The 273,042-nt window shown below is 39.4% G+C and overlaps 3 protein-coding genes across 8 annotated transcripts; 2 read left to right on the top strand and 1 right to left on the bottom strand.

The window, feature by feature from the left end:
- The first annotated feature begins 58,047 nt into the window (after positions 1-58,047).
- On the top strand, positions 58,048-65,157 carry LSM6 (LSM6 homolog, U6 small nuclear RNA and mRNA degradation associated). Of its 2 annotated transcripts, none has more exons than XM_062574762.1 (4): positions 58,048-58,130; positions 59,623-59,735; positions 63,261-63,374; positions 64,895-65,157. In XM_062574762.1, the coding sequence occupies exons 2-4, from the start codon at positions 59,642-59,644 to the stop codon at positions 64,927-64,929; spliced, it is 243 nt and encodes an 80-aa protein (XP_062430746.1). In that variant the 5' UTR covers positions 58,048-58,130; positions 59,623-59,641; the 3' UTR covers positions 64,930-65,157. The 2 variants fall into 2 exon arrangements, with proteins under 2 accessions (XP_062430746.1, XP_062430745.1); XM_062574761.1 differs by lacking the exon at positions 58,048-58,130 and adding an exon at positions 58,607-58,708.
- A 9,024-nt stretch (positions 65,158-74,181) lies between these two features.
- REELD1 (reeler domain containing 1) lies at positions 74,182-83,898 on the top strand. Its single transcript, XM_062574943.1, has 6 exons — positions 74,182-74,401; positions 75,602-75,824; positions 78,000-78,169; positions 78,872-79,196; positions 79,924-79,987; positions 83,299-83,898. Exons 1-6 carry the CDS (start codon positions 74,182-74,184, stop codon positions 83,896-83,898), a joined length of 1,602 nt encoding a protein of 533 aa, XP_062430927.1.
- Positions 83,899-97,528: 13,630 nt separating this feature from the next.
- SLC10A7 (solute carrier family 10 member 7) lies at positions 97,529-250,852 on the bottom strand. 5 transcript variants are annotated; one of them, XM_062573887.1, is made up of 12 exons: positions 250,714-250,852; positions 246,923-247,005; positions 241,546-241,682; positions 236,457-236,532; positions 200,835-200,873; positions 151,505-151,540; positions 137,507-137,590; positions 125,652-125,817; positions 122,502-122,553; positions 120,853-120,926; positions 103,927-104,072; positions 97,529-100,243 (listed from the first exon to the last, which is right to left on the bottom strand). In XM_062573887.1, exons 1-12 carry the CDS (start codon positions 250,811-250,813, stop codon positions 100,199-100,201), a joined length of 1,038 nt encoding a protein of 345 aa, XP_062429871.1. In that variant the 5' UTR covers positions 250,814-250,852; the 3' UTR covers positions 97,529-100,198. The 5 variants fall into 5 exon arrangements, with proteins under 5 accessions (XP_062429871.1, XP_062429873.1, XP_062429872.1 ...); XM_062573889.1 differs by lacking the exon at positions 137,507-137,590; XM_062573888.1 differs by lacking the exon at positions 200,835-200,873.
- Between the last annotated feature and the right edge of the window lie 22,190 nt (positions 250,853-273,042).

Genomic DNA, 273,042 nt, shown 5'->3' with positions numbered 1-273,042 from the left:
GCGCTCGCGGCTCGCCCGCGGGCGGCAGGCAGGCAGCGGCGAGAGGCAGGCAGGGACGGACGGACACACACACACACCCCGGCGGGCGGGCGGGCACACGCGCGCACACACACACACACACACACACGCACACTCGGGTAGAGCAAAGGGGAAGGTGCCCCCGCTCCCCGGCTGCACTTCAGGCGCGGCGCGGCGCTGCGCGCCGGCGGGGCTCGCGGGGAGGATGCGCTGCCCCCGTCCCTCACCCGCTCCTAATTCGCTCTTTAAAGAAAAGAAGGGGGGAAGGAAAGGAGGATTTGTGTGTCTCGACCATTCACACTGTAACTCCCTCACATTTCTGATAGTAAAGAAAATAAAAATAATAACTCTTTTATAAATTAGGACTTTTGTCTTCGTCTGTAAAAAACAAAAATACAATGTTGCAAAGAGAACTCTAGGATTTCTTGGGTTTGTTTATCCCCCGTGCTTTGTGAAGATCGCAGCTAAAGAGGCTTATTTTAATTGAACTTCAGTTTTGGGGAAAGGCAATTATATACAACTCTCTCCATGCCAAATTAAGTATATAAAATAAGCAAGAAATGAAACTGTGTAAGTTACTATGTGGATATCCTATTTCAGTATCAGGTTCCAAAATTTTCTACTGCACTTTTTAAGAAGTGGACAAAATGCAGGGAGCATAAAAATCACAACTCCTTGGGGGGGGGGGGCGGGGAAGGAGAGAAAAAAAAAAAAACACACACACACACAGGATTAGGTCACCCCTAATGGTTGATTTCACTGCTACATGATACTCCTACAGTGCACACAGCAATCTGGACTCCTGAAATTTACTTTTTTTCCTGCTGTAATGCAGGTATATTAAGCTTTATCCTGAAGCAATTTCATTGTGCATTATGAACCCAGTATAGCAGTTTTCATTAACTGATACCTACTTCCATTACTTCACAAATCACACATCTTTCTTCAAAGACAGACATGAAGGTGGGGAAAAAAATGGAAAAGGGATTGGGTCTCACGAAAGCACAAAAGGTACTTCGTGAAAGAGAAGTGTTCACTTTGTGACTTGCAGTCATTTGGATAAAAGTTCACGCAGAGGTTGTTAATGATTTAAACTCTAAAACTTGCTACTACAATTGAAGTAAAATGGTTTGAAGCATGGTTGTTTCATACAGCTTTCTCTTTGTGTAAGGAAACTTTGAACTTAGCAGAATACATAATCAAAATCATGAGTCAGATGTTGCAAAAGTAAAAAAAAAAAAAATATTCTAGCATGTATCCATGTATCCCCATTAGGACTTCTTCGCTTTTGACAACCTGACTCATCATTTTACCCTGCTAACTTCAAAACAGTCTTTTGTTTTAATAAACAGCTGGCTAGAAAAAAGCACAAAAGCACAAAACACAGTAAATTTGCAGCCTATATCTTTTAAGCAGTCAACATATAGTTGTAATCACCTCACATTAGCACTGTTTCAAATAGTTGTATGCCCATTTTACAGCCGCAATTGCCTTCTCCACAGAGAAAAAAAAAAAAAAAAAAAACTCCACACAACTAAAGAACTAAAAAATACACGTATGAGAATCACAGGTTCACTAACATGCACGTTAGGTTGAAACACAACCACACACAGAAGGAGCGCCTTCTTTTCTATTAAGGCAAAATATATCCCATCTGACTTCAGCTACTTAATCTCACAATATAACTAAAATACTTCATTTTCATAAAGAGATTTTGTTTGTTTGTTTGTTTGTTTTTTAGATCCAGAAGTAAAAAACAAAGTAAATACTGACAAAAAACAGGCTGGAGAATTTTGGGGGTAGAGATGAATCCAGACACCTTATACCTGCTGATGATCAAACCTATTTGGTACCAAAGTAAGGATTCCCTCAGAATATTTAGGTCTTAGATTTGCACTCACCTCTCTAGATTATGCCATTTCTTGCAGATTTGTATCTGCAAGGTATTTAGTAATGTTATTCAAAAACTTCAGAGGTATTGTCTACAACTGCTCACAAACCCTCTTTTGACACACCTGTGACTTTCAGCAACCTAACTCTGTTAACTTTAATAGGGGTTGCATGACTAAACCGGTAATTAAATACACCTTAATGGCAATTGCATTGAACTAACCCAGCTGTGTGAGCAATGGCTGTTTGTCCAAATGCTCCTACTTTTACAGGAGGCCGCAAAGTAGCAGATTCAGAGAGGGGAAAAAGTACTGCCTCTGTGCTGTCATCCACAGCTGCTGTGGCAGCCCTTCTTCAGGTGCTCTATAGAGAAGGGGATGTAGGAAATACTGCTTTCTGCATCATCACTCTTTCCACTCCCTATTCTACATGGATTTCTGGCATACATTAACGCTGACATTGTCAGCATTAATTTATAATATGCTGATTTTTTTTCCTTCACCATCTGAAACCCCGTTTAGGGGAGCTGAGGTGGCTGCAAAGACATTGCAGGAACACAACTCCTTGAAAGAACCATGGGGACTGACAAGCAGCAGTGCAGCACCGAAGCTCTTAGAGAATGACCTTGGCTTCAACATACTGCCCAAGGGTTTGCCCAAGAGTTTAGAGGACCAAATAGAGGGCCAAACTGTAAGCCTGTTCAAAATCCCAATTGTTGAATGAATTATCAGGGAGAAACTCTAGAAACTCTTCTAAGCTCAGGTACATAATCCTGCACATGGAAATATTCCATATGGAATCAGCCTGTTTTCTCACACCCATCCTGATTAATTGCATTACTCCGAATATTGTCCTATTCAAGATGCCCTATCCAGCTATCACACAGATGATCAAAGACACATCAGTGCTAACCTTACATTCTTTTATAAATTGATTTAAGGAAGATAACTTATGATATAATGCCATTTTAAAAATAATCTCACACTGTATGTTTGGTGGTATAGTGGAGATAAACAAAGTCTGCTGACCATACTTTTGAACATTTCTAGTCCAAACACAAAAAATAGTTGCAAGTCTTCCACAGATAACATAATATAAATAATGCATTACTTCTGCAGGTCCTTCTATTAATAAGTAATGACTGTATGGCACCTTCCAAACACCAAACCTAGTTACACATATGAATTAAGTTCAGTCTCAGAAACTCCTGTTGAACAAAGTAAATATTTTCTTCACTTACACATGAGAAAAATGAAACGAACGGAGAAAATAAGGTTATACACAGTAATTAATGATGTAATGTTCTTAAAACCTTCTGCAGTGCATCTAGCATCGAAACTGTCTTCATATAATGTGACAAATGTTTGAAAAGGCTGCTAACCAGACACCTAAAAATTAACCGACATCCTCATTTTACTTTTGAAACCTTAAGAGTTCTGTTGCCAGGCTCAAATTAAGGGGGAAAAAAAGTATACTGAGTGGAAAAAACAGGGTCATATTAAGCAACTGAACCCCCAACTGAATCATAGTATTAGGCCACCTCTGCTTAAAGCACAGCCTATACAAAACCGGTTTTTTAGGTCATTTGTGTGCTCCTAAGTGCGGAGAGATGTTCAGGCTTCACAGGCTCTCTTTCATGGTACTCCTATGTTAGATTAATTTCCTATTGAACACAGAAGACAGCATCTGCCTATAGACTCACTATCTTTAATATCTGCCATCAAGCATACTGTTTATCACTGAAATTACACTATCTGGCCCACACTTCTTGGAGGGACACCCTCAATAGCCCAAACTCTTTTTCTACTTCAGTTGATGCCAATACTTCTATGCTCAGCAGTAATTATGAATCAATCTTGCAAACAATTAAGATTTGACTATAAACTTCTCTTTGCTCTAAAGTGTTTAAGAAGCAAGGGGATGAATGAATCCCTAGGATAATAGCTCATGAATCCCATCATCCATATTTGCAAATGCTTCGTAAAACAATAAAGTTTAAGAAAATGATTTGTAATAATAACGAAGTTGATAACTGAGGAGGTAACCAACCAGTTTCACAGAGGCCAACAAGCAATGATCAGAAGTCATTACTATCTGATGATTATCACCTTGGGACAGATGATGAACAATTACAAAGTGGGAGGTGTGCCTGTAAAACCAGTAGTTCCTGGACCTTTCAGTCATAGGTGTTAGCTTTGAAAAACACAGTTAAGGTCTCCTTCCTTAAAGTTTTTAACCATTTTTTTTCCCCTAAATGAAAAACAGTAACATGCAAGGGCCACAGTCAACAAACTATCAAAACAACCTAGACAAGAGCTTTTTTGGAACTCTCGAAATCACTGATGATGCTTTTCTCACTCTTTAGCTGTCTATACCATGTTTGTGAACAGCGAGTGTCTTGAATCAAGAATGTTTCTCAAGATCAAGTCTCATGAACTTCAGTACAGGTTTGCAGCCTCAGTGTGGAGAGGAACAAGGAAGGGTGCAATATACTCTGTATCTCTTATCTAAGCTACAAATAGGTTTGTCAGTATCTTGCCCAAATCCTGGCAAACAAACTAGTCAGAATAGTATATAGTAATCATAGTCCTTTCAAGACAAGTTGCTTTTCAGTTGCAATGCAATTTTAGCATGTTAATACCCTTTACTGTATCTATGGCATTTATATTGTCCAGCTGTTCATACACAGACTACCTATGAGAGGCGATACAACTTGTAATTTCAACAAAGGAAAAAAAAACCTCACAATACTAGAAATTGCTAACCCTAAATCCATATTAATAAATAATTCTACCCTTTGCAGGCCAGAAACACACTGACTATAGGCCTAGGTAGAGACTGTGTTAGTGACTACATCCTTTTATTGCTACTCAGCTACTTTAGGATATTTCTTCAGATTTACAGAGGAAGTCTTGTGATTTTTATCTTACTCTAAGCGCAGTTGGCTTTTCATTTCCATAATTCACTACATTATCACTTCATGCCCCTTTTCTTGTAAGCATGTTTTGCATAAAACCTTACTTGAGCCTATAATTATCTAACAGACTTAGATCCACAGATATTTGAAATACAGAATTTCTCCTGAAAATTTGAAGCAGCAACATCTTAGTACAGATTAACTACACAAAAATTAAATTCATATTTTACAGCATAAAATACTAAGTCATTTCTGACCCGATGAGAACAGTTTGTTTAGTCAGTTGGCAAGTTGTACACTAAACTCAGGGCTATTGCAGTTACTAGTGTGGACAAGATGGGTAAGCTGTTGCTAAAACTTAAGATCAGGCCCAGTTCTGATCTTTTTGCACCACCTTCTTCTTTACAATCCATTCAAATCAATGGCTTTGTCCCATCATAAGAATGATTTAAATTACATCAGTGAGACATAACATGTTCCCTCTGTCATTTTGCTTCCCTTTCACATTTTGTTAGTTGCCAGTTAAATGAAGGTTTAGACACACGCTCATTAGTGAACACGTGGTTTACAACATTACTACTCTTCTGGCAGAGCTAACTGCATCCCCCTCCAAAGGGGCAAAATAGAACGCATTTACCCTCCTCATCTCTTTCAGTGTGAAGTCTTGCAGCTTGGTTTAGTAGCAGGGCAAAAGCATTTTAAGCCTCAGCTGTTTGCTAAATGAAAGTGTGTCTAAGTTCTTAAACACTTTGTTACATGTACTTTGAGAGGCAGTCTTTGCTGTGCCAGCCAGGTGGCAAATTCCTCAGGGAAATCAGTTCTGGTTCCTCAATTCTCTGGCTAGTTTTGTGTTAAAGCAGTAGAGTAGTACTGAGACTGCTCTGGACCTTGAGAAGTGACAAGAGCCTAGAGGGCTCATCTACCAAGTAAGACAAGTGCATTTACCAGATGCACCTCTCTCTCCCTCCACCACCACTCCTCTCTCCCTCTCAGATATAGCACCTTACCAGAAATATAGCAAGAGGAAGGAAAGCAAAGAAGTGAACTTTATTGGTACTAATGCCAACCATGTCCTCTTTAAAATAGCTTAGTGGCTGAAAAAAAAAGTGAGAAAAAAAAATAGAAGGTCAGTTGGCAGACATCATAGACATGGTGGTGCTGAGATCTTACATTCCCAGGGAAAGGGAATACATAAAGGTGTGGAGGAGGAGGAGGAGGATGTGGAGATCAAGCTTCTAACAGGCTTTGCCTGCCTAGCATGATGAATTTCACATGGCATTCAGCTATGCATCACCATGCTGCATGTCTTCAGTAATCAGCCCTCACCTACTGTCAGGCAGAAGGGCTTGGGCTGCAAGTCAGCCTGCTGTCACTGCTGCCTGCTGAGCATGAAGTCATGTGGCCAGTCTCCTCCTGTAGGGAGTATCTTCTTGCTTTGGCACTTCCCCGTCATACCGAACAGCACAGAGGAAAAGGTTATTTGTCTCTTGAGATGCAAGGAATAAAGCCTAGTCTCTCCAACCCCTGCTCATACAGTGCGATGGAGATAATGTTGCTAGTCCCTATTTGTCAGGGGTATTAAATCCACCAAGTGCTTTAGAGTCTGTGATTTACAGTAAGATGCAAATTATTTGTCCATAAAAAGCAACCTAACAGAAATTAAAAAAAATGTGCATACAGTACCACAAAACTTGGTGAGTAGAAATAAGGGGAAGGGGTAATGACTAGAGGGATGCAGCTTACACTTTTCACACAAGAAAGCTGAGGGATGCAGCTGACAGGAGGTACACCTAGCAGCAGTACAGAGTCTGAGGTGTGGCTTCTGGAGAGAGGGAAAGAGTTATCAGTTTTCTTTTAAGAGTTAAACAAATGCAAAGGCCAAGAAACCTGATATTTTCCTTGATTTGAAAACTCTTATTTTTTATACCTAAGTCATAATTTATGAAATGCTAGCTCTAAATTTTCACTTTCAGCTGTAATGGAACATTTGAGGAAATCTCTAAAACATTCCCTCTCTTGTCCTGTAAAAGGGGCACTATCCATTCCATCTAAGTTTACTATTTTACTAGAGAAGAATTAAATATGTACTAAATTAAAAATTCAATATCCCAACCAATTATTTCTTCTTCCAAGGGAAAAGTGTAATAATATAAGTATTCTGTGGAAATATCTCTTCTTCAGAGGCTGGTGAAAACATTGTTGGGGGTAGGGTTTGTCAGATTCTGTAAGCTTGCTTAACAGGACTAGTTGCACAAAGCTCTAGTGTCCAGCAAGGAGATTCTGTCTCTGAAATTATTTTCACACTTGGAAGAGGCTTAAAAGCCCATCACCTCTTTCAAAGATGAGTTTGAGCATCTTGTAATTAAGAAGTTGTTCAGTAGTTCTAGAAGAGAATACAGCAAGACTAAAGTCAGGACTAAGCAATGGACCACATATATCTGTGATGCTGAGTAAAATAACATGTCAAACTCAGAATAGAAAGCTGAAAATACTGTAACACTAGCATTTCTCATTTCCTGGCTTTATGGAAGTAGTTTACTTAGCACAAATATCCCACTCTGCTTTATTAGCAACTAGAGCTCTTCACCAAAAACACCCTCATGATATTCAGATTGCTTTGAAGTCCGTATATGTATTCTCTAAAATTCCTACTTGCTCAAGGGCTACTTTCTAATAGAAAATATTCACTAACCATTCCAAAACCATGTGTTTTACTCCCTCTCTCTTATTCCTTCAACAAGCTTCCTATCCTGAGGATTTTACAAGCTAAATGAAGCTGTAACGTAACTGCAGAGCAGGAAGAATAGTGACTGCATTTTTAAATCCTCTAAAAGACATGCAATGAAAATTTGCTGTCTTTTTCTTAGACTGTTCATTAACAGACAGGTATTACTTTCTTTTACAAAGTATCATTACTTCCACCTTACATTGGGGACAATCTGCTTCCAACATCAGCATGGCAGTGCAATAACAAAGCCAGAAAAATTTTAGGCTGCTGATTTCAGCAAACCATTATACCAACTAATGCCTTAGCTCTGAAGTGCAAGAGATGTGGCCAAAGGATTTAATTACTTTTCTTGCTAATTTACATCCATTCTTCCTTAGTATAATTCTCCCCTTCTACCAATAAGCACACAGCTTTCAACACTCTCATTTATGTTGACTCCATATCCTAAGGGTTCCTACCTTGCAGAAGTAAAATTTATGCGGTATACACACAACTTAATTTCTTGTTCTCCTTTAGATTTTTGGACAGATACTGATACTGTTGTATATGGTGAGAGACACCCATTGATTCCAGCAGTGTTACTCAAGATCTAATGTGCTCTCACTCCATGGTGGCTCTCAGCAAAGAGTAGCATACTCTTGCCTGCAGAGGGAGTAACGGACCCACGCAACATGTGCTCACACACCCCTTTTCTCCCCACTGGAACAATCTGGACAAACAAAATGACAGAATTGTGAGGCAGAGCTTTCACCCCCTCTACTTCCTCCTCTCCTCAAAGAGCAAATATACAAATGGAGAACTGAAGGTCTGGAAATGGAAGAATACACTAGAAAGTCTTTGAGGGAATATCTGCTTGTTCTTTTGTATGCCTGCCACAAAACACTCATTTTTGTTTGTTTGAGACCTAGAAGATGAAGAAGAAAGCACAGGAGAGGCAAAAATGTTCATAAGGAAAAAGCACCTCTCTCTCTCTGCTGTATTACATACATTGGGAGGATATTGTGCAAAGCCAAATCAATGGAAGTTGGCAGGAGCTTGAACAAGAAGTATTCCCTGCCTGGCTAGAGAAGGTAAGGACCTTCCACTTAGTCTTATGAAGATTATCAAGCACGGGATAAAAGGGAAAAGTCAAAGCAAATGACTATTAGAGAAATAGTCCATCAAAGCAGTAGACTTGAGCAAGGCCTATCAGATTTAAGATGATTTGGTTCTGTTTTCTTGGAGACTTCTATTGTGTTTGCAAGGTTTTATTCATTTCAATGTATTGAATGGCAACTAATGAGAAAACAAGTAAGCCTTCTTGGTCTCAGTTACCTAGAAGTTAGGCAGCCTTTGATCCACAGAATAAACATCATTGGCTGTCAGAAGATGAAACACTGGCTGCCTCCTTCACACACCCTATGAGAACAGCACCAAGTCAGCTCCGAAGGGAGGCAACTCCAGTACTGGGGTGCTTTCACTCACATAGGAAGCAAAGACAATAAAAAACAGAATCAGCCTAATAGCAAAACAACTGGGAAGAGGGCCCCACTCCAGTCCCCAAGGCTGTGGTATCAGACATGTTTACTACCCTGCCCATTTGGGTATGCCAGTCAAGGAAATGGGGTCACATCAGGCCCCCACCTATTACCCTCACCTTTCCATAGCTTTTAATCAACATGTACTTTTTTAATCACCTCCTCCCACAGAACTATCTGTAATTAAAATCCATTTCCCATTGCTTGTTGTTAGATTGTTGGGTATTAAAAATGTAGAGAGCTCATCACACTCTTCACAAGAGAGTATAAAAATATGAAGACTCTCATCTCTCCATTGCTGACAGTCTTAGAGATCTTCACATGACATTGTCTTTTACCAAAGGTCCCGTTTTATGCTCTCAATGCTTACACATTACTACAAATAGCCCTACAAGTTACAACAGAGAGATACACCAGGGTCCAAAAAGCTCCACAAATGACTCCCCCAAAAAACAGAAGATGCTACCAAAATGAAGATATTTAAGCTTTCTTTGAAAGCTAAAACTCAGATCTATATTACTGAAAGTGCTCAACACTTAGCACCTTTTGGTTTGACAGCTCAAATGTTTCAGCTGACTGAAATTGTCATCCCATCACATAATAGAATATCTAACTTGTAAACCTTTTAATTTTGGAGGCCTTCTCTCTCCCCTAAGTTACTTTGCAAATATCACCTCCTCCAGTTCTCTTTCCAGTTTCTCCCATGCTGAAAGTGACACCAATTTTACCTTTAGGAACCTCCACCCTGAGCCAGAACATTCTTCTAAACTATATGAACACTTAAACTTAATATTCTTCCTATTATCAACTATTTTATCTCATTTAAAGCCACTAACTTCATTTGCTGCTAAAACTAACCATCCTTACCAAACTCCTCACCATCTCCAAACTGGTGTGCCTTCCCGTAGTATGAAGCATCCTGCAGTATGAAGACTTCTCTTGTCAGTGTCTTTCAAAAAGGACTCCCCATTCTTGGCCCTCTTTAAGCTGACCTTTTCCAACCAATAGCTAATCTCCAGGCCCCATTAAGAACTACTTGTCCTCAGTGAGGCTTCCTACATTACTTGGTGCTCTACCCTTTTTAACTGATGCTTATACAACCGATGCTTCTGTTTTCACTTGCACAGTAAAGCCATCTTATTGATAAAATGGTAATATGTGATTTTGCCACGGGGGTGGGGGGTAGAAGGCTCAAGGACATAGGATCCTCAAGGGCTTTAGTTGGTAGAACTATGTTCTACAGGACTGTACCCCTTAGACCCCAGACAAGGCAGCTATGCTAGCAGGAGTCCTGAGTGAAGGTGCTTCTGTCTTAGTCCACATCTAAGACCCAAGAAACTCTTCAGGTCTTGCTTGCCTGCCCTTTCTGATAGGGACATCCTCTAACTCCTGCATTAGTGAATATCTTTAAAGTTCTCCTTGTAAAAGGGAGAAAGTCAGCTGAGGGAAAAGGCTGTGTCAATACACTCAGGATAACAGTCACAAATGCAGAAGGATTAGTTACAGGCCAATACTTGTTTCACAGTGATAAGGCTAAGAATACTTAAGATAAGGTAGTAACTTATTTATGGGTAGAGGAATAAAAAACCTGCAAAAATTCAAGTGATTTTTCCATCTTACTATGCAGAGAGAAACTCATCATTTAATCAGGCTAAGACACTGCTACCTTTTAAAACCCACCAGACCTTTTCAATGCACTTCAACAAAAGGAAACTGGCTTCAGGTGAGAGGAGGCAGCATATCTAGAGCAGTAGCAAAGCTTCCAAAACGCTCACTTAGTCCTTGGAGTGTCTTTTCCAGCGCTTTCCTCCACCTTTTCACCGCAATTCACACGGCTGAGGAGAACCCTTTGAGGCTCCCGGTCCCCCGTCTGGCAGCCGCCCACCCCGGGGAAGCGACGTGCGTTTCCCTTTAAGAGCGGGGCCGCGGCGGGCGCGCTCTAGGCATGCTCGGCGGGGCCGGGGCCGGCGAGGCGGGAGCCGCCGGCGGACGAGGCGGCTTTCGGCCGTGGGGAGCAGCCCTGCCCGGTGGAAGTGGCCGCAGGAGTGCAGTGGGTGGGAGCCGCTTGCCGTTATCGGAGCCGAATTGCCCAATTTTACGACCCCCCCCCCCAGTACTTTAGGGCTATGGTAAGAGCCGCATTTAAGCAGGGAGCCAAACTCATCGCTGTAAATCTTCCCAAGACGGCAAAGCTAATCCAAAACTGATTTTGAACCGGGAAGCCCAAGTCGCAATGAAATAGGTAATAAATTATCTCGTTAGCATGCACAATAGGGCGCGTTTTTGGAAGTGACTTAAGGATATGCCCCATTGTGTTGGGATATTAAAGGATATTAGGGAGGTTTCAGCCTTAACTTTAGCTTTCCTATTGTTTTTATTGCCGATTCTTACAGACTGATTCTCAACGTGGTTTTGATGGTGAGGAAATGTTTAATTTCCTTTATGTTAAAAAAAAAAAAATGCCATAAAAAACAACAGGCCTCCTGGAAACATATGTAATGGTCTGTTACATTACTATTTGCTCCTTGGAAGTTATGTATGCCCAGTTGCTAAAACCAGGTATTTACCACAAAGTTTCAGGCGGGTCTTCAGCTACACCCTACTACCAGCTTCTGAGTAAATCAACGTAGAAACTTAGGTAAAAAAGTTACTTAGAAGAATTCATGAATGCCATTTAAAAAATAGCTGAAGTTGCTAGATCATTTCTCTGTATGGCTCAATTTGTGTCTCACTGTTTTCAAAAACGCCACTTCATTAGCAGCCAACTTTTTCCCATTACTTAATTAAAACACTGCAACTCATGTTAGTAAGGAAACTACTTAGTAAGCATAGTATGTTCCACACACAACTTTTAAAGTCTTCTATACAATTTACTGGATTATTTGTAAACCAAAACTGCTGAATACTTCCTACCTTTTCACCTCACTGGCTTCACCCATCCCATACCACACCACATCTGCCACTGTACCTTCACAAGCAGTAACTTTCATTTGGGCCAATTTCACATGGGAATAGTTGTGGGATTCCTCAGCATTAACTCAGATATACAAGATGCAAATCAGGCTCTCCTGGAGGTATGCATTTTACCCATTAATCTCAAGCCAGTCAGATGTATAGTGGCTAATGTTGTTAACCATTCAACTACCAAAAAAGTGCTCTGGTACTGTAATTTCCATCCCAGGACTCTTCCTTACAAAGCATTCATGCAGTTTTACTACACATCAGGGAAGCACAGAGGATGACTGCTACTAAAATGCATACCCTCCCTAGCAGCAGAGAAAGAATTAGACACAAAAATTAGACATATATATATATATATATATATATGAAAGATATTATATATAGATAATCCCACATGATCAAGTTACTGAGGCTTAGTAAGTTGCTCATCAGCTGAGCTTCCCTAACTGCTCTCGTGTACCCTCTTAGCCCATTATAATGGCAAGTACAACATGTTGGAATAAAATACCTTTGTTTCACCTCAAGTCTGCCAGAGATGAGAAGCTCACGCAGTCAGCTACCTCATTATGCCACTGTAACTCAATAGCTTGCAACAGTCGGTACAATCCTCAGCGAGCGGGCGTTTAAAGTGCTGAATTGGAAGACACATACTAAAAATAAAGGAGTCACTCTGAAGAAGGTGCAGCTCACCCTGGATTCAATTGCCAACAATTTCTCCGTTGTCACTACTAACCTTTTTTAGTTCAAACATTTTTATTATCTTTTTGACGACCATTTACTGAGTAGCCAGAAAATTGCTACTTTTACCACTGAAAATGGAGAGTGATTTCCTCAAGCTTGCACCTTCTACTTATTGATTTGATTCTATTAACACTGTTGGTCATAGAAATAGTGTTGCGTCACTCCAACACTGATGCAGATACATGTTTGAGAGGAGGGGGAAAAAAAAGAAAACAAAATGCACAAATTCACACAAAATGTACAAATACAGAAATATCAGTTTAAAAAAGTTTTTTTAAAACCCTAGAGGATTCACCTCTAGTGGAGAATCCAGGACTGTTAGGCTACTGAGGTAGACAGCTCATGACTTTAGGTGCCTCAAAACAGGAACTGTGATGAACACACACACACTGAGAAGCTGCTTAGGGCTAGAAGGAAATTGATTTCACTCTTACAACTTATATGCGTTTTCCGCAACAAGTGTCTCCATCCTACACAGCAAATTATCAGGTAATACAGGCACACTTTATAAAGGAAGTGGAGTTACAGGTTGGAACTAGTTCTGTCAAGAAAGAAATTGAACCTAGATTGCTCATATCTTGGAATTCTCTCCAGTGGCCTGCTGCTGCACAAAAGAGGCATTCTCAACTCTTCTTTTACCTTCCTTCCTTCCTTTTCCTTCCCCGCCTTGATCTGGAATAAAACAGTAGCCACCAGTGCATTTTCTGAGCTGCCCAATCCTGTTGGTAAGTCCCTATGAGCTTGGAGAATGCTTACCACATTGACTCCATCCAGTGACATTAGTAGAGATTTTCCTGATTCAGACCAGGCTTGACTGCGATCACAGGTCAAATTATGTACTATTGTTCAGTTTCAGTTTGAATCTGGAAATCTTTAACAGTGAACGCTAAGTTTAGCTGCTTAAGAGGAAGGTTCAGGGTTATTTTGGGTGATGGGGGAGTTCGTGGTTGTTGTTTTTTGAATAACTGTTGAACACTAACCCATGAGTATGATCTGGGTACACAGAAATGTGCAGCAATTTATCATAGCTCTTTTTTTCTACTTTTAATAATTCATAGAAGAGAATTCTCTTTCAAAGAAGAGAAATAGTAATAACATTTCCCAGGCATTTGAAGGAAACACTCTGTAAAGATTCAGGAGTTCAAAATGCTAAGGAACTCAAATAACAAGATTTCCGCTGCCTTCCTGTCAGTCTCTCTCAAACCGTTTCTTCACTGCAAGGCTGGTCTGTTCTTCTAGTCTCCAGGCTAAACCCGATAGCACTCTCTCTCCCCATGCATCAGAGTTTCCCTTTAAAAGGAAAACAGGCAGGCCAGAGGATAATGTTCACCAAACGTCATTCTCATACAAAGTCAGGTGGCAATCAGGGTGCTGTATCCAGTGACCAAGATTTACAGGTACAGCTGATCAAAGTATTATTTTCTCACTTTTTTGTGTGGAAAATCTGAGTTTTTTTTTTTTTTTTTTTTGTGGAAGAAGGATGAATCAGATCCTGATGTTCAAAGTGCTACTAGGTGTGTTCCCGTTCTGCATTGGAAGTGGGCACTCTGATCAATGCCTATAAACTTGATTCTAGTTTGGGGTTTTCAGCTAGTCAGATAAATCAACAGCTTCTGTAGATAACTGATTTCCAATAAATCAACACCCCTCCACATGCTTTGTCTAGACAATACTTTTTTCCTACTGAACAACAGCTTTTCTTTAGATTTTTTTGATAGGCATGGCCTCAAACTTTAATAATTGTTTTCAATTTATCTGATGGAGCCATCAGTTTTGTGATCTCCTTTTCTAGGCTTTTATATTTTTTACTGATTACCTCAGATCTCTGGAAATCAGCTAGACTTGAAGCAGAAGATAGCTCTTTGCAAAATTCACCCCACAAGTATTTGTGAACAGAGATATGGGCACCACATCCACAAGAGCTGAGAATGCCTGCATTACCACTGACATAGCATCAGCATTTTACAGAAAACTCATTTTTCCTACAAGTCCCTCTTTTTTTTCTTATGAGGTTCTTCTGCTTTACCGGAGAGGAAATCCACAAATGTTTTATGCAGTTAATGTACATAGGCCAGCAAGCAGTGCCTGAGGCGCTGAAGATGAAAGCAGTGCTGAATTCATCATTCATTTGCTTGAATGCTCCTACCATCCATCCATCCTCATCAGCTAAATCCTACTTTTTAAGTCACATATTTTGAAAGCAATAGCATAGGGACTTATGAGTCCTTCTCTCCATGTCTGGAAAGTTGGAGGAGGAAAGGAACTGGCTTCTATCACTGGCAGAAAACCCAGACGCAAACTATTCAGCTAAACAGCAGCATAACTGTTGCATATTTGCCATAATTAATAATTATGGTGAAATTCTGGTCTCAATTCAACAAAGGACAAAATCCTCACTGATCAGCTGATACCCAGAGTTCTGCTTGTAAAGGCTAGTGACTCCAGCTCTCCTGCACCAATACAAACTATTTCAAAACTTAAGACAGATTTTACTGTCCCCAGCTGTTCTTTCCATCCCTTTGCCAGAAGTCATCTGAGTCAGCAGAATGAATTACATACCTTCACCTTAGCCATTGCATTTTGCAGACCAGGTTAATACCTGGACACAGTCAGGCAAACTCAGTGTTCTTCATCTAGGTTAAGTGGTTGCTGACAATTTCTACTGCCTTACCACCTCCTCCTTTCATGTCTGTTGATTTCACTGTCTGTCTTACCATTTTCCAGTTCACGTCTAATTCACGTAATATTATTATGTATTAGAGGCTTTTTCTACCTTAAAACACAAAATATAGGTTGATACACTAGGTTTTTACACTCTGTTGTATAAGTGGCAGCCTATATCAGAGGAACATAGGTAAGTTATCAGAGGTTTTCTGTCACCTGAGAGTTATCCTCTCTAAAACCAATTCCAGCTAACCTAGTTTTGTCATTGATAGAATTTCAGACATGCACTACCATCAGGCTTTGTATCAAAGCTTTCTGAAATTAATGGAAGATACCAGTCTTGGGGAGTTTTAGACAGTAGATAGCAAATACAAATTAGGCTAGTGTTCACTGCAGTAAGAGACTTAGCCATTTTACATAAACTAGGTTTCTAGGTTACCTGTTGTCAATACAGTGTGTTAAGCACTACCAGTTGGTAGTTCTTCCCATCCTATGGAAGGTAGGATCAATTGCCCTAAAGAAGCTTTGGTCCCTCCATGGACTACAGAGGGAACTGAAAGAATAGCACAGCCTAAATCATCATATCTGTAGCTGGCTAAACCTACCTTAAAGGCATAGTCCAGCTCCCTTAGAAATCAATTATCATTTCACCACTCATTTAACTAAAAGAAATACTGTCCAAGCTATCACAAATACTCTGAAATATCCTAGTAACATGGCATGGTAGGATACTTGGTGGCAGTACAGTTTGAGCAAATGCAAGCAATTGCCACCCACCTTATCTACTCATTCATCCTTCTGCATCATACTAGCAAAAACATTTGTATGGCAGCACAACGAACAAGACTGGACAACAAACATTGCTAAAATTCACACAGAAAAAACAAAAGCTCAAAATCACTCACCATTCAGATGGGTTCCTAAAGACCCAACAAACTGGAACACCAAAGCAGAAAGCAAGGGGAAAGGAACTGCCTAAGCCTGGATGGCCATTAAAGCTGTTTCAGTAAGACCACACATTTTTCCTGCAATTCCTTGGGCTTTTGTACACTGTTAATCTTTGGACATACCACTTTATTCTTGCAAATCACCATCTATACAGATGAGACTAACACATCCCTCACCTTACTGGGCTGTTGTGACCTTAAATATATTACATATTTTGAGTTGTTAATGTAACATATTATGTCATAAGCTCTGTAAGTATGTACATGTGAAGAGCAACAGTATCAGAAGCCCACCTATTAGTTACTATTCTCATATCTGATCTGTCCCTTCAAATTTCTCAGCACCTAAGGCAAGTTACACAAAGGATTATTTGCTCACCTGCAACTTATTAGAATTAACAGTTACTGTGTTTGCTAATGTTTTGGAGAGCTTCTGTAGTAGATCACATTTCTATCAGGAGTATATCACAGCTACCACAACCAGAAGGCCTACACTACAGAAACTTCAGCTGCCAGATCCTATAAATTTTCAGGACTGGTGAGACCTAGTAAATATTCAGTAAAATAACCCATTTCCTCAGATAAGAAAATCAGGAAATGTTGCGAATATTCTAGGTACTGTGACTTAAGCAATTATACTTTCAGGTAAGATACTGATTTCTAGACTGATCCTGGAGGTCACTCCCATTGAGGATTAGGGTTTCTCAGGCTGGATAAACAAATTGTCCTTTTTTCCACACAAGGCAATTAGGTAACTTGCAGGTTTCTTGGTCAGAATAAATCTGTCACTGTGTCTTGCTAAAGAACCTTATCACTGCGGCCATACTTCCTGCATTTTTACTAGCAAACTGCTAGCAAACTAGATAATTTACTAGCAATCTGCTGCAACTCTGATGGAGATCAGGTAGCATGGCCCTACTCAGGTGTTCCCTGATTACAGGTGGAATTGCAAAAAAAGAATCCCCAAATTGCTTCACAGGATGATAACTGGGTAGTTGCTCTTAGTATATTTAAAAGGTTTAAAAGAGATGCAACAACCACAACTTTCCAGGTCTAGTACTATGGCACTAGAATACGGCATCAGAGAAGCTGAAGTAATAGTAGTGTTCTTGGTTTTCAGAAAGCAGCTTTACAGAAAGTGTAATGTATACTCATTTTCATGTCTATAATTATATTGATATGTCCATGAATTCTTTCATTCCATGAATGGCACCACCTTTTGAGTAACAGATCATTGGTATCCATCACTGATAAGGTATTACACTAATGTATCATTAAAGCAACAGATGTATTAGTGTAATACATTATTGGGGCAAAGCACTCTCATGATGATGTACTTCTTAGAAGATGGCACCATCAAAAGAAGGCAAGACCCAGGAGAAGACTTTTGCTGATTTTAATAGAATAAAAGATATGCCTTCGTGCTCCCTATAAAAATACAGCACCACTATTAATTGTATTCCCATATGTATTGGTAATTTGAGGATCATATAGCTTGGGAAAGAATTTGCTGTAGCTGAGATGTCATTTAAAAACAACCTATCAGAGTACTTCACAGTCTCCACCAGAATGTCTGATCTCCTCAGCCCTCCAAACTTCATACCAAAATTCTCATAGGGTCAAGAGCCCCAAGATGCCTGTCCTGTGCTTCAGCAATGGGGCTATGGAAGAAGTTCAGAGGTTGGTGGTGATAGGGCCTTGCAGAGTTTGCATGAGGAATGGGGCTCCATGAGCTAGGCGTCTCCAGCACTGAAGTTGTACTTAAATTTAGTCACATGCAGCTCTAGAGGCCTCAGTCTGGACACTCCTGTTCTAACCTCTACGTATCAATCTTAATGAAGACTACCCATACCAATGGATTACATTCAAATTTATGTAAAACCAATGTACTTTTAATGGTGAGTCAAATAAAACAAAGCATACTTTGGAAAAGGGTTCAAGAAGCTAAGCAGGTCCTTCAGCAGCACTTCCAGAAAACTCTCTGGTTTCCAGAAGTCCCAGGTTATCTCACTATGACATATCTCTGGGCAGACATCAGGGATATCCCTCCTGGCCCAGACTGTTTCAAAGGAATTTCACATATTTAATTACAGAAGGTGTATACTGACTTATGAAGGTGAGGGCTCTGAATCAGTAGTTCTATGAAGCAGTCAACCTTTGTAGTTTACATATTTTGGTGCATTAAGTTTCTTACAGTAATTACAAGTGAAATGAGAAATTAATTAATCTGAAAAATCTTTAAAATAATTGTTTAAACAGAAAAGTCCAGATTACAATACCTTTAGTCATGCAGAGCTGTGCTGCATTGCTCAACTCTCATAAGGCAAGGGAATATTCAGTCTCAACAATGATCAGTCTGGTCCTAAACGAAATAGATTTGAGAGGTAATAGTGAGTATATTGGCCACTTTGGAAATAACTCTGAGCAGCCGGAATATCAGGGGTAACAGCAGCATAACTACAGAGAAAGAAAAAGGAAGAGAACAGTAAGCATAGCAGAGAAGGTAAGAGAAAGAGAGAAAGAAGAGAAGAGAAGAGGTAAGACAAAAGTTGGAGCTGCAAGGACAGAAGGAAAAAAAGGCAGATTTTTCTCCCTAATTTATAATGTCCAGTATTTACAAGTTTTATTGCATCAGTTACATGCATGCACACACACTTTTCAATAAACAACAGAAGCAAACAGGCCCTCTGGACCTGATTTATATTGTCTTATTTTGGTGATGCCACTAATGTTTACACAAAGCAGGTATAACTTTTTACTAGATTAATGCGATAAAGCTTTTCAGTGCCAAAAAGGACTACAGCAGGGGTGAGGCAAATGGGAATCAAGATTATAAAGATTATTTTGCAAAGCTTCATTCTAGCAATGTGTGCTATCATTTCTCTTAAAAAATTAATTTCAAATTTATAAAGTGATAAGGCAGTTGAATTAAGATAAAAAAAATAGTCTAACTAAATCTCTCTTTCACTCTCTCTCAACAAAACAGATATGTGAAAGGGTCTATATATTAGTACTATCAGAGTTAGGCCAACACACTCTCATCATGGAAAAGTGGATGATGTAAAATTATTCATGTATGGCACGTCTTCATATAATTTAGCTTTGTAGTCAAATTATTACCTAATTTTCTCTTCCTCAAATGTTCTCCAACAACCTTTTATATTTTTCAGCAATACTTTCATAATTGTCAGAGAGCAAAAGATACAGTTCTTTTTATCAACTTATTTCCTACATGGAAAATACAGTACCATATTCTTCGCCAGTGTAAATTAAATTGTCCTTAATGGATCCATGCTGATTTATTCTACCTGTTTCACAGGATACTATTTGGCTGGTATCAGGGAATGGAAAACAGAGATGCATTTTTTATTTCTAGTACAGTACCACCCAACAACCACAAACAAAGAGAAGGGCACTGCATTAGACACTGGAGAAACAAAAAATACAAAACTATTCCCTCACCAGTAAGACTTACAATCTAGGATTTTGTTTTGTTTTGTGACCCAGGTTCACAAATGATGACAACCCAGTGCTTTGACAGGTCCGAGCAGAACAAATGCACTATAGGGGAAGGTCATATGTAATATTTGGAGCCTTTCCTCTCCTCTTCTAAATAGATGAGCATCTGCCTAAAAATTTAAGCCCCAAAGTCAGCTATGCATTGTTCATTTCACTAGTTATTCAGCTCAACAAAAGAAACATTAGTACAGAGTGATCTTTCATATATCATCTGGTCAATCTCCATGCAGATTTGCTCTTACTTTGCAGAAAGAATCTCTAGAAATAAGTACCTTCCCAGATTGTATCTTTTCTGCAGTGATTTTTAACCTGCAGTCTGTAAAACTTAGAGAGAACTAAGTGGACTAAAAGGAAATTAAAAGAAGTAAACTGACTTTGAGTAGGTTAAATTTGCCACACACTTACATTGGAAATCAAAAAGGTTAAAACTCACTATTTCTGAGATACAGCTTTACATTCTTTTATCCATATTAAGATCTCCTTTAACAGTATGTTCCATGTATTACTTGTCTTCTATCCATTATCCTATACTTTTCTTTTAGTTGGAAACTAAGACTTTTCCTTAAAATTTTTCTTTAAAATAGAATGTAATTATGCAGAAAGTCTCTTAAGAATCTGATGCAATTCTTTCTCTTGAATTCCACGATGGTCAAGAATGCCAGGAGTATTCAAACATAAGAAAAACCCTCTAGGGTCAGACCAATGTTCCACTGACCCTAGGATTGGCCTCTGATAGCAAGAAAAAGATGGGGTGGGAGATTCTGGCAACTATTCCATTTTCTTATCCTGTCACCTCTCTAGGTGCTCCGGGCAGCACACGACTAGGCAGCATCTACCAGTTACTTGAAGCTCCTTGAAACTCTTCTGGGAGCCGTGGGCATGACTACATGGTTTTTTTTCAGTGTTCGCCTTCAGTTCTCTATCTTCATATGGTTGATCCTCACATCCCTTCTCTTTTTTTAAATCTGTTGTTCCCATGAGCTGTTTTTTAATCCTCAATCAGTTGGGTTTTTCTCCTTTGTTTTCTTTTCCCTTAGCTCTCCTTCTCCCTAGGAAGTTTTGTGCCTGACCCTAAGTTGAAGCTAATCAGGATATTAACAAAAGGAAAAGCGAGTCAGGGAGAGCCCATGAATTTGCAGCTATCAATAATGTATTTCCCCCTGTACTTTTCTGGCATCCACAGTTGTTGTTTTAGAGATCTGAGAGGTTGCATCCCTGCCTAGTCATTCTATCATCCGTTTATGCACCTTTTGTCCCTGAAGATGTCTAATTCCTTCTGAACTTGCTGATATTAGTAAGATTTAACTAATCCATCACATTTGTGATTCTGTGAACCTCGATATCTTCTCTCACTCTTCTCCTCTCCAGACTGAAGAGTCCCAGCTTTTTCAGCCTCTCCTCACAAGACTGTTGCTCCATCCCCATTATCATTTTAGTTGATCTTCTCTGTACTTTCTCTAATTCCCCTGACTTCTTGAGACATGGAAACCAGAACTGCCCACAGTGATAAAGATACAAGTGCATCACAGCTTTGTATGGTGACAAAATGTCACCTCTGTCTTGTACTCTGTACCTTCCTGATAATACCCAACATCTCACTGGGACGTTTTTTGGCTGTCACAGCACACTGAGCTGATGATTTCAGAGAAGTGTGAACAATGACTTTCCTGAGTTCAGGAGTTCAGCACCTCAGTTCTGAGTTCAGCATCATGTAGGCAAGGGTTAGATTACTGTTCATTAGATGCATGATCTTCCATTTATCTACACTAAAAATTATCTGCCATCTATTTGCTTTTTCTGTCATACCCTGTGACCCAAAAGCATTCTCATCTGCAAATCTGAAGACTTCCCTGTTTCCTTCTGGCTCACTGTTTCTCTTTCACCGTTCTCCAGGTCTTGGATGAAGATCCTGAATGAAACTTGTCTCAGCACTGATCCCTGGGGAACCTCACTGCTGACTCTTCTCCACCCTGAGAACTGGCCATCAGTCCTTATTCTCTGCTTCCTATTCCTTATCAAATTTTCAGTCCATACAAGGACCTTTCTCCCAGGCTCATGGCAACATAATTTCCTCTGGAAACCTTGACAAAGGCATTTTGAAAACTGAAATACATTATGTCCAGTGGATCCTCTTTATCTATATACATATTGTCACCATCAAAGAATTTCAGGTTAGTGAGGCAGCATTTCCCATTACAGAAGCCAGGTTGACTCCTTCTCAACAGATCATTGTTTATCCATGTGCTCAAGGATCTTATTCCTTATTACGACCCTACCATCGTACCAGGAATAGCAGTAAGGCTTACTGGTCTGTAGTTCTCTAGATCCCATCCACAGCCCTTCTGGTAGATGGGATTTGCCAATTTTGTAGACAGCTATCCACCTGCCCTCTGGCACAGTGGCTGTTATCATATGACAGATTACATCCAGCAGTTTTGCAATTTTGTATTTGAATTCTTTCACAACTCTTCAGTGGATGTTATCCAGTCCTGGTGACTTACTGACATCTGACTTGTCTATTTGGACCAACACATTATATTTACTTCAAATTGATTTATTTTCTCTGATTTATCTGTGATAAAGAATGCATCAAGGTTTGGAATCTGACAGCTTCTGCCATAAAGAGTGTCTCAGAAAATTCCCTGAGCTTCACTCATCAGCTAACGACACCTTTTACACCATTGTGTGGTCCCTCTGACGCTTGGCTGGCTTCCTCCTTTTGGTGTATTTAAAATTTTTTTACTATCAACTTGAATATTCATAAAGCACTCTTCAGATTCTTTTTGGTTATCTTAATTTCCTGTTTGAATTTGACCTGCCAGGTTTTATGGGCTTGCCTGTTCTCATTTGGTCAAGCTTTCAATTTCTTAAAAGCCAACCTTTTCCCTTTGATGGATTCCATCATTTACACACTGAGCCACGCAAGGGATTTTTGGACTGCTTTGTTTTCTTTTTGAGTTGCGGTACAGCTCTCCACAACTATTTATTGAATGAGGTCCTATGCCCCATTCGAGACCAAATGCAGAATTGCATCTTTTCATCACCTTCCGCTCTAATATTTTATGCTCAGCTCCTTACAACTTGACCAAATGCTAAGTGATTGAGCTGAAATTTTCCATGTCAGATGACTGCTTGGTTCAGCACTTTCTGAGAATAAGACTAGCAGAATATATGATACAAAATATGTTTGAGACTTTTGTTTTGAAATATTCTATATCCCCAGGCTCTGGAAAGAGACCTGAAATTTCACAGGAGTGAAGGATCAAGGGTGTGCTTTTCTGCCATTTCTTTGGAAATTCACTCAGATTTAACCCAGTTATAAGCCTTTGGAAAAAAAAAATCACCATTTGCAGGAAAGATCTTATAGAACTTAAAACACCTAAAACCTCAGAATATTCCAACCTCAATGCATGCTTGAACTTAGAGGGCTGACCACACAACTTACCCTGTTGAGTATATCATTACAGTGCAACCTCGACCTATTGAAGCTCAAAAAGGCATTCTTTATAATGGCCACTCTTAGCTTGCTAGACACCAGGAGGGAAAACAGGGTCCTTGTCATGTCAGTGACTTGTAGGAATCCACAGAGTACAGGAGAGAAAGTTGTCTAATTCACATACAGAACAAAAACCACATCTACTGGAAGACAGGGGATGGACTGGGAGAAACATGCCTTGCTGTCAAAAAGCAAGTGAGTGAATGTCGGGGGGAATCTCTGAAATGGGACCCAGAAGAGCTACTAAGTCTGGCTTCACAGCAGTTAGGATTAGAAGCCTCAAGAGTAATAGCTAAAGTTAAGCAAAAAGAACAGGAAAGGAGGCCGTGAATGGGAAAGCAGTAGGATTGGGACAGGGTCAGCTTAAAGAAGGAGAGACAAGAAAGGGCTTGCAAAAGATGGGCAAGAGCTCCAGCATGCATTTGGTATGTTGCTGACCAGACTACAGAGTGGAAATCGAGTCTCCACTGAGATACGGGTGTCCCTTTGCTGCATCCCATTGTACAAAGTAACAATCATTCATTAAAGATTATCATAAGGTATATATGCCCAAGGGGCTGAATTAAGGTTTTATTGCAGCATTGGTTCTAGTACTTTCTATATCTTGAGAGAACTAATTGATCATCCTTTTAATATAGCTTTCTGGGTGTGGCAAAAGTGGAGGCTGAAGAAGGGTACAGTTGTATTGCTCCAGCAACTGAAAGGAGCCAGGTGGAGATGGTGAGGAAGGAACAGATGTGGTACCATCGCTACTGAGCAGAGCAATCTGAGCAACTGGGCTGCACCTCCCCCTGAAGGATCATGCTTCCACTTTGGAAGTCAAGTAAGAATTTTAAAGAACAAACAGGCCTCTTGCCTAAATTACATAATAACTTGTAGACTTTAAGGAGATATGAAAAACCTGTAATTACATCGATGCCTGCACAGATCTTGGTATTCCTCTTCTCCAGCTGTCTTGAGGCAACTGATTTCTTCATTTTCTTATCTTATCCTTAATTCTTACTAAATTCTTATTATCCTTAATTTTTTTATTAAACTAGGTTGTATATACCAAAGGCCACTTCCCCCGACACACACACACTTTGGCATAAGTGAATATCAATGTGGAAATGACATAGAGATCTAAAGTAATCTGCTGGAGGGCTTTCTTTTCTCTTTTTATTTTTGTATCAGAAATGAAATGAATTAGAGTAAGGAGCCTCCAGAGGTTGGTTATATCATTCTGCAGACTGATGTTTTTCACAGTACATTTATATACTGCACTTTACAAAGTTCTGCTTAAAATATAGCGTAAAGTTCTTTCTAAAATACGTAATAATTCAGTAATTTATATTTTACCAATATGTATACATTTAATACAATGTACATAAAAATAGGATGCCTCCTTGGTGAAGACTAGAGAGAAATAAAATAGCAGCAATGGTTCCTTGACCTTTTTTCTTATTTAAAGATTAAATAGAAACTATATTGCTTCTTTTGGAAGAGCTTGTCTACTTCTTTCCCAGTGGCACAAGAGGTCAGTACAATCACCAGGCCCCCGTCATCCTTTCCTCTGTAATGAAAATCTCTAATAATATGCATTGTTAATAAAATCTAATTGCATAATTCAACTGTAATTTCAGTCATGGTACCTGCCAAACACATCTTTCGTAACATATGCTTCTATGACATGAGTCCCTTCAACTCTACTCAGCTTCCTTATGAAGAATATACACTTTTAAATATTCAGTAATTGTGGGCTCTGGGTCTAAATGCAGCAAAATTTGGCACATTGCAATAAAATGAAAGGTCACTTCTCAACTGCTGCTTCTCTGAAGGTGACATTTCTTTGGTCGAGCTTCCTTACACTGTGTAATTCCTTCTTCTGTTTATTTTACCACCCTACTACCTCATTAGCCCTTTCAAAAATGGGATTTCTTTGATTGTGGTTTGTACAGAGGACAGAACATATTGACACATACTTACAGAATGTTAAAATAACGACTACATAAATGGGATTATTTAGGGACAATATGTAAATGTAGCTCAATGAAGCAACACACAATTATTTTCAGTGCTTTGAAGCTATCAAAGAACAGAATCAATACTGTGGCACAGGACTGTTAGTAGGTTATCTTCATTCTTCTGCAAGGAACACATTTGACTTTATTACTCCTAAACTCATTTTGCTAGACAGATACTAACTCTCACCTTAACCATTCCCAAGACAGCCATTTCAGCACTCCCTTGACAACTTCTTCTTCTACTTCTACACAAATAAATGGGGCCAGAATCAAACTGTACCCACCTGCACTTGTGAAAACTGTCTCAATCCTACATGCACTCAAAAGAATCAAGAGCAGTTAATCAGATTTTTGTTGCCTAGGGACAACATTGGCTTACCATCCCAAAAGCCCCATGGCATCTGCTTAGCCTTAGACAAATGGGCTGCTCTCCTCCTGCCCTTCTCGCATGCTGAACTCCTGCTCCTCTCCTTGGCCAGCATTGCCAACTTGAGTTGAAAGACAAGGAGATTTTGTGCCACCACAAAGTCCATTCCCCTCTCCTCCAACAATCCAGCCTTCTACCTGGCACAATCCTCTCATGGAGCTAGCCTTAATATCCCATCCAAATTTCACCTCAACATACAGTTTAGCCTAGACTTGTCCTGTTCTTCTCCACTGGTGAGACTAAGCCCTCTTCTCCTTATAACATCCCTTTATTTATTTTTACAGATTATTATGTTTCTCTTCAAGTTTTGCTTCCTTATAGCAGGCTATAAGGCATGCCAAAATCTCAGTCTTCCCTCATAGGCCTCATTTTTCAGCATTTTGGTATTCTTGTTATTGTCAGCTGCACTCTTTCCAACAGGCTGAGGTAATTTTCAGATCTATTGCCCACAACTGAATGAGAGTTGCATAGGACTGTATTAAATGGAACAATTACCTCACTTATCTTACTGTATTAACAAAAATTGTACAATATTAGGCTTTTTAGTAACAATGCCTTGGCACAGTTAGAAACTTGATCTTTAGCTCTCTTCCTCAATGATTTTATTTTCTTTCTTTTTCTAGTCTCCTCTCCTGCTGCTCCCCTTTAAAATTCCCATGTTTCTAACACTTCACTTCTACATTAATTTCACCTCCTAATTATGTGCAATGCCACATACAGAATCTTCAGTAAAAAACACTGAAAATGGAAGGAAAGCACAGTGGATAGAGCAAAAAGATTCACCATACTTCTCTGTAAACTTACTGTAAAATAAACTTTACTGTAATACAAACTTTCCTTTATAGTTCAAAATTGGGCATAACTGAAGAAAAAAATACTTTTTTCTTATATTTATGTTGATTCAGAAAAACAGCCATTTCGTACTTTTCTAGTGAGAAATATGGGAAAAAGCTAAAAAAAAAAAAAAAAAAAAAAAAAAACAACAAACCAAAACCCAGAGCAATGAGGAAAAAATATTTCTCACGCTTTCCTCAGAAAGAAACTGAAAAAAAAAGTTTAAGAACAGAAACTAATAACCTGTTGCTTTTTCAACTTTCAAGTAAAGAAAAGAAAGTTTTCCTCCTACACATTTTTTTTCTTTCCAAAAAGAGCAAGACAACAAAAGGAGCTTAACAGCAACTATCAAATTAAAAAAATTAAAAGGTTACAAAATTTTGCTATTTTTTAAAAGAGATTCATTGTGACTTTCATGGGAATGATGGAAATAGAGAATTAAAAAAAAATCATTTTAGTGGTAAAAGGGAACAACTATCTGCAATCTTTTGTTATTTCACAGAATAGCTTTCAGTGTCATGGAACTTCTAAGGAATGATTGGTCATTTATCTTATACTGGTTTGATTCTTATATTCCAGCTCAAAGCTGAAGTGTATCACTGCCTTTAAAAGCAAAAGGGGATCTATAGAAATAATTGTAATGTGGAGGCTTAGCTCTACCTATCTTGTCTTCCACAAAATGTCTATCATTGCAGACATCAGTGGAGAAAGCTTAAATGAGGCATGCCACCTCAGAGACTCTTCTGTTGCTTTTTATGGTTTGTAGTATGTAAAGGTTAATTGTTATCTTTTGTATTCCCCTGCAGAGACTGAAGAAAGGTAGAGGTGTTCAGGCATCTGTAAACACAGAAGTGTTTGGAAACTTGTGGCAAAGGTGCATTCTTTGCTACTTTTACCCTTTCTCTCCTGTAGTTCCCAGCATTGTCCTTTTGACAACATCCCCTGAAGTATTCATAAAATTATTTCAGAGGACAATGGAGTGTCACAAAGGCTAATTGACTTGTGCTGCTGCAGTGATCCATGGCTGTATACACACAGACAGCATTGTTTCCAGCCAAATGTATACATGCATGTGCAAGTGGAGCCTGGGATTTGAATTCATAACCTTCAGCTCCCAAAATTCAGGTCTTCAACCAGAGAGTTAAAAGAACAGCTGTAGTAACAGAAAAATGCTGCTATTCATGGGCATGTTTACCCTGCTGAAGTAAAGAGCAGCAGTGCATTTTCACTTTGGCCAGAGTGACATATTTCTCGGGCAAATCCACTTCTGGAAAAACACCACAGTTCCTTTATGGTTTTTAAAGTAGCTGTGCCTGCCTAGTACTGAACAGCAAATACTGGAGTCAGACTGAGCTGCCTCAGTATTTCCATCTTCGTGCCTCAGTTCAGGATCTTCTCCCTCTATATTCTACTCTTTTTTTCCCCCCCACATTTCGTTTGGCTTGTCTATTAGTTGGAAATGTAGTTTACCAGTATATGAAAACGAAGCATGAGGTGCACTACTCCTAATACCATTATTGCCATTTGATTAATAGTGAGAACATGTTCACAATTGTGGTAATAGATCCTAGTAATGTTTCTGAGCTTTCTGTCTAGTCTAATAATAATTCCTGGTCTAAGGAAATCCTTTAGGATCTAAATAGATACTGAGAGGATTTTCAGTGCTTATACTTTTTAATTTTATAATGAAGGATGTGGAGGGACACGTTTCCAAAAACTTTCTGAAAGATTACATTAGCCAAACTGCCTGCTGAGTCAAGATAGCATCACCTGCCTCACCACCTGCATAACAAAACCTATAGATACAGAAGTGCCCCTGATCATCTTTGGTAGTTTTTTTCAGAAACCAAGAGAGCTATTTCTACTATATAAAAAGGGCTTCAAATATTCTTTAAAAACTATTTACAGCATTTACTCTGATCTCAGCACAGCTATAGTGTGCTTTTGGTGAAAACAGGTTTATCATAAAAACACTTCACAGGGCAAAATTACTGATGTCCAAGGAGCCAGATCTCTATCCCAGGAGCAAACAAGAGGCGTCACATTTATTCATTCGCTCACTTCAACCCATTTTCACCTCTCCGCACAGCCCAAGACCCACACTTGAAAACAAGATGCCCCATTTGTCAGTGTGGAGGCACAGAGATGCCTGCTTTAAGTGTCCTCAGTGACCTCCATCGTGGTGACATGACACAAGGTAAAACAAAATCCTTAAGCCAGTTCAAAAGAGGTGGTGCGATTTCTTTCATGCTTTTCTCAATGTGGTAGTTAAACACCAAGAAGGAAAGAAAATGAGTATGTCTTTCTAGCATGGAGTACTGTATAACCAAACCAAGACCTAGGTTATGCTGCTGTAACATGACACAAAAACATCAGAAATGAAACATGAATCCACACCTTATTAAAACTGCTGATATGGGTAGTTGTGCAAGATTTTAGTGCTGAACAGAGGAAAGATGGGGAAAAAAAAACAGAAAGGTAAAAATCACCATAAATAGAGAACCATCCAAAATAATGAAATCTTTTCAAAATATCTTTTCAAAATTAAAAACATTGTATATTGATTTTTCTATTTTGCAAACACAGAACAGCTACAGCTGTTTTAAAAGCACTCAAGTACATGAGTAAAATTTCTTCAGAATGTTGGTATTTTTAATTTTAATAAAAACACCGCTGTGTGAAATGCATATATCTGTTTTGCTTTCTCATAGTATAAGTGCAGAATAACAATCATGAAATTAAGTTGCACTGACTAGCTTTTATTGCTTTTCATTTCTAAATAACCCAAAGCATTTTATACATCAGAAGGGTCAGTAAGACCAGGAACTCAGCAACTGTCAATGTGAAGCTACACGCAGTGACACTAAGTTGCTCAGGCCAGGAAGCGTAAATGCCATAGCCAACTGATACTGAAATTTATGAAGATAGAATTTAATTACGTAAAGGGGCTTGGGAAGCAGCTGGGACTGCTACTCTTACAAAGAACCTTTATCTGCCCAAAATGTCACCTCTAACAGCACAACATACTTGACAACTTAAGAGTGCCAGGTATTTGCTGACTCTGATCGCTTCCTTTTGTGTATTTACATTTTGTGAAGATTTACCATTCAAATACAACCCTTTTCCAGCTTAATGAAATCCAAGTTCATCACAGAGTCAAGGTGGTACTAGCTCATTAATCCATCATTTTGGTTCTTTTTTTCCCCAAAAAAGGACAAAGGGCTCTATTTGTGCTTAACACCAATTACTATGTTTACTACAGGATCAAATATTTTGATGAGGTATTTTCTGAATGTGCTGCCCATCTCCATGGTGCAGTACTTTTGGCTCTTGGCTGTCTGTTGTCAACAAGTAATAGTACTGATGCATTGTATAGCTCATTTATAATCACTGGGAAGTGTAGCTAAATACCAGCCTAAAAGATATGACAAAAGAAGTTAAAAACTGGGGGGGGGGGGGGGGGGGGGAAGGAGGGAGGGAGAAATTGCAGAAGGGAAAAAAAAATCAATTTCAGTAATAGCTTGACAATTACAATTAAATAATCCAAAGCTCAAGCTGAGCATTTTTGTTATACACTGCATGAATGATGTTTGTACTTTGGAACCTTTAAAATATTTAAGCATAGAAGAAATGAAATGAACTGCAACCAGTTAAGGTCATCCATTTAGGAAAAAAATTGATAAAATATTAAAATGAAAGAAATAAATTTTCAAACAGAGATACTAAGGCTTCATAGAGATGTATTATTCAAAGCAGAGGAACATGTGTGACCTCTAGTCTATTACATAATGGAGAAGTGATACAAAAGTTCAAATGAGCCCAAACTGTAGGCAGCAAAAACAAAGAGGGGAACATGGAATAATCATTCTGTAAACCAGTGCTTCACTTCCAGGGTACTGATATTGGACCCCAGTATTAAAACATTCCTCTCCCAGAGTCAGCTATTGGATCCAACCATTACACTGGGCTTAAAGACTTTGGAACAACCATGGATTTTTAATTACAGATTGATTTTGTGTCTAGCTGACTTTGTTCCTCCTCAGGCTGGTATTTAAAGCAGAGGTGCGCCTAGGCTGCAGAGTTCCAGTGCCTGGGCTTCCTCCAACTCTAGAATCGTAACTGTGTCCTTACATGTCCTTTATAAAAAAGGTCTGAAGTCAGGACAGTATGGGCTGCCTGAGGTATAATAAATCATGCTTCTCTCTTTCCATGGTCTCTTTCTATGGTTGTCTCTTTCCCTCTGCTGGCTTATGGCCCACCTCCTTCTCATCCATTCCTGCTCCATCGGGGCTTATTTACATTTTGGGCATCTTCAAGGGAAGCTGTCTAAAACTCTGGAAATAAATTCTCCTTTTTAAAATTTCTTAAGGCCAGAGGTTGTATTTCTGACAGGGTTTATTATAAAATAGGGTTCTGCAAGTATTACAACTCTTTTGTATATGAAATACTTGGGATAAATCTCTGCTAAATGAAGAAGTAGCTGTCTGAAACAAGAAGTATCTTTAAATCCCAGTGAAATCAGTGGAAGAGTCAGAAACTTCACTCTTCTGAAAAATTAATTTCTACCTTGCAGAGGCCCCTTGCCTCCAAGTTCAGCATTCTGATGTAACTCCTGTTGGCCAAAATATTCAAGATTCATAGAGCCAGCAATGTTGTGCCAAATGTAAGATTCTGAACTGTGCTTCAGGGGCCAAGCATCAAAAAGTAACATGATGCCAAAGCTCTTTCTTGGACATAGCATAGCCTCTCTAGAGAAGATGCTCAAGAGCATCTAAGATATCACGAAAACAAGTATCACTGACAGTTATTAGTGATCTTAAGTCCTCCAAATGTTTTTGATCATCCTCCCATTCCCGCTTTGTTGTAATTTACTCCATTTGAAAAATATAACTTTGCATTTGCAGAACCATTTACTTCTGAATCTCAAAACTTCTTCCAAAGCTAAGCATAAACATTATTGGATGACTTTACAACAGTCCTAAGTGAAGAGATAGAGACAGTTTACAAATGAGGCACTCCATTCTTGTATCAAGGATGTAGGTGTAACCTATGATACTCATTTTCTGTTCCTGGCACTGCAACAGTGCTTCCTTAGTGACTTTTGGCAAGATGTGTAGTTACCTCACTGGAAAATGGGGATAATAGCATGGGTCTGACCTTTTGGAAATGGTATGAACAAAGTCCTAGTAAGGCTTATTGAGGACAGAGAATTTCAGTGGAAGAGCTGAGACCTGAGTTGTGGGCTTAAGCACTATACACTTCAGGAACACTTTGGAAGAGAAAGTCCATTAATTAGATCCTAGAGTTCTCTTTCAATTTTCAGAAGTAAATTTGGGGGGAGGAAAAATAGATCAGATAGCCAAATCTATCCTCTCTCAATACCTTTTTCACTGATCAGCACACACAACTGAAGAGGTTCCTAAATTATAAAAACTAACCACTATTTCTTAACAATTCACTAGCCTTGCATTTTTCTGATGTCTGGTATTTCCATTTTTTGTAGTATAATTTTCAGGAACACAAAGAAACAGGAAGTGCTTAGAAAAAAAAGTAAAACAACACCTTCAAGCAACAATCTCAGAAAGTTTTCCCTCATATTATGCAAAAGTTCAGAGCACATTTTAGTTGTCAGTATACTTTACCTTAGAAGCTGAAAATACAACTATTTTCTTTCTCCTTATCTCATTAATCAGGGAGGATTATATAATACGAAGCGTGTAACAGAGTATTTCTGTGAACAAACTAAAAAAAAAAAAAAAAAAGGACTGAATTTCTAGTCTGACTGATTAGAAAGCTATTGCTATAGTTCTAAAAGAATGTTTTTTTCCTCTTGAGCCAAAATGAATTTTTCTTTTAGATAACTAAAACCAGATCAACTCAAAGGTCTATATCACAAAGCATCTTTCCTCCAGCAGAAGCCAATAATAAATGCCTAAGGAAGTGAATCAGATGGGGCAAACACAGAATGATACAGCCTCAGTATAGTCCTGTAGTTTCCACTCAACTACGATTCATGGACTTTCTTGAAGCAGAGTTAGTATCTTCATATTTGTACGTCCCTTCTTGATGATGTCTAAGTACATTTTTAATACATATAAACTAGTGAGATTTACAAAATCCTGTAGCAATGATTTCCACAGTTTAATTACAAGCCATGTGAAAAATACCCCCATGATCTTCCTAAATTTCAGCTAAACAATATATGCTGGTATTTGTGTTCCTGCTGAACCCAACAGAAAAAAAATCTGCTTACATTGGTGCAAAAAAGATCAGTATAATAACTGCCCAGAATAAAAATGATCAATATATTTTAATTAAAATCAGTCTGTTGTCCTCAACATTTGATACAGGGGATATTTGCCAAGGCTGAAGAAGAAGTAAACTACATTTTCAAATAATGGAGTCTTCCTCTGACTAGAATCAGATAACCTGAAAAACTTGCACCAAATGTTTTGAATATTTTCAAGAAAAAACCTGCTATGCCTTCAGCACAGACAGAGAAATTTTGTAGCCAACATAAACTTTAAAACAGCGCTAAATATGTGTGCTGGGGGAGGAGATAACAGAGCTTTCTATTAATGGAAAGCAGTCTGGCTGAAGCCTGAACTGTGGTGTCTTCCCTCCCCATAATCATGGCATTAATTACTGCATAGGTCAAATTATGTTTCTGTTTGAAAGAGTCTGGCAATTTATGTGAATCAGAGCATGTATATTTAGATATACTGAATTTCCTAGGATAGACTTTTATTCTAGTTTGATGCATGGGGGCTAGTAAGTTAGTTTTTCAATGAAGACTGCTCTGTTTTGCTCTCCTGCACAACGGCAGTCTGGTTCTGTAATATATAGAACAAGCACACATTAATTGAATCTGAGGGCAAGTATACTTCCTTCTTCAACCATATGGACAGGATTTTTCTTTAAAATAAAAAGGCCAAAAAGTGACTGGAACAATGCCCAAAGGGGAGAATTAAGACAGACATTTAAAGGTGAGCTCACTAGATTTATAATAACAGGGGACACTATCATCCTTTCCAGACAGCTACACAGTTAGCAGTAATGCTTATATCACAGCAAAGGCCCAGGAGATTCTTCTTTAAAAAATAATGGATACAGCTTTTAATAAAATGGGGAAGCTGCAGCAATCCATTTCAGATACCGATAATAAATTACATTTTTCAGATACGAGATTACATAACCCAGACAATCAGAAAAGCATCTTTTGTGTATCAGTGTTGTTAAGAACAGCTGCTCTAAAAAGTTTTAAGGAATTAAGTGCTTTTCCAGAAAGAATAGCCAAGCACTTTGAACAAAAATAATACTAATTATTTAAGCATATGAGAAGCCTGAATGAGGTAGTAGCTAAGGGCTAACGGCAGAAGGTGCTGCTTCTAATAATAACCCAATTCCACCACTTGCAGAACAGTTTGTGAAATGACTTTGAAGGCATCAGAGACACTAGCAAATTAGGAAGAATTAGAGAAAACATCAACATATTGCAACACATAGTACGTAATACTTGGCATCACACAGAACATCACTCTATTATTTTTTTCTGGTGGAACTACAGGCTCAGTGTAAATTAATGGTGTATTAGACATTTATATGTGCCACTAACTGATGTACTAAGTCACACAGCTTGTACAATATAATTCAGTAGGAGAGGATCACCTAAAAGCCCTTTCACAACTGGCACCTGTATCACCTCTAACTGGGCCAGGAATGTTCTACCCACTGGAAGCAAACTCAGTCAAGACAAGCTGTCTTGGTCATTTGTAAAGCCATTGTGTAAAGGATTAGTTTACTCCCATATGCAAGTGAATATAGGAATTCAGTTGTTGAAATATCAAAATAGGAAGCACAATGTGGAAACAGGAAATAAGCCTGAAAATCCCAATATTGTTAATCATAAACACATTAACAAATTCTTAAGACTTCCTTTGGCACCCTGTTATACTTAAGAGCTCTGGTTTACCTTCTGGTGCTAAGACAAATGGATTCAATGTTCTAAAATTTTTGTCGGTCATGAAGGTTAGACTTCTAACTTTTTGTATAATGATAGCAAATATCCTTGTATTACCACAGCTATGAGAGCTAAGAGTTGTAAAAGCCCCTAAAAACCATGACCTTGTGATAAGGTTGTGAGAGCTGGTATCAGAAAGTCCAAAGACATTTCTGAACCTTCTATAAGCTCCCTTTCTTCGTCTGATTTTTGACTTTGTTTATGGTGCAGCAATTGCCACTGAAGCCTACAGAAGTTAAGACCCCATTACTTGAAGTGTTCAGTGCTTTGCAGGATCAGACTCTAAGCAGGGCTAACAAATCAGTACAATTAGTGTATTTTTTTTAATGTATCTTTTTAACTGTGGAAGAATCTTTACCACCACGTTTTTAAAAATAACTGATTCTAAGAAGATAAGCATAATACAGCAAACTAGCAAAACTCCTTGACTCTTTGGCACCACTGATTCAATTCTCAAGGTCATTGAACCTTTCACCTTTCTCAGATAGATGACTACTGCAATATTTAATATGAGATAAACCACACAAACATTTGACTGGATTTGACCTCTAAGGCAGCTTATAAATGCAAGAGCTTGTGTAACCTGTACCTCGGCAAGGAAATGAATATTTCTGCATTATTCCCTAACTCCAAGAATTGCAGATTTCTGAATCATCAAATATCAGAAAACATATGCTAAATGTTAGTCAATAGTACCACTAAAGAGATTTCTTAGATATACTCTCTAGTGTCAATGGCCATTCATTCAAGTGCTGAGTACGGGGTGAGTTCTAGCCGTCCCTATGTCTGGTAAGCTCCAGCTCAGAAGTGGCTACACATCAGAGAGAAAGCGGTTAGTCTGTAAGAATGTAGGAACAGTAGTACTAGGCCAGACAAAAAGTCCTTCTAGTCTAAAGTCTGGCCTAAAGTAGATACTAGGAAGCACAGTAAAAAGAAAGCAAGTCTGTACTTTTAATGGAGTGTACACTTTCACAAGACTATTATTCAGCCTCTGACAATTTATAATTTGGACTTTCCTTGAGCTAACAACGGTTTCTTTGTGGTTTATAATCTTGTACTCTCTCCTTTGAGCTCATGTAAACTTTTAGCACCCACGCCCTCTATGCCAAGTAGTGCTGCAAAGCTTATCTATATACTATATGAAGAACTAACACTACTTCATTTTGACTCACCACCTGTTAGCTTCCTTTCATACAACCCGGTTCTTGCACTGAAACAATGGGCAGTCAGCCCTTACTCACTCTTCAGGCCGGTCACAATTTTACAGATAGCTCCTCCCAGACAGCTCTTCCAGACCGAAGTGTAGGTACTTGGACTGTTTCATATACCATTAATGCCATCTCTGATTCTTCTGTATCTCCCCAGGAGGGAGGCGTTCAGGTTGCTGGCACTCCCCGGTGCACACAGCCCCCCACTGGCATGCTCCTGTTGTGGTGGAGCGGGACACAACCGCGTGGGCAGCAAGGACCCCACGCACCCACAGGAAGTGACAGTTGGGAGCCGGCTCTGACCAGTCAGAGCCAGATTGAAGCAGCCCCCCGCCACCTGGGACCAGGGAGGGGCTGGTGCGGGGCGGACATCCCGGCAGACAGCCAATCAGGGAGGGAGCGCCAGGGGCAGGGGCCAACCAGGGTGCAGGGGGCGCCTCCCCACAGCCAATTGCTGTGCCCGAGGCAGTGGGGGCTGAGTGGGGTCTCCTGGAGGGGAGCGAGGAGCATGGCCCTAAGGCACAGCTGTCCTGCAGTAGGGGAGGAGGCCAGCTCCAGAGACTGGAGGCTGCGGAAAGTAAAGGGCAACGCCCCCCCCCCAAAAAAAAAAAAAAAAATGCAGCATCAGGCAGCCAGGACACCAGAAAGCACTGAGCATAAGCATCAGGTGGCGAAGAAACCAATACACAATTGAGCAGTTTACCCCAATAAGTCCTTGGCCAGCTGTCCACTGCAGTGGACTCCTGATCTTATGATACCAAGTTTATGTTAACAGACAAATTATTTTGAATTCCCTGCTTGCATTATATTGGTTTTACCTGTGACAGTTTCTAATAATCCCTAATGTGTAGTTTGCTTTTTCTTTTTTTCATCTGCTACAGCATTGAGCTGAACAGCCCTAAGATCCTGTTCTCAGGGATAATGGCTGGCTCAGAGACAAGGGTTTGTATATGAAAGCAAGAGAGGTTTTCTGTTCCACATATATCACTTTATCTGCCTGGTGATACTGCAAGTACCCTTTGTTTTTGGTCAGACAGATACAAAAGCGTAAGAGCTTTTCTTCCTCTAGAAAACACAACCAGAGTGGAAATCCAGGTAGCCAAGAATATCAGTCTCTCATGACTTTGCTGTTTAAGCATTGGCCTGGTGACATTTCACAGCAAACCCAAGGTCCGACTCCACTGAAGGAGAAGGGCAGGAGAACAAGGGAAGCTGCAGGGCCAGAGGACAGCCACAGCCAAGGCTAAACCCCACATCCCAATTCTCTCCTACTAGGATGCTAGATTTTAACACAGAATCTGTACACGTATTTCTATTCACATACAGTGCATGTTACCTTCATGTGTGACAAGGTTTCTCACAGTGGCTGGAGTCACAAAGGAAAGCAAGCAAAGCCTGAGGAAAGACACTTAAACTTGTCTACCAGCATAGCTCAGGCTGAGGTCGTTCTCATGTAGTTGAGGCACTAGTAGTTGCTGTCATTTCCATTACTGCATCATTCAAATCTGCTCTGTTTGTTCAATAACAAGTTCTGTTATCTGTTGGTGGGGGCACAAATGGCTTGTCTGCAGTTGAGGTTCTGGTTATGCTGAATATAGACCAATGAAAGTGGAAATACCCAAGTGTAGACAATCCAAGACAACTACAGAAAATAATCTACTGAGTTTCAAAACAGGTACGCAAATCATTTGTATTTCAGAAGCATAAATTCTTTATGAAATTATGACCATTTATTCACATATACTTCAGAGTGAACTTCAAATGTCTCTGAAAGTCCAGGCCAAAGATTCTTGTTTTAATCCAAATTTCCTCAAAGTAGCAATCAAATTTAGAAATTGCCTGTAAATTGTGGGAGACCTGGAGATTTTTTTCTTCCTTCTGTTGTGGCATCAACAGACACTATAAAGGGAAAAAAATCAAGCTGCATAGCTGGAACTAACATTCTCATCTTAACCAAAGATGAAGCAACAAAGAAATATGTCTTGTTCAGCATGATTAAGAAAGCTTCTGGAGAAGTTAGGACCACTTCAGACCAGTCTTTGACTAAGAGGAGAGAAGAAAATTACTACCAAAAAAAGTTTTAAGACAGAAAGTACTAAATGCAAATTAATGTAGTATTTTGATGTGTTCTTAACACTTTACTTGTTTGATAAAAAGAAAAAATAACTAGCAAATCTTTCATTTCTACTATTGCAGCATTTGTCTATACAAATCAATCAATTTTTGTTTCACTTAGGGCCTAACAGAGACAGTGCTGTCTGTACTAGCAAGTAGCAGGAAAATATATGTAACTGTCTGTGACTGAGGCTATCTAATCAAGGACATATTTTTACTACTGAAAACAAGTACAACAACAGATTTTTATCTAGTCCTTTTTTTAAAAAAAAGAATAGAAGCTATGGTACACTGTATATCATGTTTAATTATGATGAACTGGAATGAACTTCTGTTCAGGTTTTTCCTACATGATTGTCAGTAGAGGTTATCGTTCCTAGCTCTTACTGCAGCTACATGAACTCTTCCGTGTCTTATTTCAAGTTGGCCCAAACTTTTTTGTCCACCACACTTCACACTAGATGATTCAACATTTAAAAGATCTAGGATCAAACTATTGTATTGGGTTATTTATATTTACCTTGATCCTAATCAGCACAGTCCCAAATCTGAAAACACCTAACTTAAAGCATGCAAATGCAATTACTTCAGAGAGATACTGACATATTTAAACACATATGTTTTCAGGTTCAAGAACTTAGTGAGTTTCCACCAGCTGTTTACCTGTGCATCCTACCTGGATATGTTGGCTGCTGAACGCCCCTGCAAACTAAGATGAAATCCACAGGCTATGCAACTGCTCGCAAGAGGGATAAATAGGATCAACTTGCCAGAGGTATTCTTTGTGTCAGACTGCCGTACACAAAATGGTTTGACAACCTGTGCCTTCAAAAACAACAGGTCAAGGTGGGTAAGATCACTTCCCTCAATCTGAATCATCAGGTACTAGGTATTATTTTCATGACAGAGGCAATGATTTGACCTAGATTCTGATGCAAAGGTTATTTACATGCAAATGTTACATATATTACTACAGTTACAGGAAGCTTTTTAAATAAAAATTAATAATGCATAGTAATGGCTCCCCATATGTGTCTAATGAAGAACAAGTTGCTCGTAAGACCCGCTGACCCTGATGGCAGTGACAATAAACTGCTGCTGCTATCGTCCAGGCTGACAGGGAGACAAATACGGCAGCAAGTTCCCTGCTTTCTTCTTGTTGCCTGTAAGCTTACACCAGCAGGGTATTACTTCTGAATATGGTAAATGCAGTGCTTTTATATACGTACGTTCATAAATATATATATATAAACACACATGATTACACATACACACACACACACATATACAAACAAAATATGCTAGATGAGGGTTCCTTGGCCTTCTAGAATTTGCAGACCTCTCACTGACTTTTTCCAAAATAGACAGTGCTCAGTTCATCGCTTTCATTAATTTTACCCAAGCAGAACCTTCCTTTCACTCTTGCTTGGACTATTTTGTCAGCTGAGCTTCTACATGGCTATCCAGCCAAGGATAAGCCAACTGCAATTTAATGTCATACCTTTTCATAAGCTGCTATTGTATAGATTGCTGACTGCTTTTATCTCAGTGGAAAAAGTCCAGTATCGTGGCTGAGTCCCTGAGACAGTAGGAGACAAGGTATTTCTAAGTTGATTTTTATTGCACTCCTTACTGGAGAGCGATGAGCTAATGTTGGAGCTGATGTTGGGACAGGCTCCAGCTCTTCTCCTTTAAACATATTTCAAATGGTAAGAAAGAACATTTCCAGCCCTTTGTTGCTATGGGCTTCTTAGGCTAAAGTTCAGTTTGAGATCTTTTGTATTACATCAGTGACTGACATACTAGACTTTTTGCTATGTGGGGTTGGGACTTAATATTCTGTGCTTTGCTATATTTTTTTAAGCCTTTTTCCCTTTGAATGAGCTGGTTATGGCACTCTTAATAAAGTGATGACACCACAGAACAGTGCTTCATTTTCCCTATGTTACTTATTTTGCATGCAAAAAACTATATATGCTAAAAATTGCATTAGGATGTTCAGTTAAAACAACGCTTCTTTTAAGAAATGGAATGATAATAATTTTAATATGATGGCAAGATCTGAGGAAGTTAGTGATCATTTGATTTTACAGAGCCTAACAGTGAACTAAATATTTTAGTGTAGACATGCTACATTTTAATGCAGACATCAGACACGTTTCCTACCATAGTCTTAAAATGGAGAAGGGAAAGATGACTGAAAGAGATCTTCAACAGTTCAGAGTGGCATTTAGATGAGTTGCTTTTGTGAATGTTGAACATTTTATTACTTCTGGAAATTGTTCCTTTCATAAAACAACTGTGATTTTTTCAAGTATTTAAAAATCTTAATAATCACATAAATGTATCTTATTTGAGTTTTTTTTATTGGCAAATCAACATACTTAGTCCTGATAGGTTTAAGAATATGTTTTGTGGAGAAAACAGAAGGAAGCAAGGGTAATATGTGGGCAAACATGAAAGTAATCCTGGAGAAGACAGTTCTAGAGTGGAACCAACTCAGGAGCACAGTAGAGAAAACCTGGTGTAACTGAGCTCATGTTTTCATTCTCAATAAGCAGGGTTCAAAAGTAATGTGAATCAGTGAACAGAAGCCTCAAAATATTTACAGGCATCCAGACAGAGAAAAAAGTTCACATCCATAATTGACAGACATATAAAAAAAAAAAAAAAAGTAAAAGCTGAAGCAATTCTTCGGCACAAGCTGAATTTAAACCAGAGCTGACTGCATTTGAAGGCTGAGTTCAAAATTTTGCTCAGCTGAGTAATCTGACAGATACCTCTTTTCATAACAGCTCTATGCTGAATCATTCAGTTGGGGGAAAAGCATGATTCTGGCATCATAGCTTAAATTACAAAAATTGTGAGATTACTCTTATAATGTAAAAGGGTAATATCAGGCTTATTTAGTAATCTCCAAAGTTTTCCCAGGATATTTTTTGTCCAGGAAACATAGATACTGCAATGCTTAAGATCCTATGTTTTCGAAGTCTTACAGTAGTAGTAATTTTATAGCTGTCTTCTCAAAAACTTCCTGGAGTGTGCGTAACCTCATTAGCCTTCTTGTCCATATTTTACAGATGGAAAAACTGACGGTGCAAAGGGTTCAAACTTGTAATGGCATAAACTAGAGTTTCTCAAACTATGATCTGAATATGAGTAATTGTATATAAACTATTTCTGAATGGTAAATGATGTAAAGTTACAACTGACAATGACCACACCCCCTAAGGATCAGTTCCTAAAAATGGCAAAGCTGGAATCCCACAATTTGAGAGTTCTCGCTAAGAAATTTGTCAAATATCTCTTGGGCCTCAAGCAAAGATCACTGAAATATCTGGTATCCTTTCAAAAAATTTCAAGTGGGCTTGGATCAGGCCCATAAGTACTTAGTCAGCAGAGCTAAGAGCTAAGGCATTAGGCATTCCTGAATCCTGTTCATATAGCCCTGATCACATTATACTCTGTAAAAGTAGTACTGGATAGATGAAGAAGGAGAGAGAAAAAAAGAAGGCATTATATGTAATTTCACATAATGAGAGAATTGCTTATAGTGAACAAATAGATAAATATGTAATTCAAGTATCAGTATGGGTCAAGATAAATACTTCTCGAATCCCTGTAAAGGGCGCAGTTAGCAAACCCTAAATTAAGCTGTCAGCTATGTACTTTTTCCAGTGTCACACAACACAACTGTAAGAGGCAAAACACTTAGCATTACTGTTGTTAAATAACCAAATACACAGCACATGAGTTTTAACGAACAACTGCATTCCATCATCCTAAAAATGGATGTCATTTTATTCCTTAGCCTGTAACTCCTCCACTCAGGAACAGCGTTGCTGCTAACAAGAGGTACTCTGTGGTAGGAGACAACTATCCTTTTCTGTCATGGATTTCTTTTATTATTGATGGCTACGTTTGGGTGGCATTGATCAGAACTGGTTCCTCACTGACCACAGTGCCAGAACTTTAACAAGAGACATGCTTATACTTGATGCCAACAACACTGTCCCTCAAGCAGTTCAAAGGCACATTCTTTCCTTGGATCTGAATGATTAAGAAGGGCACCTGAAATATAGCTGTCACTGCTGCTGCCCTCTCCAAGTGTTGCAATGTAATGCAACACTTTGAGGCATTAGAAACAATTCTATCTCTATACAAAGGTAAGCACGTTCCAATGCCTAAAATCAATCATCAGCTACCAAGAATAGATCATGACTGAAAAACTCTTGCTTATCCTTTTCAGTTTCAGAATAGTAACTCTACTGTAGGCCTGTCCCTAACTGGCATCACCGAATGGGAGGGGCAAAACAAGAAAGCTTAGAGCATGAACATATTTTTCTTGGTGTTAGACCTCCCTCTACTAATTAAAACTCCTTTCAAGATCTCTCAGCTGACTTTTGAGCTCCATGCAGAGCTACTGCAGCCCTTCCCAAAGGAAATTTTAGAATGCACCAGATGCAAAAAGATGAATGATGCTTCCAGAACATCTTTAATTGAATAAAACACATGATTGTTAATAATATTTAATTACAGAGGATATCACTGAAATTATATTAGCTCTAGAAGAATGCACAAATATATAACCAGGGCCATATTTTAGCACTGACACACTCCTACGCCACTTCTGTTAATATGATCAATAGGACGTTGACTGATAGGTCTGCACTGGACTGTTTCCTAGGTACTGGCAAGCTTGTGCTATGGCTGCTGCTTTAATTTCAATCTATACACAAGGGAGGGTCTCAGATGATTTCAGAGGGTGTGGAAGGGCTCATTCATTAGTCTGGCTTCATAAAAGCTTATTCTACTGCAAACATGTATCCGGCTACACCTATTCTAATGTAATTAAAAGACTGAACAAATCAATGTCACAACAAGTATCTCCCTTCACATACCTACTAGTGATCTTAGCCCGTAGGAAAGGGCTTTCCCTTGCTGTAAATTCACAATATGTGGTTAGCCTCCAGTACAGCAGGAAGCATGGGCCAGTAGCCTGGGCGGTTCAGTGGCTTCTAGTGCTCTCTAGCATTTCCAGGCTTTTGCAGCTTTAGATGCTGCTCAGGCTTGCTTGTCTCCATGTTCCTGGCAGAATGGGCAGTGCTGATATACATGTATCTCTCTGCTGTACTGCTTCAGAGGTCTCTGCTGTTGTTAGGGCAGCAAAGAGGCCCTGTCACTGCCCCCAGGCACTTTACAATGACAATGTATTTTCATGTAGTAAGTCCCAGTATGCTCTTTTTACAAAGAGAGAAGCTGGGTCATAAATGTTTAGGTGGCTTATCCAAGGTTACAGAGCACTATCAGTGTGTAATTTTGGGACTAGAAGCAATGCCTTATGTAACTCTTGGGGAGAGCAGCATATTTCACTGAATCATACTGCCTCCAAACCATAAATAACGATACTTGGGTTCAGCACATTCAGATCTATGAGCTATTTTGTCCCTGACTTATGGTTAATGAAATCAACTGCTTTTGTCCTCCAAAACCCAGAGGGAAATAGGGTATATTTCAAGCTTACCTTATGAGTGAGTCCATTGTGGAACGGATAACAAGGTGGTGGTTCCCAGGAAACTTTTCTATAAGCTTAAAAGTATAATTTTTTGGAGGCATGCATATAATTTTTAAAAACAGAAACAGCAAGGAAGCAGAGACTGGCAAAAGCACACCACACAAAGCAGGACTAGGTCAAACTCATACATCCCAATTTGACAACCAGCAGCCCTCCAAAAAAATTTCTTGACTTAATACATTAGTTAGGGTAATGTGGAGACTTTTGAAGATACTCTTGTCAGACACATAGAGATGCCTCCCAAAGCACAACGCACTCAATATTTGGGTTCATCTATTACTTCATTGACAAATAGCACCCAATTCTGCAGTTCACCCAGGTGAATGAAAAGAAGGGCACAAAGTCTACTATACACCTTCCTAGGGTTTCTGTTTATCTTAACATGTTATTTTATTATTGTTTTATAGTCTGCAGCATCTCAGCAGGAGATAAAGAGGAAAGATGGCTGAGGAATTAAATTATCTATAGTGCTGAGCAAGCCTAATCCAGTCTATTGTGGTTTAAATTTGCCACCTGACATAATAAGGTAGAAAAGGTTATGTTACTCTTCAGCTTAAAATGCAGCTGTCTAGGAAGCCCTAACATCCCTCATTAAAAGGGATAGTGCATGACCTAGCAGTGAGGTTAATACTAATATGTTCCCCTGGAGCCATGACTGTGGTCCCTCATTACCATTATCCTCTGAATGTTGTTCTAAACACTGGCTCCATAATTGATAAACAGATTCAGCCAGTTTCAGACCTCAGAGACAAGTGGCTAGAATTGGAGACAGCTATCCTTTGAAACAGGCAGGAGAGCACCTTTTCTTTTTTGGTATTAAGTATCTACAGAACTTTAATCAATCTTCATGTGATGCTGATAGTTCACAGATAGAGCTACAGTGCTCAAAGGAAATAGGTTATCCTTTCCTCCTGTGAGTTGCTATTTCTAAGAAGTATTTGATGTGAGTCTGAAGTAACCATACAATCTGAATTTGAAAGGACCATTAACCAGGAAAAATTAACAAAATACATAGAAATGACTGAGCTCAGATGACCAGTTTTCCGGCCATGACCTTTAATTGTCCATAAAGAGAAGATGCTTTAAAAAGCCAAATGTCATTCTCACCAATCTGGTTATTTAAACAGAATGGTGAATGATGCTGCGTGTGTGGAAGGAATCCAAAAGCAGTTTGGGTGGAAGAAAAATGGATGCAGTTAGAATCCAGATTTATTTAAAGAAGAAAAATCGGTATTTAAGCACATAGTATATTATTTCATGTTTCTTTTACTGTGAAGGCAATGTAAATATGTAATTGCACATTGCACTAAACATACATATAAATAAAAATAAACTGTGAATTAAATCTATTTTTCTCAAAAAAAATCTAATCTTAATACTCAACCTATATATATTTAGGGAGAGTGACAGAATGTGTGAGCACGTGAGCATGTTCTTAAACAATTTATAAGCCATATCAAGTTACTTATATGAGTCTCAAACATTAGAGGTAAACTGCAATTATGCCTCTTAATTATTCTCCTATGGCAAAAGCATGAAGCCCAAATTCAACTCAAATGCATGCCTCATTTTAGGGATACATACACTCAGCTAATTGGCTAGCTCATTTTGTACTGCCTGAACTAGGTACACGCACAATCACTGACAACTTTCAATATAATGTGCGCTCACTGAAACCAAATGTTTGCCTATCTCAGGGCAGAGCGAACTGATGAGTTGAACTTCACACCCCAGATATCAATGAACCAGTACTTAAATACATAGGCAAATAAAATTCAACTCTACAGAAGTGTTGTTCCCCTACACTATCTCAGTTTTATTAAACTCACCAAGATTTGTGTCGTCCATCTGATGTTACAACCCTCGCTCTCTGGAAGGCATTGTATATCTGCTGAATGGGAGAACATAATTACTTCTCAAGTTTTTGAAGAAGTAAGGTAACTAATGTTAATAAAGACAGTTACTTATGAGGCGTAGGTTTAACCCAAAACTTTTAAAGTAGCAATTTATGAGTTCCTGATCTAACGTGCACTTACACAATAAATTGTATTATTATAGCACCTAATGATTCATGTCATGGACCACGACCATCTTGCGCTAATCATTGTACAAGTACCTACAAAAGCAAAGCACTTCCCCCAGATAATCAAGTATAAATGAAGATACGATAGAGGGATAAAACATGGAAAGCATAAGGAAACAATGAGAGTGGTTGATGTAATGAGTTAGCCTGCAAAAAGTTGATGTGGCATTGGTTCTTCTTCCGCATTTCTACCTTCCAAGTGTCATTAAGAATAGCTAAAAATGCCTTAACTTCTTTCCTAAGTGTGCTTTTCCAGGTGACTGTATGCCATAGAGATACTACATGATCACAAATGGGAGTATTACATTAAGATCAGAAGAAGAATGATTCATGAAGCAGTGGGACATGTTCTAGAAACATCTGCAAATCTTTAGACAAAAGGGGCTGTTGCAAATGACACTTCTTGGCCAACAAGATTCTTTGGGTTGACGAGCTACATATGTGAATTTAACAACTGGCAAGCATTTATTTGAGACTGATTTTCAAATAGCTTATGAATGCCTCTGTCCTGATTTTTTTCCTCAATTTTTATTTAAACTATCCTGAATTTTACTTATGGAGAAAGAACAAGCTTAATTCGAGGCAACTGCAAGCCTTCTGTCAATTCAATTATCTGTTTAAGGACTCATTAAACTTAGCCAAAGATGCTAGAGTTGCAGTGCTGCTCCTGTCTATTGGTAGTTTGCGTCCCTGAATTCTCTGTAACCTTTGGGATGTTTTATCTTTCGAGAAATGTGACAGTGTGCCCTTTTAGACTGGCCTCAGCAGAGCTCCATAACCAATATATTGACAGATATAAGATAGCATGGGAAGTGAAGCAGTTCACAACTTACATACGTCCATGAAGCTGCTTTCATCTCCCAGGCAAAATCATTTAAAACCATTGTGGGACCTTTCAAGACATTAAGTTACATAAATGGCATACAACTTTTTTCCAGAGATCAATGAATCTCCAGCAGTATCACATAATACCTTAATCCCCAACATTTTTCCTTTCTGGAGAATATAGTAATCATATCTTCAAGTATACACAGGGCTAATCTTTAGAATGTTTCTTCACTGTCAGAAGAACAGGCTCAAAATGAGTAAATGAATTAAATCTTAGTACCAGTATTTCTGACATTTTCTACTGAAATGTTTTATTTCTACAGGTAAACTTGAATTTGTAGTTTCTTTTCCTTGCATTTTGAAGAAAACAGTTGTTTCAGAGCAAATTTAAAAAAAGACACCTCTTAGAATGTACTTGTAAAAATTAAATGCAAAATGAAACCAACTGTGGAATCTTACAGGGATCTTCATAAGGTCAACAGTCTTTTCTAGTTTTGCAGACACATGCATATGGATCTATATGGACATTAATGCTTTCTCGTAGGATAATACTATACTGCCTAGCCAATGCTGTGGCTTCCTCCATGTTTTTCCTTATCTGAGTATTACTGTTTCAGTGCCCTGGAGTGCCAGTTAGGAGGAGATGATTGTTCAGATCCTGCTGAGAACCATTTTCTTTTAAAATTAAGCTTTCTGCAAAGATAATAGAAAAGCAGAAGACTTACTTCTCATGTTGACAACATTCTTTTCATCCCTTAGTATGTTCTTCAAGATCAAACTGTCAAAATAGAAAATAACATGATATTCCAAGTAGATTTTCTTGGATATTAGTCTAAAGGCAATGAATCTCCTCAAGGTGTATTTGCCTGCATACTTTGATTTCCTGTCTTTAACTAAAGTCACTAGTCAATACTAACACAAGATATTCACTGGACTTTGTGATTTCTTGCTGTCTTACGGACTTTTGAGCATGTATTCTTGTATACAAGATTTAAGGATGGTGCAGCTTCAGAATTACAGAATAAAACCTTAAGAAAAGAATATTTTAAATTAGCCTTTAAGATCACTGGCAAATATTCACAGACAAAGTATTAAATCTGTAGGTCTAACCTAGAATAACAAACCTAGATTTTGGTACTGGGTTGCTGTCTTTCTCTCAGTGAAATAACCAGGTGCCCAGCTAACAACAGACTGTATCGCTGTCAATATCACTTTCAAGTTATTAGGTCCAATCAATGTGAGATAAAAGGAAAAAAAGGTGGTCAACAGGCAATCTAGCTTTCAGTTTAACACTCCCTTGAGGATTTTCATTATCCTTCCCTTTTCTGTTCTCAAGGTTAGCTCTAGCTAGACTATTTCTAGCTTCAACTTCCTGGAGCTAATGCACATCCACAATAGCTTTGCTCCTCTAACGTCAGTGTGCCCTTCCACCCGAGTAAGCAGAGTCCCGTCTTTTTTCTATTATTTGTGACCTTTTCCTGGGTTAAAAGGTCACTCCTGAAGCAGACAGGTTTCACTTCTTATGGTGATTGCAGTGCAAAAAGCAGGCTTCTACCTTGTTAGAAGTGACATCACTGTACATTAAAGACATCGTATCTCCTTTCATATTAAAATGCCTGTCAGTTCTCCTGCTCAAAGGCTGTAAATCTGCCACAGTACTCTTGTGCTTGGGGAGCTTTCATTATGAAAATATGAAGATAAGCACTCTGCTTTACTGTCAAAAGGAAAAAGTAGTCTGGTAGTAATGAGGTTACTTTAAAAAATAAATATACAATTCCTTAAGCATGGATTATTTAATGTGGGGCAATTTTTAAAAGTAATCCTTTTTATTTCAATTCCTTAAAAAGCTCAGGCTTAAAAAACAACGTAAGTAAAACATAAATATACAGTCCTGTAGAATTTATTAATGCATACATTTTACACATGCACATGCAGTAAATCATGTGATTTCCCCTTTGACTTTAGCCCTCCAGCCTCAAGAGAAATGACATACAAGAATTTAACCTGTTTTTCATCTTTATATCATAGAGATACCAAAGGACTCGTATGTTCTGCCTGAAAGTGTGACAATGTTCAGCTATTATCTATACTACTTTAGAAATTACCTAGTAGCAAAATACCTCCTAAACAGCAAAGAAAAATACAAACATTGATCATTTTGTTTCACGGCATCATCAGGATATTAATAATACCTTGCTGTTCTATAATGCTTTTCCTCTATTGATCTGAAAGCACTTTAGATATATCATTCTTCTTGTTTTACTTAACGGAAACTGAGTCACAGGGAGATGAAATGACCTGTTGCAACATTCAAGAGTGGCTCAGCAACAGAAGTGAGAACAGATCCTACATTTTTGGACTAGCCTGTCGAATACTTGACTTCTTTATTTCAGACTGGAAATTTGCATCACTTGCTGGTGTACCTCTTAATTGTTCACACAGCATGTGATTATTCATTTGTAATAAGCTAAAATTATCACAGGTATCTCTTCGTTATAACAAAAAACTCTCCATTTTGGGAGAGAATACTAGTCGTACTGCTATTCGCCATTTCCTTATATGTGAAATGGTTAGAATTCTCTGCACCTGAGGAAACTTTAGCATGCAAACATAGTATATGTATTTTCAGATTTCATCTTTCAAATGACATATTCCATTGTTGATACACTACTCAGGGAGCTGAAATGAATGACTCAAGGGTTATTTATGGATGACAAAACCTTTCACCTCCAAGGCATTGATTTTAATGTCTGAATCCTACATCCAGAGACAGAAATATATATTTAGTCTGTGCTGTGTGTATTATGTGAAATCAACTGGTAGTGTCAGATCTGAGTAGACAAGTGCCCAGGTGAAAAATATATGAAAAAAAAGGCATATGATGATTTGAATTAGGAAGGTGAGCGTATGGAAAAATTTTGGAAGCTGAGGAGATGACATAGCTGGGACAAGGTCTGGAGAGGCAAGGCCAAAGTATTCTGTATGTGTCATGGAGGAGGCCAGCGAATGAGCCTCTCCGTAGAGCTGCAAGTAAACAGGACCAAGAAACAAAGAAGAGGAGTAAGTGGCACATAGTACAGATGGGGCACATACTACAGATATAGTTCACCTCCAGTTTCTCCAAAATGCAGAGGGGATTTTGTTTCTCTTCCAAGCAGAATGAAGACAAAGTCCTCTCTTTACGCAGAGCAGAGCAATCAGAGCTGTAGTTCTTTAATGATCCAATTCATAGGGATTTACAACCTGCTTTGAAGCAATACTTCCAACACCTTCCTAGCCACAGAAGTCTGCAAGGACTACTGATCAAGTGTTTGTATCATCTTTCCTCTCCTCAGAAGAACTGTAGAAGCCTTTTCAGTTTCACAGTCAGAGGTCTTGTCTGTGCTGAGTGGTTTCTTAGCATTTGCCATTGTTCTGAACATCTATGTCCACTTGCAGGGCAAGGGTGCAGTTTTTAATGAGAGGTGGCCTGGATAGCTACAGGCACTTTAGATTACTCTCATCTAAACATTCTAGGTAGGATTAGGTGATGGGAAAAGACAGGTGTTGCTTTTCCACTAAAGGTCCTACAACTCGTAGGGCTAGTGGAGCTGCACTGATAGCATGGATGGCAGTTTTCCCTGAAAGCTCAAAAACAAAGCACAGATTAGTGAGACAGTTTCCCTGTGTCATTCCTCTCTCTTGGAACATAATGTTTGTACCTTTTATCACAGATCTGGAAGAGTTAATACATAACCTTCAATATAATTTTATATTTTTTCCAGAAATACTTTTTTCTTGTAAAAGCAGTCAAGACTAAAGTATGCAGGAATATTTTCTTGTATGTGTGAACACCAGGGAATCAGAGATGAACACAGCATTTGAGGTTTTTACTACCTTTGAGACTGCTGGCTCTGGAGACTGGGTAACAGGGAAACAGTTAGATCATACTGACAAATCTGTATCTGTACTGTCCTTATTTTTACTAGTGTATCAATTGAAATATAATGAAATTAAAAAGAGAGCTACATAATGTACTCAAATAAAATTTAATTTGTGAGTTGGTATGACACTTAATACCTTTTTTTATTCCTAACAAGACTGTTCACCATGTGTATATACAGTTTCTAGTCCTCCTTTTTGATCTTGCTTTCTTTTTTTTTATCTTATAAAATAATTACATTCAATTTTGATCCCTTTACCTCAGAAGTAGTGATTTTGCAGTCAATGGCTAGGAATTGGGGCCACTGAAAAATACCAGCTCATGAATGACCTAACATTGACATTAAATCACACTTTTTTTCTAAAGAAATTGAACTCTCCAACACTCCAGCTAGTAAAGGCATAGAAAGAACAAAGTCATTATACCATAATTGCCAATATTTAAATATTTAGTAGATTTTTTAAAATTTCCTGCATTAGCAGCAGATTAAATCTTTATGTTTAAAATTACTAAAATCAGGAATATTTGATATTTATATATGTATATCTTTCTTATTTTCCCCATCACTTCCCAAACATTTTATACTAATAAAAATAGCTTCTTCTATCTAACCAAATTTTTGTTAATTAAATGAATGTGGGAATTGAGCCACTGAGGATATAAGTGATTCACCCAAGGTCACCCTGGAAGCCTTTCACACAGCCATATGAGAACGCAGATATCCTGAGTTACAACGAACACCTTGCTTCTGTTTCCACTGTCCTCACAACAGTAACGTATGTCAGCAGAGCAAACATTGAGGTTGTAGCCTTTACCTGTGGCTTCCAGTCTGGCTGAATTCCGAAAAGGTACTCTCCTCATACAAATTGAATCATCTTTGTATACTTATTTTCTAATGTAATTTCATTTTTACAGGGTTTTTTTTGCACTTTGGTAATGTCTAAGGAGGTTCTGCATACTGCATACACATACAAGAGCACCAAAAAAAAAGGGGGTTGCAACTTTACAGCTTGAAATCTTGATCTCTCTTTTCATGTTTTCATTTTCCAGTATTTTGTTATGGCATGTTCCAGGGAAAACTCTTCAGAGTTATCTACACCTTTTTTTATATATAAAGTTGTGGCCTGCATCAGTAAAACTCAATTTGCTACTATTAAACTTACTACATATTTAAACTGTGCCAGCTGCTTCATCCAATGAAATACCACTACTGGGTTCAGGCTTATGTATTCCAGTTTCTGGGAGACTGAACATGTGGATGGAAGAAAAAAACAGAACTTATTTAGGCTTGATTAATCCACTGCTTACTGAAATCCATGGAAAGACTCTAAGACGCTCTTCTAAGGAGCAGCCAACACAAATTTCTTCCATACATGCAGCACCTGTGACGGTTCAGAGACATGGAAAAATTAGGTTGAGAGGCCAGAAAAAATCAGGTGCTGGCAGATCCTGTTAGTTCCTGAAAAGAGACTCATGTCTTCATGACTTCATGAGGGTTAGATGATGCTTCTGTCCTGTGGCATCAGCTGGATCAGCTGGAAGTAGGAAGGGTAAGAGCAGGATAGAAAGGTGGCAGAACACTTTTTTGTCTTTCTCCTTCACTGAATTTTGGTACAAGGTATGGATTGGTTTTACCTCACGACTATTTAGAACAGTTCTTATGTTTACTTCCTCATTGCCCTAGGTCTCTGTACGGAGAATTTCTGGGTATCTGGGAACTAACTTTGCAAATGTTTTACATCAGCAGACCAATCTGAAGTAACCATTTCAAGCCCTGTGTCTGTACTTAAACTTGACACTCGATTTTGCAACCTGAAGTCCTGCATTCGCATCATCAAACTAGCTATGGAAACATTTACATTGAAGTGTCATTTGGAACTGATACTCCCCAATGGGAAAAGAATAGAAAACATGTGTTTCTATAATGTAAGTATTTTCGAAGTCTAAACATAAAGGACTGGGTCCAATTTGATCATATTTTGGAGAGAATCTAGCTAAACATTGCAGAAAAAAATCAAGTGGAGCTTCCAGCCTTTACTAAATATAACATAAAGCACAATTTTCATGTGATCTGTTAAACTACATTTTAACTGAAGAGAAAGTAGGAAAGACAAACATATGACAAAAGCTAATTATGTCTCTTAATCTGTATTGAAATGCATGAGTATCTTGGGGTGATGAGCACTACATAAGAACCTGAAGAGGACAGGATTTTATTAGGCTTTTCCATCTAAAATCTGTTGCACAGAACTGGTATTTTTTGACTAAGGTCCAATTCAAAGATACATTAAATTTTTAATTGAGAACATGGCTGGGAATCAGCAGCTCTGATGATCTTAGCATAGCATGGCAAATAATGTTGGATAACTAAGCCTTCACTTAAGGAAAAAAGTCTCTGATCTTTTTACTGTATGGGCACTGGTACAGCATCACTCAAATGCTGAGGAAGCTTGAATTCTCCCATGCAAAATGCATGTCAAACCCCTTATGGCTCATGAAAAAGCTTATCTATTGGGGGAAGCCAAGGAGAAGGCTCCCAGGAACTTTGAGGGAGTTGAGTGAACTCTGAAAGCTTTGGGGGATCTTCAGAAAGTCTAGCAGAAGGAGAGAAAGCCTCAGGCTGAGTTCCCACATTATCTTTTCTCTCTTGAGCTCCCTGAAGGCCTGCTAAAATGTTTTGATGATCTTCTGAGGTTGGCAGCAGCAGGGCTCCCATGTTACCTGGAAGTTTGTTGATAAGGAAAGGGGGAAGTTCTAGTATTTAATTTCTGCTACTTCTTCCTGCACCCTTCAATACCTTCATGTCCTGTTCCTTGCTCAGGACATCAGAAGATGACTTCTGACAAGCAAACATTTAGCAAAGAGATATGGCTCTGGAAGAAATAAGAAGTGGACAGAAAGGGTAATTGTTACAGCAATATTAAGGGAGTGGGTCTACCCAAGAAGCATGACACAGAAGTGTGGTATGGTCAGCTTCCACGGTCTGATGCGTAAGTGCAAAGCTGGCACCAATTTATTCTTTGCATGTAGCACAGTTTCAAACAGTACAAGGTGAGAAAGAGAACCCTCAGCAAGTTGTACCCACCAGCTTGAAATCAGCTGGAGGCTGGAGGTCCACAGAAATGTGGGGGATGCTAATCCCCATTCTCCTGGCACAGGAGCAAATTCAGGATTGAAAAGCACCCAGACTATTCGCTATGAAGCAGCTTTCTTATCATCAGATTGAACAGCACAACATATCAAGGTGCTCAGTTCTCCCTTAGGAGAAAGCATATATGGAGCTTTCCAGATGCAAAGCATGTGGAAAGAAACCATACCTAAGAGTCTTGTCCCGATTTTGCTTTTGTCCTGGATTTGATATTTCTGAAAATTTTTAGATGCAATTTCAGTACAGCAAAGTCATTGGCAAAATTCCACTGACTTCAGTGGGAGCAAAAACTCAACTTCAGTCTCTCGAACTCTAGAAGTGCAATATAGTGTTGACTTCAGTGCCCTCAGAAAACCCTGCGATTACAATGTTAATCTTGAAATCTTGCAAAGCTTCTCCACCTTGACACTATCCCATGGAAGTTGACTTGTCCTTCTTCCGGCGTGCTCTCAGAGACTCTATACAAACACTAATTCCCTGGACTTGGAACTGATTCTTGGCCCCTTAATCTGGTGCATCTTTTTCAGACTTTTTTTTTTTCTTTCTAATCTAAGGATGTACCAAATTTGATGGTTAAAATCTTGGCATATGCCATGATTTTGAACAGAATATGTTTGTCCTCTGTGACTCAATCTTCAGTTGAGAATTCTTTACTGTATCTTCTTTCATCCATTAGATTACAGCCTGGGATTATTTAGCTTGAATTCAAAGTCAGCCACAGACATTCTTCTGCCATCTGGATTGTTGTTCTTCTGCATTTAATTTATGTAAAGTTCTATTCACAAGAACCGAAAGAATTGGGCAATTTTTTAAACACATTGTGTTATATAGCCATCTTGCTCTATGGAAATGCTTTTAATTCAAGGAGCTGGGGAAGGAAAATCTTCCTAACTTTGAAGCAGTTTTTATTGCATTAAAAAGAAAGAGCAAGACTGTCAAATATCATTTCATTTTTAAAGGTTTTAATTAGGTCCTTTGAACAAAGATTCCGCAATGCTTTGCGTTTCAGAGTTAGAAATAGTATAAGTTCCACAGACTTCCATCATTAGGTTCAGTTGACAAAGGCCAACACAACTCTTTTCTTTGTAACTTTGTAACCATTTATGCTTGAGGTGAAGATGTTAATATGGAAATTTTGTGAGCTGGGAATGACTATGAACTCAATCATTGTAATTTATGACCTTTCATCTAAGGCCAAATGTAAAGGCAACTGCAATTGTTCTATATCTCAAGGCCAGCACATAGCAGATGTATGAAATTTGGAGTGTTAGACATAAACTTTTATTACCAAATTATAAATAATTTCTACCACTTACAATGTTCACCTTTCAAGTTCATCTTGATTAAAACGCAAGGGCAGCATCTCACTGATTTCAGTGAGTTATGAAGCTCAGAAAGCTCTGTTGTAGTACACTGTGAAAGAATAAAGCAATACAGTATTTAAAGGAATCTACTGATCGCAAACTCTGCAAAATTTTAAGATCTAAATCCTTTTCCATCTAGATGACTGAAACAAAATAGGATAGACTCATTAGCCAATGGGGTCTTAATTTTATTTTCACTCTTGAAGCCTTGAAATCTTTAGAGACTCCGTTGAATGCGGATGGTCCCTTTGAAGACCACCTTCCTGAGGTCATTTCAATTTTGTCATTCAGGAAACAGAATATTCTCTGGGTTGTGCATTAACAGATGTTATTACATAATCTTTCTGAATGTACAAGAAAGGAATTTTCCAGGTGCAAATCACACTACTATGAACTGCTCAGCAGTATACATCTTATTGCACGAAGGTCAATTCACCACTAAGAATAGTGTGTGAGATTGCTTTAAGATGTAAAGCAAACCACAGAAAACTAAGATTTGGGATCCTGACTTGATTTCAAGCCATGAATGAGGGAAGTTAAGGATACAAAATTCTTACAATCTTAATTCCCATAACTCAAAGTAGACACGTTTATAAGCTTAATAAAGTATTAAGCAGGAAATTACAAGGATTTTGCTGACTGGCATCAAACAGCAAAAAGTATCCATACACACGCAAACTATAGCTACACATATATGCCTAAACTAACTGGAAAGGAGCCTGTTGGGCACTAGACAAAAATAACTCAGCAGTGACGAGCAAAAAAGAAATACAACCTCCAAAAAAGAAAAAAAAAAGAAATAAAACAAAAAAGGCTCTCAAATCACAAAATATCCCTAGCCAGCCTTGCAAAATTGTAATGAAAATTTACCAGTCCAAGCATGAAATCTAGTTGCCCAGACTTTATCAATAATAATAAAATAATAATGAAAAACAGAATACTTCCTCATCAAAATATTATGCACTGAAGCCTGGCGGCCAAATTAAACTTTGTAAGCCTGCTCCCGTAGTAACTATTTTAGGCTCCTTTTCTGCTTCAAGTGCTAGATATAATCAAGCACAGTTGGATCCTCCTGATTAATATGATGGTTGCCTGGCAACGTGGTCACCATGTGGCCCTACTTTCCTGACCATGCCTCTTCTTGAACTCTAGGACAGTAAGGTGAACTTTACTGGGTTTGAAGGCCTTCCCTTTTAAAGCTCTTTAGCCTAAGCTTTGCGGGGGGCAGGGAAAGGTACTGAATGTGTTAAAAAAGAAGATAAACAACTCTAGAGGGAAGACAGCAAAACATTTACTAATCCGTATTCTGAAAAGGCATAGTACATTTTCTTTGTATCATGAGAATTAATAGTTTTACTAAGATATTAAATCAATAATGGAAGAATAAAAAATCCAGTTCAGAAGTTTTCACAGATGATTAACTCCTGTCATGGTACTAAATCCCTAAAAAAGAAAGGACTTCCCAGACATTATGGTGATAGCTGGAGGAAAGGGGAAAAGATGGGTGAGGGAGAAGTAGAAGACAAGTTCCACTTCTTGTTTTATTGTATTCTTTTCAGGTGACATTGGGGGGAAAAAAACCACTTATCTTCTACATTCATTAATTCACCTGTAAAATGAATTGAACAACACTTTCCTATCCAGAGTTGTAGTACAGATAGCTACACTGAAATCTGATAAGGCCTATGTAAGACAAGATCATTTGGGAATAAATAGAATCTCATTATAGTAGAACAGAATTATATACTGGATCATATCATTTTTCCATAAGAAATCAATGAGATTATTTTCTGGTATAAATATGAGCAAGATATATAAAAATGCATCTTCATTAACAAATCAGAATTTAGGTTATAAACTATCAGTAGACTCAAAAGGTGAATCACTTGCAGAACATCCTGATAGATTTTGGAGGAGTTTTATGAGAAATCAATAACAGTTTTGCGTTGTCATAATTCTAAAATAGATATGAATACAGCGTTTAATAAGACAGAGTTTCTCATAATATAAAACAGAAACAGAGTAACCTATAATCTCACATTTAAGAAGCTTCTTCCTATAGTCTTAGTCACGTTCAACAGATCAAGAAAAATATGCACACTGGAGTCATGATAATTGGACGCCCAGTGCCCCTGTTCAGGTGCATGCATTATTTTCCCTGCGTTAATGAAAGAAGCAAAAATTACAGTCATAGTTAAAAGGGAAGGAGAAGTGAGAACTCTAATGGGCGATTTGCTGGTAAGCTTTCCTGAGTGCGAGTCAAAGGTGTGGACATCTGGCGATGAAGCTTTTAGGGGCCCTTCCTGAAACAGCTCAAATTGGAAGCTGGAAAACTTTGTATTTGCGTGTAGTGCAAGAACAGTTTGAAACGTGCCCAAGATTCCACTTTTCATCCTGCTTGGGAAAAACATAAAGAGGGTCATTGCTGCTTGAGCTCGCCAGGTCACAGGACTGACATGTATCACCGGCAGGAATGGTGACTTAGATACAGAAAAATGAAGCCCTGTACACTGGACAAACTGGATAGAGGAGAGACAACAGACAGCAGCTATCCCTGCTCATCTAGTGATAACCAACTGCCTGTATCGATCTCTGCATCTCTAGCTTTGTGAAAGCAATTCTGATTATTCAAAAAATGCAGTTAGAAAAGTACTATAACAAATGGCCCTTCATAGGTGCTAGCGACTAACCTGGCACAGCTAGAAAAAGCCTAGGAGAGGCTCCTCCAAGGTAAGCTCGAGGCACTTCGCGGGCTAAGAGATGTGCACCGCAAAGAGAGCTCGGAGCGGGCTCCGCAGCGCCGCCGCGCTCGCTCCCGATACGCCCCGCTGGTAAACACGGCTCGGTTTCCAGCGCTCGGCACGGTCCTTTCGGCCGCCGCCGGCTAAGGAAACGGAAGGGGCTTCTGCAGCGCCGAGCACCGGCGGGGGGGGGGGGGGCAGTGGGGGGGGCTTTCCCAAGGTCTAACGGCTAACGGTCAACGGCCGGGACTCAACGGTCACGGGCGGTCACGCACAGGTGAAAGGGCGCCGGGTCGCGCGCCCCGCCCTCCGCGTGAGGAGGTGCCGCGCGGCCCGGCCCGGCCCCGCCTCCCCTCGCCAAACGCGTTTTCGCGCCGGGCGCGTTTTGTCCCTGCCGCCGCGCCGTAGCGGGGCGGGGTCGCTCGGCCGCGAGCAGCGGGAAGGGACGCGGGCGGCGCGCGGCGGTGAGTGCGGCGGCCGTTGCCCCCCCCCCCGGGCGGCGGGACCCTCCCCCCCCCCCCTCCCCCCGAGGGGCCTCGGGGCCGCCCGGGGCCGGCGCCTCGGCCTGGAGCAGCGTAGCGAAACGGCAGGCTGACCCGGTAGCTGAGCGGCGCCGGGAGGCTTTTCCCGGCAGGGTCTGTGCGCGCACGGTGTCATCCGCGTTGTTTTCCCGTTACATCCACGCAGGATTTGTTCCCCCCGCCCCGTTCCCCGCCGTTCCGGCAGGAGCTGGGAAAACGAGCGCCTCCAGCCTGGCTTCTTTCGGTCGGCGCTGGGCGGACTGGTGCCGGACGGCGGTTCGAGGCGCTCTGCCTCGCTCCAGCGCGCCGCAGCGGCGCTTCCCGTCGCGCTCAGGATTTCTGTCATCAGCCTTTCTTTAGAAATAGTTCCCGTCGCGTGTATGTTACCAAAAGCCGTTTTCTACAACGTATATGCTGTCTGAGTTGACAGCTAGTAGAACAACTAGCAATTCTAGTTCTTAAACACACACAAAAGCAGCAAGTAAAAACAAAAACTGTGAACCCGTAGTAGTGATAAATTGGTAAGTCTAGTGAAAGCAGATCTTGCCCAGTTCTGTTCCTATTCAGGCAATGTGCCTGACACAGTACAAGCTATTTCAAAGCATACTGGTGCGAAAGCTTTATCTATAAGATGCTATGCAAACAAGTATTATGCTGTAAATATCACATGAAATTGTAAGGTGCACGTTAATATGAAAATGATCAAAAGTCTCAAAATCCTCACATTGATGGACTGTCTTGTTGCAACTTGCCACAGAAATCGAGCAGCAAAAGGCTGACGTAGTAATGGTGTCAACTCATCATTCCAACTATTTTCTGCAATTAATTTAAAATGCAGAACAGCTGGTACTTAGACAAAATGACTTAAAATAAGATTAAAGCAGAAGTCAAGCAATACTGAACTAGGGCCTCATAGCAAACTCTGCTTGTATATTGTACCATGACTTTTTAAACCACAGCATTCTTTCAGGCTTTTGCACAAGTTGTTTACAGTGCTTAATTCTAAACTTACTGAAACTTAACTGACTTGTTTGAAGTCATGCTTTCAAATTTATTTTCTCATATTTGTGTAACTGAGATCAAATATATCAAATTGTTTCAGCTCAAACTTATGTATGTAGAACATGTACTGGCTTCCTTTTCCCGTCCCTCAAAGATAGGAACCAGTTACTAATTACTCAGTAATTTTAGTAAATCCATTTCAGCAAAGAAAAATTGAGGCCTTTAGCTACATTGAAAGTTTACAAGATGCACAGCCTGGCATCTTGTATGCATTAAATCAAGGATTCCGGTCAAGACTTTTGGAAGTTATAAAAATGTCAGATGGAAAGTTTAATGCCATGTCTCTGTTGCCCCAACAAGATTAAAAAGTTTAAAGTCTACATTTGAGTGTGTTACTTATCCAAATGTTTCTTCCCCGTTCTTCTCTTCTCAGCCTATCAGGGCAGATCAAGATGAGTCTACGGAAGCAAACCCCTAGTGACTTCCTAAAGCAAATCATTGGACGGCCAGTTGTTGTAAAATTAAATTCTGGAGTTGATTATCGAGGTAAGTTCTCCCTCTGTCTCCCACATTGAGTAAATTCTATGATATCTTTGTCTGGGAAGAGTGGAACAGATGCAGTGCTTTGTAAAAGCAAAGCAGTTTGACGCAAATTCTTGGAGTACATGAATATAGATCTCAGAAGATGATGTAAGAAAAAAGAAAAAGATCAACTCTGAAGAAACTAACGAAAAGGAGGTAGATTTAGAGATTAAAATAACTTACCTAAATCATTAGAATCCTTAGTCACATATCATTAGACTAGAGCTTTAAAATGATTCCAAGTTTCTAAACTGAGATTGGCTTGAATTGCAATTCCTGAAATTTCCAGGCAGTCCCCTTTGCAGTTCTCAACTAGCCTGCTTGGTTAAAACTATCCTTTTCCTTCACCCTCCTGTTCTCCAACTCCTCAAGGTGTACCTTGGTCCAGAAGAGCATTGAGCAGTAAACCTTGCCTACCGAGCTACTAAACAGCCATACATGAGAGGTAAAATGGAGTTATTTACATTCATTCTTAAACAACTGCCTAGACTTGTGTTGCATCAAGACTCATGGAAGCGAAGAGAGAGCTTTTTCGGGTTCAAAAAACTGTATCTCCATATCGCCTATATCTCCAATGTGTTTTAAAACAATACAGCAGGTTTAATCCAGTATTCTGTAGCCCCCTTGTAAATCTTCCTGAGCTGTACGTAGAATTGTAGTTTTCTTAAGTAGTAAATGAAACTTCTCTGTTCAGGTAAGTGTCCAGTTCCTTTTAGGATAAGACTGTCAGTTTGTCAGGCTGTTTTAATAGGATTCAAAATTAAACTAAAACTTTTCATGCATCTCCTCTTAAGCACAAGTTAGGCATTTTATTATGGAATAACTTAAATGTTATGGACCTGCTACAGGTCACTACTTCAGAGGGGTCATTCAGTTGGCTTCAGCTTTGTGCTTGTGAGAGGAGACTTGCTTGTGCTGTTAAAGAATCTCTGTATTAGGACAGTTTTTAATTGTGATTGTTCACTGACAGGGCAAGCAGCACCTTCTGATTTCTTTTTAGTGTCCCTCTTGGGCAGTGATATTTGCAGTCTGTTATTTCTTTGAGATCCGCATATTCTGAGCGCTTCTAGGTGGGATCTGTGGCTGAAAAAGTTCACTGTTTCTCATCTGTCTTTTGCCCTTCTTGCAAGGGACTAGTAACAGCTGATTAAAGTCAGCTAAAGCAAGTCATCATTTACCTAAAAGTACAGGGCTAAACTGGGTTTAGTTTTTGCATACACTATTTTCTTTATGAACTATTTTCTTTTGGTACCTTTTCCCCAGTAAGATGCATCTGTAGTTGCTGTGGATAAACCACTCAATCTTCATTAGGCCTGGGACTCTACTAGTGTAGTACGCCTACAAAGAGTTGACCAATTTTTGCAGCACTACTTGGCATGGGATTTTTTTCCTGTTCTCCTTATTTACTTCCTCTGTTCTCCTTCCTTCCCACCAGCAGCCTCTTTTACTGTTATCCTGCCAGAGTGCAGTTAAAAACAGTAGGTTGTTCTCATTTGAAAAGTACACACTCAATTCATTTTCTATAGAAATCCAACATTTGTTTAAAAAAAACCCAAACATAGAAAAACCCCAGCATCCCAGGCTTTTATTGCAGATCTATCTCGGTTCTGCCTTGAGGCTGTGTTGCTAATTCTGTATGTATGCCACCACACATGCAAACGTGACCTAATACAAGTGTTGCTGTGTAGCTGTAAAATACCTTGATTCTGTGCCAAGGACATGCACATGTCTAAGGAAAAAAGCCTTAGGAAAGTTCACAGGTAATTAGTGGTAAATTAATATGTATAATTTGTATGTGTAAAGATGGGCATGTGTATGGAACTGAAGATAAAGTACTAACGTGGGTGGGCTATGACAATATTTGATGCCGTTACTGGCCTGAGAGTAGAGAAAATAGAGGGAAGGGAGAAGAGAGTGAAACAAGCATGAAGGCACTCTAGGAACAAAAGAGTTTGAAAATACTGCCATTTATGGCCTAGTGAATAATAGCATAAAAAGCACTCCAATTACAATTTTGGACAGAATTTTTTGCTTACTATTGTTACTTGGAGCACTTGGGATTACTGGTGTGAAAGAGTTCTAACTTTCATTTTGTTTGTTTTTTTGTGCATTTAATAGCACTTAGTGAGCAGTCATTTCTTCCTGTTTGTGTGGCAGCAGAGTAAAGAAAAACTCATACAGGAAAATAACATTCCCCCAAACATTACAGGTTGGCAGGAGAACTTAAATTTTTAATTATTTGATGGAAGATATTACAGTAACACTTCTGAAAAATAGGACTATGTCCTAGAGGAGGGTTCTGACTGGAGTTCTACCTTGTTCTCCAGGTACAGCCAATACACAGTATTTCTCAAATTTTAATGCAAAGTGAATAAATTAGATGCTTTTCAAATAAAGAAAAATATAACTTTAGTAGTATTGTCTGTGTGCAAAGATGAAGTGGGAAAAATACACAGGCAAGACTGAGATCATAAAAACAGCTTGTTACAAGTTGTTTTTTGTGCATGATTAACAATGCATTCTCTGACCAATTCTTTAATTCTTTATATCTGTTTACCCCCACATTCAGTTCCTTACATAAATCTGTTTGTTCATCAGATAAGTTGAATTTGTAGGTGGCTGTGGTTCTGATTCATTGCAATGCCCTTACAGGTGGGTATAAATACTGGAGAGGGATTTTGAATAAGGAATGTGCCACCATACTGCCAGCACATAGGAAGCACTGTTTGAACAAAATACAGCATGAACAGGGGCTACAAGAAGTAAGAATATAAATACTTCTCTTAAAAACAGTGCTATCAAAGTGTTCATTTTCTTGACCAAAACAGTATCAAATATTACAAAGGCAGAGAGTGTTTTTGATATGCAGTAATTAAACAGTATAATTTTATATTTGTTGGAAGATTTCAGTATTGTTTGAAAACACTTTGCCTGTTAAAAATTATGTAGAATTTTTTTTTTGCACGGAAATAAAGACTTGCAGCCAGTGTTCTTGTAGATCTGTAAGCATGAAAATAAGAAATATAAAAAACTTCATGGTGTCCTTTATTAAAAGGGCTATTTTTCAGATAATTAGCTGACAAATGTTGATGAAAACTCAATTTACAGGGTTTTGTCCTCAGTTTAGTCAGTTACAACTATCTTCACAGGTTTTTTTCAGGTAAGTGACTTAAAAACACAAGCAAGAAGGGACTTCTCAAACTTTCAAAGTGGAAGTCTTTGAGCTTCTTCAAGTCATGCCTTGATGATCTTCCCTCGCCGCCTCTTCATTCCCCCCATCCCATATCAAGTGATGATTAAGCCTGGGATTCCTCACTCCTTTCTTAAGAGTGTTCTTAAAAGAATTATGTGGAGAACCAACTGTCTTGTCTGGACGAGGCTGGATTTTTATTTTGTTAGGAAGATATGATTTTTTCTGTACTGTTAAAATCCCATGCATTTTTAAGATATGTTTAAGTTGATACGCATTTAAACTGTTACTCTGTTCAGGTGTCCTGGCTTGCCTGGATGGGTATATGAATATAGCTCTGGAACAGACAGAAGAATACGTAAATGGACAATTAAAGAACAAGTATGGAGACGCATTTATCCGAGGAAATAATGGTAACTTTCTCCCTGTATTATTGCTTATAAGAAGATAATGTTTGTTTAATTCTAAATTTGAGGAATGGTTGAAGTGGCTACCTGTAGACCTTCTTGGAAACCTTAATGTATTTATTTTCTGTAGTGCCTCTTTTCAGTGTCTGTGCTCCTCATCATTCCCATGTTCATTTTTCTCTCTGAAGTTCTTTTAGAGAAGCAAGCTCTTTTCTAGCCTTCCTTAGAACTCATTTCCTCCTTAGAACTCAGTTTCCTGTTGTCTGGCAGGTTTATCCTTGTGTACTTATTGCCTGCTTAGGTGGCATCTGCTCCATAGATGTTTCTGAGTTTTGCTAAGTAAACTGTTTTACAAATTTATGATACGGTGCAGTATGATACAGAAAATCCTGCTAATAGCTAGACTTCAGTATCAAGCCTTTGAATGTCCCTGTGCAGTGGGTAGATTTTACTCCACTTCCAGAACAATTAACATCCTGCTCCACTATGATACAGACTTGCTTTTAATTATAGATTAACAAGTAGCCCAGGCTGCTGAAATGGGACTATGGTGTCAGATCCTTAGTTGGGCTGTAATAGCAGGCATGCCAGGGAGAATATCTAAAAACAAACAGAAATTCATGAGTCAGATGTGAAGAAACTGGTGGAGAAGGTAAATGAAGCAGAGTTGGACTAAGCCGTTTGAGAAGAAAATGAAGGGAGGGAAAGAGGGAATAAAAACAACCAAGAACTGAATTCCATTGTACATAAGAGAGTCAAGGAGAATGTGGTACCAGTGTGAGAGACGTTATTCTGTCATGGAAAGAAGAACAATCCTTGAGTAAGGCCAAGGTTTTTTGCAAGGAGTTTGGATTGTTAAGGTAAGGAGTGCAGTGACAGAGAGCTCGAGAATCAATTATGGAAATAATCTATTATAAAAAAACAAATGGGTGAGACACAGAAGACTGAAGAACGGGCTTAGAAGAGAAGTTAGACATCACAGGTATATTAGTATGATTTCTATAATTTCCTGTTGTGAGTATTCAAAATGCATTTTTCATGGTTCTAACATGAAGGAAAAACTTTCTTAGAAAGCATATGGGAAATAATGTTCTGGTATTGCCAGTAAAGTAGGTAGAATGTCAGCTGTTATCATTAGCTTTGCCATAAATGCTTGGGATTTCCACCTTTTGTTGGAAGATCAGAACTTGCATGTCTGACATCCTTAATCTCTATGCTTAGAAATTCTCATCCACTGCTCAGTAATGCTGCATGGTAGCTGACTGTAGTTTCCCTCTGTTCAGCCTACATCTGTTGGGGTTTACAGTTTGGCTATGAATATAATATTAAAGCAAAATTATATATAATGTGTAATTTTGATAGCATTTCTTGAAACCTGATTTTACAAGTTTCCTATTTTCGTGCTGAATGGGATACATTATGCTTTTATTTTACCAAGTATTGAAAATCAGATATTCTAAATGAACAGGCTTTTGTACCTTATCTACCAAGGCACTCTTACGTGTTTCACTTTCTCCTTTTCACAGTACTGTATATAAGCACACAGAAGAGGAGGATGTGAAGATGCCAGAAGGAGGCTATTTTGTACATCTGAACCTCTCTGAATTGATGAGCCCTATTTGATCTGTAGCTAATAATTCACAGGTGAAACACACAGGTGGTTTTTTTTTAATAAATGTAAACCAGTGTAAACTTCTGGAATGTTATTGTTTCAGTTTCAAGGCATTGCTTTGTTCCACTGTACAGAAAAAAAATAAATGTGAAGTATGTAGTAGTGCTGTGAGATTAATTCAAAGCAACAGCTTATTTGATTGGAAAGTGAGTGCAGTATAGTTGCAAATTGGAGCCTTGCACTGATGGCAAAACAATAGTTTAACTGAGATTAGGAAGAGAAACTAATATTTTGGTGAAAATGATGTGTCCCTTTTAAAACTGACCCTCTGTTTTCCAAATACCAAACTCTACTAAGAGTCATTGGGTAAAAAGTTCAGTTGCTGACTGTTAAATTAGCCAAGAAATCTTGAACTGTGGATTTGAATCAGGGGAGGTAACAGTGACACTTCAACAATAGGAGTGAAGAAAGAATTGAATCAAATGGAAGAAAAGCCCTAAGGGTTAGTGCTGTGCGAGTCAGTCACCAGTGAAAAAGCTCTCAGCTGGAATGCCAACACAGCCAGCTCCATGTCCTACCGCTGCTTCCCACTACTTCTACACCACCCCCATGCAGTTACTTTTTTTTTTTTTTTACTTTTTTTTTTGCTTGTCTCTGCAAAACACAAAGAACTGCTTCAATAAAAAACAATTTTAACTAATATCTAAAGCTATTCCTGAAAACAGACGGGGAGTGTAAAAAAAAGAAAAAGGAGAGAGAGAGAGAAAACTTATGTAAACATATCACATATATCCTGTTTAGATAGTCCATTCTTACTCTCCTATCTCCTTCCCCCCAACCTAGTACTATGCATACTCTTTCTGTACATGCTAGTCAGAAATGTGAATGCCTATATTGAGCTCAGTGAGTAAATCCAGTTCCGTTTTACATATCTGCTTCTACCAATTTGTAAAATACCTTCTTCTCCTTTTATTTGCAGTCAGCTAAGAAAAAAAGCATGGATGTTCAGTTACTTCTTAGTCCAAATCACATTACACTTAATACCAAGACTTTCAGAATGTTTTCTTATTGCTCACGACAAAGTTACAACTTAGGGTAATATGCCTTATGGTGAGGTTATTTGCCAATTTTCTAATGAGTTTTCTGAAGCCCTGCTTTATTCTTTGGGCAGTTTGTGTTGCCTTTGGAAACAAAAAATATTTCTAATTGTGGATGAATGAAGACAATTGTGTGAATTTAACACTGGTCCATTCTTTGCAAGTACCAATAGCTCTAATGCAAGTAAGATATTGTAACATTTCAATTATCTAAGAGAGGGAATGCAGGTTGCTTTTTTTTTAATGATCAGTATAATTCAAAATAATTTTACAATTAATAGTTAACCTTTCTACATTAAGTAATTCAAAAGCCTCTACAGAGCACACAGATAGAGATGCCACTTTACAATATGCTTCAATAATTAATCATTTTTGACAAGAGTTTGAAAAGGGTCCATGAGGCAAGTACAAATCACCAATTTGCTCTTCTGTAAGTGGCTTCTTTAAAAAAGAGAAAGATGTGCCTCCAAGAGGAGCATACAGCTTCTCATTTATTTTGTCATGTATGTATATCTGTCAGGTTACTGTGTCCCTTCATTCCCTGTTTTAAGAGTAGTTAATGCTGTTTATTCTTTCTGTCTTCCTCCTCCACCTTTCTGCCCCTTTTCCAGCTAGCCAACTGTGGCTAAATATTTTGTGTAGCGTTTACTTTATTCTAAAGACTTTGCATCCCTAAATTTGTAATTGCAGTTCTGTTTTTACAAGCCTAGTTACAGAACAGCTTTCAAGTGTGATCTGCTACTTCAAAAGGTAGTTCTGAAATGTCATCTAAATACAAGGTCTGCTCACCCATATTAAACACTGAACTCCATAAATACTTTGTACTTTAAATGCTGAGATTTTTTAATGTAATCTAGATCATGAAGTTACTGTTACCTCAGTAGTGAAAAATGTATCTGGCACTACTCACCATGTAAAGTGGTAAGAAATTTCATGTTAAAGAGGAGCCATTACAATCCATATTTAAATTTCAAAAAAAAAAAAAAAAAAAAGGAATTAAACATCTAATTTGCACAATTGCTGCATGTACCTTTATGTACATACTGCATGCCTTAAATCAATTTTCAGCCTCTACATTGAAATTAAATGAACATTTAATCTTGTTTTCAATTATAATGCTTGGATGTAGTTCATTTTAAGTTGGTTAGAACATTCATCTTGGATTTATTTTACTTATCTTTTAGATTTTGTTTTGACTTACTATATGTTCTGCATCACAACATACCTGTTTTAAGTAAATCAAACGCTGCAGAGTCAGTATCCAACATTTAAATTTTAAGGTGAACTATCCCATTATATAGGTATGTAAACATGAAAAGTAGAGTAGTATATTTCAGAAACTCTCGATATTTAAAAAAGAATCAGTCTAATTTACAAAATTCTTTCTATTGAGAGAAGGACCAACAGCAACTACATGGGTTTTCTATACTCTTACAAGTGTTCTTAAAAGCATATCTTCACACACAAAGACAGTATTAAATACTAATGCTCATGTTCTTCATGTTACTTAGTTTACTATATTGTAATGCTCTTGCCCCAGTATTTGTGTAAAAAGCAATTTTCCTTGTGGACTGAGAAGACAGTATATCATAATTAAGCTGAAAAATATCTAGCATGTCTAGGTCAGGGCTGAAAATGACACATTCCTGTAGCAAGTTAAAAGCATTTGTCCATAGGTGAAATCACTTGTCTTAGAAAAGAGCATCCAAAAGATGTACATAAGTAGTACTTCTATGTGGTGGGATCACTTCAGAAACTAAGGCCATTCAGCCATTGTGCCCCTCCTAACTCATTTTCAAGCTTTCAGTTCAGGCAGCCTCTAGGAAGAACAGTAACCCTGGCTATGCTAAATCCTCACATCCAGTGTAAAAGTCAAAAGTCTCATAAAAATCAAAATTGAGAAGACAAACGAAGTCGTATCTCTTTACACAAAAGCCTGGCGAGGAGTGACAAGGCACCCTCTTCTATGGAAGCCAAAGAAAGCAAGACAGGAAGAAGGGACTAATACTTACTGGGTGGTAGAGGAGTCTGGGCACTCAGAAGTCAGGCTACTACTAAGGCCTGCAGCACCCTTGAGTGCCCCTATATAAAGGGTACGGAGCATGCTAGGAAAGGATTGCTTTAAAGGCATATTCACTGATGACCTGTCAGTTTTACAATTTGTTTGCCACCTGGTTCTTAGTTCAAAGGGAATTGTATGAAAACTGCCCTGTACGTTACTTATTTGAATTCTTTGCATCTTTTTTTATGATGTTAAAAATGATAAAACAGCTACCCAGAATCCATTCGGATAGTATTTGCTCATTAAGTCTTAAGGTTCATACCTAGTTCTAAAACGGGTTTTAAAACACCCTTAGCCTGACAGCTCTAGATTTCTGCTGCATTGTTCACAATAGTCAAAAATGTGTGGAAGCGTTTGCAAGTTGGCAGTCTTAGAACATTTGAATGATGGTACCAAAGCAGTGTCTGCCTCTCCAGTGTGCCAACCCATGCCTGCGGCTAGTTCCAGCTCATTGTCATTTCTGAAAGCAAATAAATTGCAGAGCTAGTAGTTTTAAAGTCTGAAGTTTCTGTGCGAAACTGTTCTCCAGGGCAGAGATTTTGGACAGAAGTAAACTTTTCCTGACCTGTGCAGGTTATAGTACCAAATCAAAGGGGTTTTTAGGCTGAATTTTTAAGCGAATGAGGCCACATTATATGTTGCATGTGTGTCTGTGTGTCAGTTCATTTCCACCAGTAATGTGAAGCTGCTTGCCAACTTCAGCACAGTTTGATAGAGGAATAGCAACAATAAACTCGCTAGAAATGGAAGGTCTTGCTAATAATGCTTTTACTAGAAGGACAGTTCCTTCCCTCTAAACAGGTATCAGAAACATCCTCTCTCCCCTGCTCTTAGACACAGAGCCACAGACATGCACAGATCAACCTCGAGACGCCAACTGGTTGGTATTATTCTTCATTCTGCCTATGGAACTACTTTGCTAATCTCTCTTCCACTCTATTTAAATGTTGGATACCACGGTTAGTTTTAAAGATGATACGAAATTTTCTTAAATAAAATAGTGCTTCCTAGTTTGTTGGTTTAATGATCAGTTCCTTGCGATCTAGATTTAACTAACCATTGCCACCTCCAACCTCTGAACTTGTTGATTGATCTGGCCACTTGTCTTCAACGCCCAAAACTGTTTCAAGGAGGTGGGTACTGGCTCAACAGGAAGAACTGCTTACTGGTTATAACCCTGATTGTTGTGCAGTATCAAAGCATTTCTCAACCTGTCAGTGAAGCAACCAACTTGTGTGACAGCACTGGGTTGCTTACATCCATGCCCGTGTTACATACTGTTCTCCACTGCAGCTGCAGCACACCCACTGCCTCTGTTGTGCCCCTGATGATGTGAAGACATAGAAGCAGTCTGTAAGAAGGAGAAAGTTTCTGCATCAAAGAGCCTGGAACTGATTCACAATCTTCCTATGCACTATATTGATGAAATTTCAAGTTATGTGGTCTATGGTTTATCTCAGTTATCTAGCTATTAGAGAGCATGCACTTTTATTCACTAATACTGTTTTAAAATCCTAGCTGAGGGTTTGTTTTCCTCTCTTCTAGAAATCTGCTACATAAACACTGCTGAGAAAACAATTAACAGGGTGTAAATTGTCTTGTATTCCCTTCTCCAAGCCAGCTTCCTACTCACACTGAAATTTATGTCAGGAAAAAGCCAAAATTCTCTCTAGTGACAGTAGTGACATGTGATCTTTTCTTGCCTGTGTCTGGGCCCCATTGTCAGTGATATGCAGAGCCTGGCTGAGCTCACATGACTCCAGTAGGTCAAAGCACTGTCCAGAAAAGGCTGAGGCAATGCTGTCCTGTTGGGTAATGCAACCAAAGGCTATGGAGAGGACTGTATTTCTTATTGGAAACATATGCCTGTCATCTGGCATTAGAACTTGCAGTTCGAGGCTGCTGGTAGGTGCTCATGTCATCGTAATGACTGTGACAGGATTTTTCCATCTGTAAGTGGAAGATGATTGTAACATTTGGTTTGGCTGCAGCTTTGAAACCACTGAGTTCTCGGCTTCAGAGCAAACCGTGAGGATGAACTCTGCATAAGACTGTTTCAGATCAGCCCAGCAATTAGAGCTGGATCCATGCAGCACTGTGCAGATCTCTCAGAGCAAATTCTGGATTATGCTGGTATTCCTGCATGTAATACCTGCATGGCAACGTGCAGCCTTTAGCTACAGTTCGCTCCAGCTTCAGAAGTGAGCTGAGCCACTTCAGTGCTGTCTTATATCCTACGCTGTTACAGCTGAGTTGGTTCTGGATCAAATTCGTTAGAAGATATTCTGCTTTCTCTTGGTATCTGTGTGGTAGAGGCACAGCCTCATGATCCAGAGTGCTGACTTTGAGCAGCAGCTCTAGATCTGAACACCTGACACTGCTGCTTCGGACTCCACTTTTCCTGTGCTGGTTCTCTCCTCAGGTAAAAGCCACTGGAGAAATGAACCTTACTGGAAATTGCATAATGAAAACTTCTGCTCAGTGCACAGCAGCAATTGAAGACCATGCAGTGCTCTAACACCGCACTGTGGTTCAGTGACAGACACATACCTAAAATATTATTTTCAGATCTTGTCACTCTGTATTAGAATGGCTGCAACAGGTTGGGTGGGTTCAAATGTTTTCCCTGCAGATTGTCAGAGGACTGGCAGTGCTTCTGCATTACACTGGAATTAAAAGCAAGGAATAGTTTAACTTAGGAATAAGTTAATAAGGAATAGCCACAAAAGACTGGCTGCTTTCAAGAAAGAATTAGTCATTAATATAGCATTATTTGAAGGTACTCATTTTTTTATAGAAGCAATAATGCAAACTTCCTCTCCCTCCAGCTACTACAACTAATAATACTCTGTTTCCAAAGAAAGGGGGGAAAAGAAAAGAAAAGAAAAGAAAAGAAAAGAAAAGAAAAGAAAAGAAAAGAAAAGAAAAGAAAAGAAAGACAGAAAGCCAAAGGAAGAAAAAGTGTGAGAGAAAATAAGAAAGCATTCTATCTTGAAATTCAGGTGATTTAAGCCCTCCCTGAGACGCAGAGGAGAAAGGCCTGCTGAAAGCCCACTGCCACCAGCTTCCATACTTTTAAAACAATTAAACAGATGAAAGATGGGCTGACAGTGGTAATATCTCAGAGCCAACCAAGCATCTTCTTTTGCTTCTGAGAACAATCTGCAGGTTAGGGAAACAACTGAGAATAGTGCTAATAGATGGGGATTCTGCAATTCTGCCTTCAGTTTTCAGGAGAAGCCCCAGGCGGAGTTCCTCACAGCATCTAGTCAGCAGTGGCATGAACAACAGTAGCCAAAGCCATGCGTGTAGAAAGCTCTGCATTTTCCAGCCTAGCAAATACACATGGGCTCTCTTGGTTACAGAGACAACTGAAACTGCCTACAGCAGCCCGCACTCTCCTGAAGTGTTGCTGTCCCTTGCCCTCTTCTTAAGAGAGCTTTGTTCATCTCCAGATCCAGTGGCTCTGATCCATCTATTTGTCTGAGACACTGCAACACACCAGGAGTTAGAATTAGCTGCTCTTCCTGAATTTGTGGCATTCACTGTTGAAAAAACAACAAAGTAATTCTGCTGTTAACGCACAGATTTCATACTGGCATACAGAACAGATGTTTACACAACCCTGCATGTAGCACACATATGGCTGTGTCTGCTTTCAAGCTTTTTGGCTAAGGCAAGTAGTCATTGTTCTTATCAGAGACCTGAGGACAAAAGGGTGAAATAAGGACAGGGCGGCAGCTTTTAATAGAGTTTCTTGGCTCTGGTGGGTTTGTCAGATATTAACGGTTACTCCTGGCATGGCCAATGCAGGATGCACAGTCCAATGATTTCTAGCAGAATTTTGCTTTTACTGTCAAGTAACTTACTTGTAAACACAAATGAGAAGACATTCAGATCAGAAAGTATCACAGACTAAAGGGAGAGAGGCTTGGCTTTGTTTTGAAAATCTTCAATTATGGAAGTGGAGGAGGGGGCGGGAATGAGGGGAGGGCAGTGGGCACACGAAAAAGTCCTCTCCTGCTGCACTGCAGTAAAGGAATTTCAGGGTATACTATAGAAAAGCCATGGCTTGGTGCTGCCCCCCCCCCCACACACACACCACCACCCCTGCCTTGCTAGTTGCCTTCATTTTCATTGCAGAAGCTTGGAGAGAATAAAGGGGTTGGGTGGGATATGAAAACTAATACGATTAAGGCTGGAATGGGGCATTGACAGAGAGCTCCTGTAAGTCCTGGGTATTAGCAGTAACAGCTGCTGCACTTCCCATTAGAGGAGAAAGTGAAGAACTTTCCTGAAAGGATGTTTCTCTGGCAGGCTGCAGGGAGCAACGGCGGCGGGGCCGGTGGAGTGCGTGTCCGAGGTAAGCGAGCTGCGTCGGCACAGCCTGGGACTGCATGGGCCCTGGGGGGCTGCAGCCTCACTCCCTGCGCTGCACTGCACAGGGCGCAGGCATGCGGCGGGGGGGAGGCAGGGGGAGCCACAGATGCTGCCTGGGCAACTCCAGAGGAAAAGAAGTGCTGCACAGAGGTACTTTGATGAGCTTCTGGGAGAAATCACATCCAGCAAGGGAGACTGAAGTACATCTGGAGGGGAGGCTGTCCCACGAGAACGAGGGCATCCCACCCGTAGTGGTATAGGGGCTGGAATATTTTGCAAAGGCTCCTCTGAATCCCACAAGCATCTGGCACACAGCTGGTTGGAGTGATGATGCTGCATAGAAGATAGTTAAACTACATCCATCTGCTCCCTGCTTGAGGCTAGGAACAAACAGTTTCATGTGCAGTGGCAGTTTTTTAGAGACAGTTGGAAAGTTTTAAAAGTGATATAAGTGGAGGTGCAAGGTAGACCTCCTCAGTCTAATTTCCTTTGATTTATTTGCATCTACTTACTGACTGAGTGTAAGGTAACCTAAGCCAGGAAAATTTGCACATTGAAAAGATGTTAGAAAGAACTACATTAAAAGCAGCACAACCTGCTTGAGGATTCACATTACTACTCACAATAAATACTGTGTGCTCATTCTTCACCTTCACTTTCAAATGTGAATAACAAGAATAATAAAATCCAGTCCATCCAGCCAATCTGCAAATGTTTTGTGCCAGCCACCAAATCTAAGAGGTACTAAAGACATGGCATATAGAAATTATTAAACTTCTGTAATGTCAAGAAAAATGTTTGCTCAGATTAAATACTAGAGAAATCTTAGCATTAGCCAAAATAGCTACATGTTTATCTTAGGCTGCTAGTGCTAGTTTCAAAGATAGTATCTCTGATGTCTCATAATCAACAAAGAGTTTTGACAGAGAAGGACAAACTAAAATGCTGCTGGAATGTCAAATACGGGTGGTATAGTTAGCACAGACATTCTGCGGTCGCAGGGAGCACCACATCTCCATGACTTGAAGCACTGGCTGCTAGAAGATGTTTTGCGCTTATGCAGGTCACAGCAAGGTGCAGAGAGGTGTTCTCCCTGCACGCGGCCAGACAGCAATGCGACATAGCTCTGTGCTGTCTCTGCCTGCCGGTGAGCAGGGAGGGGCTCTACTGTAGCACAAAGCTTGTGAGGAACTGGGCACAGCTCAGTTTCCACGGAGTGGCTCTACAGATCTAAGGCATAGGTACCTCCCCTTTCTCTTCCCCATGGAGCAAGTTGTGTATGTATGTGGGCTGGGAATGGTAGAGAGTGCCGAGCTGACTTGTGAGCACGTCAGTACAGAGCCTTGTCCTCCAGCTAAACACAGGAATTTTTAGAGCCAGTGTGCCTCAGCTATTCACTCAATGGATGACTTCACAAGAAGTGCATTCTCTTGTGGGGTCTCTCCTTCCCAGCCTCAACAATTTACTTCAAAACGTGAAATTTGTGGATTGCCAGAGAGGCTCCACATACCACAGAGATCATTTATTCTCCTTCATTCAAAGACTGTGGGAAAGGCTGTTCTAGAGCTCAGTTAATTCAAAGGTAACAGACACACTTGTGCACTGCAGCTGCCAGAAGTCACTGCTTTGAAGTTAACTTGCCTGTTGTTTTACTGATATAAGATGGAGAACGGAAGGAAAGTCCACGCAGTTATCATTGGATGGGCATGCACAACCCTGTGCTTGGTTTCATACACTGCTGCCTTCTCTCGTGGTGCGAGTCTTTCTGCCTGCACTGACATGATGCCCAAGCACATGAGAGCTCAGCTGCACAGTCCCAGGAACAACTATGTTACTATCCATACCAATATGTCCTTGTTCTTCCCAGGTGACAAGGTACCAGGTAAGGAACAACAACTTATTGTATATACTAGCACAATCATGGAAAAAGCCCTTAAGCAGTTATTAGTTCTACCCTGTGGTAGTTTTGTTGACACATACTCAAATCATATTCAGCCTTGACTTTAAATCCTGTGCACTGAGCAAAGAAGTTGTATGGTCTATGCTCAGAGAAGCAATTATTTAAGATGAAATGTTTCTAAAAAAATGATGAATGCACCTAAGAGACAAGTAATAACTAACCTCTGGTGGTGATGTTAATCTCTGTGAGGGATGGGAAGAGGGTAACTTCCCAATGGCACTGCTCTGTGTGAGCTATACCATATCTCTCATCATGTGGAAATGAATGTAATTAGAAAGACTCGTCACCTGTTAGGTGTATAAAGTCTGGGCATTTTTGTCAGCAGTTGTCATGGCTGAAAGGATCACATTTTGCTTGCAGGCACTTTGCCTAAGTTTTCTTAGGTGATGTCTGACTCCAGATTTTCACCATGTTGCAGGCCAAATGTTTGCTGCTGGTAGGTTGAGATGCTTTGGGTGGGATTCATTCATCTCAACCATGTCTCAATCATACAGGAACTCACCACACGCAATGGCGCATGAGAGGCACCTCCGGAAGGTAAGCGACCTTGCCTGACTCCCATGCCTGTCCAAGGACAGGATGAGTTGCCCCGTCAGTGACCGGCCCTCTTCACTGTGTGTGAAGGTGTCTTAAGTGATGACCTTGACTATTTGGTAGGTTGGGCAGGATGACTCCTCCCCAGCATCGCTGCACCTGAGGAAGAAGCAGACAGAGCTGAGATCTACCTTTCTTCAGTCTGGCCACTTGCCTGCTTATTTAAACTACTTCTTCTCCAAGGACACCATATAATCTTTTGCATACATGAAGCATGGTACTCAAACCTTCTTCTTTAAAAATGGATGCATGCTGTCCTACACAATATGCTTAGCAGCTTATAATCAAGGGAGGGAAAAAAAAAGACTCAAGTAAATTATCTGTGTAATTTCATACTACAAAGTCAAGAGTGAAGTCTAGCCTTTTGTGTCTAGCATATCCAAGACAGACTGTAAGGACAATATTAGATTTTTTTTTTTTTTTTTTGTACAGGATTTTCTTCTGATTTCAGTGGTGCCAACGAAAACTTCACTGCAAACAATTCATCTATGACACAAATCCCTTCATGTGCCATATTTTGTCTTGCAGTGACAGTGCGGAGCAGCCGAGATTTTATGGGCTTTCTGCTTCAAGCTCGCAAGGTGTCTAACGATGAAATTGCTGGCACATTTGTTTTTATTCCTCCTGGTTCCAAACTGCTGACTTGTTTTGAAGATGGTGATACTGTCACCCACTCGGACAAATCCCTGAAAAGAAACTTGTCCTTTGTGTGGAAAGCACCAGACCAACCCATTGGAGACATCAAGTTTTTGTAAGAACATGTTGGTTCCCAACCAGAATTTGTGTTTTCTTAGTTAAAAAGTTGGCTCTATTTTTCCATTGTACCTGTCCAACACAGTGGTTGGATATATTTTGAGTCCCATATAGTTAAATACTTATCAAATGCTACAATGGTGTCCCAGCTGGTATATAAATTGCCCTTTATATCTGCTAGGTAGTGCTCCTTTCTGTTTACTTGGTCAGTATTTTCTCAGAATAAATACAGCAGCAGATGACAGCCTAAGCACTTAGGAAATAGAAATACTAAGGTTAAAGAGAGAACTGTGATCACTTGCCTTTCTAAGTAACACAGCCCACAAGACCACCCTCTCTACAGGATAATGTTGTGTATTACTTCTGTGATTTCAAATTTCACTTTTTTTTTAAACTGAAATATAAACAGAATTATTCACAGACAAAGTTACTGTTTTAAATCAAGTAATAAGAGAAAGCAAGCAGTGAGTCAAAAATTGACCTCATTGTTCTGCATCAAAGTCCAAAACTGTCCAAATATTTTGGTTCTGTCTTGGAATGAAATTAAATTTTTCTAACTAGCTGTTGGAGAGGAAGCACAGTGCTTTTTCATTTTGGAAGAGATGAAATTGTTATGTATTGTCTTCACACAAACCACTCACAAGCTGCTTGGCTAGATCCTTGGCTGCTCCCCAAAACATCAGCTTTCTGGTGAGTCCCATGGTTTGTGCATCTCACTGTGATTCAACATAAATTCATTGAAACAGATACGTTTTTGCTCAGAACATCCATTTTGCCCATTGTTTTATACTGGGGAACACTATTAAAATGTATAAAGCTAAAACAAACAAAAAATAACCTAATCTCACCAATACTTTTTCCTAGCCATCCACTCTGATCCTTCCCTCCCTGTCTTTTGACCCTCTAAAGTTGGCTTCTGGTAATGGTTCTCCTTTCTCCATGCCATGCCAGGCTGTGGCTCTGAACATGGGCCTCTCTCTTCTCCATGGAAACCTTCAGATATATCTTCCTCCCTTCTCTCTCCTATGTCTCCAGACACTCCCTGTATATCTGATGTTGCTACTGCTCCCACATTTTCCTTCTCCCTCTGCATTTTTTTTCCAGTTGTTCTCCATTCTTCCCTCTGCTTCCTATCAGGTTGCTGGGTCTTGTGCATTTGGGGGATTTCAGCTGCCCTCCCCCTCCCAGAGTGGCACAAGAAGCAGCAGTGTCCCGCTCCAACCTCCATGGTCACAGCATGGTGGCCCCTGGCAGTGCAAAGAGCCACACTGGGGAATGCTGCACTCAGCTCTATGCTGGAGCACACGCTACATGATGCCAGAGAATGGCAGCGGCCCATCTCCACCGAGTTCCTACTGAGACTGTGAAAAGCTGAGGTTCCCACCCCCATCCACTAAACTACTTATAAATTGGTAAACTTTCAGCAGATTTAATGCAAATAGCAAAAGACACATCCTAACAAGGGTGTTCCCCAGCCACATTGTAAATCCTTCTTTTAAAACTTGTTTCAGAGCATCTGAAAAAATTCCTTTTAAGATTTAAAAAGCTCATAAGTGTAGTTTAACAAAGAAAAAACAGGGTTGTTTTCTCTTATCTCATTCTCAGAAGTAGCTGAGCCATCTAAGCTGAAATTCTTCAACAAACATCCAGCTTAAATAAGGCTGTCAAGATGAATGGTTAAAAGATTGGTAAAAGGCAGTTTTCACATCTGACAAAAAGCAGCATGTTAGGCAGGCTCACATACTGAAGGGCTAAGGGAGAGTGCCCTTATTTTTTTCTACCTATGCTGCTGTTTGTACAAGTTACATTGACTTCTTTTAATTAGTAAATACCACTGTTGTCTCCTTGCCTACGGAAGATTATAAGCAGAGCTATTCAAAGTTTTCCAAATGTACTTCTGTCAATGTAGCAGATATAATAGCTTTCTTTTCATTTCGTTCCCACACATTTTTTGACTGATCTTAATTATGAGTGATCCTTCACTCATTATCTTTCTTATGGGACCTGCTATCTTTTATTTGTAATATAAAATGTGTGATGGGCTAACCCTTTAAAATATTTTTGCACTGCTTCTGCCTTTAGATTAAAGCATTTCTTTTGATTAGCTAAATGTTCTGATGTTTTATTAATGGTATAGAGTAAGTAAATCCTTGCATAATTATATTTTTAACAGCATATCTGTGGTCCAGTCATACTTTGTTTACTGGGCAAAGATTGAATCTGCTGTTGTGGCTCAACAAGTGCAAAACAAAACATCTGCTGATAGCCATAAGTCCAAGCCTCTAACTCCTGCACCCTTGCAAGAACTCACTGGCCCACAGGTAGCAGGTATGGCAAGCAGAGGTACGTGTTTGGTTATTGACGGCTTCTACAAAGCCTTTTGACAGCTTATTCCACGTGACTGTTGAAAACAAGTAGCAAACAAGCTAGAGAGGCCCATTTAACTCTTATAGCTGTTGGTGAGACCCAAGATGGCTGTGAAGAACTCTGAAGTGAGGGCATGTGTCAGCTTTGAAGGTAACACAGGCAGCCCAAGGAGGGTACCAAAAGGATAAAGAGTTGCTAGATCTTAAGATTTCAGTGCAAACCCTGAAATATATCAAGTTTTACCTAAAATCTCAATTCCTGAAGACAAGCAAGTGCAATTTGCAATACTGTCTAAACACACAAGTAAATTTGTCTCCAAATGAGGCGGTTATCCTTCAGGTATGTATTTATATGTATTTATACAGCCTCTGCTCAGTAAAATGTTCCACAAAATTAGACTTACATTAAAGTCTGATCTGCTTCTCAACATTCTTGGTGTAGCACCAAGATTTAGTTTTAATTATTTTACATGAATAGAATTTGGGCAGTGGGCTTTGTTGCTTTCCTTTCCATCTCAGTTCTACTGAGAGATCAGTGATACAAAAATAAAAATTACTATTATGATCCTTACTAGTCAATTGTAGCACCAAGTGCAGTTTGAAATAAACAAAACGAGGAAAATGAATAGACAACTTCTGTTCCTCTTCTATTTTGTGTGTTGTCTCTGTGTTTGACAAGACACCACCTCTCCCACTGCGATTACCAACTTCCCTCAGTACACAAACAGTCTGCCTGGAGGGCTGACTGGCATGGCTGTAACAGAAGTACTGGAGCCGGGTTTTGGTGTCCAGACAGATACACAGCCTGTTGCTGACCCAAAGCTGTTGTCTCGGACTTTGCTGAGTGCCACGGCCTTGGCTGCATCCAGCAGAAGTGGAGGGAACAGCAATTTCAGTGGTCAACGGCTGGAGCCATCACTTGCTTTCCAAGAACTGCGCCTCACAAGTGCTTTGCCAAGTTTCCTCTTCCAAGACTATTCCACCAGCTACACCACCTATGACGGGTACTGAGTGAGCACCAAATGTGATAGACTAAACAGTGGGAACAGCTATTTCTCTAACAGTGCTGAGGAAAGGAGTTAATACTACTTTCAGTTTGGCTGAATAAGTGTCCTTGTAGGAAGGTGTTTGTGGCTGTGAGGGAAGGTGAGGAGGTGTTTGCTTGCTTAACTTTTGAAAAATGATCCTTCAGAGATTGCGTATGACAGAAAGTGACAGTGAGACACTATTTCAAAACAATTGAAGAGCAGACATTCTTCTGATCATCTCAGTAGAGATGCCCAGCTAGGTGACAGAAAAAATGTGATAAAAAATTCAGAACTGACTGTTGTTATATTCTTCTAAAAGCATTTGCAAGTATTCAAGTAAATGATGTACTTAGCAGAGCTTTTCCTCCATCTGCAGGGAAAAGAAAAGAAAGAAAGAGGATGTCTACTCAGATGCAGAAGTCTGAGAGAGTTAGGGCTGTATGGGCTTTCATGCTGTGTTTTACACTGGGGTGTACATGACGGGTATGGGAATAAATGAGAAGACATTAAAAATAGGGCTCTGTGCAGTGTGTGTTGACTGTGTGTATCATGAGGCTATTCTAGCAAGTGGCACTCATAATAAATTGTGTATACTGTAGACCCTGGAGATTCTTACTTTTTTTTTTTTTTTTTTTTTTTTTTTTTTTTTTTTAAGTGATAGACATAATACATTAACCTTGTCTTTCCTGTTTCAATATTTCAGAACACAAAGTATTTCCAGCACTACCAAAACACACTTGTGTGTGACATGTAAAGACAGCGGGCAGGTAAGCACTGGGGATGGGGAGGGTGTCTTCTCTAGAGACAGAAATTGCTGGGAGTTGGTGAAAGGACTAACAGAAGATGAGGATAAAACCCCTCTATTACATCACAGCACCAAGCAGCCTATGTAGGTGTCACAAGTGACTAAAACCACTTTGAGACTGTTAAGAATTTTAATTTTAAAATTTTATCTGAAAATCATTTTTTATATCTTTCTTTTTTCCCTTTGAGTCTGCTGCCTGGGTTTCTATGAGTCCCACTGTAGAAACAAGCTAAAATAACTTTTCCATATGTAGACATGACCATAACTACATGCTGCTGGATTTTACTGGGCTGGAAATTTGCATTTATTCCAGGAGGCTGAGATATGCTTTCCAGAGATGCAGTGATCCCAATAGGTACTAACCATTACATTTATTAGAGGCGCAGGGCTTCAGCCTGTCTGGCCAAGGCCAGGGGAATTACATGCTTTCTGAGGGAAGTTCTACATCTCTCTGTGAACATGATAGACCTATATTCTCCTCAGCTTTAAAGCCTGATTTTGCCCAATAGTTTTAAGCATTTCTTTCTGCATAAAGCGCTTTATAGTAGTCACCTCTTTGTGGTATCAGTGTGGGCCTGCTCTGTAATAAAGACAAAAACATATACTGCATGTAAGGTAATTTCCTATTTCTCTAAGCACTGAAATGCCTAAGAAGAAAACATGTTCCTTAATGTGTTCACACGAATCATGCAGTGCAGAAAGCTTAAATGGGTACTTCTGCATAGGAATGCAGCAGTTCAAAAACAGCTTGATATTATTTAGGGAGCTCAAGGTCCTGTTTTCAGATCATTTACTTTTCCCTTACAGGACTTAAGTTGTTCTTACTTGAGACCTAAGTAAGTTGCTGTCCAGGGACAGAAAAGTCTAATGTCCCCTTCAGCTGTCATGAAAGGTACAATCCCAGAAACAGTTTCTCACTTTGTTCTAATTTATCATGGTGTAAATCATAGTGGAGATCACCAAAGTCAGAACAGTTTCCTCCCTGTGAAAACAGAGCAGAGTGAGAATGGTCTGGAGCCCATGGGGCATTTGATGTCTTGTTCTATCATTGCTCTTCCTGCTTACCTGTTGGTTGGGATCCTCTGAGCCAAGCCCTGGAGGTAGCTGTCTCCTAGGATGCACAGTACAGCTGCAATTTCCTCTTTCAGGGGAAAAATCCCTCCTCCAATAAATCCAATTTATTGGATTCTGGTGCAGTCCTTCTGCCTACTGCTGCTGCTCCCTGCTTGCATGTTTGCTTCTTCTGAGCTTTCAGGAAGGTGGCCAGCAGTTATCCCTTTGATAGGCAGCCGTGTGTGTTTCCTTTTGCTCAGCCTGCATTTCAGATAGTGGTAGGATATCAGGATGGAGCCCCCAAGAGAACAAGGCCGTGAATGGTATGGGAGCAGTGCCAGCACAGGAGATTGGGTCAACCAGGAAGGTAGAGGTGGTGGTCAGCCAAAGGCTTGAGTTCATGGGCAGATGAAGCTGAGCACTGGTCTGAGATGGTTGCAACAGCTGAAGATGGCAGAAGGGACGAGCTGGTGAGAGCGCCATTCGGGAAGGGGTGTTACGGGAAGAAAAGTCCAGAAAGGCGTAAAATGACAGTGGTGTTGGGCAAGTGAGTGGCTTTACTGAGGGAGGAACCATGAGCTGCAGGGGGCCTGCTGGAAATCAGCTAGAGAAGGGAAAAGATAGAGAGGGAAGGGAGAGAAAGTGGAGGACAGAGGGCGTTATTCAGATGGGAACTTGCGGAGAAGCCAGAAAGTGAGGATAGCTTAGAGACATGAGAAAAAAAGTTAACAGGGTAAGTCTAATAAGCAAGGGATGGAGAGAATAAAAATACAGAGCTAGATCAGGGTTGTAGGATGCCGTAGGAAGAAGAGAGGCAGCAGTTCAGGAATAAGAGAAATATTTAGTAAGAAGAGGAAGACAGAGAACAAATAAGTGAGAGATATTGAACATGAGCATCTGGCATAGCTATGGAAAGAAGTGAAGAAATGAGAGGACCAAAGGAAGGGAAGAACTATACAAGCCTTATACAAGGTGAGACAGAAAAGCATAGCAAAATTAAAATATTGAGAAATAAGGCAGGAAATTAGAGAAGTAAAAAAATAAAGGACTAAATGAGCAAATTAGGGCAAGGACTTGCAAGGCAAATCTGTTTTCTATATCAAAGACCCAAATCCTGCAGTATATGCCTTTAAAGTGACCTTCACATTTTGATGGCAAGTGATCCATACACATGCAATATTAACTTTGCCAGTCAGCTACTTTACAGTTTGCATATCAGCCATGGAAATCTTTTATTTGCTGCCTATATTTTACTATCGCCTTCACTTTCTTTTGAAATCATCTCTTCCACAAAGGATGCTCTGACCTTCCCCTACCTTGGTTCACAGCTAGCCAGGGTTCCTACCTCAGCTTTGTGCTCCTGTCAGACTGGCTTTCCAGCAAGATTTAGAAACTGTTAATGACAGTAGCAGGTGAGAGTTTCTCTGGTGTAATTAATGGATGTGTGAAAAAGCCTGCTGGGCTGGACATGCTGAAGAGAAGCCAGCTACTAAGGGCCAGATCCAAATCTTAGTGGAGCCAAAGAAAAGACTCCACTATATTTCACAGGTTTTGGATTGGGCCTCAGGTGCACAGCGGGAAGAGGAAAACTCAGTGAGGGCCTCCTAAATTGTAAGACTGTCTCACAGTTGGTTTTGGATGATATCTGTAGTGAAGTCTGGACTATAGAACTGGCATGGTGTGGCTGCCATTTTGTGACTGATAAATCAGGTGCCTGGCACCAAGCCGAGCCCAAGGAGTGCACACAAGCAAGGAAGAACCGCAATTCACGCTACAATGGGCCATTAGACAACACTGAGAGGCAGCAGATTTCAAACTGCATAGACTGAGAAAGCAAAACAGTCTTTGGGGAGAATCCACAAGTTATATGTGACAGTCCCAAAATACTTGTGTCAAAGGTCTTCTGAAGTCCTCTGGGTATCTCAAACCTCTCCATGGTTTGAGCCACAGCCTCGGAAGGGCAATACTGAATGGCAGCAGGCTCACTGTGGCCCTGAACATGAAGTTCATGTTCATGATGAGTTGTGTTGAATCTATCTTGTTTCGTAAAAGCTACTGAATAACCAGAGGATGAAACAGGGTTATTCCAAGGCCAGGGGGGATGCCTGAACCAGAAATAACAGAGCTGAACTATACAGTGAAGCTGTTAGTGGATGAGAATCTCATCAGTCTCCTTCCTATTGCCTCACTGGCTATTTTGTTGTGTTTTTGCTTTCAAAGGTGAGTACTGAGAACTGGGCTGTCTTGAAAACCTCCCCGTATGCAACAGCTTCTCGTTCTGCCCGACATGTATACACTCATCTGCTTGAAACCACTGTGACAACAGCACAGTTTGGCAATTCAGACACTGCCAGCAATTTGTCATCAGCGTCAAGGCAAATGGCAGAAAGAAAGCCAACACTGCAGTCAGAAGAGGCAGGCTCTAGGGGTGAAGAAGAGGAGGAGGAGGAAGTCAGAGAGGAGGTGGCTGGAAATACACTGGCATCAGTGACCAGACCTTTTCCTGAGACCGCTATTCCTGGGAAGGGGCAAGACTCTGGCAGAGAGACTCGACTCATAGCAGCCCAACTTGGCATCCTCCTCGTCTGCACAACTGTCCTGGGCCTGGCTCTGGCAGCTGGGCTGCGCTGTATCTATGCCCAGTACTGCCATAAGCGGACGGAAGTGTCCTTCAGCGAACCAGACAACAATGTCATCACTGTGAGAGAAAACGGGGAGATGATGCACTTCCGGAAGATTCGGGAGAACAGCTTCGTCCTGGTTCAGGCTGAGTATAACTGGATCAGCCCATCAGGCAGTGGGAAAAAGACCATAATCTAGGTATCAATAACACTTAAAACAGTGAGATTTAGGTGAATCAGCTGCTTGTGTAAGTGAATATGACTAATACCTAACACAGATTATAGCAAGCAGTAGTGTATCTCCTGCATATGCAACCATAGAGGTAAACAAATTCTAGCTGGAAAATGGTGGGGATCCACATTTGTTTTGATCATGATACGGATGCAGTGAGTTAAGACAGAGGTGTCAGTCAAAAAAAATACAGCTGCTATAAAAATGTAAGTAGATGATAGATTGTTCTGTATGTTACACTTACCACAATTAATATTGTATACCTGCTCATTAATTGTGTCTTTGCAGCCATTATGCTTCCTCTATTACCTTAAGGGTGTAGCCAAAAATAGAAAGGCTTCTTCTGCACTGTGGTGTTGTCGCCTGTTTAATCTCAGCACAAGTTTCTAGCATTACACTTTCCTCTCCTTTCTAGGAACCAGAAACCCCTGATTTAAACTACCATTCTCATTTAGAAGTTTACACATTTGATTTTATGCATTTGATATTTCTCAGCTCACAAAATATTTGCCAGTGGATTTTAAGTTCCTATTTGAGAACAAAAAGCAATAGCTCATTAGTGGAGAACATTGATCTGAAGAACGCAGGTGCTCCTCGCATTGCTGAATTGATCTATGGGAATGAAACACACGGTGGCAGACATCCGCTTTTGGGGGAGAAATATATCTCCTCATCAGGTGCAAATGGAAGAAAACCTTTCCTATCCATTTGCACCTGATGAGGAAGCTTGTCTAAGCCTAACAGACAGCATTTACTTTGTCTCTTACTTTGACTCTGTTCAGTAACACTGTGTGCAATAAACATACACCAAGAAGTAGTCTTCCCAGGTCACTTTAGAGATCCTCAGCGAAAGCTAGATGGTAGATTAACAGCATCCTTGTATTCTGAGTTTGTGCAAACTTCTCCCCAACTGTGTGGTTTTCTGCAGGAGGTCCTTTGAAAACAGGAAGAACCCTGACACATTCCAAATATGAAAAGGTATACAAAGGAAGGGCAAAGGTTTATTTTACTGAAGCTTTGAATGAGCAAGAAATAGTGCTGATAATGACCCTCTTGAAATGTAAATTTTAAAACCTTTCTGAGAGCACTAATCATCCCTTCCGGTATCCTGGTGGAAGGGCTCAGATGTTCCCCTGAGATGTGTGATGTGCAGCAGATTTACATTGTGGTGCTGCAACTTTTGTCACAGCCTGCAATACTCCCCCCCTGAGCTAAGCAGATATTGACAGAATCCTGATGGCTCATACTTTCTTCCTGATGAGGGGGACACTGGATAACTGACATCCTGCTCAGCGGGGCACTGTGGCCATCTCCTACTATCTAACCATCTTCATGACTGATTATCAGTCAGTGCTCTCTTCTCACTTCCTCCCCTACGTGTCCACTGACTTCAGCGGAGACACCTGAGACATAAACAAGATCTATTCAAACCCTGCAGTTTGATTAAACGGCACGTCTTTTGCTAACAGAGACTTCCATGCTCAGTTCTGACCATATTATTGTACTATGATCAGCAATGATGCTTTGCAGTCCACACATGGCCCAAATTCTATCAACTTCTAAGCCTAGCAAACCTTGGACAAATAAATGAGAAAGAAAGTAAGTGTACTCACAAACCCAGCTCGCAAAGGTGAGCTTGGTGGTCTTAATCACTGCTTTTTCAGAAGAACGGTGGCCACACCAGGGTCCATCCATTGCAGAATAACCAAAGTAAGAGGCAACGCTGTAATTGGAAATATATTTGTTTCAGGACTCAAAAGTGAATGTTTTTATGCTCAGTAAGTCGAGCTGGAGTACTACATACTAGGCAACCCGTAAGTTTTCAAGTACAAGTCCACACACTTACAGCAGTGCTCCCCTCTGATGTCAATGTGCATTAGATAGAAATCATATTTCTGTAACCCAATGTAGCATCTAGCATCTAAAGCAAACTGCAACAGTGACAAAGTTACTGTTAATGCCCAATTCCTAATAAATTCCTAATTAACTAAGAAAATAGGCCAATAAACTCTTAAATATTTAAAGAACTATCACATATTATTTGAAAATCAGTCAATTGTTTCTTACAATACTGTAGTTGCTTACAAATAAATTACAAACACCAATGTCCTCTCCCACTAGCTCTTTACATTTAATGTTATTATCAGATTGGTATAGCTTTAAAAGTGTAACTTTCTTTTCCCCAGTACTTTCCCATTAATCCAGAGCTTTTCTTACCAGGCTGACTAGAGAAAGTGACATCTTCAATCTGCAATGTGGAGATATTTGATTAGGATAACAGCACTTCAACACTATGCTGGGCCAAACTCTGCCTTCTGTTAAATTTATGCAGCTCTAGTATTATTATTAGTAAAAACAGTAACAGTGAGCTCTAACAGACCCATCTCCTTTGTATGGTAATGAGTTATGTTACTTTGTAGACTTGGCTAAGACCAAGACTAATAAGTGCTTGTATTTTTTTCTTGACTTCTGAATGATGTGTCATTTATTGCAGTTGTCAGGAGAAGAGGGATAAAGATTTTATCTCTTCCTAATGCTATTAAAAATATGAGCACTGATTAATTTATTAAAAGGCAAGTCATTCAAGCACCTCACATTTTTAAGTGTCTTGCCTTTAAATAAACCAATTTGTGCTCATGTTTGTAACAGATTTAGGAGAAAAAAAAAAAACAAGAGTTAGGAAAAAAAACACAAACCATTATAATATATTAGAGTGACAAGTAAAAGAATTTCCTTTTTTTTTTTTTTTTTTTTTTCTCTCTATGGATGCATGACTGTGTTACTGTGTTGGTCACAAATACAGATGGGTCGGTTGGCTTTATTTCAGCAGTGAAGGATCCCAGTTCCTCCAGTACAGGTTAGCCTGAAGTAGTCTGCAGCTCATGTTAGGCTGCTGTCCTGCAGCAAAGTGAGAGTGCTTTGTGCCAGAATTACTGACAAAAGGAGCTCACACTCAGGTGTAATGCATACCAATCGTAAGTTTGTCTGCCCATCACCCAAGCAGACATCAAACACAATTTGGGCAATGCACTCCTATAGCTTAAAGCTTTTGATGCAATTATGATGCTTCATCTGGTCTTGAAAAAAAAAAGGTTTAGACATAAGCACTGCTTTCAAACTAACTTCTGTACAGATATACCCATTCATCACTCCCTTACTTCCTTATTCTTTATTTTCTCTTCTGGGTCATTGCATTCCTTCTGCTCCATATTCACTGTTCACAAATCACTGCTCCTAAATTCATCAGTCTTGCATGTTGAACATGCACATGAACATGTAACACTACCACTGTTTCTTACTGCTTTTTCACAGTATCAAAATCAGTTTGGTCAAGCCCTTGCATAATTGTTTTCCTCTCTGCTTAACTGATGTTGCCTGATGCTATGCTGCATCTACTCTATTAAGAGATACCCCACCCAGCTTCAGTTATCAGAGGCTGGCAGCCTTCCAATACACTAGCGGCACTGAATGTGGTGCAGAGAGGTTGCCTTAAGCAAAGCACCTGGCCCAAAGCGTGGTTAAGCCATCACAGGCCCTGAACTGGTCACAATGGTCACCAGTAAGCAAAAAGCCAAACATTGACTAATTTTGTCAGGTCTAAAATGGCTGACAAGATTCATAGGGCAGTAGCTTTCCTTTGTTGAAGTGAATGGGAGCTTTTCCATCAACATTCTTTGAAACCAGGGTTCATGTGCCTGCCCCAAGTTGAAAACTTATTGCTCATGTCAGTTGGCCCAGCTATAGTGGTCAACTGAGATGTGCAAGCTCAGGCTAACCACAGCAAGCTCTGTTCTCAAAAAAAAAAAAAAAAAACAAAAAAACAAAACAACAAAAAAAACAAAAACAAAAACAAAAAAAGCAGTGCTCTCCATGGATCAGTGTTGAATAAGGCCTCAGGTATTATGGACATTTGGCTGCCTGGCTTGGCAAGCCCTTTTGGCACAGTTTCTGTAACTACTTAACACCACACAAACCAAGAGGCCAAAGGAGCTGAAGCAGCTAGGCCACTCTGCTCTGGCCAGAAACCCAGAGACTAAAACATTCTGCACACTCCCCTCAGCAAAACGAGCCTGGGGAGATGGCACACAGACTGCGTTGCTGAGGGATAAGGATTCATCCTCCCCCTCATCCCTGCAGATTTGCCTGGTGCTTCAGCCAGCTCCTTGGTCTGCTGGCTGAGCTGCAGATGCACACGTTATTTACTCACTTCGATTTAAATAACAATGAGAAATGCTTGTAAAAGGATAAGGAGATGTGCTAATGATTCCTGCAACATTCAGCTGCAAGAAGACAGCTACTTCAACTGCAAAATGACAATGACAAAAGAAGTGACCGGTTGGGCCCAGCTGGCAAACAGCAGAAGAGCCCCTTTGTTCCTCCTGGTAACCCAGACCCTCTCCACTGCCTCTGCCAGGGTCTCAATATTTATTCTAAATGTAATCAGGTCTAGACTCTTAAAAGGTTTGCAGCTCTGCAGTGCTCTCTCCCTTTCTTTTCCCTCCCCTCTCTCCTGTCATCTCCTCCAAGCACCACATCACGTACAAGAGCGGCAGAGAAGCCCCTTCTCAGCTCTCTGGCTGGAATTGGGGAGTCACAATTACCCCTGTGCCACGAGCTTATCTGGAATCTCTCCCCAGCCTCCCTCCCAGCCACTGAATCATTTCCCCTTTTCAAATCTCATCTCAAAAGCACTCTTTTCTCATTAGCTTATGTGTGACTCTCTCAGTAAAGCATTTTGTTGTATGATATATGAAGGATCATGTCTCAAACCACATTTTACTGTATATTTAAGTGCATGTTTTGCTGATTTACTGCTGTTCCAGAGAACACCTCCCTTTCTTAACCAGGCAGGTCCATAAAGGATATATCAGCTCTGACTAATGATTATTAGTACATCCCAAGGTTATACACAACATCAAATAATGTGTAGGAGGGAAGAGAGACTCCAGCTTACTGGGCTAAGGACAGAGATCACAGATACTCTCTTTGAATCTTCAGATTGCAATATCCATTACAGATTGCCACCTTCTAATGTCAAAGCATAATTTGTTGTTCAGAAAATGTGTCGCTATTTCAAAGGCAAGTCAAAGTTCAGACTTGCTGTATATCAGTGTATGTTGATGTACATTAGGAAGTGATGTCCAGGTACCAAGGACATTATGCTGTTGGCATAGAGAGAAACATAGAAGATGCGACTTGCTGATCTTTATTATGCAAACACATGGCTCAAAGTGGAAAAATATTTAACCCAGTCAAGTAAAATGTCACGAGTAATTCCCAGCGCTTAATGTAGCACAAACACTACTTGTCACACGTTAACTGTGATATACTTCGGAAGTAGACTCAGCAGGCAGATCAACCCCTTGTGCTGAAATAAGGGTTAAAGATACAACAACAAATATGAGAAACTCTACTGTAGGGAAAGCAGAGCGTATTCCTTTCATACCCTGGACCAACGAAGTGGGCAGTGTGGCTGGTATAAAACTCTGTATCTTGGCCAAACAAGAATTAATCATCTTCTTCACAGCCTTACCATGGATGTGACTGGCACTTGCAGGTGCTCTAAGGCATACATGTCCACAGTACAGGAGAGAGCCAAATGCACAGCTCCTAGACCTTTTAAAGGTGTTTTATGGAAGCCTTTTACATGTATCTTTTCCAACTAGAAGGAAATGAAAATAAAACTGTGGTTGTTAACCTGCAGATATTTCAAAGAGGTAAAAACTACCTAGGCAAATGCCTTTACATGCTTTTGTGTCTGTTTCTGCAATAGTCTAAGTACACTGGTAACGAGAACATTTTCCCTCTCTAGCACCTAGCCTGGCAGGGCTGTGATTTTGACAGCAACTTCTAATACTATTATAATAAAAATAATAGGGATACCTGTCCCGCTATTGTTTTGCTCTGATATTTGATCTACCCAGGGCAAAAAGGTGGGTTGTAGCTCTTTTGTTATTTGACGCAAGCCTGGTGCACGTACCAGAATTAAAGATGAACCTTGTTGAGCTGAAAAAAAAACCCATTCTTGACAGAGCATCTTAACAGGGGCGTTTTCCCCTCCTGCCTACGTACGGAGAGGTACCTCTTACAAGACAGAGAGCGAGAGAGCTCACAAAGGTTTGAACGTGAGCACAGGCCAAAGCGCGAAGCCGTTTCTTGCCGGCGGCGTAGGAAGGGAGAAGCGCCTAGGGAAACGTGGCCACTGTGCCAGAGGCAGGGCCAGCCCCGGTGCTAAGCTGGGGCGCGCTCCGTGGCGCTGCGGTTTTCACCGCCGCCACTCCTCCCTGAAGGTTACCTGCGCTGACCCAAAGGATGTCACTTACGGACCGGTCTGTGAAGCAGAAAATACGCGTGACTGGGCAGAGGCGGAGGAGGGCTGGAGACGTTACTGGTGTTCATGAATTTTGCACAAGTATTCAGCAAGGAAAAAAAAAATCGCAGCGGCACACGCTGCCTGAGGAAACGTCCGGAGTCCTCGCAGCCCGTCTCCACGCGGTCTCCAGGCGAACGAGCGCAGCCACCGCTGCCAAGCGGGACGGCGCTCTCCGGACGCACAGACGTGCCGGGACGCGGCCTCGGCGGGCTGCTCGCGCTCTGCAGCCCCCGCGAAGCCCCGCCGAGCGCCACGCGCGACGCCGGCCCGCTCTCGGCGGCGCACACGGACGCGGCCCGGCGCCGCGGCGGGACCCCGCGGCGCCGCCAGGGGGCGGCATTGCCCCGCAGTGGCGGCGGCGGGCGCTGGGGGCGCGCGGCGGGCAGCCGTTAAACCGTCGCCGGGGGCGGGGGGAGGGCAGGGGAAGCCCCTGGGCGGCCGTTAGCGCTCGGCCGCCATGTTTCTCGGGGGAGGGGCGGCGGGTCGCCAAGCGGGAACTAAAGGCCGAAGGTGGGTGGCAGCCGCGTGAGCAGAGCTCGAGCCCAGGGCCCGCGGCTGGTTTCGCGCGTGGGAGGGCGCGGGGAGCGTGACTGCGCCGCCGCGGAGCCGCGCGTGCTGCGGGCAAGCGGTGCTGCCCTTGGGCGGAGGGGGGGGGGGGGGGGGCAAAGACAGCCGCTGGGAGGGCTCCCCGGCGGCCGTTCAACTTCGCCGCTTTTTTTTCTGGCTTCGCGGGAGACTGACTTCAGTGCATCAGGCTGGGCAAAGAACTGCTTATTAACGTACTCCACTTCGTGCCAGTCTGCACGTGTGGCCGAGTTGCAAAATCCCCATTAACCCCAGCAGACGTGACACACACAGTTGAAGAAACGAATGGATTTCCTAGGGGCTAAGGATCGGAGCTGCCCACTCGTGCTTAACTCTCTGACCTGCAAACATAAAAACAAACCTCAAGACAAGCAACAGCCCAAATTTGTCTCAAGTCCAAGTACCAATTTGAGATTATTCTGTATTTTGATTATTTTAGGGTAACCATCACGATTTTTAACCAATAACATGCAGAAAGAGATATGTAGCTCACTTGGTGGTCTGCTTGATTTGGCAAAGCCCATTCGTTCTTTCAGGAGCAAATAGTAATTTCCATCTGTTTATCAGTGTGAGTTCGGTGTAGGCTAAAAAGTCCTGGAAAGTTTTCTTCTGGTGAAAGTCCATTCCCCCATGCAGGACATAGGGAAAAACAGTGGGGAGGAAAAAAAGAATTTGAGAAAATTCTAATAAAGCCTAATGAGCCTAATAAAGTCATTTTAAAACAAACAAAAACCACTTAAGGCTTGCCTGTTAATCAAAAAAACATTACTTACCTTACTCAGCAGCACTGGAACCAGAATCTGGCTGTAAGTTTTAAAAAGGAACCCTTTTTTCTTTCTTTGCAGTTGTAATTTATAAAAGACTTCAACTGAATTATTGTCTGTAAATATTCCTCTCTTTCTGCTAACGTACCGTGCTTCTGGGATCTTGTTCAGAGCAAACATCGTGTTGCTAAAACAATAAACTCCTAACTCAGAGCTTCTGAAAAAAATGTAGCACATTCCAAGCAGCAGCTACTCAAACAATACCACTGTACCATCTTAGGAGTCTAAGTTTTGATTATTTTCTCTGGTATTGAAAAATGCATTGCAATCTCATGAAGAAATTTAAGATTTAAACATAGAAAGCTGTTACATACAATGCAATGGAACACATTTATGTATAAACCAAAGGTAAAAATCCATTTTCAAACAGGATGAATTGGCAGAGAGACTTCTGTGTTGAAAATAAAGAGCTAAACCAGCAAAGCAATTTTGTAAATATATGTGAAAATTATAGAAGGTAGAAGATAATGGTTGAGTATACATACTGTTCTATATGGAGAGTAGTTTCTCCCCACTCAGTATTCACCTTCCTTAAAGAATATACCTAAAACCATTCAAAAACTTACTGGTAGGATTTTAATTTTTAAAAATACTAACATTATACTTTAGATACTTTAAATGAGATTTTTTGGGGAGTTCTATATGTGATACATACTGTACAGCTCTCTATGCCCTTCATAATTGAACAGACTACGTATTAGTGTTATACATCACAAATACATGTTATCTGACTTGAAACATGCTGAAGTCCACAGACTACAGCAGTTTTATTCCCTTCCTCTGACTCACAAAAATCTCATGTATCACAAGCCAGCTATGTTTTTACATTTGGAGGGGCCAGAAAGAGGGGAGTTGGTACACAGAGGGTGGCAAAAATATAAGCACACTGGGGAAGTACTGATCCCGTGTTGCTGTTAACGTGGCTGGGGGATTTGACTGCGGCTTAGAGAGAGAGCTGTGTGCAATGCTCATAGGCAGCTGAGCTGAAAAAATACAGACTTCCCACATTAACACTTCATGAACTGCATCAAAGAGAGTTATCATATTAACTGACTGAAATTGTGTCATACTCTTATTTTTAGTACACTATTGTGCTTCTGGGATATCTTCTATTTAGCAGGGAATTGCAGCTAAACAGATATGTTACACAAGTTTTCTACAGGGGGAATTAGAGGGCTCTCTGTGAGGTACCTGAAGGGCTGTGTGTATTTTGGGGAAAGAGCACAGTGAATGCATAAGCCAAATACTTAACATTCATCTTTTTAGTCCTGAGCCACTGTTTGGGAACTACACTTAATTTTTCAGACAAACAGTGGTCTGAAAGATTTAACTGATTTTTTTTTTTAATATTGAGATCCTCCTGAAGTTTCTCTAATTTAAAGCAAAACTGAAAAAAAAACAAGTGAGAATTTGCTGAGGACCTTGGCAAAGCATACTGTGTAGTAATTCATGTAAATACACATTTTCCACATTGCCATTATTACCAGCGTCAAGTGGAGACTTTGGTCCAGGAGTACCAACCTACGTTTGAATTCTGCTCATTTTATGTCAGTATTCTTTTGTATTACTTACATGCCAGCCACTGGTACAGCCAAAACTGCTCAGAATGCACACAAGGGTTAGAATCAGCCCTTCAAAAAGTGTCATCCTGATAGCTGATAGCAAAATTATTTCCCAGAGAATCCTCAGATCCTCTACTGAGGTGCAGTTTTCCCAGAATCCCTTGGTTTTAGTATTTACATACTAGCTCTTTATATATATATATATTTATGTTCCCATTGAGGCTAAGGGGGAACAATCAGAAATCAAGGTAGATGGACAGATGCAACAGATACACAAAGTGGGATTGCACAAAGGACCAACAGTGAATATAGCACTGAGCTGATACAACACTGAGTTACATGCCAAGTGGGCATTTCAGTGCTGGGGAGCTGTAAGGCCTAACAAAAAAAAAAAAAAAAAAAAAAAAAAAAGAGAATTTGAATAGGTAAAGCTCTTCAGTGTCAACATACCAAGCTGGCTTCTGCTTGCCCAGGCAGCATCTGAGAAAGCTGTCCTGGTTTTTCAGTCACAGCTAGGCTGCCATGTTGTTAGGAGATGGGATCTCAGTACTATGCATGTAACACCTTGTGCCAGGATAGCAAACATCACCTGTGCTTTTCAGGCAGGCAACGAGTGAGCAATGAGTGGCTAGGAGAAGACTGGAAAAGGCAAGGAAGTTTTTATTTGTCCAGGGCACAATCCCTTCTCCAAACTGCCCCAGAAGTGCCATTACATCAGGACTGCAGTCCAATGTCACAACCAAGCTCTAAGAAGAGAGCGTCTTTCCCGATGATGACATCAAACCATTTAATTATGAATTAGGAAAAGTTAAAATGGGGAAATCTAAGTTGAAGATAGGAGAAAGATAATTTATTGCAGATACCATCAAAAGCTCTTTGTAAGAAGTGGCAAAGCCACATGAGAAAGGCACCAGGAAATCCAAAACAATTTTGTAACATCTCTAGTATGGGCTGCATAGCAGACAGAGGGTACCGATTGGGAAGGACTGCCATCACAGCGCTAGGAAACAGACAGAGCACATAATTTTAAAAGCTTTTGTCAATAGAATTTCATTCAATTATTGAGCACTCTCAAATTTTATTTTCTGCAATTCTTCTGGCAAGAGGCCAGTTCTCACATGACCTCTGTAATTTTTTTAATCGTATCAATGAAATCATCTTTCCTTCAAGACATTTTTTTTTTAAGAGAACTGATTTCCCCTCGAATTTGGAATTATTTCATAGGAAAACTTAACCATAAATAATAATTTTTCCCATATAGAGATGAACTAACATGTGCATGCTAAGATCTGCAAGTCTTTGATTTTGCTACAATTATACTAGATGGAGCCCACACACAGAGGATGCCATCCAAACAGGATCTTTCCTTATTATTAGCTGGGTGAAAAATGATTGTGCCAGGTGGCAACTTCGAACACATGTAAAGAGTGGCTAATACGCACCAGCACAGGATCCTTTGGAGATGTGCTGCAGCTGTTAAATATTCGTCTGTCTCTTCGAACACAAATTACAATCAATATTTAACCACACGCCTGCTTTCAGTCTGAGATAGCAATGCAGAATCCGAGTTGATCTGGACCTACTAGATATGCTAAGAGTTAACAGGTTATTTTAGTAGCCACGCAGCTCTCTTTTGTTACTTTTCAGTTAAGATCTGGCACTGACTTTTCTTATTTTTTTTCCTTAGGTGAGCTGAGCCCCAACTTTCAGAGCTTCAGGAAGAGTACTGAAATCTAAGAATATGTTTCATTTAGCAAATGCAGGTGTTGAAATCAACTCAGTGGGGCTCTCTTCTCTATAACGACAGCAAGGACTTTGACCTACCTATCCTCCCTGCCTAAAACTGCAGTTGGTAGGTAGGCGGCAGACAGCAGAGTCTGATTCAATAGTAGCTATTGCTCATTTTGTTGTCACTCTATAGGTCACTGGCTGGCAGAGATCTCTGTGGAAATGCATCTAAAAATATTGTGAAAATTTGGCCTCCACTGATGAGAAAATTAAGTGGTGACTCATGCTCCGATCAGCTCTAAGACTCAATTACTGCAATTTGATGGACTGAGAAGCTGATATTCCACTGAGACTGCAATTTGCTTAAGGGAGCAGCTGAGAGGCCTCATCGGCACCAATTGCTTCCAACACATCTCTCTTGTCCTTTTAATCACTAACAAATTTAATTTCACTTCTCACTGAAAATCTCACTCTCCACCTTTCTGGCAAGAAAGCAATTTAGAGGCTGGTTTCATGACCTCTGCTGGAGCTCTAGATTCCAGCGGGAAGCAGACCTGGCTGTAGCAATGCCTTACACCTGTATTTCCTGGCATTAATATTTTTTCTAGTCCTGAAAAAAAAAAAACCCCACTGGAGAGCACTTGTCTGTACTACTCAAGAAGCTTACTTACCGTCCTGCAGGGTGTTCTCTGTTTTATGAGCATTTTGGAGGAACTGTACACATAAACTTAAGAGAATTTAATTGAGTGCATCCTCAAAAGAACTTACGGTCTAATGACTATAAGGGATCTGCGGCTCAGGCAGGAGAACCACAAAGAGGAGACGATGACACCTCTTCTGACACTGCTCCAGTCTGATACTGTAGTTTTGATCTGGGAGATTGGGGGCCATCCGTGGAAGCAGGGACAAGAGAGATTAGGTTTGTTACATGCTGGAAAGGGCAAGCTATCAAATATAAAGTAAAATATTCTTCCATACGCTACATTATCACAGCGCATTGTTAGAACAATGGCAGGGCTTTTCAAACAGCTTCCCTAAGGAGACTACTCTACAGCTTAACAGCCCTTTCATCAGAGATGTGCAAGTGTAACTAAGGGCAGAATTTAGTCTCGTGTCTATTTAACGTGTTTGCAAGGCACTGCTTTTATTTCTGGCACTTTATAAAAATAGTAATATAAATGCAATTGGATTATACTAAAATGGAGAAACTATGATTTAGCCTCTTACCATATTGTATTTCCTAAATGTATCAACATCTATTTAAGTGCAAAACAGTCTCCAGTTTAAAAATACAATACTGCTATAGTCTGCTGTAAACTTCTGTAAAGGATTATGACTCAATACAAAACACAATTCAGTGTTTGAAATTTCATTTTTAATGTCAGAATAACATCAGAAAAGTAATTTTTTCTCCATATGTAGACTTGCAAAAAATGTATATCAGGGACTTGGTCCTTACTAGTGATTTCTACGTATACATCTGCTCGTATCTTACGCACATATGCTTTAACACACAAATATATGTGCTTGCAGACACACAATATTTCATCTTTGTTTTCTAACCTCTGCTGTCGAGATATTTCCATAGAAGACCACACGCAAATAAAATTGAAGATGAAAATAATGACAAAGGAGCATGTTACAAAACAGGCTCCTTTTTGCCTGACTGCCAGAACAACATATCGGACTGTATTTTTGTAAAATGAAACTGCTGGATTACTCTCCTTTTGGTCTGTAAACAGGCACAACAGTCCAGCTTCTGCTGGCACTGTGGCTTTTCTGCCATATAGCCTATTTGAACTCAGTAAAGGATATTGAAACAAAACAAAAACAAACACAAACTACAGATCTTGATTTTAAATACTTAAGAAGTTATTACTGGAGCATTGTCATAAGCTTCTCAATTTACAGCACAAAGGGGAGATGAAATGTTTGAGTAACTCTCAACACAAAGGTGCTGAGAATCCCTGTGAACTGGCAAGTGCTATTTCATTGTTTTTAAGTTTTTTTCCCCCACTTATATCATTAGATAGGATTATAGATATGTAGAAGCTAAGAAGTGTTAATGATCAAGAAAATCCTGATGTTTGAAATGGGCAAAGTTCTCATTTGCCACTAGTTTTGTCTGATTATGTTCAATATTCAGGGTCTCTCAGTTAAATACAAAACTAAGAAATTGGAAACATTTAGAACTGTTTTAACCTTCTACTTAAAAAGTGCTGGAATTCAATTAATTTTCATCTGATTATAATTTAGAATATTCTCTGATTCTCACTTTTTTAAAATGTACAACCAAGTATTTATAGTTTTCTACATCCATATGAAAGAAACTGCACAGAAAGAGGGCCTTCTTTCCCTAAATTTAGTTGATAAAATATTTTTATACTATTCATGGATTTTCTTTTAAAATGACAAGCAAAGAATTTAAAAGGTTTATCCACAAAAGAACAAAACTTCAGGTAACAGAAGTAAAAAGATGACCTAAAGGATAAGGAATTTTATCTTTTTTCTTACTAACAACATTAAATTCAAAATCATTCTGTTTATTAAAGACATATGCACAATAGGAAAGCATAAAACTAACAGCAGTCTTCAAACATAACAGAATTGATATGAATAATTAAGTTTCATTAAGTATTTAAAAATGTATTTCAGTTTTGCTTTATATTCCCTTCAGATCAACACCTCCAACATTCATTTAGGTTTAAGAAAAATCTATGCAACATTTAGGATGTCCCAAGAAATCAGCAATGACTTTGTCAATGATCTAACAAAACTGTCTCTTAAAACAGTTTGAAATAGTCTTAAGCACAGAAAATATTTAACAAAGAAAAAATGGATGTTTCCCATGGAATCTAAGCAAGTTGTTGGATGTACTGAAAATGGGAGATTCAGTACTCAGAGGTAGCTCAGTAAGAGTATTTGCAGTGTATTGACCATTTAGCATCGATACAACCACAGAAGTGGAAGAAGTAATTCTATGCTCGACCTCTTCCTGTTTATTTAAACAAACAAACAAAACCCAGCATTCTCCTTAGGCCTACTCCTTTGCCATTTAAAACCAACAGAATGATTCACAGATTTCAGTGGGATTGAGATCAGATCCTTATATGCTCTGGAAGTTCAGGGCAGATTCGTGGAAACAGAACAGAGGCAAATAGTCCTGCATCCGGGCCCTCTGCTACAATCAGGGTTTTTAAGCACGGACAGGAATTTTGACATGGAGCCAGTTTCTGGTAGCCTGCTTAAGGGGAACCTTTAATTTGGGCCAAGAACATACATGCTATTCTCTCCCGTTACCTCTCAGGCTGGCCTGTTCCTGGATCCACGTATGCTCTCCAGGGATACACTGATCCATACTGCGAGCCCACTGCCGGCTGCCCTTTGCACCACCAGCTGGTGAGAACAGAGCACAACACTGGAGCGGACTGGTGGCAGATGGTGCCGCTCAGCCCTCACGCAAGCTCAGCATGCCCAGTTCGATTCCTCTCCGTGGAAAGAAGAGAATTCAATACATTACCACATCACATACCTTTGTTAGGCAGTTCCTTACAACTGGTGATGATGATTTTGAACAAGATGTCACTATCAACCCCGATAATTTCTCATAGGTGGCGACAGACCAGCTTTGCACTGACCATCAGTTAAAGCACTGCTGATTGGTACCAAATTACTTTCTTCTTGTTAAATTAGGAATAACAGACTAGATAAAACATACACGATTTTTTTTCATTAAGGTAAAGGGATGAGTTGCATGTGCCTATTTCATAGAAAAGATATTTGGCTTGTATAAATAGTTATAGTGTTATCAGCACTATGATAATTTACACCTGCTAAAGATCTGTTCCTAGGTGTTTGCATTTAATGGTGCAAATGAATGCAATGTTAACCATGACACACAGACACTTCTGCAATTAAGTCAATCCCTGTTTGACCTATTTCTTTCATTCCTTTTAATGTTTTAATGCACAATTGCCAGCACAATTTTTGCAGATGGGTACACCTCAAGAGTCCAGACTACTGCACTCTTCTGAAATCTTAATCTATTGGATAAGATGCAGGGCTGGCTGCATGTTTAAGCATATGCCTGTGTTTCTTTCTCTTTACTTGTACAAATAGTATTTCATATCCTTTTTTAATAATATGACTACAAATAGCAACACTTGATTTTTTAAAAAAGTTCTGATTAATTATCAGATTAACTAAGATAGTGTTCTTGTTCCTAGAAGGTTCCTTTTAATTGGCAAAAAATAATCGTCAACTTTCTTGTCCGCACAAGCTGTTATTCATTACCAATACAGTAGTAAAGAAAACTTAACTTGGTTTACTAAGGACTCTGTTTAAATATGAGCATCCTAAATTCTGTCACTACAGATCTCTATGCATTGCGCTGGGGGAAAGAAAAGAAAACAGAAAAACAAAAAATGTGTTCTTCTGGTGTAAATTATGAAAGATGTCCTCGCTGCAAACACAAATACTTCACTCATAACCCAAGCACCAGACCATTTCTTTGAAGAAGCTTATGAGGAATTTAAGATATACAATGGCACAATATCATACAGTAGAATTGAAAGAATTTTCTTGAAAAACCATTAACTTTGAAGGAATGTCTAGACAACTGTGTCAACAAATGCAAATAATTCATGCTTCTCAGCTTCTATCCAATGGATGGCCCCATGCTGAGAATACACAAACTCAGAAGAAAAAGGCATGTCACAGTCATATGACTAGGAAGTGTAACAGAATCGCACACGAATTCAAGTCAATCTTGAAAAAAATGTTCCAAAAGCTGTTCTTCAGGGTTAGCCAGCAGTGAAATAGGCTTCTGGTCATTTGGGCTAGTTTAAAACAGAAACTTAGAGCTAGTGCACCCTGGCTTCAAAGCAGAGGCAATGGAAGAAACACAGCTGTTAGTTATGACCATTCACTCTGCTAGAAAAATAAAAACTAAAGGACTCCAAAATACTGTACAACCTCTTGCAGTAACCATCAAAGTGGCTTCTAGAAACAATGTTTTTGCCAAAAATGCATTTGTAAGGCACTTATACAGGTATCCTTTTAATATATATATATAAGTATATATAAAAATAAAATATGCACTGAAGCAACATTAACAGATACCCAGTTGTCTCAATTGTCTGTGTGTACAGTATAGTACATATATACATTCACTGTGACCCAGGCCACCTCCATCGTTATACCTTCACGGGTGCTTTGGGCTGCCTTGTTAACTTCAGTGCCTGTGAACAGTAAAGAAAACAGTCACTTTTTTTTGCACTCCTAAAAAAAGACCAACAATACAAGACAAGCTTTTTATTTTAGTAGCGACAAAATGCTCCATGTACTTCTGCAAGGCTGAGTGAAGTATCAGCATGGAGCTGACAGACCACTCTAGGTTCTGTAATGATCTGGGTTTTGTAATGATAATTGCTCTCCAGTAGCCCATCACAACCATACACAGCTAGCCTTAATAAGGAAACTTTGGGAACACGGCTAGAGGGTGGTGGAAGAAGCTGAGATGAGTCTCAGATGCCCTTTAGAAAGCAACTATTGGGATCTGACTCAAAAAAAAAATTAAAATAAAAAAATAAAATAAAATCTGTGGCATAGATGCAACAGATTCTGACCTAGTTGGGAAAGACTGTGAAATAAACTTTTGCAAACATCTTTGTGTGGCCATGGGAGGCCATGTGTCTGGCCTCCTTCCACATGGCTCAAAGCTCAGAGTATAGTCACTGCTGCAGTGGTGAATGTCAAGCACCTGCAATGTTTATGCCTTCCTTTTGGAGAAAAGATAACAGTAAGCCAAACTTTACCAGGCCAGAGATAATTTTATGCTGGATGGCATCTGAAGTCATTCTAAGTTTAAAAGGGCTGCAGCTTAACTCCACTCTTACTGAATATTTTTACACAGAGGAGAGAAACTACGTGCCTTTACTTTAATGGCAAGATCCAGCTCTGTGTCCCCCTCAGGTCTATCCAATTAACTACTCAGTGTGTGACAGAGGTTCAACTCAAATGATAGGTGATCATGCCTCTACTTCAGCAGGAAGAGGCCTCTCTAACCAAGGAGATATGTGTGATGGGCTTTAAAGGTTAGGTTCTCAGCTGCTCCTCCTGTGCACTGTGCAGGATGCCTTCGTTTGGTGTGCTCTAGAAAAAAGCACAGGAGAAGCTCAGGGCCTCTTTCCTATGGTATGAGAGCAGCACAGCCTGCACAGGATGAGAAGGACCTGGAGGTGGAGAGCAGTGTGTTTCATGCAGTGCACCCCACAGGTCCACAGAGGTACATGCAAGTTTTCAATTAGCCTTTAACACAGTATGAAGTGTCGCAGGGAATGAATGGAAAGTAGGGAGTGTTTTCAATGAACTGATTACCTGAGAGCTCACCTATTCTCCTAGGGTATTTCTGCAGCTACTATCAATAATTGTGCTAAGCGATGAGCACCCTGCTGAGCTGTGTGGGAGGACTACATTTTCTGTGAGCAGCCCTTGACCCTGTCAGGGGGAATTGGTCAGAGGGAGGGGAAGTTCCTTACATTTGTTACTTCTGTTTTGGCTTTTGGGGGGAGATGCCCTGACAGAATAACATTGCTCAGTGGGTGAGAGACTATTGTTTCTAGAGGACTGGCTAAAAAAACATTTTTCAGTTTGAGAGATGAAGTCTGATGGGTCTTCTGTTGTAGATATTAACCTTTAATATTGTACATTTAAAGCTTGTAAGCACTACTTGGAAAACATTCTAGCACAAATGTAAACCCTTAAAAAAATCCAAATCTTTAAAAATAAATAGGCTATATTCCCTTCAGAAACACCACCGTTCAGAAACACCAACATTTAACTATTGCTAAATCTAGCCATTTGAGATTAAACTTTTGGATATTATGCAGCGAGAGATTTAGGAGAAAGACATTGTTCCACATCTTGTTTGGGGAAACAATTTTTTACTTTGTAGTTTGGCAGATTCTGCTGCCATATTTACAAACTAGGAATACCTTAGTGTAGATGAACCTCTAAATATTTAAATTCAATTTCATACAAGCAGATCACATGTACTATCATAATTAAGTAAGAATGTCACTGCAGTTGAGTACTGTGACTGGATAACTGCCTCCCCCTGCAAGAGAGATGCCAAAGTGAAGCCAAGGTGTTTATAGAAAATAAACATCAAGGGTGATGATGACATGTTTATTTTCAAAGCAGGAGACCATTATCCAGTCACAACATTCTGTTATACTTATTGCAACTGTACCAGTCCCAACCTCATTGATTTTTTTTTTAAGAGTAATTAAAATAACATTTGTGAATAATACAAAAGATCTAGTGAAGAAACGGCTTCAACAGAACAACGATCCCCCAAAGTAGCTTTATGGCAGCATTACAGTCTGATTAGCACAGAAGGCTTATTTGATGCTTAATGAATAAGAAACTAGTGCTGGTGAACTTTAAATCTCTCTAGTACTGGTTGACTTTCCTGATGCCCTGTTCAAAGACTGTGCTAACGTGCAGCAACTGACAGCAGCCCCAACAGGCCATCACAGCCCCTGAGGATCAGGGAGGTCTGGATGAGCTCTAGTCACACTCCCTGTCTTAGCAGCAGGGAGCAGTGAGATGACAAACAGAGCCAGCATTGCGGGGATCATTCTCTCACTGCTGGTGTCAACTATAGGCTATCTTTCCGCAGGAATAGCACATAATTTCCCTTACACAACCTTTAATGAGGTCTACTAATGTCTCTTGATAATTTCTGTTGGAAAAAGATTTTTAAAAAATTATCATGACTTTCAGACCAGTGGAGTCTCAGAAATGAGATATGATTCTCAAATACTCATTTTTGGATGCTGAGATGGGTTTATCTTAACAAAAGCTGGATTTCTGGGTACAATTCCTGAAAACTGGAAGCCTTGCTCCTCTTTACAATTCAGGTAACACACAGTGCATTCCCATAAAATTAAAATTTGAGGGAATTTTAGTATTCAGATTAGCAATGTGACTTCAGTGGAGTAAGGCAAGTAAAATGGCCTGTTGGTCTGGGCTGAAAATTGGAAACATGGAAGGTTTTTTAAAAAATATGTCTCCACTGACAGGTGGAGAGTGCAGAGTACTGGTAGAGGTGGGCTTCTTACAATATTTGTCCCGACCTTCACCCAGAATGACTGCCTATGGGTCACAGACTACTTCAGCTGCCATAACCTCTTAATCTTTACCATGTTGGAACATTAAAGACAGCATTAAAATCAGTTCTAAAGACTACTTTTCTGTGAAATGGTTACTCCTGTTCTGAGAGCTAGGCCAAAAAAATTGCAATTACTTCATCTAGGTCACAAAACGGCTGTCAGAGGTGAATACTTTCAGTCAGTACAGAACTAAGTGGATTTTGAATCACTGGTGTCAATGTGAAAAGATCTAGCTTATAGGCTACATTCCTACCAGTCATCCCATGGCATATTTTTGATGTGCAGCGTGACACATCAGCCTCTCACAGACTTCTTGCTACTGTAAAGGGTAACCACGTAAAAAATATTTGAAAGATTTAGTCCTTCTTCTATTCAATTCACAAAGGGCCCTCATTTCACCTGGTTCCCACAGCTCCCATGCCAGCAGAGCAGGGACATCTGCCCAGGAAAGGTCCAAAGCTATGAATATTAGTGAAAGACTGAACCATTCTTATCGGGCATAATTTGTAATTTAAAGGCTGACTACTATGAACTTCTGGATTTCAATTTTTTCAAAGCCAAGGGGGATAAAGTCCAGAGTTTTTAATTTGATGCCTCTGTGACTATCACTGTAACAAAGAAAGTAAAGAAAGATAAATTGCTACCATGGGATCTACAACAAGGAACCTGAGTAGTTTTAGATTTGTATTTAGGTGTTTTATCATAACAGCAGACTTTCATTATACATCAGTAAGAGCAATTCTTACCTTTTGCCTAGAAACCATCCAAGATTTTATTGTTGATACCAACAGACTGCCAAGAAGAATCTGAGCAGGATGATAGATGAGTAAGGGGACGGAAATTAAGGACAGGTGCTCGTATCCTGCAAACATTATCTTCAACATTGGAATCCCTGCAGGCAGAAAAATAGGAGACAGACTCTCACCTCAGATTTTATGTCAAAAGATCACAGTGAAACATTTTATATTGTATTGAGATTTCACCAAAATACCCAGAAGGAAACAAAATGAAGACTCAGGAGTGTTTTAAAATAAACAAACAAAGAGAAGAACATAAAGAAAAATATCCACTGCAGAGAAAGTTTTTCTGTGCCAGAAAGGAAGAAGTAAGAGAATGTCATAAAAGATCTTCTCTAATTATGTTGATAGCTGTCAAACTTTTGCTGAACACTTGATGTAAAATGCATTCTGTTACAGCATGAATGTTTGGTTGCTGAGCACAGCCCTGTACTCTATTCACTACTTCCTCTTGCTGTGCTGTATTTCAACTTGTTCACTTTCCAACCTGCCCAATTCCTTGTATCCTTTCTTCAGTGCTTTCACCACTGGAAGAGGGTTGCATTTTGCTTGAATACTGCCCACCAGTAGGTAAGTACCAAGATGACAGCTGCCTCCCATGCTCTGGCTGATTGACACAGACAGGGTAGAGCGCCAAGGACTGTACAGGTGAGCGCTCATGTGTTAGAGAGCAAAACTCCCTGCTCCACCTGTATGTTTCAAAGGAGAGCGAGCCACAGAGAGAAAAGGTCTAACGACCTGAGTGAAAATATGAAGTGGTCGTGCCTATAGAGAACTAGGGAGCAGCTGCAGCACAGAAATTGCTAGATGTTGGAAGACATGAGTGTTTAGAACTAGGGATAGGCTAGTTTTCCTATGAGTTAGAATCTGTAATAAATAGTGCTAACTCTAATAGACTTTTCCATGCATAATCTTCCCACTCTTTGAAGTGATATTTAAGATGAAATTTGATTTTATTCTGCTATAATGAAACAGATTATGTTTACTTCAAAAACATTATTGTTCAAATAACCTGTTTAAATCATAGAACTTTGCTACCATGTTCCACAAAGCATGTGAGCAGGCAAAACTTGTTAACAATCTTTGCCTCATCTGACCAGACGTTTGGATAATCACAAACGAGAGTGGCTGCTATACCTCAGGAGAGGGCATACCTTATTTTCTACCTGATTTAAATGTCATTCTAGGAATCTTCCACCACATCGACCTTGCAGTGAAGAGGACCAGATAAGAGCTTTTCACTGAGCTCATCTGTGTGTCTCCTTTCTTAGCAGTCATAAAAAGCTGAGCTGTGGCACATGCACTCTACTCCCCAAGTAGTAGATGTTTCAGATCAACTGAAGTCACCATGTTTACATAAGCTTTCCCTATGTCTCGGATTTATTCTTCTTAACATCTTTCCAGGTCTCCCTTAATAAAAGTTGCCTCCTCCTAGGTGAGGAAACAAAACTTATTTACTGAATATTTATTGCTCCACCAATGCACTACTATCCCTGACACACATCTAGGCTTGCTGAAATCTTCATGGTGTTTCCACACCATAATTTCTTTTAATTTATTTTAATTAGCTTCATCACATTGAATCACTAACAATCTAGTCCCCATTACAGTAGCCTTTACTTATGTGGATATTTTCAGGGAAAGACTAAATCAAATAAAGGTTTGCAGGCTTAATTTCAGTATTATTAAATAATTACTTTCAAAAAACATCATGGACCTATCACCAAAACAATAAAGCAAAAAATAACAGTAATTTCGGGGGGGGGGGAATAGATAGTATTTGGATAGAAATTACATGGGCATTTGCATTACATTAAAGAGTGTAATTTACTTCAAATGCCCATCATACTGTTTTTGTAAGCAGATAATGGTTTTATTGCTCATTTCCCAGTCTGAACTTCTGCCATGTAGAACCTTTTCTGTTCCCTAACTGCACAAAAATAATCTAGATGCTTAACTTATGGACATGCTATATTTACATTCATAAGGCAATACCTGATATTTGCTAGTGCACTTTCATCCACAGATCCAAAAACTCAAGAGAACAGGACTCATTCAGAGAATCAGAGGATACTAAAATGACTAGTCTAAAATCATATAGAAAACTAATGCCAAAGATATGAACAGAATGGACTGACAGTGACTAAGACAGTCTTTAAATTACTATACATGTTCTAGACTGAAAGAAAGTATAAGAAATTTTAGTCTAAAAGGTAAAATGTCTAGAGGAAAGCTATTTTGGTAAACTATGAAAAGAAAAATAAAGTTGTCAAATATAAATATAAAATACTATAATTAGTATGACAATATAATTAGATCACTGTATAGAAAGAGGTTCCTAATTCACAGTTTGTTTAAATACATGCCACAATAATAGGTTCTTGTGAGCCACTAATGTGCAATTAAAGTTCCTACTATTTACTAAGAAAAACTTGACTGGTGAAAAGAAGTAGTAGTAATATTTGCAGGTAAGTATTAGTTTAATGAAAAAAAGCACCGTGTTCTCTTTTTAACATGCTTTCTGATTTCTGTAATTCCAGTCAATATGCAGCTCTCTTGGAAAATATTTCATGACAAAGATCCACAGATCGCAGTCTCAAACACTTGTGTCAGTAATGGTACCACAAAGCTAAACAAAACAGCATTGGGATTTTATTTATTTTTTTAAAACATTCTCTAAACTTTTTCATAGCAATATATAGTAATCTCAAGTATCAATATGATTGCTAATGCTTTCCAAATGCCTAAAATTAAAGAACAAAAAGATTTTACCAGGGATAAATGTGAGATTCATGCAAATTCTGAATTAGGAAATATATATTGTAACAGATTTTCTTTCCTCTCTTAAAATGCAAGTATTTGTAAAAGATTTATAAAACTTGAAAATCCTAGCCAAAGGAAGAATATTGACACTACAATTCCTGGGCTGATCTTGTATGCTAAGTCTTAACCTACAACATATTTTCAAGATGAGGTTATGAACCAGCTTTAACAGAAGCTGTAACAGAAACACTGATTGAAACAGCACTAACACGCAGCTATAACAAAGCTAATAAAGTGAGCAAGACAGGTTTAAAACTTTCAGATAGACAGCAAGGAATTAAGGTACTAAGCAGAAAGGATCTGGTTATCTTCATTTTGGGCTGTCCACTACTTTCTTGCTCATCTGTTATAGCCTGTTGCTTCCAGTGCTAATGGTGTTCCAATGGCTGAATAAGTCAAGCAAAATTGTACACAGGATCAAATCACATATTTTATAAGCCAAATCACATAATTAGCTTAGTTTTAATTCTCTTAAGTTTCCTCAAAGTACATAGTGCTGCCTTCTTCTTCCCTGCCTTAACAGGCTGTAGCATTAAGGTGATACTGTATTCATGTGTATAAAGAATGATAACTGTAAGGATTTTACATTTTGTTTTCACAGAGCCACTGAATCAGGCTCATCTGTACTTCAGGGTAAATGGGCTGACTTCATGGGTCTTCATCCTGATTGACACTGAAAGAGAAACACTGGTACTATTAGTTTATATATCATTTTTTTGGCTAAGCTTTAACACTGCTGTCGTGGTGTGAGGGCTCACGTGACAAGCATCCATTCAAGTTAAAGTTTTCCAACTGCTCGGTTCTGCACCTCTGCCAAACATACTCACCCGCTACCTTTTATCCAGACCAAACAACTAAGTGTGTGTCTGCCATTTGGGGCCAACTTGGGCAGCTTCGTTCAAAGTAGGCGTCCAGCAAAGTGCTGAGTTGCCAAACTGTTTTTAACAGCCTTGTTGCTTGGAAGGAGACTGACCAAGCTTCATGCCAGGTTCCCAGTCAGAGCTCCACTTCATCCTCCCTCAAAGGACGAGGAAACAGGATACTCAGCAGGGTGAGAAAGCAGCATCTCACCAGGCTTAGTGGAGGAGTAACAGAGGGGAGAAAAGACTGAGATCATTCCACAAATATCCCTTACAAACAAGATCACTGATATTCTCAGCTTTTTCACCCTAAATTTCCCTCTTCTCTGTTCGGCTCTAGTTTCTCCCTCCCGTTCTTCCTATCAGTTCTCACCTATGTTCCCACATCCCTCCTCACTCTTCAGCTCCTGCATTCACAGGCTGTGCTGCTCTTGCTTTCTATTTTTATTTTCTCCCTCTTTTTTTCCTCTCCTTCTCTGCTCCCATGCTTCTAGCCTGGTTGATCTGGCTTCCCAAGACCTTTGGTTCTGCTCTTACTTGCAGTAAACAGTGGCGACTTCTACCAAAATTACTGAGCTTCCAGCAGGCCCTCTGTAATGAAGAGAAGTGGGTAAGTCTGTAATCAGGAGTATATTCTAATTTTCCTCCTCCTGTTTGTGTCCTCTGTTACTAGGCCACTGTTTCCCTAGTAATCTACTCAACTGAAAGCTATTTATCCTTCCTATCCTTCCTACAGCTTTGCACCCTGTACAACATTCCACATCCTGTTTCCCCTTTGCTACATTTGGTCGTCATCTTTCTAAAAGGCCCATGAAAATATTATGCTGCACTTCACTACATTTAGTTCACAGTAAAATAATAATAATAAAAAATCCTAAAAGATTTGAGGGTATTTTTAAGAGAATTTAAATATAGGACTCTTTTCATCTAGCTATCACTGCAGTAATATAAATGAAGCAAATTAATTTTAATGCTCCAAGGTACTGATTCTGTGTCACTGTGGCTGACAGGATCCAACTAGACTTTATGAGATGGCATTTGACTTTATGGAAGTGAGCACTATGCACGCATTTACAATTTTACAGGGACTTTAAGCTGTCATGCTGAAAAATGTTTATAAAACATTAATCAAAAAATGCCTCTTTAATACAATGCATTGTCTGAAAGATGTTAGAAGGCACATATTGTAAATGGATTCTTTTTCTGACTGAAGTAATTTCTACCAAAAGCTTTTCCCCACTGCTATACAAGTACACAGTGTGGAGAGATAAAGAGCACTTTCTCAGCACATTACTACCTGACCCAAACACTTGGGAAATCACTAATGTACAGCATGCCATATTTCCATGTCACACATGACACATTTGTCTAAAATTACCCAACAGAGTTTGACATTGCAGCATATTCCATAGCAGAGCTTTCAACTGACATCTGCCAAGTAAGAACTTCAAGTAAGAGCTTTCTTCTTCTAACAAGCAAGTAAGGGTTTTCTTTTATCCTATACCCACGATGGAAGTGATAAAACAATAAGTATTGGAACTCAGATTTTTTCTACTTTAATATGTTTATTTTATGCTCTCTGAATTTGTAAGCTTCCCTCAAAGCAGTGTTTCATCATTTGCTGTTTTCTATCACATTGCAATGGTTTCAGAGAACTTAATAGAACATTTTTATTACCATCAAAACCTGGGCCATTATCTCTCGCACCCAAAAGCAGAATTACTGCTAGATGCTCTACTTGTGTACTTTATGGTATAAGCTTTTTCCTCTTAAATGTCTGCCTAATAAACAATTTAGCCTAAAACTTTATTGCTTACATTATTGAAACACATTCCAAATCACAAGATACTCCAGCATTTCTTCTTAGGAAAAGAGGTTTGGTACAAAACAAAGAGGTCAACGTTAAGGCTATGGAACCACAAGGCATTCAGGAAATCAGAATGAAAAACAACTGTCACAAATGGGCAGCAAAAATACTTAGAAGAAAACCTTAGACGGTGGATTTTCAGAGCTCTTTTCTACTCATCTGTATATTTCAGAAATCTCAGTTGTCACAGTCTCTAAGTTTAATATACAAAATGAAGTCAGTGTACTAAAATGAAGCACTGATCCCCTTCATGCTAGTCTGTCTTAAAAAAAAAAAAAAGAAAAGAAAGAAAGAAAGAAAGAAAGAAAGAAAGAAAGAAAGAAAGAAAGAAAAAGAAAACTGAGAAGAGATCTGTCAAGGTGGGCATATACTGCATTAAACCCTGCCTAAGCTCCCAGAGCAGGGTTTTTCTGAACATACCCCAGCAAAGAGAGTGTCAAAAGACCATCTGAAAATTTACTTCCAAGTTTCAGAACAGGATGGCACATAGTCTCATGACTGCATGGTAGGGGAGGGTGGTGAGATACCAGCTAAGTCCAGTTTAGAAGATTATAACAAGGTTGTTCATGCAGATATCTACCAGAATGGAGAGATACTGCGAAACTCGTTTGCCAGCTTTCTTAAGGGTTTCCTTGTCTTTCTTTTTTTGTTGTTTGTTTGTTTGAGAGGAAGAAAAATCACAATACAATGGTTAGTCTTGATGAGACAGAAATTTATACACTATGCCAGTCTTCCACAACGGCTAGCCAGGGATGGATGTTGTTTCTGGCCCCTCTTATGACTCTGCTATGACACACTGGCATCACAATAAGAGAAAATGCTTTTGATAAAATAACTGGTTAAGGATCTTTATCCTATACACCTGCCCACTCCAGAATATGCACCGAAGTCAAGTTAAAGGCTCTTTCAGGACTGAATGACACCTTACAACTAACCACAATAGCAATATTTGCTGCCTACTGAGTATTGCATTTCAGCTGAAGAAAGCACCTTCCATTTTTTTCTAGGAATACAAAATCACATTAACTAAGCAAGAAGAGACTACTTGAAACTGAGCCTAAAACAAGCAGCCTAGCTCTTCCTCGGATGAAAAATTCCTCAGAGGAGAATTTGGTAGTCCACGCTGGCCCCACTCCAGCTGCCGCTTGGGATTTCTTTTGCTTGCAGCCCTAACCAAGAGACCTTACACTGAGTCATTTTATACTATGCTAAAGGATCAAGGTTGAGAGAAGTAACAGATGATCATTGCTACTCTCTTGTCCATAAGGAAATAGCAGTATCTTGAGGATGAGATTCCATCCACAGCAGCTAGACAAGCTGGTACAATGATTTGTGACATTTTTGGTTCAATCACACCTTGGTGACAAAACCTAGTATCACCATGGAGATTTGACCTTTGCCAGTAGGCCAAAAAGGAGATCATGCATCAGCACAACTACAACTGACTCCAGATGATATGACACTTGGTGTCCAGTTGGGAAGGGTCAACTATATTTGTAGCAGTTGAGACTACATTCCCTTTCCTGCTTGCCCACAAGTAAGTGGATGTGAAGATTTGCACTTAAAATATTTTCATGGGAAAAAAAAGAGTATTTTCTCAGTATATTTTCACATTTCAGCTCAGTCTTAGATGTGATGGAAAGCAAAAAAAAAAAAAAAAAAAAAAAAAACCCAAAAAAACACAGGCTAATGAAGTGGTAAAAACACCTAAAAAGAAGATTTTACAAGGGACTGGTGAGATTAAAAAGTCTGGAAAGGCTGCAGAGGAAAATTATAGAATGGAGGGCAATCCTAGTTTAGTTATGAAGTCTACGTAGATCCTAATCTTCCAACATTTTCACTTTATCCCACTCACTGGAGAAAGAACAATGATTTACTGGATTATTCAACAAGTCCTTCCATTACACTAGATGACTCACCCCTTTTGGAGCACTAGGATTATTGAGAGGACTCTATACTGAATCACTGAGTGATGCAATCACATCACATTGGCCATACAGTTACACTAGGGCACCTTAATTTCACCACGTGAGATGAAGTACTACTTGTCTGAGAACGACACTGGGTAGCAAAAGACCAGCCTGGTCTAATACATGAATAAAGAAGAAGGAGGGAGAGAAATACGAAATACAGTACTTCTTTTGTCATAACGTTAATGAAAATTAAAAAAGAAGGGAATTTAATATGATTTGCATGGTTTTACTAATTCTAGTTTTTTTAGTTCTTCAGGTAATTGAAATCAGAACCTGCACAGAAACCAGCAATGTGCAATGTAAGCACAGTTACTAGGAAACAGCACATCTTGACACTATCACAGTTTTAAGTAAATAAAAATGGAAAAGATGGGAGAAAGAAAGAACATACAGTTTGATCTATTTCTGGATTTTCAGTGAGTGCGTTCAGATTGGAAGTGATGTTTAATGAACAACACAATCCAACCAGCTGCTAACAATGAAACATTTAACACCAACAATCCAAGACTACTGCCTTCGACTCCAGAATCTCTCCACCTGTTTGACAACACTGCAGTAGTAATTTGTTAACAGGGAATTCAAGAACGAATTGAACCACTATAGGTCATATTTAAATGTGATTTATCCTTAATTTGGGACCACAATGCAGGCATAGGAATGTAGTAAACTGATTCCAGCACTTCAGTGCTTTCTTTATTGCTTGGACATCAAGTCACTCTTCACACACATAATACACTCAATGCATAGGATAAATCCCTCCTTGTAACTCACCAGTAATAGCTAAATTTGTTCACCCAAATGAACAGAATCTAAATACCTCCTTCCCTTCCCTATATTTCTTTTAGCCAATACTTTTTGAAGATTTAATATGGTTGACCCACTAATGAAAGGAATTCTGGACAAGAGACCAAAAAATTTCCTAAAAACATGAAGCTGAGAGTTTATTACTACATTACTACTTTTTTCAAACATAGCTGATGCTAGAAGCTCTCTCAGCACTGAAATTTGAATACATTGATTTTGTTCACATATACGATTTAAAAAGTCATAATAAACAAGTTTGATAGCCACCCTTATTATATTTGTAAATAGAAGAAGGAAAACATTATGCCTCAAAACTGTTCCATCCTGTCTTTTAATTAAAAAATCTTTTTTTCTCCTGAAGTCTTGAAGCAAAGGAAAACATGAAGTAAGAAATTCATTATAAATGGTAAAACAAGAAAACAATAATTTCTTTTCATAAGGAAAAAAAATGTTTATTAGGAACATTAGCATAATTTTTCCTTTAATTCTCTTCTGCCTGATATTTGTGGCCAAGAAAAGAAGTTACAAGGCCAGAAAAGCTTCAATATCCCTGTCATTTTGGGAGGCATTTTGAAATAACAGCTCATCATCTAGAACTACTGAGGGCTACCACTTCCTGTCCTAAAACTCAAGGGATCTACAGTTATGTGCATGCAGTTGATGATGACCCTTCTTCCAGATTCCAAGATTGCCCTGCAGTAAGACCACTTGATTGTTAATTTGTAGTAGCATTATCACTTTTTAAAAAATCTTTGCACCCACTTTTTTTTTTTTTTTTTTTTTTTTTTTTTTTTTTTAAGTGTCTGGAGTCAGCAGGTCAGATTGGCTGCCAGAAAGTGTACTGAGAGCAGCACATGTAGATGCAAATCTCTCAGGGAGACTCAACATCATCTTCAATACGCGATAGCTTTAGTTTGGGTGACACTTGTAGCCTCTGCCAGCTTGAGGTAAAAAAAATCTTGAGTCATGTCCAAATGTGGATCTTCCCAAGGGTAACCTGTCAGCTGTCTGTTGAATATAATGTAGTTTCTTAAAGCAGATAAATTAACTTTAACTGTTTTTTGTAGAGAGGGACAGTTGGGAGGGCTTTTGTGTCATTATCATTTTACAGCCTGATATGTGTGTTTATTTTTTTTATTGTAAAGAGGTATGAGCTTGCTGTCATTAAGAACCTGCAATCTGGTTTTTAATGTCTGATCCAATTATGTGTACATCTGGGAAGACACACAACTAAATAAATAATTGGAGAAGTGCAACTCTGAAATGACAACTGTTATTCATCGATCTCTTTCTGCAAGTCAAGATTGAGAGATGTAAACTTCAAGTGAATGAGATCTCCTGGGTAAGATTCTTCAGTTCAAACACGGTAAACAACTGTTGTCCTCTGATGCACATTTTAGTACTGCTGGAGGCAAACTTTCTAAATATTAATAAAAAAACCTACTACTGGCAGAGTATACGTATGAAAAGGAAGCCTTGGGAACTGGTGCAGAATTTCTTGCCACATTAAAAATCTAAGCAAAGCAGCATACGTTTCAGGTCAGAAAGGCAAAGAGATTCCCCAATTTCCTCTAGTGTTTCCCCTTCCGGAATCACAGAAAGGTCAAAATTCAGTAAACTGCAATATATTAAACATGCTATAATGTGAATCTTGTGATAAAAACCAACAGGGATTCAGGTACTCTATGTCCAAAAGCAACTAGAACTCATTTGACTCCACCATTTCCTACTTTCAGGTTGGCCTGCCAGGATACCACCTTCCTGAAAGCGTAGCCCCTTGGGATGCTCTGATATGAAGGAGACATAAATGGTCAGTAGGTGTTTGCTCAGCCATGTATATGAATAGCAGAGGAAAGTAAAAGAGATGCTCTGACACAGACTATCCCAGCAATACCAGCCTACTCAAAACTGAAATTACAGAAATGCTGTGCACATACAATGTGACATCTCAACTTGGGCGGATCAGGCAGTCTGCGCAAGTAGGAAACATTTATACTATTTCCAACTACACAAAGCCTGGTACTAAATCAGGTTTGCTAATATTCTGCTTCAGTATGGTTGTCAGCTCAACAGCACTTCCTTTGAGGCCTACTGAGAAAGACAACATGCTAATGACACAATAATAAATCTGTTTCTTAATATTGCTTGGTAAGAACCAGAAACTGGTTCTAAAAAACTGACGAGCTAGGAGCAGCAATCTACCTGCCATCAAGTTAGGCTACAGGAAAAAAAAAAAAAAAAAGTGGCTAACGAGAGAAGTGTTGTGTATCCACGGGTTCCTGGGCTCCTGTTCCATCTCACGTAATACGAATCCCTTAGTTCTTGCTCTCCAGAGACAGAGATGGCGTAAAGAGAATGGGAATCACAGAGCACTGGAAGAAACCAAGCAATCACTTGCTTGTTCTTCAAAGCAACTGCTGAGTGAAGACTGAACCTTTCAATTTGCCCCAGAGAATTATGTACTGCAGTCAACGAAACTGTGTGAATTGCAAGCACTTTACCCCAGTTATCAGCCCCTTTTCAGAACAATTTCACCTCCATATGCCATTCAGAATGCAAGAAAATGTCTCCTGCAGTCATATGAAAGAGTGGAGAGCTGGGCCACAGTAACAGCTTGTGAAGGGCACCAGCAGCTGTTAAAACCCCTGGAAATTCAGAAGCAGGAATGGCATCAACAGGATACTTCTAACTCTTTGGCAGAAGTCAGGGGTAAACACTGGCCAAAGAAAGCCTCTACCAGGCACCTCTTCTTTCAAGCATATTCTTCCCATCAGCTTTCCTTCTTGCCAAAGGGTCATCCTCACCAGTTCAAGGCAGAGTAGTGGCCAGATCATTTTCACTTACATCACTATCAGATGCTCATGTAAGAAATGAGACCTAGAGTCTTGAACAGGTTAAAAAAAAACAAAACAAAAAAACCCATAAGAATTCAAGCATATTAGGAAGGATGACATGATGCCAGCAGTAACGTCTCTTGTTCAACACTTACAGGAAAACTTGGAAGTTGAAAAGACAGCCTTGAAAATCTTCCTCTTGAAAAATTTCAGAGAGCAGTTAACAACCAGGATTACTTTCTAGATCTCCAGGCAAAAGCCAGTGAAACCATTCACATGCTCATCGCTAGCCATGGGAAGCACCTCGATGAATCACTGTCTTAGAAGGCAATCCTCTGCTGGCAAGCAGACAAAAGCCAGCACATTTCAAGAATACCACAGGTTTGACAGGCTTTGGCCTGAACACTCAGTTAGGGCAAGTACCTCAGCACCAATTTTACCATCTTTCTTTCTCTTACAAAGTTGTCAGAAAAGTAAAAGTGATTTAACCTTAACACAAGCTAAAATATTTTGGCATTTTGGGCATTTTTTTCTATGTAAAGGAGAAAGGTGACTATCATCAGACAGTAAGAAGAGTATACTCTTGATTAGTATGGTATTTATAGAGTTCAGGTACAGGATAAGCCAGATGAAGCAAAAATACAACTAATTAATATCCATGGTTTAGGCTGTGCAAATATATTATTTTTCTCTGAAAAGCTTGTAAAGAGCTTTCTGTAGAAAACATGAGAAAACTCTAGGTAGCTGTGAGTAGGTTGGAGCTTTTTGTGAGCATGATGCACACTCACACCCGTGCAGCTGGGGATCTGGGGGGAAAGCATGAGCTGATTAATCTGTGGCCTAAATGATCTGTCCACGGACAATCGAGCTGTCTGTGAATCCACTTGTGCATTACACTAGGCTTTTAAGAATTGCTCAGGTATAGATCCACTCTGTACTGACGCAGTAAGATTAATTTTTAAAAAATAAATGCTGACTGAAATTAAAACAAATATTTTAAAGGAAAGTTAGGGCTTTGACTTTCATTTGCAAAATTAATTCTACTCTTTCCTGAAAGTATTTTGCACACTAGAAACTCTGATTGCTTTACTTTAAGAATTTCATGACAAAAGAACTATGACATTCTTAAATCCAAATGAGAAAAAAAGGCACTGGTGCATCACACACAATACCCTAATTTCATAAGAGGCTTTATTTCTTAAAAAAAACCCCTGCTGTCCATCATACCTACAGCGCTGACATTTGTACTTGCGGTAGCCAAAATAGTTTGCGGTGCTTCATTTTCTGCTCATAAAATATTTTTACATAATAAATACAAAGTATTTTTTGACAATTCTGCATTTTGTATTTGGAGTTATAACTTCTAACTAGCAATTCGCTCTGCAAAAAATAAAACAGTGTTCCATACATGGCTGCAACTTTTGTGTAAGTGCAAGCAACAACTCGGCAGTATTTTTTTTTTTTTTAGATGAGCCACACTGATAGCTTTGCACTTCCTTGAGGCCTCCTCTCTTCTCACTGAATGAACTCCAGGGAATGGCATCATGTCGGGCTTTCCAGATGGATTATGTGAAGCCATAGCTCAATGTCATTTTCAATAGCAAGGCTCATAATTAAAGGTCAAATAGTCACTTCATCTGCAATCAATCAATAGAAGAAGTACTAATACTAAGTACTAATCAATCAATGGCAAATGCACTAATAAAAGCCATGCATCAAATGTCTGCATATGTGTGCGCTCACATGTACCATGCATATATGTGAGCAGGGAGAAGCACAGAAAAAGAACAAAATGTGGGTGAATATGCCAGAGGGCACTGTGGAATACTACGTTTATTCTCATTACTTGTAAGTTTATATCTCGTTCCACTCACTAACTGAAATACAAATAAACATTATTTTTCTACATATGCAATGCATTCTATCTAAAAACTGCCAAAGCACCCGCTAGTATTTAAAAACACCGACTTGTAATCCTAAATGAGTAACACAAAGGTACCTACCCTGTGTAATTTGTCCTTACACAAACATGCCCTGCACTCTGATCTGTGAGACAAAAAGTGTGTCAACTGTTCTGTCTACAAAATAAAACCCAGCATATGGGAACAGCACTCATCTCTGCACAGAGCAAGCACTTATTCATGGATTCAACAGTGGAAGTGGCAGTTGGCCTCATGAGCATGCACTGCATGGGAATTAGTTGGTTTCATAATATGGTGTGGGAGAAAGTGACTTATAAAAGTCTTCTCATGCCTCTCCTATTACCACTTCTAAAGCTTTAAAGCTGTCAGTGCTTCTCCCACTTTTGTCGGTGCCGCTCTGAGTCCCGCAGGGAACGGACCAGACGTACCTATCGGAGCTTCACCTGCCAAGTTGAGAGACATCAATTTCACCGCGAAGGAAGAAGTGCTGGGGGGTCATTTATACACTACCACTGCAAGCTTGGAGACAAACAAAGCAGATCTCTGCAATGGATACAAAACCAAACCCCACGATGTTTGGGCTTTCAGGCATTGTAATGACAGAGAGTGAGCAAAAACCCTCTCCGTTACAGGAGAACAGAAGGTTCCTCCTTGAATGGTTTGCAGTACACACCTCTGGACAAGGAGAAATGTGACAGAACAGCAAAAATAGTGAGGGGCAAAATACTTATCTCTCTTCTTATTTCTGCTAAGATCAGGACTGTGCTGCAGATACATTCAACTGTCATTCAGAAATAGGTAATAGGTAATCCTTAAAAACAGATTATATCTACTCTGCTTCTGCCTTCAGTGAAGGCATATATGCTAGTTGCTCTGATTAACAATTCCTGTTTATATCATCAGTTCAGGGGCACATCTCATCTTGCTAGGGCATCATAAAACCAGCGCCTCTCTCTTCCTAGGATGCTCTAGTTACCTACTCATTTAGCTAAAAATGTGCATTTATGCAGCCTTATCCTATATGGACCCGGTACTAGTACCAAACAGAGAAAAATACCAATGGTCTCAAAAACCAAATAGCTTGAAACAGATAAACAGTGGGCATGCTTATGCAGTGCCCAGAAGAGCGTCTGGGTCCTCAGTCTTTCCAAAGATGGGTTCACAGGGACTGCCAAAAGGAGCATTCCCTTTCAAGGGTGATTCAGGACGCGCTACTGCTGGGCACACATACAAAGCAGCAGTCTGGAAATCCCAAAAAAGCTTTGATGAAGCTCAACCCCAGGGATGGAAAACAGCAAGGGAAGCAGGCCCAATTCTCTCAGGCACTGAGCAATAGGGAAATGTAGTGCAAAAGCGCAAAGTGTAGGAGTGACAGATGTCAGACGACCTGCCTGCTGGCAAGCAACCTTGCTTTCCAAGAGGTATCAGCTCTTCAAGGATGAAGGTAAAGCAGTCTGTCCTGAAGGTGACAAATGAAAGTCTGTAGCAAAGAAACAGTGCTGCAATATTGCACTCCACCATCAACCTCTTTTATTTTATTTCGCACACTCAGGCATATGAGAGACCTATATTAGCAGAGTAAAATCATGCATGGCCAGGGAGAAGCTGTAGAAACACTTGAAGTCAAAGTGAGTGGTATATTTTTGTCAGAATTTTGCAAAACGCAATGCCTTTGCCCAAGCACGCTATCTGATTAATCAGGCTGTGCTAATGACAGCAACAAGGGAAAATGTCTGCAGAAAAGTGAAGCAAGCTAGGGATATGGAATTGGGCTATTTTAAATGAGAAAGTAAAATACAAAAAGGAGAGTACTAGCAGAATAAAAGTGCACTGATTCAGCACAGAGTATAGGATGCAGGTTAAGATAAGCTATGTGAGGATGCTTGGTAAAGACAGCAAAAGAAGAAGGGCCCTTACTTTTTTTACCAGGTGAAAGCAAGTCCCTTTAAGACTTAAATATTAAAGAAAAGACTTGGTGGTTATTTTCTTAGTGCCACGATAAGCTGTAGAGGTATTCAAAGAATGTATATAAAATTATTTCCATTAGGAAGGGAAGGAGAGAATTACACGTTCGTATGCTGTAAAATATAACCAGCTTCTGTTCTGTAGCATCACAGTTGTGTCCTAGGTTTATATGCACATCAGTAAAATGGCAAGTATGGTAGCATGCTATGACTTAGGCAGGGGGTCACTTTCTATAAATACAAATGTAACTGTCCTCCTGAGTACAAGCTCATTTATTATTTGAAGCTTTGGTTTCACAGCATACTTGGCTGTAAAGCAGCTCAAGTGTCGTTTAATCTATCTTCTGCTCCAAGGCAGGGCCAAGCTGAGCTATCTATTTCCTGACTGAGGCTTGTCTACAATGTTAAGAGATTCCAAGACATCAGCAGGCAACATATTCCAAAAAGCTCAACTACCTTAATATTAGACAGTTAGCTTAAATCTTCCCTGTTGTAGTAAAAGTCCTTTCCTTTTCAAAGTCCATTATGAAAAAATCAATTTTCTTCTTTGCATCAACCTTTTACATATTTCAAGAACACTACTGTATCTCAGGTCAGTCTTCTCTCACTAATCACAATTTTTTGAATCTTTCTCATGGATCAGGTTTTTGAGACCTGTGATCATCTATGTCACTCTCTTCTGATCTCTCTCCAGTTGGTTCACATAATTGAGTTGTGGAGTCCCAAATGTCACACAGTGGCATCAAAAGCCATAATGCTGTCAAGCTACACCACTTTTGCTACCTTTTCCCAACCCTCAGGACCTCGTAATCTTGTGTGAACAGAAAATAGACTGACTTGATATACATTTAACAAATCTATGGGGCTATTATTCATTTGGTTTTTTTCCCTGCACTGTTAAAATTATTTATTTAGATACTTATTTCAGTAATTTTCTAGCAAATAAAGTTAAACTCATTGATCTGTAATTCCTCGGCCCCTCCTTGATTCCCTACAAAGAGATGTCTTTGTTTGCCTTCTTGTCTTCCAGGAAACTCCTTCAGTTCCCACAGATTTTCAAGGGCACTTGCTAATAATTTGGCAGTACAGGCCTAGGAGAGGCACAGAATCCTAAGTAAGAAAATATTCAAGTCCTAATCTTTAAACTGACAGAACACTACAACAAAGTACTATCAGGTGGCTCTAAACAAGGCTGATTTAGCAGTATTTTGTGGATTTCCATCAGAACATCTTATAATCACTAAGGGATTGTAAATGACAAATATCTCAATAATGTTTTGATAAATTAATTCTAATAAATAAAACACTGTCCAAAAAAACCCTGCAGACTTCTTAAAATAAACATGCACATTTTGCTCATATTAAGCTGAAGACAGTACTGTCGCTTTGTGATTTCTGAACATACTACATGTTTAGACTTTCACTTGTGCAACCTCGTTCTGAGATACAGTATCTTTACTGTAGGACTATGCAGATATACCTTAGATTGTTTTCAGTAAGAAATGACAAATATTATCAATATTGGATATGCAACAGAACAGAAGAAAAACAGGAAAAAAAACAGTTTTCCCTAAATGATATGGTCTTAATAAATAACTAGTGAAATCTCAGCTAAGATGACCAAGTTGTCTCCCCTTTAATAAACATTTACTTACCCTCTACAAAAATATTAATAGCCTAATATACCGGTAGCATTACTTGTCTCACTAAAATCAGAATTATTTAGACAGAAAAGCTAACAACCAGCAACTTTTTTTTTCAACAAAGCAAGCTATGAATGTTACTGCTGTTTTGCTCAAAGGTTATCTTGATCTTCTTCCTGACTTACCCAGGGTGAGCGATTTGTGTGTGGAACAGAAGATGATAGCCACTGTGTCTGCTGGTGTGAAACCAGAGTTATTCCTAGAAAAGAAAGAGTTTTAATAATCTCTGTTAGCAAAAGCCTTCTTAAAACATCATTGGTCAAATGTATTACTTTGAGGATCCATATGCACATTCACATCACTTTGATCAACTCTACTGACAGAAATAATTCTACCCACAAATGAACAGTAGTACTTTTTTTTTTTTTTTTTTAAGCAGAATTGTTTCTTGTTTCTCGATTGTGGCAAACTCTCTAACAAATACATGAAGGGGTGGAATTCTGAACATGCTGGATATAGGACAACTTAATTCCAGCCAGAATTACTTCCGCAAATACTTCTGCAGAATTACTTCTGCAGTGGCCGCTATGCCACTCTAAAAATAAATAAATACATAAATAAGACAGAATGACCTACGATTCTTTTTCCTAGTACTTAATGTTAACAAAAAAGCTCCATTAAGATACTACATTGAATCTACACCATAAGAATTGCATAGAATATGTAGTGATCTGCTTGACAGAGAAACTATTTCTGAGGTTTACCCTTTGGGGGTGAGGCTAGGAAGGGTAGAAAATGATATACAGAGGTACGTGACTGGCCAATGGATTGCCGCAGTCAAAATTAGGACTAGCTTTCTAAAATTCCCAATACTGATTATATTGTTTGAGTTTGTTATTGCTTAATGGCATTGGGGTTATACACTGGGTCAAATCCTTCTCCAGATTACATCCAAGAGTTCAAAAGTTCTCTAAAATTACCTTATAGAGTCACAGTATAATCTTGTCACAAAGAAATCACCTTGTAGCATAAAATATGCGTAGGTAGCTCTAAGATACCGCACCTTCATTTGTGATCATTCTTTAAGGATATTTGGTAATTTATATAAAGCATAGGTCAGGAGACTGTAGCGTATTCTAGTGCTTCCCAATCAGTCGAGCACTGCTAACGGAAATACTCCAACAAGTGCACGTCAGAGGACAACAGTGGTTCCTCTAACTCACGCAAGCGACCCACTCAGCCTTTGGCTAATGCCAATGTCAAAGTTAGCGAAGTGACCACACAACAGTAAGTCATTCTCACTGTACTACTTTTTGAGACAGGAATGGACAATGGTTCTTCCTGGCTGACATCTAAAAAGGAAAGAACACCTTTACCAAACATTTGTTCAAGACAACCACCTTTTAAGAAACTCCATATAAATGTAACACATCTGATATATACAGAGAAGACTGAAGGCCAACAAACGTATCCTGAGATGTAAAAAGTCAAACCGAGTTCTCTCTCTCATATGTCATCAGTATGTCTGCAGGGCAAATTATACCTTCAGTGACATCTGTGCAAATCCATTTTTTTTCCAGAGGATGAGATACAGCAGTGATTGATTGAGATTTAACAACTCTGTAATTAACACACAAGAAGGGATAGAATCCAGGTCCTGCTCTGTTAGCTAGGAAATGCTAACAGAAAAAACATAGTAAAGATGACAAGGAAAATCAAAATGAGGTCACCCCTATTCAGAAATCTGTCCTTATACATCTGTATAAACTGAATCACACAAAACAAAAATATCTCACAAAACACTCAAACATTCTGTTTCAATACATTTGATTACCTTGTAGAGAAGAGGAAAGTCAAAAACATGAAGCTCAGCTGAACAGAAAATACTGAAAACAAAAAAAGAGAAACCGGTTAAAATTAAACTTACATCACAGAACTAAAGATCACTGAAATCTCTGTGTGCCACGCACATGCCTTTTGCACTCATGCGAAAGATCATCAGCCTGGGCTGCTGATGTTAAGCCCAGACCCAGTCAATTCAGAGAAATCCAAAGACAGAAAACCACGGGAGACTTTAAAGGGTGCTGTTTCAGACAATTAGGTCTGAAAGAACAATACATATTATATCCAAGAAAGCCAGAGCTATTATTATGGCTACACAAGATTTTCCTGATGTAACTCCTCTGAATCAAGTATTTCCTGCCACAATGAAAAACAGAGAAGTTCACTGTTGAATGCTGCCAATCCATTTCTCTATTTTTACTTATTAGGTTGATGACATAAGATCTCTTGAACATGTTCTAGCTGCCAGATACTTCAGTTTAGCTCATTTCTACCGAACAGAACGAAAGCAGAATGTGTAGGCATGACTACAATAAATATTCTCACATGCTTGGTATACTATTCTCCTGATGAATGATTACTTTTAACAGAAGATAATCATATACATTTAATTCCATCTGAGACAAAGGCTAACTCCTGAGTACATCAGACAAGGCAGCTGTTCAAGCCCAGTGAACTTTAAGCATGGATGTTTTTGGTGCATCCTGAGGGGAGCTCTCCCCTCTGCCAGCTCATGTGATACCTGCAGGGCTTCTGGGACACGCAGAGCCCCCATGGTGTCGGTGGAGGAATGGGCAATGAGATTAGGGAAAGAGGCAGCTTCCCAGCTGTGCCACGACTAGCTGCTGGGGGTCACAGAGCCCCCTCTCCTCCCTGCTGGGTGCAGGTCTCCCCACGGAGTCCAGGCAGACACTGTGACCTGTGCAGACCTTTTGTGGACGTGCACACAGCTGGAGGGAGCACTCATACTTCTGCCAGAATCTGGAGTGGGTCCTTCCCCTTTTCCTTGCCAAATCTGTGAATGCACTAAGGCTCATGTGCCCCTTAGGGTAAAGCAATCCAAGACAATACATCGGATTTTGACCACAACTTTTAACTGGGCAACACAGCACAGTTATTAACTACTGCCAGTGACATTTTCTGTTCTCTTACATACATTTCCTAAGATGCATAAATGTCACCTCAGCATGCACTTAATATTTGCTTCATGAACTAAGGAAGCAATCCATTGTTACTGAATTATAATTTTTTGGAAGTAAGTACATTAATTTAATATGCCCAGGAAAAAATCCCTTTCTTAATAGGTATAATTCTGTAGAGCAATAAGCATATGTTGATACCAATTATCCATTGTGTATATTTTGCTGTGTCTAGAATATTAACATAAAAATTACATGAAAACATTAATCAGTAGATTAATAAATGCAGTTTCATCTCAAACTCCTTGTGCTAATTTCACCTCCTGGTGTAACATAACACACACAGCCAGCCAACATATCCAACAGAAGTAAATCTTTTCCAGGCTATAATATATACATTCATCTTCATAACTTTCTTATTTTTTTAGTTTTATAAATATTTTAGAGAAAAAAATAAACATTTAATATGTTCCTATCAGTTCCAAGGCTTATGTTAATATTCTTGCAAAGAAACTTCAGTTACACACATTTGAAATGAAAATGTATATAAAATTATTTTCAATGTACTGCACTGCAAGTGGTGTATATATAATTACATATGGCACACATGCAGAGCTGCCTTACAGAGCAATAAAAGAAAGGAAAGGAAAAGCTATGGGAGCAACCATTCTACAACAACTGTCTGAGCAAGAACATGTTTTTTTTTTTTTTTTTTTTTTTTTTTTTTTTTTTTTTTTTTTTGTCTAAAAGACAACTTCGCCTGTTTTCTCCAAGCAGTGGTCACCGCAGTGACATAAAATTACTTCATTCTTGATTCTCTGCATTTTAAGCCAGAGTCTGAGATTTCCGTATCCTTTCTCCCCAACAATTTGGCGCTGGTTTAACTACATCACGGTATATGGTCCCTCTTCATGTGCCTATGAAAACAAGTATTTTCCCCATTTTGAAAAAGTGACCATTAGATGGTCTCTCTCTTCTTTGTTTTCAGAATAAAATGACAGTTCTCAGCTTCACCATAAGCTTTGCAGTACCACTTATAACTCCATGTAATTTTTTCACACGTTCAGCATTTCATAATCCAGAAGAGTAAGTGACCCACTAAGTGCAGGGGCTAATTTCTTACTGACTGCAGTGGGGGTTGGATTTATGTGCAATATATATTTTTATTAGACACAAACATGTGCACATGCACACAGTTTCAGAAGCTGACGTAATGATTTCCTGAAATCTAACAATTCTGGAGCTTAAAGGATGTGATTGATACTCTTGTATAATGCAGTTACCTCTCCCCAAAGGAGATTGAAACTTTCGTCTCTGCACAGTCTGAAGCAAGACAGGAATTACCTACTGGGAGAGGAGACAGTGCCTGAATATACCACTGCTTTTCCCTGAGAGGTAATGATCTACAAGTGTATTTTTAACTGATGGCAAAGATATCAGCAATCTATTCTCATGTGTGTGTTATTTAAAGGCGAATGAATAGACTGCTTCTAAAACAAACTCTCCAACAAATGCCTTCATCCAGAAGAAATGTATCAAAACCTTCAAACTCCTTACTAGTTTCTAGATTTGTAATTGAGTAACGAAGAAAGTTATAACAATGTTTTTGAGTAGCAGCTCAAAGCCAAATCTTTCCTCTCTGTTTGGAATGCAACGTCTGTTCACATATGGTTGTTTAATAACAAGGACGTCACAACAGCATGGTCAGAAACTCTTGAAAAACAATACTGTGCCCCTTTAGAAAGGAGTACTGTTGAGCAATCTCAGGCACACCTAATAGTGGGGTTCATCACTCTATAAATGCTTACTCAACTTCCTAAAAGCATACAACCCCTCAGAAGTTGAAAAAAATCTATTTGGCTTACTAGACTCAATAAAAGTGCAAGCTCTAGACTCAAGTCACTTTCCTTTTCAGGAAAAGGTGGATAGCCCTCTGCTATACACTTTGTTCTTTACACACACACATCTGACTGATAAAATAGATGTTTTAAGGCTGAACTTACTTATAAACACTATGATAATCAAGCTAAATTTATCAAGATCAATATTTGGATTGGCAAAAGTATCACAGAATGTTGTGTAGATGATCATCAAGAGCATGCAGCTGCTGATAGCACCAAATGGAGGCTTCTTCCTTTCCAGCCAATCCTTGATGTATCTTCGGACAATCTGAAACACAGAAATCAACAGGTTGCCTCTTTTCAAAGATGCAAGAAGCCAAGTTGGGCATCACAAAATGAATCTGACAGTGGAAAGACACAAAGAGAAGAGAGTAATTCGGATGACGGCCACAGTGGATTTCAAAGCTTCCCTGCCACACAACTCTTCTTCTGGGGAATTTAACATTTGTAGTGCAACTTCCACTGGGCGTCCATAATGAGAGTATATTTTCAAGTACATTCAAATCCATCCTTAATCATGCCAAATGTTCTTTGCTAGCTGTCACTGAGACATGCCCATTAAGCCTCCCCAAAGTTTATCTCCTCTGCTGATACTAATGGATGTATGTAATTATCACAGTCCCCTTTGCATCAACAGACAATTCCAAGTGCAACTTTGGGAATCTTAAAAATCTGACATCTTCAGGAATTTCATGACGGTAGATAATCGAAAGTGATCCATGGAACATTTTAATATTTAAATAGCTAGCAATGCACCAGAAGTTTTTAATTAAATTATAACTCAAGCTTGAAAAGCAAAAGTGCATGTGTTGTGGGAGTTTAAATAATTCAAACTCTGAATATCTAGAGTTTTTGTAAATCCAAAGACAAATGCCATTTGCACGCTTTTAGAATACTAGAATTAACACAAGAAAACAAGTAAACCTCCTGTACTTAGTGTAACTTCCGCACTTTCAGGAAATTGAATCTGATTTTTTTTTTTTTTTTTTTTTTTAAGAAAACCATAAATGTTAAAGCAACTTCAACTTCTAAATTATGCCAAATAGTACAGGACTAAGCATCAGCAGAGACAAACCCTGCATGGGGACCTGCTTTTATTTTTTTTTCTCTTTATATGGTTTGAAAAAACTTTACAGCTTTTATCATACAGCTGACTTGTGTTAATTTTTCAGCAATCACATTATCTCGCCTAATTTTTGCTGAAACATCCCAACATTCCCTGTTACCAAACTCTTTCAGAAATAATAGCACAAGATCCTGAGACACTTCTAACAGAGGTTTCTAGAGGCATCTCATTAACTTCCCATAGCAGTACCAGCAATAAACACCACCATTACCAGTTTAATGATACAGAACATTTTAGAGGTATTCAAGATTAATATCAAAGCATCATCACCAGTGCGCCACAGGACCTTTTCACACTGTAACTGCCAAAGCTGGTGGATTGACCTCACGGCTGTCAGTTTTCCTCACTGCCTTCCCAGCTTGTTTGTAAATCTCTCAATAGGGAAGTCTTGTAAGTAGCTATCTGAGTAACTGCAGAAAACAGACTTTATCGACCACATGGCAGGGCACATACTAAAAATTTTGCACATAGGGTTCACAAAAATCTAAGTAGGCTGAAGATCAGCGCTTACCTCACAGTACTTCTAAGCTTCCTGCTGGAGAAAAATAACAGATTTACAGGAAACCGTATAAGGAAATGCTCAACACTCCAGTGAAAACACTCACTCAACTTTCAAATTTCACACTTGCCAGATGTTGAAAAGAGGAGAAAAAAAATTGGTAATACAGCCAAACTTCTGCAGGAGCGTTCAGAGGAGCTCCTGCAGTAACCTCCTCGTAACACTGGTAGGAACAGACCACAAGACACAGGCAATGTGCGTGCAGACGGAAGCATGCAGAGGGGGAAAGCAACCAAGTGGGAAGACTGTATTAGCCTAATCCAAGCAGCCTTGGACTCCCTGCAATTCTCAGAAGCAAAAAGCAAAGTCTTTGGCCTCTAAAGTGAGCACTTTCTAAGGAAGGTTAAAAAAAACCCAAACAAACAAACAAAACAACCCATTATACCCTAGATTAAAGTCACACTAGGGAAAAAGAAAAGCTACATTAAGACCACGCATTTACGGGCCTTCAATCAGAAAAATGTGAATCGGGCCAATACTGAAATTATCAGAAATATTGAAAAGGAAAAGTTATGGTTAACAATTACACCACAGTACAATTTATACACAAGTATTTATTATGAAAACTACAACCTTGTGTCTGTACCAAGGTATAATTATAACATATTTGACACTATTAACTCTATATGCATATCTAACATGGACAGATAGACAAGAAAAAAGGGAAAACATTTTAAAAATGAAATTGCAAACAATAGTTCCTCCCTACCGTCTATCAACTGATGTTTTCTTTAAATATCCACCTCTGACTTCCTGACCTGGACTAGTCTGGAAGTTAATGTGAATCAGCAAATGCCAGTGGGGCTTAATGCATTTTATATTAAAAAAAAAAAAAAAAAAGAAAAAGAAAAAAAAAAAGGCATAGTCAGACCCTGAAGAACTAAACTGTGGCTTTAGGAAATCATCTCATCAACCTAGCATCATGCTAAGAAACATAGATTATAAAAACATACACAAACACACCCTCTCTAATACAGAAGCTGATACATTTTTGGCTTCTCTTAATGTTCAAGGTGATCTGTAATTTTAGAGCATGTTGATTCAGCCTATAATCATTGATTTGAAGTAATTAAATCCTTATGTAATTTAAGAGGAAAGAAATATAACCTGAGCCCCTATAGGAATCTGTGAAAGTTAAACTAGATTTTTCACAGGCAAGCTCATGTCAGCTGATTCATTTAGACTAAAAACCAATCCATTTGTTACTTATTCACACCCTGCAGAGTTGTTTTGGTACAAGGATGCTTTGAAAGCCTCTCAATTCTTAACCCAATTTTATAACCATTTCAGTGTTAACTAGGACTTTAAAAAACTTGTGAAGATTTGTTATGAAATCATGGTAATACCCACAATGCAATAAAGACAACATGCAAACAGACCAGAGCCAGCCGGCCAGCAACCCTTTTTGCTCTACAGTAACAGCACTCTGACAGGAAATCTAAAAGAGGTTGAAAAGCCACGAGCAATATGGACTGAAATAATTAAATAAAGAATCTCATAGGTCAATTGGAGCCTGAACTAAAATAGAGTTTCATTTATCTGCAAAGATAGAAGCAGCCAACAAAATGATTTCTGCAATGATTTATGGCCTACACTAAGGACATGAAACTTGGACACCACACCAGCGTGCCACTTGTACAGCCCTGAGCTGGACGGACAAGCACAGGAGAGAGGAGAGGTTGAAGAAAGGACTGAACTGATCCTCCTGTGGACAGATGAACTTACAGCCTGGAGTAGAAATATGAAGGACTGACATTCCAAATAAATGCCCTAGACCAGCACACTAATGAAAAATAGTAAAAGGGCAGTACTCTATAGATGCAGTAATTCCTAGTGAAAGAGAATTCCTTGCACACACACACACACACACACACACACACAAAAATCAATTAAAACCAGCTTTCTGTCAGAGGAGGGGAACAGGAAAGAGATGTTGGAAAAGTGTGAAACACCAAACCATTTAAAACCATGCTTTCCATGGGAAAATGCTGCAGGATGCTATCACGTCACAGAAACGGCATTTACAATCTCCTTGCACTCTCTGAACGTACGAGGGCCTTGCAACTTGTTTGCCTGCTGGGACTCTCGCAGAGCTACTTCTGCAAAGAGGGTTGCGGCCTCTGGCGTTGGGGACTGCCCACACCGAGCACAAAGAACTGCAAAGTTTTCCATGCAGGTTTGAATGACAGCCTCAGAGAGCAGCGAATTCCTGCTGCCTGCACGTGACAGAACAGCGCATGGTGAATCTCTGCTTCAAACTGTGGTTTAGTGGGCAGAAGGGAGGGAGAAAGTAAATCTTTTTATGGGGGAGTATTAAAAACTGCATAATATGAGATGCTGATAAATTCACAGGAAAGTTAGATGACAACAGAGCCACAGGGTGTTCACCCAGGCAACTGTGTGCTGGTGACTGGAGTCTCCACAAGGTTTCTGGAAAGGCACCAGGTCAAGTTTGCTTCAAAACACAGTTCTGGGCCCTAGATATGACTTCAGGCTTGCATCTTGCACAGGATTTTTTTTTTTTAATAAAATGAATTGTTTGACAATTGACAAATGAATTGTTACATGAAACTGCAGTGTGAACACATGAATATGTAGTGTGGCCATTTCAACTTGGTTCTGCTGGAATGGTTACATCTAAAGGTTCTTCCTCCAACTGCGCAGTACCTGGCCCTAACCTTGTTTAAAAACAGTCTCTCCAAGCAAATTGGCTAAGTGTTCATGTGCTTGATTCATTTAATATCCTCTTGTATAAAGAAACAGGAGCTGCTGTTCCAGAGAGGCAGGTAAATAATGCCCATCCATTGTACAATCATACATGAAGACAGCAGAACATATATTATAAACAACAATTCTCTTATACCTTCATAACAGTTACACTATATTCCTAGAGAAACTGGTCAGCAAAATGCAGCTAGATTATTTCCACCTGCCTGCTCAAGTGGTGGATATACAAGGTAACAAATGAAATAAACTTAATGTAGTTCATTAGTGTTTGTTATGAACTGAAGTTATTAGAAAGGTGATTTTTCTTCTCCCCAAATTTCATGGAGTGGAGTTATTTCTGACATTTGTAATACAGTGTATCTTTCAAAATGTTTAAAACCCATGAGTTGAAAGACTAGAAGAAACGGTTATCAAGTCACTTTCTCTGTTTCCATATACACACAAAAGAATCTCCTGGTATTTTGTATTATCACACGAAAGTTTTTCTTAGTTCTATCAACTCACAGAATCAGTAAGGTTGGAAGGGACCTCTGGAGATCATCTAGTCCAACCTCTCAAAGATTTCCTGGTGCTGGTTCCACTGGGGCTTGAACCCCAAACCTTAAGCATGTAAAGCAGATGTGATAACCACTACACTATCCCTCTACTCAATTCTTGGGGACTGATTTAATCTTCAAGAGAATTTAAAATGTTTTAATTGTGCTTTTTCTTCTACTATTATGTATTGGTATGCTCTTCAAAACACCTGGACGAAACACCTAAACTTTAACATAACTAACATAACTTAGTCACCTTTTCCTTGTGTTGAAACACATAAACAAATAGAGCTGGATCACTGCTAGCCCTAAATGCAGCAGTTAGTTTATTTACTTTCTCTTCAAAGTAGAATTCTTAACTCATTCCTAACTACTATTACTATTATTGCTACTTATAACATCATAACTTTGCAATGAACTGCACAATGTGAAGTTTTCTTTTGCAAAGCATTGAGTCAAGCCAGAAAGATATTAGCAACTGTTTGATAACCTCTGAATAACCCTTTTTACACAGTGATAGCATACAAAGAAGACAGACAATGTGGAATATTGGAAGCTGCTTCAGTGAAGCTTGAAAGACATGAAAGGCGGAAAAATACTGGTCCAAAATAGAGAAGAAAGTTTACTAAGAATAAGAACTATGAAAAAATAACAGCAAGAACCAGACTCTGAGATGGAAGCGAGATTAATGTGGGTTGTAGGAATCACATAAACAAGATACAACCTCCTTCAGATATTTATATAACATAATACCCCTTCATAGATCCATGATCTACAGCTGCAATTCAGTCACACTACTGAATTGCATTCAGTACTGCAATACTGAATTCAGCCTCTTCCCGGCTCACACTACTCACACTACTTCAGCTGGACCCTGTGCTGATCATGTTACAGGGGCAGTACCTAAGTGAAGACATGCTCTTCTGCTCATTCCTGTACACTGTTATAAGCCAAGACTTTATACCGATTCCCTCACCTTTCCATAACTCCTAAGATGCCAACAAATGTTAAATCTGCCCCCCCCTTTTCTTTAAGTGTACAATCTCATTTAATATTTCTTTTCTGAATATGAGATAGAAAAAATAAAAATATTTTTATTTTGCAATTTCAGAGGAAAATATTTACAAGAGCCTTGTTTTCTTTCTTCAGATTATTGAATTCCCCTAAAAGCTATCTTACTCTATTATGTCAGCCCATTTACTCCCCAGAGATCGCTCCCGGCACACGTAAGCCTTGAAATTAAGCTTTAGAAAACTTACACAAGGCCATTTTGGAAATTAACTTTCACATTTGGGGGCAATTCATAAATGTTGCTTAATAACATTAAAAATAGGTGTAACATGGCAAAAATGTAAAGGGAGTTTGTAAGGGTAGTGCATATATTTTCTTCATATTTTGTTTGTATTCCATGGAGACCAGGTTCTGCTCCGTGCTTGAGACAAGTGTCTGAAGGGAGTGAACTGTGGTCTGAATGTTGCTAATCTGTCATCTCAGTTTTCTGCAACAACCTTCCACAAGTGCTGATCTCCTCAAGCACCACTCTTCCTCCCTGCAGCACCCCTAGAGATTTAAGGAAAAGTAGGGCTACTTCCATGTAGATTTAAGCTACAAGACTGAAAGCATTTGAGATCGTTCCCTTTTTATAAATTTGACTATTCCCCCCCCACCTCAACCACTATAAACCAACATTATGCAGAAGTGAATTGTACCTTCTGCTCACTGATAACTGCAATATACCTCTCTCTCGATTCCTTTCTTATTCCTTAAAATTAAATTCCTTGCCAAGCTGTTTAGCTCCAATTTCACTGACAATCTGTACTGCAACGCAGCACCTTTTTAAAATTGTGTTTATAAAAATGGTTCTGAAACGCTGGTAGGGCTCCTCCGGAACATTTTGGGCAACAACAAAGAAAATGCTTAAAATTCTGACACCAAGATTTTTTGATTCTGTGAACATTTCTGTACAACTGGCTTTAGGAAGAAGAAGAACTACTAGAATCATAACATTAATTTTAGCTTTAGTTAAGGTCTGTTTAATATGAAGTGCCCACTTTATGTTGGCAGACAAATTACCAGTGGGGCAACTAGAGAATGCATGAATGATAATGTACAGACAAGCTTTTTATTACTTATTCATAGAAAACAGTGGGTTTTGGTGTGCTGCTTTGAAAAATGTTCAAACTAGTAGAATATAATGAAAGCACAGTGAAAATTCTATTTCATTAACATTTAATCATAAATTGCTCTTTAATATAAAACATAAAATAAAAGTCTGTCAGAAGCGCTTAGGTGTAGAGAAAGGAGAAAGTCTGCAAAAAGGAGAAAGGAAATACTGCAGTGTTTTTCACTGCTTCTATTATTTGTCACCTTCAGAAGAAAAAAAATAAAACAAGAAACAAGTCTTGAACCAAACTCTCAGAACTGGTCATGAAGAAAATGCTTAGACATTTCTTGAAACTAAATTTTAGTCAGCAAAATGTATTATCAACACTTACAAACAAAGTAAAAAGTTATTTTAGCATAACTGTGATAGCTGAGGAGCAGCATTTTTCTTCCCTTCCATCAGATTTTACAGAACTCTGTGCTACACAGAAAAAAAACTAATTCAGGACTTCAAGCTTCCATAGAAAATTCAAAAATAATTCATATTTTCCATGAGATATCTACTACCACATTTATTTGTATAACAAGTATTCTCAAATTCCCTTTATACATATACCAGAGTGGTGCACAAATAAATTCTTGAATACTACAGATCTTCAAGGCTTACAGAACATGAAACCTTTGAACAACATTATAGCTCATCTCTCTCTTCAAAACCTCTTGTCAGAAAAGTTTTTTTACTCTACAAATACAAATGCAGTATTATACTACCAGTATTGACTTGACCAACATCAGGTCATCAATTAGCAAAATACATCTATAGACAGAAAATACAGGACACTGCAGACAACCTAAATATCTCTGACAAAGAACAGAATAACTCTCCTCGTCCAAGACCATCTATCAGTAACTGCTATCTGTAAGAGTCGGTGGTTTTCTGATCACATAATTTCTTATTCTCAAGCCAGCACCTTTAGCAATTCTTTAACTGACAAATGACAGTCAGGATTCGAGTAGAGGCTGTACCTGCAGCCCCTTATGCATTTCATTGTCAGTGGCTAGAAAAGCTAGAAAAAGCAACTCCAGTCAATGGCAGCCTGACAACACACGGAAAATTATTTGAGAAATGGTAGAAAAATAAGCAGGAATTATGCTATCGCCACTTCTTTCTCCCACCCATCACTTAAAAATCTGACAAGTCAGCCAACTAACCAAAATCCTTGATACATTTTGTTATAAAATAAACAAACAAATAAAAAACCAAAACAAATCTAAAAGCACGTTCTCATCTGCTTCGCTCATATCCCAGGGGCTGTGCAAACAGCCAGCTTTGCAGCCTGCCCAGAAAACAAGCATTTAGGTAATACAGACTTTCCCAGAGGCGAGATTTTTTATTTTTTTTTTTTTTTTTTTTTTTAAGGAAAATATCCCCCTCAGAGAATGCTTCCTTTAAGCAGTCTCCTCTATTTTACATTGATGTGGATCAAGCTTAAAGCCTCTATTGATCACAGTTGAGTTAGGATGGCTGAAGAGAAACAATTCGCCAAGCAGGCAGGTCCCAGGCTTGCTTTTTTTCAGATCAAGTTCTTTGCTACGAGCTAACCCTAGCAGGCATTCTTGCACTGACTTTTCTGCTGAACAGTACGACTGTGCATGGTAAGGAATTGACACTGTGGGTGTGAAATGATAAATTAGAGGTAATTGCTGAAACTGTCACTCACGAATTGCGGGCCATTATCTCTTAATGCATCTGGAATCCCAGAGTGAGCAACTTGTGATTTACCAAGTATTATTACATTGTTACACAGCATGTTGTGCAACAGCTCAATAGTGAGTGAGTAGCAGTCTACAAATGAGATGCAAAACTTTGCATTCAATTTAAAACAGATCCATGCTAGTACGGGATGCAGCCAAATCAGACATATGACTATACCACTTGGTGTCAGTACTTTTCCTGCATATTGTTTTCTCCTGATTACTGCAGGTTAGTCTTGGATACCCACTGTCAAAAATGGCTTTGATTCTTACCTAGATTAGAAAGAGGTTGGCTTATTTTCATACAGTTCTATCTAATCAAGACAATCAGTGTTGACTACCCTTAGCATTTTGATTTGTAGCTACCCTTCACATTTCCTTTCCTCCATATCTTCTGAATTTCAAATGTAGTATGTTTAGAAACAAAGTCTTTATGCTTAAAGGAATGTGGATTATTTCTGTTCGTGTTTCATTTCCATATACTGTTTCAAACACTTTTAAAGAATCAGCCTTCTGTTTGTCATTGAATTGTATTTATATATATTAAAAAAAAATCAAACTCTTAAATAAATGATTGAGTTACATAAGCTTTAATATTCCATTTTTTTTCTTTCAGTCTTTATCAGAGCCCTTAAATCACATCTGTTCTCTGTTAAGTCTCATCACAGTTCTGATTTTGAACTTAGGATCACTCAGAGAACTTATTTCATATGCTTATTGCACAATTCATATTACTTAACCTTATTATGTGGTGCTGCCAAAAATAACCCCCCTACCAGTCATCTCAGGTAGCAATTTCTTGTAACATGTCTTTCCAAAGTAAGATGCCATTATACCTATAGATCAAACAACTCTTGAAATTTTGCAATGGCTTTGTCTAGCAATCTACCATCATCTTCAGATTCTCATCAGATTGCAGTACAGCTTGCTGATACTCTGTCTAGGTTACTTCATTCTGCCTAGATCTGTTATTGTCCTATTTGATTCCTAGAAATTCCCAACTAAGGCAACAACTTCTGGGATTCAAGTAATTTTGCTTCTTCTGTTTCACAGAGACTTAATTTGATAAGTTAAGAATGAAATACACAGGAATGTTCACCAGCAAATCCTAATGGTCCTAATAAGGAGGTTCTTAAGCATTTAACTCAAAACATGTGAGCAATCCAATAAACTTCAGAGGCACAGGGGCATGCTGAAAAAGGCATGTCACTTTTTCATGTGATAGTTATAACCAGGTCATGTAGGTACTGATGCTGGTGGCTACTCTTTTGCTTATCACACTCATCTTCCTATTAGACCTTAATATTTTTTTTTTGATCATATAAGAAAAAAAATTCACTAGGACTTCAGTAGGTTACAGTACATGCCAATTTTGAAATTTACCATTATAGTTTGATACAAGACTGATTTTACTGTTCTACATAGCACAACGACAGAAATTCTTAATTTTGGCCTATGCATTCCATTATAGGCTCCACTTTCATTTGTCAACATTTTAACCACGTTTTCCATTCCAAAACCTGCTTTCGGCTGACAAAATTCAGTAAGTACAAGCTAAACCCAGAATTAAACTGTAGACTCTAGAGTCAGCACTGGCAGTTTTCAGGAAAGAGCTGCAAATCCCAGTGATAACCCCTCAAATGTGGTTTCACAGAGAGGACAACATTCAACTACTGTTCCTAGCTGCTCATTTGGTCAAAAAAACCCAGAAATACGCCTGAATTCTGCTGTGCCACTGCTGAGTGGCTTGTGTATAAGTGTGTTTGTGAGAGAGAGCGACAGATCAGCGTGACTCCAGGTGAGGGTATTTTATGATTTTTCTTTACTCTCTGTTCTTTTAAAAACATAAGACTTAACGTTTAAAAATCCCTACAAAAATGACAGCAAAATTAAACCTCAAAAGTTAGAAAGGCCACTGTCCAAGGAATAAATCACAATCGCATAGGATATATTCTTTTCCACAGGACTTTTGTTTGCAGCTGAAGTTAGAAGGTGTGCAGTGAATGAGGCATAGGAAAGGGTGCTGCATGATTCAGATACCTGAATACCATCCCCAAGAAAAGGAATCAACTCAAAATTCTGCCAAGAAGTTCCCAAGTGATGCTATGCAAGATAGTTAAATTCAGCTTTCTCAGATGGTATCAGCTCCTTTTGTCTTCTAAGCGACTAATGATCTGAGACCAAATTTGCAAAAGCAAAGAGCTTTCAGAAGTACAGCGGAGTCTATGGGAGTCGGGTTCCAAAAGCCCGAGAACAACCAGCACTTACAACTACGTAAAACACAGACTTCAGGTGTTTTGCTTTTGGTGTCCAAGAACAGTGAATACTTCTCAAATTTTGATCTTAGCAAAGCAAATTCCCAATCATGAAGTGGGAGGAAACATAGTTAATGAATATTAACATTTGCAAAAAAAACAGGTATCACAAGCATCACAGAAAATCTTACACTGCAATTAGTATCTTTGCATTCAGTGCAGGATTTCAGTCATATGCCATGAAAAATAAGGCTTTGTATTTCAACATGAACAATTAGGATAAAATGAAATATTGAACAGCTGCTCATTCCATGACTACCCTCCAATCCAGCATTTAACAAATGATGGAGGAGTCCTGTGGAAAAAATAGTTCGGCAGTGTGCAATTAAAACCCTTATTGTAAAGTATATGCAAAATGGCTGGAGCAACCTTAGCTTTATCACTTCTAAACTTCTTGCTGCTTAGCCCTAATGGATTTTTTTAAGGTAGTTTTTTTTTTTTATTCCTGTAATTAGTAGTAGATACTACACAGAGCGAACTTCCTTCATCATCCAGGCAAAGGGCATATGACAAAAGGACTATATAATATTCTCAAAGCTCATTTGTATGGGGCTGGAATTTCTCACAGTCTGGGCTGCCATTTTTCCCACTTTATGTTCACAAACTCCCTTCTCGATATGCAGTAGCGTATGTTTGTGGTAGTGAGGGACAGATGCTCAATCTCAACAAAGATCAATGTGGCTCCAGGGAGCACTGTAGCATCTTTTCTCTGATATTAGACTCCACTATCCTGAGGCTGTTTCCTATGTAGTGGTTTACCATGTTACCAGTCTGTCTTTATGATAGCTCTCTTTATCTTATTTTTTTAAATAAGGATGTATATTTAAAAGACATACCTGTCCAATAATAAGAGGGACTACAACAGTCATAAACAGCTGCGAGAATATAGATGTAAAAGGCACAGAGGAGGATGATCCAAGCTACAAAATAAAAGTATACCATTAATATTCAACTTTTTCTTAGAATCTGCAAATTTCATGCATAGGTATCACATATAATATACCATTTATTTTATGTGTAAAAACTTGGAAGTGTGTGCACACCTTTAAGTCCCAATAATGCATTTGGTATTCCATAATAATGAAAGTAAAGCAATCTCTGGTTGATTATTCTATAACCTAAGGTAACAGCCACATCAATATTCATGTAATTGAAACCCTGCTACACACACATGCAAAGCAAATCATGTAAGCATTTGTAGGACCGTAGTCTAAAAAAGACAGAGAGTGAATCTCTTTCTACTTAAGCACTTAGATCAACTAACCTTGCCATTTATACAAAGAAACAGAACTATTACAGTTATTCTAAGACTATTTAAAAAGTAAAGAAAACTAAAAACATTGTGTGTTTTATTTCAATGACATTAAAAAGGCATCTTTTAACAGTTCTTTTATTGTGAAAATTAAACAGTGACAGGCTTTGTCTTCAAATAGATGATCTCTTACAAACCTATTTATGATTTTAAATGGTGAAAGTATTTTCTTAAAAGATGCACGAAGAAAAGGTGAACCAAATAAAGTCAATGGGATTTTTGCAACCTACTTCAGAATGTCTAGGACAATATGCTCAGTTTTTTTTACACTCTGATTGAACTTAGTTTATGCTAGGCTGTTTAGAAGATTAATTTAACAACATTTAACATCTTTTTAACAGTATTAGAACATACATTAAAAAATTTATAGTATGAAGACTGAAATAGCATTGTTAGGGCTTCTGAGGTGAAACCATTCCACAGACAACTGTTTCATAACTGGGGTAAAATGACCTAACATGATATCAATTGGTACCTGATACCAATGAGGATTTCACAGATCCACAATTTTATTTTGCACTTCATTTTAAAGATCCACAAAATGATGACAGAATTCAGAATTTTTTCAGCTCCGTCTAATTAAGTGATACTGATCTCCTAAAACATTCTCTCATACTTCAAGCTCATAAATTACATTCACACTGCATTATACTTCTGACACATATCTTCCTTTCAAAGCTACCTGCGGGCATTATAGACAAGGTGATCATACAATGTAGTCACATTCCATAATTCTCCCTAGCAAATCAACATATGGCCATAAAAATAGCTGTAGTTAAAAAAAAAAAAAAAAAAAAAAGAAAAAGAAAAAAGAAAGAAAGATGACTCTTCAGAAATTCAGGGTACAGAATGAACAGAAATTCCACACTCTAAAATATTCTACCTTATTCAGAACTGCATGACTACAACCTTTATCTGAAGAAAATCATTTGATAAAAAAAACAAAAAACAAAAAACAAAAAAAAAACCCTGCAAACTATACCACTCTTACAGATTTTATGTACACTGCTTAGAAAATGATGTACATGCCAATGGGGCAGTGTTTGTACACAAGCTGAGCTCTTGGTGCATGAAGCTGGCATCAGAACTTGAAATTGCATGAAATGAAATCTGCTTCTGACACTCAGAGAAAGCATGGGTCTTTGAATATTGCTTGGCTACCTTAGTGTTTAAGAGGTGGGACAAGATCAAGTCTCTTTTTTAACATAGTCCATTGCTTTCTTTCACACGACCTTCTCTGAATGTACAAGAGAGACCCTTCTGCAGCACATAATGAGATATGGCTGTTTGCTGTGTATTTCCTTAACTGGCAACATCAGGTAAGACTCAGCCTGGTCATTTAATAAACAAGAGAATCTCCCACATTTTGTACACAATTGCATCATCTCCAATTTTGATAATGTGGGCACAGAAGATGGGTTGAGGGGAGCTGAAGAAAATTTTCTCTCTCAGGCTTTTGGTTTGTAAGTAAGGTGCAAGGGAGAGCATTAAGATTAAGGAGCTTAAATTTCCCACAGAGGCAAGATGGAGAAGTAAATGCTTCCAGAGGAAGACTCAGATCATCCACATGATTACATCAAGTTAGACAGCAAAAATATTCCCTGCTCAGGAAAAACAAGGAGCTGGAGATATGATTCCTTGCAGAAAACAGAGCATCAATCCATCATACCACTCACGGTCACCTTGTTGTTTTGATTCTTGTAAAGAGCTTCTGAAATTTTAAAAGGTTCATAGTTTTTCAGACTGCATTTGGACTTTTTCTTGGCTGCATGATGGGGAGTTAAAAGCCTGCCTTACTCCATGTCCAAATAAGTTTTTCAAGTGAAAAAGAAGATTTTTAAACTTTGAAACCTGACTGAGTCACAGAGCAGTTAACATTCCAGGACCATCTGGTGGATTTTTACAAAAATAGCCATAGTTTTTTGACCACTTTAAAGTTCTACGCTCAGTTTATGTATAATCAGTTTCTAAGTCAGGAATGGAAAGATGTAAACAATATAACATATTGCTAGAAAAAAAGCAGCCATTCAAACAGCAATATTCTTGCCAACTTTTTTAAAAACACTACTTCAAATGTAGTATCTTCAAGCTGTTAGGGATCCATAAGCACCGAGTATGAAGCTTTTTCCTTTTTAAACACAAAATAGAAACTGAATTGCAGATACTGAGACACAGAATGCTAAAAAAACTCACCACATTACAAATTTATCTGGGAGAGGTAAAAGTATTTCACTCAAAGTAACAGTCTTCCACATCAGAGTAAGATTCACCACCTTGCCACCAATTCAGGCTCACGTCACTGTCCTCTGGCCCACCAAAAGACTGACACATACACTCTGGATAACTGTCTCCACTTCACCACATTTTAAATAAAGCAAAAATGAACAAGCAGTCCAAAATGTAATTAAAAGAAACAATTAAGTTGTGCCCCCCCCCCCCCCCCCGCCTCGCCCCCGCAGAGTAAGCGGCTTCTTTGGCTACTTCTGCTTTGCAGGGGAAAAAAAAATCTCTCATTCTCTAAGGAAAGGTCTCTAAGAAGTTTTGCTGCTCCTAGTATGACTCCTCTTTTGGATGATCCTATGATCATGCTATTTTTGATCCTGTTTTAACTGAACAGTTGAGAATCTTATTCTTCTGCCAGTCTCCAGCACCTCCCTTATTTTCTACACAAAAGAGTGAAACTAGCTTCTCTCTGGGTATTCGCAAGTCCTAATACTCTGCTACATCACACTTGGGCATGAGTATGAAAGAGTAGTGAGAATGTAGGAATAGAGGAAACAAAAAAAGTTCAATAAAACATTACCCAAACCTTTCAACGTGTTTGCAAATTCAAATATTTCTCTCTGCATGAATAACTACAACTTTGTTCAGGTTTTAGTTCGATCAAGCTAAGTTGTGTGCCCCATTTACTGGCATGGAACGATTGAAAAAAAAAGAAAACTCTACATATTTTTCATCATAACAAAATAATATAGCATTACGATAAATATCTGATTATATTTGGCTGTCCTCTTTAACATGCCTCCATGCCTAAAAATGAACCTTTCTTCATAGGAAAACAAAAACAGAAGAAAAAGTTGTAAGAACAGGTGTAGAAATCTCAAAGAATCAAACTGCTTATTTATAACCATTAAAAAAAAAAGACTAGAATATCTTATGGAAGATAAAAATGCAGTATTTAATGAAAAATAAAATTTTCATTCCACTGTTTTCAAAAAGTACTTTTTTAGGTTCATTTTAGAACTTTTTTTTTAATAGAAAAGCTTGGTATAAATGTGACTGGTATGCACTATTCTGGATAGCAGCAGACTTACTATACTAACTAAATCCAAACAAAGACTATGAAAACTCTTTCTAATAGAAAGAAACAGGCACGTTTCACTTAAATAATCCCAGTTATTTCTGTTGGGCAATTCACATGAGCAAGAACTGCATCTTCTGCAAGTGCTTCCTGAATTTAGCTGTAACGAAAGTGAATTCCAGGCAAATCTTTCCAAACAGCTTAGTCATCACGCAGTCACCAATGCAGTGCTTCAAACTGGACCTGCAGCATTCTTGCTACTATAATTCTAGACCTCTCTTCTCAAGAGACTGTCTGTTTTGAAAAAACTTGACAAATTATTTAGTGGATTTGTTTATAAGTTTATGGTAGAAACACTGGCTTATCCTTAATTGATAGGGTGTGTTTAACTGGTTGTGGTAGAAAAAGTATCTTCCTTGCATAAAAATAAGACAATTCCACTTCTGTGCCTAAACTGCCTCCACAAGCCAGATGCTCCATTCTCATCTTTCTGACTGCCTGGGTAGGTATCAAAGCGGGGGGGTTCTTCCCCAAGGATGTTCCCATATCTGCAACCGCCACTGATTCAGAATAAACACACCTCCTACCAGTCATACCAAATTATAATCCAACGCCACATGTGTTACCTATATTGAGTCCACTTCAGAGGCAGCTGTCCTTTGGGGCCTTACTCTTGCAGCATTTTCTTATAATTAACGTGTTTCCTCAGACTCTGCCTTTGCACCCTAATACATCATTAGTCAACTTCAGCCGTGCCATTTGTTAAGCACAGCCAGGCCTCAGCAGAGAGGAGAAGTGAGGCGGGGGTGAAAAGAGGACTGAAGTGAGTGGGAGGGTCACTGGCTGTTCTCTTATGTGAGATCTCTAATTTAAGCTTTTCTTTTTCACCTTCAGGTCAGGCTACACTGATACTTGTCTTTTTTAATTTAGCCTTCAGTGTTTCATTGTCGCTGCCTCCCTGCTTCCTGTTGCTTTATCTTACTCTCATCCAGCTTGGATTCTGCTGCCGAAGAGGTCTGCCAGGACCAGCCCACACACTCATCCCCTTACGTCCTGCCAGGATGACAGTCCTGTCACAGAAGAGAAGTGGAAGGTGATGCTTAAAAAAAAAAATACAGATGGGATGCAGTACAATATGGAAGCCAACAAACATGGCTGACCAACTGAATAAATCTCTGCTTTGACTCCTTCCATTACCCTTATCTTGTCATTTTGGTATGTGACATAACCCAGTCACACATACACAGCACACCACAATGACTGGGTAAAGGTAACTCAAGTACTTAACAAACAGAACTGCTTTGCAATTAGTACAATATAATTACAGCAACAATGTTCAGGCTCTGAGAAGCAGGAAGCATCTTTGACTACTCTGCATGAACAGGGCTGACAGCACCTAAGAGTTTGGCATTGCCCTTCCCTAGATTTCAAGTAGGACGTAGAGCTTGCAAGACCAAGTTTAAGCAAAGAAGTTCCTCTGATCTGATCAAGCATGCAAAAAAACCAAACACACACACACACACACACACACAGAGGTAGAAAAGAACAAGTCAGCTCTCTCTCACAAAAAGAAAAAAAAAAAAAAAAGCAGGTCTAATAAAGATTCTTGCTATCTTTCCCTGTCTCCAGTGTAGATGTCTATGAAAAATACCTGAAGATGTTTCAGTAAGAACATAGCAAGGTAAACTCTTTATTAATCACCTACCAAGAAAAAAAAAAGGCAAAACAATCATCATTTTTCTCCTTGGAAATATCAGCTTCTCTGGCCTTAGGTCTTTAATTTGTTCTTATCACAGAAATCGTAGATGGAGGTCAAGAGAGATGAAATAGTCATTCCTGCATAACATTTCACGACAGTCTGAAGAGAGCTAACAGGTCACTAGGATGCTTCTTCCTACTCCACTGCTTTAAAGGCATTCACAGCCAGCGTGTTTAGGTATCTCTGTAAGCAAGGAAAAGAAGCCACGAAAAGAGGTTAGTCCCAGAGGGTGATCAAGAGTCAGTGGTCCTGGAACTGTCTGCCTCTAACGGGTGCTGACAGCAGGAGAGGAAAGGAAAGGGAAGGCACATCCCTCAGGATGGAGCTTCCAGTAAGAGAACAAGGAAAAAAAAAAAAAGGAGGGAAGAAAAGCACAAAGGATGACAGACTAGCTGGCAAAGGGAGGTAGCAGAATAGTTTTCTGCTACTGTATTGTTACTTCTCCTTGAAGAAGTAGCCTTGATAGAGACCAACAGGCTTGAAAGCTTATTTATAGTCCTTTATTCTCACTTCACAAAGCCACTGAGGGCTGGCCTTCAAAGGCAGAGAAAACTATGGTGACTAGGCTTTAGGTTTAGCTAGGCACTAAGAATTAGTTCATACCTGCTGGATTGATTGCTGCAGTCAAGTCTTTTGACTTAGGCTGCAGATTAAACTAAGAATCCTGCCTTGTTTGGCAATGGGGACCTAATCAAAACTTCTGAAAGGGGCAATCAAGTCAAACCATCAATAACTGTCATTATGCTCAATATCACCTGCTCTTCAACCTTCTCAAAGATTAGCCAATTTCTCATGACAAACGTTTAACTGAATCCTGTGCAAATCAGCAATATTGCAGTTCCAAAACCTGCTTAAAAAAGCAAGAAAAAGAGTGTGGCATTCAGAAACAAATAGGCCTCTATTTCCTAGCACATGCATAACCAGAGGTATCAGAAATAATGTATTTTAATTTTAAAATAAAGCTTTTAATTCTGCCTATCAAAAACTGTAAGCTGTCTCTTGTGTCAGAGAAAGGAGCTAAAGGTACAACAGAGATATTCAATGGTTTGGCAATAGCATGTTTTAACAAAAAGATCTTTCATTGCTATTTCTAAAAAGTAAAGACAGACACGTCTCTAGTTCTGCTAGAGAAAAGCAAAGATATGCTCTGGTCTTACGGTATATTTTGCCAACTCTTGCATCTCTTGCATGCCTCTGTGGCCATGGAAAATGGCTTGGCACAAATATTAAAAAAAAAAAAAAAAAAAGTTAGCTGTCTGCATATACCCTCCAGTTTTGTTTCCCCCAAAAATGAAGTTTCATAATCAGATTCATAGAAAAGAAAAGCTGGCAGAATCAGTCATCTTTTAAAATGCTTTTTTCTGGTAGAGGGTAGATTTTCTGGGTAGAGGGTATATTTTGGGATTCTCTTGTTGAAGTGATCACAGATTCTTAATCCCATTCTGGGACACATTAAAATCCAAGCCAACCAAAACATACTTGCCATTTTAAAGTATTTCCTGGATCTATAAAAAATATCCATAAGCATTTTAAATCTGAACTATACTGGAGCTAGTATTCCACTTTACCATACGACAATAATCTCAAGAGTTAGTCAAAAGTACAAATATCAAACGTACAAACCAAACGTACCTAAATGGGAATTGGATGGTTAATTCCTTTGGAGAGCTGAGGCTTAAGGACTAGTACCCCAAAACTCTTCTAGGAACTTGGAGTGACAATTTGAAAGCCAACAGATTAGTAAACTACAGGATAATTAAGAACCATGAATATTAGGCATCCAAGAAAAAAGGCAGCTGTGACACTCCAGAAGAAACAGATCAATCAAGATAGGGGATATTGGTGACACTGTACAAGACTGGATAAGCTCTTATGAAGAGTACCGAGCTACTGTGCGCAATTCTGATTATCTGAGTCGAAAAAAGAATTAAACCTGGGTCAGGCGCAGAAAACACCTGAGAATGAAGTTTGTTTTATGAGCAAAGATTAGAAATGCATGGTTTACTTAATCTAGCAGAATGGTATCCTGGAAAAGTGATAGGACTGCACACTATGCATGAGTAAGGGAGACAGACTCCAGAGAAGACATGCTCTTCAGCTGTGTGATAGCACTGGGGGAGGAAGGGTGAATGGGTAAATACTGATCAGCTGGAAATTAGAAGGTTTCTACTCATCAGAGAAACAATTTTTTAGCATTGTTGGGGGGGAGGGAATGAAAAATCTGTACACATTGGAAGTACATTCAGTTTTGAGATGGATTGCACAGCATGGAAAAAAGGAGGACTAGATGATTTCAGGAGTAAAATCAAGTAGAAAAGAAGGTCCTCCACAGAAATGTTACATATTTTGGAGCCTTCTGCCTGGGCAAATTTACGATGTGTATGTGTTTCAGGAAGAGGGGACATCTATTATTCTCTTAGTGTAATTTCTATGTAATTTTATACAGCAAAGCCATAAAAAGCTTAATTTGACAAAGCTATAAGATGTTTAAACCAAAATTTCACAACAGTGGTTGAAAAGCTCTTGTCAATTGTAATGGGTTTGGATCAGATTCACTATATTTTTTTCTTCCTAATTATTAAAGAGAAGGGAAATGGCAAGGTAAATAACCATGTAGAAACAAGGATGCACTTTAAAACTTTCACATGAATGAGCTGATCCGTTAACAGCTAATGCACTATGCTGCTCCCTCCCTGTACACAAACACTCTCTGTAATCAGCCTTTTGTCACATAGTAGTGAAATCCATTAGCTGCAACTTCCTTATCAAGGTCCAAAGCTTCCCAGCTATTAAAATATTTGCATATTTAACAATTCATTCCTCAGTTGACTGGCATCAACACTCATTTACAGAGGGCTTGAGAGGAAAAGCAAAACAGTGTACAGAAACCTTTTCTTTTTCTTTTTTCTTTTTTTTTCTTAAAAAAAAACTTGACTGCATCTTTTTATTAAAAGTATTTACTTGAAATAAAGTAGCATGGTATTGGAGAAGACTTGGCAAAAAAATTGAGAAAATCACAAATTTGAAACCCAATGTTTTAATTTAAAAACTGTGAAAATGGGAAAAAAATATAACTTCAGTATGTCTGTCAATAGCTTGTTTCCTTCATGTTCTTATTCATCAGTTAATTTCTCTGAGATACTTGCACAGTCTTTCCTTCATTTGACTACTCCTGAATTCCTTCAGCAATGCCACTTTCTAGTACTTATGACATCATTATTTACAATGCCATCATCAAAACATCTGCTATAAAATTCAGAAACTTGAGGGGGCACCAGAGGAAAAAACACCACTGAATAAATCAAGAAAAGGAGCAAGCTGATAAAGCATTAGGAAGAAGCTTCCATTTTGGCATATATGTCATGGTAATCATCTTTGGTAGAACAGCAAACATGGAAGCAATGAGTGACAGTTGCATGCAGTTTTTATCCAAGTGTATTTTTTAAAACACACAGGAATTTTGCATTGGCTCTTTACTATTCCATGTTAGCTTGTTTGCAGGCATACTTCTGAAGTATGTAAAGTAAATAAAAATATAAAACACATACTTATTTCTAACATTTTCTTTGATGGCTTTGAATACAGACACATGGATTCATACACCTTGAGTTTGCTGCTTTGACAGCTAATTGACTGTGCTTCCAACAACTGAAGAGACCACATCTGTCAGCCATTGACTCTCCACAGTAGTACTGGTGAGACAAACTCAGCAGTAGTAGTACTATAAGAAGATGGCAGAGTTGGGATACTGCACCATGAAAACTACAGTATCACATTTGGCTCTGGTAAACACGCAGAAAACTTCTCATATTTTGATATGAAATAGTCAGTGAAATCATACACTTGTGTGGCTTGATAACAACTGCCAATCCATGTGCTCAGCTCCATTCAAGGAGAGAGAAGGCAACTCACTAGTAGGGCTGGAAAGGGATAGAAGCACTTTCCCACTCGAAAGGTCACCCTGCACGCTCTTCACAGTGCTAATACAGCTCTGCTCACTCTGCTCCCAGAGCAAATCCAAGAGACAGGACCTCGCAGATGTCCTAGGCTGCTCTCCACCCTGGGGCAATACAAAAGGTACATGAAAGCTCTGAGCAACAATAAACCTGCATTTGTACATATTTCTGTTTTTCATGCTACCTACAGTAACAATCTCAGGAGACGGATGAAAGATAACATAGTTAAAACTGTTGCTGAGTGCAATGTTCCTGAAGTTCTGTCTTTCAGACGAGACAATTCTAAAACGGCACTGACATCGTGAGGTTATTAAAGCCATTACCATCGTCACAACATGATGGAACCTTTTGTTTAGCTGTCTTTTAGTAACGTAAATGTGCCCAGGTGCAGCATACTTTTGAGTTCAAATCCTAAACAAATACCTGCAAGAGGATGAGAGTTAGCCTGTGTGTCAGCCCCACATCAGGGTGGGCTTGAGACTCTTTTGCATCTATTCTTTAGGAGTTTACTCTTAAAGTTGGTTGGATTAGGTCAAGAAATACAATGTTGTCTACCGAAAGCAGAGGTGTCAGATTTGGGCCCATTTCTCTTACCTCAGCTCTCTCTGTTAGTTCAATGAATACTTTGTCACCTCCCATGGTAATCTAGTTCAGTAACAGTGGGTTCTTAAGATTGCCAAAAAGAGGTGCCAGTACAGGCAACAATTTAAACTACTGGACTGTAAAGCTTGTAAGGCACTGCACAAGCTTTTATTGATGAAAGGTTATTAATAAAGGGGAAATGTTATTAAATTACAAAAGGAAATAACTAAACTGAACATACAATGTCATATGATAACGGAAGATGCACAGTACAGTTTCATACATAAACGACTAAATTCCTCAAACATTACTTACCCTATTCATAACCATTATTTACCGATATCAATATAGATATTTCCAAAAGTAAAATTTATTCTATGCTGTAGTTTCTAGTTATTTGAGTCTTTTTTTCCCAAATGCTTTTTAAGAACAAAAAAATTAGTCCGCTGCTTTAAAAATCTTCGTAATTAGTCTTTTATCACTGGTTTCAGCTAAGTATCCAACCTGACAAGAGGAAGACGGACAGCATCCTTCTCTGAATGCTATGGTTGACAGATTATCATCATTAAAGAAATATTGTTGGCTGCTGCAAAGAAATGCAAACAGAATAACATCATGCCAACTAGCAGCTGACAAACCTTACCGTACCTTATGTTGCAGCACTTCTGCTTATCATATACATGAACCCTAATCAGTTATATATAGTTTATGGTACATTGCCCATTTGTAAAACCTTAGCTGGGAATACAACATATTGACTGTTAATACTAAGGATTAACATGAGGATGATGATATTGTAGATTAATGCACCTAGAAGCCAAGATTCAATAGCTTCTAATTGGGTAAAATGTTAATCAGATCGCTCCAGTGAATGCTGCTATTCTTTAAAGTCTAAGTGTTCTCACAAGGATACAGCCCGGTAATTAAGTGCACAATATCTAAGGTTTCACTAAGTCAATCATTACCTCTCAGAATGTTTTTTCTGGCAACCTTTATACTGTAAGTTTCACAGTAACAATATACTTCTCAGAAATGTAATTGACAATCACACATTTAACACCGTTCATTTAACATAATAAATTATACATTTAATGCAAATAATTTATTATAAGCTTCAACATGTCTTTATTATCTTTGTTTAGACCACTCATATTTACATTACCAGGCATTTACAAACAGCAAAGGCAGTTTGGAACATCATATTGTCTGGAGCATATGGGGCAAAATTTAAACCATAGCCACTGCCCCAGATTAAGCTATATAAGAAAAAGAACAAGCTAATAGACAATAATTTATTATATTCTAGCAACAGTAAGAGTATTATATGCACTGAATATAAGAAGCTTCACCAATAGCAACACTAATCCAGTATGGTACTCTGACTATTGCAGTGTGACTGTGAAAGTGTGTTTTTTCTTTTTCTTTTCTTCTTCTTTTTTTTTTTTTTTTTTTTTTTTTTGAACTACTGACTTTTTTTTAAAGAGTTTTTTTTTTGGGGGGGGGGAAGGTTAAACTACTGAGTATGAAATACATGGAAAACAAAGATTGCTAAAGGCATTGACTTCAAAGTATTCAGAAGCCCAACTCAGGTACTGTTGAGGTAAATAGGAGGGTGTTTTTGTTTTTTTTCCCCATCCTGAAATGTGAAAATTCCACCCTAAATTAATTAAGCAGTAAAACGAGACTGGATAAGTAACTGATGAATTGCACAGAAATAAGAAACAAAATCTTCAGTGTTTCTCATTCCACAATAACTAGGCAGCACCACATGAAATGATCAAGCAGCAAGTTTAAAAAAAAAAAAAAAAAAAGTGTGTGAATTGTGTGCTCAATACCACTACATGTTGTGGAGGCCAGATGCAACAAGGAAACCTCAAAGGAAAATTAAACATGTTCACAGAAAAAGGTCCACTGCAGGCTACTAAACCCAAAGACACAGTTGCAACTTCCAAGCTCAGAAAGATCAAACCACCGATAGCCAGTGTATGAGGAGAATACAGTGGGACAAGCCCATTTAGCTTGCTTTTCCAGGTATTTGCTGTAGGTAAAATGAACTCTTGGAGAAGATGAACCTTAGGCTGGCAAGACAGACTGCTGGTCTGACAAGAAGGGCTGGTCCTCATATGTTGAATCCCTAGCAAAGATATCAAGGACATTTAAATGTTTATATACCTCAAGAGAAGTCCCCAAATATTGGGCTTTGTGACAAAAGACAGAATCTGCAGCTTTTGTAACTTTTTTCTCATGCAGACTCATTTAACTGTTTATCACTCAGATGAAAAAAATAATTCACTTACATATTTACTTTAGAAAGAACAGCTCAGAGTCATGCTACAGACAGCAGGACAAATGCATTTTGAAGTGGCTCCACTTATTATACAAGTGTCTCCAGGTTCGGTAGGAAGGACAGAGGTCTACTTTATGCCTTACCATTTTCCCTGCACACACACAAAAAGTTACCACCTTTGTAAGAATAAACAACAGTGAAAACTGCTATTTATGGGACAGAATACTTCATCATTACCTTTCGGGGGAGGACAAAAAATAGTCTTTTCATAGGGTTAGCTAAATAGAGCACCATAGCTCAGTGTTGTAGAGTGGGATGAAAGCTGCCAGTAAGCAACAGTAAAAACTGCTGAAGTTTCAGCACCCAGAAGCAAAGCATAGGCCTCTGGAAGAAACATATTCCATACAGGAAAGAAGAGAAGAAAATACTGAGGTAGACCATCTGGAATCAATTTCTTCAGTGGAAGAAAAACAAAATAGTCATTTTGCTTACAACAGGTATCTTTTTAAACCTACTGAGAATCTATAGTCCCAGCTATATCAGGGAAGCTTTGTTGGTGTATATCGGTATATACATGGTCAAAGCAGTTTTTGCATAAATATAGTTGTACCAGTGGAAATATAATTTGTTAGAATAAAATCAAAATAAAGTAAAATAAAAGTCTTCCCAGACAGTTTTACTGAGTGAAACAGTAGCTGACATTGTTACACCCACTCTCACAGTACTACATATCCCAGTACAGTATACACTGTTAAATGTTTTACATACACACAGAAACACACTCACATACATATATATATCTAGTATATATGCTGCTTCTCTCGAAACCATAAAAATGCCTCAGCCTATTCCCCTGCTCTTCACAAAACTGCGGTCCCTAGTAACTTGCACCATATTTGCTGGCAAATTCTCCATAAGCATCAACCCTTGCTAACTGACATGGCACACTAAAAGAATCATTACCTGTCTGTTAAAGTCTTTTCATTATATACTGACTAATATCCATTACCACTACAAAACACGAAGCTAAAACTTTGTCTTCACCCAGAACCGTAAGGAAGCAAGGCCCTGACTGAAAACTAACAGCTGAGAAAGTCTTGATCTAACAAGAACGAACCAACATCTTATCAATGGTGCACAGTGGCTCCAGTAATTTGTCTTCCTCCTTCCAATATCTCACAAACCTCTACCACAAAAATACCCATGGGCTTAGTTGCCCAGGAGCAAGGCTTCATTCATTGAAACAGGGCTCCCTCCACCTGGCTACTATCCATTTCAGATCCTTATGATCTTTCCTGACTCTTGCACATACATGCTCTCCAAGAGATCTCCTAATCGACCGATTGAACATCTTACATGGCAAGAGCTTGTATTTGGCCCAGTCTAACAGCATGTGGTTTTATGATGCTGCAAAAACAACAGGTTTCAGTCCTCTTAGCAAAAAATGCAGCTAGTGTTTGCATTCACAGTGACACACTTTTACGGCTCTGCATGAAGTTTACTTCACATATTGACCAGATAATTTGTCTCAGTATTTAAGCACTATGAAATCATCCAAACCGCTGTCTTAAATATAGCATCTAATGGTACAAGTTTACCCAGTAAAAGGAGAGACGTTTCAAGATCAAGATACTTACAAAAAGTAGAAGCAGCAGTGGAGTTATAACAATGCCCTGGAAGAAATAAAAATAATTGCCTGTTAGTTAAGGAAGCAGAATACTCTTTACTTCTTGTACATCAAGTTCATTCAGCACTGTGGAAATTAAGCGGCAAAAAGGAGAAGTTCTGCTTTGCTTTTCACTGGGTAGGTTCTTTAGTGTCTATACGTGGATTATTTTATAAACAATACTCGCTACAAATTATTACTTTTTTAAAATCTCTAGCTTTCCCAGTTTTGGATCTAAGATCCTCTCTTTTAAAACACATGATACACAGAAGTATAGATCAATATTTAAAAATATATACATATTAAAACTCTCACTTCATTGTGCTGTATCTTAACTCTACTGAGCTACCTCTCCCTAGGAGACTAGTGATTGAGTCCCATGCTGCCCAGTTTCAGGTCCTCTCCTGAGGAAAATCCACATCAACTGTGATGAATTAGGTGTTGTGACTCTGTAATGTAAGCTGATATTCCCCAAGGAAATGAGCTGAGATCTCAAAACTCATTTCACTTGATTAGACTTTGTGTCTCAGCGGTAGAAGGCAAGTCTTTCATCTAATTTAATCACACAGGACCACCTCAGCTTTCCACATCCCCCAGGCAGACACAAGCAAAAGGATTTGTTTTGTTCACTGACAAGGAACAGATTTAAAGCTGGTGATTGGATAAAATACAGGATTTTAAGTTTCATGAGAGTAAATCTTAAAATGAGTTGTTTGGGCTGGGAGTTAACATGACATGCATCAGTTTCATAGCTACAAATAGTAATTCCCCATCATCCTTCCATCAGACTTCAATATTTTATTATTCCTCAATAAAAGTATTCTGGCATTTAATGCATACTAATTCACAAAATTCACCCAGAACTTCTCTAAGCCAGGACTATTCTTTAGCCAAATATTTACGAATAATTTTTCTTTCAGCTAGCACAAAATTTAATTGTTCAAACAATAAATCCCAAACTTGCCTACCATCATCTAAAAGGATGTTTTCTTTCTTTTTTTCAGCCCAAGTGAAAGACAATCAAACAAAAAAGCAGTTGTCCCCTGCTTTTCATTTAACATCAAATAACAGAGCTTTACTCAAGTTTTTTAGAAGCTAGCATTAAGAAAAATCTTACATGAGAATTTTTGTATTTGCTTTCTGTGTCCGCTAGAATCACTGGTTCACAGAGCCCACTAGGCACAGAAGGCTCCTACTCAGAGTATTCTTAAAAGGCAACAAGTAAACACCCCAAACAGCAGACAAGCAGGAACAAGGAGGCAACAGTTAATCTGTACACTTGAAGGTTCTGCAGAATTTTAAAACATATTTTGAAATAAATAATATATGCCATATCTGACTGGCCACAGCCTATCTATCCATAATCATTTATCTTTTTGCAAATGTCACTTCTTAAATAGATCATAAAGACTGGAAAGAGAAGAAGTAGAAGCATTAAGAATTGCTTCAGGGAATCATTCCCAGTATATGGGGAGGCCTAGACTAAAACGTAGGTATGTTTGTGAAGAAATATAGGCATAGAAGAAGAAGAAAAAATGTTCAGTAAGGGAAGAGGCACTAAGAGCTGAATCAACACTTAAGTACAGTATCATCTACAATGCTTAAAAGGGAGAACTGACAGTAAGATCTGTATAAAGTAGATTCAACACAGTCACTTCATTAGAATGAGCAAACTCCAGCTTTTATGATATATTGCTAGGAATATGTGAGCCAGACCTTTCTCTTTTTCCCCTTTCTCTACTGAAAACTACATTGCACAGCTCAAATGTTATCGAGTGGCTGAGTATTCCCAAAGCATCCTGTAATTCTGGGATGGCAGAACAGCCCTGTAGCAGGGTACAACTACAACCCTTTCTGGGTAAGAACAAACAGGAGCATTTAAGGAGCATGAGGTGGTATACTACAAGCAACACTTATTCTAAGAGAGTTGAGTGTAGGGAGAAGACAGGATACTAGCTGATGAATACAGCTAGCTTTCCTCTACATCTGAATCAATGCATTGATTCAGCGCTGTTACTCATTTATTACATGCTTCATGCCTAAGTATATTCAATAGCACTTCTATACATAAAAAAGTTTACCCCTCAACTCTCTGCTTTATCTTGTTAATGAATCAAGCTGGTATCCTTTAGGATGGGACCTGTCACTTCATATGTATTTACTTTGGAAGCTTAGGGATATCAACACTGGGCAAGTGCTGCTACTACTTCAAAGCATATAATGCCATAAAACAAAATGTTACCTCTATGTCAATGTTTCTTCATAATTCTGTAAGCAGAGAAGAAGAGAGAATATCCTTGCACATCATAAATAGATTTCTGACTATGCTTGAGGAAAGTATGGCATTCATAAGGTCCATTTGGTAATTTTCTATAAAGTTTTGCAATTAATTCTCATGCTCTTAATAATCAAGAACAAGTTTCCTATTGTCTCTCCATAGAAAGGATATACAGGGTTGAATTTTCCCATCTGCAACACACATGCAATTCCCTGGGAAGCAAAACAATTACCTGACAGAACGGATGAGATTATGTTAGAAAATAGATGTTTTTGCTGAATCAGAGTAATTTGATGTTAATGTTTTATTTTGATAAGGACTGCCAGACTGAAAAACCACAAGGACTACATTAAATCCAAAAGGTTTTCAGCACTGTGGTAGCTGTAATGGTTTATGGGTGTTAGCAAGGAGAGATTTATTAGGAGATGGGATAGCTGTTATCAGACCAACTGATATAGTTGGAAAAGACTTTGGGCACATAAAACCCTTTATATGCTATATAAAATGTACTTTTATATAGAAACATTGATGCGTTTGTGTGCAAAAGCCCTTCCTTCAGGTTTCTGTTCCAGATTTGAAGAAGGGTATTATATGACTGAAGTGTATCTGTCTAATAAAAGGTACTACCTTTCCCTGCAAACACTATCTCAATTCAATACATTATTTTTTTGTGTTAGAAATGAGCGCCTCAGTATGCTTATAAGCACTATGTGATGCATCTCAATTGAGAGCTACTAAAAAATAATATAGAGAGCAATTTCAAGTCTAAAAACTACTGACAGAAATTACAGACAACAAATTCAGGGTTCTGAGATGAAACCAAAACTGACTCACTCAGAATAAACAAACCCAAGAAGAAAACAGTTATTCCACACTGTCCAGTTTATGTGCTAACAGATCACAACATAACATATTCTAACACGTACGACGCGGCTATACTCTAAGACTACTACCGGTATAGTTGCTGAAAAGCACAAAGTAAACTAAAAATGAAAATAAAGACTGTTGTTTTTAAGTTCACTGGATAGTAACACTATCAGGGGAAAAGTATCTAAATTTGACTACTCTTTTCCTCTGCCTTGCTTTCCAGGCAAATGCTGCCAAATACATAGTGTATGGAGATAAACAGATTGTAGATTAGCACTTCTAGCAGAAGCTGAGCATCTGCCCTTGAGAATGCAAGGTCACTGCACAGTTTTAGCATCTTCAAAGTTCGGGGGGGGGGAGTGTTAAGCTTCCTGACTGCTGCCCACAATGGAGTCAAAGTTGTAAAGTGGCTGCCCTTTGCTATCAGCAGAAAAACTTTCAAGAAATCCATTTACACCTCTGATGTGAAAGACTGACTGAATATATTTCAATGATTTTAGTGGAAAGGAAGGAAAGATCTCAGCCTGACCTGCGGTACAAAACAAGAGTCTGCATAGTCATATTAGATACCTGAAAATGCACTTTTTTTCAGTAAGGACCATGAAACATGTCTTAAGAGTTTAAGTGCACACCTGTGTGTGTGTGTGTGTGTGTGTATGCACATACATTTTAATAGGAATGAGATATTGGGAGATGTATTTGACTCTTATTTTCTTTGTAAGATGTTAAGAACAAGTTTTCTACATGTTTCATTCAACATAGCATTATTTTAGAGCGGATATTAAAAGTTGTTTTCTTGTCCAAGAGAATATGCAGAATCAATACCTGTAATTGGCTGCCAAATTGGTTAGCAAAATGAAATAACTTAATGGATTTGAATCTATGATGGAAAATCATTAAGAAAGAAATTATGCAAATAGTTAGAAGAAGTTGGCACAGATCCAGGGAGACACATGGCTAGAGGAGGAAGGATTATTGTAATGAGGCATGAAATACATGTGAACTTTTCTTGGTTTCCCTTACACACAAATTTCCCAGGCAATTTTTCTTCATTCTTACAGGTCATCAGCATGACATGTATGTGGCAATTACCGGTGGAAAAATTCTTAACTAAAGTAGCCTCTGATTTGTCTTAAGAAGTGGGATTAGAAAGAAAAAAAAATTATATATATATATATATATATATATATATATATATATATATATATATATATATATTTGTAATCGAGGCAACAAACCAATGTGTATTTTCTGAAAGCAATTATCTGCTCCTATGCTTAAAGCTAGGGATGTGTTTGAGTGCTTCATTGGAACAGGGCACAAAAGGAGCAAAAGTTTAAGCATCAATTTATATACTGAGAAAAGGTTACTTAAAGAGTTAACTGGTCAGCATTTCCATTAGCACTGACAGGTTAATGCATGAGAAAACTGGCTATGAGCTCTGGATAATTTCATCAGAGAGCAAACTTGAATGAGAACTGAAATTCAGTCTTCATCTATGTACACGGGCATTTCTCAAAATGATTTTCTTTCAAGAGTCACCAGTTATTTGGAAAAGAAAAAAAAAAAAAAAAAACCACCAAAGAACCTGGACAAAACAACTCACCAAATCAATCTATGCAGTTTTTCTTCTTACAGCAGGAGAATTGGACTTTACCTTGAAATGTTTATTACTTCTATTTCTTATGCTGTTTGTTTCCTTGTTTTTTGTGAATGGAAGCATTATTTTTAAATACTTTTTTTTCCTACTTTTTGACAAATCTGCAGATTACTTTATGGTGTTTTACAGTTCAAAAAATGAGAATCCTGCCTCCAGAAAAGTGCTTGTAGGCCTGAATTAGATGTGTTTATGAGCAATACAGAAAGACTAGTACTAAATGTCTCACAGAATACAGATAAACAGATGCCCTCAAAAATCTGTTACTATGACTAACAAAAAATAAATGAGCTACCTTGAAGGTCAAAAAGCTTATACCTCAGCATATGCAAGAGTATGATGGAGACTGCAAAAATCACAATAGAGAGCACTCAAAGCCAACTCTCAATCTATTCAAATGAAGGAGTACAAGACTTTTTAGATTGCTCAGACTGAACACAGCTACAGACAACACTGTCTTTGTAAAAAAAAAAATTCAATACTATGTTATGCACCATCTTTAATAGACTAATCTGAAGCATAATTGCACACATAGTTAAGCTTTCCAGTGACCTTAGTTTTAGCCATTATATAAAGAATGGCTCATATTGCTGAAACAGGGCCTTCACACACCTGCATAACCAGAAACCTGAGAGAAGAGTTGCCCGCTCCCTCCTTCCACCCATCTTCACTTACCCTCTTTGGAATGACGCAGAACCTCTTGACATGTTTCACAGAATAAGCTAAAACCTCCTGTGTTTAATGTATTTAATAGCTCCTAAACCAGAGGTGCAAAAATTACTAAAAGTCAGGTTCTACCTGCCCATGAGAGTCCTTGTGAACCCACTGCACGTGCTGAACAGAGTCACAGCAGAAAGGGGCCACTATCAGGGCTGCACTGGCGACTGTGAATTTTGCGTTTCTCAATTTTTGAGTATTACATCATTTTAATGATTTCAAGTCTGCAACTGAAATTCTTTGGAAAACATTTCAATAGATCAGAATGTGGATCGAGTTACTGCAGACACCTATTCAAAACAACCCGTTTCTGAGTTCCTTTAGCAGCTTTTAGTATTTGTGTAAGCATGGCTATAAAAACTATGCTGCCCAGTTGCTCCTACTTAAAAGACAACACTGGACAGCACAGATTTTAAGATCCTGAACTAGCTCTCTTAATTTCCACATTAATATACAGATTTTTCCCCACTTTCAAACTGCATGTCCATGCAAATGACATAAATGTTAGTTACTATCTGTTGCAATTCCAAAGATTAAGTTCAAACTGCACTTTCTCATGTCTTCAGACTGATTATTTCAGTCATTGCCCCATAATGCAGCTTCAGGGTCCCTGTGTTGTTCCTCCATGTACAGCACAGAAACTCCTAATGCCAGATAACAACTTTTGCCTTATTTGCTTTCCCATATTATTATTTTCAATATTCCTCAGTTACACAAAATAGTTTTTTTTAAACAATTTCCTATCACACATTCCTCTTTGTCAGCTGATGCTTTGTTGAATCAAAGGCTTATTCCGAAGTCCTACAGCTGGATGAAGTATTTTATTTAGTTCCTTATTGTACTGTTTTCTATCAAATGATCGATTTGAATGCTGGCAAGAATAAAGGCTCTGTGAATTGATGCTTTTTAGAATGCTAAATTTACCCATCCTCTCCATCATAAGTAACAGAAAATCTCGATAGATAATGAAAAAGCATAAAGTTAAATTCCCATATTTTATTAAATTCACACTGTAAAACACTAAGACACTGTATTACAATACTAAACTGAAAATATAATTTTACACAACCCCAATTAAAATATAAACTTATGATCACAGTAAGTATCACAGTAATACATGCAACTCCTCCAATAAGGCCAAGAGTGGATTTTAATGACAATACTGTAAAATCAGAAGTGCTACGTTGAAGTGGCTAAGGCTTTCTGAGAGGTGACAAAAGAAACCAGATTCAATATCTCATCTGCACACGAGATCATGCGTAATACTTTGAGTGTCGTTCTAGACAATGCATACCCTTGTGCTGTTGTGACAAGTGTCCTCTAGTACGAAGAGAGAAATTTTAAATAACTGATGAAGTTAAAAAGCATTACTAGCATCAGATAACAGTAGACAACAAATGGGTATTTACCATTTATTAGCAATTGCTAACTGTAATTTTTTTTTACCTCCGCATTTTTTATGCAAATATGAAATCAAGATAGAATCAGCAGGGCTGCAAAAAAAAGCAGTCAAAATTTGCTTCTCACAACACAATAAAACCCAGACACATAAGAAATAAAGTGTTCTAAACTACTGGCAGTCTCACTGCTAGCCTTGTCACAGAGCGAGTGTTAAAAATAAAATCAAAAGGAGGATAGCAACAAGTTTGAGGTGTGGCATTTCAGCACAGTTTAAAGAGTTAACCAAGAGGGAGAAAAGAGTATTTCAGGAAAGTAAAACTTCCTAAAAAACTTGATTTGCTAGCTTCCCAGCAGAGGGCATCTTCTACACACTAGAAATTTTCTTCCTTTCGTAGCAATAGTTTTATAACAAACTAGTGAGGAGCCTGAAGTTTTAAAGTAACTATAAAAGCTTGTTCTGACTTTGAAGACACTTGACTGGCATCTGGAATGATGCACAAAATATAAGACAGCCTGAAACAGAGTTGTACATAAGTACTTCCATGAAACATCCTGAGACCTCAAGACCAAGATTGGCAGTAACTGCAACAGTAACCACCTGAAAATCGGTTAGATGAGAGTCACCTCGCAGAGTGCTCATGGGCCCCTCAGTAGGCAGGGGCAACACTGGTGTTGGGGGAGCTGGTGCTGGCAGCGCTTCCCTTGGGCCATGACGACTTTCTGCTCCCGCCATGGCCCAGCATGGTCATGGAGGCCCATCGCACACATGCATGCAGCAGTATCCAGCCACATTCCCTACTTAAACAGGTGATGCTTCCCAGTGGCTTTCTACTGGCTCTCCCTTGCACAACGCACTCGAGTTAGGATGTTCATCTTTGGTGCACTCAATGATGCTGCCCAGTCTGTAGCCCCAGCCATCTCCCTCTCCTTTCAGACTTTCCAGCTGATCATCATTTCTGGCTTCAATATTCATTTCTTCTCCTTTATCTCCCACTCCACTGCAAGACTTGAGACTTCCTCACATGCACCCTAATTTTTCGTAAGTTCAGCTCATTAAAGCATTGCCTGTGCCTATTTATACTTATTTACACGCAGTCTCAGTAGAGAAGAGATCACTGTAATTCTGCAAGGCAGCGTAGGAACTGCCTTTACACGGTTCCTGCCATTAGGTGGGCCTTCCCCTGAGGGGGGCATAAAAGGAACTTCTCAGTCATCCACACCTGTGCGTTTTCTTTTGCGATTTTGATCCGCAATCCTGTAATTTCTCTTATGCAGGCAGGTTCCCATACCCCACAGCATGACCTGAGTAGGACTGAGTGGGAAAGCAGCACGCCTTGCATGATGAGGATGTCTGCAGCTGCAAGCATGCCTCTTTCTCAGTAAATAATTTAACATATAATAAGGATACAATAAACCCCCAAAGATGTACTTTAAGTGCAACCCTATTTAAGAACATTGTATTTTCACCATTGTTTTATATGAAGAAAACAGAAATGCAGTAATATTTACACATTTTAGAAAACGAATTAATTTTACATTTATTTTTTTAAGTCTGCATTCCTGCAGAAACAAATCATAAATGATCCAAATTCCCCCTTTATTTGGCTCTATCTAGAATAATCAGCAGATCCTAATTTTAATTAATAGCAAATACACCAGCACCTCTGTCATCCCAAAATGTTTTGGTAACATGCACGGATGTCACACTAGGTGGTGCTGTGGGACCTTCCAGGGAAAAAAACTTCTTTCTAAAAGAGTTTTTGCCCCGCTAAATTGGCCATACTGTTGATCCCATATTTTGAAACACATATTAAAATGTACTAACTAAGCTGCAGTCAAGATAAACCAGTATTACATAAATAGAAGGAATACACTAAAAAACACTGTATTTTGGCTGATACTCCTTTTTGGAGAAGTGCCCTCCTTCTACTAGGATGGTTTCTCATCTCTCCCTCCCAAAACAAGATAAAGCAGTTTTACTTTCAAGCAATCTCCATGTAAAACAGTAAAACAACTGCAAAAGTGATGTCCAAAGTCAGAAATCAGAAATATAGCCAGGTCCTTACAAGCCTTCTCTGCTCTTCCTTCTGAGCTGGATGGAAAGACTCTCTGTCTTCAGTATTTTATTCCCTGAGCGATTTAAAAAAAGTATCTTAACAGGATAAGCTTTGAATTAACTGAACTGCAAATTAACTTTTCCTGCTGTGATAATCAGTTGCATGAAAGAAAACAGAAACATAAAGGGAAAAAAACTACAGAAACCCAAAAGAAAAGTTACAATAAACACTGCAGAAATAAACAAATACCAAAACTGTTTCTATTTCTCTCTTTCAATAGACTTATTTGTAACTGAAAAACTGTGAAGGAGAACAGTCTCTGTATAAATGCACCATCAACACATGAATAAAAGCATTTTTTGTTCCGTTAACGTATTAAAAGACACCATGTATATTTAAACAATCTTCTTTCTGTCTCATTTTTCTTGAGGCCAAGAATCACAAACAGTGTATGTATACAACTCTGTACGCATCCTCCACAATACATGGAAGCAAATAAGCTTCACATAATGGGAAGAAGTCTTGTGTCAATAAAAACCTGGAAGCATTGATTTACTAATCAGCATTAGCAAAACGCTTTCTTAGCATTGCCAAAGTCTCTTGGTTGTTTGCTATACACACACATCACTCCAGCTAAATCACCGAAGTGTGTACATAATTAATCTCACATTCACTCATACTGTGGGTTTGGGTTGCACATCCCTGAAACAAGATACCCTCCACAAAAATCACACCAACAGCGTAATTAGTCTGTAACTGTTGCTAAAAATAGGTGAGACCGTTTACATTGGGTTTTTTTGTTTGTTTGTTTGTTTTGTTTTGTCTTTTTCCCCCAGGAAAATCTCTCACCAGTGAAGGTGCTAACTACACTCTGTGAGGTGAGAAATGCTCTCCAAATCCCCAGGGCTACGCGATGCTCAGCACCTTTCCGGATCCTTTCCAAGTCTGCTTGAAAGTTAAGGTAACAATAATTAGTTTGAGACTGAGCCCACCCACCTGTTTTTTTCACCAAGTGCCCCGAATCCTTTCATTAAAATGCACCACAAGCTCACTCAATCTGTTTTCCACAGCAAACATTGCCAGGTAGGATTCCCTTTCAGAACTGGGCATTTCAGAGACGGCACACGCACACAAAACCCCCAAACCCCAGCCCCCAATATGGTAATCTATATTGCTTGTGTTCTGCGCTGCCTGCCTGGCCCCAAGTCATCAATAATGAATAGAAATGTACAGCTACAGCAGTAGCCTGTGTCATGGGCTTGTCAGGGATTTTTTAAAAGGAACAAAAACACAGGTTCGCCTTTTGATTTCTATCTTCTTTTGCAAACATGGGACAGAGAAAACAAATATGATTAACACTTTTTGTACTAATTGATGGTCTCCTCCACAGTATAGCATAGAAAATTACTTGCTTGAAATGCAACCAGTATTCTAGGAGGCCTGGGAATTCAACAATAATTTTGATTTTGAACACATGGGGGAGGAGGTAGTTTCTATTTCTGTTCATAAGCTAATGAATATATACTGAAGAGGACTCAGCTACCACGGTTTGCATAGAGGAAGCAAATAAAGATGGTTTTGCTTTCCCAGAAAGCCAGAAAGTTCAGTCCCAAATAAAATTGCTCCTGAAGAAGGAACTTAATGTGTGCAAATGCACATACATGCATGCACACACAGTCAAAGAAAGTAATAGTATTATTAAAAAAGTATGCAGATCACAATAAATGGAATGAGCTAGACACTGTTATAAAACATCGAGGGAGTTTTTAGTTATTAATTCTTTTCAGTGTTTTCAAATGCATTTCCACAGACACGAGGACTGCAGCATTACAAGAGCGATTATCTCACAAGCACGGAGCAGAGCGCAGCAGCTGCCTCACTACCGATCCACCCTCCGTGGAGGGCGGGGGGCACAGAGCAAAATGTCTACAGGACATGCACAAACTAAAACTACTGAAAACTCAAATAATCCTTGCCTTGTGCATCCGAGTAAATTCCAGGCTAAGTCTTGCACTGTGTTTTCAAAACGTTAATTTTGGTAATAACTTCTGCAATGGACAAGTAAACATTCACTGCTTTGGAAGATGTGGCTTAAGAATAATAAAGCCTAGAACTAGATCACTGTATAATAAATGAAACTATTTAATCATGGGCTTTCAATTGGGCATCAAGATAAGACATCTCAATTCAGTGCTGCCATGCCATCTTTTCTAGAAGAAAGTATCAAAGTGAAGCAATTCATTTAAAAACTGAGGAAAATCTTCAAAAAGCAGCAATCAGTAATACGATTTAAATAACCCACCCTGTGCTCTAACCTAATGTTATCTTGAGATAAACATTTTTAATGCTGAATTGTACATACATTGCTGAACATTCATGGGTTGAATATGTTACTACTGACTAAACAGGAAAAAAATAATATAAACCATCTTTTTGCGTAAAATACTAAAACACCTATTTCAAAAATGAGTACACATTATAGCACACTAAAAGTCAAAACACTGAAACGAGACTGTTTTGTTTAGCTAGGTACAGACAAAAATAATTTTGTTACTAAAGTTTATTCTGTTTAAAGTCACACAACTGTTCTATAGCAGAAAAGTTGTTTTTCAATTCTAATCCTAATATATTTCATCACGATTAGACCAGTTATTATTCATTTCCCTAGTCCGATACAAGCAGTACAAACTGTTTTTTTCCTCTCCGTGACACATTTTTCCAGTTTCTCAATCACTCAACCACTCCTCTAGTTTACTACTACTGTCCAAACAGGCCTGAGAGCGAGAAATTTCAGTGGTGTTTTTGATACCTCCAGAGAGTAGCCAATCTGCTTAAAATACATTTTAGTGCTCTCAATATGCACCTTTGCAACAAAAATATTATTAATATGCATTGGTAATATATTGTTAATACATAGTAGGGTGTGCAAAAGCCCAAAAGTTCTTGTTTTCAAAGCCACATAATCCTTGGAATATTTTGCATTTTTTTTAAAACCATCTACTTCAAAGATTTGCATTTTTTGAAATGTTATTCACTATATACAGATGCAAACCTCACTTTCGGGACAACGAGTGAAGCGTTTGTTAAAACCCCCCCGTCTCTCGAGTCACAGAAGACCTACTCAGCCAAATCATTGCTTACAGCAGCTTGCCCCTCAGTACAGCCTCCTAAATCGCTCACTCCACCTCCCAAAGAACCTGACAATTGTTTTGAAGCACACATGAAACTAGTTGTCACAACAAAAGAGCTAGGGCTACACTGATTTTGAGCTGGCAGGTCCCAGGAAAAGCCAGGAGTATGAGTCCTCCCCAAAACTCGACTTGGCAAGTCTGTGCTGCCTGGCTCCCAAAGCCCACCTGCCCTCGCAAGCAGCACTGCGAGCGCCTGCAGGCAACGCTGCCGGGCCGCCCCATGCTGCCTCGCCGCGGGGAAGACGGCACACGGGGACAAGGCCGAGCGGGGCAGCAAGGCTGGAGGCGCAAGCACTGCAGGGAGCATTTTGGGGAGAGCCCCCGACGCAGGCACTACAGCACAGCTTACCTGGGTAGGGTAATGTCAGCGCACTCTGGGTCCTGCAGCAGGTGAGCTGTAGAAAGTTCAGATCCCAGGCAGAGGCAGTCTAAAGAACCAACTGTAGTAATAATAATTTTAAAAGGTTGGCAGGGGAGGCTCAAAACAAAAACTTGGCACTGCACTTCAGTTTCCTGCATGGGTTATGTTGCTGGCCACACAACAAAAGCTTGCCATCAGAAGGAGCCTGCTTTTCCCCAGTCTGATCTGAGCGCGGGTTTTGCATTGAAATCATCTGTCCTGAAATGTGGATCTTTGATTCAATAACATAGTAGAATATTTCCAGGCGAAGAAAATTGTTTCTGAAAACAAGACAATACTAGTCCAGGAGAGACTGCCTAGGCAGGGGATGATGTGAGACCAGAAACGAACGAAGAAAAAGTATTTCCCTCCCAGACCCCACAAGACAAGCTTTTCTGATCTGGGCTCCCAAGAGCTCAAACAGCCAGGCAGCACTGAGAACTTGGTGTTTCCCCCCTCTGGAAGAGCTGAAATAAGGCAGCAACGAAAAGATGTTATCAGAGAGCTCTACCTTCCCCTTTGCAGGACATGAGTCCAGCCTTGTCTGTCCTAAAGGACATATGGGCTCCTTAGGTAGCTCAGTTTACTCCCTCCTCCAGGCTTTGCCCCAGCTCTTCCCAAAGAACCACTGCGAGACTGGTGAAGTTCACAGTAAGGCATTTGTGTATTTTTATTTCCAAAGGCCCAAATCCTCTGTATCCAGAATAATTGTCTTTTTACAAGTTGAACATATTCTTTTTACTTTATTAATTATAAAGGATTTCATTTCTAAATGACATGCCATACACGTATTCACAGAACCTCACTAACTCGAAAGACAACATATATCCCTAAGGCACTTAGTTTTTATTGATTCCTAAGATTTTCTAACCAACAAGAGCATTTGTTTGTGTCTATTTTGGTGGTCAACACTTTTCATAAACTACTACTCCTGGTGGGCTGCAGAGTGTACTTGCCACAGAAGTCGTGGAATGAGTAAATCATCTGCTATTTCTACCCCGACCACGTGCATTTCTGTGAGATTTAATCCATCCTAAGTCTAATAACTGACCTGATTTTCAAACTAGTTCTCAAGTGTGCTGTTTGCCTCATTGATATCAAAGAAATCAAGACACACAACCTAGTTAGTGTCATGCATCACTGTGACCCACTAGCTGTAACCATTTTGAAAATTCAAAAAAAGTCCAAGTCAGTATTATATGGGGGATTAAATAATAGCCACATATTGCATTAAATTCAGATTCTGCTATCATTCTGCAGGTGATACCTTACAAATGAGAAATAACCAGGTCCTGGCTGTATGGGTCTGAAAAGTATAACAAAACATTTCATCAGAGAGGGTATCCCGACCCAGCATCTTGGTCACTACCAGTTTCTTATTGGCCCTTTCAGTTTTAAGTGTTATTTCAGTGTGAAATAGCTTTCCTATTTTTTTCTAAAATTTTGCTGCACACTCTCAAAAAGCACAAAGTTGACAGAGCCAAAAATAAGTCTGCATTGGTCACATTGGTCACTTACTATTACACACAACTGCTTTTATATATATAAACAAAATAAAGCAATTATATGCAATACAAACGCACATAATGCAGTTTTAACACTATGCAGCAGATAAATCGAGGATGCATCACAGTGACAACGCTGCCATCATCAGTCTCATTTCTGGATCAAATACAAGAGAGTGCATCCCATCTCATATATGGAATAGAAATAACCATCCTGTAGGTTAAAAGTAATAGCTGCTTGAGATGGTAGTTCTCAAAGTTGGTGCTTTACGTGAGCTATAAGTCATCTAAAGACTTCAAAAGTTTTTGAAGGTACCTCAGAAGGTACAATAACTAAAAAGCTTCAGGATCTCCAAATGAGCAAACACTCCCACAAAGCATCAAATTTGCCTGGTGCTTACTGGAGCATTCCACAAAAATTAAGTGCTATATGACTGCTAGGTTGTTTCTGATGCATCTATGTAAGTTTTTTTTTTTCTTTTTTCAGGTAAATATTATATTTAAATTGTTTTTCCTATTTTACCTACAATCCAAAGCTACATCACCATTCGATGGCCTAACAACCCAGCCAGACAGAGGAAGTTCAGTCAGGCAGTAATAAAAAGCTTTGGCTGTCTGGCTTCAGGGAGAAGAAAATTGCTTGGATGATCACTTCAGTACTTTACTAGGTGATGCACTATTTTATTCTTTCTGATAGCTGCAGTTTAAAAGAACTCAAAACAGGAAAACATACATGTAAAGGCTCAGTAAAGATGTGGACTGAAGCTTTCTTTTGTTTCGTTTCAAATTCTCACTTTTGATAGAGCCTAGGGAGCCAGAATGAGAAGAAAGGAAACTCTTACTCAGCACCTGGCAATATCAAAAGTGAAAACAGCTGCTTAAGTTACAAGCTACTTAGAGAGTTTGTCTAAGAGCTTTTGCAATTATAGCAAGTGTCACAACAGTTTACCTGCCAACGACAGAAAAAAGTATTTATCAAGTCACAGTTGCAATTAAATTTCTTATCATGTTCTCCACGAGCAAACAGACTGCCATTCTAGTCACTTGCAACTTTGTGGTAAGTTTAGATTGATGCTTATTATGGTCCCAAGCCTGAAGACGCAGAGCCCTTACAATTCCCACAAAAAGGAGGCATTCGGCACCTTGCAGAGAGGGTTCCTTCAGCAAGAGGTGGATTCAGTGCTAAAGACTGCCCACACTCTTTAACTCTAATCACATCTAGCCAGTGTTACAGTGGCAAACTCCATTCTGTTGATAAGTTTTAAATTCTCTGTCATTGGCTCGTCTTTCTGTCAATGTGATTGGGTTTACATAGTCTTTGCCAGGCTTCTCTCTTCATCTTTTTTTTTTTCCTAAAAAAATCAGTCTTTTCTAAAAAGACTGATTAAAAGTATAATTGTTCAAAAGGCTGAGTTCCAAGTGTCCCTCACATACAGATGCAGATGCTTTATACTTTTTGTATCATATATGCTTTCAAGGAACTCTTGTTTACTGATGAGATCAAGACATTCCTCCTAACTTCATTACTACTATCAATATTCAAGAAAACAAACAAACAAACAAAAACCCATCCTAACGTTAGCTTGTCTTCAGCCTCCTTGTAACTACAGGCTGGTCTCTTAGACTCCGAGCTGTGATGACAATTGGCAAATAAATCCGCTTTGGTCATTTACGCAGCAAGCACAGAGCATCAAGAAGAATGCTTCCAGATCTGCCATGTAATTGCTCTATTAAATACTGCCCATTACATTAAATACTGTACATTTCTCAGATGTTGATGTCCTATCCGTAGAATACTTATCACTAGCAGCAATAATCATTCTGAATAAGTGACTACTCTCTTCCGGGGTAACAGCATCTGCTTACATAAAGGGATATTTTTGGCACATTCTCAAGGTCTTCTTTCTTCTGCCCTGCTGTCAGAACGCTAATCAGGTATGCAGGGCACCTACAGCACTCCCGCGCACCACAGGTAATTAGCCTTTCCACTAATCAGAGAGCATCTCTCAGAGCAGCAAATGCACAGTACACTGCTTGTTCCTTAACCCTCGGTTTCCTTTGCTCATTTCTTGGAGAATTCACTGAACACTGGTTACCTTCAACTACTCTTTCAATACACACCATTGAGAGCTTTCCAAATAAAATCATTTCCGAGCGTTTTGCTGGGAGCTGAGTTTAAAGACACGAATTATCAATATTTCCACTAAAACATACCCCTGATCTTTCCTTTCTTCTAATAGTTAAGAAAAAAAACTCCCAATGTGTTTCCTTGTGAGCATCCTCACATCTCTGTGCTTGAAAATTGATCATGTCTTTCTGTACTTGAAAATTGATCATCTTGATAAAAGCTAATTTACACCTGTGATTAAGACAAGAAACTCACGTTTAAAGGGAAAAAAAAAAAGACTGCAGTAAGTGTCTGTGCTCTGACAAATGGCAAAAAATACAGCTGATTTAACAAATGAGTGCTCAATCAATGATGCACTGAGGCACATGACAAAGGCAAGTCAAAACCCATTACATTCAAGAACCTCCTTTAAATTCCACTTCAGTGCACTGACCCTGTTGCTCAATGCTAAAGACTTTACAAGGTTTTCGGAAACATTTAGAGGAGCTTTTCTTTTGGCATTCACTCAGCTGCACCTCACAATTAACACTGCCAGGCTCCTTTCTAATCAATTATTCATTAAGATTACTAGCATGTCTTTTGAGCGCCTTAACTTCACATCAGAAGTGTGCAAGGGGTGACACATGCATGTGTACTTTATGGAATAAAAGGCAGACTCTAAGCAGGTTTTAAGGCTAAATGAGAACAAGGCTAAAAGAAGTGAAATCAACACTTTTAGTCAAAGTTGAGCTTCAGGCGAGCTGCAGGCAGTGCACAGCATGAGAGAATTTGGCTCCAGAAAGTGCCCATGTGTTGACAGCTGAATAAGAGTTTGAAGGCTTAATGGTAAGAAATGTTCCGTCAATGATAACGCTACACATTACTTGGTTAACTACTCATCTTCTGCAGCCCTGACAGCTAATGACACAAAATCCATTCAGTAGAAGTTTTACCATTAGTTATAGAAACATGTTTATTGTGGTTACCATGGCTAGTATTTTTACAAATCAAATGACAGGAAGGAAGGAAGTAAATAAAAAAAGAAACATAACTGTGCTGAGAATTTAAGAATGCAGGAAAATCTGAAAAGCTGTCCAAACTAAAGAAGAGCTATGATTCAACTTCAGCATATTTCCACAAACCCATTAATATATATGCAAGACAAATTATTATGAATTTGTACAATAGTAGAATGTATTCTGTTGAACACTATGTTTTAGTGGGGGAAAAGATATTTGTACCACTTAACATTACGGCATATAAATTGAAACACATATGTTAAGAGCCTGGACTTTGTATTTAATGAGAAGATGGGTAAGCACCTGATTTAGATACTCTTAAAAATCATCATGAACTCCACCAATTATAAAGAAAGTCCACGCAGGCACTGAGGTTGGATGGTACAAATGTTTCTTCCCACAGTATACAGATGATACCTATTATGAAGTAATTATAAAGCTTGTATCCATTTGTTATAATATGGATCAAAGACTAGGGCTGTAACTGTTCAAATGCCAACAGTGCTATGTGGGTAGAATTGAGGTACCTGAATTTAAAGTCACGTTCTATGAAATCTCTCTGGGTCTTTAAGTGCTATAAGAGCCTGTAGCCACCTAAGAACGTGTCACTAAATGGCCTCCTTCTATTCTGCACGCCCAGAGCTGCTGCCATCTCGGCAGAGAAGAGCGCCTCTGTGTTTACTTTCCACATACAGCATTGAGGGAAAGAACAAGCACTTTGATCAAGGCATTTACCAAAGGCTGGTCTCGTGTTATGGTACTCATCCTACATTACAGGACCAACAGATAAAATGCAACAGCAGTTGGAAGCAACCACCTGGGAATGGTTGGGAACACCAGTCACAGATCAAAGATCTTCAAAATTAAATGAAGTGATATTCATCATCACCATACCTATCTCCTTTGATTATAAAGGATCAAGTGACTTAGATCCATAAATCCCATTGAATGGATTTTTGAAGCTTCTTTAGCTGACTATAGACAGACAGTGGTGTCTAGAAGGTTTTTAAAAAACAGTATAAAGGGTTTAGGGGTGAAACTCCATTGAAATAAAAGTAGATAATTTAAAAAGTTTTACCCACAGTGTATGCTTTGCAAAGCATACAGAGCATACCAATGCATACTTAAAAGGACAACTACATTCTTGAACTAATATTCATTATCTCACATGCTGTAAAAGTCTGCAAAAAGATTCAGTCTCAGTAATATTAGGAAGCAATTTTGAGATCTAGACAGCAAAGAAACTTACTGTTCTCAGACCAGCATTACTTTCCCCCAAGCCAACAATGAAGAGATTTAGAGTCCTTGGAAGAACCGACTTTACAGAACTATTTAGTTTTTCAGTTCATTTTTGCAAGCACTTCAAAAACCAGATCAAGCAATGAAAAGACAAATCTAGCCCCGGAATTCCCATTCAGGGCTCTCACTGAAGTCAGTGGGAACTATTCATATGCAGCTAGGGGCAAAACAGACAAAAACATGTGCTTCACTATTGTAATGCACAGCTTCACACTAGTGCAAATCTACTGATTCTGGCAGGTTTAGAATAGCATGGAATTTGAGGCCTGAAGTGCTGAAACTAGCCTTGCCATATTTTTTTCAGTCACCAACCATACCAGCTCTATCAAAAATTATGTATTCACCATGATATGCATGATTAGGGCTGCCTATGTATAAGACCCTTTAAGATGTGCTTTAGACCTATTAAACTTCCAGTGATTTCACAGGATTTAGATAACCAAAAATAATTGCTTCAAGCATAAAAAAATTATATGAGTAGAAATCTGCCAGCAAATATACTGATATACCAACTGAAGTACAGTGTAGATCTTGAGGGGGCTTCCTTTACTATCCTGATTTGTTCAAATCATTCAGAGGTAGTGTTTAGAGGAGTATGTATTCATACAAGCAGCACTTGTATGAACTACCTCAGCTTTTTTCAAAGGAAAAAAAACAATCATTTAGCTTTTTTTATATGTAAATTCCACATTCCTCCATAAATCTTCACAGCAATACATGAAAGACAATACAGTATTACAACTGACTACATGGTATCTTACAACAGAAAAAAGAAAACAAGAATAGAAAAAAAATCATGAAGGCATTGACTAGAAAAAAAATCCTCATAAAGTCATTATGTATGTTCTGTTTGGCATCAAGCCCAAACACAAACTAGAGCTCTGCAATGGAAAGCAGCAAAGTGAGAGCCCTTCTGGACTGTATCATTTATTCCTACTGTAACACGCAGGTCTATTCCAACGATCAGTTTTACAAATTTTCATTGTCAAGTTCACTGTCATCTGTAAAACAGATCAAATGATACAACTAATACACACCCAGTGTTTAACTGTGTATGTAATGCTGTCCTCAGGGTGTATATGAACAATGTTCAGAAAAAGCAGAATGCACAGCTGATCAGACCAGCAGCTGATCAGTGTTTAATCACCAAATCCAATAAGGAAACAAATGAGGCAGAGCACTAGGGTAGAAAACAAAGGTAAATGGAAAATGTTAAACGACCCACCAATTTATGGAAGATAAAAACACTCCTGAAAACAATTTACAAGACAATTTTCTTTTCACATATTTAATAAACATTCTGTCAGAGTAAACAATCTCAGAAGCTGAAAGTTTTTTTTAAAAAAAATCAATTAAAATGAAGTCACAGGGAATGGTGGGGAATTGTTTCTGGCAGTTATTTGATATAGTGAGGTTAATATTTCTAGTCAGCCAAATTAACGGTTTTACCTCTGCAGACTTGCACTCACAATGCATTACCTCCAAGGGTTTGTTCTAAAAATTAAATAAATACATGCAAAAATATTTTTATATAACTACATTTTTGATGTACAGTAACAGCCATTTAATTACTAAACTTTTATATTTATATATAAATATATATATGTAAATAAATATACCTCTAAAGCCAACAAAAAGCATGCTTTTATGTAAAAAAGTAACAAGATACACAGTTTATTCCCCGGGATCACATTTCACTCCTAAAGAATACTTAGTCCTTAGACAGAAGCTTATTTCTCTATCCATCTGTATCAATACATAAGGTTTTATTTAATTCTATTTTCCTACTGTATAATTTGTATTGTGCCACTCTCATATTGATTGAAGAAAATTCAGGCAAGGCATTGTCAGCTTTTATTTCTACAGGGAAACCACTGAGCTGAACAGCAAGGCACATAAGGTCAAATCAGGATTCAGCTTGCCATGTTGCTCCTTAAAATTATACAGCAAGAAGGAAAAAAAAAAAAAAAAAAAAAAAAAACACACACACACACTACCATAGACCTTGTAGACACAACATAAACACAAACAGTTCAACTTTCTCTTTTCATTATCTTGGGAGGTCTTGAACAACAACATTAATGGGAATTTTTACCTTCCACACCCTTTTCATGTATTAAGTAATTTAAATTTGCAAGCAGAAGTTGTATTTTCTTAGCATACCCAAATCAAACTGCTGTCAAATGTGTTCATAGAAATATGTTCATACCTACTTAGTTTATCAGCTTCTCTAGACATGCTACTTAGGAAAAGCTGCTGCTCTTCAGCTTCTGCAGCTCATGTTTTCATTTCAGATTTGCCCATGTGGACAAAGTGCAGGAAAGCAGGCAGAAAGCAGCCTGTGGGGCCTGCTCATATTTCTTGAGACTACCAGGAAGACTTTTCCCATAACCCACAAAAAATCTCAGAATTGAGCCAAGCAAAATATTTGAAAAAGTTTCTTTTGCAGTGAAATACTGTATCATATGTTGCCGTAGAATTTTATGCACACTTTTGAAGGCAGAAAGATTTATAGAAGGATTATTTTCTTGTGCTAGCACTGTGTTAGGAAGGAGTCTGCTGCATAAGAACTACTTGCACTAGATTTGAATTTCTACATGCATATATAAGACTATTGTTTTATCTTTAAATACCTTTTAAACAAAAGCAAACGCAGAGGTGCTTACCTTGTCTTCCTACAAAATACTGAGATTTTTAAAACGAGGGAATAAATTAAGTCCAGCTTTCTTTCACTATTTATGCTTTAGGCTTACTTTCTCCATCCTGCTCAGTCTGGATGAGAGAAACAGATAAATCACGCTCACTTAACATAATTAATTCCTAGCTTATTTACACACGTTCGGGCTTTCAAGCTCTAAAAAGGAAAATTGCGCTGATAATACAATGACACAGCAAGGAAAGGACGTTGATAAAAAGCCTGTATCTGTTTAGACTGTTCAGATAAAAGTTTATGTTGGCAAGAGGTATTTTGTAAAAGCCATCCTGCTTCTCCTCTACAGATCACACAAGTCATTTAAGCAGCTCCTCTGTCTCTTCTGAGACTTTAATGCTCAAAATAGCACCAGCATAAGTACATAAGCAAATACTGAGCAAACACTGAAAAGATCAGCAATGATATTTAATAAACACTGTACTTATTTTTCAGTCATCGTTAGATGAAAGAAATCTATAATCTCGGCTTGCTTATATTGTCTAGGAAAGACTAAGTGAGCATGAAATCGCAAGGCAGCTCCATCCAAACACATGTGAGAAGAATCTGTCAGGAGTAATGCAATTAAAAGAGGATCTAGCTGTTGTAATAACACCTTGTCAAGTGGTTAATTTACTTTGTTTTAAAAGAGCAAAGTAATTTAGCAGAGAAGGATGCACATTTGCTAACCTTTTATACCCTGTTAACAGGTGGCAGCACATCTTTCTTTGATGTTTGTTGTGAAGTGGGATTTAAAGGCCTGTTTAGTTATTCTTTGTTACATTTGTATTTCCCTCTTCTATCAATAGTTACATGGGGAGAAAAAAGTCACTCCTCTGCATTTTTTTAACCTTATGAGATAAGACTGTCAAATTGTACACACAGGCACTTCTCTGAGTGCATGTAGGCATCTTGTAACTTTTACTTGAAGGCCTAGTTGAAATTACACGCTTTTGACTATTGAAAGATACACTCTTTTGAACAGAAGCTTTGTTTGCAAAAATCAAAATATCCAGCTGAAATTATCAAAAGAGATATATTCAAAGAAAAAAAAGGGCAGTTAGTGCTCATCTATGTTAGGTATCTCTGTTTTAGGAAAAAACTATATTGACTTAGATAGTTCGACATGATGGACTGAAGGCTGTTCATTAGCTCTTGGTAAGATTGGCCACTGCGAACATTTCTCTTACAAAAGTGTCCTGTTGATAAAATACTTAAAAATGCAGAGGGCAGTAACCAATGAAACGTTAAAGATAAGTAACTATGCTAATAATTAGTTATATGCTTATAATACAATACCTAAATACAAGTGTATATATATATGTATTTATACATATACACACACATATGCACTTTCATAAGTATACACACGTAAGTACATATATAATTATATAAATATAATTAACAACTATGTTATGGTATATAATCAATAACTTCACTGAAACTGAAGAAACAGTAAGGAGGCTTTGAGTGAAGCTCCTCTGCCTCTTGAAAGGACTACTGTATACAATGTACCAGACTGATTACATGACCTGGCCACAGGAGAACAGCAGCCCAAGATGGATGAGCAAATCAGTTCAGTCACCCTGAGTTCTGCAGATGGCTATGACAGTGAGATCAAAATGACCTTCCATCACAGATATTAAAGACAACAGCCTTTAATCAGTATCTAAGCATCGACCAATGCATCTCTGCTGCTTCGTTTTCTTTCCATTCCATCTCCAAGAAACTCATGCCTTGGTTCCCAGTCCTGTTCTCCCAAACATGTAATTCAAAGTTTGTTGCTAACATGGCCAAGCTCAACATCATTCCACTGGTAATTTCATAAAGTACCACTTGTGAGTACAAATTTACAAGTACTAACTGAAAGGTGTATCTTTTTTACAATTACTAAATTAAGTTACTATGTTATGAGCTATAAGACACTTCAGTTTTCAGTTTATGGACTGTTGTGTTTGATAAATCTCATTCTCTCTCTGCCAAGTATTAGAAAGTGTGGTATTGTAGTTTTTTTTTTTTCTTTTTAAAATAATACTTAAAACTAGAACCAAGCTTGCTTTTACATTTTTTTTTTATTTTTTTTCCCCTCCTAAGTTAAATACTCTAAACCAAAATGAAAGAGCAGGGGAAGGACAGATTGCACATACAACTTTGCCAGACCAGTTCCACTCTGCTCTCCATCCCCAAATTAAAACTTTGGGCAAGCCTTCTGAAGAGAACGATCTCACTGCCGAATGACAGTCCTCAACAAGAAGTGAATAAAAGCAACTTTTCCTTATGCCCCTCTCAGCCTGGCTGTTAAAGCATGTCACGTGCCTGCAGATACTATTTTCAATTTTTGAAGACTTACATTCAAAGGGAAGCCTGGTTTTCATCCAGCGTGTGCACCACTGAAATACCAACGAACTATTTCAATAAAATCCCCAGAATAAGAGCTAGTAAGCACAGTCAACATATGGAGAAATGGCAGGACCTTCTTATTAAGCCTACTGGAAGAATACTTCTTCCAAATGTTTCAAAGTTACTGCTTCCTTACAGCTGGATGCTTGTACATAGGTTGAAAAGAACATAGGACAAGTTCACAGCAGACAAACATGTTGGCATTTACTAAATACACAGAAACTATAACTGACTCAGGCAATATTTCAAAGAGCTGCAGAATGTGAGAATTTTAGGGAAAAGTGCCACACATACACCTCCTGTCTTTACAGTGTTAAGCAGTTGCTTTCGGCCACCATCTGCGAAAGCACACTTGGCTAGGTAAAGCTTTGGTCAGAGCCAGGATGGCTATTTTTACATTTGCTGCAATACATTTTCAATGATCCAGGTATAAAATTATTTCCATCAAAAGAGTATATTCTTTGTTTCTACCCAGACTCATAATACAATCTATCAAGCACGGAAAATCTCTGCAATCATTTTATCATGTACACACTTAGAGAAGTTTAGAAATTAAAAAGATAATTAAGTAGTACAGTATAATTAATCTAAGTAAACCCTTGAAGAATAACAGAAAACCAACAGAAAGCCCTCCAGTAATTAGTGGATAAGAACTATATCCCCTTTTCACTTAAGTTATTCCCTGAATAACTCTGGCAAAGAATCTAGAAATAAATACCTTCACAGTATAAGCCTTAGTGAAGCAGCTACAACCTTCAAGACCACTTGGTCAGTGTGAACATTTTTTGAGAGATGTCACCTCAGTTAGCAATTAGATGCTTTCTGCTGATCCACTGTTTCACCATAATGCATCTGCTTCTTAAACGTACAACTGAGACATAACGGACCCCGTTCTCCTTCTGACTGAAGATTTCCAGGCTACAGAAAAAACAAAGCCTACTCTTTCACTATTTTGTAATGAATCAAGACGTACTGCTGGTGGCTGAGGGATGTAAAATGTCCAACAGCTTGGAGAATAGCCCGAAGCTCTTGCCAAATTATGCACTTTAGTACTAGAGATCTGCTAGAAAAATGTATCAATTTTTCTTCCAATGTGATATTTATTCCTCTGGAAAAGGAAGACAGGTGGAAATAAACTGTTGAACAAAATCTGATATCCAATGGAATAATAAGCTATTCAAGACAGAAAGATTGTAGGGATAACAGAATACTAGAGAATCTCAAAGGACCAGGACAACTCACAGTAAATGCAAATGCTTTCACTGATATAAGGAAGAGTAGAAAAATTAGGAAAATAAGCTTTATTAATATAAACATAAAATGTCATTCTACTGCTCAATCTGCCTGAAAAGTTAACCTGCTATTTAATAGTAAATATAAGGCAAAAATATGCACTGCCATCATTTTCAAAAACAACATGGTAAATCTAACAATTAAAAGTGTACCATGATACTGAAACTATATGATCAGCTATGGTCAACAACATGCATAAAACACAGCCAACCATATATTTCACCTGTTTATCCCCATCTTAGGGCATGCTTAATCTCAAAATTAAGGACACCAATAACTAGTTAAAAAATAAAAAGCAAACACACGCAAACTCCCAAACCTTACACTCAATACTTGAATTACAGCATCAATTAGTTTTACATTAGTGCAGCTAGATTAGGGGAAATTCTGCTGCTGAATGTATGTGCACTTGGCCTACTGACATCAATGCAATCCCACCAAAAAGCAGGATTTCACTGATCATACACTTGCAATCTTTTGAAGGGAAAACTTGCAAAGAATTCTCTAGTAGCCATCTGTCCTTCTTACGCCAACACAGTGCAGACAATTATAGCAGCACTTCTTTCAACTTCTTCAACAAAGTACATTAAAAAGGTTTGAGCAAATCTTCTCTATGCAATATATGTCACTTCCAGTGAATGCAAACTGATGAACCTGCCCTTTGCCCTGGCAAAATGTCTTTGTCCTTCCTCTATGAAACGGTATATTCTAACACTGTATTTTCTTAAACGTTGCCTTAGGTCCATATGGAGGGAACACAAGCAGCTAAATGTTAATTAAAAGAATAGATGAATATATTTTCTTAAATGCTTTTCTTGTGCACCACTTTAAAACACTCTTTCTTATCTTATCTATTACCTGTGTATTCAAGTGACAAAAAGGAATAGTACCAAAGTAGGTTAAAAAGAAATGGTATGACCTCAGTTTATTTAACGGTGCAGTGAAAAATATATCCTGGTTTTTGTACCAAACAGCCAGAAGCACCAACAGACTATCTTTAAAACAGGCAAAAAAAAAAAAAAAAAAAAAAAAAAAAAAAATCTTACATAGCTACAGACTTGCATAGCTCATTAAACTGCTGTGACCGGAGAGGACCAAAGATCACCTCTCCTTTTTGTTTGGTTTACACTGCAAACACTTGTCACAAGGCCAGAGTAACTGGTTTCACTGATTTTTCAACATCACCAGTTAATCAGTTTCTTATTTCAACTGTGTGCAATTTTCATATACTAACAGAGAAGGAATAAAAAGGAAGGAGGATACAAGTGCTTACCTACCAATTAGCAGGGGACTCTCAGCACCAAAAGTCATGTGTATTATTTGTTCTATAGCAGTGCTAACTGGTTAGATAACCCAATGTGCACAGAACTCTATGCATCCTTATTCGGCAAGTGGTTTCTCCCCAAGAGTTTATAATCTGGCTTAAGATACATACATTAGTCCTGGAGAACAGGAATGAAAGTCAAGAAAAAGAGAGATAGATGAGGGGTGGGTTTTTGTTTTGTTTTGGACTCTTTTTAAAATTGATTTTTTAATTGAAATTCCTAAGATGTTAATAGTAACAGCAAGAAGCAAACAAGCGCTGCTCTCTCTTCACTTGTTCCTGCATGGAATGAATTTAGTGAACATTTATACAGTAAGTTCAAGCACAGGGTATGGAGATCTAGCACACGATGAGACTTTTCAAAGTGCACACCCAAACTGTTCAAAGCATTTTAATATGTAACTGTGTGTAACAGGCTGGCAAAGGCAATGGATTAAGAGAAAGTGTTAAATCCACAATATTTTTCCACCAACTGCCATTGCTCGAGTGCTAGGAAGCAAAAAGCTGATATTTGGTAAAGGGCTGGTTATTGCAAGGACAAACAGAGCACTATCTTTGTCATATGTATGTCACGTTCCTATTAACCATGTGTAGCACAGAAAAGACTGTTTCTTTATTCATCTTTTAGGGGACAAAAAGATCTGTTTGTAATTGAAGAAGGTCCAAAGATTTCCTTTGCGTTGCCTTAACAAGCAGCAAACAAAGAACAGCACGAGGTGCCCTCAGGAACAGTGGAGCCCACACTCCGCTGACAACACTGGTATTTACAAAGGGCATCTTTCCCCTCATTTCTCTGAAAGAAGTCAAGAGTCAAGGCTCCATCTGATCTGTGTACTCTGTTAGGCTTTTCCTGGGTCCTCTTCTCTAGTATCTATGCTCCTCAGAAGCTTTACCAAGTCTTAACTTTGATATTAACTTGCATCACAGATGTACATCACCCCCATCTCACAAATATCCAGAGCTGCAACTGGACAATCCTGAAGGGGGAGGGGGGGAGAAACAAATAAACGAACAGACAGACAATATAGTAACAGTGTTGTTCGCACTTGTATCTCCATTTGGTAGTATTTTGTGTCTAAACTCATAACAAAATGCGGGTGATTTAATCTTAAGACTGCAGATGTTCCACTTGAGCAAAAGGAGTTAGGGGAACATTCCTGCAGCTGGGGTGAAGTTCACTCCAGTTATGGAATGAAAGAATACTGTGTACATGATGTGCCGTCTGACCCAGGGAGAAAATTCAGTAAAGTCATGAGAAAGAGTCTATCAGAATGGCTGTGTAAAAGTACGTTTAAGAGCATACAGTGCTTCCACTTTCCTAACCACACTCAGATCTCAAATTAGACTGTAGTAAGAAGTGTGTTGGTTGTTTTTGTTCCTAGCTAGAGCTTGGAGCTCTTCAATACTTGACAAGGTAAACTTCAAAATACATTAACATAAATCTAGTCAGAAAATTAAAAAAAAAAAAAAGTAACTTCTCCCTCTAACTTTCGTTTTCTGCAGAAATATTCATTTAATAAACACACTCACTTCCACATCAGAACAGCTTTTTCCCATTGATTTTGGAATAGGGTAGAATTTTTTCCTTCTAAGTTTAAGGAGGGAACAGCTCTACTTCAGAGTCTCCTCTGTGAAGGCTGACTGAAACATTGATCTCCTCAGCTTCCTTTCCTCTGACCACAGTTTACAACTCCTCTTCTTTAGGTGTGTTCATGAGCCTATTTCTAAGCTGGACTGCGCATATGATCACGTGGGAGAAATAAAAAATAGGTTTTTGTTTTTAAACTCAGATCATTTCACTTCACTGAGTTGGTTTAAAACATGGCCCAAGAAATCAATGCACTGGCACTCGCATGCAATGGAAGGGAAAAGGAAAGCAGGGCTGTCACCTCCAAAACTGGCTTTGTCACTAGAGAACTCAGTATGGAATTGCACCTCAGATTAAGAAACATAATCCCATTTTGCTGGGCTTCCCACTTTCCTTTCGAGAACACTCAACAGACTTGGCTGCAAAAACTACTCACACTGCCTGGACAGCAATATTTGTCCTTGTGAGTATCTGCAGCCCCTGTCTCCATCCACCAAAAAAGACCCCTCAAAAATAGGTAAATTGAAATGCACTGGTAAATACATTTAGGAAAGACTACCCCTTATTTGAAACAAGTAGTATAATCCCACACAACTAGCACTTGAAGCACACTTACTTGCTCTGCTGCTTTGAAAAAGCAAGCAAGAAGCTTAGTGTTCTTCAACGTTGCCAGTTATCAGCAATGAACTGTGAACAGCTAGGATGTCATCACTGAAACACATAAAACTCCCTAATGCCCCTCGGGAAGCAGTTTGGAACCCATTTCCCTGCCCCAAGGTTTTCCCAAGCAAGATTAGCTCCCAAATCATAACATTTCTTTTAAAAAGTTGAGTTCATTTTTTTGACCTATATCTTTTTTTTTTTTTTTTTTCAAGCTGAACTTCCATAGTCTAATGAAATAAATGCATTTCTAATGATCTCAAATTCATAGTAAAGTGATTCTGGTTTGACTTACTGCAGAAACTCTTCACAAAGCATTACACAAAATATCCTTCTCCCAGCCAATTCAATTGTATCCTTGTTCCTGGCTGTACAAAATAAAACTCGCACTTGATCACTACTTGATTCTTCTGCAGGACCTTGTAGAAAGATCTCACTGTGGCAGGTACCATACAAACCATCAGCCTCTGACCTGAACAGCCTACAATTATACTGATAAACCTTTGAAAAGCACATAACCTCAAACCTGCTCACCAACTTGTTTCCAGAAAAGACTGCCATATCTTCATTACCCAGAAACAACTTTTAATCACTTCACAGCTACAGGTGAAAGGCCTGAAAGCTCATTAGAGAGGATACGAGACATCCAAGATGTCATTTCAAGCAGGTACTTTTATTAGCTCAAGTTATCTACTTGGAGTTGTTTCTCTCTGGTCACACAGTAAACCCCTGCCTGCTTTACACACTGCAAACCCTTTCAGACATGTTTTCAGATTATAAGTCTACATCCTTAAAAGGAACAGCCCCTATTAATGAAGAATAAATAATTTAAGAGTAGAAGCCTCCAAAATATTTCTTTTTGCAAACATCACCTTGTCATACATAACTCTCTTAGTGGTTCTTTACACTTTTCTGTATGTCACTAGAGAGGATGGTTAGGAGAGTTTCAATTCAATCTGCAAAGCTGCCACAGCTATCCGGACCACTACACTGGCCTGCCAACACATATTATGCCAAACACAAACCAAAATCTTTGCATGTGGTATGAAGGCCTAACACCAAGTGGACTGCACAGGGACAGAGCAAACAGGACACATGAGTGCAGAAGGACTACTCGCCAATAAAAGAAAAATGTTTTCCACTAACTGTGGTACTGACTTCAAATTACAGAGAGGTGGAAGGGTGGGGAGGGAAGGCTGGAAACGAAGACATGGGGCTGAGAGCTGAAACTACCATCCAGATTGCTGCACATGGAGAGACCTGGGAACTAGGCAGTTTTCAAAGGGCTACTTCTTTAAGCAGGAGAAATCAAACTGCCAAAAGAACCTGCTGACCTACAAAGGGAAAAAAACCCACTTCAGAGAAACCCAGGACTCCCCAGAGAAGAGACAGAAGAACAAGGGGATGGGAATCTGTGGTTTTCCAGGGGTAACTCCCTTGTTGCATAATACTTATGACTAATAAATTCATTTTCCCAAATCCATGTTTCTTTGCATTATTGTTACGTGGTTCCTGCTAGGGGTAACTACAAAATTAAAGCCTCAACTCATAGCCAGATTGGGTGAAGGTGTGTGCAAGATGGACTAAAACTGATCAACAGAGGGAACAGACAGGCTAAGCCTGGATTAATAAATAAATAAATAAAAGTCTTAAGAGTATTTAGGTTTCAAGTTGCATTTCTATTTCTCAAATTACAGGCAAAGCCTGTTTGTAGAGATAAAAGTCTATTAAGAAACTTCGTATTAAGAAAACCCTCAGATTTGCTGTTTTTCAAGAGCAAGATGCCACTAACCCTGTTTTTTGTGCGAGGTTCTTGCAGTTTCTACTAATTGTGGCTTTTACTGGAAAACAGAAGCTAGGAGCTGTCACTTCCAATAGACAGCTTGTAAGATGCTGTGGCTCCCATGTTTGGGCCTCGTGTGTGCCGCTTGCACTCTTCTCATCTCTAGCAGCAGTGTTGTGCATTGTCGATCTCTCAACTAGGACACTGGCTCCACAGACTTGGGGGCCGGATTTCCACTACTTAAGGAGGAAATTAGGCATAATCTGGCATATAATAGATCCTCAGCTAGCAAGCAGGACTGATCACAGTCTACATCTAAGGGCATGTAAGCCAGTGGGACTCAAAGACTGAATCCAGTCACAGCAGGCTGGTGTCTGTCCAGGCTGATTACAAGCCAGAGCTGTTCCACAGAAAGTCGGTCAAGTAGCCTACAGAGTAAAACACAACACACCTTGCTAACAAGTTACCTGAATATTTGGGAATAAATACTTAAATAGGCAGAGGCAGAATTCTTGCTTTCTGTTACTAGCCTTGGGAGTCAACTGTGTTTTGTTTGTTTGTTTTTTAACCTTTAGCTGTGCTGTTGACATCATCTGTGCCTTCTTTCGATTGCCCAGGAAGGCCCAAAGCTAGGCACCCAAATATTAAACATCAGCTTCCACCCCAATTTAGAAACCAAGATCACTTACTCCAAACGTAACTGCAACCATAAAACATCCACATATGCTCTGCACACTGAGCAAAGGACAGTAACACACACTGCTAAAACAAGCCTCTAATTTAACAAACTCCTGAAAATTGTGCCATATAGTAGAAGAGTTGGCTATTTCTACTGGAGATCTGAACTGACTTTGTGAAAGCTTTTAATTACCACATTAGTAAAATAAGAAGATAAATGTAAAATAAACATAAATAGTAATAGTAAAATACTGAGATCAGATTTAAAGCCTTGGGGCTTGTATGTGACAGAGGTAAAGCAGTACACAGAAGAGTTTTCCAGTGGTATGATTACCTAAGAATTGTCTTCAGCAGTAAATGAGTTTCAGAAGTTGCCATTCTTTTCCCTCCTTCTGACCTTTAATTTCTGCTCCCACATGCTGGAATACTATCTTCTTACTTGAGTTGGCTGTATGAAGAGTCAGACCACTGACATGGTCGAGACTTAAAAAACATTAAAACACCAGAAAACTGCAAGAACCCTAAAAAGTATTATTTCAAAGTCTAGATCAGATCTGTCTTCCAGCCTATGGCCCAGTCCCACTGCAGGGCTGCAGGTTAGGGTAGCAGAAGGCATGGCAAGCTACAGGAAATGCGTGGGAATGAACAGCCACAAATAGTGCTGAGAAGGATGGGAAATTCTCAATTTCTTCTTTTGCTTCCCTAGAATTAAAAAAAGGCTACATTTTATCAGTGCAAGACTGCTAGCAGCAGGAACCAAAGCAAAGGTTAAAAAAAAAAGAAAGAAAGAAAGAAAAAGAAAAAAGAAAGAAAAGACAGACCTTTAATGTTCCCCACCACCACCAAATTAGTAAATGAATATGAAAAGAAAAATATATTTTCAGCTGTCCCTTCCACACAATGGTCAAACTGACCTTTTAATTATTCACAGCTCACTTCAGAAAGTGAGCTAAACTGGAAGCTGTTCAAATCTGTATTTATATTTAAAGATAGCAGTCAATGAGGAGTACATTCACAGATATACAAAAGAAAAAAGTGAGCAGTACCATGTAAGGCATTTTGCAATCTGGGACTGGAAGGAGACTCACTGTTTTCCACTATAATTAATCTAATTGAAAAACTTTGAGCTTAAACCTAATCCTGTTTAAAATTGGCAGCCTCATATTTTAATATCATTTATATCAGTACATTAAGAAAAAAATGAAGCTTGTACAAATGTTTTTGCTTAACGTGGCAGTGACATATTCAGTGTGAACTCAGATTGCATCTTGTTACATAAAACAAATGCAACTTATATAACATCGCTCTAAATATTAAATTACTAGGAAAGAGAACGTGAGAATGAGCAGATTTGATTTCAGAAACAAAAAACAGAAAAATGATGCCTCTAAAACTTAAATTAACTGAACTACTATTCTCTGTGGCTACATTTTAGCAGTTTCCCAATCAGCCCATCAGTTGTGAAGGCTCTGGCAGGGAGGAAAGGGGGAGGAGAGACATTGCCTAAAGTGAAGATAAAGTCTTCTCTTGCGAAAGTCAATACATCTTTTTAAGCTAGAAAAAAGGTCCCTAAACATCCGTAACTACAATCAGTAATTGTCATTAAAAGCTCTCATTATATAGAGTAAGTGTAATTAGAGCATCTTGCCCTCACAGGGTGCAGCACACAGAGAATGCTGGAAGGATTCATAAATTAGTGCCAAATCAGTCTCATTCTCATCTACCATGCAATCTGCTGTAAAAGAGAAAAATTGTATTTACACACATTAAGGGAAAACCCACTGGCCTCTACAAAATTAGCCTAAACATGAAATGCAGTTATTTGAGGGACTCCCTATTCCATTATGTGTCTTAGAAATAAAAGGGATAAAGTTTGCCATCAATAACACTGAACATATCTGCTGAACCCCGCAGATTCTAGGGCATTAATAATTTAAACTCTTATGGGAATTTTGTCACGGTGGAGATAGGACTTGTCTGCAAACGGAGCTCAGGGGATGTTCAATATGATCTATTCTAGTACACACACACAATTGCTACATTTATCATGATGCAGAGGAAAAGAATGGTTCTTTAAGGACTTCAGAAATGTTTTTCTATAATTTACACAATAAAACCTCTGAGTATTTCTAATAAAAATTCCAGGCTCTAAAAAGATACTGTCATGAGAATTATGCAGAAAAGGTTTCTTCTCTCCCCAACCCTATCATTTATTCACATACAGTGGTGTTCATGAACATATCATAAAGTGGGATGGGGAGTCAGTAATCCAGCCCGCTGATAGTTGTGCCATCTATGCAAGATGCTACTATAAGCACAGATACGGTATGAGATTACAGCTTAAGCAGAGAAAGCTATTTGTTTGACTCAAATATTTATATGCATAAGGGCAAATCTAACAGTTCTGCATGTACAGCAGTCAGTTATGTGCACAATTACTAGATCTCAGTGCAAAATCCATTTTTTGCATTATGCCAGTGGTAAGCACAGAAAGCATATAATCTTTTGAGACACTTGTCTTGTTAGTGCAATACAAATTAAATTCAGGCATTTGTTCAACAGCTAATCTAGAGTAACTCCAAATACAGATACTTTTATGCTGGAACAATAGTATGTGTGTTCTAATTTAACCTAACCATCTTTCATACTCTTGTTCCTCGATGGAATTACGCTCGCTCAGATGGAGTGAAGAACAGGCAGGAAAAATCATCTTTTAAAAGCAAGCCCTAATTCTTACAACATCATTTCAGGAAAGGAGGGAAATAAAAAAAAAGGTTCTGTCTGCACACTGTTAAACCTCCCACCTTCATGGTGCCATGATTCAGTATGCACCACAGTAGTCCAAAGGCTTTCCAAGATTATTGTCTGATTAGCAATAAAAAGTCCCTACGAGTTCAATTCAAGAACTTTATCATACAATGTCATAAAACAATTATTTTTCTATTGAGATATGTGTAACAGAATCAGTTTGGAAAAATCTAATTCAAAAATTTATCACTGCAGCAACTCCTCCTCAGTGTTAGTGCCCTGAAGTGCTACGTTCCTGTCGCAGCTTAAACATTTTATGTTAGCTTTAGCTCTCAAAGGATCACTTGGGCACAGGCTCCTGTATTTCTCATGGAAAGAAAGAAGTACAGCAGGGCGAACAGTGCTAGAAAGATAACACGTGGCAGTCTCACACAGAGGGAGCAGGAGGGACAGCTGTGGTGCGTGCATCCTTCTCCCGAAGTAACAGGAGCTCCCGGAGGTATCCTCAGCCCACCCTGATGCAGAAGGTGCCGCTTCCCCTCCCTTCTGCCCCAAAGCCACCACTGCCCAGGCGCTCCCACCCTGAGGGCTGTCCCTTGCCCTCCCACTCCTCTAATATGTCCTACCTTGGACCTACCGGTGCCCATGGTCCTCCTGCCCCAAACGCTTCTCCAGCGCAAACCTCCGCTGTGCCTGCTCAGCCACACCAGTGTCCAATTGAGCCCAGAGGCCAGCTGGAACGCCCTCGTGCTAGTTCTCTGGGACGAAGAAACTCCTTATTCCTGTGCTTGCAGGGATTTAAGAAATCCACACACCAACTATATACACCATTTATCTAAACAGTCTACAGGCAGAGGCAGTGACTACCACTGGTGCAAAACATATGCCTAGAAGTCTTACCCAGATCATGCTAATTTAGGCTGCTTGAACAGATCTATGAAACAGATTTATCATAAGACTGTAGTGGATTTCTGTCAGTGATAAACTATGGCCTTTTCTGTTCCTGCAAGCAAGGACAGTAATCATTTGGGAAAGGCTGTAAAGGTTTTAAGGAATGTGAAAATAATTTCAACAGCAAATAAAACAAACTACACCACTTGCCATATTACAGATGATATAATTTTCCATATATTATTTCATAACTGGTTTGAGATGTTAATACAAGTTCAGTCAGCAGTGTAACTGTGCTGCTGTCTGAATTAGCATAACAATTTTAATTTGGAGAGTTTAAAGAAATCAGACTGAAAAATAAAAAAGAAGCCAGCAGAATGCTTTGCAAGCATTTATGGTGCAATAAACATGCCACAGCTTGAGGCAATAAGACCCTGATAAGTTATTTTTCTAAATATCTTCAGAGTGATGTATCTCATTTTGACAGACCTTTTGGAATGAGGGGAGGACAAGCCCCCATTAGCACTTTGCTTTGGGGACTAAACAAAATGAGGTACTAATGATAAAATTGTACTTTAGTTCTCTGTCTTGAATATATAAACCAACTGACTAGATTTTGAAACTGAAGGATAAAATACCTGGGATCCCAGGCACAAGAGCCAATTCTGCTAGGAGGCCCATGTTCTAATTAAAAGGAGAAGGAGTAAAAATAAAAAAGAGGTACAAAACCGTGCTTGTATTTTATTAACTGAGTGAGAAGCTTAAGCAATAAGGCAGTAATCTATAAATACTAAGCTTCATCTACATTTTATTATTTTGTAAAATGCCTGTGTTACAGTGATATTTTTGGTTTGCCTTTTAACTATCTACCAAAAAGAGACAAAGCAATAGTAATAAATACATTTTATACACAAATTCACGTAATATACACATAATTCTTTGCCAGGGAAACAACACAATCTATAAAATGAATTGTCTCTACACTTTTGCTGTGACTCCTTTAATTGGCCTGGCAAAATAAGAATGAAAGATGGATAGAAACTATTTCTCAATGTGCAAAAAAAAAAAAAAAAAAAAAAAAAAGAAAGAAAAGAAAATTATATATATATATATATATATATATATATATATATATATTTAAAAAAAAGTAAGATTTGCATGAGTATTTTGTTGACCGCTCTATTGCATTGCGTTATCTGAATTATGAATGCACCAAGTAATCTTCCTGGGGACATTGTATGACTTCATTCAACTCTCCAACCACTGTAAGGAACTCAATTCTGTAGCACAGAGAAAGATTCAATGACTGGTGCGGCAGGAATAAAAATACATGTCTCTAAGCACCAATCAACAGAAATTAGAGAAATAAACTGCAAGTCTTGGTGCCTATGGGCAGAGGAGCATGTAAAACAGTGAAAATGAATGAATGTCCAGGATGTATTTATTCTTCATATGGAAAAAATAAGGTTGATAAATGTAAAATATTTATAAATATTTATAATCTTTTCAAATTTCAAGTGACTAGTTTGCTAGCTAGATGTTACCTATCTTCTAGGAAATAGTGCACAGATATTTAGATATCTGCCCCCTATATGCAGAAGCATTGGTGCTACAGTTTCATCTAAGGGGGGCAGAGTGTTGTTACGCACCCTTGAAAGGCTGTGTGGTGACAGCCAAATGGAGGAGAGCAAGAGAGAAATCCAGCCAGATGTTGGCAGGCATGGCCGTATTGCTGCTGCCTGCCTTACCAGAAACAACAGCACATGATCTTATATTGTGCATGACGTTTTTGGAGTCAGAATATTGAAATACAGAGTTTTAAAATTAAAAAAAAAAATGCTTAAGTGCATTTTATTTTGTAGAAGTTGAAATAAAACAGCATTTCTCTCACATGGTATCATGCAGTTTTTGAAGGAACTGCTATCTCAACTAGTAAAAATAATAATTAAAATCTAGTTCAAACAAAAGCAAAATGCAATTTAGAAGTTTGGTTACAGTACTGAGGTTTTATTCTTGTGTGATAGGCAAAATTAAGTTCAAAAGTTTTTAAGCTTAGGCATGTGGACATAACTTCCCAGGTAGGAGCAGGATGCCTGCTTGCAACTGACTTTTAAAGGGAACAACTGGGGTGTTTGCATAGTTCCATGTAGTTTATAAGATAAATTTGAGTGATTCTAGAGGAGAGAGGAAGTGACTTTATTGCTAAGTCACACTGCTTATTATTACTAAACAACAAGCCATAATTAGCCTAAAGCTAGACATGCTTTTGGGCAGTCCAACAGATGACACAGCCTCCAGTCTACCAGTCACTGGGGGGGGGGGGGGGGGAGCAGTGTTCTCTCCAAGAAAAAGCAGATGACAAAGGTGCCAGGAGAGCCCAGCAGCGTGGTAGAGGGGACCAGGCAAGAACAGGCCCTGATTTAGCCTCACCGTATCTATTTATCATACAGAGTACAGCGTGCCCCAAAAACGTGCTCCTAAGATGTGGAAAGGATTAGTGGCTGCCCCCTTTCATTTCTTTATTTATAGGTTAGAGCTTTGCATAACCACAACTTTAATGAATGTTTATAGCTAGTGGCTAGTGTCGATAGAACAGCAAAACCCAAATCTCAGCCTCCTTCTTATGAAGAGCTCCAGCAGAAATGAGACCGCCTAGACAGCATCTACTGCTCTCTGGCTTGCAAGGACTTGATTTTAAGAAAATCAAAGAATTTCAGGCACCTTTCTTAGCATCACTGTGTTGGACATACCATCAACATGTGTGTATCCATCTGGAATTTGGATGTCATTTTTGCCAAAATTTTCTTCAACCTATTCTTTAATCTACGCAATTCTCAACATTTCAAACATATATAAAAATATTACCAGTGCAAGGGTGAACACTGTCATATGAAAGTAAGTAGAAATTCTTACTTTACCTCTTACTATTGACCATGAGAATTTGAATAAATCAGCAAAGATGGTTCCCCTGGTCACCCTTTCCAACATAATTCTCCAGTTGGTTACGACCCACAGACAGTTATTATCCTGACCTTCCTTTGACTTATTTGACTTATTTCAGAGGATTACTTCAGCTACCTGCATCTTTGCATGCATGGCACTTCAGATTTTAACCTCTACCATTCTTATTCAGTGCCTGTACCCAGATGAAGGGAAGGAAGTGGGACAAAAACTTAAAGGGCAACAGCATGGAAAACACACTAGCTATTTCTTTTATTCTTTATTTTTATCCCATCAAAGAAAGCTCAACATTTACATGAAATAACCCTCATTAAAACCAAATTCCTCAATCATATACAGGATACTTATAGACTATAGACAAAACTCCTCCAGTCATTGCAGAACTACTACCAATGCAACTATCAGACCCTATAAGCAGACAGACAAAATAATATTGTCTATTTAAAAACAAAAACACTCCTACTATGTAATTTGTTAAGTAGCAGACCCCAAAACTATCTCCTAACAAAAGAATCCTTCAAAGCTATCCTTTTTTTGCAGTCCTTATAGGTGATGCAGCACTGCTCCAAGTCCCTGTTGTCTTCTCCCACATTAGCTGGATCTCAGACTACTGCTGGGACCCTACCACACTCTTATCATAGGGCAGTTAAGGGTGTGAAGAAATGGCCTGTCCCTCGTGCTGAGCAGGGCCTCAGTCCTGTTCCTCACTTCAAGAGATCCTATCTCCCAATCCACTTCCAATGCTAATTGACCAGAGATTCGGACCTTCTACAGATTGCTCCAGGCACCCGATAAATCACAGCAAAATTAAATTTACAGCCCCATACAGTCTATTAGGTTCCTGAGTTGCTGGAATAGAAGTAAACATCCTCACCCATCTCCCTATGCTCTTCTACCAAAACAATAACAAGCAGCTTTATACCACCCATATCAATACGGCAGCAGGTGAAATTTCACTCCCACATCTACCTATCGTGAAGCATAATGTCCACACCAAGCCTACAACATCCAGTAAAGAAATAAGTAAATTAACATCCTGTACCACTTTCAGTGAAGTGTTAAAAAGGATTGGCCTCAATTAAATTTTCCAGTGTCTGCAGCTTTGTGCAGCAACACTACTAATATTCAGCTTCTTTCATTTCTATAAAATTCTATTTATGCACAGTTCTGTTTGCCCCACAAGTTCCTGTAGAACACACAACCCGCAAATAAACCTACACTATGCATGTATCTAGCTGCATTATATACTCCCTCATCAAGTACCATTAAAGAGATTACAAGGAAAAAAAAATCTTAAATACAAAAGGCACTTTTTTTCCTAACTGCTGAACTATCTCACATAATAAAATTAATAATTTAACTAGCTGAAACTTCACTCGTGCAGGGCACTGCAAGCAGACCACTGGCATTTTCACTTCAAATTTATATAGTCTTTAGTCAGTACACTTCATCTGCATTTCTAACACCTGCTTCAGTCAGCTGTGAAGTGCAATGTTATCCATAAAATCTTCTTTCATCTTCATACTGTCCACCTAACAAAAAATTACATGATGGGGGATAATTATTTGACTTTAAAAAAGGATATGAAACTTTTCACATGTTTTTTGATCATTTGATCATTTCTTGAAAGACACGCTCGTACATTTGGCATTTCATTTTATTAGAAGCTTTGCGTTTTTTAAAGAAAATCTAATTTTCACATTATTCATGTTATCTAATCCTATGTAATATATTTCTCCTTCAAGTAGTTCACATTAATTTTCCATACAGGACTAAAAACGTGGGAAATAAACTACACCACAATTAAGCAATGAGGCACAACAGGGAGTGCATTTTCAGGCCACTAGCACATGCCTCTCACATACACTGTGAGGCAGGAGGAAGAAGCTAGAATGACTTTCACTATTTGAGGACAGCATCAATGCTAGCACCTGTATCACACCACAGTACAGAGTGATATATTAAGAATAAGCAGTGGGGAGTGACACCACACGCAGCTTTCATTCAGTAGGCTTATCCTGAGCGTTAAAGCTATTCCAGTCATCCATGGCCTCTGCCCAGTTAAACACTAGGAGGATAAAGACATCCAGTAAGTGTTCATTGTTGAGCTTTCAAGGTATTGGCAGAAAAGACAGTGTGAAGCTCAGTTTATTAAAAAAGGAGCAATATTCTATCTTCATATATTAAGGTAAAAAATAGTTGTTTGACATGCCATGGGAACCACATTTAGATACAAATAAAATATTGTTTTCATTGGGAAATAAAATAGTCCTGTCAAATGCTTAACTCTGTCAGAAGTCACATATTGTGCTTTCAGTGTGTCCCTATTTTGCATGATATCATCAATTTTTCATAAAGTCAGAAGATCAGCTAGTCTGATTTTCCACCCAACAACAGGGAAAGAACACAATGAAACCATTCCTGCAACCAGATATTCCACTGGCGTCGACCAAGAATGAACTTCAGATTTTTTTTTTTTTTTTTTTAAGAAAAGGAACTATGTGTTGCAATCGATGAACAATTTACTTATCCTTTCACATTAGGAGAGTAATATTTGGGGGGTGGCAGTGGCAGGGAGGAAAGTAGAATGAAAGAGTAGGAAAGAAGATTAAGGAAGGTGGAAAGGAGTTGAATTTGCTCACATCTCATTCCAGAAAGGTGAAAAACTATGAATAAGCCTGAGTCTCAAGACAGGTGAAGGAACAATCTCCAGGACAGAACTTTATACAAAAAGTCCAAACAAACCAACTCTTCTGGGCCACTGATGGCCTAGAAGTCTGCATCCGTGGTTGATTAACAGTGTTAAAAGAAGATGAGTAATGACAGATAATTAAGATATTTCTCCCTCTCCTCCACAATAATTGGTATTTCCAAGTGTATGCCATTAAGGGTGAAAGCTGTAGATCGTTTTGAAACTGAACACGTTAAGGAAAAAAAAAATAAAAGCCTCTCAGCAACAGTACAAGCTGAGTCAACCTGGGGACACGGACAATCTGGGGACTGCCAATTTTTGAGTAGGCACTGTTCAAAATGAACAACAGAAATAAAAACATCCAAATCCAGGCAGAGCTTTAGACTATTCTACAGCATCAAAGAAGGTTAATGTTTTTTTTTTCTTCCCCTCTAGAGTCTCAACTTAAGATAAAAGGTTATCATACAACAATTCAGCATCAGCACTGCTATTTGGAGGGGGTTGTTACGAAACGTACATACTCCTTTTTAAGATTTAACCCTTGCTTGCTGCCAAAGCCACATTTGGCAGATGCAGGAGGAGGAATTCACCGTGTAGGTGACTCCTCAAAATACCAGATCGTATTTTAGATCAAAAACAGATGGGAACTAAAACAGATCCTTCCTGCAGTGTCACCAGTCTGAAGTACTGCTGAAGCAGAACACAGATGTTTAAACATTTCTGCTCCAAATTATAGGAGCAAGTTCTCTCCACTTCCACTCCCCTCTTTTCTTGTGCAAGAGATGAAAAGCTGCGAGGAAGAGAAAATATCATTGCTCTGTTTCAAACAGAAGCTAAAACTTTGGGAGAACATTAACAATTGATTCCAAAAACATTTTCATTTCCTCTTGATGAATTTTTTAAAAGGGAGAGGGGAAATTACATATTTTGTCCATTTCCAAATCTTTCTGTGGGGAACATTTACCCTTGAATCAGCCCAAACGATTACATGTTTGTACACAACCACCACCCCAGAGGAACGCAGTTGTTGTTCTTCTAGTACTGTGGCACACTACATGAAGGATAAAATAAAAAGCAAATTGTCATACTGTTTCCCTTCTCAACTTCTCCTCCATGCACCAACTTGTGTAAATAAACAATAAATTCAAACATTTGGTTTCCCCAGATACAACCAATTTTGAGAATTTAGTCTCTTGTTTTACAAAGAAACAGTTCAAAATTTTGGAGTGTAAATTTTCACTTGCTTAAAACAAGCAAGTATTTCTCCAAATTTCTCCATTGGAAACCTCCCAGGATTGCTTTTCAATGTGAACATTTTTAAAAACTAATTAAGTGAAATGACATGGTCCTACAATACAAGTTTCAGTGATTTAACTAGAAGTTGGACATTTTAATTTCTTAGAAAATTACCGATATTCCTTCCTGTTAATTTTACTATCTCATTTTCCTAACTTTCTTTGTCTTGGAAAGAAAAAAAAAGACATAAAAAAACCCACAGACTAGTAACAGTTTCCAACATTACGATATGCACTCAAATTCCATCCTAATGCAATTGCCTTTCCTAGTCTTAGTCAGTAACCAACAGCAAACAAAACCAAAAATACCCTGAAACAAACACATCCCTTTGACAGAAATGCTGTATTTTCATAGCAGAGAGGGCAATGCTGTATTTTACAAATTCTGACAAAAGAACTCTTTATATAAGAAACTGATTTTATTCCAAAACTGTATAAGTGCTAATGTGATATACATACCTATCCAAGGGATTCTCTGTTTATGTAACAACACTAAATGCATGTTTTCTTCTGTGGATGTTCTCCAGTTAGTTACAAAAGACTCTTATGACTTCATTATTTGTTATCATTCATTTAAAAGGAATCAAGATTTTTGTATGTTCCGAGCATTCAACTTCCATTGGCAAGACAGACTACTGTACCACAGCCAGTCTGAGGGTGCTTTCACCTCCAGTTCCCACACAGTACGTGATCAGAAGTACACCAGACCGTAAGATTTAAGGTACTTCAAATGCCCTGTTTCAGCTGCTGAAATTTCACTCATTCTTCATTGCAATCTGTGAATGGTAATTGGGTTGAAAGCATAAAGCAGCTTGAACTCTCAGGCTATCCTTCTGATTTGCAACAAACATGCCCAATTCTGCTTCTAAAATTTCTCCAGCTTCTTATTACTGCTTTTACTGCTTGTTTTACTAACTCAAGAAATGCCACTGCAATACATATTCAGCACTTCCTTTCCCCAAGAACCTGTTTATCTGTGAAACCAGCGAAGATGAGAGGGGGGAATTCAATGTACTGTCTCATAAAATGGTCACTGAGTACCACACCAAGCAAGGGCAATAGATGAGATTGCTGACCAAAAAAAGCACATGCAGGAAAAAGTCCTGTCTACTGTTAGTTTCTATATGACAGAGCAAAAAAAACCCAGGACACCTAAATGAATTTCTCTCTAAAAAGACAATAATTACTTTTAAGTTGCAAAGAGAATACAAAGAGATATATTTAATGCTCCATTTCTTGCTGCCTTTAAATACTTCAAAAAAGAAAACAAACAAAAAGAAAAGGAAACGGTTGCCTGAATCCGATAAGACAAAGGGAGGTGAATTAAATAATTGCTCAGTACCAAAAGCTAAAGGGAAAACTCAAAAAGCACTGAGACTGTCATTTGTAAACATGTATAAAGTAATTTTGTTATTATTCTGTAGATTTCAATGTGTTTTCCTCTTATCATTTGAAAAAAATACAAGGAATAATCACTGGCCTTCGAGAGGATACTCTTTGGTAGTTTTTCGAAAGCTTAAAAAACACATTTTCTTCCTTCTTAGTTACTTCTTCCCCATAACTTTTCAGAGATAACAAACAACAGCACCGCTTTTGGTCAACTGGTTCTCAGGCAGTCTGAGCTGGCTGGCTGTGTAAATCCCTACTGATTTCATTCGTCTTTTCAGATCTACTTTGTCATCAAACAGACCACACATCATTTAGGCACGAATGCCCAGATTTGCAGCAACTCCCCTATACGATTATTTTTCAGGTCCTTGACAGCAAGCACTCAGTTCCCTCTCAACATTCTCATAAGCTCATCTGCATACTTACTCCGTTTTTATTTTAAAGGAGTTAAGAAGCTTGTCTGTAAGCAATGCCTTTTTTTTTTTTTTTTTTTTTTTAAGAAAACCAACCTGCACCTATTTTGACCTGACACTCATGCATTCTGAAGGGGGAGAGGGGCAGAGGGAGACAGAAGACACAGGAGGAGAACGAGAGTACTGGCACTGCATGGCGTACGGTTAGCCATGACTCATGATAATCGCGGATCAAGGACTCTTTCTCAAGCGTTAACAGGTCTCTACCACAGTAAGCTCTGTTACTCTGCACTTCTAGGACCAAAATAGCAGATGCTAACTCAAACTTCAGTGTTAAACTAGACATGCTACAAACTGAAAGCACAAATATGCAGTAAGAATAAAGGCCTATCTACACTTTAAAACATTACTTGGCAGATCTGGAAATAGCTGGTGATGCTCAAATTTACATTTAGGTTGCAGATCAAGCTAGCAGAAATCAAACTGAGGATGTTTAATGATAAAGAGAAAATACTAGCCACAAATATGAGAAATTTCAATACAGCAAAGTAAGCAGCTCCCAAGACAATTTGAATTCCAAGGAATCCAAACTTTTCCTGCTTCCTATAGCATAGCTTGTCCAAAGAATTGCTACTGCTGACATCTGCCCTTCTCATCCCTTCATGCAAAAACCCATCCTTTCAGGGTAAGGAGGCCTCCCAAGTGGCTGATTAACAGGGAGAACTTACTCAGGGTGGTGAAAACTGCCAGAATCAGCCTGAGAGCGCAGCCCAGCCGCATTGTTGTGCTGCTCCACAGAGGAAAAGGAGACAAGTAAGAGCGTAGTGGCACAGCAAAAAGCAGCAGCAGCTCCACTTTAAAGTTAAATACGACTCAATCTAGAATTCAGCACCTGTTGTGAACAGACTTCCTTGGCAAGATTTTCCTGTAAACAGTTAGTGCAGTAGAAGGGGAATCCCTGAAGACCGTTCTGCCCCTTTCGATACTGCAAAGACATAATAAAAAGGGAACAAAGGGATATAGAAATCTTTGCCTGATTTCCAAAAAAATATTTACAATGTTTGTTCTAGAAATAATTAAGTCAGATAAGGATATTTATCCTAGAAATAACTAAGACTAAAAAAAAAATAAAAAGCAAAAATAGAACTAAACCATTCAACATCCATTACGGCAAAATAAAGTAAATAAATTCAGCCAAATGGTTATTTTCATACTGGTAGATTTCTTTAAATAGTAATGAAATCATTGCTAAAAAATCCATTGTTATTAAAATAAAAAGTTGGCTCAGCCTACCAAAATTAGATTTGTAAGTTGCTGGTCATTCCCATAATTAAATCTGTGTCACAAATTTGCAAGAAAAATGGACACTATGACTAATGCATTTACTTGCTGCACTAGTGCTGTCAGGCTGTGTAAATCATTATGCCTGCTAAAACAGAGTAGATAAGAATTCCATACATTTTCATTAACTGACAAAGCTTTGTGTATGTGTGAGAAGCTAACTTTTACATACCCTTCTGGAGTATTTACGCTTTATCTGGAATACAACTTAAATAAAAACACTACCCTTAGTCTGATCAGCCAAGTGACTGCTTCAAAAATTAAGTAGCTGAGTTTTTGAACAATAAGAACCAGCTCTGTCCCCTTAGGGAGCGATGGCCAAGCCAGGTAACACAGCAAAGCCATACGTAAATATATACCTAATTTGGACAAAGCGGATTAATGAACTGATGGGCACCTGGAACAGGGTCCTTTCCTCAGGCTGACTTATGTATCCTAGACATATGCCTTATTCCATCCTCCAATACAGAAAGCTAAAGTAATCCAAAATAGCATCATAAGAAGTCTCAGCCAACATTTTCATTTTAGGCTGCCCTTTGCGTTTCTCAGGAGTGCAATAGCTACTGGAGCAGAGTCCACTGGATCCTCTCAACTCCTCTTAATTTTCTGTCACCACAGACCTCCAGATTTTGGTCACAGTTCTTTGTTCAAGGGGAAGCTGACGACTGCTCCTTTCAAACCTATTATTCATAACCCTAAGCTGCCAAGGAATCAGACAACGTTCACTCACATCACAAGCTGGATACTCTCCTGAGCTTTCAAGCCCACTGTCTCAAGTGGAAAGGAGATTAATGAGAGGCAAAAAGAGATTAGACAATACGGTTTCTAGCCTAGCAGTGCAGAGCATTTTGTCAAAATATTCATCCTCTCTTTGGTCTTGGGTCTCTTCCATGCACATGGCATTGTAGCTCAGCTGCAGACGATAAAGCATTGAAGTTAACTCTCAAGTGAGCGTGCACCTTCACTTCAGTGTAAGGCTAGTCTCCAATACAGGCTATGCCTCGGTGATCTTAAAGCCAACAGAGCTGAGCCACCCAGGTAAGCAAATTGAACAATCACCAGCACAGCATGTGTTACAATACCCTACCTATTGCTCCGTGCTTCAGACTCTCACAAGCACTATTTTTCTGTCACAGCACAACAGAAAGCTCAGGAAGTATGATAATACACACAATGTTAAAAACCTTATCAGAAGCATTTGACATCTCAGTCCATTTCTTTAGCTTTCAGTTGCAAAAGCTCCTCTCCTACAAGTGGAAGCAGCCACCTCAGTGCTTTTGAACTCAGCAGATCTTAGCATGCATTTGCATGCATTAGAGTAGCAACTTCGCTGATAATCAGCCACCCGGCATTAGTAAAACATTATCGGATTTTATTAAAGCCCTGTTAAAAGGAAAAACTCAAATCACTTATAATGTTCCACGATTACTGTAAACCAGACTGTTTAAACACGGGGAGGAGATAATGATATTAACTATCCAACTCCAAGCAATCCTCTGTGACATGATTCTAAATATTCTCTTAGTCTGAAATTTATGTAAATTGAATTCAGCTATTGTTAGTTATTACTAGTCCAGCTATACAAAACAATTTTCTGTAACAATTAGTTCTTTAAAACACTACTTTTAATTAGACTTGTGACATAATTAAACTAAGTATAAGTATGTAGAACATCATCCTGTGCATTCTTTTGCCTTCGTATTTACAGAAATGTGTGTTTTGGTGGAGTTTAATTTTACTTCACATTTGGTTGATAGTTTTTTTAGTCTCCTTCCCCGCAAAAACATCTCCAACTACTTAATAAAAAATATTTCTGCCTATCAAGACATACTCAGCAGTTCTACATTTTGTATACCAAAATGCACTCTTTGCCATCTGAGTAAGCTCATCTCAGTATCACCCTAACATTAAGCTGACTTTTCCTATAGATAACACTTTGTTTTACACTTTATTTCAACTTCTCAAAGATCATTTCCTGTTCTTGAAGAAGAAGAAAAAAATAGAAGCACAGGACATGTACACCTTTTAGCCCTCTTAAATCAGCTTGTTTTACACCATCACACACAGGCACTGGCCCCACAGGGCATAGCCTGAAAGCAGACAACAACACACAAGTGCAGCAATCCACCTATGTGCTACACTTTGCAGGATTAGGGAAATAAGAAAAATCTAGCCTTGCCAATAGTCTGATCCTTCCAAATGATCTCTACGACATATATATGTTTTGGGGTACACAGATTCATAAATAAAGCTGGGATGAGGCACACACACAGAAAACACATCAGATACTAATAAGAAAAATGCAAATGCTATTTAGCTTCATTATGAAATAAAGACAGAGGAAATAGCATCTGCACATATGGCCAAGCCCATAAGTTAGGCACCGATATTAACTGATTGATTATCAAAGATATCAACCACCCAGAAGCGCCCATTATCTTTTCAGAAACAGGCCAGATATTTTCATATTATATAGGCGAATAGATCTGACTTCAAACAGGTATATGTATTTTTTAAGGCTTCTCAAATTGTTTATGGAAAACTTGCATAAAGTCCAGAATTTGACCACATGCTAGTGACAGTCAGAAGTCCCTCAATTAAAGGCCTTGCAGACCTATGCCACTGGCAAAAGACTGAACTCTGGCTACATATTACAGCCCTCACCCTACAGTCAGTCCAGTGCATTCTCATTCCCAAGGCTCATCCTATTAACATCCTGTTTGGAAAAGTTAAAAACAAACAAACAAACAAACAATAAAAACCTTTAAATAAACAAACTTGGGGTTTATTTCATGTCATATATACATACTCCCCCTATACAATCATGAGTTCAAACTATGCCAATGCAGTAAGACTAAAATGCTTGTGTATTTGTGACTCATTAGTGGTCACTTTATTTAAAAAAAATGTGCCGGTCTTGTGGCTTGATTTTAGCTAATCTTCACTATTTTTTTCAAAAATCTTTCCTGGGAATTTCTTAAAAGTGTTTATCACACTGACTCTCCAGTCAATAAAGCATGAAACAAGGTATTTCTAGATAAATTAAACTTTCCAATGATGGAACAAAGATCAAAATCAATTCTTTATGTCAGTAGTATTATATGAACTTAGAAACAAGTTCAGCTGCTTCAACAGGGATGTCTTCAAACAGTTTCAGTTAGGTTCTGGAAATCAAAATATGGATATGCTGCTTTACTAGGACCCAGGATCGCTGTCAGATGCTCGGGGGCCTACATTCTTATTTGAAGTCAAAAGCCATTCTGCTAACGACCGCTGAATTGAGGCCTCTGAGTAGTCACAGAAACCTCCTGAACTGAAAGCTAGGGACAGCAGCAAACCTAGAGCTTGTGCAGAGAAACAAGAGGAAATACCAAGCACATACAAAGACTTAAAAATTTAACATTGGAATTCTCTGATTTGAGGAACATTTTTTTAATGACTAGAGGAGGACACTGTAAGAGACAAAGAGGAACAAGCATTTGGGAACCGATATTTTTAACGTGTGAATGGTTACATCCCCAAAACTTACAAACACCTCCTAAAAAGGGGAGTGGGAGAATACTTTAAACTATATCCTCAAAAACAAAGCAGCATAACATGTAACTTCTAAACAACATGCAACTTTCTCTCTTGGCAGTGTATATTTAGGTACTTACATTCACAAGCTCCCAACTTTTCACACTAGATAAGCACAAAGTAAAATTACTTTGTTCCTGTGGTTCTGACTTCAATTTCCCCATTTACACTGTTATATCATTCATTTTATACACAAGGACTGCAAACATACAAGGTGACTACAAATTAGCCCTCTTTCTGGTGACACAAGATTGGAATTGGAAAAGTTTACTTTTAAATACACACAACTTTTAGCTAAAAAGAACAACTTCCATTTTTAACTGCACAAATAAATCAAAGAATCAGTCTTGTTTGCATATATGTAAACTAATCTGTACTTAATAGTCACTGACATCTCTCTAAACAAAAGATCAATGACTCTTCCTTTCTTCATAATGTTTTCTTCATAAACATTAAGTTCTCTTTACAATGTGTTTTCTGACTCTTTGCAGATGACTGCATCCACAAATATTGTTTTAGCTTTCTAAAGAAACAGTTACATTTCTGGGAGGATTGATTGTTTCCCCATTTCTAGGTATTTCAGTGTGTTCCTCAGGCAGAGTGGCTTCACTGACAGTGAAATATGCTAAACAAATGACATGTCACAGAGTAAATCAGCATCTACTCTCTGATCAGCTGGGTCATGTTTTCTTTTCAAAATCCATGGCCTCTTGATAGAAAATAATGAGTATTTTACAGGCCTTATTAGAAAAATCAATATATTGATGCCCATGTCTGAAACATCTGCATAATAATAGATTCTGTTAAACCATTAAGGAGAAAATTAAGATGTGTTTACACATTATTAATTTACCGTGATCAGAGACAGTTTATTCATCATTTTTCTCAAGCATTTAACAAAAATAAAAAACTGTGGCATCTATATTTAACAATACAGTGAAATAAACAAAAAGATTATTTAAATTCTTACCAGCTTAACTGCACAATTCCAACAACATTAATGTTAAAAATATAACAACAGTAACGTTAAAAATGACAATAATATTAAAGCACTTACTTAGTATAAATATTGCATTACTTACCAAAAAACTTCCAAAGGCTGAATTAAATATAGCAGCTGCCTGAAGAGAGAAAAGATAAATACAACCAATGGTAAAATAGCTACAGTACAGGAATGAAATGTCGTTCCTTGGCCCAATAAGCTATTAGATCCTCTAAATACATGCGTACACAGAAACCGCTAAGCAAAGTTAGCTACTGCTTAAAAAATTGCCAGTGGTCTGTAACTCATGAAGACTGATAGGTTCCAGTTTATGAATTCATAAATAATGTGCTGAAGCAGACAAAAGCAGGGGGAGAAGAAAACCCTTGCCAGCAAGCTTATGACGAATATCTACGAGAACCAGAATCACGTAAAATCTTGTCTCATTGATTTTGCTCTAATTCGCTGGTAACACTTTTACACATTAACCCATTGATTAAAATAAATACAGTTTGACTGAACTAAACCAGTGCATTTTCATAGGCTTTTAACAGCTTTTTAAAATGAATATTAATCAGGCAAATAAACCAATTTAATTGTTCATAATAAATAAGCACTGTCAATTTCAGAAGTTTCTGTAATTTGACCAGCAAATTTCCAATACAAATAACAAAAATAACTGCAAAATTATGAGGCCAAAAATGCCTATAATCATTACTTTTTACTATATAATCCTCTAAAATAAGAAAACAAACAATTTTGGTAATGATTTTAAAAGCCTTTGTGCTTACCTAAATATCCAGGAAATACAAGGTAGTAGTATTATTTCTGAACATTAACTCATTAAATTCCAGGAAGTTAAAACTTGAGTCTTGAAAAGCTTCCCCCAATTAGCAAGAAAGAATAGAAACTCTTGTTTGGCAGCCAGTCTGATGATGAAAAGCCACAAGTAAGAGAAAACCGGGGGGAGGGAAACGTACCATTTGCATGAAGATCTAGAGCAGAGTCAAATTAATCACCCTGGACATTTTCAGCCACAGATTAATAACAAGTGGATGCTAGTGAGTTTAGCAAGTTTGAATAAAGTCCAAATTCAGGGGTAGGAGCCATAGCTGAACCTGCCTTCTGCTCTATAAGAGGATGCAATGAGAGTGAATGGGTAATGAGATCCTTGGCTCTAGAGAGCTTAGCTTTCTTATTCAAGTTCATAATTAATTCAAAGCTTTGATAATTTCATTAGATTCCTCCTCTACTAGCCCTATCAATAAAAGATGGCACCGGACCGCAGGTCCTCAGTGGCCCAAACGAAAAAACAAATGCAGACTTGGAAACCTTTGCTGACTTGCTTACTAACAGGGACAATGGCATATGGCGCTCCATGCTGCGGAGGGAGCATCTGAATAGATACAGCTAAATAAAACATTATAGTTGACAGTTGTAAACTACAATAACATATTTTAACACCTCTTCCTCATCAGTATTCCTTTTTTGAACATAAAAAAGAGGCATAAGTCCAAGCAGCTTCTCCTGTCAGAGATCATAGCTGAAAGCAAGAGAGAGTACTACGTAAAACAATTCTTCAACAAGTGTGGATTAAATCAGGCTTTTTAACTTGCATTTGAAGTTGTACAGATGATACTTTCACGTGGCAAAAGAGAAAAACATCACATCCGTGCATGCAAACCTATTGTATGTGATCAATGCAGGAGATGTCCTTGTAGGTATCCTTTGTTAATATGTCCCTTTTCCAGATCCTATTATCACTACGCTAAGAAAAAATTAATCAGGTTTATCAAACCTTTCTGGTATTTGCTGGGCAGGTGCCATTCTTTTTACGCAGTCTGTATGCATTTGTTCACTTCAATCTGATGAAGATGCAGAGAGCCCCCTTGTATTACATTCTGCCTCTGAATCCATGAAGGAGAACCTAGACCTTTATTTTCAAGCATACTTTAGACTTCCTTCCTTGCAAAACAATCGTTGCTAGATAAAACAGTGTAAATCAACTGCTAGATCAGAAAGAAAGCAGCATCTGGGCTCCACTTCTGCACCAGAAGGCTGGGAGGAAACTTAACGGTCCCCTCCTCCCCACGCAGATTTTGTGTGCAGAGTGACAGCTACATTTCTGTCTACCACTGTCACTCACCCTCCTCAGGAAAAGAAGCTGGTAAAGTCTACACAAAGTGGACAGAGAGCAAAAAGAGTCCTTTCTTCCCTCTCTGACATGCTAAGCTTACTCTTATTTCATACAAAAATACCCAGTCTTATTCCAGTTGGAAGGGGGCCAAGCCCTGCTTGCAGTGCAGGTGAGCCTGCTGGACCACATCAATCGACACAAGAGAAACATCTTACTAGGCAGCTCTGAACCTTTTTGCTGGTCATTTTAATAATACACAAAGAACAGAGCAGCTGCTGGCAAGAACTGATATACCAGGAAAGATCCTGCGCATTGAGGTTTAACCGCACTACTGGCTGTCAGTCCTGATTTGAAGGTCATCTGCAGATATAAAATCTTTTACTTAAATCACACTATATCTTCCCTTCCTGAAAAAAGTCTGTGCCTAGCAAGGCGGTAAAGAGAGGTACTAGCTAGGTCTGGTGGTCTCTTCTTGCCTCGACATTATCAGTCCATACTTTACCTCCTTCTTCCTGACCCACAAGGAAGGCTTCTGCTTTACCATTCTCAAGCTCTTAGCTAATAAGAAAACAATCTCAAACACAGTTTACATTTCAGGTATTCAGCCCATCTTGTGCAAAAGTCATCATTCATAACTGGTTAGGGTATATTAGATTGCCTTCCCCCCCCCTTCTTTGTCCAAAATACCAGAAATTGACCAAAACAGATGATTAAACGCTCATTACAAGAAAAAAAGAAGAGTCAGGTAGACCACGAATGAAACTACAGAAGTTCACCCAGATGATTTTGCCTTAGAGAGTGAGGGTGGTCACTGACTATATTTGCAGATGTCTTTAAAAAAAGTGTTTTCCTGAAATAGCCTCAGAACTAAATCTTTCTCACACTCACAAGCCTGGGGCTTATGCTTATGATTCTGGTTCAACATTAAACAAATATGTAGTAAACTGAACCAACTGTTCCAAATTATAATTAAATGTATAGCCAGTGGTGTGACCCTGTAAAATTTAACCACTCTGCACTTCCAACCCCATTCTATCAAGGGGGATAACATTGCCCACACAGCTCACATGGCACTGTCAGAATTAATTCATTGCTTGAAAAGCACTTTGAGATCCTTAGAGGCATGGTACAAACAAACATTAGTGCTGACACATGATATCGCTAGGAATTAATTTTCTATTTGAAATATTTAAAAAGTTTTACAATAATAGTAACTAATAAGAGTTTGTTCCTTTTGTGCTCTAACAGATATCAGACTACCTGCAGTCAGCTTAACAATAAAATATTAAAACATTTAGCTGGCCCTATAAAATTTTAAGTTCAGATTTGCACATGTTCGCAAACTGTACACTGCACTTCCTATTAACATCAGGGGTAGTTTATTATAGACTCTCTAAAGTCAATGGTAAGATCTTTTCATAAGCTAAATGCATAGCCACATATTTAAATGCAAGGACAGACTCCATTCTAAAGTAGCAGTGGAGATAAGCAGCCTGCTCCATTCAGACCAATTATTCAGATTTATAGCAACTCAGAGATAAAGACCAAAAACACTGTCTGTACTCTAACAGGACTATTACAGAACAATACGTACAGCTCCACTTGAGTTTAAAATAATAAGCCCTAGCTTCACTAAACAACAAACTCAACATTAAACAGCTATAATTTCAGTCAACTCAGTATGCCACCAAGTTTGAGGAAATTCTCTCATCGTCTGCATTTCCTGAGAGGATCAGCTGGAGTGGAAAGCTTTCAGATGAAGAGGAACTAGCCCATTTCTGAGAGAAACCTAATTTTGTATTTGGAAATAAGCTTTCTCTTCCCATACCTGAGTCTACTGCAAAGCTTTATCTCCTTTTATCTCCTACCTTATCCTGCCAGGAGTATGTGTGCAGAAAAGACTGCTAGAATTTTTAATGGTGATAGCAAGAAGATCACAGACAGTCCTCAGAGCTACAATAAAAGTTTTTTTTTTTAAAAAAAAAAAAAAAAAAGAGAGAGAAGGAAGAAGAAAACAGCAAGATTGTAACCAAAGTGCCAAATACCTCCTTCCTCATAGGCGTGTATCCAAATACAGCAGCAAGCACCTGCTGCATTCAAGTACATCTGATCTGGCAGCAAATCAAACAAGCAAGCTAATGTTTCAATAGAATTAAATAGAGAACAAATTCTGCAGTCAGTTCCATCTCCTTTTATTTTGGTATCAAATTAAACTGTCTGGGAATGTATTACGCTAGGTATCTTACTAATAATAATGAAGCAGGAATGCATTAAAAAAAAAAGATGGAAAGATATCCTGGAAGTATTTGGAGTAAAAATTGGAGCTTCTGCATCTTAGAAGGTAAGGATGCTGTAAACTTGTGAATAAATATCTATTCTGTCCTAGCTCAGTGATCTTGCAGCTCATATGAGCAACTTAACAGACAAAAACAATGACATTCAGGGGAGATGCTTGAGGACAAGAAGAAAGCCAATGTCACTCCAATCTTCAAAAAGGACAAGGAGAAAGAGCCAGGAAACTACAGGCCTGTCAACCTCATCTCCTGGAAAGGTGATGGAACAGCTCATCCTGGATGTCATCTCCAAGCATGTGGAGGAAAAAGTGATCAGGAGTGGTCAACATGGACTCACAAAGGGAAAATCATGCTTAACCAATCTGATAGCCTTCTACAATGGCATGACTCACTGGGTCAATGAGGGGAGAGTACTGCATGTTTGTCTACCTTGACTTCAGCAAGCCTTCCAATGCTGTTTTCAGTAACATCCTCATATGTAAGCTTAAGAAATGTGGAGGAGATGAGTGGACAGTGAGGTGGATTGGCAGAGGGTTGTCATCGGTGTCACAGAGTCTAGTTGGAGGCCTGTAGCTAGTGGTGCCCCCCAGGGCTCAGTACTGGAGCTAGTATCCTTGGGTGCATCAGCAGGTCAAGGGAGGTGATCCTCCCCCTCTACTCAGCCCTTGGTGAGACCACATCTGGAGTACTGTGTCCAATTTCAGGCTCCTCAGTACAAGAGAGGCATGAAACTACTGGAGAGAGTCCAGCGTAGGGCTACAAACATGATTAGAGGACTGGAGCATCTCTCTTACAGGGAAAGGCTGCAAGAGCTGGGCCTGTTTAGCCTGGAAAAGACAAGACTGGAAAGAGATCTTATCAATGTCTATAAACACCTTAAGGGATGATGTCAACAGGATGGGGCTGGACTCTTTTCAGTGGTGCCAAGTGATAGGACAAGGGCCAATGGGAACAAACTGAACCACAGGAAGTTCCATTTGAATATAAGGAAGAACTAACTCACTGTAACAGTGAAAGAGCACCAGAACAGGTTGCCCAGAGAGGTTGTGAAGTCTTCTTCTCTGGAGACATTCAAAATCCACCTGGATGCAACCCTGTCTAACATGCTCTAGGTGACCCTGTTTGAGCAGCGGGGTTGGACTAGATGGTCTCCAGAGGTCCCTTCCAACCTCATCCACTCTGTGATTCTGTGAGTTTATCATCATCAACAAGATTCAAATGAAATGGCTATGTATAACTGAACTGGAACTACCATTTGTTTTTACTGCAGACTCACAGCAAGACAACCTGACAGTGCTACCTCACAGCTTTACATTTGGACCACATGAAAAAGAAAAAGGTTTTCTTTGCTACTGTAGTTAACACTAAAAGGTTTGACTCTTATTTGGCAGACCTGGGGGAAGCAACCCTCCTAAGTGCAGTGCCTCCAAGCTCCATGAGGACCTGCAGTCCCCAGGCCCCCATAAGGGGAGAGAGTGTATCACATGCTAGGACCTGCATGGCCTCAGCCACCCTGCTGCCTTAAGGCCTGTCCAGGGCCACAGCTGCTGGTGGAGAGGAACCAAATGGACACGTCTTGAAATGTCTCCAAGCAAAGCAGCTTGGGCTTCACAAAAAGCTGTTCTGTGTAGGCCTGCAATTACCAGCAGTTAAAACGTCACCATTTTCAGACATGCATGGTGAGATACAATCCATGTACCAAGTGCAAGGCTAAATACCTTACTTAAAAACACATAGCACAATGAAGCAGAGAAAAATATATAACAGTATAAAGATCTGGAGAGAGAAAGACAAGAATTCTGGCAGTACTACATCAGTAAAAGAGAGCAGAATGTGGTAGCGTAACATTTTATAATGTCCATGTTATCAACACAGAATTCTAATAGATCCAGGTCTCCTTTTAATGAAAAAAACAAAATTTTGTTTTTTTTAAAAAAGGGGGTAAGGAAGGAGGGTGGGAAAGAGAGAGAGAGACTGACTCTGAAGAAGTGACGGAAAGGGTTTGACCAAACAAGACAGAAAAGGGAATTTTATCAACCTCAAAAGATCGGTGTAGCTCAAGAAGGTGGAGGAGGAAGACAAGACATCAAAAGTAGCTTGAATAAGTCGGCAGAGTCCGTTTAAAGGGCTCCTTCAATCTCCTGTTTAAAAATAAAATCTCAAGTGAGTGTTACTACAGCTCATTTCTTAACTGCTGTTTCCATTAATAAGATGTTACAGTTCTGTAGAAAGCCATTTGCCACAGTACTGTTCCTGCAAACAGAATATAAATACACCTAATAAGGTTTAATCTGTGTTGCTGTTCATAACTATTCATCTGAGTTCAGATGGGGAAAAAAAATATATATTCAAGTTCCTGGTTTTCAGCACTAAATTGAATCAGGTGTCCTCTTCTCTTAAGAAAATTAAGTTGCTTTTGTGCAAGAGTGTTTTAATGAGAACAGAGCCTGCCGACATTGATAAATGGGAATGACACCAGAGAGAGCATGTAAGCAGGACAATATGTGCACGTTACAGTCTTACAGGCTATTTTTCACTGACTATCCTGAATGACTTCGCTGTTTCTTAAGGGGCCTATTAATCTCAAATTTAGTTATTACACAACGTTTATTTGAACATATATTCTACAGATGATGACAGTTAATAAAGGAAATCTTTTACAAGCTGTATTTTTACATATTGTTCTAACTGCAGCTCCCAGTCAGTGTACTGTATTGATGGAGTAACCTAGTTATGATGCAGCTTTAAAAAAAGGCACATATATTCAGATTATTTTCTAAGCATACTGGGACTCCTAAATAACTGTTAAAATGCATATAAAAATCCTGCTACAGCATGGCAAAAATAAAAGAGGTAGTGTTAACTGCTCAACAAAATCTCTCACTGCACAGTTGCCCCCTCAAAGGCAAAGTACATGCCTTTTTTAACATTTCAGGATAATCTTTGAGAAACAAATGGACCCCTGGAGATGTATATACACTTCATATTGAATTCAACAGGAGTTTTTAACATGCGTCTTGCACGTGAATTTGGCCCCACGTGTTGTATATTTGATAGGCCCCGCAACAGTAGTACTTTGCGGGATGAGAGGTGGAGAACAGAAAAGAAAAAAAAATAAGAAAAGGAAAACTCAGACTTTGATGATAACTATATTTGAATGGTACTGTACAAATAACCTTTTCTTCTCTCTTGGAAGAAAAAAAGCGTATGGAGATTTTTTTTTTTTTTTTTTTTTTTTTTTAATCTATTACCATGTTCCCTGTGGTCCACCATATTTGCCAGCCATGAAAAAGATACCACCTAATCCCCAAACTGCCTCTAGAGTTATGCTGAATGATATGAAAATATTCCTATATTTAAACAACATTCAATAACCATCAGTTTTATGGAAATGACGCTGAAAAGGCACCAGAACAACAAAATAATCAATATGTTGTTTGTTCACATTTCAGCAGGGGAATGTCATCCAGAGACTGGTGTCTTCTGAAACACCTCACTGAGCCATGGACATGAAGCTGTGCACACTGCAGATCTGTTCAGAGTTGGCAGAGGTTGCTGCACCCGAGTATAAGTTTGCCCTGCTTGAGCCAGGCTCAGAATCCTGACACAAGCAGTGCAGGGAAACAAGCTGGGGACTCTGCAGGCCGGCTACCTAGGAAGTTCTTCTGGGTGAAAATCAGTCTTTCACTCTCCCGCTTTTGTAATTCCTTATAATCATCACAACCTTTTGGTAAAAATATTTATGAACACATAACAACCTATCAAAAGAATGTCAAAAGGCAAACTTTTTATCTAAACTTACTTAGTGTATTTCCTGCTCCATGGACAGATTTCTGTTTCACCAATAGCTTTAGCAGTACTGAGAGATTCCTTTAATCAGCAAGAAGTCACAACTTTCTACTCTGACTCAAGGGAGAACCAAGGCTCACCATGGTATTTAAGATTGACGGTAACACCAGATAAGGGCTAAAATTAGGACAGTAAAGAGACTTTTCTAGACAGTAAAATCAAAATACAAGTATTTTACAAGTACAGCAAAATTAAGTACTCAGATTACATGAACATTTATGTGCCAGTCTCCAAACTTCTGTTGATACTTGATGGGATCTACAGATCAGTAACAGGAAAGCCATGCTGAGCAAAGGTTGGGAAATGACACCGGCCTATATGGCTGGATCATTTTACTTCAGATGACATACGTTACCAAGAAGAAGGAAAGCAAAAGCCTTCATAATCAGTATCAGAAAGATCATATACACTAAATTAGGAGGGAAAACCCTCTGTAACAAGTTGGAATGTCCACTTCCTAGATGAGAAAATGAGATTTGGTGTTCTCCAGTACAGGAGAGAGGCTTCGAGACATAGCATGTGTCTATCCCCTGCTGCACAACACTAAGCTTCATCCTGCTTTGATCTTCGCCTTACCCTGAACCCCACAGCTGCACCCATACCAAGTACCTAAGTGGCTGGGTGCCTTACCCTCTGCAGAAACACAAACGCAGGCAACACGTACCTTCTGCAGCCTCATGTCTATCCTCACAGGAGGTTACAGCAAACAGATTTCCTTCTTCTGACAACCATTGCCTATTTCCTTTTGACAATTAGAAGGGTTGTCAGCTGAGACAGCCACCAATATTCTCACTTGATGAAGAAAAATGGCTCACTTTTTTTTGGTCTTTGTGCGAGACAGTCCTTGAAGAGCCATATTCCACACCCAGGGGGCCTCAAAGCTGTAATTTACCTTCCAGTGCTCTGTCCTCCCAGCAGCAGCAGTACAGAACACAAAAGTGGACTTGTGTGCAAGACAAAAAGTACCTTCCAGTGTCGGCTCCTGCTTTGCTCAACAACCTGAATATCTACAGTGGATTCTTGAAAACTGACATGAATAAACAGAGGCAGTTTCTCTTTTCCCTCCTCTACTTAAAAACTGTGAAAGTAAATACTAAGATTACCACACAGTGCCAGTGTAAACACTTCAACAAGCAGTGATTTAAAGCTGACAGCCTCATAACAACACATGCTTTCTCATACTGAATGCATGATATGTATGCAGTATCTGCAAACCTCATGATCTAGCATCTGACCTCCTCCTTCTCCATAAATTTCATAATGCTCTGGAATGCCAGGAAGCTCTAAGCTCCCAAGACTACATACAGCCTAGCCTGCTGTATACATTTTTTCATCATAGGGACAGCTTATTTCCATAATTTTCCTAGACATCAGGATACAGGAGGTAACCTCTTTCCCCTTCTATCCCAGTACTGTAAAGCACAAGCCTTAGCAGCACAGCTGACATCAGAACTTAACCAGACTGCGCCACACAATTAGAGGGTAAAAAAGAATGTAACCATTCATCAATACTTTCATAGGAAAACTACTCGCACAAATCTTATTCATATCTCATTTTGTTAGTGACTCAAGGCTTATTACCATAGTAGTAAAGACACAAGCTCTCACACCCAAACAAATGGGCTGCCAAGCAATGATTTAATAAAGGAGACTCAGCTGAACAACAGTGTATAAGTAACTCTGCCAACTTGATGCTCTCTTCTGGTCAAACATTTCATAACTGTAAGTGACTTTTTCCTCTTAAAAAAAAATTACTGTAGAAGGTATCCTCAAAAGAATACACAGCAATAACAAACTCCCAAACATACTTTTATTTAAGTTCACATTTTCTGAGATCTTAAGCTGTGATAAAAACACTTAAAGGTCTTGTCCCCTGATTCTCCTGGAGACACATCATCCATAACATGATTAGAGGTCTAGTTAAACAATGCATCCCACAACTCCAAAGAGTATTACTTCCCTGCTGAAGTGAAATGAAAGCACAAGGCCACTTTTTAAAAGGTGCCCTTTGCATTAACTGTAAGGCTGTGCTTGCACCACTGCTTTTCCTATAAATATCCCACTGTCATATTTGCTTTCTGGGCAGTTAGTAGTAGAACTAGACATTTTAACTGCTATGCCATCCAAACCTGCTTAGAATGGCTTTAATTGCATTGTTGTAATAGCTCCTGTCACTCCTGCCACTGGGTACAGCTTTGCTATTTGTGGTGCAATGCCAAGAGCTGGAGGGAAAAAAAAAAAAAAAAAAAAAAAAAAAAAAAAAAAAAAAAGAAGCGAGTACAGGGAGGCAAGTTGAAGCATCAGCTTTGTAAAATAAAAAGTCATCTGGCCCACTGCATAGATCCATGAACCCAGCTCTATGGAGCTTATGTCAGAAGCGTCACAGATAAAAGATTCAGAGATTTTCATATCACGCTAGCCACAACAGATGTCTCTCCATATCATGCAGAAATACATTAAAAATAAAAAAATGGCCTGAGGTTTAGCTATACTGTAAATCAGTATGATATGGTATTGGAAATACACTCTTGTAAGCCCAGCCAAAGCTCTAAATGCTGCAATATTGTGATAGGAAAGAAAAAAAAGATGCAAAGAAATGCACTATAAGAAAATACTAGCACTATAGCCACTGCCAGAATGAGAAAAAGGAGGAATCTTTATGCATGCAACTGCATTCTTTTAAATGGTGCTCAGATACTACTGTAGTTTAAATTAACTCTTTAAGTCTAACTAGAAATAGCTTAACCTTTTTATTTTGGCATTTTACTGCTTCCAGCTGAGTTGCTCAGGTACCTAGTGGAAGATGGTCTCTGTCCCTGCTCTTCTTTTCAGCTCTTCCATGTCTCCCAAGTTGCAGCACAGCTATTAAACTCTTACGATGCACTGAGATGGTACAGGCAAGGAGCTCAGGCTATCAAGAGAAACAAGGGCATGGAGCACCAAAGTTATAGCAAAAATTGAGATAAATGTCAAAATGATTTGTTTGCATAACTGAAAAACTGACCCAGGTTAACCTGACCCGAAACAAAATATTTACATAGAGATTTCCCTGAAAGAAAACAGAAACATTTCCACAAAGTCTAAATTACACACACAAGGCAAAGAAAAGAGAATGGAATATTGCCACTTGAACGTGGTTTGTACACGAAGTTCCATGCCACTAAAGTAATTACTGAAAAACAAAGTGCCTGCCCAAAATGAAAGAAAAATAAAAAGCCGATTATAAAAAAAAGAAAGAAAAAAAAAAACAAATAAACCCCTCCCCAAACCAGAGCACACTTTTGTAATGTGGTCTCTTTCCCCACATTTTAATGATAAAACTTTTTCTCACCTTGCTGGTAAATTGTAAAGGCAAGGCCAACGTATTCTTTTTGCGAACAAAGAACTCCAAGGAGAATTCAATAAAGAAATCGGTAATACTGCACTCACCACAAGGCTCCAACACGACACAGTAACTGCTACTGATATTCTGTAAGTGTAATTCATCCTGGACATTGAATCCATCCATGGGTTGTGGGAGAAGTGTATTTTATCATGCCATTTAAGCCTGGAATATCATGCATCTACACAGTCGGACCAAGTTAAGTTTGCAAAAAGAAGCAGAAGCAACTTAGATCCGGAATTCTTTGCTACTTTAAAGTACCTTAATAACATAAGACGCTCTGTGATACACAAATTGCACAAAACTAAGAAGTATGTTCAAGGTGCCAAGTCAAAAGTGCGAGAGCTGCTAACTATTCTGTACAAGAGTAAGTCCTGACTCCAGGAAAGAAGTATCTTAACAGCAATGCAGAGTAGCAACGTGTGTGAACACAGAACTAAAGAACAGAATTAGGATATGCAAACAAATGTGCAAGCAGTTAAAAAAAACCACTTATACACTGCAAGCAATTAAACAATCAGAAATTCAGAAACATCTTGCTAGACGGCTCTCTTACACACGCAACACATAAATGACTAAAGATAAGATATGCAAGCCACTCAAACAACTTTACGTGGTATGTTAGCAGTATTTCATAAAAACAACTTTCCCAGAGAAAGAGTTAATTTAGGTTAACAACTACTTGAGTGATCAGCACTTTGGGGGTAAAATAGACAAAGATTTCTGAAACCATATCTGGCTAGTATTTTGACTCAAAGTTTGCCACTCAAAAGCTTGATAGATAGTAGGGAAAGTGTCTTTATAACAGGCAATATCGTTATCAAAAAGGAGGCTGTTTAAAAAACGGATTTTTCCCTCATTCTTGCACACATTCATTCTGAAACCGAGTTGTTCTTTAACTAATTTCATTTTAGAAAAAAAAAAAAATCAAAAAAAAACTCACAAAATAGTCACCAGCTAGTGGGTTTCAAGTTCAGTTTGATCTAACATCATAACCAACATCTCTATGTATCTATCTCCTCCTCTTGTGAAAGTATCAACAAAATTCAGACTGATACGCTTATCTACAATATATCATATCACTGCTATAAGCTCTAGTGTAGCAATATAGTTGCAGAGCATGAAACAGTAATCAAAGTCCTGAAAAATATACCACTGTCAGCATTATACACTGGTACCAGTGTATTATAGCACCTTGGTTTAAAATAAATCAACATAAGTGCCTGCTTTGGTAAGCACTTCAAATGCAGTGTACATCAGCATTAGGAGAGGTAATGCACAAAGAAACAAATCAGAAAAATGAGACTTGTAAATAACAATTCAATTAGCAGATTCATATCACTCATTTCCTAATAAACTTTCTATCTGCACCTATAGGAAAACCTTCCTCCAGCCTTCCCTCCTTAATTTACATGTGTGTGCAGGCCTGCTCTTTTTTCTTCCAAGCCCCTTTGCCCTTTCAATCATGAAGTATATTACTCCACTGTCAGAGCAAAGCAGTTCCTAACAACAGGGAACCCAGCTGGGATAGGAAGAGGGCAGCAGCCTCATGCATTAACATAATAATCCAACTGTGTTCCCACAGGCCCTTAGGGCAGACAGCATATTAGGCAGGCCTCCTGCGCAGACCCTCGGCGAAGCCGCCTTATCACCTGCCTATCAACCTGTGGCAGGCACAGCTGACTCCACAGCACCAGCGCCTGCCAAGCCCCCGTGCCCAATTACCTCACTACAAAAGACACAAATCCATTTTCTACGGCTGTTTAATGTACCTGATGCCTACCCTTATTTATGATTTGTGCGTACCTTTCCGCGACATTTCCAGAGGACTGACTTGTTGCCTTTTAACTACTGAAAGTCAAAGTTTTTTAAAATGGGATCCTGCTGCAGCCAGCAGGAGTCAGACCTTGAAACAAAATTTCAAGCACAAAGCACTGCTTTGCAGATGCAACTTGCAGCCTCGCGGATCCTCTGGATTTCTCAGTGAGCAAACGAGTGTGCGTGGGGGAAAATAGCAAGAACATGCCTTTGTTATTTCTGCACATCGTCATCCAGCAAAACTCAGTTCAGCATATTTTGCTGGTTTTGGTTTTTTGCAACACTGGAGAATTTTCAGGAGCAAAGCTATTCTACAGGCTGGAGCGCGAGGCCTGCCATCATACACGACGTAGCTATTGATTAAGGTATAAGGCCTGTGACAAGTTCCCAGGCATACAAACACCCATGTTAGAAATTGCCAGGAACCATTAAATAGTGCTGATTTCACATACAAGACCAATGAGACCACACGATTTAAACACAAGGTACAACTGACCTGCTCTTCCTAATTATCCTTCCTGGATAGCTACAAAGTATTTCTGCATTCTGGCTGCTTGCTATAACTCAGGAAACTAATTGACATGTCCCCTTTTTTGAGCTCTCTAACTAAAGGAAAATGTTTAAATCTATTATGCAGTGTGTTTCAATGCTGTTCTGTTACAAATCTGATTTACAGTTTATGTGCTTTCTGTACTAATACAAGCTCAGTTATACTACAAGTAAGAAAAAAGCACACATACCAGTAAAAGCTACTATTCTGCTCATTTTATACAAGACCGTCTTACAGAATGCTGGAGGCGGAGAAGACTTAAGTTCTAATACAACTTTAAATTAAATTAAAACACATATTTTCTGTAATTACCATTTAAAATGGAAGGGTACCAGATACCTAATATAATCTTACTAAAATCATGTTTTGCAGACCTTGCAAAGGCAGGTTTATTTATTCCCTTGCGAAGCAAAATTTTCCTAGTATTATTATTTTTCATTTATCTAGCCCTCTCAAAGAAGAAAATATTCAAAAGCAATTTCATATTTTAAATGTTTGATTGTTATTTATTACCAGTACACAGAAATAAAATTCATGGTAAACCACGTAGCAATAGCCTGTCAGAGAATGACCATATAAAATTGTTAACTGTGTAATTTAAATATTTTAGAATACAACCGTTACAGAAATTCTGCCTATTACTATTTCTCTGATAAATAATGGTAACAAAAACTACTTATCGTGAAAATCGTGACACTTTGAAAAAATTTTGCTTTACATGCAATTCATTTCCAGAATATGGATATTCTCTTCTGTCAGCGTATTCACGACATCTTATTAGCAACATACCCCTCAAAACTGGAAAGAGGGGAGGTGAGGGTCAGTTAAAAATGGCTCTTTGCATTGAATTTATTTGATGTTGCAAGAGTCACAGATAAAACACCAGGATAACCTAGGGAGTTACAGAATCTATCAATATAATCAAGATTCTTTTCTAAGCTCATACACCTACATCATGTCCTGATTTAAACTTTTTAGACTCACAACTTGGAGATGAAAAGTTTTGACAACTCTCATGATCCTTCCAACACTTTTCCTTGCCCCAACAAACCAATTACTATTATGTTGGTGATGTAAAAGCCAACAGCAGTTGGGACTACGCAGTAGAGGCTTTCTCCTTCACCATCTCTAAATATAAATGACTTCGGTTATCCGTAAAGTAGGGAAAGGAACTGATGTGTATTTAATTGTAAAAGACAAGAAGAAAAATCTCTTGAACATTCCTAGTTTTCTAGAGGTTTGTTCTAATCCACTTTCTCCCTTCTCCAAGTTCTAAGGCAAAAACTCCACAAGTTAAAGTACTAGTAAGTTGCACAAGACATACTGGACTTGCTATTGAATTTCTGGTTATCCTGCAAAAGTAAAACTAGCAACTAAACTAAACTATCTTTTGATGACTGAGACAAATACTTGGTACTACAGAGAAAGGCCCTTTACAGGTACATTGCCAGGGACCACAGCAGAGAGCTGCTATGTTAGTTATGGTCATCATTTTTCATATGAATACAGATGCTCAAATGTATCCCAATTCAAATGATTTTTTGGCTTTTGAATAGACATAGAGATTTTCTATTTATTCCAAAGCTGCAAAGATCAGACCAGTGTCTCTGTGAAGTCAAAAGGAGATTTTCTTTTTTTACTTTTATTTTACACAGTCAAAGTTCAGAATATTGCAATGGCTGAGATACAGTGAAAGGGAAGCTGTGGCTTAAACTTCTGACACAGGATGTGCTCAGGCAGCAATAGAGACTTTAAAACCGGGAATATTCCTGAAATTACTAAAGGCAATTGCTGTATGGAGGAAAGTACATTCATGCTGGTTAAAATATAATTCATATGTCAACATTGCCACAAAAATCATATTTCCTGGAGGTAACAAACTTAGTTTCATACAGATGATTTATTCTAATTCCCCTTGCAATTTGTACTTTGGTTCATCCACAGTTTTCATTTGCAAGACTCACTCTTCCTGATTATTTGCACAGCCTCTCATCTTTGATAGCACTGTTCCAATGGTTCTGTTCTTACATACCAGAGAGGATGACATTAACACAACAGACAGATGTTTTTCTCCATATATAACTGTGCCAGCAGAACAGATACCATCCACTAACCCTCAGCTGCTCATCAGAACTCTTTGGAGATCACTGCTCCCTCAGTTACGTGGGGGCAGGTTCTCTATAGTTCCTATGTTTTTTTTTCCTTTATGGAAGTTCTTTTGGATTCATAAAGACTCTTTTTTAATGTAATACCCACGCAATATCCATTATGCAATGTAACCTTAGCATACACAAATTAACTCAGACTGCGGCAGGTACTCACCACCTTATTTTTCTGGCTACTCAAGCATCTAAAACTGCTCTACAGCCTGTTTTTCCTTAAGTGCAAATAAATAATTATTTTATAGGTACCTAAGACACTTCTTCCTACAAATCAGAAATATGCTACCTGAACAAAAAACTGAGTAGCAATCTAATTGCAGAAGATATCAACAATTTCACCAATCCCAAACTCCAATGACTGGTTTAAGAACCACCAGCATTTCATAAGGTCAACTCTGGAGATACACAAATAGCTGGCATCTGTCAGGGATACAAGTTCTGCAATGCTTTTCTCTGCACCTGCACTGCAACTGAAACTCCTGCATCACCTCAGATCCAGTCACCTCCTAGAGAGGTGGCATTAGCAATCAAAGCTGATATACAAAGCCCAGCAGCCTGAAAACAAAGGAGATGGCAGTGCTTCCACTTGTCTACACTAATCTAGCATTTGCTGACTATGTTGACCTCATGCTTGTTGAATAATAGCTGTGGCATGGTTTCTAAGAGTTCTGGGCATAAAGCAGAAGAGATGGAAGTAAACAGAGTATCTAAAACATGTTGCAAATCCATTTAGCAGTGCACCCTCAAAACCTCAGCTACCGATTCAATAGCTCTGTGGGAAGCATCTTGCTGCCTACATGAGGTAATGGGAAAAAGAACACCAAATCAGACTCTCCAGGCTTGACTTCACCTGTACCAGGTGAAGGAATGAAGGAATACCCCTGTATTTCACCTGTTCCAGGCCTGACTGTGACCTTCAGAGCAATGCATATGACTACAACAGCTGCAACATTTCCCAAAAGGTTAAAAAGTAAAATTCAAAATCAAAGACAGTTTAAAAAAAAAATCGCAAGGGTTGTGCAAAACACAGTAAAATGCTACAAAGAGGAGGTTTCTTTAGGTTAGAATTGCCAGCCAGAGTTTTTTGAGCAGCACATGGCTCCCAAGCAGTTCCACTGAAGCTCCTGTGCCTGAACTATGGCAACATGGCTGTCTTGGCCTAGACTATTTTGGGGACCCAGATAGCCATCAGGGGAACACAGCCAGAAAGCAATGCTAACGTGCTTCGATGACCAATGCCAGGATCCAGAGTGCCAGTATTCATAAGAAAATGATGCTGTTTCCTGCCTGTGAACCATTCCTCCTTTCCTCATATCTCTGAGGAACACAATACCCATTGCTGTCCTATGAAGATTTCAATAGGAAGTTCATAGTGTTAATTGGAAGATCCACTATATCTGCTGACAGCCACAGGGCCTGAAAGGCTAAATAATCCCACATCACTAGAAAACTTTACCCTTACATTTCTTTAGATACTGTAATATTTTTAAGCACTGCTTTGGATGTGGAGCAAGACTGATGAGGTGTGCAACTAAGCAGGAGTGAGGACAATCAAGCAGCAGCTCTATCTATGCTGGAGGATGCAAACAGGAGGCATACCCATGTCAAAAGTGAAAATCTAAGAACACAAGACATTTCCAGTCAGGTCGGTCTTTTGGGCTTCCTGCTTGAGTAGCATGTTGTAAAGAGACTGTCAAGATTGAAACAGATAAATCAATTCAGCCCTTTAAATTACTCCAGGGATCCTTTCCTCACTCACTGCTCAGTCAAAACCATCCCTTAGAATTGTTAAACATGTATAATATAGACAATAAATTGCAGACATTTTTGGTCCGCAAACCAGAAGCTCATCTCCTCCCACACACATATGTACAGCATTTGCCATGCATTAAGATTACTTTATGCCAAAAAAAAAAAGTGAAACTGCAGCTGCCATAACATAGACAACAGGTCATACAGTCATGCCCCTGATAACTACAGTTTATTACTCAAAAGCTAAGAAAAATGGTTCCAAATCTTCAGCTTTAGTGATAGGCAAAGTTATAATTTAGTAATACAGGCATACTACTTGTAACATTGATATTTTTATCTGGAGGATAAAATACATCATAGGTTGCAATCAAGATTTTTCTTTCCCCAGGAGCCACCCATTTTGAAAGCATTACAAGAATTCAAAGCCAGCACTTACAATCTCAGTCTGTTATCTTAGAGTATATAATAGAAACAGGTGCTGATCACTAAAAATACTAATTAGCATTTCATTAGAAACAACAATGCAGGAAAAAAGCAGTGATTTGCAGATATCCTGCCTCTAGGATTAGATCTGAATTCATCTTAGATTAGGAAGCAATGATCTAAAAACACTACCCTGACAAGTTAACTATTATTATTGACATAATTCTGTGTAGGAATAACACTGGCTGTAAGTCAAGCATAGCAAGCAAAAAAGAAATCATGCTAAACTCCAACGTCTATAAATGATTATGAGCGTAAGGATCAAGATAGGTTACAAAATTTTGCTACTACGAGAATATCACAACAGTTGTTTTTATTCACATCTACTTATGCAGCAGTACCAAAAAGAACAAATAGTTATACTAGACAGGACTGTACTGGCAACAAAATTTAACCAACAAAAGGGTTAATTAGGGATACAAATTTCCTCAGACTGTTAATAATGGGAATGACACATAGTATGTGCCCATAAGTAATTCTCAGGTATCTTTGATCTTCAGCCCCAAGCGATTACTGTTGCCTACCATACCCTGGCCTCTGGGACTCTCTCTGAACCAGACATCTGGCTACTTCGTTGTTTTAGACTAATCTCATCCCAGGAGAGCTCAAGAAATGACACAAGGTAAGGAGGGTCCTGGCAAGGGAAAAAACATTATAGTATCAGCCGATTTTTGAGTGGACTAGAGTATCAAAATTGTCTTCAAATTTCTATAGGGATCTTGTAGCTTCCCTGCTCTCCAGCTCTGCTTTCATGCAGAAAGCCAGAATGCATGTGATCCTGTATTTTAAAGAACTGTTAAACACTTTGAAGAAGCTAATGAATGATAATCCAGGAAAGAACATATGACAAAGGAAAACAAAAGTAAAATACTGCAAGGAATAAGTGAATTTAGTACAGACTGTATTGAAAGGTCAACACTCCACATGATCAACCACCTTTAAAACTCAAAAAAAAAAAAAAAAAAAAAAAAAAAAAAAAAAAAAACTCCAAATCCAAACACCGTCTTCTTGACTAATTCACTGTCATAGATTTTAGCTGCCAGCAATTTTATCACTAAAGCATAACACTGACAACAGCAATAATATCAACTTAGTTCTTGACTCACCACTTTGGGCTTACACTGCAGTTTATAACGCACTAAGCCCAGTGGGGTAGATGGGCTGCTAACAAGGAGAGACGAAGGTTTTATTTTAATGCCAGAGGCTTCTACTATCAGAGGGTACCTGGATTTTGTCACATACTTTACTCTGTCAGATTCCTGCCCTCCCCAAATCTACTTCCATAAGTTAGATCAGATGTGACACTTTGGGCTGCTGCACGAGCGGTGCTGTAGGCTTTGAACCAAGCAGGGCCCATCTGAGAGCCCTTTTCACACACCAAGAGGTACACAGGCTCCTAAAGTCCAGTGCACACTTACTGCCTAAATTTGGAAAGAGAAAGACTCAAGAGACCTAAACCTGCAAGAAAGAGAAGCCTTATAAATACACAAGGTTGATACTATGAACATTATCACAGTTACGTACTTCCAAGCAGCATCTAGAGGAGATGCCTAACAACTGTAACAAGCATTTCTTTCACTTCTCTGTGGGTGCATTTTTTGTTTCAAGAAAACCATCTTGACTTCTTCCTGTTTCTCTTCTATCACCAGATTTAAAAGAATGGACACGAACAAAAATAAAATTCTAACCTTTTTTTTAAAGGCAGGCCCATATGATTTAATTTTGCCTCATTTCAGGGTATTTTAAGTGTTCAAAACAGACCTTCACAGAAATCTCTGAATAATTTGCCATATTGTATCAGCACCCAGACAGAACAAACCCCTGTCAGTCCCAGCCTCAAATCTGAAAAAAGTGAAACAGATGAAAGTAGTTTGAAAATCCTGTGCTAAACTTTACAAGGAATCATGCGGTCACAAAGCATCCTACCTTTTCTCTTTCTCCCCTATTTCTCACACCACAGATTCTATTTTCTTCCAGTTACCATATTTCTCTCTTGGTGGCAAAAATGATACTAAATGTATTTAAGCAGTTTCTTAATGCACTTTGAGATCAAGAATCAAGGATCAAAAAAAGAACTTACAATTCACTAGCTCTAGTTAGATAATATGGATGGTCAAATTGCAGAACAGCTCCTAGAGGTCAATGGAAGGACAATACTGCCGCAACATTAAAAAGATGCTATGCAGATTTTTCTCAACGTGATTGAAGCAAATTCTCCTTTGCTTTCTCACCAAGCATATATGTCATTAGGACAAAAGTAGATCAGGTTTAAAAATACAGGACAATATCAATTGTTTTGTATGCTGTATATAAACAACACTTGCCCAATAAACTTTTCTCCTAAAAGCTTTGCTGTGATATCAACTTATTACTTTAATCGATTACTTCTCTGATGGATGTGGCATGCAAGTAGCTATGCAGCTTTACACAAAAGAAGCAAAGTCAGAAAAAAAAAAAAAAGGTTATCCACACTACAACACAAAAATCTTACACCATATTTATAAATAAATATATCACCTATTGCAGCATGATTCAGACCACACTGCTATAAGAAAAGCAGTTAAGGTAACACATGTTAAACCTAGGTGACTATATCAATGGAGATTGCATCACTACAAGAAACAAAAAAAGGAAGTATAAACTGTGTGGATTTTTAATTTTGGCATTTTATGCATCACAGATGCTTAATCATACACCCTCTGACTTCACTTGCCATAGAATTTGTAATGGAGCTTTCCCCTATGCTTGCTCCCCCGACACTGCTTTTAAAATGACAATCAGCATTCCATATACAGGTATGTTGTCTACCTCGCAAAATACACAGGAAACAAACAGCTAAATCAGTCAATAAAGCAAACAATAAAATACTAATTATTTCTGCATATTAAAGATAAAGAAATATACGTGATATAAATATAGGTACTAATCTATGAACAATTTCTCACAGTGTGTAAAAGTAAGCATGTTTTTGTGAGATCAGTGTCTTAAAATACTGCAGTTACAGCTTAGATATGCATATAATAAATTATTTTTAAAGTCATATGCCATCAACAGGATTCCAACAACAAATAAGCAAATGCTTCAGCATGTAAATACTCCCCTGTTTACTCTGAATACTGATTTATGTCTGTGGGTATCCAAACACTGGTAACTAATGCTCTCTTCCATTATCTATTATGAAATCACAGCTATTCCGTCAGGTTTTCTAACAATAAGAACTCCCCACAGGCATTTCTCCAAAACTCAATAGCTAGAAAAAACGAGCATTGTAGCACGAGAGGAGTACCAACATACCCTATAAAGGCAAATCAAGTATGAAAGCAAACTCCAGAGAAAAAATGGCCTTCATACAAAATTCACTGTTAACACTTCTAATTTGGATGTGAAGTGAAATATCTTCCATTTATCTGTCACTACAGTCATGAGGAAGACAGAACAGAGAGGGAAAAGCCATTTAGGACATTAATAACAACATCTTGAACAACATCTGGAGCTCCTCCAAAAACCTGGTCAATCTATGTCAAAAAGAATTAATGATCAGTATTATAAATGGCACAAAGTTCAAGCATTGATCTCACTGCAGAACAATTAACCCTGTTCCAGTTCTACATTCTAAATAATACTCCTGATTTCAACATGTATTTGAAATGCTGTATACACAACTGTTGCATCCTCTCTCATTTCCCATCTATGACATTTAACAGTATCGCTCCATAGTTTGTTGCTTACCTTATGCATAATATGCATCTTTCATTTTTATTTTATTTCTATAGGTGCAAACAAACCTAAGAGAAAACATCCACAAAATACCTTGAATGAAATTCTCTCAGGCTCTGGAGGCCTTTATCTCTGCAAAAAGGGTTAAAGGGAATAGGCTTCTGAATGGAAATGGAAGAAATCCACATTTCCTCCACTGAGCAAAACTCAGTTTCTTATATTTGTAATTAAGCATCTCATCCACTAATAAAATGTACACATAAAGCTCTGCTTCAGAATCATTCACTGCCTAAACAGTGCTGATACTTGCCTTCTTTTTTTTTTTTTTTTTTTTTTTTCATGTTAGAGGCCCACCTTCACTTATTTGAAAGAGATATTTGCAAAAAGACAGCAGTTAATATATGATACTACAGTGGGCAAAAATACAATATTGTGCTTATTGACATATCTACCTTGTGCTTTATGGCAACAGCATACTTTTGCATAAGGAGACTAGCTAAAAACCAATTAGTGTTGCTGGAATTAGTCTATTGTAAACCACACAGACTCAATTTTCATTTGCGACTCTTACCCATTCCCATTGCTTTAATTTCAGCAGAATTGCATCTGATTTCACTAAGGTAAAGGAGAAGGGAATCAGGCCCAAGTTCCCAGGTACCCTTAGCAGCAGCACAGGTGTTCTTTTGCTGGTAGCAGCTGGCACACATTAATTAGCAGGAAAACCCAATTCAACTATTTCTTTCTAGTTTTGTAAGAAGGGAGATGGTACAGAATAAAGCCTCAGAACATTACATATACTCTACATGAAGAGATAATGTGACAAACTGAAATTTTCCTTCCCCTTGCATCACACAATTCAAAAGGAGCTGGAAGCCTGAAAGACAGGAAGTCTTCTTAGAAGCTGCTTGTATGGCAGACCTCCATTAGTTTGAAAATAAAATAAAGTAAAAATTAGATTATGAAAAGACTCTCTTGCCTCCCACTACTTGCAAAACAAAAAGAAATACCCTACAAGAAAAAACGACAAACAAAGAAACCACAAAGTCTGCTGGAAGTGTTTCTAAATTAGTTCTCTTCATCGCAAGATACTGTATAAGATAGCAGAGTGAGTGAATAGCCTGAGTAAAATACTATCTTGAAAGATAGAAGTCCTGACTACTGCTGAGACCAGGCAGTCTGGAATGCTGGAAAACTGAAAACTACCGCAGACTTCAGTGTCACTGTGCACTAGTAAGGAAGGAAGACAAATAACATTGATTTAAACGGCAAAAGGAACTAAAATCAGTGTGATCACTTATAAGCATCCTGTCATGTCTGTATAATAGACATCATGACTCACGTCATGCCAAAACATCAGATTTTTGGGAGGATTGGAAGGTGGTAAGCAAACTACACTGCTAAGGCAGCCAAAATGTATTTTTGAATCCTGTTCACAGCTCAGAGAGCAGTCAGCTCTCTCAGACTCACAAAGCATTGGGGTTATACAGTATCATTAAATTTTTAGATCTCATGTTTATATAAGACAAATTAAATTAGAATTAATGCAGAGGCTACTCTTTTGAATTTACATCCCTCTAGAAAGGAGAAAAACAACATTACCCATAACACTGAACTAATGCCAATGTAATACTCCAGATTTAAAGAAAATTGAAAAATGAAATGTTAAAGAATCATCTAAAGCGAAGAAACGCAGTTAGTACACGGTAGCTATTTTCTTGTTATCTGCAGATGAAGATGACTACTGTGAATGTTACCTGCTGGGAACATCAGGAAGGTTTGAAAAAACAAAAGTAGCAGGATAGGCATTTGTTATTCACAGGGTCATGATGGCTGGTCTCATGAAGTAAAGAGGCCTTGGAATGACTCATTTTCAGAAGGGATTTGCAGACAGCACTTTACAATGCTGCATATTTTTTTGGGTATTCCATACTTACAAAAAATATCCATCATTCTAAATTTTTCAGATCACAAACTGCAGAGAATCAGGCCATGCAGGCATCATTGATATGGGCGGTACAAAGCAGGAATGTGCTAGTATTAATAGGTCATGGAAAACTGTGACTACACTTATAAAAAGAAATGCCTGCTAACTATACAAAAGAGGTTACACTGTTGGCTGAAAATATATATATGAAAGGCTATTAACTATATTATTAAAATAGGTACCTTAGAGAACATAACCTGCATAGAAAGTCTCACTCAATACAGATATTCTGGACCACTAGGTAATGAAAGTATAGCAAGTATTTTTGAGATTACACATGACATTAACATTATAGAGAAAATATTATAGGATATTTTGAAAACGGCATATGATCATGTAATTTAAAAACAGAAGCACAAAATATATCCATAGATCAGAGATTTTATGTGCTACTTTAATATTGTCATTTCTTGAATTCTAGGTTACCTGCCAATCCAGCCTATGCTTCCTCTTCTCATATGACTTTTAAGATTGCACATATATCGAATAAATGAAAAAATTCCCTATAAATATGTTCATTTTAAAAAAAGTATTTTCCTTAAGTAGCAAGAAAAATAGCCTCTCTTATTTGAGCTGACTTTCTCTAGTTCCTGTTGTAAAATCTTCTATCTGTAAAATTAGTTTATATATTTCCAAATAAATTGTAGTATTACTTGCTGGAAGTATAAATAGTTGCTATTTATAGTTGTAAGTCAGTGAACAAATACACCTTTTAGCAAATACTTCTTCTTAAACTAGATAGAAGGATTAAAAAAGAAAAAAACCCAGAACACTGAAACCAAATTTTATCTAGAAGTAAAATGGCATGAAAACAGGGCTAAAATGACACTTCTGAATAAAATCAAAATAGCTGAAACCTGCTTGCAAATTTAGTATCCTCTATGTCACTGTAAAAGCAAATATGAAGAGAATATTCTACTTTTAAAGTAGTACACCTCTGGCAAATTTCAGCACTTTTACAAGCAAAGAGATCAAGAGTGTAAACTCTGTGAAGAAAGAAGTGCTGTTATTGGCTGCGATATTTGAAATACCATTCCTAAGACACAGGTACAGAATTCAAATTCTGTATTTTTAAGATTTCCAGTGCTCATGGGTATCAGTGAAATGCATGCATGGAAAGTCTAGAAACAATGTAAAAGTCTTGAATAAGCCAACAAATGAATATTCATTTCCACTGATCACAGCCTGGGTCTCTAAAAACCTTAGTTCTGCTCCTAGAGTCAACAATTGCCTGCTTTGTACCTACATGACCACTTGTTTCACACCAGCCCTATCACTTCACGCTTTTTTGCCATTTCCTTCCAACATTCGTTCCTTCCGATTTATGTGGATTGTCAACAAATGACAGGGACTCCATATCATTGTATGCAAGCATGCTGTGATTAATTCAACAAGGACTGAACATCATTCAGTTTTACTAAACTGTATTTGTATACCAACAAATAATTACTGTCATTAGCTAAAAAAAGGTATCACTTAATCAGCTTTCTGAAAGGTATGTGCTATGACAAGGACAGACAGAGCTGGAAAATGAAATTTTCAAAAAGTAAAGTTTTTAAAACATCACCCAAAAAAGTTTTTGTCATTTTAAAAAGCTGGAACAAAGCCAGAATAGATGCTGAATATAATTCTGATCTTCAGGATCTAGATTGGTGGCTTTAAGCTCCCTATCAACACCATGAAAACAGTGGTGAATGTTTCATGCCTTCATATTATGTCTGAGGAAGAACTTTTCAGGCTCCATTATGTCCGCCATGAACTTGATCTTTCACCTCTAGTGAAAACCCTCTTCTAACTGTAATTCTAAAGTTAATGATGAGAGATTTCATTTGCTTTCCAAGCACAGATAAAACCTTTTTGAAATACACTCTCACTGCCATGACCTTGGTCTATGACTTAAAAGAGTTCACCACATGTAATAATTTACTTTGCCCCATGGGGCTCATTGAGATTTCCTTTTAAAAGGCTTCGGATATACAGTTGGAGCTGAAATACTCGCACTTATGAATCAAAACATATATCACTCTATGCACGACGGATATTTTGCAACCGTATCAACAAATGAAATGAATTTAGATCATTACAAAATATAACAACCCACTAAAGTTTAGCCAAGCAAAGCCATCTAAGCAAAGCCATCTGCACAAAGAACTTGTCAGTTAGGGCATTCTGCTGCAATAACCTTTCTAGAACAGAGTTTCTCAGGCTTTCAGTATTTCGTGGAAGAAGTTATACATGTAAACTGGAAAATTAATTCAGGAGATATATTGTTGCTCTGGCCTTACCAGCTCAAAAAATAATTCAGTTCAGGGAGAGTAGTGTATAGATACATTATTTTATGTGCCACAATTTCTAGAAATTGCTATGTTAGACTACAGACACTCTACAGCTGCCGACTTCTTTGCTGACAGTCTGCCCGCCTCTTTGTTTGCTCACGTATTTCTTACTAAACATCCCTTTATTATTAAAAATAAATGAAGTCAAAACTTCTGAATTCACCTTAACATAAGGCAAGTTTGTCTGTTCCCTCATACCTCCAAGAAAATTCCTCCAGAAATCATATATGCCTTAAATTCAAGCATTGCCTTACAGCCTTGGTCGAAAAGCACATAGCTACCACCTCCCACTGTTAAGTGCGCATCGTTGAATGAAAAAACATCGCCAAGCATGACCATGGCTCCTACTGGTGCCCACTTCGCTTCTGCCTTGTGCCATCCTGCCAGCAGCCAGCCAGTCAGCGCTCAACTGCCTGGGGACGCGTCCAGGGGCCTGAGGCCGAGCAGGCTTTGGAGACAAACAGCACGGGCTTTGAGAGGTCAGGCTCTGGATGGCAAGAGGACGCGAAACACCAAAGAATCAAAGGGCTGGGAACCTGGCATGTAGAAAGGATGTATATACAGTGAAGTACTGAATGGGTTGAAATAGATCATATTTAATGCCAAAACTTCCTCTACTCCACCACACAGACAAAATAATTGTGCAGCATTGTGCTTCCAGGATGCTCTATAGCACAGTGAATGTGCTAATTCCCTCTGCAATTCTCCTGCTCCTCAAAATTTCATAAATGCTACCATCTTCTTGTAGGGGCTTCCCACATGAGCACAGAGCTTTAACTTATGTTACAGCTACTCCGACCAGTGCTGTTTTCCTTTCACCCTTGTTAATTTAAGAAGTGCGAGCGGAAGCAGTGGATTTTATACAGAAAAGGCATTATGCACAGGAGAACACCTGCAAAAATATTAGCTGAATAAGAACGCACCCTTCTGTGCAGACCATAAACCTGACAGGATTTCCAGGAGGCATGTGACTTTTCTTCAACATCATCTCCAGAAACAGTTTACCAACAGCCTGCAATCTTCAGATTTCTTAGTAAGGCCAATATTTTCAGAAACTGAAGCCTAAAGTAATGATTATAAGTCAGGGGAAAATTTGCTGCTCTACTGCTCTCCACAGTGTTTCCCAAACGTTCTAACAAAAACAACAACAACAAAAATCAAACTGGCAATACTTCTCAAGCACCCCATTTTTTCTATAAAAAAAAATAAAGTAAGTTTGGGTCTGGCTTTTATTTTTACATAGAAAAGAATCTAGAAATTTTGCTTGATCATGTAAAGGAGGTTTTGCTCTTTTTTCTCAACATGCATTGAATGCAAATATTCAACAGAATTTAGAAGAATGACAAAACCTTCCGTATGTCCTTTCACAATCATAAAATTTTGTTCTCCATTTTTTTTATCATTATTTTTTGCAAAAAGAAAAGATTTAAAGATCATAGTAATATTAACTGAATAGGCCGCTTAATCTTTTACAAGTGCAAGTTTAAGTCAGAAATTAATTTTGCACGTCCAAAATATGGGAAATAAAAACCATAGAAACCATAGAAATACTGAATTTACAACCATCATTGCTCTCTTTCCTATATTGTATTAGCCAAACACATTCATTCATGCCAGTTAAAAATGTACTTGCACAGAAACAACAAAACCTTTCCCAAGTGAAATACTTTTAAATTTCAATTTTAGCAGGCTAATCACAAATTTAAGAGAAAAAAGAGGAACTGTGCAACATCTCTTTATAAGCCAGTGTTCAGAACCTGTACACTTCAAGAACAATAATGCTATCCTTGACTAAATATGCTAAAGATATTACTAAAGGGCATTTTGTCTTCTCAGTAGACACGTTTAATTTCTTCAACTTACCCGTAATAAGCTGCAAGCAAAAGACAAGCTTTAGCTTTCAAAATATTACTAACATTCTATATATTATTGTTCAATTGTACTTTTTAGAAAAATACCAAATTAATGCCATTTCTGTCAAACCAATGTCTGCCTAATGGGACAGATTTTCTACCACTGAACACTGGGATTGCACTCACAGTGATGGGGAAAACAGAAAAGTGGGTATCTAGATTTGTTGGTTTTACATTCACAAGAACAGAAGCGATAAAACACACTCCCAGCAATTCATGGTAATTTCTAAAAAAAGTCTGTCCCACAGGTTCCCAGAAGTGTAGGAGAGGGGCTTTTTCCCTTAAACTTCGTATGACCCATGTGAAAGAACCCTGAATAGATATACTAGCAACTGGGGACAAAGTATTGACACCTTAGGGTAGTAAATGAGCTACTTTTCAAAGCTACTGAGAATCTAAAACTTTCTACAAAGTGAATTCAGGAATTCGGCAGTGAAGTGCTCAAACACGGATTTCAGAAGCCTCACTACTGATCTAAATTTACTTACACTGAATTAAGGGCAACGTTAAATGCTCTTGAAAATCTCCCTTCCATTCTGCATTGTTTTAATAGTGGATCTGTATTAGAACCACTAGCGACAAAATAAAGGAGAACAGTGAGAAAAAAAAAAACAGAAGGTTCAATGATTGCTTTAGGTTATACAAGATTTGAGAAGGTCAGTGATGAACTCTAGAGATATCTAATGGAGCTATGTGACTGGGACACATTATAGTGATGAAATTCATATTGTAAGTAATAATTCGGGATGCTCCTATGCACTGATGGATATAAAATGCACTCACCACTCAGGGAAGAAAAAACCCCTAAGTGTCAATAAGCAGTTCAATAAAAACCATCTGCTCAAAGCACAGTAATGATAAAAGAAAAGTAAACTCTTAGGATACATAAAAAATTAGACTGCAATTCTAGAATACAGTCAGTGAATTTAATAGCACAACAGCTCCTATGTACATACACAGCTTATGCTTACAGTTACTTCTTTATATTTGTACATGTGCAGTGCAGACATTTTTCTCAAGATTTGTCCTCTGACACCTACATTTTCCAGAATCTTTAGTGCAGTATCTAACGGCAGAACGAGAGACAGATAAACACAATGACATGTATAGCTTATTTGAAGATTTTACACAATCTCGTTTCATAATATTCCTGTGTTACCTTCCCAGGTTAAACACTCCTGGTACACTGTGCATCAGAGTATGAATCACAAACCATTTGAGCTCACAGGGTTTTAATTCATTTTATTTTGTTTTTAAAAGGTTAATGTGCATATATACACAGTTCAAAGAACTCTAATATTTTTAGAAAAATCAATATCTTTCCTGCAACTTTACTGTAGTGCTAGAGTTCACTTTTTTTAAAAAAAAATTTTTTTAAAAGAGGAATTTTCCATTGTTTACTAAGAACTCCAATGCTCTGTAAATTATCTCTTAAAATTACAGCATATTACTTGTTGCTAAAATGTTACTCTTGGTTCTTTTCCACGAAGGCTAATTGTATTCCTTTCACACTTATATTTGGGTACTGTTTTACATCTGCTTCAAAAAGCAGATCTAAACAAAGAAATCAGTATTATAACTATTGTTAACATCTTCAGAAATACTTTTCTAGCTTCCTTCATTATTTTTTTTATAGTTCAAAACCTTCTATCTTGCATCTAGAACACCTTGTTTTACAAATGGCCTAACATCCCTATGGAAGTTACAAAAAAAATAAATAAATAAATAAAACATCACCTTGAGTAAGAGATTTTTTACAAGCTACAATTTAACTGAAAACAAAAAATCCAACTGTTCTGCTGTATGAGATAACAAAATAGCCAAAGTATTCTTCAATAACATGAACTGTCTGCCATAATTTATCTGTACAATTCCATCACAGCTCTTTCCTGTTATGTTACACTTTTCAAAAATATGTCATTAAGCTGCCATAAAAGTAATCTCAAAATGTTTTTCTCCCAAACTCATAATAGACTTATAGATCTAATTTTCAACCTCTTTTCTTCATTACTTTGATTCTTAAGGAGAGTACGACATTTGCTGTCTGAATACTTTGTAGTATTCAGCTGGCATCTCTACAGCACTTCTGTCTGAGGATCTCCAAGCTTTGAATACGTTTGCCTTTATAGTACCTTGAAATGCTGACATATTTATTCATCTCCCTTTTGCAGGAGAGACGGAAATAGTTAGAAGCAGACTTTCAAAGATATGGGGCTTATAATTTCATTGAAAAGCTACAAGACTTTTAGAAAAAAAATTACACAGAACAGTTTTCTGTGCTGGCAGACATAAAAATTCTGACCTTTCTTGGCTCAACAAGAACTAAGAACAAAATCAGGCCTTCTGCTTTTAATTGCAATTTTTGTAACTAGAAGGACTGTCCTCTTCTGAATCAAGAGACTTCATAAACATTCCTGATGACAGAAACAGCTAAGTAATTAAGAAAGCATTGCCAAATTAAAAATTAGATTGATTTCTTCTGGTGTTCCCTCCTTAGCTTCTTGCCAGTGTACATATGAACTGCTTTTTGTTCACAGTGGCTTAACACACATGAAATTAAATTCAACATTGTACTTGAAGCTGCGTTTTCTGATGAACTAAATGTATCTACAATAAAAGCTGGGAATGGGCTGTTTTAGAAAGTTTCTGGCAAGGTTAATGAAAGTAGCATCATATAGAAGGAAATAAAAAAAGGAGTACAGGAAATCAGAGGGAAGAAATGAAGGGAAGAAAGAAGAGTTGAAAGACAGCTGACAGAACAATCCATGCATCATATAGAGACCAGGAAGATGAGCCAAGGAAATGTAACATGGGGTCACAGAGTCCACAGATATGAATTTGTGGCCCTATCAGGCAAGCTGTTTTTCTGCTCATCACAGCAAAAACAGCTACTCCTGCAGCAGCAGAAGAAAGAATGGCCATTAATAACTTTCCTCTCCTCCAAAAGCCAAGGTTTTCAGAGAATGCAAAACGGTACTCTCACCACCACCACCTCTCCTTTGCCAGCACCTCTCTGTAGGATATCAGCTCCCAGCTAGTCTGTCCAAAGATCTGCTCATACAATTCAGAAATTTTAGTCTTCATCAGCTCTTTCTCCAATACCCACTAGTACATATCTTCTAAAGCCTCAGATCAGAAATTTCCAAAATGCAGAAATGGTACTACTGGTAGTATGTAACCTATTCTAGTGGTATAAAAGTAGTACAAAAAGACTGCCTTGAGCAACTACACACCTCTGCTGCAGCTAGTGCTGTCTGCAGTGATACTTGAGGAAATTTGGAAAGCCTATCTTAAGCCTCCTGTAAAAATCAGTATAGAAAGCAAATCAGTCATTCTATTTTCTTTGCAGTGCCAATCTTTTGTTCTCTCACTCTAATGCCAACATTGGATTTCTCCTCCCTTGATTACAGTAAAAGTTCTAATATGTCTATAAAATCTGATACGAGTTTTCAATTCGATTATCTCTTTGCTGTCCTCCCATAAGGTTGCAGAGATTCTCCCATCTCCAAAATCCCTATGACTTTTGAATAAGTCTTTTTCCAGTCCCCTTAAAACAAGCCACCCAATCACTTACACATCATAAACAGTATCAGTAAGTAGATACAGATCAACTGAAGACATTAATTTGCATTTTCAAACACCAAAGTCTTGGAAGAACCAAATATCAACATCTGCCCCCCCATACTGCCACTAGCCACAACTAACCAAAAGTGCTAACATGCAAAACTGCCTCTCCTTAAAAATGGACGGATACTGCTGACAGAGGGCTTCTGAAAGAGATTTTTCTTCCCTGGAATGCCCTAACCATCAAAATCTGCCACATCAGAATAGCCCCAGTCTTTTCACTTTCCAGATATTCTACAAAATTCATCCATGCATAAGAATAATCTAAATGGCTGAAGTGGTAGAGTTTGGAAGGTGTGCCTGACAGTTGCTAAGACTAGAATTTTGAAAGCAGTATAGATCACAGAATTAGTGATCAAATGATGCGTAGGAGGAAAGATGATGTATTTATGAATTTTTGCTTTGGAAAATTTTACACTCACACTCTTGAACAATTCTTGATCTGCTGTATTTAGTGTGTATCAAGCAGATTAAGAGGTTAAATAAATTTCTTTATGAAACACCCTTTAGACCAATAGAAAAAATAAAGAAGTATCAGTAGATTGTATACTTGCTATTAAATATGGACAGTTAATGAACAATAAAGGTTTTCAGTTTACCTGAGTTTGTACTTATAATCCCAGAACATTTATTTTTGAAATGGCAAACTCAGTTTACTTAGAGTTTTTAATTTCAGCTTCCATGGCCAGACCTTCCTGAATCAACAAAAGTAGATCTTTATTTTGTGCCCTCTGGCACATATCATTAAAATATATATAGAGAGAGAGATCCTTGTAAGATTAACAAAAACACTTTTCTTTTCTTTTTTTTTTTTTTTTTTTTACCATCTCACAACCAATTCTCCAATTGATATGCAGCAAAATGCCCAGCTATCACAGCAACCTTTAATGATGTTAACTCTCTTCAAGTACTTGAGCAAATATTTAATCACCTTTTTCCAGAATAAAATACAACTCTTACATAAGGCTTTGTGGCACAGATCTTTAAACACTTCGCAGAGAAGTTCTTCTTACCCATTACTGCTAACCCCAGAGACACAATATCCCACTCAATTTTACCCAATAGGTTAATGACAGAGCCGCAAATAAAATCCAGGTCTCCTCAGCCCCAGGTGAAGTACCCCAGGTACTTCATCTACTAGGCCACCCCGCCTAGTATTTCCTTGAGAAACACCTAAGTCCAAAATGAGATCCAGTCACTTCTATTTAAATTAAAAAAAAAAAAAGAAAGAAAGAAAAAGTCTAAAATGCTATATACTACCATAACACAGTCAATCTGTTCTATTTCAAGAAATCCAAAGAGGCCTTCAGAGCGTTTATTCAGGGTGTGCCTGTACTTCAGAGCAGCAGGACACTTCTCAGACTAATCAGCTCATGTGGAGCTCCCTCACTACACTGCTTCTGAGCTAACTCATTTATCTCCCTATTATATTATGCAGGGTAGAGATACCCTCAGACTAATCAGTTTTTCCACATAAGGGAAATGCACTCGATGAAGCAATAACAGTTGGAGAGAGATAAGTATCAACAAATGCTACCACTGTACAACCACTTTTATTTCCAGCTCACTTCCAGGTTTAAACACCTCTTCATATATCAGAATTGATTTCAATTAAAACAGGAAAAAATGCATTGTACCGCTCATGTCTGAAACAGAAAGACAGCAATAACAGTTTAGATGAAATTTGGTGAGGAGATAGGAGGCTCTCCTCTAGCATCAGGGATATGATTTACTGTTCTTCAGAAGATCAATTAAAAATAGTCTGAATGTGAGAGAAGTATCAGGCTCCAAAAATCTGTTTGCCCTGGAAACTTGAGCAAGTTTGCCACACACTTTGTCCACACTAATATGTTTAAAGGGATGCTTCTCACCTACATACCTTTCTAAAGCCTCACAGTTCCCAAGACCTAATTCCTGATTCACTCTGTCTCAGCTGCCAGTGTTCATCTGTGAAAATCCCTAACAAGTTATGTGTTTATGTGTTTTTATGTTCCTTCAATACTGCTCTGATACAAAAGAATTAGAGCTTACTTTGCCAGAGACATATATAGTTACTCACACAAGCATCACATGGTAGTGTCAGGTTTTCAGCTGGGATATGATACACTAACACACCCATACCATGTTAAAAATCTTATTTCCACATAAAACAAAACTTTAATCGTCAAGAAATTATAATTTTGAAGTATATCTCTCTGCCCCACATACAAATGCTTTATGATTAGTCTCTTAAACTAATCCATTACACCATAGTTTTTCTGTAGGCTCTCTATCTCATTCCAAAGATAGCACAGCTAGTACTAACACTGAATGAGCACTCATTCAGTACCTCACTTTATCCCTGCTGTTCAATATGTGGCATCTTGGTATAATCTACAGTGCCTAGATCTATAATCGGAACTAGAAAATGTCTTATTTCTCCATTGCTCATCGTTACATATCTGAATCATTTCTTAATACTAATCAATTCACTTCACGGCACCTCCATCAGGCAATTCTATGATCCCTGTTTTCACACAGCAAACAGAAACAGTGATGTGCACCAGAATTGCCCATAATTAGGGATGCTTGTCTTGAGATGCTTCAGGTCTGTCATCAGAGGACATAGCAATTAAATAGCACTTTGTCAGTACAAAGTGCAATTTCAATCTATTTAAGCGCTATCATGTGTTTTCAAAGCTGACATAAATCAGTCCCAAGAGTCTGAACTCAGAAAATGAGAAGTACACAACTAACGCCTATTAAAAAAAAAGTGGTTGAAGTGACTCACCCAACCTCACACAGGAGCTCTGTGACCGAAATAAGATTGGGCTCTAATCCTCCAGCATAGTTCCCAACAGCCCCAGCTTCAAAACCAATCTCTTCTAGTGTTTTCCTCTCTCCTCCTCACATTTCATCCAGCTTCTACATTTCCGGGGAAGCCAATCTAAAGGGAATGCTCCCATTAACTATCACACCTGGATTCACTTCCTAAACACTGTTCCCGAAAGTATCAGGTATCTTGCAGAGAAAGAAACCGCCTCAAATGACATCTATCTTAAGGCAGAAACATAAGGTGACCAAATCGAGTTTGCACAGAAAACTTCAATTCTGACACTCTTTCATCCTTTGCATTACGCCACTGTCAGAGCACTCTAAGTTCCCATAATTTCCTGCAGTCCCAAATAACAATAAAATATTCAAATTAATTTCTGCATGTTGTCTCCCTGGTTGCATTTGCAGCCTCTAGATTGCACAGCTCCTGCAATAAGGTCTCTTAATATTAAATACTGTCCAGATAATCACCACAAGGGTAATCCTTTCCTGAAAAAGCTAACAGTCTAGGAGATAATTACTACTATAACCATTACACCGCATGGAATATCATAGCGTTAGTGAAATACTGTGCAGCAGCAAGCAGAGCACCAATCTCTATCAGTCACCTCAACAAACTGAGCTTCAGTCAGCCTAACTAATGGCAGAAGATTAGCACATCAGTAATTTCACACCGAAACAATACACAAGCTTTAATTCTAAAAGAGCAGGGAGCGGGTTGTTTCTGGATTTTTTTGAGTTTTGTTTGTTTGTTTGTTTGTTTGTTTGTACTACAAATCACAGTAGTGTCATGCTGCAGCCAATGTTTTGCCACACAACATCATAAATAAATAATAAATTTTTGAAATTGTGTAAAAAGAAAAAGAAGAAAAAAGAGGGGACATTAAAGATCAAAACTAAAACTCACCTCATTTCCACCAACAGCTTTGGTTAAAATTACTGCAGAAGACACAGGAGGTGGCATGCAGCCTACTGTCTGCAGGCTGCAAATAACAAAAAGAAATGTTAAGTTCCTTACATCAAGTAAACACTCTACAATCTAAAGATCTTAAAATATCAAATAGTTGTGCAGAAACAATTATCTCATCACCTGTGAAACCTAATCAGTTTGTGTAGCGGTTACAGTTCAGCACCTGCAGGTAGGATTGTCATGCCATCTCTTAGCAACCACTTATCATTAAAAACCCAAACACTTAATCCATTTTCCCACCTATCCCAGGGCATCTACCATTCACTAAGATACTATGTGTCCTGATGTAGTTAAGTTTGTAGTGGGTTAAGACACTTGCACCTATCTGGAGAGAAAAATTTGTATATATATAAGGATGCAAACATACTTTCTTACAAAAGCTGTTAAGCAATGAAAACATAGACTGCTAAGAAGTAAAAGGGTGGGAAGGACCATATACAATGGGAATGTAAAATAACGGACTTAGTTTTTAGTCAATAGCTAAGAGAAATCACAGTTAAGCTTTTTATTTACTGAACATTAAAAGACCATTCAGTATTTTGTTTTTACGCACATTTTCACTTCTTGGTAAAAATTATCTGACTTCTATTTATTAAAACATCAACAGCTTTCTCCTGCATTTTGTCTAAAATGTTTAATTATTATCTATCATTTCTTCCACTGTTTGTCCATCAAGATTATCAATGTATATAATAAGTGCTGTTGCAAAGTGAGAACAGAGAAACTGTGAGCTTTCATTTTTTGAGCTTTCTTTTTTAAATACAGTCCACAAAAAGCCATTACTACAAAACAGAGCTGTATCAAATATGCAGTTGGAAACAACCAAGAACATAGCACAACAAATCCCAACAAACTTTGAGGATAATAAGCCTTCTGAAGCAAAAATTGCATTGAGTTGGAAGGAACAGTATGACAGAAAATAAAACAAGCTGTGGATTCTCAAAAAGCAAGGACTCTATGTATGTTTTCAAATATTGGAGTTTGACACAGTATCCTTGTTCGGGGCGAGTACTGATGAACTACTTTGCATGTCTAATTCCACTCTGAAAGAACATGGTGTTTAAAAAAGCTATAATAATAAATAAAAAGTATTAAATCCAATAAGGATTGGATTTAACAATAGGGAGCATATTACAGTGCAACTGAAAAGCTGAAAGTATATGAAAAGCTTGAATAGCAGAAACATAAATGAAAAAATATGTTCACTTTGTCAGCTACAGACACTGTAGAAAAGGCAAATGGCAACTAATATGCACATTATATGAATCCAATCACATGAAATGATAAGCATCGCCTTGGAAGTACTTAGCACTTTCAGCTTACAGACAAGTCTCTGGAAGCAGGGAACTATGAGTACTTCGCAGGATAAGCTCATTTTGAAAAGAAAAAGATACCAGAAAAAAATAGTGAAAACCAGAAAGCACATGGTGATTCTGATGTCCATCCCCTATGTCAGTTGTGACATTACATCTCTTCTATAATGGTCTCTTCACAGTTAGCTCCTGGAACTCCTCACCCTGCACTAATAAAGGGTGGGTAAGTTCAAAATTATCGAGAGGGGTATGAAATGCATACAAGTGCATTTACCTCAGTTGACAAGGATTTTCCACACTTTAAGAAAAAGATTTAATAAACAAGATCCACATGAAATTTAAAATGATATATTTGAAATGAAAAAAAAGTATCAGGATATGGTTCTAAATATCTGTCATACAGAAATATTAATCTACAGAAAAGATGATATATGCTAAATGAAAATGATTTTATCACGTGTGTATCACAGCATGCATGTAAATAGTCTGCCAACTTTTTTTTTTTTTTCTTAACTGTCAGCTACATAGGAAAGGCTGCAAGAGTTGGGCCTGTTTAGCCTGGAGAAGAGAAGACTGAGCAGGGGAAATCTTATCAATGTATACAAACATCTTAAGGGAGAGTGCCAAGAAGATGGGCCAGACTCTTTTCAGTGGTGCCAACTGACAGGACAAGAGGCCAAGAGGCAACAGGAACAAACACACACAGGAAGTTCTCTCTGAATGTGAGGAAAAACTTCTTTACTGTGTGAGTGATGAGCACGGAAACAGGTTGCCCACAGAGGTTGTGGAGTCTCCTTCTCCGGAGATATTCAAAACCTCCCTGGATGTGGATCCTGTGCAATGGGCTCCCTTCCAACCTCAACCATTCTGTGATTCTGTGACATGCAACACACTAATAGCATACAAACTCCTCCAATGGCCAGACTACTACAGACAAAAATCAATAAGCTGAAATGTTCCATTCACCCAGGCAGTGCTATACGCATTAATATCATGGGACCTGCTGAGGGGCCATAAACAATACCTGTTCTGTTGATATATTACAGACAATTGAATAATAATAGGCCCCAAAGTCACATGTGTAACTACCAAAGCTCTATCTTGTGCCAGATGCCTTAGCAACTAAACTGTAAATGCCATAGGCTAACAGTGGCAGAAGTATTGAACCCATGTAAACGTTATATAAGCTGCTTCACATTCCTTTCCAAAGGGATCCTTTCAATACAAAACTTAGTCAGTTAACAAAAAAATAAATAAATAATGTCAAAGTCACTTAGGGAAAATGGCAAGTTCTCTCCTATTTTATATATTTCAAAATTATTGCAAAACAAAAACAAAAAAATCTCCTAATATGATCTCAGGCAGAGGGAAAAAAAAAAGCCCACAGCACTACAGAAACACATATGAAGAGCTGGTGACATCTGAATTTGTCTCTCAAATAATATTTACAGCAAAACAGATGGCTATAGAGGATGGGAGAATCTACCATTCATGAATTAAATCCTGAAAGTAAGGCAGGAAATTAACCGTGGGCTTGACTACGTCCTTTAGGCATAGCCTTGTGTAGACAGCAGCAAAGAACTACAGTCCCCATGGGAGCTGCCCTGTCAAAAGGAAGCTGAATATCCTTGGGAGCATGTGCCTATTTTTCCAGGCCTTTGTGAGGATTATCAATTAGCTCCTGCTCCAAGCTGTGCTAAATGAATATGATGAGGAGGAAGCTTTGCCAAACTCCATTTTGTCACTCTATGTCCTCAGTAGGATACTTCAGTGTTTTGAGGAAATAATAATTACGGTTGTGGGGCACTTGGGTGAAATTCCAATTAGACAGAGTGCTCAAGGCACAGGCAATTCCTCACATTCTCTTTTTGCTCCACTTTTGTGTACCTATATATGTGGATGTGTGAGAAAATGTGGACATTTTCTACTTTAAAATGAGTTATTCTAGAATTTAAGCTCATTTCATAGCTGGTTCTTGTGGCTGATTTTTAAAAAACAGAGCTCAGTAGCTTCTCCTCCCACACAGCGCTGGAGGTACTGCTCCCACCAAGCTCCTCTTGCTTTCAGTCCCACACAGTGGCTGCTGGCCTGTGCAATGTCCTAAATAACAATCTTTATCAAGAAAGCACTGTTACAAAGCAATCTTACATTAAACTTCCCTTTTGGGCCATTCTTTGAATGAAGCTGCCATACTACAGTTACAATAAAGATAAAACATGGCCAGAACAGAAATAGTACTCAAGGAACAAGTGCTTGCAAGGCAGCTGGAAGCATATTGAAGTCTGTTAGCTCACTAGTAAAACAAAGTCACTATTCCATGAAAAATGAGGCTATTTTAGAATGTTTAGAGAGTCATACATACACATGTATTTGTTAAACACACATGTAATTTCACATTCGTGCAAGTATACACATAACCATGTATCTGTGCATGTAACTGAAAACGTATCCCTTAAATATTAAGGGTCAAAGTGGTGTAAGAGGCATTAGTGAAAGAAGGTTGAAAAGTGATGTAAGGAGTGAAAAACATCAAAATTCCTTGCACTTCATACTTCAGGAAGAGATTGTCATGGATTAGTAGGAATTCTGACTTGCTATCAAAAATCCTGTCCATGTTCTGGCTGAGAAAACAAAATAAAACAAAAAGCCCTTTGCAGTGATTTTACTTTACAAATAATCTACCTTTACTAGAACCAAATGGAAGTGAACATTGTTTCACTGCCTTATTTACTTGATGTACTGATACTGTTAACCAAAACAGTGCTAACTTCTGGATGATTTTTATCTCGAGTTTCATCTTCTCAGTATCATTTCCACAACCTTGCACTTGGTGGAACACTGGAAAAGCCTCTCAAAAACAAATCAAAATGATCTCTTTGATTTAAGCTTTGTAAGCATCTAAACATGAGCAGCTTTATTATTAAGCTTTTAAGCGGGAACTGTCCCCAAGCACTGTTTCACCAAGCACCAGAAAACCAGTATGGCTTCTTTAAGCATTTTCCTAAAATAACTGATCTGTATGCTCGAACATTCCAGCCTAGCTACACAGCTCTAGATATTTACCTTTGACCTGAAAAAAACTTCATTCTTCGGATTTTTCATAGCACCTATCACCATTGTCAGTGCAACTTTGGATCACACATTGGCAGAATACACCCAAGTATTTAAAACATTGTTTTTATGGTAACATAGCTTCTGTTCATTTCTAAGTTTGCCTCCTACAAAAGCTTTACTTTCTTGCTCTCTCCCCCACCCCCACCCCGTCCCCCCATAACTTAGCTAGGAGCAAATGCTGTACTCCAATCCAGACAAATGCAAGAGATGCTCAATACAGATTGTTTAAAAGCAAAACAGAATACTAATACATATGTAATACATATTCAGACTTATGTTTCTCTTCAGCAACTATTTTCTTTACCCGTTCTCCTCAAGACCTAGCACAGCAGCAACCTAGCAAGCTGCCTGTTGTGAAACAGAAAGCAGACCTGTTGCAAGCACCCCACATATGAAACTAACTGACAAGACTAAAAATGGGATTAGGTTCCTAAAGCATTATCTTGTGTGTACTGCGTTTTCAATATCAAAGTGCTGAAGCACAAAAACACACAACAAAATCTGTTCATAATACAACTCATAAAGCACACATTGCAAGATGAGCAGCCCTTTAAAAAGATAGTTACAAATATATTTCAGTTTATAATGTTTAAACATACCCCTTCAAAAGCCATTCATTTATAGGTGTGATTGATAATAGCTGAAGAAAGAGCCAGATTGCTGTTGGGAAGAACACAAGTGTAAAAATCTGGACAAAAAGGTGTAGTTTCACATGCATCAAAGCACTTGTCAGCTCCTGCAAGAGAAAAAGAAGAGAGGAAGTTGCAGTCATAACAGCTGAATAAGATTGTGTTTGCGCTTTAAAGCTAGGATCATCTTTATAATACAAAGAGAGTGCATGTCAAAAAGGCACCTTTAGGTATCATCTGTTCTCCTCTTTAATAACCACGTACATCCAGACAACATAAAAGCTGCGTCTGCTCCTGGGCTTTTCTCCAAAACAATTGTCCACCACTTCAATACGAGGGTAGCTCTTATAATGGTAGCTTTTGGGCAGGCAGCCTTAGAACTGTGTTACCACTTCAACGTCTGCATTAACTATACTGACAGCCCATTTACTTTATTGACTGCTAATATCAAGAGGAAGGGAATTTGTAGTGTCTGTATGATTTGGATTTTCCTTAGTCTAAAGAGAGCCATGAACTGTAATTCTCCTTTATATCAGGAGAAAGGGATTTTTATGTTACAAGGAGTCATCATCCAGGGCTCGGGTGGGGGGGGGGGAAGGGAGTGTCTGTTTGTTTTTGTTTTGTTTTGTTTTGCATGAAAGGATAGCGAAGTAATCAAGTGGCAGATTTTGATTATTTGTTGTGTTAGGAGACTATAAAAATATTACTGTATGTCAGAATTGCCAACAGAGAGCTCACGTATAGAAAGAAATCAGACTGTTGAAGCAAAGCAAAGCAACAAATACCAAGACTATAACAAGCTAACAACAGCTAAGCCTTAAATTCTGAGAATTAAGGTGCAAAATGTATTTGCAGACTGAAAAAATAAATAAAATTTGGCTGTTACACAGCATCTTTCATCAAAAGAGCAGCACTCTGGAGAGGTGATCAAATATCATTATGCAATATGCTCTTTAATAAGCTAAGTCTCCATTTCTGTTTTGGGGGCACTTCAAGAATCTTTTACATAGCTTTTGAGTATAAGGGAGAAGCCTTATACATTTCATCTTATTTCAACACCCATTGACTGAGAAGGAAAACCCCTTTCCCCCTCCCTCAAGATAACTTGCACTCTTTCAGTTGCATTGTTGACTTAAAAAAAAAAAAGGTCAATTTTATTCAAAACCTAATTTGTTAAGATTCTCAAACTATCATAGCTCTGATACTCTAGGAGCATTAAAAAAAGAATAAAAATTGTATTTTAATGTAAAGGGACACAGCAGCAGGTCTTCAAATGCCACCTTTTTCACTTTCAGGACAGCTAAACATTTATAAACAACAAAATACTGTGTTTTCAACCATTCAAATGCACAATGATGCACTTAAACATCTGGAAGTATAAGCAATTAAGCATCAGGCTCTTGTTGTTTTATTTCTTTTACTAAAATTACCCCCCAAATTTGAGTTTGAGGGAAAAAAGGCATGAAAAACTATATATCTATTCACACCCTATTCTCAGAAAGCTACACAAAACAAGGAATTCAAATGAACATCTTGACCCAGTTTGACAAAGAAAGCACCATTACATCTAGTTCTTGGTTAACTGAATGAAATAACAAATTTGGAGTGGGAAGGAGTGATTCGTTTTTTAAAGAAAACTCTCAGGCAGGCTAGTTTCCATCTACACAGAAAAACAGAACTTCACGCGTAACACTCAGTACCCACGGAACCACAAATGACTTCACTATAGTACTGTTACATTTTTCCTCAAAGAAAGTAAAACTAAAATGTCTAGTAGTAAGAACGTCCTGTGTGAGAAGGTACCTAGAAATACCTATATAAAGTGGATTTTTAAAGTGGATTTTTAAATATAAATATCACTTTGTTTTTTCCTAATTGTAAGCGATTCCTTCGGCACAGCTGCAAATTCCTTCTTTCCTTTTTGAAGTCCTCTCCAGTCCCAGCCTTCCTAATGAACCAAACTATGATTATAGTCTAGGCAATGTCACACATTCCCAAGTGTTGACAATGCAACCAATGGCATTAAACAAAACGTTCCTTTCCCTCTTTCAGTATTGTACACTTGTTGCCCTTTTAATTTATTATTTTAATAGCAATGGAAAATGCCTTAAAACATGTAATTTGAAGGAAACTGATAGTTTTAAAAGTAAAACCCAAGATTAAAAAAAAAAGAAAAAAAAAGAAAGAAAGAAAAGAAAAAGAAAGAAAACATTTAGCCCTAAGTTGGTTACAGGGCCCAGTGAGCAAGGAGGATGCTAACAGCACAGGCCGTTAGCCTGTGTTAGGCTTAGTACATAAATATTGTGCAACAAGTCTTCACAGACCTCAATTACCAGTCTTTAAGATAGTTATTCCTTTGACTGCATTAACACAGATCAAACAGTAATGCAAACAGCTTTCATCTTCTTATGCATTCTGCAAGGGCTTTCCTCAATCTCAGTCACTAGAATCCTCAAAAAGGGCAGAAATCTCAGAAATTATGCCAACTATGACTCAGTTTCTCCACACTAAGTGGAACAGGTCACTTTGTCTTCCTCAATATTTTAGACTCTTCAAAAAGCTTCTGCAAGTTTCTCTCTGGTCAGTGCAAGTCTCTGTCATCTCCCATTCATACTAAGATGGTCGTAGCTAGACTCCTCTAGCAAATTCATACACAGAGCAGCAGTGTTTTCAGCAGTTTGCCAGATTCCTCATTTAAATGGATAACAAGTACGTTGTTTAATTTCTTGGAGTTTACAGTAGGATTTTCTTCAAAAAAGCAAGCTATCCAGTCAACAAAAACTGAAAGGGCATCACAATAAGGTGCAATCAAACGTTCTTGTAATTCCTGGCCACAAACTGTTTTTATAGAAATAGGAGCACCACAGTTATCCTTAGTTTTGAAAACGTAAGGAGGCTGCACACAGACTAGCTTTCCCTGAAAGCTGTCAGTTATTTTGTAAAATGCTTTCTCAACCCATGTTAACAAATCTTTTTTTCTGAGTGTGTGTTTTCACAGCAGATAAAATTGAAAGTGTAATCTTGAGAGAGTATCACATATTTTCTAATTTTATCAGATTCCTGTCTTCAAGGGATACACAGTTAAATCTCATACAATTTCTTTTCATTAAGCACACTAATTAATTGAAATGAGTGTTATTTGAATTAAAACAGTAGACACACACACTGTCTAGAACTAATTAAGACAAAAGCAGAAACAGCTTATTTTGCAACTCTATAAGAAAATACATTTACTGATGAATAATGCCAACTTTAGGTTGTGCTTTGTGTCTCAAAACACTAAAGGATGCATTAAAAAAAAAAAAAAGAAAAAAAAAAAAAGAAAAAAAAAAAAAACATACCCCAAAGCATTTTAATAATATCATCACCTACTCTCCTAACATTTCAGGACAATTTTTATTATACATTTTAGAAAGTAACAGCACCAGGACTAATTGCTGGAACTTATTTTCTATTTTTTACCCTCATGGCTTCTTGACGAAATACAGAACTAGTTGCACACCACCAGTACTAACTGCCATTTCTAAAGCAATCTGAGAGTAGCTAACTGGACATGTAGCTCCTGCAAAGACTTCATTTACACACACACATATGTATGTGCATTCCTTTCAGAAACACACATGAAGTTATACAAGTTCAAAGTGGGGCATAACAAGTTGCCAGGAACTTGTCAACCATACCACCTTAACTCGATAAAGTTAGATAGAGATACAGTAGCATTGGGAATCTAGCCAAAATTCTGATTCTGCTAGAGATTTCATTCTCATTCACAAAAGCTTTACAAATCTGAAGTTTCAAGGATTAAAATTACTAAAAGGGAAATCATTTTTTTTTCTCTGCTACATGCAAAATTTCTTAACATTGAATACAGAAAATTCCACTCTAATAGTGCTACTCAAGTTCTGTGTTTTGGGTCCTCTATGGAAAACTCCAGTGCCTGTTTGCATTAGGATGATTACTGTCCCAGCAAAACAGATAAATTGGCATGGGTCTTTCTGCTTCCACATATGACCACAATGCTCTAAACAGCTGCAAGAGAATCGACTAGAATTATTCACTTCCCTTATATGGCATGCAGGCAGAACTAGATGCACTAATGTCAGAACTGCATACCTGCAGACACAGAAAGAAAAGACTAGCATTAATTCAAACACAGTCTCCATTTGAAGCATTCATATCATAATCATGATACAGAAAATAATTTTTGTTTAATGCATACTGTCCAAATCCCACTGATAGTTTAACCAGAAGATACTGTAATACTAGACAGCATTACGATGCTTTTTTGCCATTAGTTCAAGAAACATAGAAATGACATGTTAACACAGCCAACAAAGTAAAAGAAACCAAGAAACTAGACTAGCAAAGAGATGCAGTGTTTCCCTTCAGTTTTGGCTACTTAGCAAGAGCAGGTACCCCTTCATCTCTTTTTGGCATGCAGCAATCACTTCCTTCTCCCTCTCATTTTATGCTTCGCTAAGAGGTTTTTCCCTTTCATCTCCTTTCGCTTCCAAATTGTTGTTCTCTGAAAAATGAAGGCGACATAAGATTTGAAAAAAGTCCCAGAATCTGCAATATGCACCGAAGTATAGGAATTTCAAGTCCACCTGTCCACAAGAAACAGCGAAATCTTACAGGAAAAGATTGCTAGGACTTTATACCAGTATACTGGCCTTGCATCTACAGAAGATCTACATCTTTTGTGTTGATACTAGCTGCTATCCCGTGCCTATTCAATGTGATCACTTAAAGTCTCTAGATCTTCATCGCCATGAATCTGGTAGTGACTAGCCTACACGGTCTTAGGGAGCATGCTGGCAGGACACGTGAAAGAGAGACACTGAGATCTCACATCTTTTCTTCATATCTTACAGATGTATCGAGACTCCATTTAGCTTGTGTCTGCCTAGGTCCCTATGAAGTTCTACTTAGATTCACAGTTTTCTAACTTGTATCTAAACTGAGCAGTAAGGTAACATCACTGAAACCAACATGTAGAATAGGGAAAGGAGGGATACTAGTATCCTTCTGAATCTCACCCAGATTAGGGTGCATCTGGGGGGGCAGACCCAGTCTCAAACACTCAAAAATGCATTCAGCACATCCATTTAGTCAAAGCTCTGTAATCTCAGCAACGCCACCATTATGCTCCCTGCTGCTTTATGAAGAATTTTCAGAAATAAAGGGGTTATTCTGTAAAAGTCTAGTTTTTAACCTTCTTTGATTAGCCATTCTCACAACAACAACAGTCTAGCAATTAAATATTCCAATTACATTCAAATTTGATCAAAAGCAACACAGAACTTGTAAAACAAAACAAGAATGAAGCAATTAGAAATTACAATACCTCAGTTTTTAATGACAGTCCACTGTTAAAGAATATAGCTGAAACAGCAATGTAAGTTATGGTAATTTCTGGTTTCAAGGGTCCTAAAAAATATAGACACAAAGAACAAAGTGAACTCAGTCAAAGTGATAATGATATGCATATACTATATCAAAGCAAATGAGTATTTAGAAGAGTATCCAGAAAAAAAATCTAATCCTTATAGTCTGTTTTAGAAGAGTAGGGTATACTGTTAAATTACAGAGATTAGTGCTATTTATTTTTAAATAAAAACAAGCCAGTGCGTGGAGAGAGGTATCACATCATAAAGGTTGGGCTTATGCGATTACAGGCCATTAGGAACTATTAGGGTAAATTCTGTAAACATGAAAAAGGGAAAATTTCCAGAGCTTTCTTCCATCTTCAGAGTATCCCCATAACATCAGTCAAATTCAAAGCATATGCTCAAATGAAAATAGCAGCTGCTCCCTCCACACAGGCATCTACATCATTCACGTATCTGCCTCTCACCTCTCCCCCAATATATACACCTGTCTAGCCACCTGCACAAAGAAAACCAAACAGTACCTTGCAAAGAATTCCTTGAGGAATACAATTCTGCATAATCCTCCCACAACAAAACAGCGGTGGAGTAGTTTATTAGAGCCCTAGTGCAATGCCTTCCAGAAACATAGCTGCAATAAGATCAACGTGGGCAGGTGCTTGCACCTCCAAGGGTTCCACTATATTAAAGGTTTACATTTGTATATATTTACATACCTTTTTCAAGGACGTTAAAATGACATACTTCTTACACTCCTGTAAAAATGATTTGTTTCCTTAATACTCTCCACACTTGGAGACTACCAAATGCCAGAAGTATACATTCATTTTTTTTTCCATTATCATCCAACCAAATACTTTATGAAAAGAAAATATTAACATTGTACTTAGGACCAAACTAATATCTGAACCCTGCAAGTGAAACAATTTAAAATGCAACCTTTTCTAATTCATATTTTATTTAGAGACAATAAGTTGTCATGGACAAAACTGCAGCAGCAAACATGCCACCCTTTACTTGGTGCTCCAGAAGAGAAGCTCTTTTATTCTCTATTAGATGAATGATACATTGACCGTCACACAGCACCAAGGTCAATGATCTCTATGTTACAGGGATTTGACCATACACTGAGTCTATTCAAATTTGCATCTTGAGTCATTTAAAACAAATTCCTACTCTCAGAGAGGACTTTGTTGATGATACATTAAAAGCCAACCTAAAGAGAGACACCAGTAAGACAAACTAAATGCATACACACACACACACACACACAAAAAAAAAAAAAAGCACTATGTAAAACTAAGTCAGGTTACCAAGCAGAAGTTGCAACAAAACACATGGCTATCTGCACAGCTATATCACATTAACTGAATGACCGGGGAGGGGGGGGAGATTAGAAAAGTTGTGTGCGTGTGTCTGTGTCACGCACTAAACAGACAGTCAATTGGCCAGGTAGCCTAAGATAAGGATTCTAACCAGTACTCAACTTTTCTATCATACAGTTTTTCACTGAGCTACCCGAACTCTACACGAGGGGGAAACTCAGCCACTACAGTATTCACACTTCCATGCAGCACAGGGCACTTCTGTCAGACAAATGAATCTGCTTCAGCTCTCCTGCGTAAGACTGATGAGGAAAACTATCTTCACAAATAAACTAAATGGACTCACTCATCAAATAAAAAAAACGCACGAGAAGACTTGACTTGCACCCTGAGGGTGGCAAGAATAGCACCCTCAGTAACAAGATCTTCGTTACTTGTGGCACATTGTTCCACTGGTATGGATGTTGAACCATTCAGCAAAACTCTGCAAATTGCAGTATGTGATTTTGCCAGCCAGAAAGTTTTTTTCATATGCTGGTATTTCTTTCCACCCCGCTTCTTTCTGGTTTTAGAATGAGCAAGGAGGTAGCACGGGTTCAGGAAAGGGATACTGCTATGTGGAACATGCACCTGCAAGTCTCAAGCAATGTTTACATGCTTTTCCAAGTATGTTGTCCCAGGATCAATGCTTGACATCTCTTTGCAGTAGAAGAATTATACTGAAATCCTCCATTATAAAAATGCAGGAAGTAAACCAAGAAAAAAAAACTAATATTTTTGTTTAAAAGATCTCCCACAATATTGGTAGCAATTAGCTTGACCATCAAAATAAAAGGGTACAAAATGGTTGATGTTATAAAATTAAAATAGTCTTTAAAGTTTGCTAAACACAGAGGCCTGGACCCTACACGAAGATCCATGTGGGTGGCCCTGTACACCTATGCAGGGCAGCACATTGATGTTAGAAGGGATCCTTGCACAGCAGGAATTTGCCTATCCTGAACTCCATGAAGTACTGGAACCTTAGTTACCACATAAAGTGTTCAAAGCCATTTTTAAATCACTTTCCTTTTTTTCCCCAGAATCTAAGGGGAAAAAAATGGCTCCTCAATGTGAAGGTTTCTATCCTCAGACTTCAGCTCCATTAAGGGGGGGGGGGGAAGTCTGTGTGTAAAACTACAGCCAGAGTCTTTCCCTCCTCCCATAATAAGAAACTGCTAAAAGAATTCTGCTAAAGTATTCTACATTCCTTTTCTTAGATCTTCACAGATCAAAGACAGAAAAAGTTATAAAAGTTCACTTGGTTTTGAAAAGTTTGGGATATCTGAAACTGAAGTTTCAACGGAAACTACGCAGCAGACACTGTCAGGATCTTTTCTTAAAGATATGTTGCTTATTTTAAAATAATGCTAGGTATTTCATCAGCTCACTACCACAAACTTATAATTCCATTTAGTAGAAGACAATGAATCTTTCTCCTGCCTTGTTTACTTTAGGTTCTTGACCCCATTTTGCACAGAGTCATTTTTATCCTCTTCCCCATTTTCATGTGGAGGTAAAAGAAAATAGAAAAAAAAAAAACTTTTATGAAATGCGTTATCTTAAAACAAGGAAATCATCTGGCTTACGTTTAGCACCCGAGATTGCTTTTTAACACTGTATGTTTTAAGCTCTGCCTCTCAAGAGGATCACAGGTAGAAGACATTCATACACAGAACTCCACTAACTTTATCCCCTTCTTAAAGCAGTTCTTGAGCTTATTGCTTAGTTAAGAGGAGTACATTCGAAGTAAGCTGTTATTTAGTTTTCATTACAATTAATCCACGAAGAGTAAAATATTACTCAAGACACTTGTGCAGAGCCTGCCAAAGATGCACACAGGAATTCAGCTTAAAGTATTTCCCGGGTACTTGAGAAACGGGGAATGGTGAGCCAGCGAGGAGGCTAACTCCTAGAGAGGCAGGGATTACAGGAGGGCCCGCTGCCGCACACTGCCCCGTAACCCCACTCGCTCTCTCTGGGGAACCTCCCGCAACTCGAGCAAGCAATAACTTCAAAGTTATTAAGCGGGTACCCCGGAAACTTGGGGAGGGAGGACAGGAGCACCCTCCCGCGCGCCCGTGCCCCCGGCCTCCACCCCCGGGCACACGGCGGCCCGCTCCCAGCCGCGCGGCCGGCGCCGGGAGAGCCCAGGCCAGCCCGCAGCGCCCCGCCGCGGGGCAGCGCCCGCCGCCGCGGGCGGGCCAGGTGCCTCCGGGCTCCCGGGACCAGGGCGGGCGGCGGGCGCCGCCGGCTCCGCAGCGCAGCGCGGCGCGGCGCGGGGCCCCGCCGAACCCGCGCCGCTCCCGCGGACCAACCGCCGCCGCGCGCGGGCAACGGCCGCGCCGCCGCGCGCGCGCCCAACCGCCGCCGGGCGGACTCACCGCCTTTCACGCCGACGGCGGGCTCCAGCCGCGCCACCGCGATGACCAGCACGATCCCCAGGATGAACCACTCCTTGCGCAGCCGCTCCGGCAGCCCCATGGCGCGCTCGCCGCCGCGCCGCGCGGCACCGCGCCGGGGCGGGGTGCGCCCGCCCGCCGGCAGGACGAGCCGCCGCCGCTCACGGGAAAAGCCTCGCCGACAGCCGCCATCACTACCACGCACCTCCTAATAGACCCGCAGAAGCAGCGCCGGCCGGCGCTCGCCCGCCCGCCCCGCCGCCGTCAGCGGCTGCCACCGCTGCCCCGCGCTGTATCCCTGGCCCCAGCCGGAGGGGCGAGGACGACCCCGGCGGTTGCTCGCGGGTCCCGGGGGCGCGGGCGGCCGCGTGGGCCGAGGAGCGCCGCGCCGGGCCGCATGCCGGCGGGCGGCGCGGTCCCCGCGGCCGCGGCGGGCGCCGTGGGGCGGCGGGCAGCGGTGCTGCGCGCTTCTTTGGTACATTACAACGCTCCGGTGACGCCCGGCCTTTGACGCGCGGGAGGGCGGGCGCGAGCTGGCGGTTGCGGCCGTTGGGCGCGTTCGGCGGGGCCGGCGCGAGCGGAGGGCGGGCGGGCGGCGCGGGGCAGGGGCGCTGGGGCCGCCTCTGGGGCCGGGCGCCCCCGCCCCGCTCCCGGCGCCGGCGAAGCGGCGCCTCTCACCGGGCGTCTGCAGTGCGAGCTCCTGTGGCGGCGCGGCGGGGCTCGCGTTGGGCGAGGGGAGCGCAGGAAGCGCGAAGCCGCCTGGCTCCGGCTGAGGCGGCATGCCCACATGGTGCGGTTTAAGCCTCCGTTCCAGAAGCAGGGCCTTTGCAAGGGCGGGTAGTTTCCTGTGAAACAGGAGCGTGTCACACAGGGAGCAGGCTCGACTCGGTGGGAGGTGGCTGACAGTGGAAATATTGGCAATGCAAATACTGGAACCTGCACTGTGAAAGCCGGGAACACCAGCCAGATGGTTACTGGAGTGCAGTATAGATAAACGTGTGTGTGTGTGTATGTGTGTATGCACACATACAGAACACGGCAGGCGTACAGTGCAGGCAGGGCTTCGGCAGGCAGGGTGCCAGCATGAAGACATACTGTCTTCAGGATTCCCGGTAGAAAATCCAGAGTCGCCTGTTCTGCCTGCACTGGCCTTGGTTTGTGCTACCTGTTTGGGCAGATGTAATGCCCGTGGCTGCCAACTCACCTGACTCGTATTACCGGTACAGGGAGTCTTCCTGCAACCCGGATTTCAAAGGGTTGAGGACTTTCCTGTCCTTTGCAGTGCCAGTGCTGGGCTTTACCAGTCAAAACTAGGCTTTGCCTTAACGCCGAGTTTCCAAATTCAGTTATTCTCACAGCCATTATTTATATGTCAGGTTATATATAAAAAAAAATGTTTTCCAGTTAGTGCATCAAGATGCTGAATAATAGATTTGTCATCGTTGCCTTGGAGTATATCCATATATACCACTTCATTGCTGTAAGAAAGAGACTGCATGTCACAGTTTGAACTGATTCCAAGACATCTGTCCTGTCTACAGGAAAATAAACACCTATTGTAACCTAAAGACATCTTAATCTTTTGTGATTTATCCTGTTTCATTATGTTTGAATGCCTTCTGAATTAGCTTACTTCCAAACTTGATAAAATTCCTTACGCGGAAGTCACTTGAGTTTGTTTCAATGTTAAATATATCTCCATTAAACCAGAGTATCATAAAAATCTGATTTGGATGCTCAACCTGCATTTTCGATTTTCTATTCGTCTCTTGTCTCAGCTTCCCTGATGGATTCATTAGTCCAGTCTCTGGCTGGCCGTGACCCCCTCACTCTAAATCATATTAACAAGGAAATGATAAAGTATAAAACATTTCATCATCACAGCTGCTCACACCAGTACTGCCACGGGTGCCTTGTTCTAAGATATTTTAAGCACACAACAATTCTGCTGTGTGATTTCTACATGTCTAGGTAAGTTTATATTTCACAGTCTCTATGGAAATATTCAGGCTTCAAATAGCCATGCCACATGCTTTCTGCTCTCTGCTACTGAGTAAATAAATGTTTATAGCTCAAAGCTCAGCTGTGATCTCAGCTACTTAAGGAAGCATGTATTGCTGTATGTCCTGTGAGGCTCACTCGTGTAAACACGCATACATCATAGCTGAATTTTTTTGAATAAGGAAGGAATGTGTCTTCTCGTATGGGGATCCAAAATGTGCACTTTAAAACAGTTGTACGTTCCACTGCTTTACTACGATTTACTAATACACATTAGCCCTCGTTCTCTTCTTGGATAAAAGTGTCAAATCTCAAAATGTTCCGTATTTGCCCGCCTAAGTGCTACAGGTTGACTGCTTTTGGAGAAACTAAATGTGTAACAGATGTTCTTCCAAAGCAAGCTGTGATCATACTAAGCATAGGATTCTATTACTTAGAGCTGCTCAGGAAGAACAGGATGAACCAGCTAAAAATGTAAAAGTTAGAGGGGTTAGAGGGTAAAGGGGATCTGTCATTTAAACTATGTTTAACCTTTGCATGGTGAGATGGCATTAGCTCAATGGCATCTTTATCTGTGCTGTTTGTTAGATAAGCGTACTTAAGATTCTTCATAACTGCATTTCAAAGCACACGGTGGGAGCATACTCCGACCTGAATGCAGTGGCAGAGCAGGCAAACAGGCCTCTGTCCCTTGTTTCCCAAGCTATTTTACTGTGCTGCAGGCCCTAAGCGAGATGAGGAGGAGGTCTCATACCCCTGCCCAGCAAAACTCTGCCCAGCTGGCTTACTACGCTAGGCAAAACAGAGGCCTCGCTCTGCACCTGTAGGGCAAAAAGACACAAACAGCTTCAGCATAGCTCAAGAAATGACCCGTCACTGTTACCAGACAAAAGCAAAATACCAAATAATATACTGAGGCCAAAACTTTAAGCACTCGGAAGTTAGAAGTCACATTTAGTGATCGAAGCTGCAGCAGTGTCTGTTGCTGCAGGAGTGGCAGCCTGGTCAGTACAGGGGGAGAGGGAGGGTGCTTGGTCTGGCAACGAAGTTCAGTTTTGCAGTTGAAGTCTTCAGTCTCTCCCTGCCTTGGGGTCCTAGATTTTATACAATGCTAACTCCGTCCTTTTAACTGTACTCTTCGTACGTGAATACAATTATGAATTTCTAATCTACCCACTGCCCAAATTCATTCTAGGTCCATTTTGCAAGAAAATCAAGGATTCTTGGTTGTCACTGAAGTTGGTCAAAACAGTGAGCGCTAAAGCTGCTGAGAGCTCTGAAGAATTGTCTTTACCTACCTCCAAATTGCCATCCAAATCGAGTACTTGAGATGTTCTTCACTTTTTTTTTTGACTCGGATACATATCTATAAAATATGAATATCCTTTTTGTTCCAGAACATCTAGAAAAAATGAATTAGTCAACATTTGTAAAACATTCAGACATCTTAGTGACGGGGACCACAGTAAAGTGAACTATGTCTCTGAGTAACGCTCAAGTGGGATGCAGCAAATGTGGCCATGGAGCCACATAGCAGATATTGAATCTGCCTCTGTGTGTGTGTGTGTGTGTTTGTGTGTGTGTGTCAGACAGAGAGAGTAACTAGTGACTAGCTCATTAGCTGAATGCTAGCCAACCTACCAACTGAAGGTGACAGAGGTCCTTTGGAAAACCTCTGTGGGATCACATAACACGAGACTGTCACAATTCACAGGGGAAAAAACAGGAGCAGATTAAGTTTCTAGAGGCATCACAGTTCTTGCATTTCTTCAGTTTGGCATGCTCATCCCTGAAACAATCCTGTTCACAGAGTTATTGCTACAACTCGTATCTCTAAATTCAGAGCACAGATCTCCACCATTTGAGCTACTGGCAGTAGCTGCAAGCAGCATGGCCAGGACTGCACGGGAAGTAGCATGTTTGCAGAGAGCTTCAGATACTTGCTCATAACAAAGCTAAGTGGCAAAACCTGGAAACCTTGTATTTTCTTCTCCAGAGGGTTACTCTGTGCACCAAGCCTATTCTTATCTCCAGAGAAGAACAAGCTATCTTGAGTATTAGATTCAGAACATTTAAGAAAAAAAATGCTGATGGTTAGGGATAAGAGGTTTGCTGATGGTCAGCAGAAATCACAGAAGTTTACCTTTTGTCCCTACTCAATAAAGCAGAAGATTGGATTTTGCAAGGCTCCCTTTTGTCTAGAGGATGCTTTGCCTAGAAATTTGTTTCCAAAAGGTCTGAACTTTGGAATAAAAGTCTTCTGCCAACTGAGTTACAATACATGCAGATTCATGTACTTATTACCTTGTACAATCTTTAAGATACTAAGGAAATATTCTTGGCTGTGTAATAAAAGACACAAACAAAGATATTTGTGCTGTTTTGAAGAGCTGTTTCTCAAGTATTAATGTAAGCACATAGACCTCTCAGATGACACAAATTAAGTAATTGTTACTATGTTTAAATAAGAAAGCACTATGTAAGGCCTACCCTGCCAGAGTGGAACAGGAAGGAATAAAACACTAAGAATACATTGAATAATCCAAAGGACTCTCAAGAGTCCTAAGTCTGTTTGCAGGACAGCATTGCTATTGTTATAATGCAATTCGACACCATATTGATGCATTTCTTCAGTATTTGTCATCCAAAACGCTTCACTTTCCTCATCAGGTTCCCATACAGGTGCTATGTGTATCCTCATTAACCTGAGGGAATCAACCAGATCCTAGAATGATCTAGCGCATGTGCACGTATATTTGCCATGATATGCTACAGAACAATTTTAGGATGCATCTAGCTGTGGCTGAAACACAGTACAAGCATGAGCACTTAGCACACCTCAGATTTCACACGAACAAATTTAATTTTTGTTCAATTTGTTTCAAGAAAAGAATGCAAACATACCTCTGGGCTTCCAGTTGCTTTCCTGCCTCTGAAGCCACCATGCTCCCTTCTGCGTCATGATAAAAGCTTCACATCAAGCCTAGTTATGTGACACCAAATCTTTGCTGCTCACAGGTAATCTGCTGGAGTCAACAGGACTATTTATCTAAGGTGAGCAGCGACCGGTTTTCGCGGTTGCAAAGATGAAGACGTGGAGTGCACACTTTTGATTTCACACTGGGAACAGTCAACCTTGAATGGTTTGAAACTGATGCCTGGAAGTTGGCTCCCTTTTGTGCCATGCAGAGATGATTTCTTTTGTGTACTCAGTCTCTTATTTGCACAACATACCTTGCTTTCTAATAATGACACTCACGTTATTTTGTGGATCGTGCTGAGATTTTTAAGTTCTGTAGTAGTGGATGTCATCTGATTACGCATTTAGGCAGGAGAGATTTTAATACGAAGAAGAGAGGATCACAAGATAAAGGGATCTTAAATGAGAGGAAGAGACAGTTTTAAATAATTTAACCTGAAAAGAACAAAGATATTCAAAATGAACAAGATAAAGAGAGGTGTTAATTATAAATAGGGAAGTTGAGGAGGAAAAGTAGAAATATATGGGAGACAGTTTACAATACATTTATATTTCTCACAAGCACTTAGTGGCCTGATCTCAGATTTTTCTCAGCATCAGTAAGAGATTGCTATACCCGTCATATTAACCATTTTCACTTAAGGTAATGGAGTTTGCAGCTCTTAACTTGTCCTGGCTGGAGCACTGATTCTGAAAGGAATGGTTTCCTTGTTTCTACTGTGTGTTGTAAAACACCTGTGAGTGCTCACATATTGCTAGTTACAGGACTCACTACTATTAGACTTAAATGCATGGTGAAGTGCTGCTCTGGGTAGGTATGCTTTTTCTAAATAAAAGCTATAAGATAACAGGTTTCATGGCTCTTTGTTTTTGTATCCATAGTGGTATATTTTGTTTTGTTTTTTCACCAGAGATTTAAATACCTCATGTATCTTTTCACCTGTCATAAAGAATCCTCTTTTATATTTATGTACGCAACAAATAAGCAACATTTCTTTTAGTCAAGCCCTACATGAAATTTTTGTGCAGTAATCTCATGCCTTAAGAACAAAACTTAAAAGGCAGCAAACGGGGCTTTGCTGATGCCTTTGCTAGAACCTGCTTGTTCTTATAAAGAAACAAAACGTTCCTCCGCTCACGTAATTCTCCTCCTGGACCTCTGAGAGAGCAGGCAAACAAGGCCAAGAGGCATCACAGAGAAATTGCCAGGTTTTGCACTTCTTCGCAGCAATATGGCTTTACACGAGGCAGCGAGACTGTAATACAGTCAGAAGTTTGGATTTAAAAAAAAAACAAACATAAAAAGCGGTTGTTGTAACAATGCTGCGCAGAAAACAAATTGCAGGCTTCTAACTCCAATTTAAACAGAAAAGGGGTACGGGAAAGGTATTTTTTTAAAAAACAGATAAAGCAGTACAAGTTTAAACTCGAAAATGAAAGTGAAAACATAAAGTAGCTTCTCTGGCTGTTTTCACAGTAAACGACAACTGGATTTAACCTGCTGAACGAGGCACTTCAGAAAATGATACACAAGTAAGAAGTTATCTCTGATCAAGCTTACAGAAGTAAGCTCTTTTGATATGACAGTAATTACAGCAACACCCCTGAAACATGAGCCATTTCAGTAAAAAATAAAATAAAAATAAAGAAGGGACTTGCCCTGTTTGTAGGTAACAAACTCCCAGCTGCCCGGGGGGAGCCGCGGGTCCGTGCGTACGCGTGCCCGAACCTCTTGCAGGCTGCAGCACGACCCGCTGCTCCCCACGGACCTTTTTATTTTCCCCCTCCTTTCTCTTTTTTTCCTTTGAAACCGCGGTTCGTGCCGGGGTGGGATTCGGCACGCTCGCTCGGGCTGCGAGGCCCCTCCGCTCGCACAGGCGCACGGTCTGCACGGCCGTCGGGAGCAGCCGTCGCGCGGAGACACGCGATCTAACGCCGCCCGACGGTGCGGGCTGCAGCAGGAGCGGGGCGCACCGGGCCAAAGCCACCAGCAGGTCCCCGCTGTCGGTGCTCGGGATTTAAGCAAAATTTCAGCTCCTTCTCCAGCTGCTGCATCCCCCCGAGAGGCGCCCGAGAGTGCGCCGGGCGCGTCGGCCCCCGGCTAGTCGTGTTGGCCACGCTCAGCCCTTCCTCTCCTCCCAGAGTTTCAGAATTACGCAGGAAAAAACTCACCTCAGATGTGAAAGCAGGGAAAAGTGGAAAAAAAAAAAAAAAAAAAAAAAAAAGAGGCAGGAAGGGAGATAACCTGTTGGGAGATATGCTAAATAACGAGGAGAAAAAAAAACACAACTAGAAAGGCAAAGATCCTTTAAAAGCTATTAAGTAACAAAACAGCTTCTTTATAGCTATTATACCTGTCAATACGGGGGTGGTGGGGGGAAGGAAGGATGCTGACAACTCTTCATCCCACGATCTGTGGCATTAATAAATGATGAAGCGTTAAAAAAACTGAGACGCTTTGTGCCTGTAACAGTGTTACGTGAGGACAAGGGAGTAAAGCTGAACTAAAAGAAAGGACACGACTGCATATCGCTGGCAAATAACGGCATAAATGAAAAGCAAAAGACACAGGAACGAACGCACAGGCCTCCCCCAAACCATCAAATATAAGGAAAATGACTTTTTTTTTTCTTTTTGGTCACTAGTCGGATCCAAAGGAGGAAGCACGATGAACCGTGTGATGAAAGATTCGGACGCAATCGCTCCTCCCACCGCGCGCTGGCCGAAGGCACCGCCGCAGCTCCGTCGGCGCCTCGACGTGTCCTCGGCGCGGCCCGCCCGGCCCGCCAGCCTCTCGCGCTCAGGATCTGCCCCCGGCCCTTTCCGCCGAGCAGCGCTACGGCCGAGACGCCCTCCGCCCGCTCCTCCCCGTTCCCGAGGGAAGGAAAAGTTTTTGGCTTTTCTCAACTTCGAGACGTTCCCGGGATGCAACGGGGTTTCGCACGGGTTTCCCGCTTCAGGCTGATCTCGCGCCGTTCGTCGCAGGGCTCTCAGCGGTTCCTCCCCGGCTTTGCTCCGTCCTGCAGCCCGCGCGCCCGGCCCTGGCACGCTGGCAGCCAGGGCAGCAAACCCGTTCGTGGACGTGCAGGCAGCGCAGAGCGGCTAGGGACAAGCAAAGCAGAGGTGGAGAAGAAACACGGGGAGGGATCGCCCGGTTATCCAGGCTCTGCCGAAAAGCGGGGCCCTGCTCTGCACGGCTTCCTTCGGCTCCTCGCCCTTCCTAGGACGTGCATTGAGCAGCGCTGAGCCCCCGCCCCTGCAGGAGGCAGGGGAGCTGCGACGGCGCCTTTTCCCCGAGAGCATCTCTCAGCTTTCCTCACAGGAAGCTTTCCTTGCGGTGCGTGCACAAGGAGATCAAATATAAAGGAAAATCCCAGTTCAGAATTAATTGGCATACATTTTTTCAGAAGCTGGAGGGATTTTGAATCTTCTTCCTTCTAGATGAACTTACAACACTCCTGCCGTCTCATAGTCGAAGCTGTACCTGTTTTTGTAAGCCTGCAAGCTCAAGGCCTGCAGCAAAACACGCCGTTGGGTTTTTTTTGTTTTGTTTTGTTTTGTTTTTCCCCATTCCACCCTGTTATTCAAGCAGGTGCTTTCCAGGTTGTTGTCCGTAGCCTACATTTTCTCCAGGCTGTTCCCGCAGCCTTAGCTTCCTTCGGTTACCTGCTCGCTGCGGAGGCAGCGGCCCAGAAAGCAGGTCTCGCTCTGAATTAACCTGCCTCCCTGCACACCCAGCGTCAGCAGGCGAAGTTGGCGCGTCGGTGGTGTAGAGAGACGCCCTGTTCAAAGGGCTCCAGAAGGGTGTTTCGTTGGGAAGTGCTTAGTGCGTTTAGCTCCTGGGTCCTCGGCAGCACGTGCTCGCCCTTCGCTCTCCTCTGAGAGAAAGAGCGGGTGTTTCTACAGACCCTTCTTCCCTCCAGCGAGCCCCTTTCAGAGCTACTGTGCTTAAAAAAAAGATGAAATAGGAAAAAAATGTACATATGAATATAGCTTTCCCTGAAACACAGCCAGCCAGCTGGCACATCCACTGCACCAGTAGCACCACTGTTTATCCAGACAGGTACTCGCTTTTCATCTCCTGTCCAGCAGCTATCTGTGCATACAGCGAGCTTCATTTGAGTCGCACAGTAATAATCACTGCTTATATACAAGATCCCTTGTGTACTGTATATTAATGTCTGGCTGGTAATTTAATGGCACCTCTAGGCATAAACAAAAGTTTATTAAAACAGTAAGTAAAGTGTTCCTGCAGACTGGCCCGCATTTCTAATTTCATATTCAGCAATCCAAAACACAGAGCCCGACCGCCTTATGCAAAAAGCAAGCTACTAAGTTAGCACTAAGTAGCATCGTCTCGCACAAGCTACACGCAGCATGGCCTAGAGCAATAGGATGCTTCGTTTATATTCACAAACCCCTTCTTTTCTGATCATCTCGAACAGTGACAGCCAAACCAAAATTTGGATTGATTACTAGGCAGCGCGCACTACTCAAGAAAGCAGCGGAATATCGATTACTACCCAGAATCGAATTACTCCTCTTTTTGTAGATAGGAAGCCGCAGGACAGCGAAACCCTTGTGCTGCAGTTGGTAGTTGGCAGTGCCCTCTGTAGTTAAGAGCGAGCTGTGCTCCGAGCACGTAAAACCAGCGCTGTTCGCTCCCTGCTCTCGCCTCTCCCTCTGCCCGAGATGCTCATTTTCTAATCCATTGAGTGTTTTAAAGACAAGCAGGCTTCTCTTTTCCTGCCACCATAAAAGGTGTCCTTGATCTCATTGAAATGCACGTAATGTGTGCTCCGGGTAGTGCTACACAGACAGCATAGGCAAGTAGGTGGACAATTTTTTGATAGTATTTAAGCAGGAGCTCAGACCGATGTTCACCTTTCATGTTAAGCAGTGGAGACATGTGAGCCTGCAGGAGGGGGTTTCTGTGTACATGGAGGAAATTCATGGGAGGGGGTCACTGAAAAGTGAGCAAGGAGCTCTGCTTCTAGGATGTCTCTTTTCAGAGCACAGTCACATTTCCAGGTTGCAGAGATGTCCGTGCCCGTACACCCCATTGCCACCACCGTAATTCAGCGCACACCAAGGACCTCAAAGCACTTTCCAGCTCCCCGGGGACATCACCACCCACCTCCATACTGGAGCAACATGCAAGCATGCTGGAGCCTCTGCTGTGCTGTTTGGTTTTCACAGGAAGGAAACATGAGCGTTCGGGCTACATTAAAGGTAGCCAAACCACGCTCCAGCAGGTTCCCACGGCTAAATGCTGAGAGAGATAGGACTTTTGGAGGACAGAGCAAACTCAGCGCTGTCAGCTCTTTGCTTGGAGCCTTAATATATTTGTCGTAATCTGGACTGTTTTGCCTCCTTGCCGTGATCACGGGAGTCAACTAACTGATGAGGCTCTCCCAGGTGGCACCGCACGGATCAGCAAGGAGGAGAAAGATTGTAACGTTGTGGAGGAAAAGTTCCCGAAATAAAACATTCAACACCTATGTAGAATAAAAACTTCGTGTGTGCTATACACATCGGAGCTTCCACTTTTAAAAGACATTTTCCCTTTCATTATGAGACAATAATCTGATATCAAAACCATCTTGTTCAAGATTAGATGTCAAAGCTCCAAGCATCCAGCAGTGAGCAAAAGGCCTTAAGTCTTGCACAAATATCTTCGCCTCTCATCTAACAGAAATTGCCACTGCTTAGATGAGAAAAGGCAAAAGTCAGGGTTTCAGGAGACACACCAGTGCACGTGTGGTGCAAGCCTGAGGTATTTCTTGTTTGTGGTTAAGCACCCCAGCTGACACGTTGCCTATCGTCAAACGATATCCCAGAGTTGCCTCGAATGGACGATTTAGGCAAACAAGGGCTGCACCATCTAACCCAGAACTGAAACGCAGGCAGATGACACCACCGTCAGAGCGTGCGGGTGCAGCATGTCCCTGCAGCGGGCAGGGGCTCCCCAGCGGGGACGGGAACTCAGCCCGTTCCCTCACGCAGGCCTCCAGGAGCTTCTTTCCAAGGGGCTTCTCTACAGATAAGGTGACCGTTTAGGACCTTCACGGTAGATGTTACTTCCCATCCAGGGCAGGTGTCTCTTCCTACTTTAGTATTTTAGTCTCAATAAACCCTCTATTTTATGAACTTTTATTTTTCTCCAATTGTCGCACTGTCTATTCCAGGTCAGTCCTTCATTTCCTTTCCGTAAGGGCTGTGACGATACAGGGGCCAAGATTTTAGCCCCTGTTCAACAGTGTGCTTGCTCAGACACTGCAGGTGCTGCAGCTGCATGAAGGGGCTGATCTCGTTAGATGCTCCTCTGGACTGGAGACCTATCACCTCAAACCACGTGCAAGTTATGCTGCGGTAATGAGGTATATGCACGCAACGACAGCAAGCACCGACTCTTTCTGACCGGCATTTTTCTCTTAGTCTTTTCCATGCCTGGAATGAGTGCGCAAGCTTTGCATATTCATACTTCCCACAGTTGTTCAGTGTTTGAAAATTCAGGTAATGAGCATACAATACTCTGGCTGCCTCTGTATTGCTTGGGGGTTTGCTATTCCGGTAATAGCTCTACAGAAACCATTCTATCAAGACAGTTTTTTTTCTCCTCAAATTGAATTAGCACTTGTACATTGAAGTTTTCAACATCACCCATAAGATTTTTGTACTTGTCAAAAGAATCTGCATGGTCTCTAACCATGAATAAAAATGATTTCAGATATCATCTTTATTTCAAGTTTTATTTCCTGGGATTAATTTAATTGATTGTGCTGATGGCTTGTTAAACAGCTGCTGAAATAAACAGACCATTTTTCTTTCTATGGAACTGTAAACATATGGGTGCCTGATTTATTTGCTCTTCAAACTAGTGTAAAGAAGAAAAAAATAACAGAAAAAAAAGAAAGAAAAAGAAAATAATATCCAAAGTGATATCATAGACCTGAAATTGTAAAAATTCTCTCATAGCAACAAACTTAGACTTGGTTCATTTTCCTTTAGCTGATTTTAACAAATCTTTTATCATATAGAAGAAAAAAAAAGAGAATAAAGTTCAGTAACCAATTTTTTTTTGTATCTATCCAAATGCTTCCACAAGATGATCATGCATTTCTCCTTCTATGATATAACTAGGAGTAACCTGTAAATCTACTTTTAGATAATTCTTGTTTTATGCTTAGCAGATATAATCCTGGCTTATGCCTACTATTGCAATCACATTAATCCTGTTTTATATCCGTGTAGTACATCAGGGTCTAAACTGAGAGCTCTAGTTAAAACACAGTGGAATATGCCCCTTTTGGTTTAAACACAATTTTTTACTTCCCAACAGACAGTTGTGATAAAGCAAATAGCATTACCAATAGGAAATACAAAGAATCAACACTTACGGGAGTTTAAGAATTATTTAATTGCCTAAAAAGAATTCGAAATAAACTGATTTTCTTGGTTATTCTCATTACAAATCAAGAAAGTATGGACTTAGCCAGAGATAAAACTGGTAAAAGTAAGTGGAAACCCCAGCCTTGCAGCAGTAGCCACCAATCACTTCACTTCTATAAGACGACTCAGGAAACTCAAATAAAAATCAATTATCAACATCCTTTTTATGCCCAGAGAAGCACCACTTTTAGCAGTACGCATGTACGATATGAATGAAATATTAATAAACTCCACACAGTTGTTGCCAAACAGGAGGAAAGTTACATAAACAAGACTTGTTACATCAAGTCTGGCCTCGGTTTTTCCCTCTGTCCTCCCCTCCTTCAACCAGATGGCTTCACCAGGGCTTTTTGCAAGCTTTCCATGGGATGGAGCATGCTGCAGTTTGCAGAGAGGCTGGGACAGCTGCTGTGAAACAATTTGAATATCCATTTTGTCTTACAGTGTCACGGTCCATCCTTGCCTTTAAAAATGACGCCCTGCTCTGGAGGCTGTACATCTGCTTGTCCACCCAGATGTGTTCAGAAGACCAAGCTTCATCCCAGGCTCCTCATCAAATTCAAGGTCTCATCCTAGGGAGGACCACTGGGTAGGTTGGGAGGACCGCATATGTCCTCTCTCTGATCTTCTCAGGGGCATACTAGATGTAGAGGGCAAACTAAAGGCTTGCTTTTAAATGTTATTGGATGAGTATCCCACCATGAGGCTGCCACCAGGTCACTGGCACTGGTTGCTGAAATTATCTATTTACTTGTATAGTTACAGAAATAAGCTATTCCAGGTTTCTCAGTCCAGTTTATAATTTGGAGACCTGTCTACTTTGGGATATCCTGTTTTTACCGTTTACAGGGAAGCATAAAAATTCTAATCAGTTTTGAAGCCCCAGGAGTCCAAAGCAAATTTGCATTTCTGCATAAGGAAGAGCTCTGTGCAAAAGCAGAAATTGGAAGTATTTGGATTATATGAAACCAGGTAGGTGGCTGCTGAGATCTGTTCCTCAGCGAGGTTTGCCATGGCTGTTAAGACCTACCTTCATCCCTTTCCAGAACGACACCAGCTGTAATTACACGTGATAAGGAGCAAGAAGCCTGAAATCACAGTAGAGCGGGGAACTTGTTTCCCTCACCTTCTGTAATATATTTCTGCCCTCCTGCGTCTTTCTTGTGCCGTTGTGTAGTTTATGTCAAACAACTCCAATTCTTTTCACTGCAGACAGAGCCTTTGCTTGAAGTGCTGGGAACGCTAATTCTTGTTGTTCCCGCTTGTTGTGGAAAATCTCCTGCCAAAGGAACCATTTGGCTTAAAATACTGTTAACAACCTCTCCTCCTTCCTCCTCACAGCTTGCTTTTGAGAAGCCTGCTTTCATAAACAGTTCGTCTCGTCTGTTTGAAGCAACGTAACTTGAAGTTGCCACATCAAACGCCTTTATGGAGAACAGCGATAAAGAAACACCGTGACGGGCTGCCGATGACCTCCCGCAAGCCAGCGCTGGAAGAGCTCCCTTCCCTCCTAGGGGGTTGCAGAGGGGACACAGTAACAGCTGAGCGCTGCGATTCCTGCTCGCTGTTAAGCTGCGGGGAGGGCTACCTGCCCACCCACCTCTGCGCAGGCAGAAGTGAGACGTGCCAGAGGGTGGCTGCCAGGTAAGTCGGTCCAACTCTTGTGGGACAGCAGCTAACCAGGGCATAGCGCCAGAGACAAATGGTAGCCAAAAAAAAAAGAAATATGGACCTGCTTTTTTTTCTACTGCTAACCGTGCCGGACTCGGATTTCTACAAATCCCTCCCAGGTTAAAGCCAGGGCAGGAAGAATCAGGTTTTTTCTCTTCTAGTTTTTCTTCTTTCTTCCCCCTGTTTTAGGGAGTGTTGTTTGTTAAGGAGATCACATACTGCCAAGCTAAGCTTGGGTGGATTAGAGATTACACCATCCTCTTCCATGTATCGGCCATAATTTATCGTTCCCACTGTATACTCCGATACGAAACACAGTGGCATTGCCAGCAAAAGCGAAGAACAAAATCTTGATTCTGCTCCGCTTAACAGGAAGCCGCTCGAAGCCCTGGCCTCACTGAAGTCCGATTAACACCTCCGAAAGCAGCAGGGGCCGACGCGTGTCTGCACAACGGCCTCCACCTCCCGCGGCCCCGCTGCACCCGCGTGCTCCGCGCCAGCCCAGCGACCGGCACCGATTTGTTTCAAGGCAGAAACGGCTTCGTGGTCCGAGCTCGCTCGCGCTGGCAGCCGCAGCGTTTCTACTCGGGCAAGAGCAAGCAAGGGATCGTACAGCGGGCACATTTGAGCTTTTCCCCCCAGAGATCAGTGTTAATGCTTAAAACTCAGAGAGCATAAGTATTGCCCTAAAAATCAGACAGTTATATCATAAAAATAGGAAGAAAACAACTGCAACGATAGCAAACCAAACCAGGCTGAAGTCTGCTCTGCTTGATACCTGAGGCACTTGCGATGCCAGTAGCTTCCAGGTACATATGTTTAAGAGAGTTTGTGTTCGTTGATCACTAATAAGAACAAAGTTTGTGTCGCCTAGATCTGGCGGCATGGGTGCATCACGCAGGTTTCCCCCTGGAGGGTTTTCCGGCGTCCCTAACTTAGCTTCCTATTTTCTCTGCTGTATTTCCCTTCCATCTTCTGAAGTTGTATCGGCTACTGTTTATTCAGTGCGTTGTTTTACTACGAGGCAGCTCAGGCTTTCACCTGCATCATATTTTGCAACTATGAAATATGGGTCTAAAATTCGAGAGAAGCGAGAGCCTGAAGAGGCTTTCGGACACACGCGCCTCCTGGAGAAAACACACTGGCTTCAGAAGCAGTTCAGAGCTGTTATGTAAATACGTGGCCCAAAATAGCTTCCAATATACTGAAGGACTTTTAGATTTAAACATCGTTACGCTAGAACAAATATACAGCTTTTTCTACATTTTCATCATGTCCCGATAAGCTCCCAGGCCTGGCAGTATATCTTGAAGAAAGAGACCACATGAAATATGTGGCTAATTATTTATACACCTCTTCAAAGGCTCAGTGCTTCCACTCGTACTTCTTGCTACTCTAACCTACCCAAGCCCTAAAGCTGTTTTTCACTCACAGAACTATAAAACCCCTTAGAGTAACAAGTTTATAATAGAGGCTTACAAACTTGGCAGTGATTAACAGCACGGGTTAATCAAATGAGTGCAGAACAGGCCTTTTCTTTAAGGAAAGCTGGCCCCGAGTGTTTTTCCTTATTGCTACGTGGAAATAAATTTGCAATTAACTTTTACTTACGGGTATCGCAGCTGCCTCTGCAGGCGCCGGCCGGGAGCCAGCACCATCGTGCTTTCCATCCCGAAAGCCCGCGGGGGAAGGCAGCCGCCGCTCGGGAGAGCCGGCAAGGCGACGGCGCCCGCAGGCACCTCGGCGCATCCGCTCTCCCCGGGCGCGACGGCAAAGGGCACGCTCTCGAAACGAGTCTGATGAAGATCTCACTTCAGTTCAATTCTGGTGGAGAAAGAGAGGAAACTTCAGGACAAAGGTAGCTAAGCGCAGGGACGAACAATAACACGACTATTCAGCAGGCGCTGAGGTTCTCATGAACTTTGCTTCACCCAGCTCGGAGCAGAGGTAGAGTCAATGTTTTAGGGTTTTTTTTTTTTTTTTTAGTTTGTTGTTTGCTTCTGGAAGTTACAAAACCAGGCATGACCTACCTCTTTCAGGGTTATTTTGTTAAATAATGGCAAGGAAGAAAAGTAAATTTTTTTTAAAAAGAATCCATAATTGTTCAGGATTTCTTCTCTTACAACTTGATGGCTTTGCTATCCTAAACTCAGCTAAAGAGTAAACTTACCCTTCTGCTTCCTAGCTCACCCTTTTCCCAGGCCCTCTATCACATGTTGGCCCCAGGCCCATCTCGGTCTAGCCCCACACACGGCACGCAACTCCGCGGGAGCCCATTCTCCTGCGCTCGTCCCACACCGTGGGGCAGGCTTTTCCTTCCCACCTAAACCAAGATTTCCATCGCCTCCTGCGACCTTGCTCTATTTCAGCAGCGGGTACGAGACCACGCGTCTTCGCGATCAGGTGCCGATTTGCACGTGAACGTAAGCTACAGGTTGACTTTCTGAACAGCGCAATTTCCGCAATCATAGACAATTCAGAGCAAAGTTGCTTTTTTCAGCTAGCGCCTGGATTGGTGTTAGCAGGTATTTTGGAAACATGGCAAAACATCTGTTAAAGCTTTTCTCATTTTTGTCCTCCTCAAAAACTCTGCTGTGTTTTTCCAAATGGTGATATTACCCCCACCCTTGCTTTACTTAGCTGACTTGCCAGACCTGCACAAGGAAAAACGCTGCTGCTTGTACATCAGAAGAGATGACGATAAGAACTCAAACTCTAAACAAATTTGTTGTTGGTTTATAGATTTTCGCACTACTATAAACAGTTCAAAAATTCAAGTAGGTTACAGGCCCGACCCGAGCATTTGCTATAGCTAGTCGTGACACGTGCCTGCGCGCCGGCACAGTGTTTAGCCCCGATTCACACGCACACGAGGTAACAGACTAGGGAACTGCTAACGCACGCTTGAATTCCTGCTTAAACCCTTTCCTCCAGTACTGTTACTGTTTCTCATGCCATGCTCGAGTGCATGTGAAAAATCATTACCGAAACGTCACTTAAGAAGATACTGCGTAGATATTGGAACAAATCTGCCATCCCTTCAAAGACCAGCTGGTTTTATTACACCGCAGCATGGATTAAATCCTCCGTCATGCATCCCAGCCTTTGGAAAATAAGCGCACCAGCCCTCCCGAAAACGAGGGCCCTCAGTAAACCCCTGCACGTGAGACGCCAGCGCAGGACGTACTTTTATGGTTATAGCATAAATCTTTGCTTTAAAAAAATACAATTAAAAAAGGGGGGTTATAAAGGCTGCGCCGACACCACCCCTCCCCAGCCCTGTGCGGGGAGCTCAGCCCTGCCGGGGCCGCACGTCCTGCGAGCGCCCCAGCGCCTCTTCCCTCCCCGCTCCTGGGCCCGGTTTCCTCAGGGAGCAAAAGCCTTTTAGCATCTCCCTCCCCTGGCTTGCACGCAAGACATCCTTGCTACCCACCTGTGGGGACCTTTTTTGTCCCCCCCCAACCCCACCCCAATTTTGGGCATCTAAAGCAGTTGGGCAGCACTTAACCCCTTACTTGTTTAGTCCCCGAGTTTTCCTGGCCTTTTAGTTCATCTTTGAATATCTGCACAATTTACAAGTACAGATTGAGCTGCCTTATTTCTGGATTGAAGCGTCTCCTGCTCTTAGGGTCTCTGTAAGGCGGTTGCTGTTCGTCTCTCTTAAATAAGATAACATTCTCGATATCATGTACAGTCATGATGTAACATGCTGTAACATATTACAACTTGCCAGGAGACACTAGGCAATACTGAGGACATGCAATGAGGTAATGTAAGCATGATAGAGAACCAATATAAAAATTAAATTAAGTTTCACTTAAAGACCTACCTCTTCAACATCCCCCAGAAGGCACTGATTTTTCACCTCATCCGGCAGAGCGCTCACTTCACCAGGAATTTGGGGGCAGAGCTGGCTTCTGGCTCCAGTTGAGAGGAGACTGAAACTCTCACTTTGCCCACAAAAGCGAGGCATTTCCTAGAGAAATTGCTGCCAGACCTGACTTTTGGCATTTTCATAGCACATATGACCCCAGCTTACCTCCAGGAGCACGGCCCGAGCCCCAGCTGCTGTAGGAGCCGGCAAGGACAACTCTAGGGTACCCCTATGCCATGCACAGGCATAGGCAAAATCCCTCCCTACGGAAGGACTGACTGCCTTCCTGCGCAGGCAGGAGACCTGGTCCTCGTCCCGCACAGGTAGAGATGTGGTCCTCATCCCACACAGGTGGGAGATGTGGTCCTCATCCCACGCAGGTGGGAGACGTGGTCCTAACAACCCTCCCCAGCTGTTGCTGATCAAGCTGTTGTCACTTAAAGCAGACTGCTTTTTCCATACTTGTAAAATAAAACCTGTCAAATCCAAGCCCCTCATTGCGAAATGCTAGCAAACGCTCTTCTAAAAGCTTCGTGACTTACCCAGTGCTTTTTGGGCCGTGCGCTCACCACGAGCGCCTGCTGGCCTAGCCGTGAAAACCAAAATGTGTCTCATCCACGCAAGTCGGCTATTTGCGGGCACGCACTGCACGACACAACTGCTCATAAAGGCTAACAAGTAAAATCATAATGTGATGCTATATTCACTATAGACGTAGCAATATGCACGCACATACGTCGCTGGGAGACGATACTTGAAAGTGTTAAAGCTCCAACTTCTTCATGTTACCCCAGGTCTCGCTGGTCCACATTGCGCAAAGCGGCTACAATAAGATCAGTTCATCCCAATTCAGCACAACGCTTAAAGCTGGCTGTGTGTATAAGGGCTTTCCTGAATAAATGTGCCCACCAAAGTTTCTGCCACAGGCTATAAACTGAGTTAGCTACTTTTCAAACTGTATACCGGGTTGGTTATATATGTCAGTCAGCTATTAATCTCCCGCAGTTTTTTCTGGGTATCGTTTCTTTTCCTTCTGATTGTTTTTCTTTATGTTCCTATTTCCATTTTCTGATCTGTCCCTGTTTTTACATGTGCATTTCCAGTTCTTAACATGCAACCATTTCCTTGTGTTTGATGTTACCGGTAAAACACCGATTGATCTACTTGATTGCCTTTGGTAAGAGATTTCACTGGAATTAGACTGCTGTCTCATGGTGGAGAGATACGTGATAACATAATCCTAGCAGGCTTTTTTTTTTTTCTTTTTTTTTCTTTTTTCCAATAGGAAATGTTGATGCGAATTACGGAGTTATTTCCAAATGTTTTTTCATGATATTACCCGTCTTCCAAAGGTGCAATATTTCATTTTATTTGGAGGGGAAGGCTAAAGCCTCTGAGCTGAGGACACTCCAAAGCTTAACAACCAAACGGAAAATCAAAATACTTTTTTTTATTTTTTCTGCATCATAGCAAATCCAGGAACACAGCCGATGGGCTCGTGTGGGCTCACGCGGCCCCGGTGCCCCCCGCCGGCGGTGCTACTCCTCTCGAAGGGCTGAAGGAGGCACAGGGACATTTCACGCTTCCCTACTGGATGCGTTTGGAACATGATTTGTGACCATACATCTGTAACGAGTGAAATTAATGAAAATAAGTAATGAAGGGTAATCCAAGATACCAGGGTTTTGTCTAAAACCGTCAAAAATAGAGTCCTGAGGACATCCACTCTGTGATTTATAGGATTTTTTTTTTATATAATGATCTGTGAGATCTTAATGTTTTCAGCGCAAGGGAGGGAAGTTGGGGAAGAGGTGGGAAGTGTGTCCCACCTGTAAGACTATTTATGAGTTTACTGCAAGACTTGCATTTGAACTTCTTCTCTGCTTTGTATAGTCACACACTCTCTTTCCCTGAAGAAATTGCTTTATGCCTGTGAATTTCCCTCTTTGCAATTTTATCGCTATCTGTAAGGAGAAGCAGCGAAGTTGCCTCAGATCCAGCCACTTTGATTTTATACGGTCTTTGGACAGCAGGTGTATCTAAAAAAAAATAAATAAAATAAAAAAGAAGAAGAAGAACAAACAGAAACACAAGCAAAATCATGGTTTTGCAGCACACTCAAAACCCTTGAGCCATAAAACCTACAACGGAGGTTTGAATCGGAACGGATGTATTAAAAATAACTTTGGTGAGGAGATACTGAAAGGCAGGTAGATGATGTACGAGGCTGAGATCAACCGTCGCTAAATAGCCGAGCAGGAGCAAGGCGGGTGCGAGCCAGGGCTCGGGGCGGAGGCGGCCTCCACGGCTGTCCCGGGAGGAGGCCGGTGGAGCCTCCCGAGGGCCCAGGCGTCCGAGCGGCCCCTCGGCTGCCCCTGCCGGCCCGGGCCCGAGAGCGAGGACAGCAACAAGTGGGGCTGGAAATCAGCGCCCCACGCCAGCTGGGGCAGAGCCTGCCCTCCGCCCCACGCCTGCCCCACGCCTGCCCGCGCTCGCCAGCCCTCCGGGGAGCCGAACCGCCGGGCGCTGCGGCGGGGGAGGCCGGGGCTGCGGCGAGGGGAGCCAGGCGGCGCGCCGCTCGCCTCCGCTCCCCCTTAGGAGTCCGCTCACATCTTCCTCCCACGAAGAATATTCAGCTTTCTTTGTCTAAAATGTTGAGTGCTTATGAATAGTAACGGTAGACTATCTGTAATTATTTTTAAATTATTAATGGTTTTGTTAGATCCCTTCACTTTTACATTAGGTTTCTGTTAATGTAAGTTAAATCAAAATGTACTTCAGTTTCCAGGCAGCTCCCAAATGTATTTTTCATCCTTTCATAACATTGCCTCAAGTTCTCCGAGAGGTGTCTGCGACAGAGGTTGCTCCGGAGCCCGCGGCCTCCCAGCCCTCGCGGACCCGAGGAACGGCCGGCGGGACAGCCAACGAGCGGGATGCGCCGCCTTTTCCCCGGGAAGACGCGGCCCCCCGCCAGCGAGGGGGCACCCCGCTGCTCGGGGGGCCCCGGCGGCCGCGGGGCCGTCCCCAGCGGCGCTCCCGGCCGTGCCCCTCCGGGCCCGAAAGCCTCGACGCCCTGGGCCGCGGCACGCGGCCCTCGCTCGGCGCCGCTATCCTGAGAAACGCTCCCGGCGCGGCGCTGGGAGGCTCCGACCGGGAAAGACGGGCTTCTCCGGGCGGTGGGAGCGGCTCCTCCAGCGCCAGCGCCAGCGCCAGCGCCGCCGGCCGCCTCGGCCGCGCGACGGCCGGGCAGCCAAGGCGGAGCGGGGCGTGCGGGGAGCTGGCGTCCGCGTCCGACACGAGCGCCGCTGGAAAAAAAGAAAAACAAAAAAACAAAAAAAAAAAAAAAAAAGAAGAAAAAGCCCGGATAAATTATGCAGAGGGATTTCTGGATTTCTTTCGAGTAATTAAGTTTCGATTCCTTGCATTTATTTCAGCGCCAGGAAGCACGAGGCGCCGCGGCCGCCGAGAGGCTTCATTGATCGGGCCGCGCCGGGCTCCCGCCGTTGACTTCGGGTCTCGGCTCCGCCGCCGGCGGCACCGCGGCCGCCACGGGGCCCGCGGCGCGGGGGTCCCGCACCCCACAGCGGCGCGGCGCGGCGCGGCGCGGCGCGGTGCCGGGCGGCGGGGGGGAGGCGGCCCGGCCCGGCCCGGCCCGGCCCGGCGCAGCGCTTTGCCCGCGGCGGGGGCGGAGTTTGCGCGCATCCGCCGGGATTAAAAATTCATGGGGCGCATTAGGTTCGGTAAAATATGAATGCGCGGCTTTAAATTTTAATCGTCAAGCGGCGGCGCGGGAATACGTGGAGGCGACGGGGATTTCTCCCGCGCTGACGCCCGGCTCCGCCGGCCGCGCAGCCCCCGCGGTTCCTCCGCGGCTCGCCGCGACGCCAACAAAGTTTCGGCGAGGGGCGGCCGCGCTGCTGCGGGCGCCGCGGCCGCGCTGGCGCCTGCGGGGGGGCCAGGAGTGTTTAGCATTGTGGAGATCGGTTGTCAGCGGCTATTAAAATCAAGATTAATTCGTATTAACGATATGCACTCTCGATCCTCCCATGTGACAGCATACATTAAAACAACTATTGCAAGTAATTAAACTCAGTGCGGGCGGGGTGGGATGTATATCGTAAAGAGATTTCTACGAATCTAATAATAATATTATTCTCATCATCACTGCCGTTATTACTGCTAACAAAGTTCGGCCAAAGAGCGAGGAGCACAAAGCCCTTTTCTCAATACTGCTCATTCAAAATACGCTGGTCTCCTTCGGACCGCCGAGCGCAAACGAGATATTCTGCGCTCTCTCTCTCTCTCTTTTTTTTTTTTTTTCCTCCCTCATTTG

This window comes from Rhea pennata, chromosome 4 (assembly GCF_028389875.1).
Source record: "Rhea pennata isolate bPtePen1 chromosome 4, bPtePen1.pri, whole genome shotgun sequence".
Classification (NCBI taxonomy): Eukaryota; Metazoa; Chordata; class Aves; order Rheiformes; family Rheidae; genus Rhea; species Rhea pennata.
The sequence above is the reverse complement of the archived record's forward strand: the minus strand, read 5'-3'. Positions and strand labels throughout refer to the sequence as shown.

Excerpts from the sequence above, each read along its gene's own strand:
- LSM6 (XM_062574762.1), top strand. The coding sequence starts at position 59,642 with ATGAGTCTACGGAAGCAAACCCCTAGTGACTTCCTAAAGCAAATCATT. Across the intron at positions 59,736-63,260 it reads TTCTGGAGTTGATTATCGAG|GTGTCCTGGCTTGCCTGGAT; the intron begins GTAAGTTCTCCC and ends TACTCTGTTCAG. Across the intron at positions 63,375-64,894 it reads ATTTATCCGAGGAAATAATG|TACTGTATATAAGCACACAG; the intron begins GTAACTTTCTCC and ends TCCTTTTCACAG.
- REELD1 (XM_062574943.1), top strand. The coding sequence starts at position 74,182 with ATGGAGAACGGAAGGAAAGTCCACGCAGTTATCATTGGATGGGCATGC. Across the intron at positions 75,825-77,999 it reads ATTGGAGACATCAAGTTTTT|CATATCTGTGGTCCAGTCAT; the intron begins GTAAGAACATGT and ends TATTTTTAACAG. Across the intron at positions 79,197-79,923 it reads AGCTACACCACCTATGACGG|AACACAAAGTATTTCCAGCA; the intron begins GTACTGAGTGAG and ends TCAATATTTCAG.
- SLC10A7 (XM_062573887.1), bottom strand. The coding sequence starts at position 250,813 with ATGGGGCTGCCGGAGCGGCTGCGCAAGGAGTGGTTCATCCTGGGGATC. Across the intron at positions 247,006-250,713 it reads CGCCGTCGGCGTGAAAGGCG|GACCCTTGAAACCAGAAATT; the intron begins GTGAGTCCGCCC and ends TATATTTTTTAG. Across the intron at positions 104,073-120,852 it reads ACACAAATCGCTCACCCTGG|GGATTCCAATGTTGAAGATA; the intron begins GTAAGTCAGGAA and ends TTCTGCCTGCAG.